Source organism: Copadichromis virginalis, linkage group LG6, assembly GCF_057382275.1.
Source record: "Copadichromis virginalis isolate Kocher_CV1m ecotype Utaka linkage group LG6, C_Virginalis_male_GT1.1, whole genome shotgun sequence".
NCBI classification, from domain to species: domain Eukaryota; kingdom Metazoa; phylum Chordata; class Actinopteri; order Cichliformes; family Cichlidae; genus Copadichromis; species Copadichromis virginalis.
The window spans coordinates 3,655,015-3,917,616 of record NC_140623.1 but is presented as its reverse complement, the minus strand read 5'-3'; the positions used below and the strand labels follow the sequence as shown (position 1 = coordinate 3,917,616).

General features: G+C 40.9%; 18 protein-coding genes and 1 long non-coding RNA gene across 30 annotated transcripts; 11 read left to right on the top strand and 8 right to left on the bottom strand.

Moving 5' to 3' along the window:
• Positions 1-1,088: 1,088 nt before the first annotated feature.
• socs7 (suppressor of cytokine signaling 7) lies at positions 1,089-28,153 on the bottom strand. The gene is made up of 10 exons (XM_085458304.1): positions 26,293-28,153; positions 25,643-25,722; positions 22,526-22,636; positions 14,842-14,976; positions 14,545-14,690; positions 14,112-14,280; positions 6,945-7,073; positions 5,246-5,381; positions 4,682-4,825; positions 1,089-4,531 (listed from the first exon to the last, which is right to left on the bottom strand). Exons 1-9 carry the CDS (start codon positions 27,828-27,830, stop codon positions 4,705-4,707), a joined length of 2,565 nt encoding a protein of 854 aa, XP_085314430.1. The 5' UTR covers positions 27,831-28,153; the 3' UTR covers positions 1,089-4,531; positions 4,682-4,704.
• A 9,407-nt stretch (positions 28,154-37,560) lies between these two features.
• On the top strand, positions 37,561-71,540 carry gpr179 (G protein-coupled receptor 179). The gene is made up of 11 exons (XM_085458302.1): positions 37,561-39,135; positions 40,309-40,417; positions 55,567-55,663; positions 56,409-56,629; positions 56,920-56,988; positions 61,474-61,583; positions 63,174-63,412; positions 64,242-64,380; positions 64,533-64,635; positions 65,689-65,835; positions 66,216-71,540. Exons 1-11 carry the CDS (start codon positions 38,219-38,221, stop codon positions 69,696-69,698), a joined length of 5,634 nt encoding a protein of 1,877 aa, XP_085314428.1. The 5' UTR covers positions 37,561-38,218; the 3' UTR covers positions 69,699-71,540.
• On the bottom strand, positions 63,790-65,806 carry LOC146706994 (uncharacterized). Of its 2 annotated transcripts, XR_014920728.1 has the most exons (4): positions 65,661-65,806; positions 65,402-65,477; positions 64,539-64,672; positions 63,790-64,372 (listed from the first exon to the last, which is right to left on the bottom strand). It is a non-coding gene; the product is annotated as an uncharacterized LOC146706994 (long non-coding RNA). The 2 variants fall into 2 exon arrangements; XR_014920729.1 differs by lacking the exon at positions 64,539-64,672.
• On the bottom strand, positions 71,541-80,034 carry mrpl45 (mitochondrial ribosomal protein L45). Its single transcript, XM_085458303.1, has 8 exons — positions 79,828-80,034; positions 78,860-79,055; positions 76,116-76,233; positions 75,865-75,963; positions 75,057-75,105; positions 74,821-74,970; positions 73,914-74,087; positions 71,541-71,878 (listed from the first exon to the last, which is right to left on the bottom strand). The coding sequence occupies exons 1-8, from the start codon at positions 79,888-79,890 to the stop codon at positions 71,780-71,782; spliced, it is 948 nt and encodes a 315-aa protein (XP_085314429.1). The 5' UTR covers positions 79,891-80,034; the 3' UTR covers positions 71,541-71,779.
• A 2,632-nt stretch (positions 80,035-82,666) lies between these two features.
• Positions 82,667-103,828, top strand: npepps (aminopeptidase puromycin sensitive). Of its 2 annotated transcripts, none has more exons than XM_085458294.1 (23): positions 82,667-83,075; positions 84,761-84,845; positions 85,033-85,110; positions 85,274-85,395; positions 86,793-86,900; positions 87,915-88,115; positions 88,342-88,438; positions 88,522-88,555; positions 89,175-89,289; positions 91,213-91,377; positions 93,054-93,158; positions 93,245-93,305; positions 93,391-93,500; positions 93,699-93,762; positions 94,095-94,231; positions 95,409-95,543; positions 97,734-97,953; positions 98,363-98,505; positions 100,103-100,159; positions 100,311-100,418; positions 100,902-101,057; positions 101,319-101,366; positions 102,215-103,828. In XM_085458294.1, the coding sequence occupies exons 1-23, from the start codon at positions 82,953-82,955 to the stop codon at positions 102,359-102,361; spliced, it is 2,619 nt and encodes an 872-aa protein (XP_085314420.1). In that variant the 5' UTR covers positions 82,667-82,952; the 3' UTR covers positions 102,362-103,828. The 2 variants fall into 2 exon arrangements, with proteins under 2 accessions (XP_085314420.1, XP_085314419.1); XM_085458293.1 differs by having other exon boundaries at positions 82,668-83,075; positions 94,092-94,231.
• A 1,557-nt stretch (positions 103,829-105,385) lies between these two features.
• On the top strand, positions 105,386-111,436 carry lg6h6orf120 (linkage group 6 C6orf120 homolog). 3 transcript variants are annotated; one of them, XM_085458298.1, is made up of 2 exons: positions 105,386-105,521; positions 108,853-111,436. In XM_085458298.1, the coding sequence occupies exon 2, from the start codon at positions 108,887-108,889 to the stop codon at positions 109,442-109,444; it is 558 nt and encodes a 185-aa protein (XP_085314424.1). In that variant the 5' UTR covers positions 105,386-105,521; positions 108,853-108,886; the 3' UTR covers positions 109,445-111,436. The 3 variants fall into 3 exon arrangements, with proteins under 3 accessions (XP_085314424.1, XP_085314426.1, XP_085314425.1); XM_085458300.1 differs by lacking the exon at positions 105,386-105,521 and adding an exon at positions 105,655-105,722; XM_085458299.1 differs by lacking the exon at positions 105,386-105,521 and adding an exon at positions 106,100-106,277.
• A 413-nt stretch (positions 111,437-111,849) lies between these two features.
• Positions 111,850-112,723, bottom strand: mrpl21 (mitochondrial ribosomal protein L21). Its single transcript, XM_085458297.1, has one exon. The coding sequence runs from the start codon at positions 112,677-112,679 to the stop codon at positions 112,092-112,094; it is 588 nt and encodes a 195-aa protein (XP_085314423.1). The 5' UTR covers positions 112,680-112,723; the 3' UTR covers positions 111,850-112,091.
• A 714-nt stretch (positions 112,724-113,437) lies between these two features.
• wipf2a (WAS/WASL interacting protein family, member 2a) lies at positions 113,438-133,169 on the top strand. 2 transcript variants are annotated; one of them, XM_085458296.1, is made up of 8 exons: positions 113,438-113,535; positions 120,274-120,410; positions 120,751-120,883; positions 121,506-121,601; positions 122,744-123,409; positions 124,988-125,215; positions 129,463-129,564; positions 131,130-133,169. In XM_085458296.1, exons 2-8 carry the CDS (start codon positions 120,351-120,353, stop codon positions 131,168-131,170), a joined length of 1,326 nt encoding a protein of 441 aa, XP_085314422.1. In that variant the 5' UTR covers positions 113,438-113,535; positions 120,274-120,350; the 3' UTR covers positions 131,171-133,169. The 2 variants fall into 2 exon arrangements, with proteins under 2 accessions (XP_085314422.1, XP_085314421.1); XM_085458295.1 differs by having other exon boundaries at positions 113,438-113,944.
• Positions 133,170-134,635: 1,466 nt separating this feature from the next.
• Positions 134,636-143,543, top strand: LOC146706987 (uncharacterized). Its single transcript, XM_085458292.1, has 5 exons — positions 134,636-134,831; positions 136,854-137,183; positions 137,317-137,388; positions 137,480-137,572; positions 141,758-143,543. Exons 1-5 carry the CDS (start codon positions 134,780-134,782, stop codon positions 141,880-141,882), a joined length of 672 nt encoding a protein of 223 aa, XP_085314418.1. The 5' UTR covers positions 134,636-134,779; the 3' UTR covers positions 141,883-143,543.
• Positions 143,544-146,794: 3,251 nt separating this feature from the next.
• Positions 146,795-150,976, top strand: LOC146706986 (uncharacterized). The gene is made up of 5 exons (XM_085458290.1): positions 146,795-146,959; positions 147,625-147,960; positions 148,689-148,775; positions 149,791-149,877; positions 150,215-150,976. Exons 1-5 carry the CDS (start codon positions 146,902-146,904, stop codon positions 150,328-150,330), a joined length of 684 nt encoding a protein of 227 aa, XP_085314416.1. The 5' UTR covers positions 146,795-146,901; the 3' UTR covers positions 150,331-150,976.
• Positions 150,977-152,273: 1,297 nt separating this feature from the next.
• LOC146706985 (uncharacterized) lies at positions 152,274-157,660 on the top strand. Its single transcript, XM_085458291.1, has 5 exons — positions 152,274-152,469; positions 152,740-153,060; positions 153,819-153,911; positions 155,952-156,038; positions 156,906-157,660. The coding sequence occupies exons 1-5, from the start codon at positions 152,376-152,378 to the stop codon at positions 156,968-156,970; spliced, it is 660 nt and encodes a 219-aa protein (XP_085314417.1). The 5' UTR covers positions 152,274-152,375; the 3' UTR covers positions 156,971-157,660.
• A 3,101-nt stretch (positions 157,661-160,761) lies between these two features.
• Positions 160,762-165,743, top strand: cdc6 (cell division cycle 6 homolog (S. cerevisiae)). Its single transcript, XM_085458285.1, has 12 exons — positions 160,762-160,895; positions 161,827-162,204; positions 162,403-162,666; positions 162,769-162,968; positions 163,213-163,361; positions 163,887-163,993; positions 164,123-164,262; positions 164,350-164,450; positions 164,634-164,701; positions 164,798-164,976; positions 165,142-165,282; positions 165,417-165,743. The coding sequence occupies exons 2-12, from the start codon at positions 161,838-161,840 to the stop codon at positions 165,507-165,509; spliced, it is 1,809 nt and encodes a 602-aa protein (XP_085314411.1). The 5' UTR covers positions 160,762-160,895; positions 161,827-161,837; the 3' UTR covers positions 165,510-165,743.
• A 554-nt stretch (positions 165,744-166,297) lies between these two features.
• ccsapa (centriole, cilia and spindle-associated protein a) lies at positions 166,298-175,921 on the bottom strand. 3 transcript variants are annotated; one of them, XM_085458287.1, is made up of 5 exons: positions 175,827-175,921; positions 173,453-173,540; positions 171,712-172,106; positions 170,340-170,692; positions 166,298-169,948 (listed from the first exon to the last, which is right to left on the bottom strand). In XM_085458287.1, exons 3-5 carry the CDS (start codon positions 172,076-172,078, stop codon positions 169,769-169,771), a joined length of 900 nt encoding a protein of 299 aa, XP_085314413.1. In that variant the 5' UTR covers positions 172,079-172,106; positions 173,453-173,540; positions 175,827-175,921; the 3' UTR covers positions 166,298-169,768. The 3 variants fall into 3 exon arrangements, with proteins under 3 accessions (XP_085314413.1, XP_085314412.1, XP_085314414.1); XM_085458286.1 differs by lacking the exon at positions 173,453-173,540; XM_085458288.1 differs by lacking the exon at positions 173,453-173,540 and having other exon boundaries at positions 170,340-170,689.
• Positions 175,922-176,900: 979 nt separating this feature from the next.
• On the bottom strand, positions 176,901-181,653 carry acta1a (actin alpha 1, skeletal muscle a). The gene is made up of 7 exons (XM_085458284.1): positions 181,498-181,653; positions 180,222-180,361; positions 179,695-180,019; positions 178,131-178,292; positions 177,788-177,979; positions 177,494-177,675; positions 176,901-177,381 (listed from the first exon to the last, which is right to left on the bottom strand). The coding sequence occupies exons 2-7, from the start codon at positions 180,348-180,350 to the stop codon at positions 177,238-177,240; spliced, it is 1,134 nt and encodes a 377-aa protein (XP_085314410.1). The 5' UTR covers positions 180,351-180,361; positions 181,498-181,653; the 3' UTR covers positions 176,901-177,237.
• A 3,755-nt stretch (positions 181,654-185,408) lies between these two features.
• nup133 (nucleoporin 133) lies at positions 185,409-201,196 on the bottom strand. Its single transcript, XM_085458281.1, has 25 exons — positions 200,863-201,196; positions 200,567-200,682; positions 200,274-200,377; positions 199,640-199,873; positions 199,132-199,302; positions 198,527-198,682; positions 198,335-198,405; positions 197,123-197,270; positions 196,662-196,812; positions 195,915-196,069; positions 195,614-195,705; positions 193,913-194,076; positions 193,608-193,702; positions 193,125-193,349; positions 192,921-193,043; positions 192,718-192,817; positions 191,667-191,921; positions 191,085-191,218; positions 189,438-189,596; positions 187,986-188,121; positions 187,522-187,640; positions 187,102-187,182; positions 186,943-187,007; positions 186,138-186,226; positions 185,409-185,655 (listed from the first exon to the last, which is right to left on the bottom strand). Exons 1-25 carry the CDS (start codon positions 200,988-200,990, stop codon positions 185,519-185,521), a joined length of 3,408 nt encoding a protein of 1,135 aa, XP_085314407.1. The 5' UTR covers positions 200,991-201,196; the 3' UTR covers positions 185,409-185,518.
• taf5l (TAF5-like RNA polymerase II, p300/CBP-associated factor (PCAF)-associated factor) lies at positions 201,159-208,745 on the top strand. 2 transcript variants are annotated; one of them, XM_085458283.1, is made up of 5 exons: positions 201,159-201,209; positions 202,389-202,530; positions 203,070-203,174; positions 203,717-204,477; positions 205,680-208,745. In XM_085458283.1, the coding sequence occupies exons 2-5, from the start codon at positions 202,392-202,394 to the stop codon at positions 206,475-206,477; spliced, it is 1,803 nt and encodes a 600-aa protein (XP_085314409.1). In that variant the 5' UTR covers positions 201,159-201,209; positions 202,389-202,391; the 3' UTR covers positions 206,478-208,745. The 2 variants fall into 2 exon arrangements, with proteins under 2 accessions (XP_085314409.1, XP_085314408.1); XM_085458282.1 differs by lacking the exon at positions 201,159-201,209 and adding an exon at positions 201,434-201,915.
• Positions 208,746-211,013: 2,268 nt separating this feature from the next.
• On the top strand, positions 211,014-221,863 carry capn9 (calpain 9). Its single transcript, XM_085458280.1, has 20 exons — positions 211,014-211,276; positions 212,123-212,192; positions 212,283-212,401; positions 213,047-213,180; positions 213,346-213,514; positions 213,620-213,703; positions 214,035-214,120; positions 214,710-214,787; positions 215,324-215,484; positions 215,681-215,835; positions 216,405-216,613; positions 216,803-216,839; positions 216,927-217,007; positions 217,662-217,719; positions 219,111-219,175; positions 219,449-219,517; positions 219,616-219,694; positions 220,326-220,442; positions 220,561-220,619; positions 220,859-221,863. Exons 1-20 carry the CDS (start codon positions 211,103-211,105, stop codon positions 220,883-220,885), a joined length of 2,031 nt encoding a protein of 676 aa, XP_085314406.1. The 5' UTR covers positions 211,014-211,102; the 3' UTR covers positions 220,886-221,863.
• A 2,522-nt stretch (positions 221,864-224,385) lies between these two features.
• ltv1 (LTV1 ribosome biogenesis factor) lies at positions 224,386-233,167 on the top strand (the record flags this gene model as incomplete). The annotated part of the gene is made up of 11 exons (XM_085460723.1): positions 224,386-224,445; positions 224,901-225,032; positions 225,366-225,557; positions 225,653-225,740; positions 226,651-226,777; positions 227,259-227,487; positions 227,620-227,747; positions 229,396-229,535; positions 230,834-230,886; positions 231,309-231,509; positions 232,192-233,167. Coding segments are annotated over 11 exons (1,461 nt in total), but the record flags the coding sequence as incomplete, so codon positions are not given.
• A 2,904-nt stretch (positions 233,168-236,071) lies between these two features.
• On the bottom strand, positions 236,072-244,684 carry ifngr1 (interferon gamma receptor 1). 4 transcript variants are annotated; one of them, XM_085458277.1, is made up of 8 exons: positions 239,887-242,558; positions 239,641-239,746; positions 239,224-239,408; positions 238,988-239,133; positions 237,942-238,113; positions 237,139-237,272; positions 236,631-237,023; positions 236,072-236,600 (listed from the first exon to the last, which is right to left on the bottom strand). In XM_085458277.1, exons 1-7 carry the CDS (start codon positions 239,963-239,965, stop codon positions 236,655-236,657), a joined length of 1,191 nt encoding a protein of 396 aa, XP_085314403.1. In that variant the 5' UTR covers positions 239,966-242,558; the 3' UTR covers positions 236,072-236,600; positions 236,631-236,654. The 4 variants fall into 4 exon arrangements, with proteins under 4 accessions (XP_085314403.1, XP_085314405.1, XP_085314404.1 ...); XM_085458279.1 differs by lacking the exon at positions 239,887-242,558 and adding an exon at positions 244,362-244,684 and having other exon boundaries at positions 236,072-237,023; XM_085458278.1 differs by having other exon boundaries at positions 236,072-237,023; positions 237,139-237,269; positions 239,887-242,559.
• Positions 244,685-262,602: the final 17,918 nt, after the last annotated feature.

Sequence of the window (262,602 nt, the reverse complement as noted above, 5' to 3'; positions counted from 1 at the left end):
CAAATAATATTATTATTACTAATAATAATAATAAAACAGTCTGCACAACAAATTCAAGCATAAAAATCTGAACCTCATCATAAGCGGGTATGCATAATAGCTATAAAGGGCTGGATCAGGTGACCCTATATCCTCCCTTAGTTATGCTGCAATAGGTGTAGGCTGCTGGGGGATTCCCATGATGCATTGAGTATTTCTTCTTCAGTCACCTTTCCCACTCTCTGTTTATAGAGCTCTCTCTGCTGAGAATCATACTTCCACAGCATGTCTTTATCCTGTCTTCCTTCTCTCACCCCAACCGGTCGCAGCAGATGGCCCCGCCCCTCCCTGAGCCTGGTTCTGCCGGAGGTTTCTTCCTGTTAAAAGGGAGTTTTTCCTTCCCACTGTCGCCACAGGGCTTGCTCATAGGGGGTCATATGATTGTCGGGTTGTTCTCTGTATGTATTGTTGTAGGGTCTACCTTACAATATAAAGCGCCTTGAGGTGACTGTTGTTGTGATTTGGTGCTGTATAAATAAAATTGAATTGAGTAATGGCACAATGTCTTGTTCTCTTAAGCTGATGTTAATTTCTTTATAGCAGGTTTTCCTATTTTATAAATAATGTCATCAAATTTTATAGTGGAGCAGATTTATTTAAAGTGAAAGTTTTTGGAGGGTTTTCTACAAAAAGAAAAAAAAACAGATTTTGCTGAGCAGTTCACATTTATCCATAAACCCTGTTAAGACAAAACTGTCGATCTGTCATTAATGTCATAGTTATGCCAAAGCAGTGATAGGTCTGTAGAATAATATTAGTATGTCAGTTAGGTCTCAGTATGCCAAGATTGAATTTTTCCTACTTTTAGTTTGTGTATCACAGCCTCACACAATGACCAACAATTGCTAACTTTAAATAAAATATATGGAAAATATATAAACAGCAGATTGGCTTGTTGTTTCCAAATCTTTCAGTGATATTAATTAGTTTTATTAAATTAGTTAATTAGTTTTCCATAAACCAAAATAAAATTCAAAATGAGCTAAAGTTAGATCCCATCAATATGTTTACTGAAATATTTTCAGTCTGCTTTCAGTGAAAATACTCAAATTGGGGGAAAAAATGCCACACACCAGGGTTTTTTGTTTCCTTTTTACTGGAAAAGCCAGTAGCCAGCTTCACGGTACTGAGAAACAGAATGAGGAAAATACACCTGGGCATTTCAACAAATAAAACAAACAGGTAGAGAGCAGTTATAGGAGGTATACACACTGAGAGGCAGGGCATTTAGGCAATAATCAAATGTTCCCAGATTCAATAATTTCAGTTCAGATGAATCTTTCATTTCAGTAACTGAAAATATCTACCCTAAAGCAGGAAAAACCCCCACATCAAATACCCGTTAGTATCGTAAACCAGTTTTCCGAGGACGTATTTTCTCTTTGGTGTAATTTCACTATTTCTGTATATATCTGTCTGAACATGAACAGCACCAATGTGAAGTCAACTGGGTCTTTTAAAAGCAACAAATACAGGAGTTTAAATAGACCCGAATACAATGCATTGGGAGAAGTAAGGGCGTGTGAAATCAGTGACAACCTTTACGTTCATTTACTTAATGAACTGTAGTAATGGCTGTCTCTTTACATCGTGGCTCAGTAATCAAAAATAAAGATAATAACTCTATATGTTTTAGGCATTCTTGGCAGAAGACAAGGCAAAAACATGAATCAACAGAACCCAGAGCATAGCAGAAACTGCTATAAGCCAGCACCTGTGGGGGTCATTTCTCTGTGATTTAAATTACAGCAACAAAAACAACCAATTTTATGGCATTAGACATTTTATTGTATTTTTGGGGGGGCGCTTAGGGAATAATGTGTTTACAATTATGTGATATTTTATACTCTGAAAAATCTGTCAAGTATTTAGTGGGCAATATAAACGCTTTTTGTTTTTACCTATTAGAGGAGAACAGCCTAAGACTGCATACCTCTAAAAGCAAAACATTTCCTCCGCACCAAGCATAAATTGACTCTGAATGTTTTCTGAAAAACTTTATACATATAGCAGTCACTTTTTAGCTAAACATTGCTAGCACCAGGTTGGACCCTTTTTGCCTCTAGAACTGTCTTAATTCTTCGTGGCACAGATTAAAGAAGGGGCTGGCAAACATTCCTCAGAGATTTTGGCCCATAACATCACACAGTTGCTGCATATTTGTCAGCTTCACATTTATGCTGCAAATCCAAAAGGATTGGAGGGCGTTTGAGCGCAGTCAACTAATTTTCACGTTCAGAAAATCCGTTTGAGATGCTCTGAGCTTTCTGATATGGTGTGCATGGTACACCATGGTCACAAAAGGATTGACATGGTCAGCAACAATAATCAGGTAGCCTATGTAATTTAATAGATGCTCATTGATACCAAGGGGCCCAAAGTGTGCTAAGGAAACATATCTCAGACTATTACATCACCTCCCCCAGGCTGAACCGTGACTACAAGACGGGATGGATCTATGCTTTTATACTGCTTACACCACATTTTGACCCTCGTCATTCAACTGTTGCAGCAAAAATTCAGACCAGGGAACATTTTTCCAATCTTTCCATTTTTGGTAGACGAATGCAAATTGTAGCCTCAGTTTGCTGTTTTTAGACAGGAGTGACACCCAGCTTCTCAAGGTTCAGCGTGTTGTGCATTCAGAGCAATTTCCCTCTGCATACCTATATTGTAAAACATGACTATTGGAGCAACTTTAAAGCAGAATGGCAATTTCCTCTAACCTCTGGCATCAAAAAGGCATTTATAGCAGCTCACTGGATATTTTCTCTTTCCTTTTTTTCTGTGAACCCTAGAGATAGTTCCCCAAAAGTTAATTCTGTTCATCTGGACGTTTTCAGTGGGAGAAATGTTTCGTCACTCGTCCAAGTGACTTCTTCAGTCTCAGCAGACTGCAGGTTTCCCCAATCTTATAAACAGTACATTTGCATAATGACTGAAACTAGCTCCACTGAAGGAACAATGGGCTGTGAGATAGACCTAGACCTAGAGATAGTTGTGTGAGAGATGGCCTGTCTGGCACCAACAAAGAAATCACATTTTTCCCCCATTCTGATGCTCAGTTTAAACTTCAGCAGGTGATAATGACCATGTCTATATGCCTCAATTCATTCGAGTTGCTGCTATGTGATTGGCTGATTAGATATGTCTTAATGGGCAGTTAAACAGGGGTACCTAACAAGGTGGCCAGTATGTGGACCCAGATTAGTTTAGGATGCTGTTTTAAGAAGATCAAAATAGTGTCTACCATGTTCTTATTTCAATTAAATAGATATTTTTAACAATATGACACAAAACGTCACAAAAAAATCCCTACAAACATCCAGTGATGACTATATATTGAAATGCCTATAGAATAAGCATACCAGCTGCCTTCTAAATGGTTGCTCATAAGCAACACTTACACTCAGCAGCTCTGACTACCAACAGGTAAATCTCTGGGGACCATAGGCTTGCCAACACAAACAAAATGAGGATAGCACTTTTGGTTTCCTGGTAGCTACCACAGATGAAATCGCAGACAGTATCATATTGTGCCTATATTGTTGAGAGGCCAAAGACAAAGAAGACTTAAAGCAAAACAGCTTGTATCTCAGAATAAACTCAATGGGTTTTAGCACTCAAAGCTCATAGTAGGTTCACATAAAGTAACAACAGTTGGCTAGCTATTTACCCAATAGAAGTGGGTGTTTGTTTGTTTTTTTAAAAACAAGGAGTCCAGTTTAGAAAGTTGGGTTATAGCGAAAAATGCCTATTGCCACTTTTAAAAAATAGCTGGCACACTGATTAATGTATAATAGTGAAAATAACCAGTGCTGGTTGCTGCAAGTGAAAGCCACAGTCAATACTCTTAATATATTCCATATACAACTTATACAACTTGAGGAGTTCCTCAAATTGTGTCATATAACATTAGATGAGTTTAAATAAAATGAAGAAATTTACTCACGGGATTTTAAAAAAGCAAAAAACGTTTTTTAGCTGATTCATAGGGTCCAACTTTTGGGGTTCAGTTTCAGATGATGAAGACACCAAATGATTTGACAGGCCTCTGTGGCCCTGCCTCTGTGTGTATACCAGCACTGAGGACATCTTTTAATCCAAAATCCCTTTTTTTGACAAAATGGAAGGAAAAACAAGGAAATGGCAGCAAACAACAGTTGTACAAATTGACCAGTGCATTGTGTTTTAAAAGTCCATTTCAACAGGTTCAGGAAATTGAGTTCATAATTCAGGCTCTGTTTTTGTGCCTGTCGACATGTTTTCAGGTGAGCGTATCTCTACAGTCCCTCCTCAGAAGTCACTGAGTCCACTGCATATGCACCACGATTCAACTGCAAGCACACATCATTCCTCTCATTAGTCTAAATCCACACATAGGAGGATCCATCCCAGTCACATTGGACACACAGATTTCCAGGGACTCTGAATGGCCGATGCTGGAAGACTGGTAGACCAGTACAGACAGTACAGTCCTCCACAGCAAAACCTGGAGATGAGGGTAAAACTATGTATATTAATGCTTTATATTAAGATTTCACCTGAGCATCTCAGTCACAGGATCAAAACATCGTTGGATTAGAACAGTACTATTTACCACTCTAGAAATCAACAGCATGCTGTTGATGAACTAACTCACTCGAGCTGAGAAGAGCTCTGCTGCTACGTCTGCGACTCGGCCTCCTGCCCTACTCCCACTACCCTCCGGATGCTCTTGATTGACAGGTACATCTCCTCCTCAGGGTCATAGTAATAAAACTTACTCAGGTAGGAGATCAGCGGTCTGGAAAGAGGTGAAAATACAGGCAAAAAATCAGTATCAAAATCAAAAGCTGGATTACTGAATGTAGAGATAAAGAAACAGAACAGAAGACACAAAAGTTTTAAACATCAGCACAAAGAATAAATGAAAACCAACCCAGGATTTTTCAAAATATCTCAGCTTTTGGTTGGATACCAATGAAACTATGCTAACACATACTGTTTTTATGAAAAACAAAATGTACCGCCTTTTTCTCTACCTGAATCATGTGGTTGGAGGTTGCTAGGTTAAAACCTCAGTAAGAGCTATAAGTGAAAACCCATCAATAAAGGGTCTGTTAAAACCGTTCCAACACCTTGGAAAACAGCAGCATTGTTCAGGATGCTGGCTTTCCACTCCTGTATATTTCAGCAAGTATATTTCCCAGTTGAAACTGAGTACCTGGGCAGTGGAAGCTCTTGGATGTGGTCGATGCGGACTATTTGTCGGATGCAAAAGCGACAGAGATGTTGAAGTGACTTCACGTTGCTGAAGCGAGACACAGGATACAGCAGCTGAACCGGAGTGGGAGGTAGTCCTGGGACAGAAAGAAACATTTTACTCAGTGAAACATTTTAATTTGCCCTTTCCCAATTTTGCTTTGGGCACTCTGGTGGCCCAGTGACTAACATGTAGGCGTCCTTCACAGACTTTGTGTCCTCTTGTCAACTGTTGTGCCTGTAGCTTAATGGCCAAAAATTCTTACAAAAACATAGTTTTATTTGTTTTGAGACTTGCAGGACTTTTCTTAAAAGAGATGCTGGTTTCCAGCTTCATAATTTTATTCTTGGAATCTACTAGAGCAGCATTTTCATTTTATTTACAGTTAATTCTTATTTATTGTGTACTTTCATGGCTTTGGGATGGTGCATCAGTTCATCCAACTCTCCTTCGGCTCTTCCCCTTTAAGTCAGCTTCTCTTAGTAAACAGGATATCTGATCTCACTGGCATCACGCAGACATAGAAGTAGATCAAACTGTGTGAAACTCAGTGCTTAGAGCAATCTGAAGTATAAACTTCTGGATTACAGGGATTGATTGTACATACACTTCTCTATCAGCATAGGCATCCACCGCTTCAACCTCAGACCACTTCGACACAACTCACAAATGAAGATCATTTCTGTGGAGCGATGCTTTCAACTAACCTGTTGCATGTGAGTCAAGTATTCGCGCTCTTTTAGCTCCATTTTTGGTCTCTACAGACGCCTGAGGGAAGTACCTGTCTCTTTAGCAGCTAAAAGCAATAGATTTTTGGAGCTTTTGCTCTGGCTGAAAATTATATTATCGTGGGAATAGGAATTAAATAAAACAGTAGAGTTGTAGCTGTACAGGGAAGCAATGAGCTGAAATTCAATATAAAGCTCCCTACAGCCCATGGTAGAAGCAGATGCAGCTGGTCCGTTACTACAAGACTCCTCACACATTTGATGCATGTGAATGTATAGACTATAGGCTCTCTAAGCAGCCTGATTCTGTCATGTTTAGCAAAGATTATTCAGACAGGTGTAAATAAAGTATTTGCTAGACTAGTAGAGGAGCAATCCACAGGAAATTGGTGCTCGGTGAGTATTTCTAGCTCAAGATTTAGTTTAATATAAATATAACAGTAAAAGATTCGTTTCAATCTGACTCAGTTATGTCTGATAACATTTTGCACAGATATATTTCCCAATCAGAAGATGCTACCTTACTTATTGTCATTTAGGTGTGATGCAGTAAACTACAGTGAATTGTGCGATATAGGTTGGCCTGAGGTCCACATGCATCACATCTGTGTCGGCATGATTCTCATCAGGGGTAAATCTGCTCACGGCTCGATGATATGTGTATAAATCGCACAGGTGGATGCAAAGGATACAATAGCATACAGTTACACTATAGTATACACAAACTAGTGTAAATTTACTGTAAGACATAAATGACCAGATACCTTCACATGAGCATGATGCAAAACCTGAATGTAGACATAAAAATGGTACATATATAGCTATTCTCTCCTCTCCTCCCGGTCTCTCAGGCACTTCTCACTAAGGGGTGATTCAAATGTTTTTTTGATCAGTTGGAGCTGGGTGTTGATATAAAGCCTGTGTTGTTTCACCTGGGACTCTGGAGCGGAGGAAGTAGAGGAATTTCCCATTTTTGGAGTGCATGATGGCTCGCTCGATGAACTCCACCACAGAGTGACAGCGGTCCTCAAACTTCGGGTGACACCACAAACTGAACGTCCCTGCAGGCAATAAAAGAGGAATAGTTTCCTGTATGTACTGTATCATGTGTACTTTTTCAATATCTATAAATCGTACCCACATGAGTAACATTTTTATAAATGCAACTGAGATGAAACTGTTCCTGGATAGTTCTAAAGAGACTAAAGAGAACAAAAAATAAAGCTACACAACAGGAAATTTCCATCAGCCTGTGCAGCTTTAAGATGTAAATCATGCTCTTTAGGCCCTGGAAATAATGCAACTTTAAAGGTAAAGTTCACCACTAAATCACTTTCACATACATTTCTACTGGCTTGAAGCGCTATTTATCCTTTTAGATGGCTTTGATGTGAGGTACCCAGTTTAGTAGAGCTTTGTGGAGCACGAGGGGCCAGAAAGCACAGTTAACACACTCAGCACCATTGCAGAAATCATGACAAAGTTGCTCAGAAAATCCAGAAGCCTTTTCGTAAACAGTTTCATGCAGGAGTTGTTTACTTTCTACTACCAAAAAAGGGCATGCAGCTAGCAAACATTACAGCTGTCACACTGTTGTGCATATGAGCCTCTGATCACAGGGATACGCAGGCCTCATGCTGCATAGTAATACAGCTGGCAAGTTTAAAAAAAAGAAAGTGTCATGGTTCTGGGTCATTTGACCTCTAGATAGTCTTGAGCTCCATGTTCAGTATGTTTAGTTTTGCTTCCCCTGTGGTGTCATGTTCATTTGTATCAGCTGTGTTCTCCAGGTGTTTCCACTTCCCTCATTGCCCTTCTGTGTATTGAAGTCCTGTCTTCCTTTGTTCCTTGTCAGGTCGTCTGTTCGTCTACCCGTGTCTGCTCTCCTTGCCGTGTTCATGGTCTGTGGTTTTCCCACGCTCTCTGTGTTTAGATCTTTGTTTAGTTTTTCCCCACTTTAGGTTTTTGGTTAGTTTATCTCTGTGTTATTTTGCCTTTGTTTCTCATATTTCCTGCCTCAAGCGTTTGCGTTTGAGTCCTCTTAAATAAATACAGGGTCTGCTGCCGCAGACACGTGACAAAAAGAAATATTAAGGTAGAAATTACTTTAGAGCAGTTCATAATTACATAATACTGAATAAAAATAATTTACAAACAGCCAATATGTGAACAGACAAATGCTATGAGTGATTCGACTTCCTGTTGACTTCACAGTGGTTCTTTCTCTTGAAGCCTTTCTGCCCTCAGTTCATGCTGGGTCATGATGCATTCATGCAAACAAGATTGTACTGATGCGAACATGTTGTGTCAGTGAAGGCTGCATATCTGTATAATGAATGTGTTTTCAGCCATGATGCTGTGGCCATGTAATAGTGACTCATTAATGTACAGCCCCAGTTATGAACATCTGCATGGGAGCGTGCGTACTGGAGTATGTGACCAGTCACACATTCATCTTTGTACAAGTCACCTTGTTAGTTTGTCACACATGTGAGGCGTGTGCATGTGGCGCCATGTGAGTTATTCATGCTTCATGAGTTTTGGTTTCAATTTGCTCGATCTGTACAGGCCTGTCTGCTTACACATAATGTTTTCAGATCTGTCTATATGTTTACTGTAGACAGATTGCTATATTACTGTATGTAAGTCTGTATGTACAGGGAGTGCAGAATTATTAGGCAAATGAGTATTTTGTCCACATCATCCTCTTCATGCATGTTGTCTTACTCCAAGCTGTATAGGCTTGAAAGCCTACTACCAATTAAGCATATTAGGTGATGTGCATCTCTGTAATGAGAAGGGGTGTGGTCTAATGACATCAACACCCTATATCAGGTGTGCATAATTATTAGGCAACTACCTTTCCTTTGGCAAAATGGGTCAAAAGAAGGACTTGACAGGCTCAGAAAAGTCAAAAATAGTGAGATATCTTGCAGAGGGATGCAGCAGTCTCAAAATTGCAAAGCTTCTGAAGCGTGATCATCGAACAATCAAGCGTTTCATTCAAAATAGTCAACAGGGTCGCAAGAAGCGTGTGGAAAAACCAAGGCGCAAAATAACTGCCCATGAACTGAGAAAAGTCAAGCGTGCAGCTGCCAAGATGCCACTTGCCACCAGTTTGGCCATATTTCAGAGCTGCAACATCACTGGAGTGCCCAAAAGCACAAGGTGTGCAATACTCAGAGACATGGCCAAGGTAAGAAAGGCTGAAAGACGACCACCACTGAACAAGACGCACAAGCTGAAACGTCAAGACTGGGCCAAGAAATATCTCAAGACTAATTTTTCTAAGGTTTTATGGACTGATGAAATGAGAGTGAGTCTTGATGGGCCAGATGGATGGGCCCGTGGCTGGATTGGTAAAGGGCAGAGAGCTCCAGTCCCACTCAGACGCCAGCAAGGTGGAGGTGGAGTACTGGTTTGGGCTGGTATCATCAAAGATGAGCTTGTGGGGCCTTTTCGGGTTGAGGATGGAGTCAAGCTCAACTCCCAGTCCTACTGCCAGTTTCTGGAAGACACCTTCTTCAAGCAGTGGTACAGGAAGAAGTCTGCATCCTTCAAGAAAAACATGATTTTCATGCAGGACAATGCTCCATCACACGCGTCCAAGTACTCCACAGCGTGGCTGGCAAGAAAGGGTATAAAAGAAGAAAAACTAATGACATGGCCTCCTTGTTCACCTGATCTGAACCCCATTGAGAACCTGTGGTCCATCATCAAATGTGAGATTTACAAGGAGGGAAAACAGTACACCTCTCTGAACAGTGTCTGGGAGGCTGTGGTTGCTGCTGCACGCAATGTTGATGGTGAACAGATCAAAACACTGACAGAATCCATGGATGGCAGGCTTTTGAGTGTCCTTGCAAAGAAAGGTGGCTATATTGGTCGCTGATTTGTTTTTGTTTTGTTTTTGAATGTCAGAAATGTATATTTGTGAATGTGGAGATGTTATATTGGTTTCACTGGTAAAAATAAATAATTGAAATGGGTATATATTTGTTTTTTGTTAAGTTGCCTAATAATTATGCACAGTAATAGTCACCTGCACACACAGATATCCCCCTAAAATAGCTCAAACTAAAAACAAACTAAAAACTACTTCCAAAAACATTCAGCTTTGATATTAATGAGTTTTTTGGGTTCATTGAGAACATGGTTGTTGTTCAATAATAAAATTATTCCTCAAAAATACAACTTGCCTAATAATTCTGCACTCCCTGTAGGTCTGTAGCTTATCTACTGAAATGGTGCTAATAGACTTTAAAACAGCTCAGTCAATTATATGAAGATTTGTCTCATTTATATTAAAAAAATGCCAAATATACAATGACACTTTTATCGAACTCAGATTTTTGCATACAGTGCTTCCCGAGTTTTGTATAAAGAGACATTAGCCTTTTTAATGTTGCTGATTTTGTCTGCTGGGTTGAGTCAGGTACAGTCTGTTTTTACTCTGTTAATTTATTGCAAACTACAGTTTGGAATCCAAAACAAATCCCCCCACGGGGACCAATAAAATTGCTGATATGATGAAACTGACTTCATCTCATCTGTAAGTCAAAGCCTTCTACTTGTCAGCTAGATGCCATTCCTAAAGTTTTGGTTAAGGCATGTCTGCCTTCTTTGCTTCCCCTCATATCTGCTATCATCTGCTCTTCACTTACCACTGGAACTGTTCCTGCTTCCCTCAAAATTGCTGCCATCACCCCAATATTTAAAAAAAAACTGGTCTAGATCCCAATAATTTTGAGAATTTTCGGCCTATTTCCAATCTACCATTCCTTTCAAAAATTCTTGAGAAAATAGTTGCCACACAACTCCACTCACATTTAACTAATAATAATCTGTATGAACAGTTCCAGTCCAGCATTGAAACAGCACTTATAAAATTAACCAATGATCTTCTTATGGCAGCTGACTCTGGTTTACTTTCCATTCTTATTCTCCTCGATCTGAGCGCTGCTTTCGACACTATTTCTCACTCCATTCTCCTCAGTAGGTTAGCCTCTATCGGTCTCTCCCATACTCCACTAGCCTGGTTTAAATCATACCTGTCTGATCACACTCAGTTTATTCAACTCAAATCCTTCACTTCTCAGCCCTTTCCTCTGACCACTGGCGTGCCCCAGGGATCTGTCCTGGTGCCCCTTCTTTTCATTATCTACCTTCTTCCACTTGGACACATTTTCCGTAAATACAATATCCAGTTTCACTGTTCTGCCAATGAAACCCAGCTTTATCTGTCCACTAAACCTGATTCTGCTCTTCCCCCATCCTCCCTCACCCTCTGCTTAGCCGAACTAAATTCATGGTTCTCTTCTAATTTTCTCAAACTCAATAGTAATAAATCCGAGCTCCTCTTGGTCGGCACTAAATCTACATTATCCAGAACCAACAGTTTCTCTGTTACTATCACTAACTCGCCGGTCTTCGTTTCTTCCTCTGTGAAAAGCTTGGGTGTCATCCTCGACAGTACTCTATCTTTCAATTCAAACATTAATAATGTCACTTGGTCTGCATATTTTCAATTGCGCAACATTAATCGTCTCCGTCCTTTTCTCACCCCACATGCCACTGCCATTCTTGTCCACAGCCTTGTTACTTCCAGGATTGATTACTGTAATTCACTTCTTTTTGGTCTTACTCAGAAATCCGTCCACAAGCTCCAACGCGTCCAGAACTCTGCTGCCCATATCATCACCAGGACCCCTTCTGTCCACCACATCACTCCTGTCCTGCAGCAGCTTCATTGGTCAAATATCGTATCAATTTCAAAATACTCTTGTACACATTTAAGGCTATTCATCATCTTTCTCCTCCATATCTCTCTGATCTGGTTCAGATCACCGCCCCATCTCGATGTCTTAGATCCTCTTCTTCCCTTTCTCTCTCCGTCCCCTCCCCTCTTCTTGCCACCATGGGGAGCAGGGCTTTCAGCTGCTCTGCTCCACGACTCTGGAATTCTCTACCTCCTGATTTAAAAATTTCTCTTCCTTCACTCTCTCTTTAAGTCCCAACTCAAAACTCACTTGTTCAAAATAGCTTATCCCACATAACCTCTCCACTCTGCTATTGTAAATTTGTTTTATGTCCTATACTTTTATGCTGCTTTTTTTATTCTACTGTGTACAGTGTCCTTGAGTGTTCTGAAAGGTGCTTTCAAATAAAATGTATTATTATTATTATCATTATTATTATTATTATCATATCTTATGTTGCTTTACATAAGATACTTTACACAACAAAGTTCTATAAGTGCAAACTTGAGTAAAATCGTGCCAAAGTATTTTCTCCAGAGGCAAACATTACGTTTTTTGTGCTTTTATTCCACAAATGTATCTGTGTGAACAGTCTGACCTTTTTTTGTTATTTGCTTTCGGTTCCACATGTCATTTTTAGACTCAAACTGTATAGCTTGTGCACTTTGTATGCTATACTTGGCTCTCTAATGCATAAGGTGTTGTTTGGAACCTGCTGTGTTTGTCTGGCAATCACGAGTGTGGCAATAAATCAAAGTCTAGATAAACATCTTCATCTTTAATGATGAAATTTTTGACACATTAACATTTATTAACATGTTGCATCAAGATCCTTCTCTATGCCTATGCTCACCTGCAGCGTATGAATAGCATGAAAACTGCTTTTGTTTGGCAGCTCTTTCTAAATACACTTCGCACTAAGTGAAGAGTGGCTAAAGTGGAATATAGAGTACAGTTTGATGTGCACATTTGTGTATCATACTTAGCTTGCGTGTGTGCATGAAGGTCTTACGTGACTCATTGTGGTAATATGTGCTCACAAATATCCGCGTTACACGCCTGAGATGTTGAATAACCATCATATGGGACTGTGTGAGTGGGTGTTTGTGTGTTTTTTGAAGCTCTATCTTTCATTTTAGATTTATAGTAAGAATAAGAAGAATAAGAATAACTTGACATAACTGTGAATCAACCTCTTAATACAGTTGTAACTTGCGAGACTTATACTTTATCTTCTACAAGGTTTTGTAGCCCTATATATATGGAATATTTGCCAACTGAGGAGCACCATGAGGATTAGATCCTTTATTGGATTTAATGATGTAAAGTGTTTGCACTTCAACATTACTTGATACTCTTCTTTTATCAATTTCATGCTGACAAATATGAGATTGGTCAGAATGCAAAGATAAATCTTTACCTCCAAAACCTTAAAAGTCTGAACCCCTCCTAGTCTGAACCTACTATGACTGTCCACAGAAAAAGAAACACACAGACAGAAAAGGAAGGAGGGCAAACTCTCTAACAGAATAAGCCTGTAAATTCAGTCCAGTACAACTTACCCAGACCTCTGAGCTCTATCCTAATGCTACCCATAATCTATAAACTCTATAAAAACTAAATAAGAACCAGAACTGAATAATAATAAGTCTTACTAGAAAGATAATGACATCAAAAAACTAAAACACAACACATGGCACATGACACCAGCTATCAGTCTGAATATCTTAATGTCACTTTCATATCAGATACACAGAAAATCTTTGTCCAGTGACATCGCCGAAATATTTTTGAATGCAATGATTCCCTCACAGGAAAAGCTAACACCATACTACATGGAAACAATGCACATTAATAATCTTAGAAAAGGACTGGTACAAGTATCGTCAAAGCAAAATCTATCTTAACCTTGCAAGCTGGGAAGATGTGATAAATACAGCAGAATGGTCAGTTTATAATAAACAATGTAGATTCTAATTAATTAAGATAAGACTGAAAAAACAGTTTGTTCTGTCGCCTGAAGCATCATTGAAACCGTGAATATATAGCTGACTACATACGCAGCACTGCAGCCTCGCTTTGTCCATTTAAATTGACTAATAAGCTGGTTTATAGTGTAGCATCACTGCTAGTGTAGAATGGTCATGTTAGGAGGATGTTTTTCTTTATCTAGTTCAGTGGATTACTCTAGAAAATTGCCTCTGTTAAGTTCATAAATAATCCCATCTGAGACGTGTGTGTGTGTGTGTGTGTGTGTGTGTGTGTGTGTGTGTGTGTGTGTGTGTGTGTGTGTGTGTGTGTGTGTGTGTGTGTGTGTGTGTGTGTGTGTGTGTTTCTCACCTCTGTAGTGCTCCATGCGAGTGTGGTGTGTGACTCCCTGTGATCTGAAGCTGAGGCTCAGGATGTACCGAGGGTCTGAACTGTCACGAACCAGGAAGGATCCGTCTGGTTTACCCTTCAGCTTCATCTCCGCATCCTCCCAATTCATGGGACCCCAGTACCAGCCGCACTGCAGGTTGAACCCCCAGCCCCCCAATAAAAAACAAAGAACCCCCCCCCCAAAAAAAACAAACAAAAAAAAAAAAAAACAGAGAAGCATTCTTAGTTATGCTTTTCTTTTCTCTGATCAATAACCTTTGGAAATAACCTCTACATAAACAGATTGTAAAGCCATCCCAAAAAACAGAAGACCTTGTACATTTTATGGATTTATAGGAAGTTACACTTTGTATAGTTGACCATACAATGAGAAGATACATCAATATCATCTTACCTTCTCCAGTTCTCTCAGACTGGCGGTGAAGTTGCTGGCTTCCGACCGCCGCAGGGCACACAGCATGGGGGGTGGGGCCTGTCTGATGGGGGGTGGACCATCAGCTGATGATGGGTTGGAATGAGGAAGGGCCCGTAGGAAAGCATCTATATGAGAGATGTTAAAGGTGCCAGATGAAGCATTTTTAACATAAACATGTCTATACTACTAACTGACGCACATTAGCTGATTATAATGAGAGCGGGAAGTCACTAATCTCTGACCACAATTCCCATCATCCCTCGGGACAGATCTTACCATTGAGGCTGAGACTGTGCTGGATGGTAGTGTGGGAAGGAGGAGGAGGAGGAGGGAGAGGCAGAGGAAGAGACTGCAGAGAGGCGCCCATGACGCTCACTAGGAAAGGCCCAGGCTGGGGCCCGGCTATGTCGTCTGGAAGAAGCGCAGGAAGGAAGGGAGGAAGGCAAAGGAGGTAAATGAAGACAGTAGGGAGGAAGGAGAGAGGAACGACCGAGAGAAGAAGAAAGAGTGAGGAAGAGGAAAAAAGAAAAGGTGTTAGGAAAGGTGAAGGAAGGAAGGAGGTTTTGTCAGCACCATCGACAGAAAGTCTCAAGCTCGGAAATGAAACTTTACCACCTTTATAATTGACAAGTATTACACATAAAGACCAAAAACAACCACGCATTTATCCAAATCCTATGAGTGTAATCAAACCTAACACATCCTGCTAGGTTGTCTAAAAACTATTAAATCAAAAAAATACATAAATTAATATGCAAACAAATGCAAAAAAGGGTATTAAAAATAAGTGCAGGCATTATTTAATAAAATGTCCATTTACTTCTGGTGTGTGTAATGTATATTCTTTTCCATTATTTATTTGTATTCTAATATATCAATCAATCAAGGCTTTATTCGCCACGTGCAGGTTGCCCTGCGGTGAAATAGGACCCCCCTCCTGACCTTACACACACAACACAGACATCACATGGGGATACAGGTTGGAGATCGGTAGCGTTACAGAAAAACACTGAAATATACACTACAATGGGAAAGTACAAGAGGAAAAAAAGAGACCTCTACTCTACTGGGCTCCTGGGAGGACAGCATGAGAACAGGAAACAAAAAAACTCCTCTGCACAAAAAAGCGCATAAATGCCCACAGCACAACATTATGGATCCCGTGACAAGCCACAGGGTCGGGTGGGGAGTGAGGAGTAATCCGACTCAAACACAGCAGCCATCCTGCCCAGCGCCGAAAGGGTGTCCGCATGAAGTGATGGTGCTTTTTACTTTAGTGCGAACAGCTCATGTGAATTTCAAAGCTGTTTTAACAGTCCAACACTGGTCTCTCAATCTCGCGTTGGAGAGCCATGAGCTTCTCCATGATGTTATCAAACTTGCCTCTGTGATGTTGTCATTCTTGTGCTCAAAGAGCCGATTCTGAGAACTCACGACCACAGTGAGCCTCCCCAAGATGTAATCCAATTTGCGCTCAGAGATGTTATTCCGAGCGAGCCCCTCCAGATGTAATCCAGTTGGCACTCAGAGGTCTTGTTCTATTCACAGCAGCCGTAGCCTCACCAAGATCTTATCCGTGCTGACTCAATGAGCCCATTTTGAGAAACTCACGCCTCTTCCCATCGTTTCAATCCCAGCGGGCAGCTTTGTGGGGGTTTGAACAGCCGGTTCTGCTTTCTTAATTCTTCGATAAGTCAGGGCCAAGCCAGCTCCGATCAGAACCCTGTTACCATGGTTCCGAATAGGTAGATATCTTCAGCACTCAGGCTCACCCGAGCCCAGACTTCTCGTTGAGAAAGGGGTGTCAATTGCATTTAGGGACCAGTTGATCCAATCCATAATTCCTCTTTTAGGTTTTAGAGAACAGACTGTGAGAGAGTGTTCCAGGGAAAAGTAACACAAAAAACACAAGACTAGACAAGGACATAAGAGGCTAAGCAGGGAAGATAAGGGAGAGGAGGAGGAGAGGAGAAAAGTGCGACCGCCTTCGTTATATATATATATATATATATATTTATATATATATATATATATATAAAACACCCAGCACGCCCCTGCGGGCGGTTTATCCTTCAAGCTCGGGTCCTCTACCAGAGGCCTGGGAGCTTGAGGGTCCTGCGCAGTATCTTAGCTGTTCCCAGGACTGCGCTCTTCTGGACAGAGATCTCCGATGTTATTCCCGGGATATGCTGGAGCCACTCGCCTAGCTTGGGAGTCACCGCACCTAGTGCTCCGATTACCACGGGGACCACCGTTACCTTCACCCTCCACATCCTCTCGAGCTCTTCTCTGAGCCCTTGGTATTTCTCCAGCTTCTCGTGTTCCTTCTTCCTGATATTGCTGTCATTCGGAACCGCTACATCGATCACTACGGCCGTCTTCTTCTGTTTGTCTACCACCACTATGTCCGGTTGGTTAGCCACCACCATTTTGTCCGTCTGTATCTGGAAGTCCCACAGGATCTTAGCTCGGTCATTCTCCACCACCCTTGGGGGCGTCTCCCATTTTGACCTCGGGACTTCCAGGTTATACTCGGCACAGATGTTCCTGTACACTATGCCGGCCACTTGGTTATGGCGTTACATGTATGCCTTGCCTGCTAGCATCTTGCACCCTGCTGTTATGTGCTGGATTGTCTCTGGGGCATCTTTACACAGCCTGCACCTGGGGTCTTGCCTGGTGTGATAGACCCCAGCCTCTATGGATCTTGTGCTCAGAGCTTGTTCTTGTGCTGCCATGATTAGTGCCTCTGTGCTGTCTTTCAGTCCAGCTTTGTCCAGCCACTGGTAGGATTTCTGGATATCAGCCACCTCCTCTATCTGCCGGTGGTACATACCGTGCAGGGGCCTGTCCTTCCATGATGGTTCCTCGTCTCCCTCCTCTTTCTTGGGTTTCTGCTGCCTGAGGTATTCACTGAGCACTTGGTCAGTTGGGGCCATCTTCCCAATGTATTCTTGGATGTTCATTGTCTCATCCTGGACTGTGGTGCTGACACTCACCAGTCCCCGGCCCCCTTCCTTCCGCTTAGCGTACAGCCTCAGGGTGCTGGACTTGGGGTGAAACCCTCCATGCATGGTAAGGAGCTTTCTTGTCTTTATGTCAGTGGCTTCTATCTCCTCCTTTGGCCAGCCTATTACCCCAGCAGGGTACCTGATCACAGGTAGGGCGTACGTGTTGATGGCCCGGATCTTGTTCTTACCATTCAGCTGACTCCTCAGGACTTGCCTGACCCTCTGCAGGTACTTGGTGGTTGCAGCTTTTCTAGCGGCCTCTTCATGGTTCCCATTCGCCTGCGGGATCCCCAAGTACTTGTAACTGTCCTCTATGTCTGCAATGTTGCCTTCTGGTAGTTCAATCCCCTCAGTTCTGACTACCTTCCCTCTCTTTGATCTCACTGAGGGGGATCAGGCCTATGCAGAACAGCAGTGGGGACAGAGCATCTCCTTGGTAGATCCCGCACTTGATGGTGACTTGTGCTATGGGCTTGGAGTTGGCCTCTAGTGTTGTACGCCACATCCCCATTGAGTTCCTGATGAAGGCTCTTAGGGTCCCATTGATCTTGTACAATTCTAGGCATTCCAGTATCCAGCTGTGGGGCATTGAGTCATAGGCCTTCTTGTAATCAATCCAGGCAGTGCACAGGTTGGTCAGTCTGGTCTTGCAGTCTCAGCTGATTGTTCTGTCTACCAGTAGCTGGTGTTTTGCGCCTCTGGTATTCTTGCCAATTCCTTTCTGTGTCCCGCTCATGTATTGACCCATGTGCCTGTTCATCTTAGCCGATATGATGCCTGACAGGAGCTTCCATGTAGTACTGAGGCAGGTATATCGCACTTGGGGCTATGTACCCAATCTCGGGTGGGGGTGATGATATCGCCCCCCTGACCTGGCGTCCTGACTGCTCCTTGCCGTAGCATTTGTGTTGTACCTCGTCAATCTCTAGCTGTGAGAGCAGTCCCTTCTTTCGAATGTTGGAACACTGAGCTACTAGTTGTTTCGCCGTCATTGTGGATGTTGGGTATAGAAGAATCCATAGGTCCCTCATCCTATTCATGTAGCCCCTTCCGCCGGGGTTACTTGCGTAGTAGCATTCCAACAACGCCCTGTTTTCGTCTCTTGCCCACCGATGCCTTCTTGTTCCAGTAGCCCACTTTTCGTCAGGGTGCCCTGGTTCCTCAACACCTGACGCGGACCTTGTTGATCCGGGCGACGTCCGAGCCGGCATGCCTTCATATTTATCTGTCTCGCTCATGTCTGCGGTAGGCTTGCTTAGCATAGGGGGTCTAGCCTTAGGACCCTTACTGGATACAGACGCCCCAGGCAGGAATCGAACTTGCGATCCTCTGTTCCAAAGGAGTGTAGTCTAACCACTACGCTATCCAGCTGCTATCTACGCTATCCAGCTGCTATTTGTATATATATATTAGGGGTGCAACGATATTCGTATCGATATTGAACCGTTCGATACAGTGCTTTCGGTTCGGTACGCATATGTATCGAACAATACAAAATTTTTAATTTATTTTATCAACTTTCCTTCTGACGATGCTGTCTGTGTTGAGCGCTCAGTGAATCTGCGTTCGACTACTCCGCCTAGGCTCGACAGTGCAGCCTAGGCGGAGTAGTCGAACGCAGATTCACTGAGCGCTCAACACAGACAGCATCATCAGAAGGAAGAGCGCAGGGCAAGCTAGCGAGACAGAAGTTAAGCTCTCCTTACAACATGGACCTCCCACACTCTCATTCAGATCTGGCGTTTGGAATTATTTTGGTTTTCATGTGACGTATGACCCTAAAGGTAAGCGAGTCATGCACTAAAGTAAAACAGTATGTTGGATGTGCCATGCAATGCTCAATTACATGGGTGGGAGCTAGTGTGTTAGCGCAGTTAGCTCGTTAACGTGTTGGCCGTCTAGCCCCATGCACAGGGCGATCGGCGGTAGCTCGTTAACGGAGATTTGCCGTGTTGTGGCGTTAAGGTCATTTCAACGAGATTAACCTGAAAGCACTAGTGGGAACACAACGAATATGACTGCACATTTACGCCGACATCATCCTAGTGCAAAGACAAGTGGAAGCAGAAAAAAAACAAGCAAGCATGCTACTAACTTTAGCCGAGTCATTTAGACAGCTGTTAGCACATGATTCTCCTTATGCTGCTGAGAATATAGCCCAGAAGAAGCGGATAGTATAGCTTTTATTTTGGAAAGAGACATTTCTCTGTAATAAACTCTCTTTTTCCAAAGATGAGTGATTCCTCAATCAGATACAGGGCTCGCAATATCGCTAGCCCGACGTCCCGGGGCTAGCGATCTTTTCAGTCGGGCTACCAAAATTCTATCTCTTCCCTGCCCGTCGGGCTATTGTAGGAAGGAAAAATATATGTCAATGCTTTTGCATTCTTTCAGAAATGTAGCTGGGTAATTATGTCATTGGCATCGGTGAGCCACTGTCAATATGTGACATATTGAAATCGCGTTTGAATTTGCGCTTGTTTTTTTGCTTTCACTTTGCAATGACAGCACTGATCTGTGAGTGATGATAATTTGTGCACCAATTCCTCTGACATAGTCTTATTAATCGTTAGCTTACTATGCAAACATGACAAGTGAAATCTCCCGCAGCAAGCTTAAACATGTGAGAGGTTGATCGCACAGAGAATCGCTGAGCTTATGTGAGTGCGTGTGTAAAAGTAGCAGGATTTATATTTCAGTTCTGCTGAGCCAAATAAGACAGGTCAGGGTGAAGAAGTGACAGCCAAAGAAAAGCTTACCACAAAACTGAGAAGTTATGACAAATCAGACTATAGGGCAAAAAGAAAGTGCAGCTTTATGGTTTCATGGACAAAATAATTTCTGTGGCTGCAATATGACGAGCTAAATAACCAGGGCTGCACATAAGTGGTCCGCAGGTGCGCATTCGCTGTCAAAATAAAAAACACGCACAAGGGTTAGGGTTAAATTTAAAAACTGTACTTTTGAGTTAAAATATATATTTATAATTTTAATAAATGACAAATTAAAAAGGCATGAACATTTTTTTTGTATCGAAAAAATATCGAACCGTGACACCAAAGTATCGAACCGAACCGAACCGTGAATTTTGTGTATCGTTGCACCCCTAATATATATATATATATATATATATATATATATATATATACACATATATATATATATACACACACACACACACACACACACACACACAGTGGGGCAAAAAAGTATTTAGTCAGCCACCGATTGTGCAAGTTCCCCCACCTAAAATGATGACAGAGGTCAGTAATTTGCACCAGAGGTACACTTCAACTGTGAGAGACAGAATGTGAAAAAAAAAATCCATGAATCCACATGGTAGGATTTGTAAAGAATTTATTCGTAAATCAGGGTGGAAAATAAGTATTTGGTCAATAACAAAAATACAACTCAATACTTTGTAACATAACCTTTGTTGGCAATGACAGAGGTCAAACGTTTACTATAGGTCTTTACCAGGTTTGCACACACAGTAGCTGGTATTTTGGCCCATTCCTCCATGCAGATCTTCTCGAGAGCAGTGATGTTTTGGGGCTGTCGCCGAGCAACACGGACTTTCAACTCCCGCCACAGATTTTCTATGGGGTTGAGGTCTGGAGACTGGCTAGGCCACTCCAGGACTTTCAAATGCTTCTTCGGAGCCACTCCTTTGTTGCCCGGGCGGTGTGTTTTGGATCATTGTCATGTTGGAAGACCCAGCCTCGTTTCATCTTCAAAGTTCTCACTGATGGAAGGAGGTTTTGGCTCAAAATCTCACGATACATGGCCCCTGGGGCGTCTGTATCCAGTAAGGGTCCTAAGGCTAGATCATTTTGACCCCACGGGATGAGATCTTGCGTGGAGCCCCAGATCGTGGGAGATTATCAGTGGTCTTGTATGTCTTCCATTTTCTGATGATTGCTCCCACAGTTGATTTTTTCACACCAAGCTGCTTGCCTATTGTAGATTCACTCTTCCCAGTCTGGTGCAGGTCTACAATACTTTTCCTGGTGTCCCTCGAAAGCTCTTTGGTCTTGGCCATGGCGGAGTTTGGAGTCTGACTGTTTGAGGCTGTGGACAGGTGTCTTTTATACAGATGATGAGTTCAAACAGGTGCCATTCATACAGGTAACGAGTGGGGGACAGAAAAGCTTCTTACAGAAGACGTTACAGGTCTGTGAGAGCCAGAGATTTTCCTTGTTTGAGGTGACCAAATACTTATTTTCCACCCTGATTTACGAATAAATTCTTTACAAATCCTACCATGTGGATTCATGGATTTTTTTTTCACATTCTGTCTCTCACAGTTGAAGTGTACCTCTGGTGCAAATTACTGACCTCTGTCATCATTTTAAGTGGGGGAACTTGCACAATCGGTGGCTGACTAAATACTTTTTTGCCCCACTGTATATACATATAATATATATATGTATCCTCTTATTTATGTGTTGTTGTTTTTTTTTGTTTAGTTCACCTCGCAGCAGTAGAAAACATCATCTACCAGTCATTACAAACTGTATTACCAAAAAACAAAGTCAGTGGAAGTAAAAATAGACAAACAGGAAGACTAAATGTTTTTCCCTCTTCTTTGCTATCGATTGAGTCACTGCATCCAGATTTCAAATTAAATCTGTAGATTGCTGTTGACCTTTCAAAAGCTTCCACAATCAGATTACAGCAGATTATAAAAATTCGTCTGTGTCTGAGTTTCCAGAAATGTCCGGCGGTAACCAAAACTACTAAGCAAGACAGAAATATTAAGAGAAACTGCCTGGGCTTCAATTCCATCTGAGCTATAGCCCAGCTGCAGTGAAGCTCTCTGAAACCAAAAGCTTACAAAGGTTTGTTTTTTTATGGGCTTTATACTTCATGGATACTGTAAGTGAACTACTACTATTGGAAGAAGACGAGAAGAGAAACAGAAACTGACAGGAAGTAGAGAAAAGTACCTAAGAGACTGAGACTTCGACGAGGAGGGGGTGGAGGTGTAGGTGGGTGTGGGTGTGGCGTATTCGCCCCTCGCCGTGAAATATCCACATCCACTAGAGAAACGGTCTCACCTGAACACAGGAGGAAGAAAAGATAAGAAGAAATTGAGAGAAAGAGGAAAGTGAGCAGACGGTAAGACAGTGAAAGGGGCTGTGCTTTGTGAACCTGTAACTGTGTGTTGTTTTGTCTGTGCTGCAGCATGCCATTAAAGCTGCACCAGGCAGGATGTTTATGGAAAATTACACCCAGCTAATCAGCCTAAATCACTACAATAAAGGAGAATATCCCATCTCAGCTAATTGAAATGCTGCACATTCAATGTTTACCGAAGTCAAACCCTGCAGTAGGGCATGGTTGCTGGCAGCGAAAGAAACAAAATCAAAGGGTTAAGAGCCAAACCCTCAAGAGCAGAAAAAGCTGGACTTGCCCACATCCAGTCTCAGCCACCAACATCGCTTTAGCTCGCTTTTTGGTTGTGAAACATCACATACAGGCTGGGCTGGTAAACATGAGCAAGCCATGGGCACGGCTTCAGGGTTTTGAAAGTCCCCAAGATTTCAAACGAATCATCCTCACAAACTCTGCAACATGAAGCAATGCTGGGTGCAGCTTTAATGTTTTGGTCTAATTGGAGGTTGTGAAGCTTGTGCTCACAAACTCCAAAAATTCTCAGTCTGTGAGTAATGTGGGAGACTGCATAGAGGGAACGTCAGAGGCCGCCATAGGTGCTGAATCAAGTTTTGCCTTATGAGCCACAAACCTTCTCTCCCTTTTTACCTTTGTGTTAAATCAGCTTTTATCTACTGCACCAGTTGCAGTTTTAGCATGTAGTGTTTTGGTAAATTGTGAGATGACCATGTTGGGGTCTCACTGACATCATAAAGCTCCAAAAGTAGAAAAAAAACTGAATGAAACTGACCATTAGATCTTTTTGAAGACTGAGATTTGTAGCCACAGATATTACTTTTATATACAATTACATCATTATCTGAAGCATGGAAAAAAGAACACAGCAGGTAACTTTAACAACATTTGGTCTCACTATACTCTCCAGCGTTATAGGATCTACTTCAATATTTATAGTTGTAAACACTCGCCATACTTAATATCTAATCTCAAGACGTAACATAAAAGTACTTTATATCAGGTTCATGTTGACTCAGTTTCACATTCTACTGCCCCAAATGTTTTCTACAGCACTCGCTTCTGTCAGTCTGCCCCAGGGCAGCTGTGGCTACAACTGTAGCCTCCACCAGTATGTGAATGTGAGAGTGAATGATTAGTGGAATTGTAAAGCACTTTAAGGGCACCGAAAAGCGCTATATAAATGCAATCCATTATTATTATTATTATTATTATTATTATATGTGGCTTAATCTGCACTACTACAAGTGCACTACTTACTCCTGTCTAAATAACTTGTGCGTAAAAACGCAGGGCCAGCTGTTTTTTGGACTTATTTACAAGTTGATAAAATAAAACTACATTTGTGAACATTTTACATCTGCAGTGGGAATTAATGAGTTTGGATCAGTAATTCAAAGAAGTTTGTCATTTGGAGTGAAATGTGCTTACTTGTTTCTCTTATCTTGCAATGTTTGTCCAAAAAAAGTTAAAAGGGTGAAAGAAAGATAAAAACTGTCTAATTTTATTCTTATGACTTGCTAACTGTGCATATAGGATGGAAATCATAGACTTTATAGGGCTTTTCGTGTTATACATTTGTGCTAATCTTGGCTTCTTGCATCAGCTTCTTGGATAGAAATGAGACTGGAAGTGTCTTCCAGTGTATCCTTGGACTGCCTGGCTTTGGCATCAAGCTAACATTTTTACTAACATGTGGAAGTGTTCCACCATTGTAACATAAGATTGTTCTTCTTATGTGTTTTGGGTGACAGACTGGATATGTTTGACAGGTATGTGTGATTTTATTAAGAAAAATATTCCCCGAAAAAGTTCTAAAACAAACTCCAGACTCAGCTTTAAATTAATCTTCAGACTGTCACGTTACATCATTTCATCTTTCAGAAACAGGACCCTGTTTTGGAGGAGGATTATATTTTTGTGATGGGATTCAATGTGAAAATTTCAGATATGTACAGAGAGAGAAGGGGTTATGTGAATTAGTTACTACAAATTAACGTCAAAGATAGTAAAGGCAGACATGAAGAATTTTTAAAATTTTAAAATTTTTTAATTTTGTTATTTCTGCTGAATGTTTTTTAACTTCAATCACTGAAAACAATATTGATCGTATTATATTGTTTTTTGTTTCCATTTAAATGATCAAAAGAGACCATTTTCACTCAAGCCCCACCCACTTGCTAATTAAAACTCCTTTCTAATGAGCAGTAGCCAATCAGAAGAAAAGTGGCTTAAAACAAGATTGTTCTTAAAGGTGTAGGTGCTAAAACAGCTTGTCTTATGAGTTGCACCAACACTCAGTGCAAGATGAAAAAGGATTGTTTAAAACCTCCCAAGTAACATCCAAGAATAAAAATATAGAGCTGGAAATGAGCATAATATGTTCCCTTTAAACATCCATTGTTTAGTTTTATCAGCCCCAAAGCCTAAAGTAGATTTTAAGGTTAATTACCAGCTTAAACAACATGTGCTTCGATTCAAAGTATGAATGGTTTGCCAAATGGAGCTGAAGTTGTGTAATTATTGCAGCAAAGAGTATATCTGCTCCTCTTTTCTGGTGAAAAAAATAAAACTTAATATCTTAAAGGCTCCTCATTTGTACAGTCACTGACTCTGTTAAATCACACCTCTGCTCAGGTTATTGTTGGATGTGCCAGGAGCTTGACACAACATTCCTCCGTTTTGTCGCTTTTATGTGACAATAAACTGAATATTTTGACGTGGTTGTGGCTTCTTTTTTTTTTTTTTCTTTTTTTTTTGGAAAAAGGAGTACATTCAGAATTCATACATTTCTTTCTCAAATTAACAGTTATACTATTATGTTGATTACTTACAAGCTTATCAGAAGGTTTGGGTGATGGATATCAGAGGGGTTTTCCTCTCTGAGCACAAAGCTGTGAGAGAATCAAAACCAAAGCCAAAGCAACCCTTACCAGTGAAAGTTGAGAGAGAGGCAGAGAGGGAGGCTGGGGAAAAGGCACTGTGGGCCCTGGTCAGTCTGGGCTGGCTGTGGCTGAAGAAGAAGAAGAAGAAGAAGAAGAAGAAGAAGAAGAAGAAGAAGAATTATGAGAAGAGAATTAGATTGCAGAAGAAGTATTAGTGCAGTCTCTGCTTAGCTTTAATAGTGTGTGGGTCCTGCAGCTCTATCTCTCTCTCTTTTTGCATTTTCTGTTTGATGCTCTTAGCTCCAGCACTAAAGACTTCTAAAGCTATGTTTTTTAATCATAGCCTGCCTTCAGTGTGCTGCTGTGAATAATGACTTAGCTGTGAAGACAATAGAGGGTGACAAGCCAGAAAGGTTAGAACAAAATCTCAGCATCTAATAACATGTAGCACCAAAAAGTTCTAAAAGAAAGATCTGGCAGATGAGAGAGTTCAAGCCTCTGGAAATCAATGTTCAGCTTACAGAAAAGGTTAGGATGTTTCACTGGCCGAAATTTAATAATGGACTTCCTATTTCGTATGTTAGGTTAGACTTTTTAAAAAGTCTCTGACCTACATGTATTAAGACAGCTTTTATGTTTTTAACTTGCTATGTTTACTTGTTCTGACCCTGACAGAAGATCTGTTTAGGATTTCTTACTTGTCTGCATCCTGCTCAGCACCCGCTGCACACGCCATGTCCACCAGACTCCCGGCAGAAGATACTGAATAAGTCACTGAGGGCCTTTTGTCCAAAAGGTGACTGGAGCCGCTGCAGCTTTTAGTCCGGAACAATTTGCTCAGTCTGATCTTTAACGAGCCCTTTTTTGACTTCCCTGGAACTTTGAGCATCTTTTCCCCGCCCGTGGCCCTGCCCGTGGGAGTCCGGGGCGCACTGGCGCACCGCTCCGGCCGCCTTCTGGGTGTCGATGCCTGGCTCAGGTTCGGGCTTGTGGCCCAGGGCGAGCTCTGGGCCGGGGTAGTCGACGATGACTTGGCTGAAGCATGCGTGACAACCTCTGTATTCCCACAGCTTACCTGCGAGAGCCGGCCGGATAAGTTCCCGTGGAGGCTGCACACCTGCGTGGCAATGTGCGCCGCAGCCGCTGCTTCTGTCGCCGTCTCCTCCACCTGCCTCCTCAGTTCCACTTGAAAACTGCTGATGGAGAAAGCCCCGGACATTTTCTGAACTATTTCCCTTTTCCTGTTGAGTAAAAACTCCCGGCGTCCGTTTTCATCATCTGCCTCATCCTCCGGACACTCGTCCATGTCCAAACCGTCAACGTCCCCGTTCCCCAGCCCTTCCAGCACCAACAATGCGTCGCTAGTCTCTGTTGGGTCATCGCCTGGCTCTACTCCCCCTCCTGCCGGCCTATGTGCACTCTGACACGAACAGTGTGGGAGCTCGCCTGCTTTGAACAGCATTTTGGGTACCGCGCCAACCCCAAGCTCCCCGAACCGCCGGGCCAGCTCAAACACGGCTCCTTCCCTGTCCCTGGTGGCGCATCCCCATTTAGAGTCAATCACGGTGAGAGGGTTAGATCTCTCCGTCAACACGGGCCACTCTGGCGTAGTGGCGATGAGTCGATGCCGGTGGCATAGCTCAGCCGCTCCCTGCATCTCCACAGAGGCTGGCGAATGCGCTCCCCATGTCCGGTCTAGCAGGTTCTGCTGCTGCTGCTGAACCTCTCTGACACTCAGAGTGTTGTTATTGACCGCTGGGCTGGAGCAGCCAGATCCCGGGCTCTGATCCAGAGCATCCCTCGGCTGATTCCGACGGTCTAATTCCAAAATCCCCTCTCCGTTCCGCATTATATTGGAGAAGACTAGCAACTGAGGCCGTAGGCCGGGGCTGGGAGCGAAGTCAAACCCCTGGGCCTCCATGGAGCTCTGCGGCGGCGGAGGCGCGGACAGTGTGGCTCGGCTCTCCGTCACCCCAGAGTCAGGTGCAGCCGTGCCCTCGGTGCTCGGCTGTGCTTTGTTCAGGTGGCTGCTGGGATGCTGGAGGCCCTCCGTTGGATCTCGGCTTATATCCAAACCCGCTTTGACGCCGCTGTGAGCCAGGACCTCCTTCCCCAGCCCTGCCACCACTCCTCCCGGCGGCAGATTCCCGTTTTCTGCGTCCAAGCGGTCATCCTCGGCCACGGAAACCAGGCGCATCAACACAAAATCGGGCGACATATCTTGAGCGTTGTTCATAATTGTTCGTCAGGATCACGAAACGAGAATTGCTAGGCGATCTGCTCTTCACATAGCTAACCGCATAGATCTCGCTCCTATAATAAAGAAAGGACCAAGCCGCTGCTGCCTCCCATAAATAGGCTATGAGCGAAAACGTTAAAAAAATATATCAGGCGATGTTTTCATCCTCCTCCTCCTCCCCTTCGCCAACGCAGCGTCCGTTAAATATGTTGAAGAAATGCGTGCAGTTTGCTCCGGGCAGCAGGCGGACCCCTGGGTCAGACATGCGGTCTGATTTCAGTAGAATAAAAGCCAGCAGAGTCTCCGGTCAGTGACCACAGTCTGCCTCTCTGTTCCGAGCCAGGCCCCACCCGCTCCTCCTCCGCTCAGCCCATAATATCACTTTATGATGAGAACCATAAATTCGACGACAGCATCTTAATATCACAGAGTTGGCCTATCCAGCCTCACATCTGAACAACTGATTTTTGGTTTTCCGTCTTCATAAGGGGACGAGGGAAATATACAAATAGCCTACAGGCTACACATGTTTTCCCCCTTCCCCCCCTAGACATTAGTACAGCTCTTAAATGGATTTCAAAGACAAATAGAAACGCCCTCAATATTTTCATAAAGAGGTTGTTGTAAGCCCGAATCTATTAAAGTTGCTTTTAGTAGATTTTCACAGGTTATCAGAATATTTAATAAAAATTAAAAAAAAAAGCAGTGTGGAAATGTATGCAGAAACACTAGGAAACAATTTCACGCTCCTTATGCTCTCATGAAGATGGATTACCCTTTTATTTATGAAGTAGCAAACTGTGCAAAAGTTTTTGCGCCAAAATAGACTTGAAGTACCAAAATTAAAAGTAGTCATTATGCAAAATATCCCTTATCAAAATCATATTACTGGATCATAATTATTGACTCATTAATACATATATGATTTTAATGTTGCACCTGCAGATGATTTCAATCATTAATGCTATGTAATAATACAGCATCATATGATTTATATCTTGAAATCTGCAAATTAATAACTAATACCAATAATATACTGAAAATAAACAGTATGTACAAAGAACAATATTTGCTGAGATGAACAGTACACCAGGTGGGTGACATTAGGGGACCAGTGCCACCCCATGGCACTCCTTCTGGAAGAACCCCTGACAGATATGTGCCAGGCATGGACAACAGGTTCTCTGAAACAAAGAACAATGATTCCCTATATTTATCTCAGCAGTTGGTTCAGACCAAAATAGAGGTAAAACTAAGCATGTGTTGGACCTATGCTGGAACACAAAGTAGTCTTTCATGTCAAACTTGGTCAAAGCGTCTTACTGCGTTTGTCTTCGCTCCTGGCAGTGATCACAAGAGGTCCTTGTCAGGAGAATGTAAACATAGGTTGTTGTTATTTCACCTCAAAGATGAAACGCAGAGTTTAGGGATATCCACATGTTCTCCAGTTCTTTCAGTTATTGACTGCAAAAGATTGTCATTCAGTCATTTTATTAAAAATTCTGTTAGTTTGTCCAATTACCTTTGGGTCTCTAAAATGAGAGATGTAGCTCTTAAACTACTTATTAAAGCACACAGTCTACACTTAAGAGTTACAAACAAAGTGTAATTATCCAGATACTGGGACTTCACAGTATCTGCTTCGAGGAAGGGTTTGTAAGCCTTACTCACATATAGCTAACAAAATACGAAAGAAGATTTCAAATTACTGTCTGCAAACTAGGAGAGTTTAAAAAGAGCATTCATTAAACAGAAACAGTAAAATAAGAACTGGGTTCATATTCTTACTGGAGTCTTGTCACCAGTACCTATCTTATAGCTCTTATCTAATGAGATGCTGGAAAGACAACGAATTCCATGTGGCACAGTCCCAGATATCTGATGATGAAGACCCACTTAAGAGCAAGTTTATTCAATCTTCTGACAGAGTGCCACTTTTTACATAAGGTTGTGTGTCTTATTGTTGGCTTCATCCCACAGATTCAGACAGTGCGGTCAACCTATTACATTTGATTAGCAAGTGAAATAGGGTGACTGTAAGCTGCTGTAGCACATGGCAGCTCCTCAGCTGACTGATAATGGCAGGTCTAATAGCCAGCAGTATGTACATGGAGACTATCCAAATATACCCTGGTGCTAATTTGGTTTAGTGAAGTTTAAGTGGGAATTACAGAGAGAACAGCAATGGATGATGTCCGAGGGGAAAAAAAGAGAAAACTACAAGGAAAGAGCTAAAAATAAAAGTTAAATACAAATAATAAAATGGAAAAAGAAGAAGCGGATGGAAAACAACGACAGATGATAATAACTGCCTTTTTAAGTGAACAGTAAACAACATCCCAACACCTCACTGTGAAACAGGGCTTTGTCTTTCCTGCATGTGCCACTGATACATGTGAGGCAGTAGAAAACCAAATTAGCCAGTAATAAAACACAGGAATCCAACCAGAACAGAAACACCTGCCCAGTGTAAAGCAGCTGTGAAAATATGTAAAGAACAGACACACATGCAGAGATTCCTAAATGTATTAGAGACATTTGTCCCCTTCAAATTAAGCTGCCATCCACAAGGAGTAGAATAGCAAACAGGCCAAACCCACACACCTTTCTTTCTAAGCTGAGTGTCCCATTCCAGCTCCAAACAACACTGTTAAAGTACCAAGGGCATGTTATTTAAGGAAGCAGTTAGATAACAGAACAAAAAGCCATAAGTCCATAACAGGTTAAAGGACAACTGATATTTTAATTGATACGCATCTTAAAAGCGAGGGGACATAATTATCGATGTTTACAGCATTACCCTCATGGTTGCTTTACCTTTCACATGGAAATATCTCAGTGCGGTTTGCTACAGAAACTGTTTTGGCTTCTGATCCTCGTTTAAACAAAACCATGAACCTTCCCAAACCTTAACCGGTGTGATTCTGGTGTCTGTACTGCCACTGACAGAGGTCTGGATGTCAACCTTGGGTATTTTGTATATCTGCCATCAAACCCAAGTTACCCAGCCAGTGATTATGCTACTGCTGAAGCATTTCCATGGAAACAATAATGATATTGTAAATTATTTATTTATTTATTAACCTTTATTTAACCAGGAAGATCCCATTGAGATTAAAAACCTCTTTTTCAAGGGAGACCTGGCCAAGATAGGCAGCAGCAGATGTCTCACAGTTACAGAAATTACTCAAACACAGGCAGCAACAACACACATGCAACAATAAGTGAAAGAATACAAATAAAATTCAATAAAATTCAAATAAAATAAAAAGTCAGTTAAAATGACAATCAATCTAATTGAAACAGTTGCATGTTATGGACTTGGCCTCAAGGATTCGTAGTTTAGATTTAAAATCACTTAATGAAATGAATTCAGTCATTTTCCATTCCTTCTGCAGTTTGTTCCAGGCCGAGGGTGCTAAATGGACAAAAGCTCTTTTACCAAGTTCAGTTCGGGCAAATGGAACAGAAAGCAACAAGTAACCATGCGGACGAAGAGAATACCGACCAGCACGTTTCATTACAAACAGGCAGCAACCCAAGTATCGCCTTATATATAAAACTGTATAAATGAGAGTTCCTCCGACTTACCAAAGCAGGCCATCCTACCTGAGAGTATAACTCACAGTGGTGAGTCTGAAATTTACAGTTAGTGATGAACCTCAGAGAAGCACGATACACAGAATCAACCATTCGAAGACATTGAGCAGAAGCATTCATATATAGAATATCACCATAATCCAGCACAGGCAAGAATGTTGCAGCAACAAGCCGCTTCTTTGTATTAAAAGAGAAACACAACTTATTTTGAAAATAAAATCTCAGTTTTAACTTCAGGTTTTTCACAAGATTCTCTACATGTGGTTTGAAGGTAAGCGAGTCATCAATTAAGATTCCCAGATATTTATAGGTGTGAACCAACTCTATTTTATTACCTTCAAGAGTGGTTACTGATGGGATTGTTTGGGCTCGTCTCCTTGATTTAGAAAACAACATGAGCTTTGTTTTGTCTGCGTTGAGAACAAGTTTAAGCTGATGTAATGAGTGCTGGACAGCAGAAAAGGCTTTCTGCAAGGAGTCGATGGCTTGGACAAGAGTTGAACCACAGCTGTAAATAACTGTATCATCAGCATAGAAGTGCAAGTTTGCATCTGGCACATGTAGACTAAGATTGTTTACGTAAATGATAAATAGAAGGGGACCTAATACAGAACCCTGTGGCACTCCGCTGTGCACTGTAACAAAGTCAGAACATAGACCGTCAGATTTAATGCACTGAGTCCTGTTACTGAGGTAGTTTGAGAACCATGCCACTGCTCTCTCAGAGAGTCCTGACTGGAAGAGTCTAAGTTTTAAAATACAATGATCAACAGTGTCAAATGCTTTTGACAAATCAATAAAAAGGGATGCACAGTGTTGTTTTTTATCAAGTGCAATAGTAATATCATTTACCACTCTAATTGCAGCTGTGATAGTACTGTGATTCTTCCTAAAGCCTGATTGATATTCAGATAAAATGGCATTGATGTGCAAAAACTCCTTTAACTGCTCACACACAAGAGCTTCAAGAACTTTAGCCAGCACAGATAGATTAGATATTGGTCTGTAATTAGTTAACACTGCTGGGTCGCCCCCTTTTAATAGAGGAACAACAAAAGCTGATTTCCATACTGAGGGAATTTTATTCATGTCCAGTGTGAGGTTGAAAAGTGTTGTGAGAGGCTCTGCTACAAAATCAGCTGCCAGTTTCAAGAAGTAAGGATCTAGTAAGTCTGGCCCTGGAGATTTTCTAGGATCTAACAGTTTAAGAGCTTTACAGACCTCCTGCACAGAGAAAGGAACAAAGTTAAATGGCTGACCAGTGTACACCGGAAGGTTTGTGCCAGATTTTACAGAGACTGGGTTCAGAGAGTCAAACAAAGAGCCAGAAGATATAAAGTGCTTGTTAAAACAATTCATAATCTCCTTCCTATCATAAACAGGAACAGAATCCTTAAAAACATAGGTGGGTAGAGCGTGGGAGCTTTTACTCACTGAAAGAGACTTAATGATTTTCCAGAACTTCTGTGGATTATTTAGGTTCTCAGTGGTGACAGACAGATAATATTCTGTTTTAGCTTTCTTAATAGAGGAAGTACATCTGTTTCTTAGTTGTCTGAAAAGAAGCCAATCACTGGGGTAGCCTGTTTTCCTCGCTTTGGCCCAAGCCAGATTACGCTCATGAATGATATCTGCCAGCTCTTGGGAGAACCAGGGGTTTTCACGACCTTTTATCCTATATCTTCTTAATGGAGCATGTTTATTCACAATTTGCATAAACCCATCCTTAAAGAATGCCCACGCTAATTCTACATCAGGGATCAATCCTATTTTCTTCCAGTCATAATTTGACAAATCATGATAAAATGCTTGCTCATTAATACATAATACATAAATATAATTTCTAGAAGACAGGTTTGCAAAGGTTTTAATCTAATATTAAAACACTGCACTATGGTTCATAATACTCACAAAAACAATCCAATAATTCAGAATAGTTATAATAATGATGAACAGCAGAACAGTTACAGTTACAGATACAGTTTTCTTCAAGGGAACAAATAGACCCAAATCAAAATGCCCAAACACAGCATGACAGAGCCGCTGGATCCACTCACTAATCTGGTGGTCAGTCTTCCTTTTTCATTTAAAAAACTGAGCTATGCTGCTGTTATGTTAATTTTCAGTATGTGAAAACTTTGCAGTAAATGCTGAAGACTGCAGTCATTTTATCATTTTTGATTTGAATACTTACAAGCTAACCTTCTCACAAAGGCCTTGCTAACATGCTGATGATATAAGGGCTCAGACTTTGGACCACAGACTGTATATCAAAGATGGCTATAGCCACAGTTTCCACTTCTGATGCCAATGTGGAAGTGACTTAAACCTGAATCTCACTAATGGGGAGCAGGGTGCAGTCGAAATAAGAACTGAATGGAATATAAATCCATGTAAAAACAACCTTTTGGCTCCCTTGCTCTATGATCTCAGTAAACAAGTTCCTGTTGGGTTTATAGTTTCAAGTCTTGATGATGATGTTTATTTTATACAGTCTGGTCATATGTAGGATTAATCATTTAGAAAGGCAACTTTCTCATCAAGTCTGGTTATAAAATACTGAGATCCCTGAAGTACTCAGACTGAGGATTTGCAACATGATTTCACTAACCAAAAGCATGATGTCATGGTGTTAGTGGCCATCTTTTATTTACGCTCTATGAGAGATCACCATTATTGTGACTATAAGCACAATATTTAGGGGTTTTTTACTCAGGTATGAATCATCTGCAGGATACCACAAATGTTTGTACAAAATGTCCCTATTTTAGTTATTCTGTTCTCTTCTGCAGGGGGTTGGGGCCTATTCCAGCTAGCAAAAAACAAGAGACAGGGGTACACCCTGAACAGGTCCCTAACACAGAGAGACAAAGAGACAAACAACATGTATGGACTGTGGTAAGAAGCCATAGTACTTGGAGAGAACCCACACAGACACAAACTGATGTTTTAAGAAAGGCTAGCCAGCAAACCAAACTAACATGCCGTTGTGTCTCCACCTCAACCATTACCTGACCCTAGAATTAAAGTTAGAGCCTGCACACACAACAACAAACACACTTGATGCAGTAACAGAAATACAAGTACAAACATGGAACTGATGATTATGTCAGTAACAACAGACATTTGATTGGTTTAATTTAAAATGTTTGGTGTGGAAATGTTCATTTTGTGAGTGCCCTAATAACCATCCTAGTAACTGGTACCAGCCCATATCTGTGTGTTATGAGCTGTCAATGAGCTATGCCAATGACATTTTCCAGTTCTAAATGTCATACACGATAAGATGCGGACTGTATTGAGAAGTGGTGCGACAAAAGTAAATATGTAGAAATATATATCTTTGTTTAAATGAAGTGTAGTATGAACACAGCAGTAGCTTTAAAACACTGAACAAAGCGCTCCAAAGACGCAAACCTCCACACTGACTAGCAGTGTTGTATTAATGCTGTGAGACAGGCAGATGGCGCTGCAGGTCATTCTGTAGTGATAGATGACGCTGCTGCTGAGTGCAGATAATGCTAGGAGAGTGGATGAAGGCCCATTAATCCTTACAGAGAGTGAGAGTGTGTGTGTGTGTGTGTGTGTGTGTGTGTGTGTGTGTGTGTGTGTGTGTGTGTGTGTACATGTAAGCCACAGAGATGAAAACAGTGTTTGCTCATATTTGATGTTTATGTGGCGTAATCAAACTAACAACCCGCCCTGCAGAGCTGAATATTGATGTGATGAAGCCCGGGGGTCATTACACATCGTTTTTCCTTATACATCCCTTCATCTTATATTTACTCTCATTCAGTACAGTCTTCTATATCATTATTTATGGTCTATTTTGCATTGCGTACCTTCTAGATGTTCCGGCTCTTTTAGTTCTTTTATTTGCTTTTAATAAACAAGCCTCTAAAATAATATTTACATGAAACTGTCTTTACTTATTTACTTAGTTATCTTAGTTACTATATTACCCACTCAACCCTTGAATACCCCAAACTCTTATCTGCAGCACCTCAGGTGGTGCCTGTCACGGTCTGCGGAGGCAGACCGTGCGGAAAGGTGTGTGGTGGACCCAGGTGCGAACACAAACGAGGATGCAGGAGTGGATTCCAACAAAACGAGCCTTTTATTATGGCTGATGAAAAGAACAAAAACAGAATGAGGGCAGCATACGTGTAGTACTCAACAGAAAACCTAAACTGGACAAAACTAAGGAAAGACTATGGCTGGAGGTACAGAACACAGGAGGTGGTAACACAGACGACGCGAGACAGACTGTATGAAACACAGAGACTAAATACACATGAGGGATGATCAGGGGAAGTGGCCACACATGGGAACACAGCTGACACACATGAACCTAACAACAGGACAGAAGGAGTGAAACTGAATACACTGACCGTGAATACAGACTTTCAAAGTAAAACAGGAAACATGGAGATTAGACAAGACACATGAACCGGGGAGACGTAGTACAGGGGAGATGACATAACCGACAGCATGGACTTGACAATATAAGACACGCAGACATAAACACACGAAGGGCAAGGGAGACTTAATACACGGGTAATATGTACAAATGGCTGGACTGCCTTAGTGACCCTAAACAAAGAATAAACATCAAAATAGGCTAAAACACAAAACACTGGGTCGCACGACCCAGGACCATGACAGTGCCAGATCAGTCAGCACTGATGTTTGTTTATATGGGATCAAACTGGAACAACTTGAAGACCTCAGGAGTGAACAGTTGCCATCGCTGTAGGACCAAGATTTCCACAAACTGTCACTTTATTTTGTGTGCAATATTAGAACACCCTCATATATGAAGAGGGGGATGGATAGACTTAAAAGCAAGTTCTAGGCTAAGTCACAGCAATTATTGTAGGAGCGTGTTCAGATATCAGTTATAATCACGCAATGTTCAGCCGAGAAGAAAAACAATCTGGGCTGGTAAGACTGAGTTCACCCCAGTGTTTTATCAATTTCTTCTTCAAAAGACAAAAAACAAAAAACTTGCGAAATCAAAATATGCAGTGCATGTGTGTCCCATCATCATCAGGGATTCCCTTGTTACTCTTCACAGTGCACAGTGTATTGTTTTAAATGGTCTTTAATGGCTTTCAGACAGATTACATTTGTTGGACTGAAGAAAAAGTTCAGATGTGACAACTTCTAGTGCCTTATTAGCTGCGCACTTGTACGTGCATGAAATGATTAATAACATTACCAAGTAGATAAGCTAGAAGAAAAACGGTAGGTATGAATGTGACTCATGGTGTGTTAAAGCTTCATTTCATCACTGCACTTGTCGTTTGCGTGTTTTTCTAGATGCACGAGAACAGTCTGACTTATTGTGTTCCTCAAGCTCGACTGCACCACCTTCGCTGTTCTGCAGTGAAGTCCCAAGGAGGGTGTGTGTGTGTGTGTGTGTGTGTGTGTGTGTGTGTGTGTGTGTGGCTCACAGTTGAGGAGGGGGCTGGGGCGGGAGATTCTCAGAAACTGGTTGCCATAGTCACCAAAACTAGTCTTCTTGCCCGCATTACTCCTCCCATCATACATCTGTGTCGCCTTTTCTTTCATCACGCTTCTCATACATCTTTCACTCAGCAGTGTGAAAGACACACGATTGTTGCACCAGTGTTATGGTATTTGCGAGCTCCCCCACCACACACAAAAACTAACAAATGAACTCATGCGCCTAAACAGAGAATAAACTCCCTCATGCTGCAAAAACTTAGAAACAAAAAACTGAAGTATAAATGTGGAGGTTGTTAACACTTTACATCCTGTGGCCTCCACTGTGTGTGTGTGAGAGAAAGAATGCTCGTCTTTCTCTCGTGTACGAGGGGTTAATCCAACCATCCAGTAGAGATATTTTTGATGGATGTCCAAATGCAGCAGAGCTTAACCCTCATCTCTGACTGAATGCATCATCCTCTGCTTTGTGAACACGCACGCACGCACGCACGCACGCACGCACACACACACACACACACACACACAACAGATGTACCACTCTCATCACCTTTAAGCACTGGTGAGGGTTTGTCAAAACGGAGGGGGGAGTTCGGGGCTGAATGAAAGGAAGGGGAGGACGGAAGGCGGGAGGCAAGGAGAGAGGGAACGACGGTAGAGAGGGGTGGGACGAGCATCATGAGCTTCCACCCGACGGGCTGGAAGCTCTGTGGAGCAACAGATAGCAGAGCGGGAGGCAAAAGAAGAAGGGAGAAGTCTGCTCTCTCTCTCTTAACCCCTCCATCTCAACAACATCTCTCCTTCTCTCCTCCTCCTCCCATCTGACGCAGGGAGCCCCAAGTTTGAGGTTTTTCCTCTCTCCTCCTTCTTGCTGCGCACACTGCGTTTTCTTTGCACTGGTGATTGTAAAGCACGAGAAACGAAGACTGAGCGCGACGGCACGCTAGAGACACCTTACGGGAAACAGAAATGCGGGGATTGCTCCCCTCGTCAGTTTTATCCTTGCACCACCACCGAGGACTCGCAGGTTCAACTACATCTTCGTGTTGACACGAGCTCAGGCGTGCATGGTTCCGTGCGGCGCACAGATGGAGCTGTGCGCTCCGAGTGTGAGTGAGAGCTCAGCAGCGCGTGTGGCAGCGTTGTTACCGGATACCTGCTGCTGCAGTGCCTCCCAAATGTGAAGATGAAAAGTTCAAAACAACATGTGACGGGTTATCACTTCAAAGGAAATCCAAAAGGGGCAAAGCGTGCTTTAGCTGAGTGACCCCTTCAGTTACTTCCCCCCTTTTTTTCTTCATCAGCGTGCGTCCAGGATGGATCCCGTCTGGCTTCTCCTCCTGCTGCCATCCGTCCTCAGAGCGCAGGTGGCTTCAGATTTCCCATCAGGCGTCACAGTGGAGACGACCAACAGCACTGAGTCATTGACAAACAATACAAGAACTTCAGAAAACTCCACCAGCCCCTCCACTTCCTCCACTGCTGCAGAGCCTTCGGGGTTTTCCACTTCAGAAGCTCCCACCGAAATAGAGGATGACTGGTCACCGGCAGAGACATTTCTGTACACCGGAGACCCCTCGACTCTGGTAGTGGGCCGTTGTTCACGGGCGTATAGCACCCGTGGGCAGATGGGACCCCTGCCCCTCAGCTTCACCGCCCCCCTCAGGCCAGCTATGGATGCACTAGCCAACACTGCCAACTTTCTTAACATGATCTTCCAAGCTAGTGACCTGCATGAGAGCACGGTGCAAGAGGATATGGAGTGGTACCATGCCCTGGTCCGTGCCCTTCTAGAAGCTGATGTGCTCATCCGGCGGGCCCTGTTTACGTTTGATGCTGACCCAACTGCCCACGTGCCGCAGCTAGTGCTCCATGCAACTCGCAGCCCAATGGCTAAGGTGCAGACAATCATCCTCCAGGACTTATCCAAGGCATGGGAGAGCCTGCACCCACCTGCCCCTGCCCCTGATGACAGCTGGTTCAGAAAACTGAAATTCCCAGAGTCCAGCCAGCCAATCACAACCCTGTCCAAACGAGTGCTCCTCAATGACCTCAATACCTTGGACACACCTAAGTGGGGGCAGGGTGACAGCTATGTGACCAATCGCAGTGGGGTACGCTGGGATAGTGCTCCTTTTCTGGACTGTATGGATGAACGCTTTGTGCCTGGCTGGATGCTCACACTCTCCACCTCCTTCTTTGGTCTCAAGCCTGACCTGACACCAGAATTCAGGTTAGGGCCTGCACACATACAAACAAACAAACACGCACAAACCAAGCAATAACAGTCACATAAATACAGGCACACACATAGAAGTGACACCTCTGATGATGTCAGTAATTATAGAAATTTGGTTGGTTCACTTTAAAATGTTTGGTTTGGGAATGTACATTCAGTTTCCTAGTAACCGTCTTAGTAATGATGTGAATCCATTGATCTGTGTGATGAGCTGTCAATCAGTGGTGCCAATGACATCTTCCAGTCATAAAATGCTATTATACGTTTTGTATTATGAACAGAGAAATTTGCATCCACATTGGGAGCACTTTTTTCAGTCCTTTGAATACTCTTAGTAATGTGAGGGTCTTAAAGAAAAACATTTAAGTCATAATTTTTTATGCAAAATCATGCCTAATGAGACCATTAACGATCTTGTTGCATTTAAACACCTGTTGTATCGATTGGTCACTGTGAGCAGAGTAGTTTAAACAAAACTCCAAGTCCATTTTACCCGCTGAAAATGACAGAAGCTAGCACTCTGAAATGAATTTACAATAACACTCGTGTTTGAATGTGTTTGAAGAGTTTAATTAAATATAACATTTGAAATAGAATGTCTTGCATGGTCAGGCAAAATGTGCAGTAGCAATTTAATTCAGTTTAACTGGACAAAACACAGACTAGAGAGAAGTCAAAAGTTATTGACCTGGAACAGTGGGATATAAACACATGGGGAGTAAAAAAGAGGGGAATGCAAGAGTGGTACATCATGGGAAGTCCCCCAGCAGCCGTAGGCTATTGCAGCATAATTAAGGCATGGCTCAGGGTTACCTGAACCAACCCTAACTGTAAACTTTACTAAAAAAAAAGTAACTTTAAAGGCTAATATTCAAAGTGTCTGTCTCCTGAGAGAAACTGGAAGCTGGTTCCACAGCTTTGCCATGTTATCTTCTCTGCCTTATATTCTACTTTTAGAAAGTCTAGGAACCACAAGTAAGCCTGCGGTCTGAGAGGGAAGTGCTCCATTGAAATAATATGGCACAGTGAGGTCTTTGGGATATGAAGATGTATGCGGAAAAAGAAGAGACTTATTCTAAGTCTGACCTCATGTGGAGCCACTGTTGTTTCTTTGTTTTGTCACACATCTGTGACCCACTCCCCCACTGTCTGTGTGTTCGGCTTTAGAGGTGTGATCCGTGTGGATGTCAACATTCAGGACATTGACTTGGACCAGTGTGCAACAGGGGAAGGCTGGTTTGCTGATACTCACCAGTGCAACCGCACCACCATGGAGGTAAACACAGTGTAGACCAGGGACTGAAACTACCTTTGAGATAGCGACAGAAAGTCAAGATTTTTTGTTTTTGTTGCTTTTAGTACACACAACCAAATTGCCATGAAAAATGGCACCAGTATTAAAGATTTTGTTGTGAAGATCCCTGAGATTTCATCTGGCACTATTAGCATCTATCTCAATATACATGACTGACAGATAACTGAGCAAAACTGGATGAAACTCCATGGCTTTGGTGATGTCATTCCTTTTTCATTTTTTTGGTCAAGGTTAAATTTCAAGGACATTAATATGGGAACATAAGGAACATTGGATAGATTGAATTGTTTTCGATAGAACTGTAATTGCTGTACATACTTTTTAAAACCATGGTACCTGCAAACCTACAGTACATTATGACTTAAAAGGAACTGCTAGCATGCTAGCCAATAAATATATATGGTGACAATGTTAAACTTTCTCGAACATCTCTAAGTCAGCACGTGAGTATTTTTATTAGGAACATTTTAGCACATTGCCTATTATACTACATACTGTAAGCAATATTATTCCAGTATGATCTTAACATCTGGACCACAAGGCAAGAACAAGTGTTGTTTATTGTTCATGAATCTAAAAGTGTCTGCCACTTCTACTGCCATAGTAGGGTAGTCAGTGTTTCATCATTAATCATAGTCTTACACAAAATATTAATTTTAAATGTCACATGGGATCAGACGGAGTTTTTTTCTGGAGTTTTGAGATTATACGTATATTCATTGGTTTAAACATCCTTTCGCGTGCTAATTGTCTCCTTTCTCTTTTGAGGATGAAGCCTGAAATATTTACTAGATCATTCAAAGTAAGGAGAAAGAAAGGACTGTGAGAAGGGGAACTAGGTGATGCTACATTGTACATACTGTACAGTACCTGCACTACACCAGAGTACCAACAATAGTAACAGGACATTAGAAGAAGCCTCTCAGCCTTTATACTGCCTCATGTGGTTGAATTTTGAAAAAAAGATATCAAGATCACGTGTGCATCCACTGCTTGATTTCTTTTTAGAGATTTCTTTTTAATGTGAGGCAAACAGCTTGGTGTTTGAAAGGGAAAATTTAGAAATTGAAAGAGGGGAAGATATGTCCTGACATAGCCTGGTGTTGATCTCCGAATCACCTCCCACATCTCACATTTGTTCAGTGATTTGGTTACAGCAGAGCTTTTATTTCGCTTCCCGACAGCTGTTTCTGCATGTTTGAGTAACAATTACTCAAACAGTTACTTAAAATGATAAAGACTGATGAGAACAATTTTTCTGAGGTTGTAGTGTAAAATAAAGAAATAAGTAAAATACATTTTATTTATTCTTATTTCCTGTGTTGTATGCTTTTAAACATGACTAAAGTTTAGAAGACTGAGGTTGGCATATGTAAAAGTTGTCATGGTCCTGAGTCTGCCGACTCAGTCTTTTGTGTTTCTTTATGCTTTTGTTTATTCTGAGTATGTATTCTGTTATGATTTGCCATTTGTTAGGTTTCTGTTCTGTGCCTGCCCTGGTCCCACTGTGTTCTGTCTGTCTATGGTGTCACACTGTCTGTTTGTGAATCTGTCTGTTTAGTTCAGTGTCTTGTCTGGTTCTCTGTGTCTGAGTTTCCTGTTTTATTCTGAAAGTCTCTGTCTCATGTGAGTGTGTTCAGTTTACGTTTCCCCTGTCCCGTCAGCTCTGATTTCTCCCAGCTGTGTTGCCCTCCTGTCTCTCATCCCCTGATTACTGCTGTGTGTATTTAAGCCCTGCGTGTTCTCCTGCCTGTTGCTGGTTCATCTGTATTTCACGGTGTCCTGTTCGCTCTCTGCGTCTCTGGTTTGTTATTTACTTTTCCCAGTTTAGTTTTCTTTAGTCTTGGCAGCCGGGGATCAGTCCACCACTGGGAGGAGGCCCCGGGGCAGACCCCCGGATAAGCTGGAGGAGGTGGCTGGGGAGAGGGAGGTCTGGGCTTCTCTGCTTAGGCTGCTGCCCCCGCGACCCGGCCTCGGATAAAGCGGATGTAGATGGATGGATGGATAGTTTTCTTTAGTTTTGTCATCCCTCATTGCCTGTTTTGCCACTACGCCACTTTGTAAATAAACATCACTAGCACTATCATCAACTGCCTGCATTTTGGGTCCTTTCTCCCTCCAACACCACACGGCTCGCCTCAGCAGCCGTGACAAAAGTAATCTCTGTGAGTCAAAAGCTCTGACTTCAGACAGCTGTTGGAGAGTTTTGTCTAATTTTGGGACTCGCCTTCTGAGCGAAAGCAAAACTAACAGACATAAAATAATTTCCTAAAGAGTTATTATTAGCTGAAAACCTGGCATGTCTTGGTGTGACTTGGTGTGCAGTGTGTCCTTTGAGGAAACTGAACAAGTGGAGGGAAAAAAAGTGGCAACTATCTACAGCAGGTAAACCGTGTCTGAAAGTCGTGTCCTAGGAAAAAATCCAACAAAGACCTGACACAGGATCTCAGGACGCAGGGCTGAGAAAAGGTCTAACAGCATGAGTCTACTGCCATCTGTAAAACACAGTGGAGGCTCTATCATGGTTTGGGTGTGTATTTCAGCCAATGGTGTTCTTGTCAAAACTGTTGTGTGTGTGTGTCATGACATGGCTGGTTACCTGCCTTCTGGCTCCCACACACCTGGCGTCAATCACACACCTGCTCCTGATGACCTTGTTTGGTTGCTTCATAAAGATGCAACAGAGACTCAGTCTTCACTGGGTCATGGCTAGAGAAACAGTGCAGCATGTCTCCTAGCCTTGCTGTTGCCTGCCTGCGAATTAGATTCTTACCTTCCTGTTTTTGTGCCCAGGATTACCTTTCAAGATGTGAAGTAGTGAGCTGGTTCTTGTGTGGCTTTGGGAGAAGATTGGATAGTGTTAGGACTTTGAGGAAACGTTTGAGGAGACTGGACTGTTACTACTGTTCACTACCTTTCGGTTGTTTAAGAGTCACTGTAAAGAAATGAGCTGACGTTCACTTGGAGCCCTGCGTTTGAATCCTTCTTCTACTTACGTCTCCTTGACAGAACGATCCAACCTAGAGGAAGCAGCCAGATTCAGCTTGGTCAGGCCCAGCTGTATCCACAGACGCGAAGAAAATGTTTTGTGGCTGGTGTCTGTCTGTATTGCGGTAACAAAAGCGCCTTTGCAGCAACTTCTCTGGTGCGGCCGAAAGGCTGTGTCTGGCACGGTGTAGATTCTGACATCTTTCTGATAACTCCTTCCTACTCCGGCTCATGGTTCTGGGTAAAATCACCATCGATTCCCAAATTTAGTCACTCAAAGCTTTTATTAATTACAGAGTGGGATAAAATTTAGACCTCCTACCCGGAGCACCTTTGCCCACCAGCCACTTACATAGTCTGTCTAAACCCCAACAAGAAGCCATGGAGAAATGTACCACAGTGTCTTGCTGCTGGTATTATCCTTCCATCGTCATCTCCCCTTAGTGCTGGGTTTTTCTTCATCAAGAAAAAGGATGAAACACTTCGCCTCTGCATAGGTTTCCACAGCATGAACAAGATTACAGAAAAAAAAACCTTACCACTCCTCACCTCAGCATTTGGACTCTTTCAAGGCGGCACTATCATCACAAAACTGTAGTCTTCCAACTCTTTTCATCTGGTGAGAATGAGAAAAAGACACAAGTGGAAAATAGTGTTTAGTATGCATCCTGGCCACTTTGAGTATCTGGTTTGACAAATGCTCCAGCTGTGTTTCTTGTCCTGGTTAATAATGTCCTAAGGGACTTCATTAATCATTTTGTGTTTGTGTACCTTGATGATATACTGATTTTCCCAAAGTCCCTGCAGGAGCATGAGAAACATGTCTGTCTGGTCATCCAAAGCGTCTGTGTAAAGGGAGGAAAATGTGTCTCATGCTGACTGTGTCTTTCTTGGGCTTCACTGTTAAGAAGAGGGCAAATGAAGGCTGACCTGGTGAATGTTAAGGCCGTGGTAGACTGATCAAGGCTAACTGCTCTCACCTCTCCGAGGCACATGTTTCAGTGGAGTTCTGCAGCCCGAGCCACATTCGACAAGCTGAAGCAGCTCTTCACCCACAGCAGTTGTTCTTGAACAACCCAATCTGAGTGAACAGTTCATTGTGGAAGTGGACATCTCAGATTCTGGAGTTGTTCTCTCGCAGCAGGATTTGGGTAAGATGCATCCATGTGCCTTTTTCTCTCATTGTGTCATCAGTGTTAGTGACCGGGAGCTGCTGGCCATAAAGTTGGCATTGGAGAAGTTTTCCTATCTGCAAACCGCAAAATAAATAGATTCCCGTCAAGCGAGGTGGAGTCATGAACTGAAATTCGCACGGAGGCGGGACCCAGAAACGGACACAGGGGTAATGCAGTAGCCGGAGGAAGTGGGAACAGCTTATGGGAGAGGCTGTTCTAAAACACCGCAATTGGACCCACGGTAGTACGCAGGGCCAGGGAAATGGGAAATGGCAACGAAGGAAGTGAGCCTTGAATCCAGAACAGGATGGTACGGAGACTAAACAACATGAGTAGCCGGTTGCGCTGGTTTAAACAGTCCCTTGTGGTTAACAGTGAAATATGGCTCAGGTGTGAGACAGGCAGCTCCGCCCAAGAGAGTAGCCAGTGCACCATCCTGATGACAACTCCCCACAGCTGCTCCCACGGACCATGATAGGTGGGCTTTGGCAGAGGATTGGATTCTGTGTGGATTTTGAGGAAACCCTCAAGAGCCTGTACTGTTCCTACTATTTTGACCTTTCTGAACTGGTATTTAAGAGTCATTGTAAATAAATGCACTGGCGTTCACTTGGGGTTGGCGTTTGAGTCGCTTCTACTTACATCTCCTTGACATCTAATGTACAAATATGGAATAAAGGCGGCCATACCACCTTCCTTCCATTAACATTTGTATGTTAATGTAACTCGTACCAATTTCCCATTTTCCTTGCAAAATATATAGAGATGAGGGATATCTCAAGACATATACACACTATTGTGTATCTTCTCCCATATACAGTAGGATCTAGTGTTGCAGTTCCACATAATAATGTTGTGATCTTAAGCTCTCAGCTCTTATTCCAGTATCGATGATTGTTCCAGTACATGTTCAATAACAAAGACATCTAAAGGTGAGTTGGGGTACATCTTACATAAACAAAACAATGAAACAAAGATGTTCTGATAAAGAATGCCCCACTTCTCATTACTGAATTTAAGCTCCAGGTGTTTTTGCCATGTAGTTTTAAGTGGGACCAAAGACAACATATAATGGGCTAACAGACAACTACAATGGAATAGAAACATTTGAAACTGGAGCGCAGACTATGATCTTAGATGCAGTGATCATTTTTATCTGCCGAGTAGCTTTTCATCAGCAGATAGGGCTTCTCTGCTGTCTTCTTAGATGTTGACGTTTTTCTGCTGAGGTTATTTTTCTAGTTACTGTTTCTATTGTAAAGAACACACTCTGAGCCGCGACCTAAAGCTAATATGGAAAACATGTCTGTTTATATTCTTTTTAGTTACATCTTGCATGCACACTCTAAAACGTTTGTGATCTCCAAAAGGTGTAAGCCCTGAGTGGTGGAGCTCGTTACTTCATTTTGGCCTCTTAAACTGTTCTACCTGCTGCACCCCGCCCGTCCAACGTTGGTTTCTCTTTTCTCTGCCAGGCTGTCTTTGCAGACCCATCCGCTACCTCTCATCTCAGCCATCTATTTAAAGATGGCTGTTCAGGGTGGCAGGCTGCAGGATGATCTGATGGATTATTGAAATAATCCAGCCCGCTGACATACTTCCCTTTTATGCACTACACTCACAGAGGTCTGAAACACAAGAGCAGAGCACTCTAAAAAAAATCCCCAAATCCACATGGCACCCTTTGTCTCGTCCTGCATTACCTGGCTCGTACTGGGTCATCCATTTCTTCTGTCCTGGTTGTCCAATATCTGCTCTGTTATTGGCTTGTAATCTATCACCATATCAAACCTCATAATAAATAATGGTCAGTTGGAGTGGGAAGCCCTCTCCTCCAAACACGGCTTACAGTGGACAGAGGTTGTCTGTGTTGACTGTCCTCAGCTGTCCTCATCTTTCTGTCTCTCCTTTTTCCTTCGTTACTATCTGTGGTGCTTTTAATGTGTGTGATCCAGTACAACGGTGTCATTTTGCTCTTTGAGAGATTCCCTGAAAATGTGCAGTCATTCCTTTTTAAAATTCTAGCCCGTTTCTTCTCTGTCATCTCTTTTTTGGGGGGGGTTCCCCTACACAGGCTATCATGAATTAGTTGTAGGTGAAAATTTGACTTTGAATAAAACATTTGCAATACCAGTATGATATTTTTAAATTGATTTGTGCATAGAGTTATCATTAAAACACAACTGATTGTTTACTGTGTATAATTTGACTTGGGCTGTGTATATGCACTTATGTAAGGTTTTACTGGAGAGAGGACCTAAGTAAAGGATTGAAAGGTTAAACAACAAAAGTTGATCGTTTGTCATTTATACTTGATTTGCTCTTATGCTAGAATAACCCTCCTTTTATCAGCCATTAAGTACCACACTAAAACACAGATGATGCTAACTATTCACACAAACATTGAATTTTGCTACAACAAATACAGTTATTGAAGCAAACTTGTGATGTAAACGTTAAGAACAGCAGAGGAGTTTTTAGGACAGTCCAGCAGTTAATCAGAGCCACTGTATGCAGTAATACTTTATATTATGTTAGGTCAAATGTCAGGCTATTACTATAAACACTGATGAAACCCTGGGGCTCTGGGGAAGCCAAGAGGCTGTAAAGCTTTAGAAGTAGCTGGTAAGTTTCAGCTTAAACGTTACAGAGTGAATCTACTGATTTATTACAAATATCTGCTTGAGATGTGCTGTGTATAATCCACATCACATTAATGTTCAACCTGTGCCATTAGCATCCGATAAGGGAGCTGTGAGTTTATATATACAGTACGTGTGTGTGCGTGTGTGTGTGTGTGACTATTTGCTGTTGAACAGGATTTCTCTAGAAAAGGATAATGCTCTCAGTTGAGGCATTATGTATCCATTTAGCTTTTAACTTAGATTAACACGCGGCATCCGTGTGTGTGTGTGTGTCTGTGTTTGTGTGAGTGTGTGCATTTGTTTCTCTGTCCCAGCTGAAGCTAAATTGAAGCTAGCATCAGAGGGAAATAGAGTGAGAGAGAGTAATGTGACCCTGTTTTTAATGTGCTGCTGTTTCATATCCTCACAGGTCAACATGATTTTAACCTGAGACACATAGTCTAGTCTAGCTTTGTTTTTTGGCTCCCAGCTCTTTTTGTTTTCCCATCTAAACATGATCTACTTTCATGTTTATGTCCCGAGATTATTAGATGCACGTTAATGCCTCCGCCTTGTCTATTTTCTCTTTATAAAACACACATTATGGCTCAGCAACACTATATAAAATCAGTGCCAAGAGGCTGTAAAGCTTTAGAAGTATATATATATATATATATATATATATATATATATATATATATATATATATATATATATATATATATATATATATATATATATATATAAAATGGAATGCCCTTTAGGAAAATATTATATATATATATATTCCAACCAAAGTCTGAATATATAGAATGAAACTTGAATATATAGAATGAAACTTGAATATATAGAATGTATGAACCTCTTTTTTAGAGATGATGTGTTTCTGAATTCTCTGCCTTTACAAAATGGCATCAGCTGAACTATTTCAGTACTTTTTAGAGCTTGACAACTGTTTTGCGACAGCTGTTCAAATTGCAAATTTCCATAGTCCACTAGTTGTATCCTGTGGTTGTACAGTGTTCCAACATTTACTGACAACATTTGAGATATGGCCATCCAACTAAACCCCAAGTCTCGCATGTCAGTCAGCTGAGTAGCTGGTATGTTGTACCTAAAAGAGTTAGAAACAAAAGAAGAAATATGTTAACTTCTTTCTTATTTCTTGCATTCATTATCTTGTTTGCCATCTCTTGACTCTTTCAAGTGCCATACACATTATGAATGAATTTGTTTCCATTTTTATCACTTACCTTGACCTTCCTCTTTGAGATGTAGAATGATATAATGAGCCCATAACATATGCTTCAGCTTCTGCTCGAAGTGTTAGCTCAGTTGACATCTCCATCAGTGATTGATAAATTCCCTCAAGAAGTGTGCATAATCTTCTCCCAGAAACATTTTGTTGAACATTATTCATGAGCACTAGAAATGTTGCAATAATGAAAACGTGTTCTTCAAGGTGACGTAGTATAAATTCAAATTATTTCTACCATTTGCAGTTTGAACAGCTGTCGCAAAACAGTTGTCAAGCTCTAAAAAGTACTGAAATAGTTCAGCTGATGCCATTTTGTAAAGGCAGAGAATTCAGAAACACATCATCTCTAAAAATGAGGTTCATACATTCTATATATTCAAGTTTCATTCTATATATTCAAGTTTCATTCTATATTTTCAAAAGATCATTCTATATATTCAAGTTTCATTCTATATATTCAAGAGATCATTCTATATATTCAAGTTTCATTCTATATATTCAAGTTTCATTCTATATATTCAAGTTTCATTCTATATATTCAAAAGATCATTCTATATATTCAAGTTTCATTCTATATATTCAAGCTTCATTCTATATATTCAAGCTTCATTCTATATATTCAAGTTTCATTCTATATATTCAAGTTTCATTCTATATTTTCAAAAGATCATTCTATATATTCAAAAGATCATTCTATATATTCAAGTTTCATTCTATATATTCAAGTTTCATTCTATATATTCAAGCTTCATTCTATATATTCAAGTTTCATTCTATATATTCAAGTTTCATTCTATATTTTCAAAAGATCATTCTATATATTCAAAAGATCATTCTATATATTCAAGTTTCATTCTATATATTCAAGCTTCATTCTATATATTCAAGCTTCATTCTATATATTCAAGTTTCATTCTATATTTTCAAAAGATCATTCTATATATTCAAGTTTCATTCTATATATTCAAAAGATCATTCTATATTTTCAAAAGATCATTCTATATATTCAAGTTTCATTCTATATATTCAAAAGATCATTCTATATATTCAAGTTTCATTCTATATATTCAAGCTTCATTCTATATATTCAAGCTTCATTCTATATATTCAAGTTTCATTCTATATATTCAAGTTTCATTCTATATTTTCAAAAGATCATTCTATATATTCAAGTTTCATTCTATATATTCAAAAGATCATTCTATATATTCAAGTTTCATTCTATATATTCAAAAGATCATTCTATATATTCAAGTTTCATTCTATATATTCAAGCTTCATTCTATATATTCAAAAGATCATTCTATATATTCAGACTTATAGGCTAGACCCCCTATGCTAAGCAAGCCTACCGCAGACATGAGCGAGACAGATAAATATGAAGGCATGCCGGCTCGGACGTCGCCCGGATCAACAAGGTCCGCGTCAGGTGTTGAGGAACCAGGGCACCCTGACGAAAAGTGGGCTACTGGAACAAGAAGGCATCGGTGGGCAAGAGACGAAAACAGGGCGTTGTTGGAATGCTACTATGCAAGTAACCCCGGCGGAAGGGGCTACATGAATAGGATGAGGGACCTATGGATTCTTCGATACCCAACATCCACAATGACGGCGAAACAACTAGTAGCTCAGTGTTCCAACATTCGAAAGAAGGGACTGCTCTCACAGCTAGAGATTGACGAGGTACAACACAAATGCTACGGCAAGGAGGAGTCAGGACACCAGGTCAGGGGGGAGATATCATCACCCCCACCCGAGATTGGGTACATAGCCCCAAGTGCGATAGGAGAAGGATCGTTGAGTGCGAGAGGAACTGACCTGAAAAATAGGATCATGGCCAAGCTTGAAACCTGGATCCCGCGTAGCCGGTTACCAAGATTACGTGAAGTTCCCTCAGAAGGTCTGCTAGATGATGTTAATGCAGCACTACGGGCAATACCTACAACCACGATTACCGACACTAACAAGCTGATCTACAATACGGCAACAGTGATCAGTGAGATGCTTGGCTACAAGTTGAACAGCGACAAGGGGCAGTACCCTCCATGGAGAAGGAGGCTAGAGGGCAAGATCAAAGTAGCACGGAGGGAGGTTAGCCAACTAACGGAGTTGCAGAAAGGTGCGACAAATAAGGTGCCTAAGAAATACAGCAAGCTGTCCATACCTGAGGCCTTGGAAACTGCCAAGCAAAGACTCACAGCCTTGGCCAGCCGCTTGAGGAGGTACACCAGAGAGATAGAAGGCAGGAGAATAAACCAGCTGTTCTCCACAGAACCAGCAAAGGTGTACTCTCAGTGGCAAGGGAACAATAAGAGAACAGCACCACCAAGGCTGGAGACGGAGCAATACTGGAAGAGCATATGGGAGAAGGATGCAACCCATAACGGCAATGCTCAGTGGCTAGAGGATCTGAGGGCTGACCACAGCGACCTCCCTGAACAGGGTCCAGTAACCATCACAGTGGCAGATATCCAAGAAAGGGTCTCCAGTATGAAGAGTTGGACAGCACCAGGGCCCGACATGGTTCACGCCTACTGGCTGAAGAAGCTGACTGCACTCCACGAGCGTCTGGCAGCACAAATGAACCAGCTGCTAGTTAACGAGAGACACCCGGAATGGCTAACTGAAGGCCGGACGGTCCTGATCCCCAAGGACCCCAAGAAGGGACCGGTCCCCTCCAACTACCGACCAATAACCTGCCTCAGTACTACATGGAAGCTCCTGTCAGGCATCATATCGGCTAAGATGAACAGGCACATGGGTCAATACATGAGCGGGACACAGAAAGGGATTGGCAAGAATACCAGAGGCGCAAAACACCAGCTACTGGTAGACAGAACAATCAGCCGAGACTGCAAGACCAGACTGACCAACCTGTGCACTGCCTGGATTGATTACAAGAAGGCCTATGACTCAATGCCCCACAGCTGGATACTGGAATGCCTAGAATTGTACAAGATCAATGGGACCCTAAGAGCCTTCATCAGGAACTCAATGGGGATGTGGCGTACAACACTAGAGGCCAACTCCAAGCCCATAGCACAAGTCACCATCAAGTGCGGGATCTACCAAGGAGATGCTCTGTCCCCACTGCTGTTCTGCATAGGCCTGAACCCCCTCAGTGAGATCATTAACAAGACTGGCTACGGATACCGACTACAGAACGGAGCAGTTGTCAGCCACCTCCTGTACATGGATGACATCAAGCTGTATGCCAAGAGTGAACGAGACATCGATTCACTGATCCACACTACCAGGCTATACAGCAATGACATTGGAATGTCGTTCGGACTGGAGAAGTGTAGTCGGATGGTAACAAAGAGAGGGAAGGTAGTCAGAACTGAGGGGATTGAACTACCAGAAGGCAACATTGCAGACATAGAGGACAGTTACAAGTACTTGGGGATCCCACAGGCGAATGGGAACCATGAAGAGGCCGCTAGAAAAGCTGCAACCACCAAGTACCTGCAGAGGGTCAGGCAAGTCCTGAGGAGTCAGCTGAATGGTAAGAACAAGATCCGGGCCATCAACACGTACGCCCTGCCCGTGATCAGGTACCCTGCTGGGGTAATAGGCTGGCCAAAGGAGGAGATAGAAGCCACTGACATAAAGACAAGAAAGCTCCTTACCATGCATGGAGGGTTTCACCCCAAATCCAGCACCCTGAGGCTGTACGCTAAGCGGAAGGAAGGGGGCCGGGGACTGGTGAGTGTCAGCACCACAGTCCAGGATGAGACAACGAACATCCAAGAATACATTAGGAAGATGGCCCCAACTGACCGAGTGCTCAGTGAATACCTCAGGCAGCAGAAACCCAAGAAAGAGGAGGGAGACGAGGAACCATCATGGAAGGACAGGCCCCTGCACGGTATGTACCACCGGCAGATAGAGGAGGTGGCTGATATCCAGAAATCCTACCAGTGGCTGGACAAAGCTGGACTGAAAGACAGCACAGAGGCACTAATCATGGCAGCACAAGAACAAGCTCTGAGCACAAGATCCATAGAGGCTGGGGTCTATCACACCAGGCAAGACCCCAGGTGCAGGCTGTGTAAAGATGCCCCAGAGACAATCCAGCACATAACAGCAGGGTGCAAGATGCTAGCAGGCAAGGCATACATGGAACGCCATAACCAAGTGGCCGGCATAGTGTACAGGAACATCTGTGCCGAGTATAACCTGGAAGTCCCGAGGTCAAAATGGGAGATGCCCCCAAGGGTGGTGGAGAATGACCGAGCTAAGATCCTGTGGGACTTCCAGATACAGACGGACAAAATGGTGGTGGCTAACCAACCGGACATAGTGGTGGTAGACAAACAGAAGAAGATGGCCGTAGTGATCGATGTAGCGGTTCCGAATGACAGCAATATCAGGAAGAAGGAACACGAGAAGCTGGAGAAATACCAAGGGCTCAGAGAAGAGCTCGAGAGGATGTGGAGGGTGAAGGTAACGGTGGTCCCCGTGGTAATCGGAGCACTAGGTGCGGTGACTCCCAAGCTAGGCGAGTGGCTCCAGCAGATCCCAGGAACAACATCGGAGATCTCTGTCCAGAAGAGCGCAGTCCTGGGAACAGCTAAGATACTGCGCAGGACCCTCAAGCTCCCAGGCCTCTGGTAGAGGACCCTAGCTTGAAGGATAAACCGCCCGCAGGGGCGTGCTGGGTGTTTTATATATGTCTATGTATATACATATACATAGACATATACACGGGCAGGGCGTACGTGTTGATGGCCCGGATCTTGTTCTTACCATTCAGCTGACTCCTCAGGACTTGCCTGACCCTCTGCAGGTACTTGGTGGTTGCAGCTTGTCTAGCAGCCTCTTCATGGTTCCCATTTGCCTGCGGGATCCCCAGGTACTTGTAACTGTCCTCTATGTCTGCAGTGTTGCCTTCTGGTAGTTCAATCCCCTCAGTTCTGACTACCTTCCCTCTCTTTGTTACCATCCGACTACACTTCTCCAGTCCGAACGACATTCCAATGTCATTGCTGTATAGCCTGGTAGTGTGGATCAGTGAATCGATGTCTCGTTCACTCTTGGCATACAGCTTGATGTCATCCATGTACAGGAGGTGGCTGACAACTGCTCCGTTCCGTAGTCGGTATCCGTAGCCAGTCTTGTTAATGATCTCACTGAGGGGGTTCAGGCCTATGCAGAACAGCAGTGGGGACAGAGCATCTCCTTGGTAGATCCCGCACTTGATGGTGACTTGTGCTATGGGCTTGGAGTTGGCCTCTAGTGTTGTACGCCACACCCCCATTGAGTTCCTGATGAAGGCTCTCAGGGTCCCATTGATCTTGTACAATTCTAAGCATTCCAGTATCCAGCTGTGGGGCATTGAGTCATAGGCCTTCTTGTAATCAATCCAGGCAGTGCACAGGTTGGTCAGTCTGGTCTTGCAGTCTCGGCTGATTGTTCTGTCTACCAGTAGCTGGTGTTTTGCGCCTCTGGTATTCTTGCCAATCCCTTTCTGTGTCCCGCTCATGTATTGACCCATGTGCCTGTTCATCTTAGCCGATATGATGCCTGACAGGAGCTTCCATGTAGTACTGAGGCAGGTTATTGGTCGGTAGTTGGATGGGACCGGTCCCTTCTTGGGGTCCTTGGGGATCAGGACCGTCCGGCCTTCAGTTAGCCATTCCGGGTGTCTCTCGTTAACTAGCAGCTGGTTCATTTGTGCTGCCAGACGCTCGTGGAGTGCAGTCAGCTTCTTTAGCCAGTAGGCGTGAACCATGTCGGGCCCTGGTGCTGTCCAACTCTTCATACTGGAGACCCTTTCTTGGATATCTGCCACTGTGATGGTTACTGGACCCTGTTCAGGGAGGTCGCTGTGGTCTGCCCTCAGATCCACTAGCCACTGAGCATTGCCGTTATGGGTTGCGTCCTTCTCCCATATGCTCTTCCAGTATTGCTCCGTCTCCAGCCTTGGTGGTGCTGTTCTCTTATTGTTCCCTTGCCACTGAGAGTACACCTTTGCTGGTTCTGTGGAGAACAGCTGGTTTATTCTCCTGCCTTCTATCTCTCTGGTGTACCTCCTCAAGCGGCTGGCCAAGGCTGTGAGTCTTTGCTTGGCAGTTTCCAAGGCCTCAGGTATGGACAGCTTGCTGTACTTCTTAGGCACCTTATTTGTCGCACCTTTCTGCAACTCCGTTAGTTGGCTAACCTCCCTCCGTGCTACTTTGATCTTGCCCTCTAGCCTCCTTCTCCATGGAGGGTACTGCCCCTTGTCGCTGTTCAACTTGTAGCCAAGCATCTCACTGATCACTGTTGCCGTATTGTAGATCAGCTTGTTAGTGTCGGTAATCGTGGTTGTAGGTATTGCCCGTAGTGCTGCATTAACATCATCTAGCAGACCTTCTGAGGGAACTTCACGTAATCTTGGTAACCGGCTACGCGGGATCCAGGTTTCAAGCTTGGCCATGATCCTATTTTTCAGGTCAGTTCCTCTCGCACTCAACGATCCTTCTCCTATCGCACTTGGGGCTATGTACCCAATCTCGGGTGGGGGTGATGATATCTCCCCCCTGACCTGGCGTCCTGACTCCTCCTTGCCGTAGCATTTGTGTTGTACCTCGTCAATCTCTAGCTGTGAGAGCAGTCCCTTCTTTCGAATGTTGGAACACTGAGCTACTAGTTGTTTCGCCGTCATTGTGGATGTTGGGTATCGAAGAATCCATAGGTCCCTCATCCTATTCATGTAGCCCCTTCCGCCGGGGTTACTTGCGTAGTAGCATTCCAACAACGCCCTGTTTTCGTCTCTTGCCCACCGATGCCTTCTTGTTCCAGTAGCCCACTTTTCGTCAGGGTGCCCTGGTTCCTCAACACCTGACGCGGACCTTGTTGATCCGGGCAACGTCCGAGCCAGCATGCCTTCATATTTATCTGTCTCGCTCAGATATTTATCTGTATCTGAGCGAGATATTTATCTGTATATGTATGTATGTATGTATGTATGTATGTATGTATGTATGTATGTATATATATATATATATATATATATATATATATATATATATATATATATAACAAAAGAAAGGAAAAACAAACACTCCGTGTTTCTTGCAGTGTATTCCCGTTCCAGGCCGGGGCTTTCGATTGGGTCAGTACTGCTGTCGCTGTAAAGAAGGATACTACAGCCCTGACGTATCGCCTCAGGACTCAGGTAAGTCAACAGATATTAAGTAATCTGTTGGTTTAACTGTGAAACTCCCTGGAGGTTGCTGCCTTAACTTTGACCTAGCAGCTCTGTCTATTGTTTTATGTCCAGATTGGGGGGGGGGGGGGGGGGGGATTTACAAAAATCAAATCTAAAAATATGTTTTTCTTTTTTCGGAGGGTCATAGTTGATTGACCACACTGTCAAAAATTGACCACTGTCACTTACTTGTATTATACAAAAAAAAAAAGTGTCAAATGTGTCATTTTTCTTTTTTTTCTGCTTTTGAGAAGCAAAGATATGGACATTACTTTTATTTGTTTTGCATCAAAGAACAAGAAAGTGATGGTAAAGTGCAAACTGTGCCCAGGTGACGATCAACTATCCACTGCTGCTAACAAATTAACTCTTTTCAAGCATCTGCAAAGGCAGCAGGCTACCAGGTCTCTTTAGGCTGGTTTTCTTAGTAGTCAGACCGTTTAAATCATAGATGCAGCCACCATGACAGCACCCATTGGTTTTGGACCATCTACAACAACAGGAATTGTGCTAATTATTAAACCAGATCTTTCAAAGTCAAAATTCAAAACTAAAAAAGATTATTTCAAAATTAAGATGAATCATTTAGACCCAATCTATGCAAACCTTTAACATACTGTTTTAAGCTCCTTGAGGAGTTTGCATGTATATGAGGTTTTGCCATGGTTTTGTGTAGGTTGAATAGATGTGTGTGTGTCTGTATGTGATGCAGATAGAGCCCCTGTGAATGAGAGTGACAGCAATGGTATGTGTTACCCGAACATGCCCATCTGTCTCCCCTGCTGGCCGGGCTGTAAGAGCTGCCAGGACGGTACCCCATGCTGGGTGCAGGAGGACTGGCTTCTTAGGTCTGGTGTGCTCGCCATCCAGGGGGTCTTCATGCTCCTCATTTTCATCAGCATGCTGGTGGCCTACCGGCATCGTCGCAACCGGGTGAGTCACATCTTTTGGCTTAGCAAGGCCACCATATAGATCATGTTTAGATGGAAGGTTGATGGTGACTGCTGAGCCAAATACATTATGTTAAAAAAATCAATCCAGTTTTTATTCATCATCTTATTGTATGAAACTTTTAGTCTGATAATTAATCCTAATCATAAAATCAACCGCAGATGCAGCAGTAGTAGTAGCATAATCCACATTACATTAATGTGTGTTATATTCTGTAGTGCTGTTTGCAACAATTTCTCATAATAGCTGTTCCTCTCCTCCTCCACCCGCAGCGGATCCGGGCTTCTGGCCTGCTGCTGCTGGAGATAATCTTGTTCGGCTCCCTGCTCCTCTACTTCCCGGTGAGTTTCTGACCGAGCCAGCCGACTGAGAGCCCCACAGATTAGAGCTCTTCACGGATCACTGCACAGCTCCATATCTTAGATTATGTGACAATGGACGATTTGTAGGGAGGGTGAATGGGTTGAGGGCGTGTATGAGAAATGCGAGGGCGTGTTCATCGTCGGCACATTTCATAACCTCCCTCAGCTCCGGTCATAGATTATCAATCAATCTTTAGATTCATTTTACCAATTAAAGAGGCGTTAACATAACCCGGATGTGATTTTTTTCTTTTAATCCATCTGAAAGTGTCAGTCAATTTGATCTACAGAGTGATTTAATGTGTGCAGAGCTGGTCCTGTGCTCCGCATTACAGATGATTTAGTTTAATGTCGAGTGTGTCAACATGTTAATGGATTTTGAGAGTATAATAGAGCAATTATTCACTTCATAAGGTGCTTTGTATTTGGTGGTTGCATTAGATTGTATATGTAAAAAGAAACATGATCATATAATACGTGTGGATACGAGCGGCGGAAATGAGCTTTCTCTGAAGGGTGGCTGGCCTCTCCAACAGAGATAGGGATAGTTCGGCCCTCTGGGAGGGGCTCAGAGTAGAGCCGCTGCTCCTCCACATTGAAAGGAGCCAGTTGAGGTGGATCGAGCATCTGACAAGGATGAGATGACTCATGACACGCTGGACAAATTATATCCCTTGGCTGGCCTGGGATTGCCTTGTTGTTCCCCCGGACAAGGTGAAGGAGAAGGCTGGGAAGAGGGAGGTCTGGGCTTCTCTGCTTAGGCTGCTGTCCCCGCAACGGATGGATGATCATGAGACATGAGACGATCCTAATACTGAAACAGGACTTTTCTTGGCCTTTGATTTGGAAGAGGCCAAGCTTTAGCTGAGGTGTGGTGAGATGGTGGGGTAGCATTGCTGCCCTGCATTCTTGAAGTGTGGGGTCCAGGGTGCTTGCAGTTGCGGGTGCTGGCTCTGGACTGGGTGACCGGCTTCTTTCGGCTGGCTGCTTCCTGGGGTCATGGCAATTCTGTAAAGTCGCAGGGCTAATACAAAGAGACAGACAACTATTCACACTTACATTCATACCTATGGGCAATTTAGATTCACCAGCTATCCTGACCCCACTAACTGCATGTCTTTGGACTGTGGGAGGAAGCGAGCCCACACAAACACAGGAAGAGCATGCAAACTCTTAAAAAAAATAAAAAGGATAAAATAAAAAGAAACTGGATATCAAGATGAGCCTATAGAGAGTTTATAGAGCTCCTCTTGGCAAAGTAAATGTGGGTGCAGACCATATGCAGCTTGTTAAAGCTGTAGGCAGGACAGCTTAAAAAACAAAACAAAATGCTGACTTTAACATTTGAAGAATATTTAAGTGATGATCTTCAAAGCTATCTTTTTTACAGTATAATATATAGGATGCATTCATTTTTAAGATTTATTGAATCTGCTATCCAAAAGTAAGATGTGTAGTGGATTGCAGTGTTTTGCACACACAGTTAAGTGGACCTATTATGTTATATATGCTGTTACAGTGGTAGGTGCTTCTATGAAACAGAGTCATCTTACAAGTAATCCATGCAAACAAAAAGCTCAGGATTCAGGACTCTTGGCTCTGTGTGATGTCAATAAGAAGGGCGAACTCTACAAATACAGAAGCCCCTCCCACATGTCATTCAAACCTATCGATGATGGGCAAACTAAAATATAGTCAAGTCATCTCACCTTTATTCAGATAGCAGCCTGCAGGTATATTTGGTATCCATTTAAGAGCTAAATAATAATAACAATGCCAGTAATAAATGCAAATATCATAAATGTCAATTTACGTGAATAAGTACTTGTAAATGTAAATGTAGATTTAATGTAATAGAGGCAGATGATCTGCAGTTGCAACCCTTAAAGGGAGCAGCTGAAAGAAGAAAAAGAAATGTAAATGCAGAGATACATGTGTCAGTTCATTTTGTGTAGAACTATACAAAATGATGATGCAGATGAAAGCATGGAAGGCAAGAATATACAAACATGAATACAGGATATATTTCAGTTATGAAATTAAAGATCTAAAACCTGCTGTGGTGACGTAAGAGGTGGAAGCAAGACTGGAAATGAGCAAATATTTGGGATCATGTTGTGTGAGGGTTTTTTTTTTAATTCAAAGGTGACCTGCAGCCCACATAGCTGACTGTAGTTCTGAAAGCCCCAGATGAAAGGTCAGAGTTCGGTCTGTCATCTCACTGGGGTGTCGCTGAAGTAAAGTTGCCATTTCATCTACAAATAAATCCCCTGCATGAAGGAAGGTTGTTGACCATCCCACCAACATACTCAAGCTGGTTTTGAAATCCACCATGACCCGTTAACGTAGCAGGATTTTCTAATGTCAACAAAAAAAGATCAATATGAGTGTCTCGGTGTAGTAGCACCTGTAGTAGTAGGTACCTTTTGGCTACTTAGTAACTACTTTTTAGAGAACAACAACTGTTGTCCCTCTGCACTCATTAGTTCAGCTTTATAAGAACAGCAGCTTTATTTTTATATTAATGAACTGAACTGGTTTTATTGAGGAGGATTTGAGCTTTATTATTGGATATCACTGGCATCTAGAAGTCATCAGGATATCCGTGTTCTCATTTTTAGCCTCAGCTTTAAAGTCGGTTTTTGAGTATATAGTTAATAAAGACAATGTCAGATCAGAAGAGAGCTTGGTTTAGAGCCCCATGATGCAAATCTGCACTGGCGAACACAGGTTCCCAATAAATAATCACTGGAGTTACTGGATTATTGCATTGATTCATTTATTCTGTCATTGATTGTTTTATTTTGCTCAGCTTACTCACTGCACTATATCTTTGGGTTGACCAATCACATTATTTCTTTCTGCTGTGCAGCTCCATCTATAACAGAGACCCCAATCTGTGTTTGTGTGCTGGCCATTTATACTGATTAAACGGGCCTTCCTGCCATGACTTTTGTTCTATAAGTTGTCACTCTAAACAGTTTATTCTGTATAAGCAGTTTGAACACAGTGATGTATGTTTGCATTTACATTATCACAAGATATAGATTATGCTCTTATCCTGAGTGGCTGACACTGTTTTGCTCATGCTACCATCACAGCAAAGTGATTACAGTCAGGCGTGATGTGCGCTTATACGGACAGCAGAGGCATCAGTAAAAACAGATGTGGTGTGTGTATGTATACACTACCAGTCAAACCTTTGGACACACATTGTCATTGAAGGGTTTTTCTTTATTTTCATGATTATTTACATCATAGAAGACTTCAAAACTATGAATGAACACATATGGAATTATGTAATAAACAGTGTGAAGTTTGAAACAACTCAAAACGTGTTTGAAATTTGATTAGATCAAAATAGCCACCCTTTGCTTTGATTACTGCTTTGCACACTCTTGGCCTTCCATCAATGAGCTTCATGAGGTCGGCACCTGAAATGGTTTCCCAACAGTCTTGAAGGAGTTCCCAGAGATGCTGAGCACTTGCTAGCCCTTTTGCTTTCACTCTGAAGTCCATCTCATCCCAAACTATCTCGAATGGGTTTAGGTCAGGTGACTGTGGAGGCCAGGCCATCTGGGGCAGCACTCCATCACTCTCCGTGTTGGTCAAATGGCCCTTACACAGTCTGGAAGCATGTTTGGGGAACTCAAAGTTTTAGCAATTTTGTGGACTGACTGACCTTCAGTTCTTAAAGTAATCGTGGACTGTTGTTTCGCTTTAATTAGCTGACTGGTTCTTTCCATAATATGAATTCTAACAGTTGTCAAATAGGGCTGTCAGCTGTGTACCAACCTGACTTTTGCACAACACAACTGATGGTCCCAACTCCTTTAAGAAGGCATGAAATTTCACAAATGAACCCTGACAAGGCACACCTGTGAAGTGAAAACCTGTTCAGGTGACGACATCATGAAGCTCACTGAGAGAAGGCCGAGGATTTGCAGCGCTGTCAGCAAAGCAAAGGGTGGCTACTTTCACGAATCTTAAATATAAGAGATATTTAGAGTTATTTATCAATTTTTTCTTTGCTACATAATTCCATATATCTTGCTTCATATGTCCAATGTCTTCAGTTTGTCAATGTGGAAAGTATTAAAAAAATAAAGAAAAAACATTAAATGAGAGTGTGTGTCCAAACTTTTGACTGGTAATGTACATACAGTGGTGTGTTTACCTCCTTCTATTTTTTGATAAGTTTGTCACACTTAAATCTGTTAGATTATCAAACAAAATTGCATATTAGACAAAAATAAGACAAGTAAACACAAAATGCAGTTTCTAAATGAAGGCGTTTATTTTTAAGGGGAAAGAAATCCAAAACCTACATGGTGAAGAAGTGATCGCCCCCTAAACCTAATAACTGGTTGCGCCAACTATCTATACACCAATAGAAACTGTTGGTTGGTTGTGTATAGCTGTAGTTTTTTTTTTTACTAAGCATTTCTTTCTTTGTCTCTGCAGGTCTTTATCATGTACTTCAGGCCAAGCACCTTCAGGTGCATCCTGCTCCGCTGGGTGCGAATGCTTGGTTTCTCCATTGTCTACGGCACAGTCACACTTAAGATGTACAGGTAGGTTAGCACCGAGAGTAGTCGATACTAACATTTAATGTAGTTAAAATTAAGTGCTTCTGTTTAATACCTTCTCCTTAAACATCAAAGCACAGTGGTTAATGGCTTTGAATAAATGCTCAATTTCTTGAAAAATACATGAACTTTACTGTAAAATATTTAGTTTATTTTACTGGAAGATATTTTGTATGATCTTTTTCTGAGTGAGCTGGAAGGAAATTAGGCCTATTTATAAATCCACAACTGCATTCAGTTATAATTAAATAACATTTGGGTTCAGTGAGTATCTACAAATATAAATCTCATATCAAATAATATGAAATTGATCATATTTGTCATATATTTAATATGTTTTGATACAGACACTATTTGTGGTCAAAGAGCAACTTGTATACGATGGTTTCCACATAACATAGTATTTTTATTTATTATTTAAAATTGATAAGTTAATTGAGTTTTTGGAGTACTGGGAGGACAATAGATGTCTGTTTTGTTTTGCTTTTTAGCAAACAAAACTATATTATAAAGAGACTATAAAATGATTCATTTCAAAACTAAGTTAAACCACTTGCCTTTAAGACTGTGTAATTTTATGGGGGGAAAAGAGCATGTTCCTCTTGAATTTATATGCGTATACTTATCAGCTAAAGTTTGCTAACTTGTACACCCAGAGTGTACCATAAATGGGAAGACTTTGTTTCTGATTTCTGTCCTTTCAAATAAACATTGAGTGATTTATTGGGGATTTTCTCAAATCCACAAAGGTCTACGTATAAGCTAAATGTATACATACACTCACACTAATATTTGGTTAAACGTCACTTGGCAGGTTTCAAGTTGCACCGTGATCCTGGATCTTTTGATAGCCATCAACAAGTTTCTGGAATAACTTTGGCTGGAGATTTGAACACCCTTCTTGGCAAAATTGATAGAGTTAATTTAAATTGGTTGGTGTTCTGTCACAAACCTCGGTTTTAAGCATAGTCCCTAAATTTTCAATAGGGTTGATGCTTAAAGAGCTTTGGGAAGTTCATGTGTTAGCTTACTTTCTTAATCCATTCCAAAACCAATTGGAACACCCAATTATGTCCAAGTTTTCACCATCTGCCTGTTTATTTAAGGTAACATTGAATAATTTGTGATAATCGGTGATTCCTGGGTTGTTCCTAAACTTCCTAACCAATCTCTTCTGTCACCCTTCGGGTCTTCTGCCAGACCTTTGCAAAGTGGTAACACATCTGGATGACTTGTACTTATCTACAGTTGTTTGAACTGATGATCTTGAAATCTGCAGTTGTTTAGAAATAGCTCCCAGAGATCTCCCCAGCTTGTATAAATCTGCAATTATCGTGGAGAGCAAAAATTATTCTGTGGATTTTTGTCTAACTTACATTACTTACTTTGAGCCTAATTCCACTGATATCAAAAGTCTCTCCAGGCAAAGACATCTCTCAAGAAACTTCATATTGAAGTGACATCAAATTCAACACTCAGTCACTGACTTTACTGTTTACTACAAGTTGCACCAGTTTGTCTTTAGTACCCAAATACTCCACATTAAGGGCCAATACTGCTCTTGTTTTGGACCAGAGTACTGAAGGTGTTCCTGTCACGCACAGCCCAGAGAATGCCCTACATGTCCAGCCTCCATTTACTGAGAATTCTGGGAGTGATGCTGATGACAGTCAGCTGGTTCCTGTGTGCATGGACGGTGGGTGTTATGCAGAATCGTGACAGAAACATTCCAGTCTTCATCACAACCAACACACCTGATGGACAGGGCTTCAACATGTGTTACCTTGACCGCTGGGACTACATGATGGCTGTAGGTAAGTAAACTACATGTAAAGAACCTGTTAAGAGTATCAACAGCATCATTAAACATACAGTAGCTGTTACAGTGATTCTATTAAATCTCAAAGTGTACCTATGTCTATATCTATTTACAGTTATGATAAAAAGAAAGTAAAACCTCTTTCACCTCTAAGTCTTTATGCATAAGGACATAATAAAGATAATCTGATTCATTTTAGGTCTAAGAATTCAGTAAATACTACTTTAGATGTGTCATCATCATAATCAGGCTAGAGCCTAACCCAGCTGTCATTGGGCGAGAGGCGGGGTACACCCTGGACAGGTCACCAGTCTATCACAGGGCCAACACATAGTGACAGACAAGCATTCGAACTCACATTCACACCTATGGGCAAGTTTACAACTTTATTATTATAGTTCATTACAAGTCCATTTTTACACTTATTCCTTAAAGCAATACATTAGACAACAAAGTAGAAGGCAGCGTTGGTACAATAAAATCCAGTGGGACACACAGGATCACTTTGTCAGCAATTCACTGGGATTATCTTGACAACTTAAGTTCTAGGTAAAAATAAAAAAGTATACATCAGTAAATAGCTGGCCATTAAATTATAAGAAACCAGAATATATCTTAAAAAATAATTTCACTGTTGAATAAGCTTAAATGAGACTTCTTTGAATTGCATTCAAGAAAGGTATTTAAGTTGTCACCAGTATTAAGAGCTTTAGCGCACAACATAAAGCACCACAAAACTACTGTTAGGGTGAAGTAAAACTAGTTTCAACATTTGTACTGTGTATTCTTGAACATCCAAGTGATTATAAAGTCTTCTGCTACAGCTGAGCTTCTGTTCCTGTGCTGGGGGAGTTCACTGTGGACTGCTGTAAGGCCAGTACCCTCAGCTTTCCATGAACCTCGTTACATGGGCATCGCCATCCACAATGAGCTGCTTCTCTCCTCTCTGTTCCACCTGTTCCGGTAAACAGTAACCAAGACCACTAAGGTCAATGTGTCTGAAAAGAAAGGCAGTAAAGCCCATCACATGCTTAACAATATGTCTGTGTACCATACGAAATAGAAAGCCAACACACGTTGACGTGGGATGATTCTATATTTTCTGCTTCCCACAGATTTACCTTTCCATCTCTTCATCCTGATTGGATGCTTCTGCTCTCCTTCACACACACCCATGTCACCATCACTGTGACACTCGCCCTGCTCTTTGTTCCCAAGGTATTCCACATTTTTATGTCCATAGTGCCAGAGTAGACTAATTATACAGTAAGAATTAGTGCAGTCAGCGTTAATCTCATTGAAATGACGTTACACCATAACCTCGTTAACGCAGACCGCCCTGTGCGTGGGGCTGCACTGTGTCAATGCGTTAGTGCGGTTAGCTGGTTAACACGTTAGCGCCATGCAGCCCCGTGCACGGGGTGATCCGCGTTAACTCGCTAACGGAGATTTGCCGCGTTAACGTCATTTTAACGAGATTTACGCTGACAGCACTAGTAAGAATAGAAAAAAAGTCATGGAAAATGGATTAGCGCTTTTCTACTGCCCTTGGCAAAAAAAAAAAAATTTACTACAAGCCTCATTCACACACATTAATATATTGTCTAACAGTCACATACACACTCACATGGATGCATCAGGGATAACCCTGTGTTCTGTATCTTGCCCATGGATATTTCAACATTCAGAGTAGCTGGGACTCAAACCACTTATTTTCTGATTGGATGACATGCTGTAAAAATCTAAATGATATCTCACAGTATTCTCAAACTTGTTAGCTTTATCTTTAACTACTTTAAGCATGTAACTCGACTTTATGTTAAATATAAGACCTCGTTATATAATGCTAACGATAACCGCTAACTCAGCATGGTCTAGTTCTGCTTGAAAGCCAGCCAGTATGCTAATGTATGCTGAATGCTAATATGTATTAAGCTAACATGCTACATTTACTTAGATATCATAAAATGTTGGTGGAACTCACCGCTGTTGCCAAGTGCTTACTCATAGGAGTTCGTCTGATTGTTGGGGTTTCCTCTTTATTATTGTAGCTTCTTTACCTTACAATATAAAACACATAGAGGTGACTGTTGTTATGATATGGTGCTATATAAATGAAGTAGAATTCAACTGAAGTGGAAAGCCTTCCAATCAGTCCTTCTAGTTAAACAATGTTCAAGACTTCTTTCTGTATGTGTAATTATTACTTATGGACTGTGTTGAGTCAAAACCAGTTATCTTACATGTGCTTCTCTCCTATGTGTTCCACAGTTCCTTTATGTATCCAAACCTGGGAGAGAGGAGATTGCAGCAGAGGTGTATGAAGATGAAGTTGACCTGCGGCGCTCTGGCTCCTACCTCAACAGCAGTTTTCACTCTGCATGGAGTGAGCACAGTGTGGACCCTGATGACTTTCGGGTAAACACTGTTGTCCCCACAGAACGATGTTATCACTTTGCAGTAGGGCATAATGCACATAATATGGAAGAAATTCCAAAGGCTACATTTAAAAAAGAAAAAATAATTATCCCTTAATTTTAATTATGTTTATATGTAGATTCAATAAACAAATGGTAAATATGTTATAAATGAAATCATAAAGTAACAGTAAATACAGTTAACTGTAGACTGAACAAATTTCTATGAACTTTCTCCACCCTTCAATCCTTTGCTTTAACCTGAACTGTGTTCTTCATACTTGAAAACTCTTTACCTATCCTGACTCTCCTTGTCTTTTCCTCTTCTCAATCATTTCAACCTCTATCTCATCAATTCCCTCCTTTCTTCATATGCATCAGGATGAACTGAAGAAATTATATGCCCAGTTAGAAGTCCACAAGACGAAGAAGATGGCTGCAAACAACCCTCATCTACCTAAAAAACGAAGCTCTCGATGTTCACTGGGGAGATCCCTTATAAAACGCATAGCTGAAATCCCAGAAACGATGAGCCGCCAGTGCAGCCGTGAGGAGAAAGATGGATCCTTCCGCAGTAGAAGTGGGAATCATTCTGACTCTTTTAGAAGGTCTACAGAGACGGTCAGTATCAGTTACAGAAGTTCAATGAAGTCAGCATCTCTATCACCATCACCATCCATGCGTAAGTCGCAAAGTGATCATCACTATGTCAGGGAACGAGAGTCTTTGCACACCTCCACATTAAAGGCCAATACTGTGAAGAGATCCTCACAGCGATCTGAGACAGACTCCTTGGATATACCACCAGGGGTCTGTAAGTCAGCCAGTGCCCAGAATCTGACGATTGATACCAATCTCTTGCATCCTGATCACAACAGACTTCATAAATCTTGGAGCCTAACCTCAACTACCAGCCATTCTATGGAGAATATACCCAAGGTTAACAGAGCCAACACAGTGAGGTCGAGGCCAAGCCTTTCTATAAGTGACCAGACCAGGAGTGCTCTCAAATCTGAGTCATTTGACAAGGCTGAAATCTGCCCTTGGGAGGTGGAGCCAGAACAGTCAAGTGACAAGAACCAGAAGCATGTCACATATGCAAACTCTGGGGATGATGAGGAAAAAAGTCCACCATCTCCAATTGCACTTATCTGTCCTTGGGACCATTTGCCACCTGTAGAAAAGAAGTCTTCTGTGGACAAAGGCCTACAAGGTGAAATCGAGTCCCCCAAGTCTACCATGTCTACAAGTGCACCTGGTTCTCCAAGACCAAAGATTGTGAAGGATCAGCGTGTTTTCTCTTTCCGCACCACTACAACCGCTACGTGGCTGACTGTGAAAACATTGATGGGATCAATTGATGCAGCTAGCAGGTCCAGCAAGGATGGAAGCTTAAATAGAGAAGATTCTATTTCGCAAAAAAGTCAGGAAAGTGCTTCAACAACACCAAGGTCAGGAACATCAAGACATCCTAGCATTGAAAAGAGGTCACTCCAGAAAAGAAGCATGACAACAGCAGATGGAAAACCATGTCTTGTTAAGCAGAATGCAGTCAGACTCTCTTCTGGGGATTCCTCTGACAGAAGCCCACGAAGGCTTGTAATTGTAAAATCTTCTATCCATCCATGTGATTCAGAAGATATGCAAAAAGATGGGACATATGAACACGTGCTTTTGTCGAGGCAGAGTAGTAAACGTAGTAGTATAAGTTCTATAAGCAGCTCCAGAACCCCTTCAACTCACAGAAGAGGTAGTTATCGAATTACTCCAACCCGTAATGTTCCTCATACAGATGTATGTTCATGGGATATCGCTAGTGGAGAGGGACCAAAGAAGCAGCAGAGCATCAAAGCAGATGTCTGCCCTTGGGAATCACAGGTATCTGAACGATCTAACGTATGTCCTTGGGAATCTCAAGAGCAAGCGAACATGAGAAGACAAGGAAGTGGTCATGGAGAAGTGGGTCCTTTGGAATCTCAGGATATTCCAGTTGTTTCTCACACTATCCTTTCTAAAGATTTACAGGCACAGCAGCCTTTAAAAGGCATATTAAACATATGTCCCTGGGAGACTTCAGAGTCTCCCCAGCCTTCAGTAATACAAACTAATGAATACGCTAATGTTTGTCCGTGGGATATGCAGGACAAGGTTGAAGGTGTATACGAAAATTTAAATCCTTTAGAAAACAGGGGAACACTGACAGTGCCCCTTCAGCGAGAGGTCATGAAAGCTGCAATCTATCCTGGTGCATCAAGTAATGAGCAACATTACCATGCAATATCACCTGCCTCAAACTGGGGTAAACACATAAACAAAGCAGCAGCAAGTTCTCCATGGGATTTCCCTGATCCCCCGACAATCAAGGAAAATATTTGCCCATGGGAAGGCAGTAACACGGAGCAGACAATTACAGAATCAACTCCACAAATGACAATAAAGGTACATATTTGTGCCTGGGAAAGTGAACAAGACAATCCAGAAGATTTAGAAATAGATACCTCACTTTTGAAAGCTACTTCAGAACATACTGATGGAAAAGACAGCACAAGAGTTAATGTATGCCCCTGGGAAACAGCACTACCTGAAAAAACTGCAGCGACCAAAACAATGTCTCAAGAACTTAAAAAGCCAGCAGAGGTTTGTCCATGGGAAATAGAGGAACCAGAATCAGGAAAGCCAGAGATCCCCAAAATATCAGAGAGCACCGCTCGAGCAAATGTTTGTCCATGGGAAACAGGTGAAGCAGGGACAGTTAAAACTGAAGTATCAAACGCATCTGAAAAACTACAAAGGAAGGGCATTTCCCAGGAAAATGTTTGTCCACTGAAAACAGAAACCCCCAAAGTTCTGAAAAAGCAAGACAGCACAAAAGCAGATGTTTGTCCATGGGAGACTGAAGAATCAAAAGTTCTGAAAATACAAGGTAGCGCTCTGGCAAATGTTTGTCCGTGGGAGACTGAAGACACTATGGCTGCCAAAAAGAACGATAGCATTAAAGAAAATGTTTGTCCGTGGGAGACTGAACAACCAAAAGTTCTTAAAAAACAAGATAGCACTCAGACAGATGTTTGTCCATGGGAGACAGGAGAACCAAACATTCTCCAAAAACAAGATAGCACTCGGGCAGATGTCTGTCCATGGGAGACAGGAGAACCAAACATTCTCCAAAAACAAGATAGCACTCGGGCAGATGTCTGTCCATGGGAGACAGGAGAACCAAACATTCTCCAAAAACAAGATAGCACTCGGGCAGATGTCTGTCCATGGGAGACAGGAGAACCAAACATTCTCCAAAAACAAGATAGCACTCGGGCAGATGTCTGTCCATGGGAGACAGGAGAACCAAACATTCTCCAAAAACAAGATAGCACTCGGACAGATGTTTGTCCATGGGAGACAGAAGAACCAAAGGCTGCCAAAAAGAACGATAGCACTAAAGAAAATGTTAGTTCATGGGAAACAGAAGAACCAAAAATTCTCCAAAAACAAGATAGTGCTCTGGCAAATGTTTGTCCGTGGGAAACTGATGAAACCGTCCAAAAGAAAAGTATCACTGGAGCAGGTGAAGACAAAAATGATATTCCCAACAGTGACAAGGATGTCATAGAAAGTCAGAGCTGCCTTAGTGTCGAAGGAACTCCAGCAGACACAAGCCCTGAGCAAACAGATGAGTCTAAGGCAAACTTAGCCCTGGGCAGGCGAGATGCTCTGTGCCCTTGGGAGATGTTAAGGAGCACATCTGGCTCATTCACTGACAATGCGTCAGATATCTTTACATGGGAGCCAGAGAATATTCCAGAGGAAGACGAAGAGGACGATGCCGAGTGTGCTGCTGAAGCTCTTGTATTCCCACCTGACCTATAGCTTTATACTTTTGTAGCTACTGTAGGCTCAGCTATAGAAGAGCTTCCCTGCAGCTGGCAACGGCAAAATTTCTTTCTGATGGATTATTAAACAATAATTAAAGAGTAGACTTGATTAATGAAATTTGACAAACAGCCGGGCCATGCCCACATGTCTAAAATCCTGGAAGGCTAGACTTGGCTGGACACTCCAAGTTGTGCAGACCTGACTGAAAATACATTTTGTAATGTACATACAGAAGATTTATGTACCCCATACATTTAACACAAAAAAGATTTTTACATGATAGAAGGGCATGTAAAGCAGTTAGCTGAAGTCCAATGTCTTTGTTTCTGTCCCCCATATTAAATGCAAATGATTTTGTGCGTCTTTGAGTGACGTCACTCAATTTTGCCATGAGATCAGTATATTGATGGCTGAGCTACAATTATTACAAAAGCTGAAGTTAAGTCAGCACTACTCTCAAACAAAAGTACAACACAGGGTGTCTACAGATACGACACTTTGGAATACTCCTGCCCCATATAAATATACACCAGACAACTCAAAATGTCTTAAAAAATCATTTGTTCAAACTAAAATAAAATACAAACTGTCAAGCAGGAATACAATGGACACAGTTACATTTCAAAAGTATTGATAAAACTATGCATACTTCTTTGTTTGGGTGACTCATTTCCTGACAAAAAACTAGTGTTTACTATTAAAGTGGACCGACTATGCTTTCATTTTCGGTCATGCTCACTGCCACAGTGGTAGCTGCTCATATTTGAACACAAAGTTTTTAATGGTGTGTGAAAATTATTCTGTGAGTCAATAGCTTGGTTTCAGACAGTTCTATCTACTGTGCTCATTATTTGATATCATTGGGAGGGGATATCCCTAATGTGGTCACCTCAGGCACCCACCAACTGTTTATACCTTCTGTTGTTGAGGAGCAACTAATCAAAAGGAAGATGGTCTAAAAAGATAGGAAAGAAAGATAAAACAGCTTGTTTCACACAGTGCATGAACTTAATCTGAACTCCGAGTCAAAGAAAAACATATGAAAAACATTGCAATCACCACAGAGCTGTTGTGTAATCACCTTTTGAAAACACTGCAGCTATTTGATAAGGCTGATTACGTTTTTAAGCACAAATGACTTAAGCCAAAAGTGGTTTGCACCACAGTAGTAAATGTTCCTTGGTTGTTTAACAGATCTTGACAATATTTTTTCTTTAAAGACAACATCTTATGATTATCAGATGGTCATCATTCGCTAATCACTTCTTCACATCAAACAATGCTTTTAATTTCAGTGTGTGATATTAGTGAATGCTACTTTAAGTTCTGAATCACTGCTCACAGATTTCAGAGTCAAAAAAAAAACAGTAATATGTGGTAAATTCTGGACTTTAAATATCAGCAGTTGTTAGTTAAGATGTAATTAAGCTGCATGTCCATGCCAGCAAATATTGTTTGAAATTCATTGATGGTTATCATCAGACTTTATGCTGCTACAGTGTCATACAGTGATTTTATTGCTTAACTCCAGTTGTTGGCTCCAAGTCTTTTTTTTTGTCAGTGGACTGACCTAGTTTTGTAAGCAATGTTTGTGTGTTGTTGTTTTTTTAATGAGTGTACTGTAAATTGTAGACACACACATATATATAGTTGTAACACATCTTGATTTGTGCTTACAGTAATTTGTGAAAAGAAAACCAGGTGAGACACTTTATCTCATATTTCCTGAGTATATCCATCGCAGAAATAAATTACTCAATTTCTGTACATCTGACCATTTTATTTCTTACATGTGCACAATCAATTTAATAAAACAATAAGTTTGAGACAAAACCATCATGAAAAGAAGGTTTTATTGGCTTTCTGTGCAGTAGTATCTAAAATTCACCTGCTGCTTCCAGTGCCTCAACAACCAAAGCCCCTTTTCAATCAGAAACGAGCCTCATAGGGAAGCCTGGTTTCCTGCCGAAGTGGACAAATTATAACCAGCCACAGCCAACTTTTAAACAACATTTGGCCCATGAATAACACAGTCCGCCTGTGGTTCGATGAAAGGCGCAGCGCCCCCTGGTGGCTCATTTATACCACTGTACTGCCTCTGGTTTAGGAACTTCATAGTTCAGGGCATCAAATTCTTCCCCTGGCTTCAGCTCTGGACCAGGAATCATGACCGTCTAGAAGAAGAAAACAAAGTGGAATCTTATTTAAATGTTGGTGAAGTCCAAAAGCCTTCTGCAGAACGTGTGCTGGCATATTTTGTTCCAACAGCAATCAACGTTTAAGATCAGAACAGCAGAAAGGTTTCATAAAAAGAAAAATAAACTTCTCTAGTTTACCTGTAATGTTTTCTCCTGAAAACAATCTTTAGATTCTCTATCACAGTGGGGGGGAAAGTTTTTTTTGGTTTGAGTTCATGGACAAAATGCAAGGAGGCGTTTCACTGACAGATTGTGACTGACAGAAGGCAGACACATACTAACCTGTATGATCAAAGCTAAAATAATTTATCTGTCACAAATGTCTCAATTAGTGACTAAATACTAGAATCAGAATTCATTAGAATATTAGTATTAGAATAAAAGGTATATACAGTAACTTATTCCAATGTTATCATGAACCTCTAGTAAAGACTGATCAGATTCTGATACATCACTTGAGGCATAGTTCCTTTTATTATACTGACATAGATTTCCTTTGCTTTCTTGCCCTGAAGCCCAAATAAGAGACAGACACTAATTGTTCACAGCTGATCACCACAATCTCTTATCGACAGATGAATTAGAATGAGAAGTTTAGTAAATCATCTTCACATCACATCATGGGTTTTTTGACAGTATGACTAACGCTTTTTTTTGCAGAGCTCTGATGCTGATGGTAAAAACACCTTCCAGGCAACATTACAGCTCCATCTGCTACATATATCTGAGCCACAGCAGGGACTGACTCACATATTTAAGGTGATTACATTCTCAGTTCTCAGCAGTGATGCATTTAATGCAAGCCATCTCCTGTGTCACTCTCGCTTTGCAAAGGCTTCTGTAGACTTAACACAACCTCCTGGTTTGCTTTTTCTTTACTGAATCTCCCTGACACGCTCGTGTGGGAGCAACTTGTAACAGATTCACCTTAATGCAGCAGATCACCAGGTTTAAATTCCAGGTGACAGGAGTGGTAATTATTAACTACCTTTGACTCAAAACACTGTTCTACAGTATATTTCAGTAGAGCTGCAATTGTATTTACTTGCATTATCTTTTCAGACAAATTACATTTTACATACAAAATACGACTGTCTGCCGTGTAAAAAGTGCAGATTTCAACCTGCTATGATGCAGCCTACGACTGCCTAATTTCATCTTGTTGTATGAATGTAGAATTGGGGTGACACAATGAAATCATCTCCCGAAGTATTTAGAACAGATCCAGCTCAAACAGCAGAATAGCATCTCCTCTGATCACATTTGACGAGGCGGCTATCTGACATTAGAGCTTTTTTTTTCCCTGAAGATGTCAAAAAATGTGGATATCCTTTAGATAAAGTTGTCTGCCCTTCTTGTTTTCTTTGTTGAGTAAGGCCAGAAGAAGCCACACATACCGTATAAGATGCATTTAAACAGCTTGTTTAACATGACTGCCGATTGTCATTTTTGTCCAGGGTTGTGGATTTTCAGTCACTGAAGAGGCAGCATTTGTAATATTAGCTACGTTTAGTCGGCTGTGAAAGCTAGAAAGATGCTAAAATTGAATGGAAGTGCTCCCTTGGTCTTCATTGGTGCTCTATATTACAGTGTGACACTAATTTTGGATAGATGAAATGTATAGTAGTGTGTGCTCTAGTCTGCCAGGTCCATGAAAACTGAGCTTAAACTGCAGAATACAGCACCCTGAAAAGTGAGACAGTTTCATGATAGAGGTCCAGAATAAAATTTAGTGTAAGGTGAAACTTTTTGTATTTTTATTTTTTATAGAAGAAAGGCTGAAGGCTATTCAAAAAGGACACAGAAATGTATTATATTTATGCAAAGAAAGAAAAAAATATCAAAGCTTGCAATAGCTAACAGATTTTGTCTGCCTTGTTCATGTGCCCATTAAAGTGAAGTATGAACAGGCCAGTTAATAACAGTATTTTAATTAGCATTTGACAGGGAGAGAGCCTTGGACCTCTGCCTTTTTCTTACTAAAAGATAAATGTTTAGAGTAGAGGGTCACCTTAATAATTGGATCCTTGGCAGGGGCCCAAGATGGCACTATTTTTCCATGTAACCGCCACCGGCCGTAGGGGTTGATGAGATGCCTTTCTATGACCAGGTACTCCAATACATCCTTCGGCTGCTCCTCGCTTCCCAGCATTAACCTCCCGAAGCGGTCATAGATGGCCAGAGTCTGCACACAGACACAGACAGAGGTAAATTCAATTAGTCGTCTTAACACTAATTGTAACATGAACGCAAACCTAACCCTGCGTTTGATTTAGATTTTTCATCACTTCCATAAACACAGATGTTGTGGGACACACAGATTCCAAAGCAACTCTAAAAACTGGCTGCAGGGCTACTGGTTTCACTTTAGCTCACATGAAAAGATTAAATTTGTCCCAGAAGGGGCATTTGAAAGCTGCCAGACAGTTAAAAATAAGAGCTGAATTACAGAAGGAGTAACTGACCAACAACATCGAAACCTGCAAAAAAGACATGCAGCCTTAAAATGTGTGTGTTCACAAGTCAAACGGCTTCTGGAATAAAATCAAACCTGCTTTTGCTCGTTTTATGTACTGACAGGGCAAAAAAGGTCGTTTGTATGTCATCTTTCAACAAGCCAATATAAAATGCTTTATGTTACTGTCATGAACCAAACAGCAGAAGGCAATGTGATAACATACGCAGAAGAGTTTTTCAAAGAGAGTCCAATAAAATACAAGATTAGAAATAGAAACATGTCAAACAAGGGAGTAGCATCTCAGAAGTGATTCGTGTCCGTCTGACAAAGGGACACGTTCAGTGAGTGAGGAATAAAACTTATAATAAAACACTAAAAAATGTACTTGCTCAAAACTGTTCTGGACAATCTCACACACATGAAAACACCAACACACACAAATACTCATACTATACTGTACCTGCTTGGAGTGCATGCGAACCGTCACCTGCCCATACAGGTTGCCTTTGGAGACCATGTCAGGGCAGCGGGCATGGACCACTCTGGGTGGCTCCAGGGACTCCACAAACCTCCAGCAGATCGTCTTGTATCGGTTACCCCTTGTCATCTCCTGAACACAATGCAGCCGAACAGAAGGTTGAGTACAATAAAACAAAGAACTGAATTATCTCAAGGATCATCAAAGGATAAACTTACAGGATAACACCTCTCAGTCACCAAGGAGTGAAGTTTCTCCTTGTTGAACCTGAAATTCAGACGAAAGATTTTAATCTTCATCTCTAAAACTGAAGCCAGAGAGTTTTCATGACACGTTGCTTTACTGTGCATCAGCCTCTCGTATCTTTGTACATATATCTCATATACAGCTAGTAAAATGTATCACCCCCCAAAAAACATCCTCACTGAGCAAATGTGTACTTCAAAAAAAAAAGAAAAGAAAAAATGTTGAAAAAATGATAGTTGTTGGTGACGGGTCGCTTGCTCTGAGTATTTCAGAAACTGCTGATATCCTGGGATTTTCCCCACAGTATCATCTCCAAGTTATGTTACTTTAACATAACTGAGTTCACTGCACTCACATAGCTCTCAATCTAATGGAGCTCCTTTGGGATGTAGTGGAACGGGAGATGCATATCATAGATGTGCAATCGACAAATCTGCAGCAACTGTGCGGCGATATGGTCAATGAATCTGTGCCAAAGACTTTAAGTCAGGTCTGAAGGCAAAAGGGGTCCAAGCCAGTACTAAAAAGGTGTACCTAATGAAGTGTCTGATGATGGTCTACAGATTAGGTTTGATTACTGTAAATGTGCATCATAACTATCATGATTCATTGTAATGTACTTTGGCTTACCACGATAACCTGTTTATCACTACAGGTTGTTTCATTATCAGAGCTGAAGGCTGCCTGAGTGCGTCTCGCACCTCTATAAAAATGTGCCACAGTAATAAACACTCCTTGTCAGTTGACTACGTGAGGTGACACAGGGGTTTATTTTCTTACTGTGTCAGGGCGTGGTGAGCTTCAATAAAGATTTCTTGAGCTTTCTCTGCAAAATCCTTTGTTGTGAACACGGAGTCGTGCTCTTTGATTTTACGAATCCTGAAAGAACAAGAATACAGTTAGTTCACCATAAGATATTCAATGAATTCAATTAAGCAGCTGGATTGAGAAGATAATCGTTCTCAAAAATATCCAGAAAAGAAAAGCATCAGCACAGCGACAACACAAAGACACAAAGAAGAGAATCTCACGCCAGCTGTGAGGCGGCACTTTGTCGTATCTGTTCAGTACGTTGTTTCAGGCCTTCTTTAGACAGAGTGGAAAGACGAGCATCACCCTCCGGGGGTATGTAGGGGTCGAAGATTCCCGCTGGTAAAGAGAGCAGACATGAGTGATCAGCCAGTGTGAAGCCTCCGAGCAGGGAAATGTTTCAAAATAAATCATTCCTGCTGACTGATTTAGCAAGAACAATATATAACCCTACTTAGAGCACTAAAACCCTCTGTTTAGCGTCTGTGTAGCACTGACATCTTATTCAGGACACTTAATATCACCTATTCCTGGATATAAAATACATTTAGTATTAAATAATAAAAATATAAACATACATTTTTCAAATTTTTGTTAAATAACCACAGACAGACATGAAGGGGATTTTCCAGGCCTGGCTTTTTATAGAAGATAACCGCCTTAAAATATTCTGCAGTAGATCAAAAACGTGAGAAAACCATGAATCATCATATGAACATTGCCTGATGCTGCTGAAGTGAAACAGAACACAGTTACAGAGGTTTTGTCAGAGACACAATTTTAAAAAGTTGAAATTTCTTTCGGTATTGAACAGCAGAAATGAGGCCGGATGTCATTTTGGATTTAAAAAACAAACAAAAAAATGTCAGACAGCACCTTATACAGCGGTAGACTGGTGCATAATAAGCAACCAAAAAATGCAGAAAACAGAGATTTTTGATGGGAAACTGGTCTTTAAGTACGCTGAGATAGACCTGTGCAGGGAGTGTGATTTTATTTTGGGGAAGCAAAACAGCAAAAGTACGAGAAAATTCATGGCAACGTTTTTCAACGTGAAGCATAGTTTTGATCTTCTTTTGCTGCTGGTTCAGTGAATTTTGGTCGGAGAGCGATAAAACCTGCAGCTTCAGAATCTATGAGCTGTTGGCTTTCAGCCCCGACGACACGTACACGTCTGTGTCGTCGGGCTGCGCTTTGTGTTTACATCTTTTTGTGAAATCAGTTTCCCTGCTCTTTAATCATTTGCTGTTTAAGCTGTTTGGCAGTTGAAACGCTGAGATTCTCACATTTCTAATAAAATACATTTATCTTTAAAAATCGTCTTGGGATTTAATTAACTTGTAATCTCTGTTTTTTCTTAGCTATGGGCAAATGAAACAATCAGGACCATCTTCACATTTTTACCCAGAACTTTTATCAACTGAAATATGGCAGAAAATTAACCTTTACCACGTCTAGTTATATGCTCTCTATACAAGCAATTGTTGTATGTAAAGACGATGATTATGCTGTAACACCTAATTAGTAAAAGAAATGTAAAGATAAAATATTGAATACTTATCTAAAAACAGTTCTATGACATGAACTCCTGTGTCTGAAGCAAGGAGGAAATGAAATATAGAATGGTCGTGTGAACTGTTAGCTCAGCACGCCAGATTCCTTTTCAACAACATCTGTTACTGATCCTAATTTCATGTTGTATCTACAGATTACATTCAACAGCCAGCTAATGAAAACTTGCTCCCAAAGCTAAAACTATTTAAACATAATGCCCTTGAATTAAGAAAAAGGTTTTTCCGCACTTTACTGTTATGCTGCACAATTTTTCAGTGCATGTTTACACAAAGTGTTATAATAAACTCTATAAAACGCAACAATAAATAGAGTTGATGTCCTCCAACTTATCTCTGTATCGTTTCCCTTTGCTTTAATCCCAGAGGTGTTTAACTTTCCATCAAATGGTTTTAATGCCTGTTTTTATGTTACAATAGTTTCTGCCACTTAGATGTCTTCATTCACTTTTATCAAAAATTATTTACTTTTTTCTTTTACAATTATTATTTTCAGGTAGCTGTCTCTCCCTGAGCCTAATTGGAGGTTTCTTCCTGTTAAAGGGGAGTTTTTCCTTACCACTGTCACCAAGGAGGTCATCTCATTGTTGACGTTTTCTCTGTATTATTGTATGGGTTTAATCTTACAATATAAAGTCACTGTTATTATGATTTGGTGCTATATATTTGGTGCTGTCAGTGCGCCCCAGGGTGGCTGTGGCTACAATGTAGCTGCCATCACCAGTGTGTGAATGTGTGTGTGAATGGGTGGATGACTGGATATGTAAAGCGCTTTGGGGTCCTTAGGGACTAGTAAAGCGCTATATAAATACAGGCCATTTACCATATAAATTGAAGTGAACTGAATTGAAATTGAATTGTTATTAATTCTAGGGTTGTTGTTTTTTTGTTTTTTTTTATTCATTCATATATTTTTGATTTGAGTAGTTTTAGCCCATAAGTGATAAGTAAGGAAGCACGTAAGCATATCTCTCAACTGAATCCTTTTAGTTTTACTTCATTATGGCTTTTCTAATATAATTATCTTTGCATTTGGTGCTTTTTGCAGCATGCTATAGCATTTATTATCCTAAATGCTACCATGGATGTTTTATTTGTTCTAAGTGGTTCAATTCTGGTTTACATTTGTGTAACTTCTATCTTCTTTGAAGATACTCAGTCTTTTCAATAGTTTTAAAAATTTCTGAGGTGATGTTCACAGTAGGTTATTTATATGCATGAAAACAACACTGTTGCTTACTTTTGACAATAGATGGTTCCTAGGAGAGGAGTGCTAATATCCAGCATTATTCACTACCGTACTGGTAGATATGAAAAACTTAATGACCACAACGTGCTCTAGCTTCAGAAATAACATCTTATATGCATATCACTGATTTTAAGGGCCATTTTACCAGTGCAGGCGATATTGATTGGCCTCTCAAAGTACTGCTGCCTGAAGACGATGCCTGCTGCCCGGGCTTTGGCCTCTGTGTTTTCCTGCCTCTTCCCCTTCAATCCCACTGCTGGAGGGATAAAGTACCGCTTTTTGGTTCGGACCGGCAGGTAAAGTGGAATGGGATGTTGCACATCCAGAGACGTCTCAGCATTCTAAGAGGATGGAGACAAATATGTGTTTAACCACCACAGTTATCCTCTAAACTCACTGGCCCTGAATTCTACTTTTACAAAACCTAAACACTTTCAGCTTTTGTCTGCACTGTCAAAAAGACACCTTTATCTTTAATACTGAGAGGGCTGTGCCCCTTACCCTGACAGGTATTTCTAATATTTTGCCTCCCTCACAGGTGTACATGCCTGGAATACCATGCGTTTTAGTTTATATTGAACTCAACTTTTGTGAAGTTGTGATCTGTATATCTTAATCTTGTCAAATACTTAACACAGTGAAAACCTCAAGCTACGTAGTATTGTTTCATCCAGCAAGATGAACACAAAGTCTCTCTTTAGTTAAAAAAAGAGCACCTCTGAGCAAGCAAGCAGTTATATATATATATATATATATATATATATATATATATATATATATATATATATATATATATATATAGAGAGAGAGAGAGAGAGAGAGAGAGAGAGAGAGAATATAGATGTGTGTGTGTGTGTGTGTGTGTGTGTGTGTGTGTGTGTGTGTGTGTGTGTGTGTATATATATATATATATATATATATATATATCACTTAAAGGTAAATAGTCCCTGTGTCTATGTGGATGCTCATACTCTGTCTGTTAGCTAACATTAGCAAGGCTAGCCAGTGCAGGATTATAGGCAGTACTCATATGAAGCAAATCAAACGAATTGCTTCTTCTACATTTCGACTGTATGCCTTTCTACAACACTGTGCTCGTAAATGTTACAGTACCTTTAAACTGCTACAAATCGCTCTATGAAGAGCCCCCAAAGTCCTCCTCGTGGGCATCGCCATCTTGCCAGGATTTTCGTCATAGACTTCCGGTTGTCTCTTTCAAAATAAAACAATAATACTCTGAAACGGCTGAGCAACGTTAGGCACTTAACGCATACATGCATACACAGTGTTATGGAGTACCGGAATACGTGTACCGGCGTTACGTATTTAAAATACAAAATATGAGTAACTGTATTCCGTTAAAGTTACCGTTTAAACGGGTGGTATTCAGAATACAGTTCCTTGTTGAAATAAATACACGGCGGTCTTTTCCTTTTTCATATATGCCTTCGCTATTGTTGGTCATGTCACCCCAGTGGAAACCCAAACAAATCACATTAAGAGGCTCTAGGGCCTGTGTCTCAATCTCGCGGCCCATGTCACCTCTACTCATAATGACGTGAAGAAATATTTTTAAAATGTATTATTCAAAAAATTATTTAATATGAAGGCAGAGTGTTACAGGCATATCCCTAAAGAATGTAGCCGAATGTAGCGGACCTGTTTTTATATACGCGCGGAATAGTTTTCTATACGAGATCGCTGCAAAAAGTGCAGCCTTACCCAATGTCCACCTACTGTTACTCATTTATATTAAGATTTAGTTGGTATGGCAAGTAACCTTCAATAAAATCACACAGCAATCGTACATTCATGTAGTTATAAAAAGCATGATAATATATTAAGTAATCCAAAGTATTCAGAATACGTTACTCTGTATTTTGTAACGTAACGGAATACGTTACAAAATACATTTTGGAGCATGTATTCTGTAATCTGTAGTGGAATACATTTGAAAAGTAACCTTCCCAATACTGTGGATACAAGTATCTTGGTTACATGTGAGAAATTAAAAATCTTATTTTGGATTCAAAAAGCTGGATAAGCTCTTATCTTAATCTTGATAAAGTTGTTTATGAGCACCTGGAGGATTATAATAAAAACTGGGATGTTGTGACATAAAACCGGGGATTTTGTTTGTGCCTGATATGATGAAAACCAAGATAAGATACAACATTTTTGTACTAACTGGTAAACAGGCCTGTAACAGAAGATGAAAGATCTACATAACTACACCTCTGATCATAACACTGTAACTGCTTCAGCAGTTATTCTGGTGCTGCATTCTTTGGAAATCTATAGGTCTTGAATGTTGTTGTTGAAGAAGTTTCTGTCTGTGGGGTTTCTATAGCATTCCATCTGTCCCAAGCTTCTGTTCACATGCACAGGGTTGACTGAACATGTGACCAAACATTTGTCTCTGTCTTTTCAAGTGTGAACTCAACTTTAAGCTGTGACAAAAACTATGCTGACCAACCGGCCCATCATGTTGTTTTTGTGCATTCTTATGAACAACACCCCAAAGTGTTATTCTCTTTGTTATTGTTCCAGTAATGTACTTTAAAGAAAACTTGTAATTATATATGGTAACAACCAGATTACATTTGTTTTTTTAAATGTTTATTGAAGTTATGCATAAAATAAAATGTACATCATTTAGCTTCCTTAGTTTTAAAACTCATATAAGTACAGGGGAGCATAGTAGTCTAGGTGTCTGCCATCACGTCAAGTACTTTTCCTTCACACAGGTTTGAGAAAAAAGAGAAAAAAATAACAAACAAAAAACAAACAAACATAAGTACAGATAGATGTAGTTTGTAACTATATACATCCAGAGAGAGGGCAGTCGAAAACCAACACACTCAGTAGCAGATGGTGACATAAATAGCATTAGTATATGTTACTTTAATTAAAAACAAACAAACAAACATTTAAACATCTATTCCTTCAATGGTGAATATCAGCAATATCTGGCCATACAGATATTGCCATTCTTCTTCTATAATCACCAGACACCCCCCCCCCCCCCCCATCTTTCTTTTATGTACTTCGCTGAGTGATTGCTGATATCATGAAGATTCTTGTATATTTGTGAGATTACACTTTTCTTAATTTCTGACTTATAAGCATTTATAAAGAGTTGGGTAAATGGCCTCACTGCAGTGGTTATTTGGTTTTTAATGTTTCAAGTATAGCCAGATACATTGAAACAAGTATTTCTTGAAAATAAAAAATGAAACTTTGTAATAATATCCATATAGTGGCCAGCTTGTTAGGGATTTCACAGCTGACAGCTGTGTAAAATGACACTGACAAGAGAACAACGTATCAAGGCAACATTTGAGAGAGTAAAGTTGTGTTTCCACAGAAAAATGACAATTGAAGGAGACTTCAAACTTGACATGCACCTTTGTTCATGTTTGTTAATTAAGAACCTTTGTCACATGTTAGTGCACATGTAATTCTGACATACAGAACACAGAGTTCATATATCTGCTATAAATCATATCTTTCTAACGCTGTTACTTGATAAGGAATCCCTTAAGTATCAAGAAAGTCAACAGTGTAATGACAGTACTGATAGTTTAAACAAATGGCCACAAGTCAGACTTTTTGATTACATGCTGATCACCTACAGACCCCCTGTTTAAAAGTTGTTCTAATCTTCGATGTCCATTTAACGATCCTAGCCATGTGCTGAGATCTGATTGGTACGTCCCAGATTGTACAACAACAAAATATCAATATCAACAACAAACATGTGTAACAAATTTCAGTTTGTTCATTATTTCGCTGGGGGGAAAGGGATTTAAATTAATATACTGAAACAGAAAACACACAAAAAGCATGAAACTGTATAAAAATCTTTCTGTCAAAGGTTTTTGATAATATTACTGTCGCGTGTATGTACAGTTTGTGCGTGACCACACACACACACGCTCAGTGAGTACGTTGGAACGTGATGACGTCGCATGTCTGTAGGTCGACGCAGGGTTAGTGGAGTTGTTTGGGCTGTGAGAGGAGAGATCCGTAGCTGGCAGTGCTGGGAGGGTTTCAATTGATGTTGTTGCTTCTGGGCCGCACGATTCCGTTGTCATTCGCCCAGAGTCACTACTTGCTGCCAATCCTCACTGTCGAGGCTCGTTGTAGCCAGATCCGTGTTAATAAAACTCAGAGCGATAGCCAGCATTACACACAGCACCGTCTTCGTGAGCTCAAGCAACCAAAATATAGGAACCATGCCCGAAAGGAGGCCCTTCGTACGGCTACCTACTGACGTTTACCCCGTCAACTATGGTTTGTCTTTGAAGCCTGACCTGATCGACTTCACGTTTGAAGGCAAGCTGGAGGCTTTGGTGGAGGTATGTTGACCACGACACCCCCGTAGATACACAAATGGATTTATCTGTGCATGGCGGGGATCTCGTTATGTAATCTGACCAGCTAACGTTACCAGTTGCTAGCTAATTACGACAAATTGTTAGCCACTAGCCCACTAGCTGTCATTATTGCACGCGTTAGCTAATGTAAGCTGCAACGTGTTAAATGTTCTGACGGGCTCAATTTGGCCGAATTAAACCAGTGGATGAAAAAGAAACAACCACGTTATGTTTCTGTGACTAACAGTAAGCTGATCCGGACTAGCTAGCACAACAGTCCCGTGCCGCAGAGTTGCACTCTCATGTTAGCCTAGCTACCTGTTAGCCATCTGCCAGTGGCAGGCAGTGCGCTAAGTTGAGGAGCTTGGTGAATACCAGCGACGGTAACCTCTCGTAGTAACATCCCATTGCTTTTGAAGATGATACTTAATAATTGGCGATTCGCGAATTTGGTAGAGCGCTATCTAGCACCCAGCCAATACTCACTAGTGTTTGCTAAATCATGGCAACATCGTGTAGCCCCCTCCCACCCCAGTCCCACTAATACGGTTGAACTAGGTGAAGTTGTACATTAACACACACCGTGAGGACAGTAAAATGACAAAGTTTTAAAAGTCCTTTCGGTACGTTTGCTACTGTATCTTGTGCTCACTTGTATCTATCGATAAAATGGCTGTACTTTGTAGACTGGATACTATGTAGGACGGAAAAAGCGACTCTGTTTGTTTAACTTGTGTATAAATGGTCCCATTGTCCAGACACCTGTTGGTTGAGTGTGCTAACACCTGCGCCTGGTTGTAAACAGTTACTTAACGCACATTTTCACAGCAATCAAGTCAGATCACAGACGCTGTCTAAACATGCACCATTTCCAAGATTAACCTTATATGCTTTATGATATGCTTACACCACTAATGGTAGTGTAAAGTGCTTCATTGTCAGGAAGAGTCATCTGTTAAAAAGATTAACAAGACACTGGCAAACCTTTGGTACAAAAGGGAACCTGGAAAAACAACACAACAAATGTTTACATGACGTAATAGCCAACCATTAATTGTGCGCAAATTCTATAAGGTGTTGTTGCAAAAGCGAAGCACAGGTACAGTTTTTTCCATGAAGAATCCTGGACAACTTGGGTTTTTATGCAAACTGATTAACTGTGACATGGTTTGCCCATTAAAATTAGACTCCAAATGCCTTTAAAGAGTTTGCTTTTTTTTAATTGGTAAAATGACCAGTTCAGATTTGGTAGACAAACAAACTTGTACACAAGTACTGTATACTCTCAGCTTCCATGTATCTTCAATAACATTGCCACAAACTGTGAATGTTTGTGGTTTTCCCTCTATGTTGGGGATTAACGTCTGCTTTTTGCACACAGCTCAGAGTCCCCTAGTTGTGTTTTTGTTTTCATTTCCCTTCACTAACTATTGTTTCCCTTCAACGCTGTATTTTTTATCTGTACATTAGATTTGCTGTGTTTGCAATCTAAACAGGTTCAATTTGAATTCACAATCACTGGTACGGTTTGGTCCATTGATGTAGTTCCAAAATTAAACTTGAACTCTTCCTGATACTTGGATGCAGCTGCTGTGATTTACTGAAAATGTAGAAATTAAGGCACAGCAAAGAGTCTAAGTTGACGTGTTTTATGTCAATATTTACAGGTTACACAAGCTACAAATCAGATTGTGATGAACTGTGCTGACATCGACATCATCACAGCTTCCTTTGTACCACAGGGAGGAGAAGGTGGGGGTCAGACTCAGGGAAACCTTGTTTTTGCTTTTATAAATGGCATTGTTGTGAATAGCATTGTCACTTCTAGCCATCTTATTTGATTTCAGGATTGAAAATTCTTAATAGCATCATTCCCCAAAGCCAACAGCGTGAGTTCTCAACATGTTCTGATCTTCTTTTTAAAATTTGTCCCTTTTAGAAATTAATGCGACGGGATTTAACTACCAAAATGAGGATGAGAAAGTCACCCTTTCATTCCCTAGTGCTCTACAGAAAGGTAAGAAGAGACTGTTGGCTGTCCCTGCTTCTGAAGCAACCGTCTGTATGACTGTTAAGAACAACAAGGACGATCATGCAGATGATCATTACTGTTATTATTCACCTCCCCTGTGGTGATGGCTGTACAAACAGTGTGTCTCTCTCTGTGCACGTCACCCCAGGCTTCGGCACATTGAAGATCGACTTTGTCGGGGAGCTGAACGACAAAATGAAAGGATTCTATAGAAGTAAATATACATCTCCTACTGGAGAGATTCGCTATGCTGCTGTCACACAGTTTGAGGTGAGTGAGTGGCCTCAATGAAAAATACTTGAAGTTGTGTGTATTGCTTAACACTTTAGTTGCCTGTGTTGCAAAACAGAGGCATGCAAGTCATGTGGCTGTTTTTGCTATTCAGAGTGGTCTCTCACAGTTTGTTCTATTTGATACGCTCTAGTTTTGCTTGTCAGAAGTTGGCCAATTAAGCACAGACACTGACCAGGACACCTTTATCAGAACCCACTGTGCAGGAAATCAGGCTGTAATTTACATGCAGGCTTTTCTTCTGCAGCGGGTGCAGCTTGAGGATAAAGAGGATCTTTCTTTATACGGATGCATTTTGGCAGATTGTTTCTTTTTCACCTCAAAGTAAATGCTGTAAAAATGTCCTATACACTCAAAGTATTTTGTGCGTGCCAAGTTTTTCTGTATTTGCTTGTGATAATTTCTGCTAAACACAGTCACTGATCGAGTGAGACAACTATCGAAAAGCTCACTCAAGTGTGCTTTTCCTTGTTCTCATGTTGGGCTTAAGATTTTTCAGGAAGCAGTTCTTGCACCACTTACAGTAACTTAACAAGTTGTCATCAACTCTATTTTCTTCACTTCACATAACTCTCACCTGTTCCTCTGCATGTGAGTTCGTGAGGAGCTACACTCACAATTAAAGAGAAAGAAAAAGCTGAAAAAGTGAAAATTTTCACACTCGGCTGAAGTGAAACAAGTGCAAAAAAATCTATGCAGATCTAATTTCCTACTATTCAGCGTACCTATCTTGCTTCTGTTTGGATTTATTTTCAAAGAAATACTTATAGTGTATACGATATGCTTTAAGAAGATGGGATAGCTTAAGTAAAGGCCAGGGTCTCATTTGTGATTAAAATGATGACTCCAGTCAGCTGTTCACAAAAAGGGAGCAGTGAAAGTTGAGCTTGAGAGCGAAGTTCGACCACACTCGCTCAAATGCATCCATGCTTGTATACTTACGTCAGTCACTCCAACTGGCCAAGCTTGTTGGTTTGGGAAACATAGAACTGTCATTTATCTAAAAGAAGCATATGCCATAGGTATGTTTCTGTACATCAGGAAACAGGTTACATGACCACGCCAAAAATGTTCAGTTGAATTGTTTCCTGCTAAAAATAAGTGTAGGACTGTCACTCTGCAAAAATGAAGGCGTGTATAGATAATTATGTATGTTGGTTCAAGTTTCTATTTGTGACAGTTACTGGTAAACTTAATGTAAACATTAAGTGAAGTGAAGTCTGTTGCAGCTGGTGTCACACAAAAAGACCAGAAGGTGGAATATGAGAGGCTGTGTGTGATCTGAAGGTAAACACAGCCTGGCCTCGTCTGGACCCAACACCTCGTCTCACAATCTGTCCTTTTCCCCTCTGCCCCTCACACCCCTGTTTCTCCAGGCCACGGATGCTCGCAGAGCTTTCCCCTGTTGGGATGAGCCAGCTATCAAAGCCACCTTTGACATCACTTTGATAGTTCCCAAGGACCGAGTAGCCTTGTCAAATATGGTACGTGTCATATGTCCACTCCTCCCTCCGAGGAAGTGACGACCCCACAGTGACCAAGTCACTCTCTGCTGCCAGGGTTCCTTTATGCATGTCTGTGTTTTCCCTCCTTTCTTTTCCCTCTCTTTTTTCTGTGTAGCTTACATAACAGAGGGCAGACAGTCACTGTGTACTCTTCCTCTGGCTAAATATGAACAGCTCTGTGTGAAGTCTAACTACTGTATACATACAGTTTTGTCACTATAAGGAAATTTTAGTAAGTATCATGTGTTTATTTTGTATACTGTTTTCTGCTATTTTAACTGATCGACTTTACAGCCTAAATGAATCAGACAGCATCATCTGGCTCTGATTATTTCAAACGCAGCGCCCCTCCAGGCTGACGCGGTCCATCTGGGCAGTGACCGTGAAGTTAAATTTGGCTCTTTCTGACAATTTAATACGAATGACATTAATGCACTCTTTCTTTAATAATGACATTTTTATGGCTTCTTTTAGTAGAAAGGATAAAAAATAGTTGTAAATAAATGGAAAGAAAAAGAAAGACGACTGTAATCATAGGACCCCGGATAATGGTATTAATTGAAAGACTAAAACTGTCATGCAATTATGAACTGCGCACAGACATAGGCTACTCCATCTCGGGACCTTTTTGTGTTACATGCCTGCTGCAGTTTATTTTCTGCTTTGACCTCTAAAGTTGTGAGAACAATGTTATTTCTGCAGTCGCTGTCAACTCTTTCAAAATGTGTCCTACTCAGTATTTATTTAAGACGATCGTTTATTTGTGAACTTGGCAATAGAGCAGAATAGAACAGATTAGAATAACCCTTTTTGTAGAGTGTTAGGGTTACTTTTGGGATAAACCAAAGGGTTTTGATTTATACAGTCAGTTACTCGTTGCTTCTATATTTTGTCAATCAGCTGGTTAAACGGAGTCATTTTCAGTACACACTTCAGCCATATTCACTTCTGAGAATATTTAGTTTTTTAATTTTGCATCGATCTTCTCTCCAGAATGTCATTGATCGAAAGCCACACCCAGATGATGAAAACCTTGTCGAAGTCAAGTTTGCCACCACGCCCATCATGTCCACATACCTTGTAGCTTTTGTCATTGGTGAATATGACTATGTGGAAAGCCAGTCATCAGATGGTGTAATGGTACGCGTCTATACACCGGTTGGAAAGGCTGAACAAGGGAAATTTGCCCTGGAGGTAAGGCTGTTGTTGAAACATACCACATTTACAGAGCTGAACCCAACCTGTCGCTTTATTCACTGCATAATTTCTTTACCTTGAAGTAAAAAGTTTGTCCGTAAGCAGAATGAGAAAACAGACAAATTAACCAGCGTTTATATGACGTGGATCTGCTGGATGGTCCTGACACAGAATCAAACACAAGTGCTTTTCCTTTTTATTTTCTTTCATCTTTTTATTGCAGGTTGCAACTAAGACCTTACCTTTCTACAATGACTACTTCAGCGTTCCTTATCCGCTGCCTAAAATTGATCTCATAGCTATTGCTGATTTCGCTGCTGGTGAGTAGCTCTAGGTTCTTACATGTGGAAGTTTGGAAATGGTTAAAGTCGAACTGAAACACTTTCTTCTTCCTCCCATTCAGGTGCCATGGAGAACTGGGGCCTTGTTACCTACAGGTAAGCTTTACAAAACACAATAAGATATTTTAACTTGGCTAAATTCAGAGTGAGTGTGTCCATAGTATTTATAATGAATAGGCATGTAATAATAGCATAACTACAAGCAGATAAAGTCTGTTTCCACCCAGGATATAATTTCTAGAGGCTGTGGCTCAGATGGGAGATTTTCCATCTCTCTGTTTTCTGTCATTGTAAATGTAATGTCTTTGGGTCTTGGGCTGTTAATTAGAATAAACAAGCACTTTGAAAATGTTTCTGTGAAGTCTATGAAATTGTGGTTTGCAGCCTGCTCTGACATTTATAAACTATGTGATTAAACATGAGTGTAATCAGGCTTTAACAGTTGTTAGACTCATTTTTCTTTATGGATGACGGCCCTAATGGCTTTTTAATTGCTTTGTGCTTAGCTGAATGTGCCACCACCTGTTAGGTATTCAGCTGCTATCTGATTTGCACAGAGCCGCATTCATCTAGCATCCTCAAATAGATTGAAGTGCCTTGATAAACTGCACAGAAGGCGATGGGACTGTAGACAGATGAGCGAGGGCAAAGGTTGCAGACGAATCGTCGACCTTCAGCCGTCTTTGTATTAACCTCGAGTTTCTGCTGTTTTCAGGGAGACGGCATTGCTCATTGACCCGAAGAACTCCTGCTCATCCTCCAGGCAGTGGGTGGCACTGGTGGTTGGACATGAACTTGCCCACCAGTGGTTTGGAAATTTGGTCACCATGGTAAAAAAAAAAGCTATAAACTGACACCAGTTACACACACGCAGAACAGAAAATTATGTATTCCTGTTAAAAGCGTAACAAATGTAGTAATAACAAAACAAAAACACGAACTGTTTTATAAACTAAGTTGAAGAAGACAAAATGTAAATCTCTGGAGAAATCAGTCAATCTTATTTATTTGGTCTTAATCTCTAAACTGTCCTCAGGTGTTTGGTTACACAGTCCTTCAATTCACGGCATTAAGAAAATGTCTCGACGCTGCACTCTCCATAAGAATGTGAAACTCATATCAAGTATTTGATTTGTATCTCAAGATATTAGAAAAAGTAGTGCCTGACTTATTTTTTTGTCATGCTCTTTATGCATACTGTATAAATAGATATGCATATGACTTAAAATATCTGTATATGTAATGTGTTTATAATACATTAAGTCATTTTTACACCATTATATAATATTATCATTTATTTTTCTCATATCTTTATTGTAATTTTCTTTTATACAACAGAAAGCAGATATTTAATGAACATAGCTGTCACAATGATACAAAAAAATCTTGCAAGTAATAGGGACAGGATTCCCCCTTTTTTCATGAATAACCTCCGCCTCCAGTCCGTATGTTCATCTATGGCTTCCAGATATTCAGAAAGTCCCGTTGTTTGCCCTTGGCAGTGTATATTAGGCTACGTTCACACTGAAGACGAAAGCGCATCAAATATGATTTTTCTGACCCTATGCGACCCATCTATCCGATCTTGGTGTGACAGTGTGAACGGCACAAATCCGATATTTTCAAATCCGATCTGGGTCACTTCCGTATGTGGTGCTGAATCCAATACATATCCTATGTTTTAGAAAGTGACTGCTGTGTGTCAGGTCGCATTAAATCTTTTACGTCACTGACACAAGACAGACACTAATTATCAGCTCCAGAGAAGCGCCGGAGAAGACATGGTGAACGCTTCCTGGCCATCCAGTGTAGATGTCAGTGAAACTGTTGGGAAGACAACGTTGGAGAAACGTGAACATTTTATTTGTACTGTATAATCTGCAGATTCTGACAGAAATCTGCAACTATCCTTTGAAGCAGCGCTCCTCTAAAACAGCAATAAGGATCATTATTAGGTTATTTACATTATTATGTAAATAACAAAATAACTTAAAGCAAAATTGGGAAACATGAAGTCTGAAGTCTTTATATTAAGGCCATCAGTCAAACAATACTGTTGCTCTGGGTCTAAACAGAGCGCGTTGTGTGTGATGTCTTCTTTTGCGCATGCGGCCGCTTTGAGCGTTCACACTAGAGCGCGTTTGCTGTCACATTTTATTTGTAGCGTGAACAAGCAGACAAAAAAATCGGATTTGATCCAAAAATCTGAATTGAGCATCAAGACCTGCAGTGTGAACGTAGCCTTACTCTTTCCAAGCCTGGAGAATCTGGAATTTCCTTCTTTCAGAGTCCCATGGAAGGTGCATCCATACTCCAACATAGTGCATTGGCTTTTCTGGCTTGAAGTAGTCCACAGTCTAGTAATTTGGTCTGCTTCTTTTATTGAGCTACGTACTACCCTGCTTGAGCTCTTCTTGTTACAGGTTGTGGTTATCTTCATTTTTACCTGCTCTAACGAAGGAATTTCCTATGATTGGTGGATAAATTGATAGATATCCAAACGTATGTTAGCCTTTAATGTAGGTAATGTAGCTTTGGGGTGCAGTTTGAAGATGATCGTTTTTAACTAGAGTTGCAACGATGTGAAGGAACTTTGTCCATAATGGGAAACAAACGAGTAAATGTTTCCTTTTTTACCTTTGGGAAACTCGTCGTGCTTCAGGAAGGACTGTAATTTGTTTGGTTGTGCTCCGTTAGTTTTGAAGGACTTGGAGGACGGTCTCATCTTAGTGCCTGTCTGTGTTTGTGTGCAGGAATGGTGGACCCATCTGTGGCTCAATGAGGGGTTTGCATCCTGGATTGAGTATCTGTGTGTGGACCACTGCTTCCCAGAATATGACATCTGGACTCAGTTTGTCTCGGCCGACTACACCCGCGCTCTGGATCTGGACGCGCTGGACAGCAGCCATCCCATAGAGGTGAGCTTTGAAATCCAAGATGTATGCAGGGAGTCACTTAAAAAAACTTTTTGTCTCTTTGGAGGAAAAAAGTGATTTTATTGATACCATATCGCTAGGGTGTAAGCCCACCTTAACATCTGGATTTCACATTCACAACTCACATAATCTTTTCCAGGGCTCTAGACTAACTTTTTGCCATGGGCGTACCGTACCGGCACAAAAGTTAGGCGTACACAAATTTTATAATAATTGATATAATATAATGTGTTTTTCTGGATACACTGTGCTTTTTCAGCATTCAAAGATTGATGCCACCGTGTCAGAGCACTGGCTATGAATTTCAGAAGGATCAGGCCTTAACAGAAAAGTTAGCAATAGTTCTTTTCCTATTACAGCTACATCCACGTCTGTGGTGCCTAGGCTGCTCACTAGGGCTGCGTATCATCACTGATTTCTATAATCCATTCGATTCTGGTTTTTAAAGTCCCGATTTGATTCAACTTGGCCTCAGACAGTCAGAAATATTATAATTCTGATCATTTATCAGTACTGACTTCATCAGAATTGTGAACATCACAGCAGATGCCTTTGTGTGAAAGTAACTGAGAATAAAACACAGAAAAACATGAAGGAGATTTTCCTGGTCTGGCTTTTTATAGCAGATAACCTTAAAAACATTCTACAATGTTCTGCATATAAAGTTTAAATTCAGTATTGAATAACAGAAAAAATAGGCTTTCTTGTCCGAGGTCATTTAAGTGAAAAAAGAAAAAGACAGCAGCCACAGCGCTGTAAACAACGGTAGACTGGTGGGTAATAAGCGAATGAATAATACAGAAAACAGAGATTGGAGACGGAAACTGTTCTTGAAGTACAGAGAGAGAGAGAGCTAGCTGTGCATGGATGTGATTTTAATAGTCGTGGAAGCAAAATTCATGACGACATTGATCAAATGTGAAGCGCAGTTTGCTGCTTCTTTTGCTGCTGGCTCGGTGAATTTTGGTTGGAGAGACAAAACCTGCAGCTCAGAATCAGCGCAAAAAGACGTAATCACAGCACGGACCGGACGCATCAGGATCGCTGAGCTCCGACAGCGTGTCCGTCTACGGGCCGGCGGGTGAGAAAGCCGAGAAAGACAAAGCTGATTCTGATGCGTCGGTCTGTGTTTACGTCTTTGTGTGGAGTCCGTGTACCTGCTCTCATCTGCTGTTTGGTTGTTGAAATAGTTTTGTGAGCGTTAATCTGAGAATCTGGCGTTTCTGGCAAAACACAGTTATTTAAAAGTCGATTCAGGATTTAATGAATCGATATCGCTTTATTCAAGCTACTCACCTCCCACTTCCACCTGCACTTTCAACTGGACCACGGCCAATCAGAGCGGTCCCGCCCCTTACTATCTCTGATTGGTTTAGTCCACGATAGGGGCAAAATGTGTGTCTGTTGTTGACCACAGGGAAGGTTGCAGATTTTTTTTTTTTGCTACCTGAACAGTTGGTCGCACAGGTGCAACCAACTTTTTTTTTTTAGTCGCACCACTGAAAAATTTGGTCGCACTCTAGAGCCCTGTTTTCTTAATTACTGAGTGTGTTGAAGGACAGATAAAATTAGATGTATTAAGGTCTGTGTGTGTTGCTGTGTATGGCCTTCTGTCAGCTTTGTAACACCCACTTATGGTTTTGTGTTTTGCTCTCAAGGTGAATGTGGGCCATCCATCAGAGGTCGATGAAATCTTTGATGCCATCTCCTACAGCAAAGGAGCATCTGTGATTCGCATGTTGCACAACTACATCGGAGATGAGGTTTGTTGTCTGATGTGGTATCTGTCGTCGTTTCCAGTCTGATGTTTAATATTTATGAATGTACTTGTCTTTCTCTTTCGTTGAAGGACTTTAGGAAAGGAATGAACGCCTATCTTTTGAAGTTCCAACATAAAAATGCATCAACAGGTGAGCGCACATGCAGGAAATACTTCCCCTTTACGTCAAGTTGTTGTGTGGAGTCACTCTTTTGACTTCTTCCTGTCTCCCACAGAGGACCTATGGGACTGTTTGGAACAGGCCAGTGGGAAACCCATTGCTGCAGTGATGGGCTCATGGACCAAGCAAATGGGCTTCCCCATAATAGCCGTCGACCAGGAACAGGTGAGCTGTCTAATCTGATTGTTTGACTCAGGTCATGCACTTATATTTGTTGAAGTTGATTTTGAAACTGGCCTAAACCAACACAGTGACATGAACACATTCATTCTACACCTACAGTTTTCTAGTTGAGCGTTTGGTTCTTTTCTGCTGTGACATTCATGCGTGCCTTGACTGTGATATTCATGATATTATTTTTAGCAAGGTGATGACTGCGTCCTCAAGATATCGCAGAAGAAGTTCTGTGCCAGTGGACCACATAATGGTGAGTGTTTGTCACGGACATGTCCAAAAAATGTGGATTTACCAAATCCATTAGATGCAGTGGTTAACAGATTCGGTTAGCAAGCGTAAGGTCACTGGTTCAATTCCAACCCCTTCAGGGTTGTGTCAGGAAGTGTATCTGGCTCAAAAATGTGCTGAATAAGAAAATGTGTAGCTGCCTGTTGTGGGAATCCCTTGTAACAAGGGAACAGCTGAAAGTAGCTAGCTAGCTAAATGTAGACCTAAGGTTGCTTTTTAATGAGCTAAAAAAAGAAAAACACTTTGAATCTAATCCTCCTGTGCTGGCTCCATCATTTGTCTGCTGAACAGAAGAAAACTGCCCCAGCTGGATGGTCCCCATTAGTATTTGTACCAGTGAGGACCCCAAATGCACCAAGCTCAAGGTTCTGCTGGACAGACAGGAGACCACCATCACTCTGAATAGTGTTGGCCCAGACCAGTGGATCAAGGTGAGGTCCCTAAGCAATAATATCCTGCACTGAAAATGATGCCACCACCAAAACGGTAAAATACTTCAGCCAAAAAGTTACAACCCCAGATTTTGCAGCAGATGATACATGTTTACAGCCATGTGCAAAAAATCAGATTGGACCTCTGCCGGTTTCAGTCTTCATGACAAGTGTACAGGGGTTACCCTGCATTTTAGCTTCAATAACGCTTCAAAATAGGGGTGTGGCTACTTTGGCTAGCACATGGATCCTGACACAGTCTGCTAGATTTCTTTGGTAATTTAAGTTTTGTGGTGTTGGTATCATTTTAAGCATTTTAATGACAAATTCTATGATATACTCTGGGGTTGTTGTACTAATGGCCCATCTAAAAGTCTAATATTTTATCTTTACATAACCTTCTGTATACATATATAAAGATATCTGAAGCAGTAGTATTAATTTTCCTGTAGGCCAGAGTGCATTCCAAGATATGCGTAGTAAGACCTGAGTGAAGATGTCATTTGCGTTGTTTGTAAATTGCTCGATTGTGTCATTTCGACCCTTGCAACAGCTGCAGACTGAGTTTAAGAATTAATGAGAGAAGATGCGTCAGTCTGTCGTCTTTTCATTAAAAGTAACTTTTAAAGTTGAAATAAAGTTAACAGACTGAGCTCCTTATTGTCAGCTGGAAGGACGAGCTGTAAGCATCACAGAGTCAAATAACCCAGTTCACTCTCAAAGGAACAGGTTAAGCAGCTATATTTATTCTTTTGTGTGGTCATTAAAATAATGACCACGGTGTAAATTGGCAAGGACAACGATGGACTTGTTCAGCTGCTTATAAATGTGACTTGCAAATTAACAGTTCCTCAGGAAGTAAGCATGGTAAATGCTTTTAAATGGGTCAGTGCTTCACAGCTGATGCAAACAATATGTTGAAATCCCATTACTGCTAGATCTGACTATAGGTATCCAGTGGAGAATAGTGATTGGAGGCCTGCTGTTCACTATTGTCTCATTTTTATTCACCTAAGAAATAATTCACTCATCACAGCAAGCTTATTGTTGATTATTCTCTTGATAGTGTGTTATTCTGATAGTGTGTAAGGCTCAGCACTCAGTGTAAAGGGTAAAAATGTTAAGAGCCCAAATTTCCCACAGTCTGACTCAGACTTGTCTTTCTGCTGTTTTCCAGATCAACCCCGGCACTGTGGGCTTCTATCGCATCCAGTACAGCTCGTCCATGCTGGAGAGTTTGCTCCCAGGCATCAGAGACCTCAGCCTGCAGCCTGTGGACCGACTGGGACTGCAGAATGACCTCTTCTCCCTTGTAAGCCACACACACAGCTGGGAAACAAAACAATTAAAGAATAGTATTTCCTTCATTTTGTTCACAGCAGAATGTAATTGGCTGCTTGTGAATGTAGAAAGGAAATCCACTCCCTTCCAGAGTAAACAGCCACCTGATTTACAGTACAAGGGAGCAGGAAGAGTGAAGAGAAAATGTGGGACATGAACGTGGAAAAAAACAGATAGTCAAACAAGTACAACTGTTTCTTATTGGTAGATTTATGTATTACACGATCTGAAATTATAATCAAAGAGTGGACCTGACTAATTGGGAATAATGAGCAGATCTAGCTAATGAAGCTCGTTTTTTCTGCTTTGTGTCTCTTTTTTAAAGCGGCGCATTTATTGTGTCTTTAATCAAGCTCAACAGTTTTCAGCTAGAAAGAGACAAAAGTGTTTTCTAATGACCGGTTTTGTAACACTGTCAACTTCTATTAGCAGCATGTCTCTGTATGCCTCCATCGATATTTAATTTAAAATTGTGAATGGCTTATGATGTATCTTTCTCTTAATTATTGTGAACACTTCTGAACACAATGTTTTTAGAGGTCAGTGACAGAAGCAGATTTTTCCAGAGCTACATGGCCCTCATGTTGAGCTTCTAGACACTAAAGCTGGTAAAAAGTAAATTTGTGATTGACTCTTGGTATCATCACCTTGAAGATAAATATAAATATCTCTGACCCTGGATTTAAATGAATACTGAGCTAATGTGTTGCATTACTGTAAATTTCACCACATTACTGGAAACTAATCAGTTTATGTTGCACTAAACCTAGTGCCTAGTACAGTATTTCCTACAACCTTTGAATAACATAATTAAACTTGAATTTGTTTGCGAGACATTTGACAAAAGCGTAACTTGAGCAGCACCGCATGTTTAAAAACTGCAAAATGCACAAAGGTCGACAGATCGTCACTTCCCGAGCAGTCCTTACTTTGAATAACATTACAGCCTCCTGGTTTTTAAACATCTTTCTCCACCTCTGAGTCCCACGTTACCATTTTTCTCTCTTTGGGAAATCCAGCAGCTATACATTTAGCTAGCAGATTCCTTTTTTGGCAACTTGCATAGAAACATTGTCTGTTTGGTATTTGTTGAGCAAAATGAAATGACCTGCTATCTAAGATATTATTCTGTTTGTGCTCACGAAAAGTGCTTTTTAGATGGATCAGCTCACAGAGATGTGTTGAAGCTATAAGCTGGCCTTGGGATGTCATTACTTTCCTATTACTGAGCCAGTATCACCATGTTGTTACCTGGAGCAACACCAGGCTGCAAAATGAACTCTTTGATAGTAATATACATTAATCTGGCTATGAGATCTGAATAGTCATTACTGAAGGTGCTGGAACCTGGTTCCAGATTCTTCTGGCCCACTTTAACTCCCAGCTATCACATTTTATGTGATTTGATTCCAAGCTGACTTGGTTTTGTTGTAACAAGTTAAACGCACTGGCAAACTCTTCATTCGTCCTCTGCTTCCTTCCCACTGGCTCAACACAAAGTGGTTTTGGATTCATATCAGACCTTTATGCTTCCTTCTTTACTCCTACACAATCTGCAGCTTTATCAAAGGATTGGAATTTTCCTGAACTTTATTGCAGGCAAATTAGATGTTGACACTGTGTGATAGGAGTAATGTTCACAAGATCAAACGGCGGCTAATCATAAACCTGTTCAGTTGTTCTGCTTTGAAAGCGAACAACTCAACAGGTTTTGTGCGTCTTCATTAAACTAAAACTTATTGTTTTGCACGTTAAAAACAAGCTCATGTGGACGTGATGGCCGTATGGTGACAAAAAGTGCTCGTTTGTTCATATCTCTTCTCTTTTTGGAAACATATTCTAACCCTGAGCTCAAACATGCCACACACAGCCACTTTACTGGAAAAGCATTTCTTCTGACCCTGAGGCAGTTCAGGAAATGGATCCACGTTTCTTAGAAAAAAATCCATTCTTCGTTTTCTATGAAATGCTTTATTGTTAGTGTTAGTACCATTGTTGCACAGCTTTTCCTTTGCACCTGCAGTTTGAGACTTCAAATGTGGTTATAAAGTAAATTTTCGTACAGAAACCTTTCACCTTGAAAAACTATAACATCCACCATGAAGCACAAGGCTTTCATCCTGCCGGGATGTTTTCGTTTCTAATTGATTTGTGGCCTCAGTCTCGTGCAGGGATGATCAGCACAGTGGAGGTGCTGAAGCTGATGGAAGCCTTTGTCAATGAGCCCAACTACACAGTGTGGAGTGACCTGAGCTGCAACCTGGGAGTGTTGTCTTCTCTGCTGTCCCACACCGACTTCCACGAGGAAATCCAGGAGTTCATCCGGGACCTCTTTACTCCCATTGGCCTCAAGCTCGGCTGGGACAGTAAACCGGGGGAAGGTGAGAAGGCGTTGTAGAGAGATTGCATTCAAGGTGTTCACATCTTCCTTAGAGCCGCTCCATTCCTTTCTTGTTATTAATATTAAAATTGAGAGTAGTCTTGTGCAGGAGGAATGTAGAGAGTAGGAAAGTAAAATATTTGACCTTTATTTTCAAACTTGAAAACGTTTTGGTACAAAATAGCAGTAGAAAAAAAAGCTTTTCTTTTTTTTAGGCCATGAGAGAAGCTACCCTGTTATCAGATGAGCTTTTCGGTTACTTGAACTGAACCATATATAACTCGGAACTGTTTGTTTCCACTGTTTCTGCTTTGGAGACAGGTCGGATAAGATGACTGACTGAAATTAGTGTGAAAAAGCTCTGTCCATGAGTAATGGAGTAACCTAAGGGCTATTTTTGTGTGCTACAGGTCACCTGGATGCTCTGTTGAGAAGCCTGGTTCTGGGGAAACTGGGTAAGGCAGGACACAAACCCACACTGGAAGAGGCCCGGCGGAGATTCAAGGATCACGTGGATGGCAAGCAGGTTTTACCTGCGGACCTGAGAAGTCCGGTAAGCTGAGCTTGTGCAGGCACTTTGGCAACGAACAGTGTCAGATGGTATTCACACTGATCAGTATGTTTTGCTTCAATTTGCTAAAAAATAAATCAGATTAATAAAACAAAAAAGTTCAGATTTTAAAATGTGGACATTAGGCTGCAGTCGGGTCTTGCTTGAGCTGAAGATCTTCTTCCACCATTATTTTTTCTTTTTTTAGTATGTTAGGCTTGTTTACTCAGTGAAATAGCCTGCGGACACACACTATGTAAGTCTGTAGTAGTTGGCAGTTCCAGTCAGTCATTTGCACACTGACTGTGGCAAGAACTAGTGAAAAACCAAAATCTATCTATAAATGAGCCTTCCTGTGTTTTTGTAGTTCATATGTTGTGCTTATATCTAACTCCATATTATGCTGACTCTACTAGAATAACTATTTGACAGTTCAACTTTGAGCCTTATTTATCTCATACTGAGCGTTGGTGCGGCCCCTCAGAGCTCTATATTATGAAGGAAACTCAACACAGATGCGCTGTCTTTGAGCGAGTGAGCTCGACAAAACCTAAAACCCATTTGGAGATGATGGTTATCAACAAGCTGTTAAGAAGAGCTTCATAATTCAGGCTCTCTGCGCCTCGTATTAAAAGGGGCTTTTGTTATTTTAAAGACTGTAACTCTGGAAATCTCTTTAGCTTGGTATGGCTTAACAACTTGGGCAAATAAAAGGTATCCCCCAGCAGAGAAGCTATATGCTACTTAAACATGCATATATTACATTTTTGAAACACATGTTTTTATACTTTATGTTAATCTGCTGCTGTCTCTTACACATTAGGCATTATAGCAGAACATACACAGAGAAAACTGTCAACCAATAAAATAAATGTACTTGAAACATGCTGTAAATCAAAGAATTAGTGAAACTGGGCTCTTCCAGCCAACTTTGAACTGAAACTCTGAACATAACTTGCTCCTAACAAGGTTACATGTTCAGCATAAGTTACCATGAGGATTTAACCAGGTAAAAACAGAGCCGCTCTCCTCACACAGACAACTGGCTTTAATCTGGTTTTATAGTGCACTCCCCAGCATGTCAGCATGAAACGAGCAGTCTTAATTTTAGTCCACAGTGCTCATGATGACCTTTTATTAGCAACGTCTATTCTCTGTGACATCATACAGAGCCAACGGTATTTTAAAAAAAACGCTGTTTGTCGTGAGCATGCACTGTACATATAAAGCATCTTACAGTACAGGAGGTGTGTTCTGTAAGGAGAGGAAAACGGTATGTTTGACCTCCAAGACGACGCCACTGTCACTGGCGAGGTTTGATTGTGAAGATTTGGGTAGAATTTCAATAAAGTGCTGGTCACATGACCTTAGGTCACCTGATCTTTGGTAAAAACGTCACTTTATAAGGGGTAAGATTGTAGGTGCTTATCTCAGACGGGATCAGAAGCTTTCATTTGATTGAAAGTGATTAGAAGATACATGCCGATGGGAAAAAACCTTGAAGGCCCAACAAAATACAGTATAGCAGCATCACCATACTACAGTGTAATTCAGTTAAACGTTATTAAAGGATAATGTCGAAGCATCTTTTTGCCCACAGGTGTATCTAACAGTATTGAAGCATGGAGATAGTGCTACACTGGACACGATGCTGAAGGTAAAACTACATCATGTCTCCATCTTACACTGTGAAGCTTTGAGTGACGTACTCTGTGTCATTTAGCACCAATAATTCCAAAGGAGTTGGATCTGAGTGACTGTAGTTGGGTACTCACGGTCACATTGTGTCTTTGTCACTACTCCCTCAGCTCCACAAGCAAGCAGACATGCAAGAGGAGAAGAATCGAATCGAGCGAGTTCTCGGAGCCATCTCTGCCCCTGATCTCATCCAGAAAGTGCTCAACTTTGCCCTCTCGGTACATAAGACCGTTTAATTGCCGGCTCTCAAGCGTAGTTTTATTTCTCAGGATACAGGAAAAGAAAGGAATGGCGTTTACTTGCAATCATGGTCAAATAAAAAGACCCAGGGGTGTTTTTATTCTGCAAGCTTTTTCGTATGTAACCCTGAGTCGTGTTTTTAGTGTGACTCAACTTATAGATTAGAGTGAGTAAAATTTGGAGTATTGGCTTTAGAAAAGTGTTGCATTTGGCTTTAAGTCCCTGTCAGTGCTGAAGTTACTGTCAGCTCAAAACTAAAGGACGTTACAGTTAAAGCTGCTTTACATGAAAACTGACGGTGGACCGATAAAATTGGATGTTGTGCTTTCTTGTTACAGCTTTAAAGGAGTTGTAGAAAAGTCTGATGATTCTCCAGCTGCAGTGTGATGGAGGCCAACATGGCTTCTGTCAAATACCACAGCAGCTAATTTAGTTCTCTCTGCATGTTCCCGTCCCAACAGGAAGACGTTCGTCCCCAGGACACGGTTTCAGTAATCGGGGGAGTGGCAGGAAGCAGTAAACAAGGACGGAAAGCTGCCTGGAAGTTTGTCAAGGATAACTGGGAGGAACTTTATAACCGCTACCAGGGAGGATTTCTCATATCAAGGCTTATCAAGGTAGAGAAAGGGCCTGAGGTTTACAGTTTCCTGAGGTTTTCTGGTTATTTCACTGTAAAATACACACACACACACACACGTGTCTATGCTTTTATGTTTTATTTCATAACTTGGAGTTTGTGTTCGGTCAGGCTACAAATATTTGAATCAGAATCAAAATGTCTTTATTGTCATTGTCACAGGTACAACAAAATTAAAAATGACATCCGTTTTATTTGTTTGTAGTCTGCTCACGTTTGTCTTATTCGTGTGTCTTTGCAGCTCACAGTCGATGGATTTGCTATTGATAAAATGGCTGTGGAAGTCAAGGTGAGCGCTCCCTCTTGTGGGATTTAATTAAATTATATTAATTTTCCAAGTTAGGAAATGAATGGTACAGGGAATGGTTCTTGTGCATTGCTTTTCTACTCAAAGTGTTTTAGCTGTACTTCTACTGTGTGGTGAAATAAACAAAGAGAAAAAAACCCAACAGGATGGATGATTGGATCCTTGCCGCTGATGACCAATCCAGCGTTTTAGGTTAGACTTTGACCCAAAAAGGCTGATAGGTGATTAAAATATTAAATTCCTGTCCTGAAGTCAGGGTCTGTGGCTCTGAGTATGAGGCAAAAATTCAGATTTTGAGAAAACAGTGTGGGTTACTCCATGTGATATTTCCCACCCCATCATATTTCCATCTAACTTTAACAAACAAAGCATCCTTTGGTGTCTTTGGTAGTTGCTTATTAGTTGCTTATTTGCTCTAAGTGGAATTGTAGTTGAAATCGATGCACGCCCACTTCACTCTGCCAGCTGCTACTTTACTCGTTGCCTGCTTGTCTCTGCCTGTTTGCCCTGAGCAACTTAAACCCTACTGCTACGAATACACAAGCATTTTCCCAGTCCAGATTTCTAAATGAGGAAACTGGAAGTCTTATGGAAAATGTTGGCACATGAGAGAAATGCAGATAGAATTCCAAAAGGAGGTTGTAAAAGTGGTTCATGAAGAAATCGAAACTCCACTTTATATACAATGTTATTCTTTGTAGGAGGTTCTGCTTTATTATCTAGATTCTGCAGTGTGATTGTAAATTCAGTTTATTAATCTGATGTGGTGTTATTGTTACTGATATGATGCAACAGGGGTTTAAGGGTTTCCTTCCTTTCTGTCCCTGCAGAGTTTCTTTGAGAGTCACCCGGCCCCAGCGGCCGAGCGTACCGTGCAGCAGTGCTGTGAGAACATCCTCCTCAATGCCGCCTGGCTTAAGCGTGACGCAGAAGACATCCACCAGTATCTACTCCAGCGCAAAGCACCCCCTGTCTGAACTACCAACCCTGTCGCCCCCACTCCCTACCCCCACCCCCAACTACAGACCAGAGCGGGAGACCAGAGGGTACTTTGCAGCAGGCTTCATTTCTCTAAAGAAACTGCAAGAAACAAGAAGACAAAGCCAAGAATTGAACAGTGTGTTGGAAACACAGACTCTTTTTACGTTAACAAGCAAAATTCTGTTTAGACAGACCAGGAATGTAGTTTTATCCCCATTCTGCCCATCAGCAGATGACCCATCTGTTAGTCAGCACGCAAGTTTTAAGTCTCGCAAGCACCTCGACCCTCGAAATGATCGCCAACCCTGCTAACGGTCACATGACCAGCCCGTAAACACCCCTTTATCCACTTTGGCTCGTAGCTGAGAAAACTGTGAACCCTGTCCTCCTCTTTCCTGCTGTCGGCCATTCTGAATGCATGAAGTGTCTGAGGTTTGTTTTTTCTTCTTTTTCCTCCCTGCATTTGCTGCTTTAATTATACCACTTAGTCCTCCTTGCTGTGATACTTTCCCACATCCTTGTTTCTCTCACACGTTCCTCCTGGTCTTCCTTCACTTTTGGGCGCTGTGATTGGGTAAACTAAAAAAAACAACCTGGGCAGAATGGGGTTAATAACCATAGTGTGTGTTGTAGTTTCCAACAGCACTGATTCTACATTGCTAATAAATGGTTAGGACGAGGTGAGCAACGCTAGCATGGTACTACATTATAAATTGTATAATGCAAGCATTATTTTATTTTTAAGTTGTTTTGTTTTTGTTGCCAGTATTCCTAGCAAAGAATTAAATGGAAAGGTTCATGGATACCTGTTTCCACTCCCCCCAGGAAGAAAAAACAAACAAACCTCAAGCTTGTTTGTGTTGAGCAGAGGTTGTGTAGTTAAAATCATCCAGATTCTTTATCCTTCTCCCACAATGAAATGACGGTCCAGGCGTGTTTTTATAAAAGCGATGCAGTTATATATTTAAATGTTGCGATAATCCTGTTATGTGAGGACAAGGAAAGAAAAAGATCACAACACTACTTACCGGGGCCTTTTCTTTCTGAAGTAAAATCCTGAAACGCCTCTCCGTAGGGTTGAGAATCCAGCGAGACCCAGTTCGGACTTTTGCGGGCACGACACATCGACGTTGACCCTGCCGTCGACCTCGGAAGCCTTAAACCGGTTTTGCAGTAAATATTCAGCACTGAAGCGGTGATCATAGGGGACTTCCTCATAAACATCAAATGGATCTAATGTGACAGATTACACAGACTTGTTGAACGAGTATATCTATTATAGAATTTACAATTTGATGTGTTTTTTTGGAAACATACCAACGAGTCGTCTAACCTGTTGTCGAGACCCCGCCCCCTCCCTTGGAACATTTGTTGTTTTTTGGGGTTTTTTTGTTTTGTTTTGGGGTTTTTGTTAAAAAATACAGTTGGTGTTCATTAAAGTGGAAAAGGATTATAAAAACTAATGATGTGAAATCAGTACATGTTGAGTTTTATGAGTGAGGGGGTGAGTGTACGTAAGAATATCATTTTTAGCTCGTGCAGCTCCTGTTCCTGTTAACCCTAGCCAGTTTTTTCTTTTCTTTCCTAGTTTGAATTTATAGTATTGTATCAAATCAAACGCACTGAATAATTAATTTCCTTTTTTGAAAAGGGGGCCGTTTAAAAAGGGGACTGCCTGAATGTGTGTGCCTGCTCACAATGTGGCTGAGCATCTTTCTTGAGCACAACTCAAACATGTGTCGCTGAAGTCATTTGTCACAGGAAATTAAAGAGAAAACATATATACAAAAATGAAACATGTCCAGCTTTGGATGATCCAGGGAGCTGTCAGTTCACTGGTAACTCAAGCTGAAATATGAGAATTGCTTTCCAAATTTTACTCAGGTGCTCAGCAATAGATCTGCAAAATCTGAAGCCGGTGGTTTGAACAGATACTTTTCAACTTACGAGTAAGCTTGTTTCTTAGAAGCAAATTACAACCAGACAACGAATGCACACCAACTGCTTAACTCCCTGAAACTAGATTTATTAAAGGTTAATTCTGATAGAAAGTTAAAATCACATTTTGGTTTTTAGTAAAAAATACCTGTGTTCTCTGAACATGCAGATGTTTAAATTACTCTGATTGTAGTTGAACATGAGGAGCAAATGTAAATATACAGTTTATTAAAGTAACTGGTGTCTGTCCATTAAGGACAATGTTCAGGGGCTTTTACAAAAAAAGGCTTTCTGGGAAGCTTATTGTAACATTCATCATTCATCAGCAGAGCTTGGTTATCATCCAGGCACTAGAAACCTAAATGACAAAAGGACGTATGATGGCAAAGCCGCGAGATACAGAGGTAGAGCAATATGGGATAGAGACTAGCAGAGTAGAGCCTATACATAGCTGTTCTACATTTTTATGGCATTTTAAACTATATTAATATTGTCTGCATATTTTAAGCCCTTTGGCATCAAGGTTGAAAGGTTGTACACTATTCAAAAGCACCAGACCTACTGAGTCTCAGTGCAAAGCATTTTAAGTGTCTTCCACTTACCTAGTCATAGGGTGAAAGGCAGGGTACACCCCAGACAAGCTGCAACTGCATCGCAGGGCTGACAGATATTTAACCGCTGGTGCTGATTACTGCACCACTGTACCAGCCTTTTTATTTGCAAATTTATTCTTTCAGTTTTTTTCAGTTTCTTAAATTTCTATACTCTCTGTTTTCCATACTTATGGCTGTGGGTCATTATCCCATATAGCATAAAAGAAATACACCCTATGTGTTTAATATGTTTAAGGAAAAAGAATATATTGCATATGTATGGCCTTAAAGTGACCTAAAGCACTACCTGAAATAAAAATGAGTAATTTAATCTGGCCTCATTATCTGTTTGTCATTCAGCTGAGTCCCAGTTTAAAGAGAAAAAAAAGGTTCGCTGTCTAGGACTAAATCCATGTGTGGAAACGGGCCCATTTTGAACCTGTTCATTTGCCACCTTTTCTAAAAAATACTTGGAGCTTTTTTGGCTACTGATGAGCGTCACCTTCACAACGGCCGGTAGGTGGCGTGAGTGCGCGCTTTGCTGTTTGTGTAGCTGAAGGAAAAGGAAATGATGAAGTGAACTTTGCTGCTCAGTTGAAGATGCTGCTCAGGAAATGACAGCTGTGTAAGTAAACTAAGTGCACTGTTAACTGATCCATGAATATCTTTATATTAATCTATTCGTAACTTGATCTTTAGGCACTGAGCTAACCCCCGGCCTCCAGCTTATGTAAACTCCTGAACGTGTTTGGCTAAAGCTAAACAGGCTACGTGCAACGGTAGCTGCGTGATAGCTAGCTGCTTTAAGAACTTGCTAACCTGTTCAGTAAGTCAAGTAGCAATGTGTTTTTGTGGACTGTTTCTGAATGATACAGTTGGAGGTAACTGGCATAGTCTTTAACAGTACGTCTGTTTTCATGAAAACATTTTTACTGCTGGGGTTGTACAGGTTGAAACTGCTATTCTTAGCTGTTAGCGACGTAGCATGCGGCAGGTTCAGCCGTTACAAAAAGCTCTTTGTTTAATTTATCAGACGTATTAATGTCAAAATCCCTGAAACCTTTTAAGGCTGCCCCCTCCCAGTCTTGGTGTTTATTTGTTAATAAAAATGTAGTTAATGGTTAAAGTTGGTTGATTGGTGTCAGAGGTGAAATGGGGAGCAGGTGGTTATTTTTAACCGTGCCGAGAGGCTCTCAATCGAAAACTATCCGGCTTCTTTAGTCATGTTTCACTGAGCTGTGAGGAGGCGGCAGACGGTTACCGCGTTACTTTCTCCGCATGTTTCTCCCGAGTATATTCAGTTTTTGGCACCAAAACTACAGGCGTCCTTTCTGTTCTGGAAACCAGTTTGTCATGTCTTTTAATGAATGGAAGAACTGAGGTGGGTTGACCGGCATGCTTTGCTGTCGTGTTTTTGTAGTTTTGACTTCTCATTCTATAGTCTTTATTTTTGTTTTATGCGTAGCAATTGTATTTTACGTGTACACTACCTCACATCGGGTGTTAGGTTGTACTTTAATGGATAATTGTTTGTCTTACACATTTTTCCTGAAATCAGCAAATCCCCTAAAAATGGCAAACATTCCTTAATTAATCTCGCTAACAGCTGTGGATTTATCTTGTCCGTGTATTCGATGAATCTCCTTTAATAGGACAGTGGTGGAATAACAAAGTGAACATTTGCTGTGATGGCTCTGTTACAGCAGGTAACTTATTAACTGTACATAATAAAATGAGATGAAGCAGACTGTGTATTGTTAGATACGCTTCGACGGGCTTTGTAGTGTAGGACTAATTGATTATTTGCTTTGCCTAAAAACAGGTTAGGGTGATGGGATGTCAGTAAGAACCTGCAAAACGTTCATGGCCAGAAACATGTTAATCAATCTACATGTTGTATTAAATGGAAAGTGACTACTGAGTAACATCCTGCTAACAAAATGAGACGTTTCCTGTCAAACAAACCATGTAATGATTAACTTTGACACCCTGCACCACAAGATGCTATTTTTAAAACGTCTGGAAGACAGCTATTTTTTTCCCCATAAGTGCTATTAAAAACCTAAGATTTTAGTCATACCTAACTTATTCTTATAACTCTAACAACTAAAAGAGATGTGAATAACGGTGTACAAGGGTTATCAGAATATGGCTGTTGACTTATTAACTATCAAAAATTTAGATCCTAGCCTTATATTATGTAAAAATACAATGCTTTTGACATATCTTTACTTATTCAAGTGGGACATTTTTGGGGGGCTAAATCAACCTTCCACTTTATTTTGTTTATCCAGTTTGGGGTTGCAGGGGCGGGGGGCTATCCCAATTGTTATGGAGCAAAGCAAAAGGTATACCGTGGACAGGTTGCCAGTCTGTCGAAGGGCCAGCACTTAAGACAATCTGTTAGCCTGACAAGCCTGTCTTTGGACTTTGGGAGGAAGATGGAGCATCCCAGAGAGAACCCATACAGACGCAGGAAGAACATGCAAAAGCCACACAGAACAACCAAGGCAGGATTTTAACTCGGGACATTGTTCCTGTGAGGAGACGGTTCTAACCACTGCATTGCAGCCTGCATTTCATTAATGTTTTCTCTGTTTAATAATTGCTCAGTCCATGCTTTCTTGTCAGCCAAGGTGGTTCCCAAATCCTGCTTCCTGTCTCATTTCAAAAATGGTGTGGCAAAAAGGCAAGATGGCAGCTGGTGGTGTTGAAGCACAGGCCCCGTGCTCTCAGTGTGATGGTTAGCCTAGCGCCTATCCTTGGCTTCACTGACAGTCCTCGGCTATTTTATATGCAAAGAGACGCTTTCCTTGTTGCCCAGGCTTCAAACATTATGGGATTGCGGGAAAACAACTTTCCAATATCTCTCCCTGAAACTGAAATATTGGTGTGTTTGCAATGTAGGCAGTTTTGGGGTGCTTCTTTATTATTTTGGTGCTTATTTGGACTTTTTTTTTTTAGTACTGTGGGCTTCCCATTGTAATACACATTAAATTGACAAGCACGGAGTGCGTGAGTTCCCTTCAGGAGTGTGCTTGACCTTTCCACTTAGAGTTTGAGATAACTGGGTTCAAGGGGTATTGAGTTAGTGAATTCCTGAATCCAGATGGGGGTTTGACCCAGTAACCATGCTTTATTTTGTTGCCAGAGAACACTCTGGCTTGCAAGCCAAGTAAAGAACAAAAAACCTGAATCCTGGGCAGTCCCCTACAACTTCACCACTGTACCACCTTTGGCTGATTTAGCTGTAAAGGCAGCTTTCATCATGGCGGAGAAATGACTGTAACTAAACATCCCATTGTGCCAGCAGTTGTCGTATTCAGGCTTTTGAAGCAGGCAGTTTTCTGTGTGGTAACCTTATTACAGAACTGCAATCATAATGTGTTTTACTTGACTAAATTGTGTGATGGATACAACTTTTCTGTTTTGGGCTTTATATGTATGTGTGTGTGAGAAGCCTTACTTGACACTGACTTGCAGACACTGTGATTCTACATATTTTAATGTATGTTTTTCTCTTTTTTGAATTTCGTGACTCAGGCAGCTGTTTAAATGGCACACATCTCCAGCTTATGCGTCCACTTTTTGCTTCCCTATCCTTTCAAAACTAACTAATGGGGGCTCTCTTTTATGATGCTTTGTGGTCTCACTTCCCCCTCCCCATTTTGCTAATGGGTAAATCAGTTAACCCATGCATAAAGCACTGTTGATCTCTTCCCGCTGAGCCTACATTAAAACTGCCTTTATTCAGTCAGTTTCTGCTGCCTGCCTATTGAAGACGGTTTGTATAGCTCCTCTCTGTTCAGCTCCCCTCTGCTGCTGATTTACAAACAGCTGGCTGTGACAGCAGTTGGAGTTGGTTGTACTGACTTCTGTAGTTCTGAGCAGCAGTTTAGCCTTTGCCTCTGTTTAAATGTAGCCTCCTGATCTGTGTGTTGTTCATTTTTTTTCAGGCTGTCTGATGACTGACTGACAGATGCCTTCACCATGAAGCTGAGTTGCAGCGCGCTGGTCGTCGCCCTCCTGCTGTCCCAGGCCAGAAGCTTCCTGAGCCCCTCAGAGGATGACAGCTTCCCTGAAGAATGGGTGCTGCTCCATGTGGTTCAGGGCCACATTGGGGCCGGAAACTACAGCTACCTACGCCTCAACCACGACGGCAGAATCATCCTCCACATGCAAAGCCTCAAGGGAGACGCAGACCTGTACGTATCAGATAAAACCCTGCACCCGAGCTTCGACACCTACAAGCTGCAATCAGCCACCTGCGGACAAGATGTGGTGGTGGTCCCCGGGGACTTCACAAGGCCTGTGGGCATCGGCATTTATGGCCACCCGTCTCACCAGGAGAGTGAGTTTGAAATGCGAGTGTTCTACGATCAGACTGTGTCCCAAGACCCATTTGATAAGGGCTCTTACAACTCAGAAGGTGTACATAAGGAAAAGAAATCTGCTCATGCTACAGAGGACGACTTCCAGGAGGAAGAGTCCATCTTTTGGACTATTCTGATCGGACTTCTGAAGATTATACTTGAGATTTTGTTTTGAAAATCACTGTTCATTGCTGTGACAGCAGGAGGATATTCTGCCATGGTACATTAGATTCCTTTCATTTTGTGAGGGTGAAAAAAATGTTGCACCAAACCCCAGGGAGAGTTCTGACATTTAAACAATCAAACCTACAGACTTGGTAAACAGCAAAGTCAGATTTACAGCACGGAATTCACCAGCGAAGCCTGACCAGTCAGAAAATGTTTCACAAAGTGTATTTGGTTTTAGCTACACTAAAAGAACACAAGGGGACTTGTTCTGGAGTCTTGAAAGGTATATATGGAATAAGAAGTTTCTTATAAGTCAGTCGCTAGAACCATTCTTCCTTTTCCATTGCCCAAAGTCATAAAATTATTAAAAATATCAAAGAGAGAAACTGCAGTGAAGACACAAATAGGTTCTAAATTTGAGCTGCTTTGAGGCTTCAGCACTTTGGGATACGCCCATGCTATGCTTCAAAGAGAAAGTGTTAACTCTTATACTGTCACACTTGGGAGAGACATTGAAATGCTTCCTTTATTTCATGCCTCCACACGTCTGGTCGGTCTGATCTTGTAAAATGTTCTTAGAATTTCTGTTTTTAGGAAGTTACAAAGCATTGTTTATCACAGCAATCAGAAGCAGGGTTCCCGACACAGTGTTATTCCCACCGTGTAGGAAAATGATGGTGTGTGTGCAGGATTCTTAGGGGGAGTTTGTGAACTAAATTAACTCGATGGTTAATAGCAGTTTGCAGGATCTTTACTTTAGCTGCTACTTTGAAGCTGTATGATCTCTTCTTTTAAACTTAATTTTACCCAAAGCAAAGTTTTCTGTTTGATTATAATTAGTTTTTTTCCCCCCCACATTCGCACATGCAGCAGACTTTGGAAAATGAGAGAACCTCTGTGTGTTTTTGGTTTTTTTCCTCGGTGCACAGAGGATCTTTGTCCAAAACTGCCAAACTGTGCCCAACACCATAATCAACAGTATCACAAAGTTTTGAGGCCTAATTTTCACTTAATGCCACTGTTAAGTTAAATGCGTATGTGCTGCTCTGGTGTGGTTACATTGTCCGACTTGACCAGCTGTCACTAATTCTTATACCATGATCTATATGTCTAGTTTTTGTGCACAGATTCAAACTGTAGGTCAAAAACTGGCTGGGCTTCACCTCGCTGACGAGTGATCTTTCAGCTAAGCAGCTTCTCCTAAAATCCACCACACTTGACTTCCAAGCTAATAATACTTATTTGATTAGTGTTAAACCAAACCCCTTAATTTGAAGTCTACTGAGGTCACACTGTGCACAGGGTTGTTGTTTCCTTATTGCTCAAAGGTGGAGGGATCACGTTAAACACATCCAAAGTCATCGGTTAGCCTCGTAGTAGCTTCAGCTTAACATTTCTCTCTACAAGACGACTACAATTTGTGCACATTCAAAGTGTAGTCAAAGCTGGTGTAGAGCTGCAGGAGTGACACAGTAAGTCAACATTTGTTGTTTCCTTTCTGTATCAAGATTGAAATGATCGACTAGCCCCCCCCTCAGCCTGTGAATGAATGAACACCACCTGTCTGTCTTAACACAGCTCAGCACCATGTGAGTTCTGTGGTCAAATATACTGAGCTATACAGTCAATTTGAGAACAGATTTTCCTTAAAGCAGATCATTCAACGTTTTTTTGCTGTTTAAGGATGTTTCATTGATTTGGACTCACACAGGGAACATGTGTTTGTGATGAGATTTCTACCGATCTGTTAACATGAGTAGCAGCATTGTATTTAGTTTGATCGCTCACTTTTGTTGTTTTTGCCTGTTGGACAAACTCCTCATTTAAACATCACCTCCAGCGCTGGAGTTCAGTTCTGAGTAGAACTTTGTTACCCTCTGAGCAGAAATGTTCAACAGTGCCTTCAGATCGATCCTCTGAACATCTGTGGAGCTTTCTTGTTCCCAGAGGCGATCTAGTCAGGTTTCACAATAAAATTAGAAATTGTTTTAAAAACTTGTCACATGACTGTGTTTCTTAAGTCATTGAAACATGTTTTATGTTTTATTTATTCTAACTTTTACATCAGAAATACCAGTAATTGTTTTATAGCATAAGCTACTTTAACATAGGTACACATATCACCTCAGGTTGGGAACCCTGCATTTAGGGGATTGGTTTTATTAAATTAAATGTTTATGTATCAGCTGAGTCTCAAAAGGATGACATGGGTTCACAGACATTCTGGTCAGTGTGGGCAGACCCACTTTATCTTCTCTCTATAAATCACGATCTAGGCTAACGGTGGACTTACTCTGGTTATTCTGTGGGTCCTTGAGGAAATAGAGGGGATTTTCCCCCATTGCAGCTACACTAACTTCAACCCTTTGTAAAGTTTTGTGTTGTAAACTCAGATTTAATCCAAACCCTCAGTACATGTTGGAAACAAAGCTTTAATACATCTCCTCACAGGTCTGCACTATATATTTACAGGAGTACAACCCAGTGAACAGCTGCTCAGCGTATTACTCAAATGTTCAGCTCCTCGTTTCAAACCAGTCAGAGTCATGAGCATATAAGCTGACCGCCACAAGTTTGTTTACATGTTTGAAACCAATAAGAAAAAATAAACCGCGGGTCAGAGAGTAGAGTCTTCCAGTCCTGTGTCATCAGCTTCATGTGAGTCTGGGGGCCAGCTCGATGCCGTTGATCCTTAGCACCGTCTGCGGCTGGATAATGATCCTTTTGCGCTGGAACCGGTGTCTCTTCCAGAAACGCATGTGGACTTTGGGCCAGGACTCGGTCTTTTCGATTACGGTGGCCTCGACTCTGACCAGCTCCTTCCCCAGAAGAGGCCTACCAATCAGGGTGAAGTCCTCAGCTCCAACCAAAAGCACCTTCTCCATGCGGATACGCTCCCCGCACTCCGCCTCGATGTGGTTCTCGATCAGGATCAAGTCTTCACCGGTGACCTTCCACTGGCGTCCGGCGAAGTGCACCACCGCGAAGAGCCGGCCGAAGTCCCGAAGGTTGATCCGCTGGTTTACGGTGCTCACCACAGCAGCGTGTCGGCTCTGCTCTTCTTCCGCCGAGTACGGGCTCGGCTGCTCCGGCCACGGAGGCCTGGAGAGCGAGGTCCAGGGCATCAAGTCTCCACTAGCAGAGCTCTGTGTTCGGATGGCAGCGGGGGACAGGACATGGTGTCTGGGTAGTAACATTCTGCATGTCCTCCACAATCCGGCGTACGCCATGCTCGCCGACATCTTGACAGGAAGTCGTCTGGTTCCAACTGCGCAAGCGTCACGTTACAGTCACCTGACACTTCTGCCTTCAAAAGCATCCTTTAAAAACTGGAAAAAGGAAACTTTTCTGGCCCAGAGACAAACATAGCTTAACGCTATATTTTTCATATTATTAATTTAATTTGATAATCACTTTAAACAATTTTCAGATGGACGCTAATTAATTCTATTATAGAAAGATTTGGTTTCCGCGTACCTCGTATTTTACCAAACAGACCCCTCAAGACAGTTAATTCATTGTCTTGCCCTTTTATGCATCATGTTTTAGAAAGATTACACGTTTATTTGTTTCTCTGTTCTCACCTTTCCCACATATTTCATAATAAGAAAATAAGAATAAGAAATAAGAAAAAAAAAGACTCCACATCACCGTTTATAATTTTTAACTGCTGTTAACTGCTTAGACTAGAGGGAAACTCTAAATATATGAAAAAGTAACCGTTTACCTCAACTTCTAGCACCAAAGGAACCATAACAATTATTTCATACAGTGAAAGAAAATTTTCATCAAACACGAAATATATCCAATGCTCTACATCTTACGAAATATGAAAATTAGATCAACTGAACTGAAAATGTAAATCGTGACATTGACGTAGTCTAAACATTACACGTCCCATTAAATCAAACACGTTTCAGGACTGAGTTTTGTTAGTACACATATGACCTTGTTAAAGCTGGAATTTACGGCAGCGCTTTAATGCACCGCTGTTGTGCTCCATTTTGTGTCGCTCTGCTTGTTTCCGGGTTTCCGAGAAGAGAGCGATAAAACGGTGTCAGCAGGGAGTATGGCTCTGCTGGCAGGTCAGGAGGGCAGGTAAAGTTTTCTATAGCTACCCAAAACTGATAAAAAGTGGTTCTCAGACGCGCCCAGCACTTTGTTTAATGCACTATTTATCTCAAAGACCTCTTGCGGACAGAGTTTGCAGGCAGCCGGACTGCGCTGACATTGACAGCTGGAAAGTAAACAGCTCGGTGCAAAGCAGCTAACTGCGGCTAGCTCCAGTGAACCCGCCGCTAGCCGATCTGTTGAAACCATCGACAGCTAGCTAGCTAACCTGCTAGTGTCGCTGGTAACTTACGCCAGCACAGCTCACCAGCACCCTCCCATCATTTTTTTGGAAGGGGGGTTAGACTCTCCCCTACGAAGGATTTCTACATCGACACTTCCCATTCATGTTGTTTAGGAGGACGAGACTAGCAAACATCCGCTTGTTCGAGCCAGGGTGAGTAAATTCGTAATGCTAACCAAGTTTAAGTTAGCCTCTGCCAGGTATGTATGCTCACTCTCCCTTTACCTGGGAGCGGCTACACAACCTGCCTAGGCCTTTGGATCATGTGTGTGACGAACGTTTATGTCACTGTTTTCATGTTTCTCTTAGCTGGAGGTCTGTCCAACAAAAACTATGTTCATGCAGTGGTGTGCAGAGGTATAAGGAATTATGTACATATGCGAAGGCATCAAATGTCACACTATAAAAAAATCATCACTATATCGGTATTTAAATAGACGACTTTTGTCATTTCATACCCAAGTAGGGTAAACATCTCTCAAACACTGTAAGTAATGGAACTATCCGGTGCACGGAAATATAAATGGTTATTTGCAAACCAAAATAGATGCCAGTTTTCGACTAATCGATTATTAGTTTCTGCCTCGTGTATTCATTAAGCTCAACGCAATAAAAATTTAAATTTCTACATAGTGTACAAATGTGTCTTCCATCCCTGGTTTCATGGTAGTTATCTGGTCTCTACATGTTGAAAAAAGCTGACAGTAGAAAATGTTGTTTTTTATTCTAAAGAATGTCTTGAGCACACAATTGAGGTTCTGTTTTAGTTATATGGGGCCATCTCCACCCCCCTAAAGCCTAGAAACACACACAGTGTTACAGGCCTGTAAGCTCAGCGTACTTCCTTAACCACAAAAGCATCCTACTTCCTCATACAGCCCTCCCTCTCTGGCTCTGTTTCTCTGTACATCGCCAGACTGTTGATGTGGGGAAACTTCTTGCCATCAAATGGCTGTTTACCAACTGTTTGGGTGAACAGTTTAATGGTGAGCAAATCTCAGCCTCATGACCTACTTAAGAGCTCATTTTTACTTGGATCTTGAATGGACAGGATTAGTTAGATTATGGGGTCAAAGGTCAGGGCATGACTGCCAACCATATGAGCATTTTTACTGCCTGGGTAATATTTGATTATCATATCTTATTTAAACCACAGCCTTTTTAGTATTTCTGAAGTCTTATACCAACAATCTGAGGTCTTCTTGGCTCTATACAGTGGGTTGTCACTTAAAGAACTGCAAAGAATTGTTAAAAGCATAAACAACAGTTACTAGTTCCAGTTTCTTAAATCAGAGATTTAAGATATAAAGATTAAATCAGAGATTTTGTGATATCTCATAATAAAGTAAATATGATGTGACGATGGATCCTTGAGTTGTGTAATAGCCATTTGCACACCTTTCTTGCTGGTTTAATTAAATCACTGTCACTGAAATAGGTCTATTTGAGACTACAGTTACTCTACACACCAGACAGGTCTTGAAATATTTGCTGACCCCCTACTCTCAGTTTTCGTAAATCTGCTGCTGTGCGGTTCGCTTTAACCCACGTCACTGCCTGACTAGCGAGCTTGCTAGGTAAGATTCCTTTGGTTTCCCTCGGTGAAAACCTGTCTCAGCTCTAAACCATGCTGCCCGAGGACTGGAGCATAAAAGAGGTGAGGGCGGGGCGAGGAGCCAACTGCCTGCATGAGGCAACAATGAGCCCAGACAGCTAACTGGTTTGGGGAGATCCAATGACCTCAGACACTCTTTGTGTGAAAAGCTTTGACATTTAGAGCAGTTTCAGTACAGGTGTATTATATGCAGGATGGACACAGTTTAATATAATATAATTAGCTATAATGTAAATTCAGTACAAATATTTTGGTAGTCTTTTCAAATCAAAACTTTCCAATACTGGAAAATGATGTCCATCATATAAATTCATGTGTGATTACAGGATTTAAAAAAAAAAATTTATATAAATGAACAGGGGTCAAACAGAGCTGTACTTATCTCGCTAAACTGACTGTATAACAAGTTTTATATTTAGTGCACCTTCTCGCAAAGATGGGCAAAGTGCTATTCTAATTTCATAGTGGATGAAAACGCACTGTCCTGTATTTCTTCAGGTCATTATTGATCAATAATGCCTTGAATAACCTCGAAACGGCTAAATTATTAAGTAATCAACCTTTTTACTCTAAAACGGCCCCAGATTACAAGACTTGTGTCAGGAGTCAGTCTAATTCAAACAAATGTCAAGTGACCAATGTGATTTAAGTTGGTGGCCAGAGCTTATTGTATAGATAAAAACTCCAGTGTATTCCATTGTGTTACAGACTTGCGTCACCCTGTATTTACACCAACTAGTTCCTAGTTGGATTTCAGTGCCACTGTATTGGGAGATGAGACTGAACAGATGTTGAAGTTGGAGCCACTAAACATTGAACAACTTTTATTTCAGCTGAAATTACTGCAATAGAAAATAGAGGGAAGACTTTGAAACCAACTGAGTCTGTGCACTAACGGGAAGTGGCAGTGGTTAAACTGGCTATTTCATTAGCATTTGAGACACCTAGATACACTTATTACTTGTTAGATTTTGTTTCACAGGGGTATTGTCTATGACCAAATCAATAACTTAGTCATTGTCTGCATTATAGCTACCTGAAGCCATGTTTCTGGAGACGGACAAGTCCAAGAAAAAAATATGTGAAATTTATCAGTCATCTGTCATGGCTGATCAGCTAAAAACCCAAACGGGCCTATTCCAGTCAGCCGTTGACATCTCTAGTTCCCTCTGCAGGAAATCTGTGCAGGGAACAGGACGTTTTGATTAACTTGATTCTCTTACCCTTTTTCCACCAAAGGGACATAGTTCCAAATTAAGTTCAGGGGAGATCATTAGATTTCACAAAAGTACCCAAGTCATGCTGAGGTTGCAACGCAGCCATTTGGTTCATGTTACAGAGCTCATGACTGAATAAACATGGTGCAATGAAAGTTATTTTAGAAGTACATATTTCCAAACATTTACCTTTACTTGCATTACTTGCACTTATTCTCATGTATATATCTCATGTATATCTCATGCACATATCTTTCCACGTAGCACTTTTAATTCTTATCCCTACTTTTATTTTTTTCCATGTCTATTTAAGTGCTATTTATGACAGCATGTTTGCACTGAAGCACCGCAGCAATTTCCTAATGTTGTAAACCTGCTCAACATTTGGCAATAAACCCCATTCTGATTCTGATTCTGATCTGATTTATTTAAAATTACTTGAGTAGGGTTGGGGGTTGCCACCTCAGCATGCAGTCAAGTTCTATAGAGTCTTGCTAATGACCTACTAATTTTATACAGGTGTGTTGCAGCAGGGACACATTTGAGTTTTAGGACACCAGCCCTCGAGGTCTGGAGTTTGACACCCCTACTTTAGACCCACAGCTGAAAACCTTTTTGGTCTGTGGGTGGAGTAAGCCCTGAGATGAGATTTTTTTTTGTTTTTGTTTTTTAGGGTAATATTCAGAGTAAAGTTGAGGCGTTGGATTCTTTTTGTAGAGACGCGTCTAAAGCGAGTCTACCTACCGAGTTCGAGGGACCCTCTTAGGAAACTGCCTACTGAGCATCATCCCTAAGAGCAACTAGCTTCAGGGGCTTTTATCTATTCGCAGTAACACAACACAATCACCAGCTGCTTGTTGGCATAACGTCAACTACAGTCATGACAACAAGACGGAAGATGCTTTGTTCAGTGATGCCGTTTGCTGTGTCTTGGCTTTCTTCATCCTAACTATAGAATTGGAAACGCAGAAATCGTCCAGTCTACACTAATAGAAAGTTGTGTATTACCAACATGAGAAGTTCTGTTTCGTTACAATTAGGTGTGTGTGTGTGTGTGTGTGTGTGTGTGTGTGTGTGTGTGTGTGTGTGTGTGTCATATAATCAGAAAAATCCTACAACTGGTTCAGTTCTGTCCTACAAATAGGTGGAGTCAGTTTCATCACCTTAAGCCTTATAAAACTGATGACGCTTTAAAATGAGTAATCATCATGTTGTGACACTTCATATTGGATTTACCCGAGGGCACCCTCCATTGTTGCACAGTTAAGGATTTACAAAAGATTGCAAGTGAAATTTGAAAGACAGAACAACTCTTGTCATTTCATCCTTTATCTCAAGCATCATGGTTCATAACAGTCTCGTCAACTGTACTGTGCAAACTGTCCCAATTCCCATGGGAGTAATCCAGGTCGCAGTTGCATTTAACAGTGACACAGGCACAAAGTGTAGAACATTGAAAGAAAACCATATGAAAACACTCAGCTCTTCACATTAAAATGAACATTCTCCTGTTGTTAGCTCTGCCTGGATGCTGGTTAAATGCATTGTTCTTATTTTGGATGTGAAACAAGTAGCTGATCAGTAGAAGGAAAAACAAAAACACAGGATTGATTAAATGTTTAATTATTCTTTGGATTAAAGATTGTTCTGAGGATCTGGTGCTTGCGCTTCTCTCCTTTTTGATATTTGATTAGCTTTCAGTTTTGAACTGAAAGAAACACATTCAGCACCACTTAGCCAAACCCGTTAAGAGTTGCTGCAGCTATTGAGAGGATTTTAGTGAAACTTTGGGGTTTACAAACTGTAAACTTGTTTTAAAGTCTGGTTCATTGTTCAGATAGAGGAACCAAAATGCCTGGAAGGGTTGTGGGTTGGCAGGCTGTCGTTGTTTAGCAGAGCTTTTCATACAGACATCTACATAATGTAGTTGTTTAGTGTCATCGGGAGCAGTGTCGAAATGTAACAGCCAGTAATGTGGGCTGCTCTTGTTTGTGTTTGTGCTGTTCTTGGTCCACTAGCATAGCTCCTGCTGTGCTAAGAACATAGGATGTTTAACATACAACGAACTAAAATGCAGAGGTGTTCAAAACAGGTAAAATTATCCACTGCAATCATGGTGAGTGTTCCTTGTGGCTTTTTTTATTTTATTTTATTAAGCACATATTCTTTGATTTAAAAGTTGGTTTGAGTTAAAGTCTGTGGGATCATTACACCCACTGTGCAGTGCCTCATGAACGGCATAACATTAACATTACACCTGCTGTTGCTAGCCGCCATTTCTGCCGGTTACGCACCTCTAGATTTTTGTAGCCTACAACATGTGCCGGATCTGCTACAGGTGGGTTGAAGATATTTGTATATGATTGCATTGGTTTTAGAGCCATTTAATGATATATCAGTAAAGTAATGAACAGATTATACAGAGGGAAATGTTGCAACAGTTTGTGGAAGAAACTTTTGGGGGGAAAAGTTATTTCTTTGCTTCGGCTGTTTCTCCTCCCCTAACAGCGCTGATATACCAACAAATTTACATTTTCATCATTTGTCTCCTCCTCATCTACATCTGCCTCCTATGCCATTAGACATGCAAGCCTCTTGTCTCCAGACAGCTCACAGTCACTTACTTCAAAAAACAAAATTCACTAGCACTGAACAAAACCGGCAGTTTTTACTCACAGGCAAGTTCGGGGTATCCTCAACAACTCGTCTCATAAGTGAGCTTTGCTGGCCCATATTGGACTTTATTTGAAAAGACAAGCAGACAAGGACACTTCATACACAATGAAGTTTTAACATTTTATAAAATATTAGACATATTTTTAATTCCTAATTTATTTTTAAGTGTTAATATTAATTAAATGCATAAAAATACAATGTATATACAACAATATCTTATATACACGGACAGCAGTAGAAGGTTTCCAGTAATCCATGGCTGTTATGGGGAAATACGGCATATCCAGCTGTTGCTGTTAAAGGGTACAGAAGGTTAAAAGGTTCTTGGTCCATGGGAAAGCTCCTGTGGGGTGGGTGTGTGTGTGTGTGTGTGTGTGTGCGCACTCTTAATTTCTTGAAACTAGGGTTACATCATATTCTAGACTGGACCTTTTTTTTTTTTTTTTTTTTTTTTTACTACTACTACACTGGTACAACAGTATGTGCAGTTTTACCCTTACTGCTAGTAAACCTTTGCTTCATCAGACAAAACTACACAGCTGTGGCTAGTATAATGTGAACACAGTGAAGCTGGAGGATGAACGCAAATTTTTCCACTCAATAAAAGTTAATGTAAGGGTTCCTGACAGTTAGGGTCAAAGGATGCTGTAAATGGACCAAATTTCAGTCAGGAGAACAACTGAGATAATCCATCCACCATACCAAGTTAGTCTGCACGGGCTGGGCTGCAGTTACACCGTGAGCTTTAAAACGTTGTGCTGATGAGTAGTGGTAATAAAAACCGAGAGAGACCGACAGTGATCACTGACTTTTTTTAGGGGCGTGTTCAGATTAAATAGAACAAGATACAAAACGTGTGTTTTAAAACAGAAAAGCCTTAATAAATGCAGAGTAGAAGCAGGGCTCATACGTCATCACTTAACAACCGAATTTGGCTTTCAGTTTTATCAGTTGAGATATTTTGTCATTTTCAGGAGCCAGCGTATTGTTCCAGAGACGGTGAAGTCACCGGCCTTTACCCCACACAGAACGGTGCCAACGCAGAGTCAGGATGCCTATTCCTCCCCCTCCTCCTCCTCCAGGACCCCCACCCCCTCCAACCTTCCATGAGGTCAGTGACCCGATCAAATATTCATCACAACACACTGCACTGAAAACTGACAAGTTATACACTTCCTTGTAGCAGATCTCTAATTTGACCTGAGATGTTTATATGTGCTGTGAGAAATTTGTTTATATTAAAACATGGTGCAAATGTGCACAAGACGTGCTTGTCCCTGAAACGTTTTTGAATTGTTAAGCCATGGGCAAAGTCAGATATAGAAGCTAAATTACCAAAAGCTGCTACTAAACTATATCTTTGTTTTAAGTCTGCATTGCGAGCTCAAACTTTTTTGTTCTAACTAAAGGAGCCGGAAGTTTGCTTGTAAAGTTTTTAACTGTCTCCACAGGCAAACACAGCTCCTCCCAAACTGAGCTCATCTGAGGCAAAAGGCAGAGGAGCACTGCTGTCAGACATCCACAAAGGCGCCAAGCTAAAGAAGGTCGGCCAGGTCAATGACCGGAGTGCTCCTGTTATAGAGAGTAAGTTTGTTTTATACACAAACTCAAATCCCAACTGATGTACTCCCTGTGAGTTGATTCAAAATCCTGACACCAGGGTGGATGTCCTAAAATTATCTTGTATTTATATACTGCCAAATCACAACAATAGTCACCTCGGGGTGCTTAATATTGTACCAAACACTCGCTGACAGTGGGCAGAAAAAACTCCGTGACAGGAAGAAAACTCTGCCATCTGCTACAATAAGGTGGGGTGGTGGAAGTGGGGGTGGGGGGCACAGGACAAAAGACACATTGTGGAAATGCAAAGTAGGGTATAAACAAATAGATGTTGGGGGGAAAAGGTGAATGACAGCGCATGTTTGTTTTCAATAAGTCGTCTTGCTGTATGTCAGTAATGATGTGTGGTTTAAGAGTTCCCTTTAATTTTTTCCATTGTTGAGCGGTATATGTTTCAGAAATTTATGTAAAATATGTTTAAGTGGAAAAAGGAAACTGAACTTGACCTTTAAAATGTTAAATTAAAGAACAGTTTTTTTCTTACTCTGCAGTGGAACAGCTTATTCCCATCAGTTTTCCATGATAAAGTCCCAGGTTCTCTAAATATTTGAATATTAAAATGTATTTCTGTTTGCCCCCCCAGAATCTGGAGGAGGTGGAGGAGGTGGTGGAGGTGGAGCCCCAAAGGGAATGGGCGGCCTTTTCCAAGGAGGTGTGCCAAAGTTACGACCAATTGGAGGTAAAACATTTCTGCTATTTAGCACATACGTGTTTGCCCCAGTTTACTGTATTTGGATCATTTTGTCAAAGAGCCGTTATCATTAGTGTGAGTAAATAACAAGGAGAAGAGAGGACACCTGAAGTCAGTCCTCTCGTACACATAACATCTGTCAGCAGATGATTCCAGAATAAGAAACGGCACATAAAGAGAGAGAATAAAGCTCCTTTGGCCTTTCTCCCGAGCTTGTACTTTTTATTTTTCTGTCCATCATTTTGTGGTTATAGAAATAAATAATTTACACTGCTACAAATTCACAATGCTTGGACCATTAATAATGAATGAAAGTCTAAAACGTACTATTTTAGTTGAATGTTAAATTATTGAACTGTTACACTTCATATGCAGCAAATAGCTTCAACCTTTAACTTCTCCTGCTGCTTGTTTGATATTTTTATAATGGAAGATCTTAGCAGTCAAAGGTGTAGCTCCGTGGAGAAACGAAAGTTTCCAACTAGTGTTAATGTAACCATAAGCTGGTCAAACTTGGTTACCCACCCCTTCACTAATTAAGCAATAATATACAGCAACAACACCACAAGACTGTACTGTACAGTTTAGCAAGAGGTTGGTATATAAAGAATATTATCGACGAATCAGTCAGCAACAGGTCTGACATGTGACTGATTTGTGCAAAAATCATCTGATTGTAGTATTTAACTCGTCCACATAGGGCTCGGCGATATATCAAATATATTCAATGTATCGTGAGATTTTCCCACGCATGTTGGTTAAAATGGCTTTATTGTAACCATCAAGTATAAGTTACCATGGAAATATTAAGCTGTCTGCGTGTAATTCACTCCGAGTTATTTTTTTCCCACATGCTGCGAATGCACCATTAATCCCCAACCAGGAAAAATTTCTAGCTGGCACACTGCATGGAGCGTGCGTGTTTATATATTACCTGATAGAGGAAAAATATGGTGACAGCGCGAGTTTCAGAGCGAGAGTATGAGACTCACTGGGAGTGTTAAGTCATTCCCAATTCCTTATTATTTTGCTTCCAAAACAATAATACTTGCTTCCAAGAAACCAGAGTTGGTTTTTGTTGTATTTTTTTCCCAGTGCACTTAAACACTGCCTCTCTGTCTTCCACACAGACGGTCCTGCTGGTGGTTCACTGGGCAGATCTGCGCTACGGCCCCCGGGGTCCCGGTCAGCGGCTCCTCGTCCTCCCACAGGCCGGTCCACCTCACCGTCACCCCCCAACAAGCCCTCTCCACCAGAACATTCACGCTCACACCGCCCCTCGCTGCCTGACATATCCCACTCCTCCAGCGGTAGCAGTGGGATGAAGCACAGCACCTCTGCACCACCGCCTCCACCACCCTTTAACAGAGGTGGCCGTGGAAATGCCCCACCTACCCCAAGCCAGAAAGCATCTCTTGCACCTTCCTCATCCTCTTACAGCAGAGAGAAACCCCTTCCACCAACACCTGGAAGAGGCCCAGCCCCGCCCAGCAACGTAAAACCTCTGTCCTCCAGCAGACCACCTACTGGAGGCTCTTCTGCTCCTCCTCCTCCCCCGCCATACAGACCACACACATCTGGTGGTGTCTCTAATGGGCCATCCCACGGCGATGGAGGTGGAGCTCCAGAGCTTCCCCAGAGGAATAACTCCCTTCATAAAAAACACACATCAGGAGGCAGCAACCAAGGACGCAGCCATGCCCCACCACCACCTCCATCATTATCATCGTCATCCTCTTCTCAGCAGTCTAACAGACCACCTCCACCTGTCAGAGATCCACCTGGACGCAGAACAGGTACGTCCCAGAAATCTGTCAAAAGTGCAATATTGCCACTCACCACAATTTTTTCTTTATTTTTATCCTGTGATTGAAATTCTCTCGTTCATTCTCAATCATCTCTAATTTGACCTTCATGAAACCTAACCTCCATTGTTAACCTAATCCCTTAATCAGCTCATCGTTTGAATGCCCAGATTTACTTCATATATACAATAAAGATATGGCTGAGTGCAAACTCCTGATTGTGAACGTTGAAGAAGACCTCATTATTCTTTATTTTGAGGAGAAATGTTTATAATGAAGGCAAAGCAAGCCTTGGCTCATTATCTCTGAACCTTTAAGGTACAATCCAGGATAACGCTGCAACGTTTTCTACACATGACGGGCTTCTATCCTCTGAATCTGAGAGTAGTGCAGAACGATACAAAAAATGTGCTTCGTCTTGTTCTGTGTGATGTATAAATCTTTCTTTTGGCTGCAGCATTTCATCAAGTTCCTGCATCGATTCTTGACAGTAGTATAATATTTCTTATAATTACAGCTGCTTTTGCATTTGGGAGAATGACCTTTTTTCCCCCCCTTATTTTGTCAACAAGTGACGACATGAGGATATTTTAATATGCGGAGCAGATATGCTGTTTTTTGGTATTTGTAAGTATGCTAAGTTGGGTGGATGCCATGTGGATGACACATCTTAGATGCTTCTGATGTTTACAAAACAAAACTTAAAAAAACTGGGGGATTTAGGACAGCCACACCTACAAAGTGCCCTAGTTACAGATGAAGTTCTCCACGTCTGACGTGTCAAATGATGATTTTGTTTCCGCTTCAGAAAAGATTTATGGCACACTGGGAACAGTCATAATTTGAATTCAAAGCAAATACACGAAACAGGAAGGCACTTGTTAGCTTGAGTTCTGTCTTGTGATTGAACGGTGAAACGATTTGCTACAAGGTCTCCTGGTTTCTCTGCATTCCTGTAGCCCTGTGGAATATTCCAGCATTCCTGCTCACCTTGTTTTCCCCCACACACACTCTTAATATTAAGTTGCACAGACTTGTTTCAATCTCACTGTTCGCTGGTACTGAAGTCTCTATATTTTAAAAGTCAGTATGAGAACAGATGTTTGGGGTTTTTTTTCCACTGATGCAGTGACAGGAACTCGAAATGTGTCATGTGGCATATTCTAAGTTGCTTTGTTACAAACAGTAGCATTTTTAAGAAACTATATCATATCTGGTTTCATGATTGGTTATGAAACCAGCTGGAAGAAAGATGCTTGTAACGTGATGTTTCGCTCTGTTCTGCACAACATGCATGCACGTTTTTACTGACTGCTGAGTAACACTTGACTATATAAGTCTGTACTAAATGTAAAACAGTCATGGTCAGTACTTTCATTTCATATTTCTGTTTTAGCCCGTGTGTACAAACTTTGTACCCTTACAAGTTTTATCATGGTGGGGGGACCCCGGCAACTGATACATTAGACACACACAGACTTGACCAGATTCATTAAGATCACTGCCGTTCATCTGACCCTCAGTATGAATTCGTGATCACTTGTTTGTGTGTGTATGTTGTCCATGCAGCTCCCCAGGCGCCCACCCCTGGGTCTCGTAATGGCAATCGGGATGCCCCTCCTCCCCCACCCCCTTACCGTGGCCATAGCTCAGACTCCAGAGGCAATAAACCACCACCTCCTCCTTCCTCTTCCTCCATCTCATCTTCCTCCTCACGAACCCCAGCTGGACCCCCTCCTCCACCCCCGCCAGTCCGGAATGGTTACTCCTCCAGCTCCTCCTCCAAGTCCATCATAGGTGAGTGCGAAAAGACTGCTTCGGCAACATCTCCTTCATATTCCACTGTTGACAACTGCTAAATAACATCAGTTTTTAAAATCCTACTGAATCTAGTTCAATTAGATCAAATGGTGCCACAGTTCACAGCAGGCAGAAACAAAGGGATACAGGATTTCACCATTTATCAAGTTAAAATATTTATAATGAACTTAGCAAAATGATAAGAAAAGGATAACATCCCTAAAATTGTGACTTCAAAACTGTTATGTATAAATGTCTCTCTCCAGACATTGTTTAAATCCTAAAAAGATGAGCTATAACCATCGTAGTGTTACGTGTGAGATCTTATTTACATGACTTTGCTCACAGGTTAGACCTAAAATGGCTTAAATGTAGCTCATTACCTTTTTGCCTGGTTTTGTATGTGTGGAGGTATTCAAATTGGACCCTGACACCTCCATCCACACCCATCCTCTCTCTTTGAATTTTCTGCTACAGTCTCTTTGCATAGCAGCACTGGTGCACACAGACAATGTGTGTGTTCTGTTAGGCAGGAGTGGAAAACCCAGTGCTCCATTTGTAAATCAGCTAAGAACACAGAGAGGGTGCTGTACATGCTTCAGAAAATCAACCATAACTGGAGCACAGTGGACAACAGCCCAGTGCTTGCTGTTTAAACCAAACTGTGATCACAAAGAAAGAGTTTACATGAATCCACACTTGCCACTACTGCAGACCCACACAAACACAGGAAATGGCCAATGAAGGCTAGTGCAACAAAATGCACTGTGAGATAAGCAGAAATGAAGATGGATGAACAGGAGGCTGAACCAGATTATCATACTGCTGATAATCTAGTACTAATCTTGGATAAACAAGCCCAACCTGTTATAAGTAAATTGGTTATCCATGGTGTTACGACAATGTTGGTAGGAATACATTGTGATTAAGAGAGCATAACTACAAAGCCAGTTTATGTTTATCTCACGGTCTTACGTGGCTGCCGCAACACAAAATGTGGCCTTGTAAGGGATTGTGAAGTTGGTTTTTCCAATAAAAACTTAAGGCTGGAAGTCTGAAACTCACCAGAGTCACTAGAAGAAAAGATTTTGTGAGGCCTAGTAAAATAAAAGTGTTCATATCCTTATGGGGTTGGAAGGACAGTTTTGCCACATGCACTCAAAAACTCATTTATAATCAACAGTATGGTTGAAATGTTGAACACCTGGTGACGGGGTTGGTAGGGTTAGTAACCTGCTAACTAGATCTTACTTCCAGGGGATTTGTGCCAAAGACTCTTTTTGCAGCCGCTAGTGTTTTATGCCTGTGTAAATGTGTCTGGCCTACTGCTATAGTGTTGAACTAGGACGGTGGTTTCTGTTAAAGTTAAGTATAAAGTGAATGATAACTTTTTGGTAATTAAATTTAAATGATACTTAATTACAGTAACTGTAACTCCCATTTCATCCCCATTCTGTTTTAATGGAACGGTTGATAGTGAGGCAGATGAGGACCAAAGTTCCTTATCTGAGGCACTGTATGGTTTTTGTCGAGGGAGGTGCTGATGATTTCTCTTGAGATGGTGTCCTTATGCAGGCAGTCGGAGATGGAGAGGAAGAGGAGAGAATGTTAAATTGTCTTATTGCTCCATAAATGGCTTTTAAGTGGACTTTGGATGTTTACCCTTTCCTTTGATCCCTGAAAAGCTCGGATAATGTTTGAAAAAACATCTCTCTTAATTTCAGTAACTTCGGGCACCACCAGTACATCTGTGCAGTGAGTAAACTGAACTGAGTGTCAACACTACATCCCCAAGTGTAGGTACCTATCTGAATGTGGGGTTCGATCTGACTGCTCTTTTAAACAGGAGATGAAATGCTGAGGCTTATATAAATAGCTACCACTTTTTCTGCTGCTTAACTACTCAAATTTGTTTATGATCTTGATGCGATGGAGGTGACGGTGACGAATCGCCGTTGATAGTCAAATCTCCACTGACACTATGCAAACTACCTTTTTGGTTTCCTGATTTGTCCACACATCAGGAAACCAAAAAGGTAGTTATGGGTGGTTCCTAGATTACTACTGAGGCTTTGTGTACTTACTGTGTCAAACTTAAGAATTAAAAATGATGATAAAACCAAATCACTATTTATGTGGTTTGTATAAAGGGAGACTTGAGGCTGCAGACCATGGGATTTATAGCCTAAGATAGTTTGTCATCCTGTCCCTCAGCAACTCTTTCAAACTGAGTAATAAATGTCATAAGAGAGCATAAACAGTCATTGCTTGCATGTCAGGTGATTAGGGAATAAATGTAAATTCTCGACATGCCAACCACTACAAGAAGTAAATCATCAACCTGTAGGAAAGACTTTTTTTTTTTTGTGCACAGGTTGACAGAACTGGGGGCTGAGACAAAGTAAGCAACCTGTACGACTTATTTTATTATTTGACAAACCAAAGAATACCATTTATTTTTGTTGTCTAGGCTTGATGGTTGGAGTTTGTGGCTGTAGGGAAGGCAAAGATGTTGTACGGGTGATCTGTAGTGGCTGGAATCTAAAAACTGAGCTCTGTTCATAATACAAAGGCAGGGACCAGTGACTACAGACTGAGAAGAAGGAATAGGGTAAAAACTTTCATGCTCATCAGCTAATTGTTTGAAAGAGGGGTTGAAAGATTTTTTTGGTTTTGTTTTTATTTATTTTTTGATATTAAAAAAACAAAAGCAAACTTCTGCCTGGTGGTTTAAAGTACTCCCTCTGTCAATGTATGTAGTGGTAATCTGTTCCTTAGCAGAGCTTAATATGATGTGAATATAACCTCAAAGGTTACATAATGTCATTATTTATGTAACAAAAACTAAGCCATATTGCAGAAGCAGTGTTTTTTTTTTTTTTTTTGTCTGTTTTTTTTAAACTAAGTGTACCCCTAATAATTCTGTAGGAATGAAAAGGGTAAGGCTTATCAAATGTACTTCATTAACTGATCACCAGCCAGTGTGAGCTCACCAGTAGAAGCAAATGTTTTGCAGCTTGCTTGCCTGCAGCATTCAGGTATGTGGTGACACAAGGCCAAGGAGGAAAGACGTAAATAATGATTGAGGAACAAATGTTGCTGCCTCGAAATGTCTGGCAATGGTTATAAATCATTTGAGGTCCATAATTCTACAGTGAACAAGGTTGGGATACATTCAACACCAGTACCAGTCTTCCCAGGAGTGGACATGAGTGGACAAAATTACAACAAATCCGAGAGCGACACGTCAGACGCTACAAGCCTCAGAGCTACAAAATGTTAAAGTTCATGAACATGCAGTTAGAAAAAGACAACAAGTGTGAGTGGTCTAGAAGGCATAATAAAGCCCCTTCTTTAAAATAACATGGCATGGGTTTTTCTAGGAGAAACATTACGAGAAACATAACAATAATGTCAATAGTTTAGACACAAATTATTGTATTATCCTGTTAAATGAACACTGTATATTAACAGTAAAAACAAGCAGGACTGATGATCTTTGCTGCCTAGTGCCAGCATTAATGATAGAGTTAGTGGCTTTGGCTAATTAACTTTTAAAAGAGAGAAAAGACGGTACATAGATTTAGAAACGCTCTTATATAGATGAAACTCACGTGAAAAACATGTTTGTCTTTTATTCTTTTGCACTGTGCTTATCTCTGTTTCAGTGCTATGTTTTGCTGTTTCACATGTTTAAAGGTTTAAAAAACATAGCTGCCGTCTGTGGGTAATTGCTAAGAATGAAATAATCTTAATTCATTAACAATAACGTTTATGATGATCAGGTTAAAATTTCATGATGATGGCTGTTTAATACCTCAGTATTTTTAATATAAGAGCTTTACTGACCTCGCAAAAGTTCTCATAAACACCGGGGTGTCAGCCTTTAACATGTTCACTAAGTCTGTTATGCTGTTATTCACATCTGTTATGTTGTGTGTCAGCTGAAGGAGAAGATGATGTTACTCTGGGTGTATCAGTACTGTTGCAAATGAGTATGCAAGCAGTAAAAAAATCCATTAAAGCATTTGTTACTACACTTTGGTTAGGACATGATCTCTTAGCCACAGAAGTTTGAGATTTAACTTTTTCATTTTGCGTTTGTAGTAGTCATAAGTTATTAAGCAATTTAAACTGTCCACTGCCTTTTCTTTGTAAAACAAATGCAATTAATATTTAAAACTTGTGACTTGATGTGTCTGCACATTTTAAAACGTTTATGTTTATTCTCCTTCCTCCTACAGATGATTTTGAATCCAAGTTCAACTTCCACCCTATTGAAGACCTTCCACCTCCAGAGGAGTACAGGCCTATCAACAAGGTCTACCCCAGCAAGACCAACACGGGTATGAGTAACACTATGAAGCACATTGCTCTCTCCCTCCACTTGACTTGTTTTGTCAGGAATAATAAGACACTGCATTCTCATGGAGAATATAGTGTTATTGTCAGACACGGTCACTTTATTTACCCAGATCTCATGTGCTAAACACTTAGAACAGCAGTAAAACAACAAGGAATAAACAAGAAGAAAAGGTTATGATCTGTGTGGTATGACTGAAGCATGACCCACAGTGTAAATGTAACACAATGCCAGCTCCCCTTAAGATTCAGTTAAGTCGTGGACAGTTGTTTTATTGCAATATAAACTGCTCTGTTTGTGTTATGTGTCAGGATGCAGCCATAGGGGAAGCTGGGTTTCATGAAAAATTACCCTGAGCTGCTGTGTGTGTGTTGTTTAGACACTATCCTAACAGTTTGGTTTACATGCGTCTTTTAGAGCTGTTGGCACGTGCTCCACATGCTATGGAGTTGCTCTGGAAAGTGTCTTCCCTATAAATTCAGTGTTATTATAGCAGCATTAACATAATTAATAATTACTAGAAACTAGTTCTTCTTCTCTGCCTATAAAATAAGTATATATTATGCACACACCTAAGTGTAAAAGCACTAATTAACAGGCAATGGTAATTTGCAGTGTAGGAAACAAATTGTCTTCTTAAAATATTGATGTGATATCTTTATGATGGTAGTATCCTGCCACAAATAGAAATGCTAACATTATATTATACACATATTCAGTGACTCACACAAGCTGCAAACATATTCTTCTGTTTTTTTACAACATGCCAAAAGAGAAAGGTATAACGCAACGTTGACCTTTGTTTCACAGTAAAGGTTTACCACCAACTTAATCACAGCTTACCTACTTCCTTATAATGACTACTTGAGTTTTGTGAAACTAAATATTAACCTGTTGAGTTGGTGAGGGGGGAGTTTAAGTCTTAGGAGCCATGATGTTTCCAGGTTGAATCAAACGCAGGATTATCATCTCAGCTAAGAGATTTATTGGAGACAGTCTTTGCATTTCTAAAGTTATCAACGCTGAATTCACAAATCAATTTCATGAAAATGGAAACGAGGGCAACAGTTTTAGCTTCTTCAGTGACCTACCAGTGTATAATAAACATTAGCAAACTGCTGTTGATAACGCCATGCAGTTCAGTTAGTAACACAAGGATGTCATTTGTAAAACCATGTCAAAAGTACAGCTGTAGATGATGCCTTCCACCTTTGGCTTCTGGGTAACAAGGAAAAGAAGTACCTTCACAGAGCTCCCTGGTTGACAGCGCTAACTTAAGATTTTGATCTCGAAAATTACAGCTTATTAACTCAAAATTTTGAAATTTCTAGTCTACTGTGGTTGAAAATGGTTCTCTGTGAGTTGTAAAATAATAGCGGACCTTCTGTCAGGGCTTAAGGTTTTAAAGATTTATTCATTGAACTGTTTTTTGGTTTTGAACTTCTGTCACTTTTCCAGCTTTCTTCTCAAAATGTACAATTTATGCCCTTTAGACCAGTGTGAGGACTGAGCTGTAGTTAACTTTGTCTCTCCACCTTCTTTCCTCAGCCGTAAGAGGAGCTCCTCCAGCGCCGCCAGTGGGCAGGTGAACAGACCTCAGTTCGGGACTTGAACTGTGTCGTTGAGGAGGAAGCGGTGAAGCACTCGAATCATAAACACACTACATCACAAACATACACTAACATTGAGCCACCAGCTGGAAGCATCAAGGTGAACACAAAGGAAACACTACTACACCACGCAGGTTTGACACTACTCAGCGGTCACTTTCAGTCTTTGCACGAGAGAACAAAAACCACTGCCTGGGACCACTTTGATGACGACTCTGCTGACTGAATGCAGAGGCTTCTGTTTGACATATCGGGACCAAACTCCGAACACTTCCAAATCTCTGCATTCCATCTTTTTTTATGCTTATTCAGAATAATAATAAGAATAGTTGTGATTTTTCAGAATAACATATTTTCTTTTTTCTGTTATGTTATTGCTTTTTGGTGTCAGCATTAATTTGTAGGGAATATGAGCAGATAAACTCAGGTTTTTCCCTAAAAATTTGTACTGCCACACATGTGGGGCTTATTGTCGGTTTGTTAATTAGTATTTGTCTTGAATAGCCATTCCATCAGTGCCAGGTAAAGGTGTGCTTGAGTCGGTGTGCCAAATGCAGGTGGAGTCTCACGAACGGTTCACCATGACAGCAGTCGCCACACACTTGTTCTGACATTTAGAATTCTTTGATTGTAGTCTTGCCTGTTTTTGTAACTCTATCCTGTATCTGGGGTTGTTCATATTTGCATCTTCAGATGATGTTGCACAGCAGCTAAACTGCTTAACCGAGACACTGTGCATGACCCTGACATACGCACCTTCAACATCAGGACTACATCATGTTGATGCAACATAAAACTGATTTGCCCCTGATGGTTCTGACAGGTTTCCTTCACATAGCCAGCATATTTCTTCAGGCTCACTGTGGGTTCTGTGTGGGCCACATTTTAGTCCAACACTAATTATTTGTTTACTGGACCAAGGTTTGCAGACCATTTTTGGAGGAGTTTACAAGGGATCATCTCTGTTTTCGCAGGAATCTTCTTCAAGGGAAGTTGGTCTGAAAACTCAGCTCTGCTCTGATTCATGATTTGCTGCTGGTGGCCCTTTCGAAGAAGGACCTCATAGCCAGAGAAAGATAATGTGTTGTTGAATTGCTATGCAAGCAGCAGTTTGTAGAGATTGTAGATGGTAGCAGCTAACCAAAAACAAAAATCTTAAAAAAAAAAAAAATGCAGGAACACTTAAGTGCCAGAGAATTGTTGGAATATATATGGAGGTCCTCTCTTTTCTCCCTTTGAAAGCATCAAGCTTCACTTAAAACACTAATGACATCATTTTCTACAGTGCACAGCACAAAAAGTGAACAAAAAGATCCTGGCTCAGGTCAGACTGTCCATTCTCAGTGATGCAGCGCCTCCTGCTGGTATTTGCCTTACACAAATCTGTTGTCACTCATCGGTACCAGTGATTAGTTTTTTGATGATGATGACGACGACATATATTGGGGGAAGATGATGACAACGGAGTAAATAAGAAACAAGTCTATTTGAAAATGCAATAAATATTGTATATTTACTTTAAGGAATATGGTAATCATAGTTATTGATCTATTTTTATGTTGTAAAAAGCTTGTACTATAGGAAAAGACATGATTAAGAGTTCTAACAATGTTCCAGTGGGTGAGCTTTGGTCTGACAGACTGGATTCTTGTTGCACTTCTCTGGACATTTGGCCATAAAGGTGAATGAGCTGAATTGATGTATGCGAGGTTTTACCAATGAGCCAACATTTTTGGGGTCTGGTTTTCAAAAAATCAGATCGGCAGGTAATTTAGTGAAGGTGATAAGTGATGCACCTCTGCTTCTTTTTCTGGATCATGTTCACCTTGATACACAGATGACCCCTCTACTTATCTCATGTTCTCACCTTGTCCACTCTGAAAAGCAAAAACCCTGTGGTCATTCACGTTATCAGCCATGTTTTTATCATTTGAAATAATTTCAAATAAATATATTCCTGTTGGGAAAGGGTACCTGATTCATTGTCTGTTTCTTTATGCTCAGTTTCTGTATTTGTAGCTTTTCTTCCACTTGCACAATGTTTTACTAAATTAGCTGTCAGTACCGAGTTCTGCCATTTCATGTAGTGGACGCTTGGCTGGTATCGTTTCTCTAAACATTAACACAGCTTAAATCTCATTTAGATAGATTTCAAGAGCAATATTTAGCTGTGCAGTTATTAAGCGTATGGTTTTGTGAAGAGTAACTTTGCCACCACGAACCTACTAAGGCTTATGAAGAACGTGTAACATTAAACTGTTTGAGACTTGAAAGTGGAATATTTGTTGTGAACATAGTTGTAGTTAGTCCTTGACGTTACACTGCCACCTTCTGAGGTCCTCCAATGTCTATGAGGCTTTGTCCTAAAGTCCTGTTGTTCTCCAGAGTATTTATGTGTTCTTAGAGCCTGTCAAAATCTGAGTATACTCCGCTTGCACTTGCTTCCACTCTAACTCGGACCTAATGTGACGCCCGCGTCCTCGCAATGGCGGGAAACCTGGTATAACGTGATCTGTTAGTCCCACCCACTTTAGCGAACGGCGCGAAGGTAAGACGTGCAGAGGCAGCTAAGAGGATGAATATGAGGACTGTTTTAAGCTGACATTTTCATTCCAGGTAAGTCTTTATTGTCAGTGATTTGTTTTCGTTAAAAACAAATTTGGGTTGAATCTTATGAGTAAACCTTGAGGTGTCTGGGATACTTTAATGTGCCTTTCTATTCATATCTAGATCTTAACTGTCAGTGCAGCTGGGCTCGACCTACCAAAGCCTGAATGTGCAGATATTTTGTAGCGTGTCATACAACAGCTCAAGTTTCTTGTAGTGCAGCTATCCCATCTGTTGGGTAAACTGTGGCTTCAAGAAACAAAATCAGTCAGGTGAAGGTTTGAAGATATTTTTTTCTTATTATCAAAATATCCCACATAATAGAGCTGTGTGAGGAAATATAAAATACCTTAAACTTTTACCTTAAATTCTTTAATGAGACTTCACTTGCAACTAACATGGACAGTATACTGTGTGGGAATCATGTCATACAAACGATTAAAGAGAGTAGCTGCTAATGGCGTTTGTAATGTGGACTGTATGGAACCGCCTTTCGCTACTCTAATAACATTGGACCAGTAATTCTTACGGATTGCGTTACAATTATACCAATATTCACGGCAACAGTGACACGTGATGGTTGTTTCCCGAGAGGACGAACCTCCACCCAAAAAAGTATAAACATGTGTCCTAGCACTTCAAAGCGACTGCAGAAAGGACTTCCTACTAGAAGGTGTTTGATATCATAAACCAGAATGTGCTCAAGACACAGTGGCACTCACTCTGTATATTCGCAACGAAGATATACACATGAAACGTCACTGCGTTCTTACGCATGCGTAGCAAACACACACTTCCCTGTCAACCATTGCCGCCCATTGGTCCTCTCAACTGATCCGCCTCCATTAGATGTAAATGTTTCGCGGGAACATTGAAGACGTGAAATAACCTAATCTGTTCTCGTGAGAAGGTTCTGGATATCAGTCTAACTGAGCCCGTATTGAAGTAAAGTTTTCGTATCCTGGTTGAACAAATTTAACTATGTTCGAAAAAACGCTCTTTTTGGCTTTAACTTTCGCGTTGCTTCACACTGGTAAGTGCATTTAAGAGTACGCCACTTTGGAAGCTACACGGACACGGTTATTTTTCTGCTTTGAGCCCAATGTGGCAACACTACTTTGGGTTTCACGAACCCTTTAAAAGAGGTTACTGCGTTTTAATTGATCTGTGTGCTATTCAAACTCTCCCACCTCACTCGACTCGTTGAAAGCTAAGGCTAACAGCGCAACAGGTACCTGTGCTCTGTTTAGCTAACTGCTTTTACAGTTTTGAACTTAGTTTTTCTTTTGAACTGAGACCTGATGTGTATATACAGTGTAGTAAACCCAGCATAACTCCACAAATGTCAATTTTAAGGCGCTAAGCAATTGTTTAGCAAACGCTAAACGATTGTTGTTATTGTGTTGTGGCTACCTAGGTTGCTTGTATTACCAGTTTAGGATTTAGAAACTCTTCTTTCTTCTTTCCAAATTTGGTGAAATCTTTGTCTAGCTTCTCTCTTTTAACTTGGAAGATTTTATACTAATTGTATATTTGATGTGGTACACAGTGCAATAAATACCCAAGTAAGCAAGTTCTTGATTGTTTTGCATTCCTCACATTTCATGAGTGAACTGCCGCAGGTTTGTCATTTGTATGGTTTACTCACAAGTGTGTGAAATAATCGTGATATAAAGAGTCTGGCACAAAACAAACAAAAGTCTCTGAAAAGATCCTCGTTTAGAAAAGAAAAAGATTATGAGGAACGTGCTGTGTACAATGATAGAAAACTGTTAGGAAGTTTGTAAACTCTGTCAACAAAAAAGCTATTTGAGGTCTTGGGCTGTGATTCAAAATATTGCTTTTGACAACTTGTATAATCAAATAACACACAGGTGTCAAACTCGGGCCCACGCGCCAATTTAGCCCGCAGCCTAATAGACCCTCTGCACGAGAAAATGCTGACTTCCTGGTTTGAGATGGGATGTGGTGTTGTACATTTTCGGTAGCTTTACTTTGCGGTCAATCACTACTGCGAAGATATATCCTCCAAAATCATGTCCAGAACTCGAAAACGGAAAGATGGCGTTAAGTTACAAAGAGCAGAAGGTGGGAACACTCACCACTGTTGTGTCATAAAAAATCTAATGATCAATTTTGATGTTTAAAGAGTTTAGATCGATCAGTTGTTTTCATCACTCAACACAAGCAGAACTGCATCACTGCAGAAGACGCATCGTCCACATTCAGAAGCACATCTCTGTGTAGTGACTGGTCTCATGATTTAAACAGGCAAATGTTCAGCATTCAAACTACAGGTGAAGAATAGTCAAACCAGATGTTTCCCCCGTTATGTCGTTATCAGCTAGTCAAGTACACACCTACACAGCATGTTAACAAACCCTGAAAAAAAGCCACAAAAAAAATAGTCTATTACATTTGGCCCGCGAAGCCATACCAAATTCCTATCAGAGCTGGCCTACTGGTATTATACAGCTAATATATATATTGTTTAGTATTAAGCTTTGCTTGTTCCATATTCAGTTTTTCAGCCAAACTTGTTTGAGTCCATAAGAAAAGATTCATTCTTATATCTGGAGGAAGATTTTTTTTTTTTTTTTTTTTTTAAATAATAATTATTAACATTAGCCCGCGACTTTGTTCCAGTTTTGAATTTTGGCCCACTGTGTATTTGAGTTTGACACCCCTGCAATAATGCAATAATCAAATGAACTAATGGTGAAAGCTGTCACAATGTGCAGCCCTGACTTCGGTTAGCTTACTGAAAATGCCAGAATCTCTTTTTCCCCCCTTTTTTTAAAAGGGAAAAGTTAAATTTTTTACAGTCCCTATTCTTATAGTTTGCATGACTTCCTGAACGAATCCAATAGTGTGTTTAAATGAAATGCTTGGTATGTACAACTTGCACTGTCTGGGTAAACAGATTAACAGATAGCTGTATATTTCTTGTTTAGCTTGGTGACCCCCACTTTAACCATATGTACCTGCATGAACTTGAAAGTGGAGACAATGTATGTGCAGTCTTTGTTCATGTTAAAACTGTTTGTTTCTCCAGGAAAACTTCAAACTTCGAGCTCTACTCAGAAAATCGAATTATCAAACGGTGATGATCTCACTTTTCAGTGTGAAATCAACTTGAAGGGCCGCTCTCAGGTTCTGAAACGAGTCGATGGAAATACAAGTTACGCCGAAAGTGTCATCTTCACCCTTCGAAATGGAAAGGTAGATCTTGATTCACAATACAGAAACCGGGTGGACTTCATCGATGAGGACATGAGGAGAGGATTCATGACTGTACGGATCCGATCAGTCCAGCAGTCTGATAGCGGAAAGTACAAATGGTTTATCCCAAATTCAGAAGCCGCCTGTTTTTTTCATGTTGTTGGTAAGTTGGTTCATGAGCTTGTTCATTATTTGATATTACTGGCATTACTTAATAAATGTTGGAATTGTATATGGTTAGGTAAGTAAGAAACAGAATTAAAACAACTTGATGGTTTTTACCTCATTTGAAACAGTGACAGAGAAGCAAAACCTTACTAAGGAGAATGACACCAGCACAACAGCAACAGAGGAAATGCCAGATACAGGTAAGACTGGCACAATGAGGTCATCGGTTTGTTTGAAAAAAAACAGAAAATCAAGACGTATAGCTTACAAACACTTTGCTTTTCCCTTTAGATCCTGCACCAGAGAACAGTCATCATTATTATGCCCTCATTCCCATCTTTGCTCTTCTCATAGCTACTGTTTTCCTGATGCTCTTCAAGAACAGTGAGTTAAACAGCATTACATTTTTAATTTAGCCATCACCGACTTTTGAATTCAGGCTTTTGAATTGGTACGCTCAGTCAAGTTGATTCATAGATCTGGTTTCTCTGCTGAAGTCCATTGATCAAACGAGGACCACAGGAGGATTCATTATTTGTTTTTCAGCACAGGCTGTACAGGCTGAGCTCCGTTATGGTGCAAAGCTATTTTAAACAACCAGCACTCGTTTGTTTCCGCTAATAAATGCACCCCTAACAAACAGCTACTGAACGACAAGTCACAAAAAGTGATGTAAAGGTGTGGAATGATATTTATGTCATAACAAATGCACAAGCGCATTTAAATTCCACACATGTAAATTCAACAAACCGTGCAGACAGTCTGCATTGCACACACTGCTATAGTTTCACACTCAGCCAGTAGCTCCCTGCACTCAGAGGCAAATCCTGCTCAAACGAATAAATGTACTTTTACCGTCTGGAGGCGGAGACCAATGTAGCACACAGTGCTAATGTGATTGGTCACTTTGATGCACACTTCAGGTTACTGTGTTAAACTGAGGTACGCTGTGGCAGCGACAGAAACGCTGTTTTAAACCGTACTTGTTAACATTTTGAAAACATAGCAGTGGCAAAACTGTCACTGTATTACTTTAATGCTGAAGAAAGCAGAGGATTCAAAAGTAAGTTCTCTTGTACAGTATTACATAGCTTAAAACTTATAACGAGGACCAGGAAAGAAAGTGTGCATCAGAATGTGGCAACTATAAGTTTGGCTAAAATAAAGATGTTTAAACCAATCAACATAAAGTTGCTCAGTCTGCAGGAAACACATGTAACGGCACGTTTCAAAACGTGCCCTTGAAGTCTTTAATAAGTCTTTAAGATGAGTTTCAGCATTAAAGTGAAGCCCGTCATAAATCAGTACAACAGAAGTAACTGCTGTAGCTAAACTAGCAAACTGCGCTTTCAAAACATCAACACATCCTCACAACTGATATGTAGCACAGATCAACTCTTTGCTTTATTCAAAAAATATAACTATAAAAATTCAAATACTTCTCTAATCATATGTCGCAGAATTAGATTCATATAAAATATACATCAACTAATTAATTGTGGTGTGATTTTTAGCTTCAGTGAATTAGTCCCATCAGTGGTGTACACTTTAATGACTGAACACTTATATGGAGTTTGAAGTATATTTTAATGCAGAATATTTGTACTTTTACTTCAGTAAAAATGTATTTTTACAGACTACACATGTACTGTAGTATTACTTTTTCATATAAGTATAGGATTTAGGATGGGTACTTCTTCCACAGCTGTAAACAGCAGATAACACCTGGCATGCAGCAGCTACAAGCATAGTGTGTTATAGTTATATGACCTTTTAGATTCATACAGCATGATGGCAACAACCTGAACTGTTCATCAGACACTAGTTCAGACCAATGAGCTACTTACCAAAGACAGTGTGTCACATCCTGCTCTGCTGTCCACCCCACAGACTGTCTGTGGTCACGGTGTGTGGAGCTCTGGAGCCAGATGTGTACAGCTGTTTCACTGAGTGAAGTACACTCACTGGCAGCAACATAAACACATTTTATAAAATTCGTTTACTCGACTTTTTCCTGTTGTTGTTGTTTTTTTTAATAGCAATGATGTGCTTCTCATTGTGATTTTTAAAAGCTGTGTAATACTGTACAACAGATTAATGGGGCAGCAGTGCAGAGGCTTCAGAACTAACCTTAGAATTAAATTAACATTAAATAATCCAGTGACAGTTGTCAGTGTTTCCACTGATGTACAACAAACAGTAACTGCTGATGATTAATTCAGCAGCCTTTATTTTTCAACTTCTAAACAAATGCAGTTTAAAACAGCTTTTCTGTCCCTGTCACAGTGTAACTCAGTTTAACACAGTAACCTCAAGTGTCGATCAAAGTGACCAATCACATTAGAACCCCGTCTACCTTTGTCTGCCTCCAGACAGCAAAAGTAAGTTTAAAAGCATAAGCAGGATTTCTCTCCGAGCGCAGGAAGCTCTCTGCGCTGTGAAACTGTAGCAGCACATTCAAACCAGACGCTCTTGCGTGTACGATGGCTTCTTTGTGAGTTCTGCGCATGATGAGATAAATATCATTCATATTAAGGTTGTACCCCCTCACTGATACCATTTCTAATTTCCATCTCTTATAAAATTATAGTATGCTAAATTGTGCTCATTTTCTGAGTGCTCATAGTTTACTTTCATTTTGTTTAAAATTAATTAGATTTTTTTAATCTCTTTGAAGTTCCAAATTTCGCACTGTACCTTTAATCAAACACTATTGCTATCCATAATAAGCATATACTGTTAAACATTAGACGACATGGATATAAAACAGATGGGAGCTAGTGTTTTCTAAATTGCACATTCAGTTCAACACATAAATGGCACTTTGGCCATCAGCCGGGCTTTCTGAAAATCCACCCATGTGAAGTGTTGTTGGTCTCCAGGTGGGTGCGTCTGGTTAACTTTCCAGATGGTTCGGCTGGTTATGTTGCAGCTTCCGTTTAAAGTGACTCTACAAAGTCTTGAATCACTCATATTTATTTGTACGTTAGTTCCAATGAGACAGACTTTCTTGCCTTCTTACTTATGTGTTTAGTTAATTTTATTATCTTTTTTTTTATTTATTTTTTTTGTGGTCTTGAGCACCAGTTCTTTACTTTTTTGTCTGATCATTGGCTGCTTTTTCACTCATTTTTCAGGCCTGTCCCTATACCTGACCATCTTCAGATAAACCGTTTGTTTTTTTTTTGGTTAAATATAATATACCACGTTCTGACTGAGAGATTTCTGAAAAATTCAAACGTGCACCTCTGCTGTCACTTCCCACACAAATAAAGATAAAAAGCTAAACAGCAGTGTGACGTTTGTAGGGTTACTGAAGTTGAGCTAGCTGGTATGTAATGATGTGCTTGGTGGTGCCAGCTACACAGCTATGGTTAGTATAATATAAACATTAGCACAGTAAAGGTGAAGGATGAACCCTAACTTCTCCAATCGATTAGATTAGATAAAACTTTATTAATCCCTCGGGTTGGTTCCTCCGGGAAATTCGGTTTCCAATAGCACAGCACCGACAGAAGTTACAGAATGTGAGCAGAAATATACCATATATATAAATACAGAGTATACACAAGGGATAAATAGAATAAATAGGAATAAGAATACAAGGGATTTGCACATTTCAAGTATTGTGAGTCTATTGCTCCGTTGGATATTAAGTATTGCACAGTGAAGAGGCACTACAGCTGTTCCCTCCTCCTTTGTCCTCCTGTTTCCCCTCCCTCTCCCCTCCAGAGAGGAGTTAAACAGTTTGATGGCGTGTGGAACAAGGAGTTTTTTAAGTCTGTTGGTCTTTGGGAGAAGCAACCTGTCACTGAACAGGCTCCTCTGGTTGTTTATGGCCGTGTGCAGAGGATGCCCAGCATTGTCCATAATGTCCAGCAGTTTCTTTAATGTCCTTTTCTCTGCCACTGTCACCAGAGTGTCCAGTTTCATGCCGACCACAGAGCTAGCCTTCCTGATCAGTTCTTCCAGCCTGGATGTGTCCTTCTTTGCTGTGCTGCTCCCCCAGCACACCACAGCTTAGAACAGTATTCCAGCAACCACCGAACATTAGCATTCACATTGTAGGATCCTGTAAACTAGGGGTGGGGAACTGCAGGCCTCAAGGGCCAGTGTCCTGCAGATTTAAGATATCACCCTGGGTCAACACCTGAATCAAATGATTAGTTGATTCCCAGGCCTCCAGAGAACTTGAAGACATGTTGAGGAGGCAATTTAGCCATTTGAATGAGCTGTGTTGGATCAAGGATGCATCTAAAACCTGCAGGACACCGGCTCTCGAGGCCTGGAGTTTCTCCCAGTGACCTTGACTTGACCTTGAAGTCAGAGGTCAAGTTTTCTGCACGTACAGTTTGGATGTTTTAGAATCACATGTTTTAGAACCACATGTTTTAGAACCACATGTTAATGCTTGTAGAACAATGAAATTATTTGCTGCCGACTGAAATGGTGAAGCTATTTTTTACCTGGATAAGACGAAACCTTGCTTTTTAATTCAGCCCTCGGTTTAGTGCCTTTTGGATAGTACAGCATTATTTCAGTTTCTAACTGGTTTTCTTGTTCTCACAGGGATTTGGAAGACTGAAGAGAACGACTCTGAGCTGGAAACCCAAGGTAACAGAGCAAAGAAAGGAGATGAAGAGGAACAGCTCAAGAAACCATCAGCAAGAGGAACTGACGGACTGAAAGGATAATCTCATCATCACGGCCAGAGAAAAGAAGCTTTTTTGAATATCCACCATTTGGGCCATTCATCTGATCCTTCTGTCAGTTGCTCAGGTGCAGCTAAATATTTCCTGGAAACGTAGAAAAAAGTAAGATTGTTTTATGAATTATTTGGAAAATCAAATTACTTAATAGTAGGGCTGCCACGATCAGTCGACTAGTCACGATTACGTCGACTATCAAAATCATCGACGGCTGATTTAATAGTCGACACGTCGTTTGAAGCTTTGTAAGATTCCAAAATACGCAGGAATAAGTAGCAGGATTTAAAAGTGTAATAACGGACTGAAACAGAAGATGGCAGCACTGCATGTACAAGGATGCCAGCTGCCGTTAAACCCCGAAGAAGAAGCTGTTTCCAAATTCAGGAACTGCATCCTCCTGTGCCCGCATTTGTAGGCCGATTACGTTACAGCCACACGACGAAGACTGTCCAAACTCGAACACTCCGACAAATGCGGCCCAGAAATGCGTCCTTCATTTCCCCAGATTTGAAGGATGGGTCGGGATGGGTCGTGGCCCAACCTATCCCAGAATTCATAGCGCGGCCCTGCTCAGTTTCCAACAATGGCGGCAGCTAGTTAGTTTTAATGTTACTCTTATTATTCTTTCTGGGTCACAAAATAAACGTTTAACATATTTTCAGGTGAGAATGTAGCTGTGCAAACCTCAAATATCTGCTCAGTTTATCAGGACACCGCATATTTTCAAAAGCGCTCCGACCAGCTCGATAGCTAGCCGGGGTTCAAGGCTCAGTAGAGCCGGGAGAACACCGGACTCCCGGCAAATCGTTTTCAAACCCACCGCAGTCTTTCGCTACTCAGGTTAAACATGATATATGAGTCACTTAGATAACTTAAAAATGTTATTGTTTGGCTTTTTTCAGTATTTTATTTGTTCCTGAGTAAATCGGTTTGGCTGAGATTAAAGTTATAGTTTTTGCACAGCTGAATAAACGTCAAACAGACAACTGATTATCAGAAGTGTGAGAATTTACTCCGGTGTCCTGTTATATCTTAGATAGCAAGGAGTTTATTAAACTTCACCAAAACAATCTGCAAACTTCATTAACATTTAATAAACTATCATCTTGTCTTTATTGTTAGTTAGCACAAAGCTTAAACACTTAAAGCTGTAAGCTAATGATAGTTATAGCATTAGCTGGTGCAATAAGCTGGATGCATGATCTGATTAGTCGACTAATCGCAAAGATAATCGGTGACTAGTCGACTATCAGAATAATCATTTGTGGCAGCCCTACTTAATAGCAATTTGTAGCAGGGATTTAAAAGCCTTCTAAGCCCATGAAAGTGTTCATGATCCCATTAACTATTTTAAAATCCTGGTGGAAGTGCAACCAAATAAGCTAGAGCAATAATTTTTTGCATATTAAAACAGAGGAGTTGTACTTCCATATCAGTATTTAACTTGTCCCAGGTTGCAGTTTCCTTCCACTAATGGCTTTGCAAAAAGTGCAAGAAACAACAAAAAATTTTATTATCCAGACAAATTTTGCTGATCTGATCAGCTGTTCACAGCACTTCCTGCGTTTGAATAAACTTTATCATGTTGTCAGCAGGAACTATCGCCTCATTTTGTGGGAAATGTAGTTTTTTGTTTTGTTTTGTTTTTTTTTCAGAAAGTTCATCTTTGACTTTCTGTATAGTCTCTGTGACACAGTTGGAAATAGTTTATTTTTGAGGCACATGCTGTTGCAGATTGTGCACAAGATCGATTTTTGTTTTTGCAGCAGTTTATAAAAATTAGTGTTTGTTAGAAATGAAATTCTGAGGATACAAAATAAATTTCCTGTGGTTCGGAACTATTTTGCAACAGTTTTCACCTCTGAAATCTCTTTTATTAGAAAAATGTGTTAAAAAAATATAATTTTTAATTTATTTGTAGTTTTTTGCACCTTTTTAGCAATTTAAGTCGTTACTATGGACTTAATGCATACATATTATTAAAATTTGCGATACAGTGATTGTAATTGTATGTATTGTATGTTTAGCAACTTGAAATCCTCCAAAAACTGACACTATAGCATCGAAAAATGTAAAGACTTGTTCTATGATGGGCTTACAAGGTTAAGCAAAACTTACCTTTCACTAATTTTGTCATTCTAGCTAGCAAACAATCCCCAAGTGGCTAATTTTGCAGTTGCATTTGAAACCCCTGTCACGTGTTTGCACATTAAACGATTTTATCTTACCATAATTTATTTATATAGCACTTTAAAAACAACACATGGCCGACCAAAGGCGAGTAAATAAAAATGAGTTTTTAATCTGGATTTAAAAACCAGCACTGATGTAGAGTTCCTGATGTGAAGAGGAAGATCGTTCCAAAGCTTTGGGGCCACAACATAGAACGCTCCGTCTCCTCCAACTTTCATCCATCATTTAGGGACTCTGAGCAACACCTGCTCAGCTGACCGGAGTGAATGAGGGGCAGCATATATATTCAGGTACCAGACCATTTAAGGATTTAAAAACCAGTAAAAGGAGTTTAAAATTGATCCTAAATTTAATTGGAAGCCAGTGTAAGGAGGCCAGAACCGGAGTAATATGCTTAAATGTTCTTTTACCAGTTAAAAACCGTGCCGCAACATTCTGCACCAGTTCCAGACGTGCTCTGGCCAAACCCTATTACTCCAAGCATGAGGTTATGATCGTCTCAAAGAGTATACTTATACACTTATACTGACACTCGTTAAGCTTTCACCAGCTCTGAATCACGAGGCTCCTGCCCACATCTCTGATCTTTTACAGCCGCACGCTCCCTCTCGCAGCCTGAGATCCTCTAATCAAAAGCTGTTGGTCGTTTTAAGACCAGAGGAGATGTTTTAGAGCGGTGGCCCCCAGGTTGTGGAGTGCTTTGCCTCCATCTTTACATTGCCTTGATTGCATTTATTCTTTTAAACAGCAGCTTAAGACTCTTTCATTTAGATTGGCTTTTAACTAGAATTGTGCAGTTTGTTCGATTGTGCTGTTTTATGTATGTTTTATATTATTGTGAAGCACTTTGTGGTTCTTATTCTGTTAAGAGTGCTATATAAATAAAGTATCTACAATTAATTGTGTTGAATGTTTGCTCCGTTGTGTTGAAATATTTTGCTACAATTGTGCTACGTGTGCTCTCTAAATTGTTTCTTTCTTTCTAAATGTATTACATTTTTAAGGAGAAAAACGTAATTTTCTGTGTGTGTGTGTGTGTGTGTGTGTGTGTGTGTGTGTGTGTGTGTGTGTTTGTTTTAAGTATTATGTGAGACCCTCCCAGTTTGACCTACCTTACCTTAATTTCAAGTCAGTCTGACTGGATTTCAAAGTAAAAGCCCTTGGAAATGTCTTTGGTGCTCCAAAATCTCATCAGGTTTGTTTAATTATTTTATTTATCTTTCTTAATTCTGAATGACGACATAGGGAAACATGGAGGCACTATCAACTTCAGCTTCATAGTATCTCACCCTACAGTTACTCGGCCACTCTAAATTAACTCTTGCATTGTGAAATATAAAATCAGCCTTTCGAAATGCACAGTGGGAGAAGTGATCTACTTCTGAATAAGAACAAGACCAGAGAAAGTGAGTTCAGTTTGAGGACGATGCCTATAAGACGGTCCATCCTGGGACAGCATGTTGATCTGGTGGAGCACAGGTACCTGAAGCAGAAGACCAACAAAGAGCCTCTACACACAAAAGGGGCTGAGCAGCCTCTATTTTGTGGAAAAAGTGGAGACCCTGTAATGTGCAGCAAAATTATAGAGATGTTCTTTCCCTCAGTTCAAATGAGTACGGTGCTGAGGTCTGCTGGTGACACCAGAAACAATGAATAATCCAACCAGGACGGCTCCTCTGTGGAGGATTCTGAGGCTGGATTGGTGAGAACACACTGATAATGCTTTTTTTTTTTTTTTTTTTTTTTTCTCAACTTTACTACTAGAAGAATATAATCTATCATATGAGTAATCATTCTAGCTGAGATTTGTACCTTTTTAGTTTAGCCAAAATCTTTTGAGTAGGATTTCCGGATGGTAAGTCTGCTTGAGCCGTCCAGCCTAGTGTACTACTAGTAGTATACTACTTTTCCAGAATCGCTCTGACACAGGATATTGCGAGTTTTGAGAGTACTGTGTTTCTAGAGATTTGTTGGATGCTGAAGAACTCCGATAGAAAAATGCCCACAACATTCCAGACAGTGATATTAGGGGCCAATGTAATGCTGTCCAGAGGACGTATCCGGTCAGACACCCTGTTTCTGACGTCTTATTCCAGGAACTTCATTTAGTTTCAATTTAGAAGCAGACTGTATGTTATAGTGACTCTTGCAGTTTAACTGAACTTTGTTGGACTGCTGCCTAATAGTAAGAAGGTTATTGGATACCCTCCCCTGACCCGCTATCACTATTTAGAAACATATCAGAGTTGATATTGACAGAGTGCCACTGTGAGGGTGTATACTGTACCTAGACCATGGAAATATGAAGTATCCTTTTATACCATTAGGAAAATTATTTGAATCGTGGTTCTTATGCTTGGCAATACTTGATATACACACACGACGTAAAACCATGTGGGAGTTTGCACAGTGAGTCAAAGTTGGAAGAAAACCGTGTGCGACCAGCGTCTAAATGCGGCAGTGCAACTGTACATTTTGGCTGCTTTATCCTGAGGTTTGTAGCTGATATAAAAAGGAGAATTTCAGAGCATTTAAAACAATTTCTTTTGAGCAGTGCAATCAGGGAATTTCTGATGATTCATTACATTCCCTGTAAACGGACATTTTTCCTATAAAGAACATGTAATCTGAAAAAACAAAAACGTGCCTAAACTTGTGCTAACAGCGGCATTTAGTGACATTTACAGTGTAGACGGGTAAAAGATGTCTGCGGACGGGAGGAGGTGGTTCGTCGTTAAAGCGCTAGCTCGTTTACAGCTAGCTTAAACGAACCTGCGCTTAACTGGCCGCGTAAATGTTTTGGCTCCCCTGATGGACACACCCGCTCCGATCATCGCGCTGTGCTTTCTTGGGGTTTTTTCTTCAGCAGGTAACTCGAACTTATTTAAATGGCAAGTTTGTACGTTTACATCACCAGGAGAACTACAGGCTGTTCGTGTATTTGTAAGCCTGTATGATTTTACCGGTGTTAAAAACCTAATGGCTTCTGTTGTGTGATGCAATTCTGTGGCTTCTCAACTCTTGAAGTTTACAGCGGAAACACTAAATCAATTTTTGGCGCAACACTGATAAGAAAGCAGGGAGAGGAAGATTTCCAAAGCCGTTAATGGCATGATGATACTTTTAATCAGTCAACGAACAGGTTATCGGCAGTAGAGCATTTGTAGTGCTCTGCCGCCAGAGTCAGCACCGGCTTTTTCTTTGGCTGCGAACAGTAATCGTGATCATCAGCTTATTTTGTCGGAGTGGTTTTTGTTTGCATCATTGTTGGCTTTATGGCGAACCGATGCGGTTAATAAGAGTGCAGTTATGGTTACACTTTAGATGGAAGGTGGTATTTCCATCTGAGCAGATGGTCTATAAACTTCCTGCTCTGGGTCCTTTGGAATTTCTTAGGGTAAAAAATATCTGACTGTGGGCTCAGAATGCTTGAAGTCCTGCTACTGAACAATAAACTAACACATTTCGTTGAGAATTCAAATGTAATTTGGAGACTGTCAAATTATATAAATGTTGCTTTTTTTCCCTCCCCAGAAACTCCTCAAAGCTATTGCCCATCCCCACTGATTCAGGCAGAAGAAGGTCGTAATGTCTCATTACCATGTTATGTGGATCCCTCAGTTGACCTGTCTGCTTATACCGTGGACTGGAAACACACTGACTTGAATGATGTAGTCTTCTCGTGGCGACACGGGCAGGAAAATCATGGTGCACAGGCGGCGAGCTATAGAAGCAGAGCAAGTATCGACTCTGGAGACCTTAGCAGAGGAAATCTAACCCTGCAGATCTTCTCAGCACGCCTGTCTGATAGCGGGCGTTACAGGTGTTTTGTGCCAAAACTGAAAGCCTTTTGCATCGTTCATCTTAATGGTAAACACTCTAAATAACCAAGTTTAGTTTGATACTAAGTTTTGTCAAACGTACCTTTATATTTGGTTTTGGAATTTGGTTAAAGAAAGAGCAGAAAAGTGACTTTCCCTTTAAATGTAAACAGTCCCAAATAATATGCAAAAGATGTGAGGGCTTTATTTCATGTTAACAGTTATAGCTTTGATAACACCGAGTGAACCGTTGTGTCCTTGTATATTTTGATTTTGTCACAAAGGAAGCTTGAACGGCATGAATGTGACTGAATCTGGCTGATGTTGTGCTGTGTTGTTTAGTACTTTTCTGTGTTGATGTTCAGTTTCACAGCAATCTAGTTTTCCACTTATCATTATAACTTTCCCACAGGTGTGAATGTGAGTGTGGTCTTTATTTGTTAGTCCTGTGTCAGACTGGGCACCTGCCCACGGTGCACCTGCCCACGGTGCACCTGCCCACAGTGCACCATGTCCAGGGTGCGCCCTGCCGGTTGCCCTATGGTAGCTGGGATAGGTTCCAGCTCCTCCTTGTAACCCTAACAAGGATAAGCGGAAGAGAAGTGGAACACAATAAAATTAAAATAGCACTTTATTCTGTTTTGTTTTATCCAAAGTAATTTAACATGGACTTGGAGGACACTATCAGACATGCTATCTTTAAAAAAAAATAACAATTTTCTTTTGTTTAGACAGTCTCATATATTTCAAATTCTGAGAATTTATTTATTTTTACAGTAACCAAAGAGATTAATGTCAGGTCCAGCACAACCACATCTCCAAATCTCCACAGCACAACCACAACGCTGAAGCCAAATGATCCAGGCAAGTGACTTTGAACTTTTCTTCTTTTCGCTTAATTAAGTTCAATTTAGTTTTATTTATAGTGTGAAATCACAACAGCATTCAGCTCAGGCTGCTTTGTATTACCAGTAGAGACCTTAATGCAGACCTCACCACAACACAGAGAAAAGATGTTGAATGACCTATTTTTTTTTCTTCACAGCAGACATTTTGAGCTGATGACGAATCGTTTCTTTTTAAGTGTCCCATTAAGTCATGAAAGTGATGCATCAAGCGTAATAGCAGAGTCCACTGCAGCCTTCCCCAGTGTTTTACTAGGAATCAGCTTTCTGCAATGATAAACATCTTTAAAAATAAAAGAACTCTTCATTCATACTGCAAACTTGTGGTTTGATTTTTATATTCTGAAAAATGACTCACTTTTGCATTGTTGGCTGCACGCAGTTCCTGTGAAAACTCGTGTATGAGCTAGAGAAGTGGGTTACATGTGAAGTCGTGTAGAGGGCTAGCTTCCTCTTTGTGAAGTCAAGGTTTGAAAGTACCTAAGTTTTAAAGGTTGCGTTAAAATTCACAAAAACTGCTGTTGTCAGCATGCCACCAGTCACCAGACTGCACAACTCATCTTCTGTCAGTCACATTGTTGCAATACTTTTTCCATTACTTATCAGAGTTCAACACAATGAAAGTGAAAGGAACTGGCTTCAACACTGATACATGATATTTGAAAAATTCCTCACCAGCAGATTTTTTGGTGTCCTGTTCCAACTGCTTTACTTATTTATTTTATTTATTTTTAATTTCTTTGCATATCTGTTAGTTCTGTTAGTGTGCAGGCAGTAATATTGGGAAGAGAAGTCTCAGATCCTGACACAGCCGTCTGTGCTTGACCCATTTCAGCTTCCCTCCAGCCAACAATGTGCTAAATTTGTAATTACAAGGTTTTATAAAATAAATTTGAATTAAAAATGATCTAAATGTAATAATAATTCATGAATGGCATCACATTAATTTGCCTTTTAATTTCTGATTCTTTCAGATAAACGTCTTGCCGTTCTCCTTCCTGTTGGTATCGTCTTTCTCCTGGCTGTCGTTGGATTTTGTCTGAAGAAACGCGTAAAGATCCGTAAGTTGATCAACTTTAGTGCAAGAATGTGTGCTTTAATAGTTAAACCTTTGATTAGAGATTACTGGCAAGTCTGGTGTTTGATTATGATGAAAATCTGTCATGGATACCAGAGGAAAACGCACTGAAACAGGAAGCAGAGAATAACAGCAAAATTATACATTACACTGATATTAAATGTAAATAAAACACATAAGCCAAACGCATAAACTTTTATTGTTCAACTTGAAATGTCTGAAGACAACTTAAGTTTCTTTTATGCTTTTTTTTCTCATTTTTACTCAATTTTGCATAAATTATTACAAGTGCGTCTTTCCATGTTTGCGTGTTTATCAAGGGCAATGCGTGGGGAAGCTGACAGGGCAGAAACGAGGAGTGGACCGTTCAAGCCACGTTGAACTTCAGTCTTTGGAGAATTCAACAATGAAATACGACACGAACAAGGATTCTTGAGAAATGAGTGAAGTACAATGTTGTGCTTGTCTTTGATTGGCTGAGTGATCAAAATGATTTTAGATTCTCAAGCTGCTCTCATTACGTTACAGCTGATTTAAGTACAACTTAATTCAAATTAATTACGTTGGATCGTTTTAAGCGTTTCTAAAAGCTCATCCTTGTTCCCATTTAGAGACTCGTATTTGATCTGTGTTATTGTATTTCATATTGGAATAGTGTGTGCTTTTGTTTAGTGTATGTAGCACTTTGCAGTGTGTGTGTGTCTGTCTGTCTGTTGCACATATATGCTTGTATAGCCATTTATGTATATAAGTATATGCATAAACTGTGCCCCCCCCTTCCTTCTACATGTTTGCACTGAGTAGATGCTCTGTATCTCATTGTACATCTGTATAGTGACAACAAAGGCATTCTATTCTATATAAGCGTATGCTTACTTTATATATGGATGTCTTGTAACATTTTAACTCATTTTATTCTTTCTTTTGTTTTAACTACATTGTCCCTCTGTTCAACAATTTGGCCTTGATGTCTTTTAAGTAAATTAATGGTCACAGATCTGGGAACAATCACTGAGTGACTTACTGGTTATGTTTTAAATTCCAAAAATGAATTGGGACTCTGAGAGGCAGAACAAACAATCTGCTAAAAATCATGATGTGCTGGTTGAATATACAGCGTCCTCCATAATGTTTTTAAGATTGTATTTTTTTCTCTGTACACGAGCACGGTGGATTTACGTAATGTTTTTTTTCCGTGAACGGGAAACTTCTTAAAGAAGCAGTTTGTCCAATCGTGTTTTAAATAAAGTTCTTTGAAAAAAAATTCCGCCAAAAAGTACGTCCACGACGTAAGTACGCGCCACAGTCAGCCAATAAGCGTTCGGAGTCTTTCTAAAAGGCGCGAAATTCAGCTAGGACGAGGAAGTCGGGGGAGGAGCGTTGTCATGTGTTCGTGTAACATGGAGGGAGAGTTGTTCTTCTGCGTGCACTGGGTAACGTGTTTTTAATTGTTTTCCACCTAAATGTGTGAGTTATCTTTGTAAATGTAAGTCTGCAATGTTCCTGCATGCTTGTGTTTAATTGGTTGCATGTATTGCTTGAATTTTTTTTGTTCAAAACATATTTTGATGGCGAGGAGACAAATATTTGCGAGGAAATCAGAGTTTCTTAATTTGTGAACTTTTGCGGTCAACATTTTAAACTGTTATCAAAGCCTCGTGTGGTAGCTTCCCAGTAATGATGACAGTGAAGACTCCAGGTTATTCAGTAAGTATTCTCTAAAGGTTTGGGATATCGAGTGGATCGGGTCAGAAGATAATATTGGTCTTTTGAATATACTTTACTCAGCTGAGAACAGATTGTTTGGTTTTTGCACTGTTGCATAGCATTGTGCAGAAAGTCACGAACCACTCCATAAGTTTTGGATTCTTTTGCCCCCAAGTATCTGGATGTTGTTGTAAATGTATTAAGTCATCTTGAGCAATAGTTTTATTTTAAGGTCTTTCAAAAAACATTTTGGACGCTGGATTCTTTACCAGGCGTGATTGTACCGACGAGGCCATTCTCAGAGACTTATTAGACCAAGACCAGTGCCATCATCTCATCATGCTGTGCAGTGTGTCCTTGCAACTGGACAAATGCAGAACAAAAGGAGTGGCAGAAAGGCGCTGACTGATTGGGACCCATCTGACTTCAGCATGGCAGTGATCCCAGACACACGAGCAGTGCAGGACAACCACACGATCGGCAGCTGACGTTCAAAACAGAAATGATCGGTGGCTCGAGACTTTTGTACAGTAGGGTGTGTACTTTCTGAAAGACTCCTACACACCGGACCAAAAGCGGGGTGTTGGAAGTAAGCGGCTGAGGCGGGGTCAGTTATTGGTCCGGTTATCTTTTTGGAGAGGGCTGATGGGTCAGTGTGAAAACGGCACGTCGTGGAAGACTGACGTAGGTTTCGCCTGCTGCTGGCGTAACTTCCCTTTCAGGCTGCGCAGTCTTGAATGAAGTCGCGCGCGCTCTACCGGTTTGTGAAACAAGATGAGATCGTCTGTTCGTCTTTGTGCCCCACGCGACCTCCTACTCATGTCATGCATAGCTGTGTGTTTTCCGTCATCTGATGGAGCTCTGAAGGGTAACTTGACTTGCACTTTGCTGGCTGTTTAGCTCGTGGGTACCAATACGGCATTAGCAGGGCGGGCTCTTCACTTGTTGTTTTTAGGAAAAGCCGTTTGGCGTGTGTGACCTGAGCAAACTCGCTGATTATTCTCGGGGGACAGCACATAACTTCTATGTTCAAGTATAAAACGGGTCCAGGAGCAGTGTTCAGCTGAAACAGCTGCTGTTTTAAGGTATGAGATCGTGACCTTAATTCAAAGGTACTCAAGCTGTTGTTCCTCTCCAGAAGAACCTCGAGCCATTTGCCCGGTTACGGAAATTGAAGCAAAGGAAGGTGATGATGTCATCCTCCCGTTTTATGTGGTTCCCCCTGTCAACCTGTCTGCGTTCACCGTGGACTGGTCAAGAACCAACCCGAGTGTGGTCGTCTACTCCTATCGACACCAACAGGAGTCGCATGATGCAGAGATGGATGCAACAGTCAGACGTGAAGACCTGAACAGAGGAAGTCTGACACTGTGGATCCCCTCAGTGCAGATGTCCCACAGTGGAGAATACACAGGCTTCGTTATGGAGCTCAGGATCAAGTGTAGTGTTCAACTTAATGGTAAAGACCTGAGTAATAGTTTGTCTGATGTACTTGATATGAATGTAATGAAGAAATCTACTTAATGATATAAAATGATCTTCCACTTGGGGAAACGCAAACATAGAATAACATGATTTAAAACTGAAAATGATTTGTATCCTGTGTGTGTGTGTGTGTGTGTGTGTGTGTGTGTGTGTGTGAACATGAAAGTAGTCTAATTGTGGATTTGTCTGTAATGCAAACCTGTTGAGGCTAGCCTGAGGCTAGAGTACATGTTAGTAATGGGATGCATCCAAATCTCACAAAAGGGGTGCATGTCTAAAATGGGACAGCAGGCAGTGAGTGACCATGCAGGTCATAGACAGGCCTGAACAAGTTGTTTCATGCCCGACCCCAACATATAAGACTTGAACCTGGACACAGCACAGCTCCAGATGTGTGACTGTGGTTATTTCTTAGTGGTGTGAATCCTAATGACCAGCGGTCAACAATCACAGACCAGTACTCGTCCGTGACTCGTTTGGTACCGGTCTGTGAGAGTTGAGGCTTGGTGTTGGTGGGTTTTTTGTTTTTTAACTTAACTGGGTCTTTTCCCGTGTGTTATGAATAAATCGTCCTTTTTTTGGTACTGGTTTTATTTTTGTTGTATTTATCTGCAACACCTTAAAGGCCGGACATAAACCGGTCCATGACGCACAAAAGGTTGGAGACCACTGCTAACGAGAACGTCTCTCTCTCTCTCTTTTTTTATTTATTTATTTATTTATTTTAAACAGTAACCAAAGACAAACTGAAAAAGCAAAAGGGGCAGGATGGTTTCAGCACAACTGGAGCTCCTCTCAACACGACGGTGGAGAAAGTCGGTCCACGTAAGTTACTCTGAGCTCTTCTCCAGAGGATTTTGGTTGAGACACAACCTTCAAAACCTTTGAATGACTGCTCACTTCTTTTAAGTATCCATTAAATCATGACAGTGAAACAGTATGCATAATAGCAGGCTCTGCATCCACACATCAGTGATGAAGCTGTTCTTTTTCCTCATGTGATTTCACAAAATGTGAGATTGCTTGAGTGCATTAAGGAAATCAATGACTGGTTGTGCCACAATTTTCTCCAGCTAAACAAAAACAAACTGAGGTAATAGTCTTTGGCGCCAAAGAAAAACGATTACAGGTCACCAGAGAACTTCAATCTATACATCTAAAAACCACAAACCAGGCGAGAAATTTGGGTGTAGTGATGGATGCAGACCTAAACTTAGAAAAACACATTAAGACAATAACAAAGTCAGCTTACTATCACCTCAAGAATATTTCTAGGATAAAAGATCTGATGTCTCAACAGGACCTGGAAAAACTAGTCCATGCATTCATCTTTAGTAGGCTTGATTACTGTAACAGCATCTTTACAGGTCTACCTAAAAAATCAGCCAGACAACTACAGCTCATTCAGAACTCTGCTACTCGAGTCCTCACTAAGACCAAAAAAGTGGACCACATCAGTCCAGCTCTGAGGTCTTTACACTGGCTGCCTGTCCGTCAGAGGATAGACTTTAAAGTTCTGATGCTGGTCTATAAAGCTCTGAATGGTTTAGGACCAAAATACATCAATGACCTCCTGACCCAGTATGAACCTTCCAGATCCCTCAGGTCATCTGGATCCGGTCTTTTATCAGTTCCCAGAGTCAGAACCAGACACGGAGAAGCTGCATTCAGCTTTTATGCTCCTTATACCTGGAACAAACTCCCAGAAAGCCTCAGATCAGCTGAAACACTCAGTTTATTTAAATCCAGGTTGAAGACTCACCTGTTCTCAGCTGCATTTGAATAAAGCACCAAATCCACACTTTAAGCTTAAATTTCAAAACTAACATTTTAACTACTGATTTTATCTGTTTTGATTTTATCTACTGTTCTGATTTTATCTGTTTTGATTTTATCTACTGTTCCTTTTTTTCATTTTAAATCGTGCTTTTTATTTGTTTTTGTTTTTTAACGTCTGTATAAAGCACTTTGGATCACCTTGAATTGTGCTATATAAATAAACTTGCCTTGCTTAGTGTGAATATTTGTGTTACTGATATTTTTGCCCAGCAAGGCCATGAAGTTCAGGTTCACTCACGCCTGATCTGTGGGGTATCCTTAAAATGACCTGTTCTGTTTAGATTTTAGGCTGCTGTGCATTATGTCAGTTTGTAACTTATCTGGACTGCCTGAGGTTTGAAAACAAGTATTCACTTAGATTTCTGTGGTCTAGGCAATCCAGTACTGGGTGAAAATGAACAACGCTCTTAGGTTTTCTCACTTTTTACTCTAAACCAGGTCCTGGCCTCATGCAGGTTTGAGATCACCCTGGGTCAACACACCTGAATCAAACGATTAGTTAATTCCCAGGCCTCTAGAGAACGTGAAGACATGTTGAGGAGGCATTTTGGCCATTAGAATCCACTGTGATGGATCAAGGACGCATCTAAAACCTGCAGGACAGGCCTGGAGTTCCCACCCTTGCTGTAAACACAAGCATTATAACTTGTGGCTGATTTTTAAACTTCAAACATCAGATGGTTAGAAAAATACCTGAACATGAAATTCGTGTGGTTGATTAAACCAGGTCCAAAATGCAGCATAATTGAGTTAAGTGCATAAAAAAAAAACTGCTGCGTTAGTTGCTGCATTTGATAGTCGGTTAAAAATGACCTCATTTAAATTGAGGTGTCCACATCCCGCGTGGTAATCTGAACTCTTACAGTCAAGGCAGAAGTGACAGAAATCTCAAATCCTGACCAATGAGAGCATCTGTGGTTTGACCTTCCCTTCACCGCAGGACTTGCGTGACTTGTGTGTCATGTGGATATATTAAAGAATGATGTTGGAATAAACTGACCCTTGTTTTCAATCTCTGACTTCTAGGTGGTGACATGATGCTTATCATTGGGATTGCTCTTTCTTGCGGCGTCGCTCTTCTCTTGATTGTTCTGGGATTGCTTGGAAAGCTCGGTAAGTTGGTGGTCAGTCTAACGGTTAACCTCTCAGTTAGGCATTGCTTTTGTCAGCAAGCTGGATGATGATGAAACTTGATGCATCTCTTAAATCAAAGGTCATATAAATGTTCCTGCTTGCTTGTTTTTGGATCCAGACTTTATCTCTGCCATCTTTTTCAGTGTAGGATCCTCACATCCTACATTCTCATCAATGTAAATGTGTTATAATCATTACTATATATTTACATTTTCACCATGAAAGTAATTGATGTAGTGTTTTTTTTTTTTTTCGTCTAGTAAAACTTTTGTTTAGGTTTCTTAATTTAAAACAAACAAACAAACTTTGTCTTGATGCATTCTCAATATTCCAGGAAAGTAAATCTCCAAAAGTTGATTGTGTTCATCTGGACGTAGCGTTTTCAGTGGGAGAAACGGTCTCAGCTGACTGCAGGTTTCCCCAATCTCATAAACAGTACGTGGAAAGACCATCTCTGAATCGAGGAGGGTTTATCTTTCACCATCTCACAATGCTGTGATTGCAGCCATTCCCCAACTCTCTGTGATGGTACTCATGGCCATTGATCAGTGGGTTCTGGTCAGTGGTTGTTGATCAGTGGTCATGAGAATTTGCATAATTGAGATTAAGGACCTGACCTCCCAGCCCATTGTTCCCTCAGTGGGCTGGTTTCAGTCATTATGCAAATGTGCTGTTGATAAGATTTGTGGAAACCTGCAGTCAGCTGAGACTGAAGACGTCACTCGCATGAGTGACGAAACGTTTCTCCCACAAAACACTACGTCCAGATGAACAGAATCAAGTTTTGGAGGAAAAAACCCTCAATCAGCTTCATATTCTACCATAAAAAGTATTTGTTTTTTGCAGAGGGCTTTGTGAGACGGTGCAGAGGATGGATCCAGCCACCAAATGATGATCGCACTGAAAATTAAACCATCTTATGAAATTTAGCAGAATGCAGTGATTAACAAATCTCATGTGCTGTCCATAAGATGTGGGTTTATTATAGAATGTGTGTCAAATGTTTAAACTTTAAAAAATTGTTTTGTGTGTAAGGAAAACACAAGCTCTTAGCTGTAAATGAGGTTTTACATGTGAACACAATGAGTCTAGAACACGACGACAAAGTGATGCCAGAGGTGCCTCTCAGATGAGTTTGAATCTCTGACCTTGTCCTTAACCTCCTAAGACCCAAACTCTCATTTGATGAATTTGTTATTTGGACTGAGACCTGGTGAATGTAAAAACAAACCTGATGTAGTTTCTGAGAATCTGATATCAGGCTTTGTACAGCAAAATTGAGGAACTGTAGCCTAGACGACCCAAAATAATCATGTTCACATATGTGGGAGGTTAAGGTCAGAGTTCAAATTTTCTCAAAACTTGAACTCGCATGTCACCTATGATTTTCATATTGCTATCACATCTATCTGTCCTACATTTTGCTGCTTCCATCAAAGTCAAAATGAGCTAATGTTGTTCTGAAAATGACACTTTCTCAGTTTAAACTTCTGTTTGTGTTCTGCTGTGAATGTAATGTGGGTTCATTGGATTTGCACATATATTTTGTACATTGAAACTTTGCGAGGCTGGCCGTGTGTGTGTGTGTGTGTGTGTGTGTGTGTGTGGGGGGGGGGGGGGAGCTGGGTGATAGAACGATAACGATATGTATCGCGATATAACTTTTACTCGATAGAGAAATTAAGCTATCGCGATAGACCTCGCCGCTCTTGTCCTCTTAAAAAAAAAAAAAAAAAGGTCAGCCAATCCAAATTAAGCAGCGCAGAGCCGAACCAATCACAGCCGCAGCGTCACGTCGCGTGACTTGTTACGTACAGCACCAGTGCCAAGCCGCACGTGTGTTTGTTTGGGAAGCAGCCAGCGCGTAATGGAGGAAATGAGTGTGCCGACTAGAAAAATCAACCGAGCGTGACCGAAGAGAAAACAGATGATGGTTCCAACGCCGGAGAGATTGTCGAACGGAAGAGCCATAGAAGTTCCGTAGTGTGAAGGTATTTCGGCTATTTCAAGTCTGACAAAAACAGAGTAGCGTGCACTGTAAATTGTGCCGAAAGCAAGTCTGGAAATACAATAAACTGGTGCATGCGTCACACTGTGCGCCACGTTATTGTTTCGGTGAAATGAATTTCTACAATACTGTTAATTCTACTCTCTGCAGTGTTTAAATGCTTACATATACACACAGTTACTGTCCGTCCACACATACGACTCGGTTCTGCTTCTATGCCGCAGCTTTGTTTACTTTTTCCCACCGAGGCTTCTAGACTTCTGATTGGCCAACATTTCTGCACGGTTAGGAATCTAGCGCCACCTGCTGCTTTGGCATGTTCATAGCAGCGTTTTCCTTCATTTCTGCCTTTATGTGTGGACGGGATTATTTTTTAAAACGAAAACGGAAAATCTCCGTTTTATACCCGTGTACGTGTGGACGTAGCCTCAGTCTCTGACTGGAAGCGCTAATTCGTCATTCGGCTTTTGTCAGACTAAAGTAACTGTTAAAACTGTTTGAAAAGCTCAGCTATACAACAAGGAGAGATTGAGAATTTCCTTTTAGTTCTCAGTTTATTTGATATTGACAAAAGTTAGTCAGTTTTGTCTGTTCTTCTGTAAAACAAACTAAGATTTATGTTTAGAATTAATATTTTGTTTCTAAGTGGAATTGACAGTTTAGTCTGTTTCGTTTGTTCTATTTTGAAACTTAAACGCTTTAGCGGCTGCCTTTTGTGTAGTTTGCAATATTTGCCTTTATTTATCTGAAAAAGTCTCATGTTCCTTAAGTACATCTACCCTGTTGAACTTATTATGGGAAATAAATATTTAAATAAAAACAAGCTGCTGATTATTTCACATTTTACTTGTGAGCAACGGCACATTTAAATCTTACAAATATAGTTATTTGGCTGATATCGTGATAGATATCGTTATCGCCTGAAATGAAAAAAACATATTGTGATATGAAAAAATCTCATATCGCCCAGCTCTATGTGAGTGTGTGAGAGAGAGAGATGACCTTTCCTAGAGCAATAATGTAAAGAAAATGTGAATGAATAAGTTTGTATTTATGAATGTTTTATAAATGTTACCTTTCATCGCTCTGTAAAGCATTAACACAGAAACAGATGTGTGTGTGTGTGTGTGTGTGTGTGTGTGTGTGTGTGTGTGTGAGAGAGAGAGAGAGGTGACTGTGATGATTAAATCAATAAACATGATACTGAATGTGACACAACTTGACTTGCTGATGAAATCTCCTGAACGTCACTTCACTCGCTCAAGATTGGGGAAAATCAATGAAGCTACTCACACATTTATGTCTGGTTATTTTCAGTATAAGCACTGCTCGCTGCATATACATGTATGACTTTTTATTGAATGAGGGGCCCCGAGTCTTTTGATGAGTAAGCATGCTAAATGTTTGGCATGGGTGCAGTTATCTTTTGTTGACAAGACTGAAAGCAAAACAGTTCTGTTGCCCAATTACTGGAGTTGTTCACCGATGGCTAAAAGCTGCGGTAAAACCAGGCAGTTTCCATCAGTCCTACAGTCTAGTGAAAGTCGAGCACTGGCCTCCTTCATCTGTTTCTCTAATCCATTTAAAGTCTTAGAGAAATTGTTGGTGTGTGTTTGTTTTATTTGTGCTTTATAAGCGAGACTTGTAACAATGTCAGCATTCTTCAAAAACAAATGAATTGTTGCTAATCTTCAGTCTAACAGAACCTCGTCCCACGGTACTGGTGTTTATTTAGATAAACACCTGAGCTCACTGAGCTCGTTATTTTATTAACCCTTTTCCTTTATTTTAAATGTGTACAATTTGTCTTTTTGCTCTTATGGAGCTGTTTGTGGCTTCATGTTGTATTCATTTTATCGGGCTTTTCTATTTGGTGGTTTTTTTGTTTTTAATTTCACAACAAAAGCTGCTTTGGGGTTTGTTTTACTGTGAGGTAAAGAGTCCAGTTGAGGGAAAATGACAATCGGAAGGTATTTGGCATCCAGCAAAACCAGACTCGGGGATGATTTTATCTGCCATAACCAGTTAAGAGTGAAGGCAAAGACATAAAAAAGGGGCGAGCAGGGATGATAAAGTAGCAATGGGAGAGAGAAGACAAAATCGAACAACATATTCCAGAGGTATATAAACACACGGGCAGTAAAAAGAGGTGAGTGTATTTAAAAAAACACAAAAAACCTGCAGACACAGGGACAACATGCCAACTCCACAAAGAAAGGCCCCTGCTTGGATTCAAACCCAACCTTGTAAGAAAATAGTGCTAACCACCATTCCCCACTTTAACTAAAGGATATAAGATAATCAACACTTATCTTCAGTTCTGAATAAGGCAACAATAAAATGCCCATGGCAAATCGGGAGCAAAATGTGTCTTTGTAGTAATGTCCCAAAAATATTTTATGTATTAAATATATATTTATATGCTTTATATATTATTAATGCTTTGTGTCATTGTTTTAGTGCAGTGACATGGTAGTTAAAATAGTTTACTCTGATTATTTCCATAACGGAAATTATTTTGGAGAAACAGGTAAATATGCCAGCATTTGGACACGTATAAGTTCCCGGGAATTTTGCGCCAAAAAAGTACTCTGTGTTCAAACTCCCGCCACCGACTGGGGCACGTAACATTGACGTAACATTCTCCGTAACGCTTTAGCCAATGAGCTTCACTCAGCTAAGCCAATCAGAGGGCAGCGGCGGGAAAGACAGCTGATCTAGAAAGAGTTGCGGGAGATTCGGCGCAACTTTGGTTTCGGGCGGCCAGAGAGAAAAGAAAACACGTTTTGCGTTGTACCGAGAGGACTTCTATCAACTTAATTTAAGAGGTACGTTTGTTACCAACACGCTCATTTAACTCGTAAAAGAAAAATACATTTGATACTGGACGGGCGGAAGAGAGCTGACTTACTGTAGTCTACTCTTCAGCGTAGGTTTGCCACTACTCTTAAAATATGTTAACTTTACACGCTTGCTTGTATTTGCAAACAGATGCATTCGGAGTCATTTTTAGTCTTTCAGATATATTTTAGATTAAAAACCTGTCCGGTCAAAGTGGAAACTCGGCTATTTAAAGGCCGAGGCCTTTGTTTGGCGCCATTAGTGGAGCACACTGTATTATTTCCTGTTTATAGGTAACTGTTAGCTCAGGAATCACGCGATATAACAAATGTAATTTGCGCTGTTAGTGTAGTACTAAGCGCAGTGCTACGATTTTATTTGCGATTTTGAATTTTAACATGAAGTTACGCGATTAATGGCTCGTGTTTGAGTAGCATGTTGGAGCAACTGAGCTAAACGACTTTGATAGGACAGCAGATCGTGGAGGGATGCGAAAAGATTTGTACAACCAATGAACGCAAGGTTTATTTGGGGGCACGATTGTTTCTGAAATGCCTTTGCCCGTTTTTCAAGACCCACAGCAGACATTTCCACTCAAAAACTACAGTCGTGAAATTTGGGCTTAGTAATAATTTGCCTGTGAATCAGTCGAAAGTCTTCTTGTTTTTTAGTGGTCCTTACACAAAAGTGCATGTTTATGTATTTCCAAATAGGAACACGCACTTCATCGTAAATCCCATCAGTGTTTAATCTTCACATATATTTCTGATCATATTATTCTGGCTACGGCTCTGTTCATACATATATAAATATATAAAAAAGCCAAACAAAACATTGGTTCTTATTATTTTTTAATAATTAAATGATGTCTGAATCATGTGTCATATTTAGGTGCTTAAACATGTTGTCTTCGTTTAGGTTAATCCAAAATGCCCAGCACACGCTCCCAGGGACGAGCTCAGCCCACACTTCAGTTCCCTCGACGTAAATCCTCCAGAGTTTCCTCCCGCTCCAAGAAGCCGGAGCCCCAGAAGTCCCCAGCTGTGTCACCAATCAAGCCTGAACCTCAGGCCCCGGGGCTGACGCGGATCGGACCCCTCTCCCCGAGACGTCCCATTAACTTGTCCACCCCACTGTCCCCCAGACGCTACACAGACCAGCCCACTCCTCTCTCCCCAACGCGGCCAGTCGCCCTCTCGTCCCCTCTTTCACCCAGACGCACATCAGCCCAGCCGCCAGCACCTTCCTCCCCTCGTCTCCAAAGCCGGATCCCCCTCAGCCCTCGAAAGCGCACAGGTATTGAACGGTGAATTCAAAAGCTTCAGTTGTTCCACTACTTCATGCAGCTCTGTGTACTGTTCAGTGCCTCTAGGCTAAAAAAAAAAAAAGTGAATTGAATTTAAATGGCGAATCTTCAGGATTAAAATTTCAGATCCTAAAAAGCCAGCCTCGAGTCATAACAAATAACAGCACTTCTCATTTTTCTCCATCAAGGTGATGACAATGTCTGCAACCTTGGAACCTCCCTGCAGTGCTCACCTACAAAACAGAGGAAGCTGAGCCTGGCCTCACCACGAAAACTCGGCTTTGATGAGAACTCACCGGTGCAGGCTCGTCGTCAGCTGATCCCATCCTCGGGGCAACAGACGCCCCCTTCCACCGCCAAATCATCTCCGAAACGAGAAGAAACGCCTACAGGGAGCCCCATCCATAAAAATCTGAACAAGAAGCCACCCGTTGCTCGACTGTTTGGAGAAAGTAAGAACTCTAGTTTTTTTTCTTCTTTTTTTGTTCCCCACTTACATTATATTACATTATATTATATTATATTACACTACATTATCACCATTTCTTCTCCAGAGATGAGGCTTCAGAGTGTGAAGCAGGCGCTCCACACTGCCATCCCTGAGCGCCTTATGTCCAGAGAGGCCGAGCGGGCGTCCATCCGGTCCTTCCTGGAGGACAAAGTGCTTCAGCATGTTCCCGGCAGCCTCTACATCTCTGGAGCTCCGGGAACAGGCAAGACAGCCTGCCTCAACTGTGTGCTGCAGGAGATGAAGGTGAGCGTGAAGGAGTCTGTAGTCTGTCATGTTTAGTGCTTTAGGACACCTGCTGGCGACTTTCAGTTACTGCAGTAAGATTCGAGTTTGAGCAGCACCCCACAGGCTTCATTTCCAGAGTTTGAGGGTCTTAAAGTGCAAGTTTAAAGTCTGAGTGCAGGCTAATAACCTGTTCCCTGATTGTCTATGTAACAGCCAGGGTTGAAGTTTTGTCAGTAACTGGTTGCGTTTTGTGTGCCTTCAGGCTGAGCTGTCGTCAGTACAGACGGTGATGGTGAACTGCATGAGTCTGAGGAGCTCCCATGCAGTCTTCCCACTGCTGGCTGACAAACTGAAGGCATCTGGTGGCCAGAACGGACTGCAGAGGTTCCTGACAGCCCCGGGGCCCACTGTGTGAGTCAACAAATCCTCAATCCTTTGGGGCGATCATGGCTCAGTTGGCAGCTTGTCTTGTAACTGGAAGGTTGCTGGTTCGAGCCCCGGCTCGGACAGTCTCGGTCGTTGTGTCCTTGGGCAAGACACTTCACCTGCCACCTACTGGTGACGGCCAGAGGGGCCGATATGGCAGCCTCGCCTCTGTCAGTCTGCCCCAGGGCAGCTGTGGCTACAACTGTAGCTGCCTCCACCAGTGTGTGACTGTACAGTGGAATTGTAAAGCGCTTTGAGGGCCCTGAAAAGCGCTATATAGATGAAATCAATTATCATTATCTTATCACACATTTACTTGAAAAAGGAAGTATATGATAGATGACTAAAGGGTGTGGCTTTTTAGAACTTTCGAGCAAACTATCCACTAAAGGTATTCTTTTAAAAAAGTTGCTGGTTGAAAGTCCTTATTGGGATGTTTTGAAAGTATAGCTGTGATTACTGCCTGCTGAGATACTGATTGGGTCTGTTTGTTTGTTTTTCCCCTTTAAGGCTTCTTGTTCTGGATGAGATGGATCAGCTGGACAGCAAAGCCCAGGATGTCCTCTACACAATCTTTGAATGGCCGTACCTGCCAAAGTCTCGCCTCTGTCTCATCGGTAAGTACTCGACTCAACAAATATCCCAAATTCACCAGATCTCACATCTGTGTGTCCTGTAGACAGAAAGCAGAGTGTTCTGACAAAAATCCTACCTGTTCTACATGCTGACCACTGATGTCTTTGCAGGTATTGCAAACGCTCTGGATCTGACTGACCGGATCCTGCCCAGACTGCAGGCTCGTCCCCAGTGTCGCCCTCTGCTGCTGCACTTCCCTCCCTACAGCCGGGAGGAGCTCACGGCCATTGTACAGGACAGGCTTGTACAGGTAAATGTGGTCTGTGTGACTCAGAGCTTGAGCTGGAACCTTACAGATCACTTTTATTTAATCAGCGCCGCGTCTTCTTCTCCTCAGGCCTCGGCTGAAGGGCTCCTCGACGCTTCTGCAGTTCAGTTCTGTGCCAGGAAAGTTTCAGCTGTGTCGGGAGACGCCAGGAAAGCTTTGGACATCTGCAGGTGAATGCTTGGACTTGTTTTTTCTTTAACCTTTTAGGGAATCATGTCTCTGTGTTTGCATTTAGATTCTGCACTCGTTTAGGCATTTTAGTTGTTTCTGCTCTCGGGAGACCTCGTGCAGATTCTTTGAGTTGATGTTTCTGTGAAATGTCATTCAAACGATTTTCTGGTTGCTGATTTCAGGAGAGCAGTTGAGATTGTAGAGTCTGATGAGAGGAAAAAAGCAAGTGATCCAAAGGGTGAAAGTAAAGGTGAGTTGTGAAATGTTTTCTTGAGTTAAAACTGATGATGGTGGAAGTCACACGGCAGCTGATTGGTGGAAACTTCCTGTACTGTGTGTTCTGCAGCGTCCCGGGTCAGCCTGCCGCAGGTTGCGAGAGTGCTGTCGGAGGTCTACGGCGACCGCATGGCGTCTCAGAGCAGCGGTTCAGAGGGAGAGAGTTTCCCCCTGCAGCAGAAGCTGCTGGTGTGCTGCCTGCTGCTGCTCATCCGCAATGGGAAGAGCAAAGAGATCGGCTTGGGAAAGGTGAGGTGCTGATATTAGTTTGCTAAAGGATTTTAGCGGCGTGTTGTCGTGGCAAATCAGGAAACTTGTTGCATGAATGCGTAATTATTCCGTCTCTGCCAGAGAAAATACAAATCTGTTTCTAGACTGGTGGTGTTTCCTGACCCGTGGGCGTTTGTGTTTCAGCTCCATGAGGTTTACAGCCGCCTGTGCGCTCAGAGGCAGGTGTCTGGAGTGGGTCAGGGCGAGTGTTTGTCGCTCTGCAGTCTGCTGGAGAGTCGAGGGATCGTTGCCCTGAAGAAGGCCAAAGAGGCTCGTCTCACTAAGGTACCCGACGCTTCACGAGGAAATGCTCTGCAGTGCAGTGTTCGACCTCTGTTGCTTAAAAATGAAACTCGAGGGGTTATCAGGGAACAAGACACCGAGTGGAACGTGGCTGATTAAAGCGTCTGTTTCTGCAGGTGTTCCTGAAGATCGAGGAGAAAGATGTCGAAAACGCTCTGAAGGATCGAACGCTGCTGGGCAGCATCCTCGCTGCAGGACTCCCCTCGTGATCTTGTGATCGTTCCTCTTTTAAAGACTCATTTTTAAGGTTGCACAATGAGCCAATGTTCTGTGGGGTTTTTTTGTTTTGTTTTTTCTTCAAAGACATTTTTTGGTTCTCATTTTTGCTGGGAATTTGTAGTTTTAATGACGCTCAGTTGAGTTCAGAATGTTGAGCTTGCATCAAATGAATCGTTTCAGTTTTGAAACCTCTTTAAGCTTTGAATAAAAGTGAAGCTGTTTTAGCTGCTGTTGCTTGTGTCACCGGTGCATTGAAATGCTCGCGCTATATTCGAGCTGATAACTGAGGACAAATGTTCATTCACTGAAATCAGCTGAGTCTGTAGATGTTGTTCCAAAGGCACTTTGAAAGGTTTTAGGTAAAGTTACTCAGCTCGGGTGTAAGAAGTTAAATAATGTGATGTGTAGAATCTGCAGAACAAGATTTTATTGATTTCATACTTCCATTTATATCGTGGAATATTGCATATACTTCCAGCGTAAACATGAAGAACGGGATTCTGATTCTGTCTGCACAGATTTCCTTAACGATGCTGTTAGTTTTCACTGAGACTTTACATCTTTGTCCACCAATCAGCAGAATAAAGCTCAAAGCTGTGGAGCCCCTGAAACACCGATGCTTAAAAGATATGTGTAATTTTACTCAGCGAATATTAAGTTGTAAAACAAGTGAAATCAAAGATAAGCAGCGTTTTCAGCCGTGCGACCTGGAGAAATGCAGGTGAAATTACAAGACATGGTTAACAAAGCACGAAGGCTCAAAGATCAACTCTTCAAATCAGGTTTTGTTCAAATAATTTATTCACAGCAATGCATTAAAGTGAATGAAAATATAGCCTGTGCATGTTTTTAAGTACAAATACAGTGGGCGAAATATGTCGACAGCATTAAATACTCAGACATGTGATGCACATTCCTTCTCATCTGTTGCTGGTAAACCAGACAAAGCAACATTTTCTCCACCCACGTCCACTCTGTTCCACAGCTTATCTTAAGTGTTACATATTTCGTTTTTTCCACTTTCAAATCATTTCTAGTGATTGTCTCGACATTCACACGTTTAAAATGCGTTATGAAGATAAATAACCAAAGCAGGACCTTTGCATCCACAGCAGCTCTACAGGTACGTTTACCCACTCTCACTCCGAGGTCTTTATCAGCTGTGTTTGCACTCACTCGGTTTCTGAGGGCCCTCAGTTATAACAACATCACGTTATGCCTCGGGTTATACTTGATAGCTGCTGTTGTCAGTGATGTTGACTGTTCACGCTGACCGACAGTGAGAACACATTCAGGTTGAAGCAACGCAGAAACACACTCGTGCACTTTAGATACAACATGTTTTGAGCACATGGATGAAGCTTTACAACTTTCTGAACCCTGAGCACTCACACACTCACAGCTCTAACAGAGTTCGTCAATAGGCAAACATATTAATTGCGAAACCATACTTGCTACTCTTACACAACAAAACATTTGGTCACGACTGAGTCTTTTTTTTAACCATTAGTGCTTTTACTTCAGTAAAGCGTGTGGACATCTCCGTCGCCACCTACAGCACAAACACTGGTTTTTAAAGTTCCTGTGGTGTCAGGACAAACACGAAGGGCTGTGAACATTCAGAGTGAAGAGGTTCGGTTGGTGTGAAAACGACAAACATTCTTTGAGTGCAAAGCTGTAAACTTGGTACATAATGACGATTAGCCCTCAGTTTGAGTCACGAGACGCAGCCATGACCTCACAGTGTGTTTACAATCTTCAGTTAAAATCAACAAATAACAGACGCCACAAACTCAGAACGCTTTAACACGTGTGCTTTTCTTCACGCTGATGGAAACATGTAGGTCTGTTTCAGGCCTGGTGGACCAGGACGCCGCAGAAACTTTAAACTGGAATTCTGATACGTTCTGGCTGTCTTTAAAAAAATAAGAGAGACAGCAGTACGGCGATGACGGCTGCTCCTCATTTCACGTAAAAGTTTTAGAAGCATCTAGTTTTGCGTAATTACCCTAAAAGCTTTTTTCCTGTGGAGTATTCACTACACTCACTACACTCAGGTTATTTCTGATTAAAAATCAATTTAAAAAAAAGAAGCTGCCCCAGGTGAAAACACACCAACTACACTCTGCAATAAATATACTGTATGCTTAACAGTTACCTGATCTAAATAATTACAATGATTACAATTTAATAAACTAACCTTTTCTGTAAAAATACCTTCGATTTGAGCTTTATTTGACATATCATGTGTTTCTAACTTCTTTTAATCTAAGCTCGAGTCCTCATATCCAAAATACACAGATATCAAAAGTTCCAGTTTGGGCCTTTCTCCGATCAAACTCTGAGGTGTACACACACAGCTGGCTTCATGAGAGAGAGCTGAAAACAGAATGTGTGTTTAACATGAGCTCTAAATGAAAGAAGAGCAGAAACTAAATAGAGACGTGGGTGTGTTTTTTTGTAGATACATGTGTAGAAAATCTAAGAACGAGTCATTTTATTGTTCATTCTCATACAAAAAACAACACCAGAGAAACACAGTTCAGCCAATTTCATCTGAAAGTGTTCAGAAAGAGAAATCTGAACTGTTCCTGCAGAGCCGATCGTTACTGTCGTAGGGAAAACAACAACAAAAGGTGATGGTTAACAACTTTTGCATGAATGGTCTTTAGTCTGAAATCTAAGGACAGTATTTTTCTTTCTCTCTCGACAGCAGCGATTCGCTCTGACAGGATGCTGCAGCAAAACAACACTGTTCCTGTTGTCTCGTTAGTTCGTCATAAATAATCCCGTGTAATGTGGCATCAAGTGAAGACGTGGGAAAGGCTATAGCATACCATCACAAGTCATAATAAATGTTCTGTACACCTATTGCATAGATGAAATTAACTACAAAGAGCATCGGTGGACCTGCCCTGGCAAACTTTTGGGAGGTTTTCTGCACTTTGAACAAGGCTGCCGGCCTGAAACTAGCTCTCAACCCCTACTTGCTCTCTGTGGTAAAGCGGGAGAGGATGATAAGTATATTCCCAGAGCAAAGCGCAGGGTGCTGTCCTTTGGTTCCCTCTTGGCTAGGCGTGCTACTTTGATGTGTGCTGATCTCATGTCGTGTCTCAGTCTGGAAAAGATCCACTGCTCCACCCAGAACCAAAAGGGCACATTTGATAAAATTTGGGGTCTCTTTCTGGAAAACTTCTCTAAACTTCAACTTAAGGATGTTCCAGCTGACTAACGGATTTGCTTCTCCAGAGTGGTCGGATGTCTTAACGGGAACGTGAAGCTCATAATCCCTCCCGGGTTGTGGCTTTTGTTATTTTTTATTTTTTATTTTTCTGTTTTTTTTTTTGCTTGTTTGGTAAATAATAAGAGAGGAAAACAATGTTCCAACATGTCTGTTTTGTATTCATTGTAAACAGTTTGTGTTTTCCGCCTTCTTTGTTTTCTTTGTAAACTATATCCACAAATACTCAATAAAAATATCTTGAATTAAAAAAAGAGCGTTGGAGCATTTTAGCGCTTAAAGCTGCAGCTTCTGACCACTTGGGGGCGCCATAAACAGCTGCGAGCTGTGTCCGTCCTCTGCTACAGCTGCTTTTAAGAGCTTTTTGTCTCCATCAGGAAGCCAAAGCAGCAAGGTCGTGAATGCAGATAAACGCTGATGTAAGGGCACATCTTACGTCAAACATCTTCCAAAGGACGCTGCAGTCTAGCTGATAACTCAGTGATCAGACACACTCGTGTAACACTGTCCCTTTCTCATATGAGCAGTGACACCCTCCTGGCTCAAGCGCTAATTCACCCAGTAACTGAGAGAAGTTATCTAAGATCCCAGAGAGAAGCGAATTAAATGAATTTTAAGTTAATTCGATTTGTTTCGTGTCATTTCGTTACTGAAATCCCAAAGATATACGTAAAATAGTCCCAAATCTGTTAAAAGAATCTAATCTCTGATCTTTATTATAAAAAAGGTACTTTTTGTAACGACCCATGTACAGAAAGGTAAAATTGTAAACTTGATGTTCATAAACTATTTAGAACTTTATCAACTGGATCGAAAACAGTAGCTCGTCCCACTTCTTCACTTTATTTCTTATTTCTTTGTCAACTAAGGAGACAACGCAGCGAGCGGTGTTGTCTTGTGGCAACACGGTTCTCTCTCTGGATTGTTAATTAAAATGAGAAATGATTTCCTCCTGATATTTGCACGTAAGGAAACTTGGTATTTAGGGATTCTAGGTGGATCCCATCTCTACCTAAGCCGGGCGGAGAAACAGCGCATGTACTCTGTCATCCAGCGGTCGTCCACCACCATCAGCTGCGAGCGTCTTATCTTCTCCAGGTCAGCCGATCGAGCCCGCCGGCGGTCCAGCCTGGAGCTCCGCTTGTCAGACTCCCTGCGGGTCTGAACGCAGGCATCAGAAGTGTGACTCTGTGAGGAGAAACCAGAGAGAGGAGTCATTTCCCAAAGCTACACCGGTGTTTTATTATTCATGTTTGCTGCGTGTTCGGTGACACGTTTCACTTCTCTGCTGTCCTGTGAATGAGGTCGAGCTGCAGGACCCCTGCACTACCAAGGACGGGCCGAGAAAGAAAAAGGCTGGTAATGTGCTACGTGTTTTTTTCTAGTTAGCAAGTCTGTCTCTTGAGATATAATGGTGTTTAAAATCTGAACGTATAACTTAAAAACAGTCAAATTATTGATTGTAATTCTGAAAAGTTGCTAGTGGTCATAAGAGTAAAGTATATTTGTTGTTGCCATGAGCCCTGAGCTTTAAAGGCTCTAAAAGTGCTGCAGTATCCCAACTGAGATCAGCGCTCACATCATTGGTTGTCCTCTTGACCTCCATCTGTCTCTCGCTCCAGTCCAGCCGGCTGGACGGTCTGTGGTTCTCCTTCTCCTTGGTGCTGATCACCGGCGTGCTCTTTGCTCTCGGCGGTTTACGGATCACGGCTGGTTTGTCATCCTGGGAACTGTCTCGGTGCGGCTGCTCAGAGCGTGGCGTGTGGCGGCGGCGTTGCCGTCGGGATACTGGCTTTACTGGCTCCGCATCAGAAGACGCCGAGTCGGCTGGCCCGTTGTCTGTCGGTGTGTCGTCTGAGGGTGCGCTGTTTGTTGGAGCCACCGCCACAGAACTGCCACCGGCCTCATTCACACCATTTTCTACAACTGCTGCTTCACAAGAACACAGGAAACAGTGAAATCGTTTAAATATCCACTGAGCTCTGCTGACTGAACAAACAGATTAACTAACTAAACCAATACACCAATCAACCACTCGATGGAGCTGGATGGCTCCACAGTGACCCTGCAGAGCGCTGCTGTGTCTCAATCTATATGAAATTATTTGTGACTGTGAAATTCAGAGATAAGCAGGCTTCCTGGCACTCTCCTGTCTGAAATGCAGACATCACAAATGTCAAAGGCACACAATGGATGCTTTATCTTTAAGCTCAGTGTCTCAGCAACAACAGTCCCATCTGACTGCTGAACTTTCAGTCCAAACGTTTATAGCACTGCTGTCTCCTGAGGTAAACCAGCCTCTGTGCCTCGTACTGTCAGAGTGACGCTTACAAAGGGTTCACAAAAAACACCATCTGTTAGATCTTTACAAACTGTTTCTGAAGACTAAAAAAGAAAAGGTGAAATTGAAGCACAAATGCAAACATGGTCACTTTCTTCTCCTACAGTTAGTTTTGTGCATTTCAGGACAAAATACACTGTATTTGAGTTAATGTAGTATCATCATCATCATCAACTGTCAGAAGAGTAAAACAAGGTTAGCTCTGTGAGGCTGCACTGAGCAGGGCTTTGACCCACATGTCAACATCCTTGCAACAACGAAGCTAAGCAGCTCATGTTTAGCAGGTCTAATGTGCACCATAAGCATCATGCTGCTTGCTGACAAGCTAACACAAAGAACAGCCGAGGATCAAAAAATGTCGAGCCCTCGTGGTACAGCAGTACCTGAGAGGGACGTGGGTGATGCCACCTGATGGGTTTGGGTTTCTTATTTTGAGAAGAGACCATGTTTGTATGAGAGACTGGGAATGCTGTTATGTGTTAATGCTAGAAGGCTTGACTAGGAAACTGAGCCTAACTTGTACAGTTATGATGCAGAGACAAGACATGTAACTGAAACTTCCATGGCAAGGTCAAATGGCCACGCCATGCTTGGTGACCCGTTCTCTTACCTGTGGTTTGTGCCGCATCTACAACCGCAGCGTCCCGGTCCCCCACGTCAGTCTCTCCATCCTTGCACGCTGGCTTTTGCACAGGACTGGTCTTTGACTCCAACAACCTCTGCTTGACCTCCAAGGATGTGGGCGGCAGCGGGAGAGACAGAGGAACCACTTTGTTCCTGGTCAGCCTTGGTGTTGACCAGCCGCTGGAGTCAGAGCCGCTGTCCCAGCCCTCCCAGAACCAGGGCTTGTGGGAGTGTTCTATCACCCGGCGAGTCAGACGGTACTTCACAGAGTCCTCATAGCATTTAGAAAACGTCTCCCATTTGGGGTCCCTGAACTTCTTCATATATTCTGTCCTCACTTTCTTGGTCACCATGGTTCTTGTTATTGCCTGGTGCCAATCACTGCAAGGAGACAAAATACAGTTTGAAATAAATTTGCAATCTTTTCTTTGGTCGTCTTCTTCTTGTTGCTCCCATTAGAAGTCACCACTGAGAGTCTCTTCCTATCAGTAGCCTCCTCTGCTTTCACACTAATCCTCTGTATGTTCTTCGCTACATCTATGAATCTTTTCTTTGGTTTTCCTCTTTTCCTGCCTGGCAGCTTCATATTCAACATTTGTTGTTGTTGTTAATAAGCCTAAAAATCCACTAAACATTATGAAGAGGCAGTTAACTATGGCAACCACGAGTAAACAAACAGGGTATATTCTCTATCAGAGGAAGTAAAACACTTTCCCTTTACTTGTTTACTGATGCTGTGACGTGTAATCCTGACATTCATGCGATTTATATCATCATCTTATCAACAACCTCTCACATTATACTGGACGAGAGCTGAAGCCCTACAAAATTTTGGTATTTACCTGATTTTTATTATATTTTGATATTGACTCGGCCTGAATATTATCCCTTACACTGTCAGCGAGTCGACGTCAGTGATACTGAGGTGAGCTGCGATTTTCTGTCAATAAGCACTGCTGTTAGCTCCTGTTCACCACTATTCACGGGCTGTTAGTGAAACTTTGTTTCAAGTGGACCTAACGTGGGCAGACTCACACTGAGCAAATAAACTCCTGCGACGTGAGAATGAAATCAAACTGCTGAAGGAGGAAGAGGAAGGGATGGAGAGAGATGACCAGGAGAGATTAGTGGTGGAGGAGGCAGATGAAGAAGATGAGAAAGAAAAATCAAAAAAGAGAACATGAATCCTGGTCACTCCTGAATAAATATGTCATAAAATTATTTAAAGCATAATAAATTATGATTTTTCACACTACAAAAAAAATACAAATAAAAAGCAACTCTGCTGCAAAGCATTCTTTAACTTTTGCAGTGTTCATACTAATGTTAAAAGTCTGCTGTTTGTTGTTCTTCTACGTGGCTGCACTTTCAAAGAAACAGTTACTGACAAGAATTTAACCAATGAGCATCAAGAGCCATGCCCCAGTTTTCAGAAGCAGCTACACTGAGTTTTTTCTCTCCCCTCAAACAGACATCCTGTCGGGAAAGTTCCTTTCCTGGGGAACATACAGAAATATCTGGGCTGCTCTACAAAGTCCTGCTAGTTTCTAGGTGGTGTAATAGTAAATGGACCTTTATATAACATACCTCATTCACTTCATAGAAGCACTTCTATGCTGAAAGTGCTTTCTAACATTCACACAAATTCATACTCCGATGGATGTATCGGAGATTAACTTGGGGTTAGTATCTTCCCAAAGGATATTTGGAATGCCGACCGGACCAACCTGGCGATTAGTAGATGATCTGCTCCACCTCCTGAGCTACAGCCACCGCAGATGGTTAGTGGTGACTGAATGGTAAACAGAACAAAACCTGGGTGAAGATGAAGTGGAATGAGAAGTGCTGTTGAGAGTGGGAGGCTTTATCTTGATTGAGAGATCAAGTCCATGAAACTTTTAAGGCTCGATACAAAAAACATGATTGCAAAATAACTAGTTTTAAACCATCGACTGTATTTACCCCTCTTTAGACTCACCCGTGTTTGCTGCAGGTATGCTTCCATGTAAAATGTGATGGCAGGCTTTGTAATGGCAGGCTTTGTAATACCAGTCTCATACCAGACTGGTTAAATTATAAGTAAACAGTTCATCTGCGTATTGTAGTACGATCCACATTAAAACACTCACGTTTACATTGTTTAACACATTTTAACACATCTGTGCACTACAGAGCCAGGCACTGAACGAAGCATCAAAGCAAAACATTTATGCAAACTATTCGAATTACTCGATGAATCATTGCAGCCCTGCAGCCAACAACAGACTGTAAAGATGCAAAAACACTAACTTTATATCCCAAATGTGCATTATTTGCTTTCTAAACAATATCAAATGTGTAGCAGAAGAGGCTGATTAGAGTAAAGGGAACCTCTGTTTACCAGGCAAGTAACCCTGAACACATTTTTATTTACAAGCATGTGGACAGTAGGAACACCAACAAGCATCCAAAAACATTGAGTTGAATTTTGCAGAAGGCAATTACAAAAAGTACCTTTAAGGATTATTCCACTGTTAATGGAATAATAATGTTTTAATCCACTTCACTAAAAGGTAAATTAAAAGCTGCATCCCAATTATCTATTTGCCATTTTTTTCTTTTACTTTCCACGTCAGCTCAGAGCTCTGGTGGATATTAACCCTGTGCTGCATCCAGCACAACACACAGTGTCGCATTTCACTGTGGTTCAGATTTCCATTGAGAGGGTTTGATCAGTCTGTTCTTCTGCTGCTACATTAACAAAGCTGTCACTGTGTTTTCTGAATACTGCCCATTAGCAGAAGGACAGAGGGACGACTATAAACATTTGCTTTAATGACAAAGAGACTTAAATTTACAACAGCCATTATACATGGATATACAATGTGTGATACCATGTACGTAATACATTCAGAATTGAATTCAAGTAGCGATGCCAAACAGTCAGCACCAGATACTTGATGCTCAGTTCAACCCAGGTGGAATGAACCTCGGAGAGCCTCCTGTGGGACTGGTAATGACTCAGGACAGGCAGCAGTTTGGCTTGAATGCATTAACACATAAAATAATTGAGTCCAACAAAATGAACGTACAATAATAATATTGTCTTTCATGCATCAAAGCATTTTTTTCCTGTCAAAAACTGCAAAACAGCCATGATACCATCATCCACCCATCCACGTCTGCAGCTGCTGTTAGCCACAGATCAGGGAAAACCATTGGAGGTTATTAGCACTAAATCTGACTGGACCTTTAATAATCATGAATGCAAACACTGACATTCTTCCTGGGACTTCTTTTTAATGCATCATATGCAAACAAAACATTTATAACAAGCTTTACCGCTTGATTTCATCTAAAGCTCTGGCCATATTCAGTAAAAATATATCGATAACGTAACATAACATAAAACCTATTAAATGTTTACATTTTCTGTTTGGTTTTTTTTCGAGATTCACCTGCAAAACCTGGTGACGTACCTCTGCCAGGTGTAGTCTACCTGTAAGCCCCGCCCACCTCCCGCCACATCAGATTACCCTGAGAGCAGGGAGGATTGAGGCTTACTACAGCCATTACTCACTCACACCACACGACCAGTAACATCCAGTCTATTTCAGTCTACACGCCTACACGCACTTTCCTTTTCTTTCTATACATTAACACTTGTTGTTACTCAAAGTAAAAATAAGCCAGTATTAGATTTTTTAAGCCTGTATCCGATCTGAGGACAAAACCTGTTCAGTGTATATTATCCTGTCACTGTCTGATTACTGCATTTCTCCCGATGTGTTTTTCTGTAACTGAAAAACACTGTCTTGTTACAAAGCCTTTCACTCTGTCAGTCACACCCCAGCTCGCAGCATTTTTAAAGATTTTAGTCTGTAAACACACAGCAGAGCAAAACGTTGCAGCTCCGACGTATTTTGAAGTTAATAAATGAAGTGTGTAAACCTGAGGTTTGAAATGCCAAACCGAGTGAAAGCAGGCTACAGCCATGTTCACAGCCGTTCGCCTCACCTGCCCGCTGCGGTCAGCTTCGTTTGTAAACACGGGGTCATTTCAATGCTCAGGCTGACGACTAAAGTCTGATTGGGCATTAAAGTCAGGAATATATGTACTCACCAAGTCTGTGTACCAGGGGGACTCCGTTTGATTTAAACCCCGTCTCTCAGCAGGCGAGCATCGCTCTGCTTACTGGCACCAAACGCCCAGCTCAGTTAGAAAGCTAGCAGCAATAGCACATACAACTTCCGGCTTTGGTTTTCAAACAAGTGCTTTAAAACATCCCAGGGACGTGATTAATCAAGAGGATATTCAAGATAAAATCTTCTACTTTGCTCATGTTATAGCTTTCAGGCTGATTTCAGGCAAAAACCATTCAGTTTAGATGGTCGGAAGCTTTATTTTGAAATATATATCCTGGACATCCGGAGCTCGTCTATTATTTATCCCTGTCTGGATTAAAGTATAACAGAAGTGTACCAGACTGATATGAAATGAAATGTGGTTTTACATTAAGACGCTTCCACCAGACCGCGCATGCGTGTTCTGTCTCCATCAGAGCAGTCAAGATATGAGGAGAAAACAATAACAACAACAAACCCCTAAATAAATTAAATAAAAGGTTATTTACAAATGGTCTCTTGTAGGGCCAGGACCACAGCCTAACCAGTGATGTTTGGGTTTTCGCTTTTACAAATAGGAACTTGGGAATGTAATTCTATTTTACCACCTTGTAGAAACTACAATATGTCACTCAGTATCCAAGACAATATTTATTCTCTTTGTTTTGGGGTGAGAAGAAAGTCAGCGTATTGTTTAGCCTGGTTAACTACTGGATTTATTTCAGCTCTTGAACTTGAACTCTGTATTTGTCTCAAGGCTTTAAACACCTCATAAAGACTACTATCAGTGATGTTTCACTGCTGTGTTTGGAGCTGGATGACTTAAATTTATTTAATTTTTTTTGGTATGCTGCCGCATACATGTATGTAAATTGTAGACTAGGTTAGGGTTGATACATGTGGTAATAAATTATTGTTTACAGATTTTATTCAAACAAAGTTTATGTGCAGTCTCTTGTGTGAGAGTCATAATGTTCAGAATATAATGGAAAAATCCAAAAGACCAGTAAAATAAAATGAACAAACATCCACAAATGTTCTGAATCAGAATGAGCAGACAACACAGTCACACTTGGAAAAAATCTTTGGCTTTTATTTGCTTTGATGGGTTGTTTCTTTTTTGGTCTTTTTGTTCTTGTTTCTTTGATTTTTTTAAATGTAGTTGGTCCGAGCTGGTGTGTGTCATACCTCGAAGCCAACTCTCATATATGCACACCAATCTTCATTTACATTTGAAACAGGACATACATAAAAGAAAAAATAAATAACTTATGTACAGGTTAGATGTGACATGATCCTCGCTGGTGGAAGTCAAAGGTCTCTCTATGAGAGGATGAAGTTTCACAGTTCTAGGACAGCAGCATCTTACTGCTCTGGATCCTGAACCTGATGCTTTGGACGCATCATGTTTAGAAGCACTTGCGGTGGACGATGCTGGGGCCGGCCTCATCGTATTCCTGCTTGCTGATCCACATCTGCTGGAAGGTGGATAGAGAGGCCAGGATGGAGCCGCCGATCCAGACTGAGTATTTACGCTCAGGAGGAGCAATGATCTGCACAAGTAGAAGAAAATGAGACAAATTTTATTGCCTGCTAGCACCTCAGATATCATTGTCATATTATGTAAGGTGAGTGATCTTGTGCCAGTCAGTGTTGCTTTTGTACCTTAATCTTCATGGTGCTGGGAGCCAGAGCTGTGATCTCCTTCTGCATGCGGTCAGCGATACCAGGGTACATGGTGGTCCCGCCAGACAGCACGTTGTTGGCATAGAGGTCCTTACGAATGTCAATGTCGCACTTCATAATACTGTTGTAAGCTGTCTCATGGATACCAGCAGACTCCATACCTGTGTAGATGTACAGCAGAGAGGTTCAGGTTAAACACAATGAAATCACAATGTGATCTTTCAAAGGAAAGTTGTTACACTGTCTCAGATGAATAGTGTTGATGCTACGCACCGATAAAGGAGGGCTGGAAGAGGGTCTCGGGGCAGCGGAAACGCTCATTGCCAATGGTGATGACCTGACCGTCAGGCAGTTCATAGCTTTTCTCCAAAGAGGAGGAGGAGGCTGCGGTTGCCATCTCATTCTCAAAGTCCAGAGCAACGTAACAAAGTTTCTCCTTGATGTCACGCACAATCTCACGTTCAGCTACAAACAGAGGGCAAAGGTCATAATTCAAGCTGCTGCAGAGTAGAATAATAAATAAATGAAAGATGAATAAAATAATTTTATCCAAGTGAGCGAAAGGACGTAATGTCCTGAGTTTTAACCATTTTGGTTTTATTTTGTGCTATTTTACCAGTTGTGACAAAGGAGTAGCCGCGCTCAGTCAGGATCTTCATAAGGTAGTCTGTGAGATCCCGACCAGCCAGATCCAGACGCATGATGGCATGAGGCAGAGCGTAACCCTCATAGATGGGTACATTGTGGGTCACACCGTCACCAGAGTCCAGCACGATACCTGAGAGCAGAAACAGAAGAGTTATGGAGAAGCTGACGCATGTGATGAGTCACATGAAAAGGCGCAGAGTGCTAACAATCACTGCTTCTTTCTAATGTCCACATTTGTTTTTTTCACTGGAAGGCTTAAAAGACAGTTTTTTTATGTATCTTTTTTGTCCCAAAAATCAACCCGAAACTAAACAAAATGAAAAAAAGCAGCGTAGTAATCATTTATTTGTTTCAACAATACAGTGCATTCCACAATGTTTGGGACAAACATTCTGCAATTCATTTGGGACTGAAGTGCAGACATTCAGCTTTAGTTCAAGGGGTTTTACAAAGATTTTCTGTGAACTGTTGAAGTATTACTGCCATTTTATACACAGTCTCCAATTTTCAGAGATGCAGATTTAATAGGAAATTTGACTGACAAGCAGCTTCATGGCAAGTTGAGGCCTGCTCCCTTGGCACAAATGAAGAATTCACAACATCGGAAGCTATTTCAAAGTGTTGAATTTGTATTTTATAGCTTTTCAGTGTAATTTTAATGTAATTTTAAATATCATCCTCATATAAGTGAGTAAAGCCATTATACCACTGAAATATACCTGTCATAGAGAAAGCATGATAGGAGGGAAACTAATGATGATCCCAAGCATGGTGGAGGCAGCGTTGTGGCATGGATATGTATGGCTGCCAGTGGAACCGGGCCACTAGTGTTTATTGATGATATGACTGCTGATAGAAGAAGCAGAATAAATGATGGCGTTTACAAGGCTATAATCGCTGCTCATATTCAGCTAAATGCTGGTCAGACAGACACAGAGCAAATGGATAATGACTCAAAGCACGCTGCAAAAGCAAGCCAACAGTTACTTAAGCTAAAGAAATTAGATATTCTTCAATGGCCAACTCAGTCACCTGATTTCAACAGAGCAGGCTTTTCTGTTATAAAATACAAAACTGAATGCAGAGAAACCCAAACAGGGAGCAACTGAAAGCATCTGCAGTAAAGGTCTAGCAGAGGAACTCAAGGGAGGAAGCACAACATTTGGTGATGTCCGTAGGTTCTGGACTTCAGGTAGATAGTTGTTGCAATATTAAGTAATAAAAAGTGTCTTTATACTTAAATTAATGTTAGTTTGTGTCATTAATGTTGAACCTCTGAAAATGGGGCACTGTGCATAAACAGTGTTCATGTCAAACTTTGGAAGACTTCTTGAATTAAAGCTAAAAGTGTGCACTGCAATGACATATTGATTGTTTTATTTACAATGCACTGTGGCGATGTAGCGATGCAAAACTACAAAAAACTGTGGCTTTGTTCCAAAACATTATAGACCTTAAGTTTTTTTTTAAATGAGAAAGAAATACTGTCTTGAAGACAAGAAAACTTGTATTTCTGTGAAGCTCAGACTCACCAGTGGTACGGCCGGAAGCATAAAGGGACAGCACAGCCTGGATGGCCACATACATGGCAGGGACATTGAAGGTCTCAAACATGATCTGGGTCATCTTCTCCCTGTTGGCTTTGGGGTTCAGGGGGGCCTCAGTCAGCAGGGTGGGGTGTTCCTCAGGAGCTACGCGCAGCTCGTTGTAGAAGGTGTGGTGCCAGATCTTCTCCATGTCGTCCCAGTTGGTGATGATGCCGTGCTCAATGGGATATTTCAGAGTCAGGATGCCCCTCTTGCTCTGGGCCTCATCACCCACATAGGAGTCCTTCTGACCCATACCGACCATCACACCCTGAGGAGGGGAGGAAAGCAAGTTAGGTCTGAAATGTATATTTATTGATGTCTGTATTTAATTTGTTGTAATATGAGTCCAAGAGTTTCAAACAGCAATTACTCTGTAAAGAACTAGGTCTAAGATACACTGCAAGGCACGTAAGAAAAAGAAAAGCAAGAATGAGTTTCCTTTTTTTGTGAAATTTATTGCCCTTGCATACCTGGTGACGGGGGCGACCAACAATAGAGGGGAACACAGCCCTGGGAGCATCATCTCCAGCAAAGCCAGCCTTCACCAGGCCGGAGCCATTGTCGCACACAAGGGCGGTGGTCTCATCGTCGTCACACATGTCTGCGGATTCTGGAGGAGGAAAGTCAAATGTGATGAATTTCTGTACAGCAGGATTACTCAGCAGCACTTAACACACTGAACAAAGCACCAGTTGCATGTTAGATATTCATTTAATTTTCTCTTAATAGACAAATTATTTTAACGCTAATACTAGTGTCACTTTGTTGAGTATGTTTTGTTGCCTTTTTTAATTTTGACTAAAAACTCAACAGCCTGCTGTTTTTAATCTGAAAGTTTTAGGTTGATGTTATTTCCAAGCAGTTTTTTAATTGTAATAACGTTTTGGTTTCTTTCTTTCGTTATATAATAAACATAAATTATTACACTACAATAAACTAAATGACCAAAAAAGTGTATGACACTGTGCTTTACTACCACTGACTCCCCTGTTCTGTTTCATAAATAATCACATGCTAATAACTATAACTTCTCCTCGTCTCCTCTCTCAGGCCTCCAGTGTTTAGATTGTGTCATAACAATTTACACAACCTGCCAGGACACAAAGTCACTAAGCTGCAAACAGAAACGCTATTAAATCCCCATTAGTTTAATGATGCCTTCAAATGTTCCCCATAAACTTCAAAATGTGGTGTTGTCTTTTCTTGATATGCATTATAGTGCCCTTGTAAAGGAATCATCCTTCAAAAGCTGCTTTAAAAAGTATATGTATTGTTGCTGGATTCAGTGTTTTCTATTCACTAGTAAACACTGAAACTAAAGCAAAAAGCACTGATGTGCTGATAAGTGTCAACTAACGTACTTGTAACTAATTATGATAAATATTAGTAAACGAATAGACATGTCAGTTTCATTACAGCATTTGTTATTATCACTTTTCATCATAAAATGTTAAAATACACATTGTATTCCAAGCTAAAGTTACAAGGGTTACAAATCTCTAACAGCATTTGAACACAACCCAGTCTTTCCATTAACTACCTGTCGCAACAAAAGCTGAGCTTAAGCAGACTGTGGTTCACTGCCAGCTCCCTTCACTTAACCATTAAATCCAGATTATTCTCCATCTGTCTCATTCACTTAACCTAGCAAGAAGGCAGTCTCCATTAACAGTAACTCCACCTAACTACTGCTACAATTATTAACCCTCTCTCCACCAGGGAACCTCTCTCCTCCAAGCCGCTTACCTCTGCGTGTCTCAGGCTGTCACTGAGGGAACCTTGTTGGCTGCTTGCTCCAGCTGGTGTTGGGGTGACAGGCTACGACCACCACGGTCCTTATATACGCCTTCTGCTCCATACCACCCGGAGAGCTTTTTTCCTCCTCAGCAGACAGTAGTTTGGAATGTCCGAGTATTCGATAGGAATTCAACTGGCCCTTCGTCCATATTTGGTCGCGCGCGAGGGTCGTCGCATGCATGCATGTAGAGCCTCGCGGGCCAGCTGGGCCATATATGGAGAGGAAGTCCCCGCGAGGCTGCCGCGGAGCGCACGAGCCCGTGTATGGAGCTAGACCAGAGCGACGCACCGACCGTCACCTGTAGAATAACTGCTGCTACTTACACGCACAGTACACGCACACAAACCATTCAGTACTTCAAAGCCTTTTCATTTTTTAGTGTTTCATGTCTCATTAGTATTTTAACCGAGGAATGACTTTTTTGTGTTTTAAGTGAAGGCATAACGAAAGTGACAGTTAAAAAAACAGAAAACAAACAGCACATTAAATGAGAAGTGTAATACTTTCTACTTTTACTGAGCACTCACAGCACTTTTACACTTACATAATGCTCTGATACCCATTCACACGCCACTCTAAGCACTTAAAGCACTTTTTAGCTATCATGCACACACTGATGAGCGCATCAGGGGCAATATGGGGTTCAGTATGTCATCTGAGGACACTTCACAGATTGCAGAAGCTGGGGATTAGCCGGTGACCCATTCTACCTCTGGAGATGCTCCCAAATGAAAGTTTAACAGGACAACTCAGGACAATTCATATTAGAAAAAAAACTTTATCATTGTCATTACGATTAGAGATTTATTTTCAGCTTTTGCCTGAGATTTGTCCGAGTTTGTTCCGAGGTGTGTTTTTCAGTTTGAACTTCTATGTACAAGCAGCAGACATTCATGCTCTGCTTTTTAAAACAAGAAAGGCCGGGACCTCCAACTCTCTGGACAGCTGCAAACTGAGACAAAAATCCTCAGAGGGACAAAAACTGAGCCAATAGTCCCGGCTGTGTTTATCCAACTGTTAAGTGAGCTCCGCTGAGGTGTCAAGATTCATGGGAGTGAGGCCAGTTTTTAAATCGACGATGACTTGACACAAGACTGTAATCATGAGTCCAAATGTGAAGACGACGTCACTCAAACATTTGGTGTTAAAATGCCTTCACTCTTACAGACAATATTCAGACAGACATGCCTCTCTTTAATACGGTTAATATTGTTCTATTCTTTGAGAAAGTTATTTTCTGACTTGCCTCAGCAGCAGGCAAAAGGTCAAAACCAGCCTCTTGACACTTTATGAGAAACCTTCACTCCTCTATAGGAGATGCTATCAAAATATGGAGCAATGGTTTTGCCTTTAATAAATATAATATGGTTAATACAGCCACAGAGCTGATAGCAACTGCCTGCTTTCTACTTCTTAAAAAGAGCCCGATGATAAACTGAACAAGTTAATAAGACCGGAAAGTAGAACACCTAAAGACCAAAAAATTCATTTCACTAGCTGGGCCCACGTCCTCATTTTAGGATTGACAGCATTTTAGTAGGTAAAGGTGATGCTTGGACATGAATTGAGCTGCGGTTCGGGGAAGGCCTCGAAGGGGACTGGCGACGGCTCCCGGGCCGGGCAGATCCCCATGTACTAAATAGAAGTGAAGAAGTTAAAGAATTGAGAACAAGGAGGGAGGGAGGGTGGGGCACGTAAACGAGAATGAACAGTTGCAGAACTGGGGGGAACCTGTATAGATGATAACTGGAAGGAGCGTGTTTGGAGGCGTGGTCCCGCTCCTGAAATTCAGATACATAATCTCCAAAAAACTGCTTGGATTTGTGGAAAAGTCCTTTAAAATCATTCGAAGTGTTACTTTAGTCGTTTACTGAAATTAAGGGAATCACATTAGCGCTTAAATGAGAATATGAGTGCTGACCCCATACTGTAGGGGATAAATAAGAATATATAGTAATCATAAAAAATAAAGTAATTTTGATGAAGCATATTGTAAATGTCTTTATTTTCAAATACTACTGCTATTACAGTAATGGCTGACATTAAAAATGAGGACACAAAGATGCACCAAATGGCTTGAAAGCAGCTGAAGCGAACAGTTGCAACTGAAATGTTTAAGTTGGTACATCAAATCAGAAACAGCAGGTAAATAACATGCATAGAAGGAAGTCATCTGAAAAAATGAAAGGAGCTGAAGTACAAACACTTAATGCTGGGAGCTGAAAACTCAGGAGAAATTATTCCATAGACGTACATTCCCAGAAAACAGCAGTCAGATTGAATGTTATATGACATAACACTGATTATTTAAAAATATTAAGGCTGATAGTGTCCAGTGATGGGACAAACATTGACCCTTAAAAGCAAAGTCCAAAACATATTTAGGGCACATCCTTCAGTTTTTACATGTATGTAGGGGAACAATGTAGAAAAGGCATCATTAAGGTGAACAGATTATTGTTAATGACGCATCAGCATGTGTGCAAGACAGCAGCTGGTGGCGAGGGAATAGTTCACCCTGTTTCATACTACATACAGTTTGAACCTTTTATATTCAAATATGCAAATGTCCAATGGAACCAGTATCTACAGCAGTTGAAAGTAGAATACAATGTAACTACATTGTTCTTTCAGTTTTCTTATACTATTTTTTCCCATTTCTCTTTCTGGAGGTTTCTTCCTTCCCACTGTCGCCAAAATACTTGCTCATCGGGAGTCATATGATTGTATGTAGGATGTACCTTACAGTATGAAGCACCTGGAGGTGACTGTTGTGATTTGGCGCTGTATAAATAAAACTGAATTGAATTTACCATCTTCCTTTTTTAAGCCTTAAACATATAGTGCCTGTTTTCTTCTCTTACAATAATAAATACATTTTTCTTTTATCAACCATTTGAAATCCATAATAAAATGAAGTCATTTGTAAATTATTCTGGGATTATCATTCTCCATTTGAAAATATAAAAAGTAAATTACCTATAACATTGGAAAGATTAGAGTCATACAAACTAAATTGACAGTTATGTACAGCTCTAGCGCCAATCTAATCTACTGTGACTATATTTAGCAGCGCTGGATCCTGAAAGCTGCCTGTAGCCTGTGTAGCCGTGAAAGTGGATCACTGCGGAGGATCTCTGTCAGCGTGGCAGTCAACCAGCTAGAGGAGCTCAGATCTATTTATAACAAACATCTGCTCTTTGTCGCCCAACAGGAGGAAGCCCTGATGAGTACAGGGCAGCTTGTCGAGCCAGTATCTCAGAGGCTCAGGTCTGTGTCACTTTTTAAGTAAAAAAACAAACAAAAACAAAAAGAGGCAGGAAGTGAAAGCTTTACTTTTGTGGAACTGTTGTCATATTGTTTTCTTACTTGGAAGGTTATTTAAGTTGTTTGTGGTAGGTTGTCCTACCCTGATCTTACTTGGTATGTCACACTAAACATGGCTGCATTCAGGAGGATGTCTCTGTACTCTGCACGAGTGTCCTTATAAATGACGGCTTCCTTAGAAAAAGGAGGTGCAAACTTACAGCATGCAAACGTGTCTTTTGTATGTATCCACTAAGAATCAAAACACACACATTAGAGCAAATTTGATTCATTGTCATAAGACAAATGTGTTCTAAACGTGGTGAATGTTAATAAAGCCGTCATACATTCTCTCTAAAAGCAAAACAACTTTGATGCAAAGAACTGAAATCATGTCTTGCTTCACGATATGGATTTCTTGTCTCTCCTGTTAACAAACAACTATTTTCTTTACAGCAGCACTTCTTTTTCCAAATATGTACAGAAGCCAGTGAAATGTGTCACAGCTGTGCGTCTTTGAGGAATAGTAGGAGAGTGAAACCATACAGAAAAGTACACAAAATCAACACATTTATTTAGAAAAGAGCACAATTTAAAGAAAAGTGAGTAGAATGCAAAGAAAAGCTGAATCGCACAATGTTTCACTGGTGGGTTTGGTGGTTGTTACATCTGGGCTTGAAGGTAATGTTCATAATTAGCTCGAAGGACAAATTCAAAATATGGCTTTGATTTCAAACTGCTGAGCTCATCCAGCTCCAGGAGGTCTTTGATGTCGGGCAGATAGGTCTGCAGAGAGACGCCTGGAAAATACAGAAGAAAGAGTTCATCTGTTTAGTAATTACAAGTGTATTTTTCATATAAGGATACATATGATTTGATGACCATACAGATAAAGAAAACTGAATTCTTTCGGCTCATGACTGTTCATAATATACTCAAAAAAAAGGGAGGGCTTGAGTGGTCCACTGTTTAGAAGAGCCGTCAACAGAACGTGTAGAAGAGTAAAAACTAAGCCGGCTGGGATTACTGGCTGAGCCCGACTCCCTCCAGCCAGAACCAAATGTTTGCTAACTTTGACAATCACATGTACAGAAGTGTTCAGTTGTATTGTGCACAGTTTTTGATAAACTAGTTCTATGTGGTATTAGCCTACGCAGCTATTTAAGTTGAACAAGGGGCTCTCATGACATAATAGGGATTTAAACCCATTTTTCCCATCAATACGCTTGAACCCCCTCCCCATATTTCTTTAATCCACCAAGTCTTCATCAATGTTTCTCACCTTCCTGAATGAGTTTGAGGAGGATCTTGACAAAGATGCTGTCTTTTGTTGCTTCCAGAGGGTCGTCGTTCCCATCTGCAGAAGACCAGCTGGAGGTGGAAAAACAAACAAACAAACAAACAAAAAAAACAATAAAGATACCCACAGCATTTAAATCAACCATTACAAATCCAACACACACAGAAGTACTGACTTCTGTTTTTTTCCAGATTCCTTTACTGATCCAAACTAACTGTAATCACTGACACTCCATCTTTCCTGGCATATCAATAAAACACTTATATCCTTTACAGCTGGTATATAATTCCAAAGATTGTATTTTTTGATTATTCTACTAACTACTAATGGTATTTCACATGAACATCGTGTTTTTAACAGCAGGCGGTGGAGGAATCAAGCTGTAAACAATATTATCAGTTGTGAAATAACAGAATAGCTTTTTATCATTTAGAGTCGTGTTTCTGATCATCTGGGAGAGTCCAATATTAATTAATTTTTTGCTCTGTTTTTGGCCCCTACCAGCTTCAGGGGGAAATGTCTGGCTCTTTATGTGCACACGGTCTTATTGCTGAAAACTAGAAAACTGAGAATGAATCCAAACACTCGATTTGTGGCTTTAAAGCTAAACAGTGACCTGAAACTGGCTGAAAGGCTCTAAAAAACAAAACAACGTATATTCAGCTAATCATAGGTTACTCACTACTAGAAAACTATTTGCATGTTATTAGAGAAATACCAGGCGAAAAAGTTTTAATTTAAGCAAAGTCCCAGTTGAATGTATACAAAAAACCATGACGGATCTTACTCGTCTCTCCTAAGCACTTTGCCGAAAATCTCACATTTGAGTGCGTCGATGTCCACAGCATCGTCCTACAACAGAAAAGCAAGAAAACCGCTAAAGTTGCTAAAGTTGAGAGACCGACTAACTTACGCACCAGTGCTGTAAACAAACGCTAGCGGCTACCTCATCGATGTACTCCAGCAGATCCAGAGCCTTTTTGAAATCGTACTCGTTGGCTCGCCTGTTGTCATCACAGATGTACAGCTGGAGAGGACGAGAGTTGAAAAGGAAATGCACCGAAGCTGTTCAGTCTCAGTGTTTGAATCATTTTCTTCTGACCCTCTCTAAATGTGATCTGATCTTTTCTGCATACCTATGATTATCACTTTGTCTTAAGGTGAGGTCCTTCTATACTACTTTTATCTACTTTCATTAATCCATCCAATAACAGGTTCTTTATTTGGAACCGCAGACACCAATACAGTTATCATAAAAAACATTTAAGCAACTGAAATGATCTTGTTTAAATATTGTACCTAAGTTAACAAGCAGTTTTCGTTCACTCGGGAAAATTATCCACAAACAAGCAGCACGTGTTTTCACCTGTATGAGGTTGTGAGCACTGAGCAGAGGCATGGTGTCGGGGTTCTGCTGCTTCTCCTCCAGCAGCTGTCGAGGCAGAGTCTCCTGATGCAGCAGGAAGCGCTCCTGCTCCACAATGTCTGATTGGCAGATGAATGACAGTGTCAAGTCTACTTACAAGACATATTACAAAGCACCTGCCATTCCACAAATACATGTACCTTTATATGGCGATTTTATCATGCCCTTTCATTAGTAAGAAAAAGATGAATGAGTTTACACTCTGAACTTTTCTCTGAATTACTATGAGATCAAGGCAACCACTGTTGTAGCAGCTAAGTAACTTTTATTCACTGACAATCTAAGAATCTGTGTCAATAAAATGATCTAAAATGCTGGTTCGATTCAGTAAAATTCCACGGATAACGAAGTTTATGAGGTGCAGGGAGGTCTGCATGCATACAGCAATGTGTGCGCTTTTTTACCATCAATTTGTTTGGAGAGCTGGTCCTCCGGCAGGTCAGACGCTAGTGCAGTCAGCTTACTGAGAGCCAGCAGTGTCTTCTTTTTCACAAAGTAACGTGTTTCCATGTTGGCTTGGCTGTAGAGAGTTCTGTGGGCCTGCAGACGTGAAATACCACGTTAGCCACGACATCGTCACACCAAAAATATATCGATCTGTGTAACTAAGACTTTGATACAGCTTGATTCAAATAAACAGAGTAATGTCACTTTTCATTATTATACATAATTTATGGACATCTATGCATTGATTTCTTTGCGTGGGTTGTTACTGACATGTGGTGAGAATTTCACGTCACCAGCACCTTTAGAATTATATTTACTTAAACAATCGGGTGACGTGATCAATACTTTGTTGACTAAAAAAAGGGAGGAGCTAAAACTGCTCATCTCAGTCAGAGGATGAACGGAGAAGCTGCATGAAGGCCCAGCATGAGATACATAAGAATTGTTCAGAACTGTGAACCATGAAAAGCTGTTCTAAAAGAATTCAATAATAAAACTGAGTTGAAATGAGAATAACAGATCCCTGTCTGCTAAATACCTTACCAGGCACATTCATTATCACAGTTCAAATGGAAAAGAGGAACCAAAACAGTATCAACCAGGATAACACAGTGAAGTTTACAGCCTCGAACGCGTCTTTGTCAAAGTGGATTTCTACTGACAAGTGAGGCCAAAAGAGGAAGTCTTCTTCAGTTTAGATATATGTGTGCCCGTGGTTTCACTTTGTGTTTGTTAACTGCAAACAGGAAGGAAACTTTAGAAAGTGTGAGTGTGTAACAGATATGTTACAGGATGCTTTCTTCTGTGAGCAACGGTTTCAAATGAAAACGGAAGGAAACTGAATTTGTGTTTCCATCGTAGATCACACTGTAACAGCCACACACTGTGTGTTTAACAGGAAAGACAGCAGGACGGTTAGGAAAGGAAGGAAGGAAGGAAGGAAACAATGACCCTATATTTTTGTTCGTTGCAAAACTGCAGTATTTTTGAAAAATGCTATTTCCAGAGGTAGTGAAAAGACTGAAGTGCACAAGCGATGAATGAACAGCAGAAGAAAAAATATGAAAAGGTTAAAAGTACAAAAAAAAAAAAACAGGAAGGAAAGAGGAAAGGAGGTAAGGACACTAGGAAGCCGTGTGGTTACATGAGCTTGAATAGAGCAAGGCGGATGTGTTTATTAATGTGTGACAGAGTTAGACTGAGAAAATCATGTTGCTACAATGTTGGCCAGATTTTGACTGGTCCTGATAGGTTTGAAATGGTTACCCCCCCCTCCCCCCCCTCCAAAAAACGTTTGGGTTCAGATTAGGATTTAGTTGGGATATTAAAAATTCATAGAAAATTGTATTGTGCTGGTTTTGTGAAGCAGAATTGTAAATGTGTGTGTGCGTTTTTATTTTTAAACATACACTTTGGTAGTCGTGGATGTGGATGTGATGCAGCCAGCTGAGATGCTGATGAGCCTGCAGGAAGCTGGCGAGTTGCTGGTGCTGAGCGGCCGGCTGGGACAGCAGCTTCCCTCTCTTGCCTTTCTCCATGTACCAACGAAACAGGAAGTCGGAAAAGTTCTGCAAAAGTAAAGGTACAAAGAGAACGTTAAAGTGTTTACTGATATACTCTGGTCTGAGTTCTCGATAGAATCCGGTATTTGTGCAGACACCTGCTCCTTCCAGGTATGTGCGTCACCTTTCTTTAAGTGCTGATGAAAGGTGATGTATCTGTAAATGTACCCAAAGTTATCCAGGTTAAAAGAAAGCCCGAGAGATTGTTATTATTCTTTTGGGATGATGTTAATAACATTTCTTAAATTTGCAGTTCATGATAACCAGACAGAATTTGATAACATGCCAATTTAGTCAATCATCATATGTGTGGCAGGGGCGTGGTCTCTGGCCCGCTGCAGTGGAGGGGCGGTACAGTGAGCTCTCAGGGCGCCGAGGTGGCAGAGGAGACACCTCGAGAGACATGACTCTCTCCCCTTTTATATGTAGTGACAGCGGAGACAGACGGGAGAGGAGTGTGTGTGAAGCTGGAGAAGGAGCTGCTGGAGTCACCTGCGCTGAACTGAAAAGAATAAGCAAAATAAAAGCATTTCCTAAGCCTGACAAGCCTGTGTGTATCTGGTCCTTTGCTACACTAGGACTGTAGCCCTTGTCAGTACGTCACAACACACTAAAGGAGCCATTAGTTCTCCAATATAGAAAAAATAAACATAAAATTAAACATAGTACTGGTTATACATCCTTTGTTAGGGATTTTTCTCTTTTTTGGAGCATTCTCTGGAGAGGATTGTGTGACAGGTCTGGTGCCAACAACTAAGCTACATTCATAGTCAATGAAATCAACTTAAAAACAAACAAACTAGCAGATGGCTGCATATTTTTAAGCCTAAATAAAAGATACAGTCAACTACTGCTGCTGCCCGTCACCCCTTCCAGGGTAGGGGCCGGGCTAAATACCGTCCTGAGCCATTCTTTCTAGTTGGCTCCAGGTGTAGCCCGTCTTTGTCACCTCTGCCTCGAGGTGTCGTCGCCGGGTGCTTGTTGGGCGGCGCCTCCTTCGCTTGCCTTGAGGGTTCCACCTGAACCTGCCTGGTGATGTAGGTTGGTGGTTTGCGTAGAGTGTACCCTACCCAGCACCATCTTTTCTTCGTCTACTGGGAGTTGACAGGTTCTTTCCCATAGGTTGATGTTACTGATGGTGTCTGGCCAGCGAATGTGGAGAATCCTTCTCAGACAGCTGTTTAGGAATGTCTGGGTTTTTCTGTTTGAGGTTTTGTGTGTGCTCCAGGTTTCAGCCCTGTACAGCAGTACTGACTTCATGTTGGAGTCGGACAGTTGGACCTTGGGAGTCAGGGTTAGCTTTTTGGATGCCCAGATGTCAGAGGAGCCTAGTTTTTATTGGGTTAAAATGTAAAATGGCCTCAAAGTGCCTTTACAATCCTGTACAACGTAAAACACTGTGTCCTTACATCCTAAATAAAAAAATAAAAAAGGTAAATAACATGTAGGGAAACTCGTGCAGAGCAGCTGAGGAATCTTTGAGTTTTTGTGTACCTGATCTGCAAACTTGGCCATGTAGTGCTGCAGGCGGCTCTGGTTGTCTGTCTGCTCACACATCTGAACCAGGATGTCAAAGTCACAGTACTTCTCAGCCAACGCTGCCACCCACTGGTACTGACCGAGCTCCACTGCAACGCAAAAAAATAGAAATAAATAAACAGAAAGGAAAAACCTACAGAAGAAACATAAACATTGAGACATGGACGTTACACTTCAGTTTGCAGTGTCCACGTGTCTGATTACAACATGCCTGTGTGTGAGCTTTGCGTGATGGATAGTTTGTTTACTGCAACAACCTGTAATTGGACAGCTAATAATATACCAGCTTTCTACTCAGTTTGAGCACTCAAAGCTTTTTTTCTGTAATAAAGAAAATTTATTTCTTCATACAAAAGAGGAATTACCAAAGGAATACTTTATTACAGCATTTTTACTCATCTAACAAAACTCTTAACAAAAAAATCTAAATTTCTAAATGTCACAACAATCCCCTTTAATGTTAAAGATTTAAATCTTACTCTGTGAATCTATAAGACTCGATCATTCACAGCCATCACATTTTAATCCTCCACTTACAGAGCGGTGCGAGCAGCTCGGAGCGCCGCTGGCTGTACTCCATCTCCAAGCTGTTGTAGCGCTCCTGTTGGGTCCTCTGCTGCTGCAGGGAGTTTAGCTGGGCCACAAAACTGCCCAAGTAGATATCCAACAGCGCCACCAGCTGCTCACAAAGGGCATTGCGCAGCTCTGAGTCAGCATGTGGGTACACTGTGCGCAGTATGATCTCGTGCTGGCGCGAGAGGACTGTTCGAACGCCGCCAACGCCACCTGATGCTGCATAAGCAAGGTCAGGTGGAAAGAAAACAGGGTTAATAATCAGTTCTGCTCCAACACACAGTGCAGACACGGAGCCATTCAAACATTCAGTTTCTTACAAACTTCTTCAGTTTAAGAGGGGATTTTAAGTCACGATGTTTACATAAGCATAAATGCATATTTGGATGAAGTGCTAAAGTGATTTAGTTACAAACACTGAACAACAACATACACTAATAGGGTCCTATGTAGAATAATTACATTTCACTGTGAATACATAAGGACATTTATCATATTCGGCTCTTGTTTTTTTCTTAGTTTGTAGCTGGTAAATTTAAACAGCAAAGTTTTATTTCCCAACAGAAAACTTTCAGAACTGAGCTTTCCTGTCCATACCCACTCTGTAAACTTTGTGGTATTAGTGCCCAAATTTACTGCCATGAGTTTGTATGGCAGGTTTTGCAGTATTTCGATGACATTAGACTAAAGCATGGTGTCATATTACATCCACTTTGATCTTAAGTGGGTCGGACCACTGAAACTCCCTCTGTGCTTTTCTGTCATTTAACTGTTTAGTAAGAAAAGCTGTAAAACTTACAAAAATACAAAAACAAATAAATAATAAAATACAAAATTTATGCTGGTGGTTGTTTGAGCAGCAGATCAAACAAGTTTAAAATTATAAATGACCTTAAGCGCACATTCAGGCCTGTGAGAGCCACGGTTCTGTGCTCAGTCTGCTTTTGCACGTGACTGGAGTGTCCATCAAAATACATTTGACACCAAGTGAATCTAAGAAGCTTCATGTTGTCACCTGTCCATGGGATGTACTCAGGCTCTGCAGCAGCATTTTCAGACGCTCTGTACATGGAGGCCTTCATGTCTCTGTACTGACCAGCAGCTTGAAGCATGTCCTACACACACACACACACACACACACACACACACACACTTAAAAATGAAGCCTAAGTTTTAACGTGACCGCAGTAAATAAAAAAGAAAACAGCACACATTTACCTTGATGATGTTGTTGACTGTGAGGACCACTTCGGCCCACTGCACCGAGTCCACTGGACTCTCCTTCAGACTCCGCTCCTCCTCCTCCAGCAGACAGTCGAACACCAAGGAGATCTGAGAGACCTGTGAGAGCACAACAACAGTCCAATGACCATCTATTACACAAACAAACTGTGATACCTTCTCGCTGCCAGAGACTCAAACCTCTCTGAAGAAGACGTCAGCAGCGGTGAGGCTTTGCGGCACGGCGGTGTTGTTCCTCTGCAGCGCCGTGCTGATGGCCCGGTTCACTAGTTCAGAGTGTTTGGTGTGGTGATTTTTCAGCACCATGGCTGCTTGCAACTTCTCCGCATGTTCACACAGCAGCAGGCGTGTTGCCATGGGAGATGAACGTACAGTCACCTGAGTGAGTCGGTCCAGCAGTCCAACCTGGCAACAGAGGATGATGGCGGCTTTTGAGAGGCAACTGGACTGATGCATTTCTAAATTCAGCCTTTGAGTTTTGATTTGTATCACATTTTTATTTTCAGCCCTGTTTGTATGTTAGTAAAAGTACCTTTGCAATCTAATGTACAAGTTGATCTTAATCTAGTTTAATTTAATAATTTTCCACCAACAAGCTTAAAGTGTGCCTTATAAAGTGAACTCTGAGTGTGTGCACACATGCAAAAGTGCAGGTTTCTTTACCTGCAGCAAAAACTCCATGAAGCAGCCATGGGCCTTCATCTTATCCTCCAGTTGGTGAAGGATGATGAGGGAAGTGAGAGGAAAACCAGCGCTCTCTTCAAATCCCAGAGAGAGAAGAAAAAAAACAAAACAGTTCAAGTCTTTTTCCAACACACACATTAAATGCAAAGTCCGATCAGCTACGTGAGAACTGTACAGTGACTGCAGAGAGGACGAAACCTTACAAGCACTAGTTTCATACAATACAGCTTTTCATTGGTTGGTTAATAACTTTTTGTGTTTTGTTTCCTCTCGTCTCAGCTCACCATCGGGGACAGACTCGGCCCAGCGAGGGTCAGAGGCCGGGTAATCGTCCACCAAATCAAGGTTGATTTGAGTCACCATGGTGTCCAGCTCAGCTCCCTCCTCCCCATCGCCGTCAGCTGGGAACAGCTCATCTATGACGGTCTGAGCCCCGACCAGGTCATTACTGACAGAGGAGAGAAGAAGAGTTTGGGACGTTACAGGAATATAGACTTGTCCTCTCAGTGCTTTTTAAGGGCTCAGAGAGAAATGAGGAAGCACAGACAATCCCATCACAGAGTCTGGAAACACAGCTCCTGCCCCCAAACAGCCAGCAAATAGCAACAGACAGACCAGGTTATACACACACAGAAACAAACTATAAAGAAAAGCAAATGTGTTGTTTTTCTCTTACTCACTTACAGATGACCGGTCATTATGGCTAGAAAGTGTGAATGATAACTCCTTTTGCCCATATTAAAGACCCTGAGCTTCAATATAAGACTTCAACATTCATCAGAAGCTTACAACAGCCAAGTCACTCAACACAACATGATGCAGAGAAACGTAGCTTTGATGTTTTTACTTGATAAACAACAAACATGTTGGCCAGAGATTCACAAAAACAATATTCTCCAAAAGTAGAGTGATTTAGTCACTTCTGTATTTACCTGATACAGAATATATAAGTGAACTTGGTGCTGGCTCTTCCTGTTCCAGCACACAGTGGTGATTATGTGGAGTTTATCTGTGTCATTATCTGTAAGTACAGACTTACAGATAATGCTGTATGCCACGGTGGAATCGTCACGTTTTATCTAAAGCACACTCTCTGTTGATTCACACGCTGATTATTTTTTCAGTATTCACTCACTGCTTTAGGCATTCGCAAGCTTAAATGAACTCGCGGCCGACCTGCTAGCAGCATGGCCTCTTCGCCTCTCCCTCCTGCACTTTCCTGCTCACTCTGATGTTTGAGTGTATGTTAGTTAAAGCGCTGACAAAGCTGCTTGTGTGTATGGGTGAATGTGGCGTGTTGTATAGAGCGCTTTGAGGACTCCAGGAGCGTAGAAAAGCTATGCAGATGATGCCCAACTTCATTTATCCATGAAGTCAGATAACACACACCAATTAGTTGCCTCAATACCTAATTTTCTGCTTCTAAATTCAGAAAAGAGCTTATTGTACTCAGCACTCAGCAAGAGTACTGACAGGGTATATTTATTTAGAATCCTGCTCCTCATGTGCAGGTTTTGAATGATCAGGCCTCATCTTATCTTAGTTATCTTAGTACCGTATCACACCAATAAAAATCTTTGCTCTTGGTCTGCGTGCTTCCTTGTTGTTCCTAGAGTATTTAAAAGTAGAATAGGAGACAGAGCCTTCAGCCTTTAGACTCCTGCTCTGTGGAACCAGCTGTCAGTTTGGATTTGGCAGACAGACACTGTTTCTACCTTTAAGATTTGGCCTAAAAACGTCCTTTTTGATAAAGCATATAGTTTGGGTTGAATCAGGTGACCTCTAATCTTTCCTTAGTTGTGCTGCAATAGGTCCAGGCTGCTGGGGGATTCTGTTTATACACCTCTCTGCATTTAATTATTTGTTATTATTAATCCCTGGCTCTCTTCCACAGCTTGTTTTTTTCTAATATTATGAAGGCACTTTATTATTTTTATTCTTTAAAATATTTTTCAAAGGAGATGTGAGCTGTATTTAAGACGTACCGACAGAATTGCAGGAAGGCCGCCTTCAGGAGTTTGGTTTTGTCCTCCTGAGCTACAGGCTCGGCTCGGGTTGGCGTCTCCATGGCCGACACCTTTGATGCAAATTCAACATTAGAAATGCATGACTGCAACACCCACAATCACGATAATCACGTTAGTTTAGTTATAATTTTCCTTCTCAGGATTTCTTGTGTCAATAATTATGAGACGCAGAAGTCATGAGAAAGATCGAAGTCTCACAAACTGGCATAAAAAGAAAGTTCTTAGTCTCATCGCTCAGACGGCTCTCTTTGAAACTTACTTCCGGGGCCGCAGCCAGCGAGGAGCACAGCGAGTCCTCCATGGTCTCTGGCAGGATGGAGGCACTCTCTCTGGCCACCACCGCCACCAGACCGCTGTTTTGCGAGAAAAAGACCGGCAGGTTGGCACAGCAGCCTGCTCCACGTACACCATCACCTGCACAGACAGAGGCCACCAACATAAACAGATCACTCACCTGGATTTGATCTAAACTGAAAGCATTTATTGGCCTATTGAACAAGTCGAGTGAATTATTTATTCCTTTACAAATACTTTATTATATGTTTTTCTTAATTCATCCCTGACCAAAACATTCTCGAACAATTTTATCTTTTAGGAATATCTGAGTCTTCGAAGCAACGTACAGTTTAATCCTCTTACACCAACACAGTGGACAAAAACCTGTTAAATATGATAAAGTTAACTTATTCAAGCAACATGAATTTGATCAGTTATAGATTTTTGGGAGGCAATGAGATGCAGGTGAAATTTGTTTGTATTATGAAAAAGAACTTTGTTCAGTGATGTTACAGATTTTAATTAATTTTTTGAAACACATTCAATACTTCTGTGTAACTGAATTTCAGACCAACGCCAAAAGACGTTTATCCCACAGAATCAGGAATTTCATTTAACTTAATTGAAAAACAAACTATTCACTGACCACAGTATTAATTTTGTTGACTATTACATGTAGCAATAGTGACAAAATGAAGGCGTTCTTGCTCTAACGCTCCAACTTTCCCACCTGGTGAGTTAAAGCTGATTTTCTCATCAGGAACTGCGACCCTGTTGGTTCCTGTTGAGCAGGCGAACACTACGTCCTCAGTGTACAGAAAGGCTGTGGAGCCAGGGGAACGAGGCAACACCAGCCGAGTGGCCTGCAGCGTCTCCTTGTTCTGAGGAAATAACAGAATAACTGAAGACTTTCAAAATAAAAGCATAAATATCTTCACTCTTATAATAGGAACTGTAAATGCTGGACTTTACTTTACAATGTCCTGTAGTTTCACTGTCACTTGTTTGGACAGTTCCACTCTTCTGCGTTGCTCAAAGTGGTTAATGTTTTAATAATTATAATCGAGGATTGTAATTATCAGGCTCTTCTTGATGAGCAGGCTTTTACACAAGAAGAGAATGACCAGACTGATCCTCTAATAGATCAAATCACAAAAACACCACTGCTGCAGTAGCAGCTTCAGGTCTGACCTGGAAGGGAGAGCTGTACTTTGTGACCTCCACGGTGAACTGGTCAGAGATGGTGGCTCCGTTGTCCTGCAGGGTGACCAGGCAGAAGTAGGCCAGGCAGGGAGTGTCGGACGGGTGCCAGGCTGCAGCCAAAACCACCAACCCGGCTCTGAAAGCACACAGAGTGTAGCTCAGTGCAGCCAGGGGTGCAGTAAGTTCAAGAGGAATAGCGAATAATAGAGGAACATGGAGGCAACAAATAAACACAAGATAACCTGTCGACTAAGACAGTGGTCCCCAAACGTTTTTACACCACAGACCGGTTTAACGTCAGACAATATTGTCACGGACCGGCCTCTAAGGTGTCGCGGATAAATACAACAAAATAAAATCATACGACCAAGACAAAAATGGTGGCATTTTGTAAATAACATAATAAACGCGAATTCACTGTGTAATTGTGTAACTTTATTAGCAGCGTCCTCCTCTCCGCCCCTTAACCTCCGAGGACCTGCGTCCACATATGTTGACATCAAATTTTGGGTTATTTAGACCAAAATACTAAATCTCTACAAGGGCCTGATGTCCACTTACGAGGACATTATACTGCTACTCTTCTATCGAAATTTTAAACGAATATTCTCATATGTGGCTCTCATTTTCCTTGGGAACAAAAATCCATTAAATTTTTTATTTTTTAAATCTGGTAATTCTTTGTTTTTGCATTCATCAGGTCAAGTGTAAAACAAGTCTTTTTATTGACTGAATGGATAAAATCCATCTTTCATTTAATATTTATATATTGAATATAATTTTTTAAATTCTGAGATTAATCTTTGAAGTGCAGAGCGACACAGGATGGCTAGCTCAGTTTGGCCGTAGTATGCTAACGCTAGAGTGACCATATTTTGATTTCCAAAAAAAGAGGACACTCGGTCCAGTCATGAAGAACTTTAATAATACTGTTTGCTTCAAGAAAACGTTAACACATTCAAACGATGGCTTCTCTGTGTGGTTAATGAATCGTGAAATAAAAAATGTCATATAGACTTTTACAAGTCAACAAGTGCAAAACAAGAGGCCGGTTGGTCACTCTAACACTTTACCATGCTTTAGCACATGCAATCCTACATGCGGCATGTTTTAGTGAAGAAGAAGAAGAAGAAGAAGGAAACAAAAATGATTCAGGTTTTTGTGAATCCAAAGACAAGCTGCTTTTAATCACACACTCACTGGCTGAGCTTCATGTCCAGGTATGCCACATTTGCTCCCTCCTTCATCTCCTCATAGTTGCTCTCTGACCCCTGGAGGAAAGGAAATCTTTTTCATTTGGATCTTATTTATTTAGTTTTCTTTGCTACAGTGCAGAACAGGAAAAAGCCCTTCATCTGTAATAAATAAGGTCACATGTTTGCTTATACTGACCCATATAGCGTCTGTGATGCTCTCGTTCAGAACTCTGCGCGCGTCCCAGTTGAGGATCTGGTGCTCCGAGCTGTCGTCGACCTCCCATTTACTCAGACTGGAATCAGTGAGTGTGTACAGGGAGCTGCTTTCCCCCACCCACAGCACACTGCAGAGCTGCAGCAGTAATAGAGTCAGAACTCTGAACACTGAAGATAACTAAACTGACACTGGAGAAGAACTGCCCTCACTATTCAGCCTGATAGACTTAAAACATAAAGGGTGTTTAAGAAATTTGTGAATCGGAATCAAAAGCAATCACTCATTTCTCTCTGTGGCTAAAATTGATTAAAAAAACTTGATTAATATAAAACACAAACAAATAACACATGGAGGAAGTAATTAGCAGGTTATAATCAGATTATCTATGAGTGACAGTAAAAAATGGGGAAAGAGTCAAGCTCAGAGCAACACTATTTGATGTATTTAAAGGTCATCACCAATAGATGAAAAATAATAACACTGTACACAGACTAGTCTTAATTATTAAAAATGCATAAGATAGAAAAGAGTTGTACAGATAGAATAAATGAAACTCTGCAGTGGACTCTCCTAACAGGACTCACCGTGTCATTGGCTGGTGTCGAGAGGATGCCAAACAGGCTGGAGACACGACGTCCGATGCCAGAGAGCATGCCCTGACCCTGCTGCAGAGCTCGGCACTGCAGCTTCCCAGAAGAATCTGCACTTGCTCTCAAGAGCTGATTCTTTACTGAGGACAAGACAAAGCTTCCACCCTGAGAAAGGAGAAGGAAGTGAGAAACAAAGAGGTCAAATTATATGTTGTTGATTTAATCCTGTTCCTTACAAATCTACACAAAATAAAGTGCTATGCCAGCTTTATTACGTGTGTTTAAATGTTTCAAGATATCTCAAGGTATGCAGTGAATAAACCGTGGACAGCAGCATTACTCCTCAGTGATTTCTGGAGCGATACTGTTTGATGTGATTGTACTTTGGGACCCTTTTCAAAAATATTTGAGTATTTTGGATTTGGCAGAGTCAGTGGTGAGATTTTTTTGGAACAAATTCGTTAGCAAAACCGTCTATTTTCAACTGAAGAACCCTACTTACTCTGACAGCAACAACAAAGTTGCACAGATCTCCCAGGTCCACATCGGTCTCTGTGTAGTTGCCCTCCTGGGAGAGGCTGGGCCAGTAGCGAACCGCTCCTTCTGCAGCCACCGCCAAGACAGAGATGGACTGAACAGCAGCCATCTCCAGGGGAGCAGTGGAAGTCACAGCCACAAGGTCAGCAGTGTAGTTGTACTCACTGCTGGGCAGTTGCAACTCCTTACAAACTGAGACCTGCAGGAAAACACAGTTTAGTTTGTGAATTTAAAGCTGCCAGCTTAGCACGTTGTGAACTTTCAGTCTGTTTTGATTCATCGTTTACTCCATCTAATATCGGAATAAGAAAGCAGGTTTTGTGAGAGAAGAAAAAGTCCATCTTTCTATCGCTGAAACATTTACCACATGTTACTGTACCCAGTCTCTTTAAACAAAACTAAGACACATGAAATAAATGATCAGTGAATAATTATTTGCTTTGTCGATCCTACAGATGGACAAAAGGCCTCACGCCGCTTGCATTATTTTGGAGAACATGTTAAAATAACTCTTTAATGATTTTTAGATTGTAATTTTAGTCTAAATGTAGTTTTAAAGTGAATTTTAAACTCAGGCAGAATGTCTGCCCTGATCATACCTTAGCTACAGCAGTTTGGCAGATCTTCCAGATGATCAGACTCTCTCCACAAACCATCCAGGCCCAGCCGCTCTCACACACCTTCACTGAGATCTGATCATCAGCTAGAGTAACCAATAAGAACATGAAAAACAAATGTTTAGTGGAAACTACTAACTCTCCCACAACCAGAAACATAAAGAGAAGAGAGAGCAACTATATAAGAAAATAGAAAATGAATATGTTCGTTTGAAGCTCATAAAATTACACACGCACACCTTTCATTCTCAGAAAGAAGACAAGGTTTCTCTTACCGTCAGCCATCGTCAGTGCCTCCATAACTTTGACGGGGAGGGATGAGCCAAAGGTCTGCACATCATAGTTAACAGTTTCTGCCCCTGCATGGCTCTGCACTCGGGTAGGTGTTGATCTGGGGATGACACAAACTCAGAACAATCAGCTGTAGCTACAGTCTGATGGGCCCAGTTAACCCAAGACTGCACTGACGACTCAGCACGAAAGAACATCATCTATAAATCTGTAAAATTGTCTTTATTTGCCATATATATGGAGCCTTCCGATTGAGTAAATCTGATCCGACAACACTCACCTCGCCGACAACGGCGTCCTGCGCGGGGAGAACAGGAGGCCAGGGACCGCACCGGAGACACTCTTCCTCCCGGGGGTCCTGGCCGGCTGCCTACGGCCGGAGCCCGGGGCGGTTCGAGGGCTAAACATGCCTGCGGTGGTACCCCGAACTGTTCAACAGTGATAACTACAACCCTGCCTGAAAAGCGCGCTCACACGAAAGATCCACCAAATACAACTCTCCAAACAGCGCGCGGTGCAGTCGCTGGATTAAAACGTCATCCGCCTATTTTGTAAAACTTTATTTACAACTCGAAAACGAGATTTTACAACTGCAACACTTTCACAGAGGAAAGTCTTATTGTGTGGGTAAGTCAGTCAGACTATATGAAAAAACCCCCACACACACTTTTTCATGTAGGCCACATTCATCCAATTAAAATTAAAATTTTAAATTACTCCGCTCTGCTGATTCTACGTTTTTAAGGGGCTTAAAAGGTGAGTTAAGTACGCTAAATACTTAACTCACAGTTAATTTAGTGACTTAATAGTGCACTTTCACACAGATTTCTGTACAGCAGGGATTGGCAGAGACAATTCTGCCTCTGGGTCAGTAAATTTAAGCTTACATATAAATTTATAAAATAAAACAAACACAAATTTATGTCATCAAGATGACATCAGATCTTTAGGAGACTCCAAACTATTCAGTGCATCTCGTCATAGTAGCTGACTTTTATCAACTACAAAAATTATATCAACCTAATAACTGTGTTCTAAGATTTTTTTTCTTCTCAGGAAATCTGTTATCTATAGATTTAGCCTTGAGCTTGAAACGGGAGCCAGGCGAAAGCAGTAGATTAACGACACCTAGAATTGCTGATTAAAGATGAGAGCGGCCAGCTAGCTTAGCTGCTTTAGCTAGCATGATTTGATGGAGTCTGACAGGGTTGGATAACCACGATGGAGCGGCAGCGAACGACGTTGATATAGTAGTTATAGCCAGATACAGTGATGCGTTAAAAGCGGTCGTTTTGGACACAGTAACTGAAGGCGGACAGCAACACGTTATGCAGTAAGTAGCAATGTCCAAATAATGATGGTAAGGCATTAATCCCGCTAAAAGTTTAGCGGCCAGGCCCACTTCTAGCATTAGGAAGTTAGCCAGTTAGCTTGGTGTAAGCATCCTCCTCTACTATCGAAACTTGACAGCTTTACACTGCATGCCTAGTTCTTTGCTGACTTTCACGTTAGTTGGCACGTATCTTTATTGTGCTAGCTGGGCCCTTTGTAATGCTTGTAACGTAAACACGCCAGCGTTGCTTTGCTATGTAATTAGCTACTAGGTGATGCTGTGCTCAAGAAGTTTAATTTGACCACGGAGATGATGAATGAGAATTTTTAGTAGTCACAGACATGTATCGTATTTTGTAGTCCGTTGTGAGCACGAAAACAGTTACTATATGCTTCCGACTTGTTGGGTGGATGAGCGAGAGAAGGTGCTGTGAAAAGTGCCAGGTGTCTGACACTGTAGCTTGTGCTCGTAAGGTCATGAAGCGGATTCGCACTGAGCAGATCCAGTATGCCGTGGCTCAGTACCTGAAGAGGAGGCAGTATGTGGACACTGACGGCTCCCTGAAAGGAGCCAAGCTCTACCAGTCCCCCGAAGAAATGGCTGCAAGTCTCACGGGTAAGATGATGATGATGATGATGATTCCAGCCTAATTAATAGATCGCACAGCCACATAGTTATGAGAAAAGACTGATCACACGAAAACACCACACATACACCACAGGATTGGCTTCACTGCAAAAATTAGCACTGCCGCCTCAGTGCAACATGGATTTGGTTTTGGGCTTGAACCTTGTAGAGCCTAGAGCTGTCTATATGGAGTTTCCATGCTCTCCATGGGCCTGCTTGGGTTTAATTCCACAGTGCAGAGACATGTGTTAGGTAACTGGTGATTCTAAGTGATTGTGAGACTGTGTTTTTTGTCTTGGTTTGTTTGTTTTGTTTTAACCTTTGTTAAACTCGTGACCTTTCTAAGGTGTACCATAAGACAGCTGGGATAGGTTCCAGCTCACCTGTGTCCCTAGGATAATTGGTTAAGATAAATAATCTATTTTCATAATGCAGTGTAATGTATTTGACCCTTTGACTGGCAATATTCTCTGTAATTAACAGTTTTCCTGGTTTCTTCTTTATCTTCTTTCTCTATGTCTGAGCAGTGCAGACGGAGTCAGGATGTTCCAATGTCGTTTCTGCTGCACCATGCCAGTATGACCCACAGCAGTATGAGATTCAGTATTCCAAGCTCCGCGCCTTCCTGTCAGGTATGAGCTCTACATCACTGAGTCTAGACTTGCACATCTATAATTGTATTTGTTCCCAAAGTTTATGCCTCGGCTCCACGTTTTTTAGGTAGTGGTAAAGCTGCATCCTAAACAGCAGAAAGAGACAAAGGTTGTGGACGACTGGGGCTTCTTTCTGAAAGATGACATATTGCTGCAGTTTTAAATATTTTTATTTTCTCTGACAATTGTGCTTTTGTATTATTGACCATCCAGGGCTGATATTTTTTCATTTTGTCAACATTTCTTAAGCTGTTTTTGTGCGAGTCCACATTGTTTTGTCCTGACTGTTAAGAGAGAAACATGGATTACAAACTGGGTTTAACATTTGTCTTTCATACATTTATGTTCGTATTTATTTTTTTGAAAGGGCATGAATAACAAAATGGATTATTATTGGCTTATACAAACAGCTCCACATGGATATCGAGAATGAGATGATGGAACTGTTACGATATTGTTAACCTTTGTTGTTATTGATTACAAAAGCCTAAAAAATATACATTTTTTTTTCTACTAAATAGAAGCAGACATATCCTGGGCTAAAGAGGTGAGCAGTGTCCTCTATCCACTCTTCGTCTACCTCCACCTGGACATGGTGCGCTTTGGACTGAAAGGGGCTGTGGATGGTTTTTACAGTCGTTTTCATGGCGCCTTTCTTCAGGACAGTGAGCAGCGTACCATCATAGAGCAGCTCCGCCATGTCCTCAGTGCACAAGACATTGTGACCAACCCCAAGCTGAATGCTTTCTTAGAGCACAAATATGTGGTTCACCTGACGGAGCCAGCCTACGGCTACCTGCTGCGTTACCTGCAGAGTGAGGACAACAGCGCCCTCTGTAGGATCCTCAGTACACACCTGCAGCTGGAGGTCAGTGCCTTGAGGCGGACAGATTACCAGCTCTATGGAGCTGCTGGCGGGTCGACAGCTGCTCCAAACTCCACCTCCTCCTGGGCCGGAGTGGATGGAACAGAGAGTGGTGACGGGGTGGAGGTCCCAGCAGGGATCCCACAGAATGAGGCAGCCCTTGAGGCTCTGCAGGACTGCGTCAAGAAAGTCCGCGAGGGACCACCGTCACTCACCACTGTCTGTTTTTACGCCTTCCACCACACGGAGCAGATGCTGAACACTGCTGAGGTCTCGGCTGACAGTCGGTTGCTGGCCGGTGGATTTGACACCTCCACGGTAAAGCTGTGGAGCCTCCGTGCCAGAAAACTCAAGGCCAGACCCCATCAGGCTGATGTGTCACACATCCACCTGGCATGTGACGTACTGGAGGAGGAAGTAAGTAGACATTGTTATGAGAAGTCTTCACCTTAATTGTTTCCATATCTTCTTTTTCTTTTTTTAAAATTTGCATGCGTTTCTTTTGGTGTACAAAATCTGAGAAAATAATCCTGAGGACAAGACAGGTTGTCATGAGAACAGAGACACGGTGGTGAAGTCTTGTTTATAGTGGTGATGGACAGGCTATGATGTTTGCAGATGACATTATGATCTGTAGTGAGAGTAGGGTGCAGATGGAAGAGTTGCAAATAAAATTACATGTATGTGAATGAGAGGAAGATGTTGGAAAGCACAAGGAGTGGACGTTGACATGAGTACATGAGTTTAAATATCTGAGGGCAACCTTCCAAAGCAACAGACACGAGAGGTGAAGAAAAGAGGCAGGGTGGAGCAGGTATGTCAAAGGTGTGTAAGGGAAGATGTAGTGAGCAGAGCTGAACCAATTGCAATTTGCTAAGTTAAAATGTGTAACCTGCTGTTATTGATTTTCTTTCTATGAACCATAAATCACAGCAGATACAAACAATTTAGTTTGTCTTCAATGCAAATGCTTGACAAATATTATATCAGAAGAAATTATTGTCCCAAATATTATTCTCCAAAGCTGGAGTTAGTTAGATCTTCTTTCACTGAAACATCTGAAACCAAGTGCTTTGCTACTGGAAGGAGGTAGAAATGCTAAAATGAGTTTTACCTTGCCAAACAAAAGGAGGAGCAACAGCTTTATATAGTTTATTTTTCAGTATATTTATAAATTCATTAGACAACAGGGACCTTTTGTTTTTCTCATAACTGCTTTGAATTTGTTTGTTTTTTTCCTTTGCTGGCACATACAAAGGTTGCTAGCCTATGGCGGCCTCTACGCACTGGATAGCTTTAACTTTAGCCACTTCAGCTCCTTTTAAAATGTCCACGTTTATCTGGGCGACGGTGATGTCACTGTCTGATTAGGTTTGTTTTTAGAAACATTGTTGTGGTGGGGTGCACTGAAAATGATCCAATTCCGATCTCTAGCAATGAGATGGGTCTCATTTGTAGATGGTGGCTCTGATTTAAAAAGACCTGCAGAGTTAAAGATTAAATTGTTTAGCAAATTTAGATTTTTAATGTAAAAATAAATGCTGTATGTTCTTTTTAGATTAAGCTGCAGAGGAACAAAATCAGGTATAATCATGTAATCTTTCATCATTTCTTCCAAGGTAGATGAAGAGGACAGCTCAGGCAGTGAGATAAAGACGCTGCGAGGTCACAGTGGCCCAGTATTTCGTACCGCCTTCCTCACAGACAGCTCCGGCTTGCTCTCGTGCTCTGAAGACACAACCATCCGCTACTGGGACCTGGGCAGCTTCACCAACACGGTGCTCTACCAGGGGCACGTCTACCCAGTATGGGATGTGGACGTCAGCCCCTGCAGCCTTTACTTTGCCAGTTGCTCTCACGATCGCACCGCCCGTCTCTGGACGTTCTCCCGGACATACCCACTGAGGCTCTATGCAGGGCATCTTTCTGATGTTGACTGTGTGAAATTCCACCCGAACTCCAACTATTTAGCCACCGGTTCCACAGACAAGACTGTGCGACTCTGGAGCACCCAGCAGGGGGCGTCTGTTCGTCTTTTCACGGGCCACCGTGGCCCTGTGCTGTCACTCGCTTTCTCACCGAATGGCAAGTACTTGGCGTCGGCTGGTGAAGACCAGCGGGTGAAGCTGTGGGATTTGGCATCTGGGACTTTGTTCAAAGACCTAAGGGGACACACAGATAGTGTCACCAGCCTGTCCTTCAGTCCGGACAGCAGCCTAGTGGCATCTTCATCTATGGACAACTCAGTGCGGGTGTGGGACATCCGCAACTCACACGGTGGGACGTCAGCTGACAGCTCGTCCAGCGAATTGGTGGGAATGTACACTGGAAACACCAGCAACGTGCTCAATGTCCAGTTTATGGCCTGCAACTTGCTGCTGGTGACGGGAACCGCACAAGAGAAAGCAGAGCAGTAGATGTAGCCGTCACATCTGGAGCTCTTTTGGGCGAGAGCTGAATGTTTCCCTGTGTCTGAAACTCAGGAGCCAAATCCTGAGATACATGTTTTTGTTCTCTTTCCTTCAAATTTCATTCTTCATGAACTGGCTTTTTTTTTTTTTTTTTTTTTTTTTGGAAATAAAGAAATAAATTACCAAAGTGAATTCACGGTATGTCAGTATTGAAGAATCTCCCAGTTTCTTGTTTAACTGATGATCTAAAAATTGTTAAGTTCTGTTTTTCTGTTGTGATGTAAATTCAGGAAATATTGTTACTGTTGGAATAACTGACACTATCAGGCAGCTTTATCCCAAAAGGAAACTTTAATATTTCAAACCTGAGACGTGTACAATAAAGTGCGTTCAACATTGCCCGGCTTTCTTTGGGTTAGGCAGCGAGACGAAGCCTAAACCCAAACCCCATCTGTCACAATTCTTTATCAGCTTTCGCTGCTAATTCAAGCTCTGCTTCTGGTGTTTGACGTGTATTTTGACTCTTCACACAATGAACCAAATGCTACCTTCTTTAGTCAAAAGGAATAGGGCAGATATTATTTATTTGTAAAGAATATACAAAGCAAAATGCTGTTACTGCAAATAAGAAGAAAACCACTCTGTGTGGTCTCAGTGCAGCTGTGCATTTGTTACATTTTAAACCAAATTAATTACATTTTTTAAGAAGAGCATTCAGGTCTGAAGATCTTTGACAAAATTAAATGCAGTGACTGAATACTCTGACAACCAGAAATGAAAATGAATGATGTGTAAAATTTAGTGAAGATGAGGACCAAACAAAAGTGTATATATATCCACATTTTCTTTATCACTAATTGAATCCATGTTACTTCACATGGCCATTTGGCACAGATTCTTTACACTCATCATAGCGTACCTTTGTTCAGTAAAATGGATTTCAGTTCAGTCGAATCCACGTTGTAATTCAAGTAAATGGTCATCAGAAGAGCATTGAATAGAACCACCTCCTGCCAAGTTTGTCTTCAGTGCAGTAACTGTATCAGTGTCTTTGAAGGTATTAAAGCTTTTTTTACACAGGCATGCACTTAGTATATAGAGTCTGGTATACTGAGGTGCATACATGGGACCAAAATAAGTTGGGGTAGCTGGCTATAAAGCGCCTTGCACCATAGGTGACTGAAATTTATTTGCACATGCTCACAGAGTGTAGTTCTTTTCAGATGGTAGTTTTGTTCTGCATTTTTGTCTTAATTCAGAAAGTTTAATGTCCACAGTAATTGTAGTATTTGTTTTTTTTTTAAAGGAAACTAACCTGTGTTCATGTCCTCTCACAACTGTCTCATTACCTGATTTAGGAAGATGAGAAGTCTGCTGATTTATTTGTGCTGATGTGCTCAATATTGACTAAATGAACGTTACAAAGATAATGTTGCTCGGTGTGTTTTAACATGTAGGTAGATGCTTCCAGTAAATAACTATCAGGCCTCCTGCTAATAACTTTCCTAACTAATCTAGGTCTATCTACACTGAGGGCAACTATTGCTTCTAAGATGTATTAGGTTAAAGAGATTTGATGTCACCATCCTGAAGCCACTCAACATAATCACCTAATATTGCTCCTTGTTGGCAGCAGAGACTGGACTGATTGTGGACTGTTAAAGGTCGTCTCCAGCACATCGTTCAGTGTTCTGTTTGGCTCACACGTCCATCACTGGTTGGTAACTATGTTGCTGGAATAACTGTTATATTTGTTTTTGTTTCCACTGTTCAGTTGTGAAATGAGATATGGAACTGATATGGTGTTTGGCTTTTGGACTGCTGGTAGACATTTATAAATCCTATCAAGTTTAAAAATTGTTACGTTTTAAAGGTTCTTCAGGGAGAAGCAAGTTATTGTGAATTAACAGCAGAAAAACTTCTTTCTTGTTCTACAGCAGCAGGTCGTGTCTGAGTGCCCGCTGTAGCTGTGGGTGTAAAAACTCTCATTTCTAAGCATTGAAGGCTGTTTTTTTGGTTTGTTTATTTTTTGAAAAAAAAAAAAAATTCTAACTGTGCAATTCATAAAAACTATAAATAGACATTATTTTTGTAAGTTTTGGGGGGCCTTCCTGGTAATACACACATGCCTGTGTTATTTCATATAAAGTCTGGTTAGGGTTTGCTGTGTTATTCATAAATCCAGCCTGGAACTTTTCTTTTGGTGGTCACCAAGCTTTCTGTTTCCCTTTGTAGTCCAAAACAAGAAATAACAATTTCTTTTTAACAATGTCAGATTTCATTCCTTTTTTGTTGTATCATGTTGATGAACAATGAAGGACACTGAAAAGTAATACGTCATATAAGAATCCAACCATAATCCTTAGCTTTCTGAGTACTTAAGCACATATTATACTTTATTATAAAAACCTCAGAATTCCAGTTCAATTAGCATCATCCCAGTCATCCTTGATCACCTGACAACTGAAATTTATAAAGTGCTGATCCTTTCTATTTTACTGGCTGCGTTAATAGCTGTATTTAAACATTTCACATGTTTCTGTATTGGTGCGAAGGCTGCACACTACGATAGAAATGCTAATTTGATTTGTATAGCACATTTTAAAATGCACCGTGCTTCATTTAGGAGAAATCCACATAACAAAAACAAGCGAAGGCACATATCTCACACATATCCACATGCACATACAAACGTGCATCTACACCAACTCCAGGCCTCGAGAGCTGCTGTCCTGCAGGTTTTAGATAACACCCTGGTTCACCACACCTGAATCAAATGATTAGTTCGTTACCAGGTCTCTGGAGAACTTCAAGAAATGTTGAGGAGGTCATTTAGCCATTTAAATCAGCTGTGATGGATCAAGGACACATCTAAAACCTGCAGGGACACCGGCCCTCGAGGCCTGGAGTTGGCCACCCCTGATCTACACATATGTATGTGTAGATGCACATGAAACCTACACTGGCTCGCTTATATTTGTCATAGCTACTGTGATAAAAGGTGAATTAACTTGTGCACCAAAACTGGGTAAACGCCAGGTGGACTGGTTCTTATAGAGCACTTTTCTACAGTCTAGCAGTCAAAGCATGCTAATGTGTCTCATCCACACAACCACAATTTTTTATGCTTCATTGCTTTACACACATTCGCACTCCAATACACTGGAGAGCAACTTGGGGTCAGTATCTTGCCCAAGGCCCATGCAGACTGGAGCAGCCAGTGATCAAACTGCCAACCTTCTGACTAGCAGCTGACCTGCTCTGCCGCCTGAGCTACAGGTGAATGTAAGGATGACAGCAGAGGGCAGAGCAAGTCCTGAAATATTCTGACATTAAATTTACATTATTCAGAGAAGAGGAGTCAGACCCCACTAAAAGATATTAACAATGACCAATATTCTACTTTTTCTTACTACGGTTTACTACATATGTTTGATGCTTCTGTTCTTGTAAATCTTGGCCTAAATAGCAACTGTACCTCTTACTGCTACTTTTTTGAAGTAATACAACCAAGTACAGCTGATGGAGTTAGACAAAGAGAAGGTAGAGGATGCTGCAAAACTACATCACCCATAATTTTATTTGTGTAATTAAGGTCACAAGTACATTGATTAAATAGTAACCCAAAAGAGTACAGCTCAGTGCAAGTTCTTCTTCAGCTATGAGAGGAATCCTGTGACTGTGGGACAGGAATGTGGATGTCATACCTGACAGTGTGAAGTGTCACTGCTGTGGGTCAGGGTGGTGCAGATACTATGCTGGCACACCCTAAATCTGTCTGCACTGCTCAGAGAAAAAGGGAGGGACAGATAGATCCTTGATCTCTAAACCTGTTACAGTGGCCAGAGACACGAAATGACAAGACACTGAGGCTGATACCGACTGTCGATCACTCAGTGGTTGCTCCGCATTATTTAATTATTTCTTTTGCTTTACTTGGAATCTGTGGTGTGACATTCGAGCATTATCAACAATTTAGTTGAATTGTAGTTATTTTTTTCAGTTGAGAACCCATAAAAAGCTTGTTAGGCGTAAATAAATGATAGGGGTGACCATTTGTCCTTCAATGATTTGTCACAGAAAAAAAAAACAGCACAGGCATCAGTTGTGCTCTCAGCCCTGCCCACTTAAAAAAATATTTCTCTCTCTGTTTCCACGTGAAAGCCATGTTGCACTAGTACATCCAGGCCAAGTAATTTCCTTATAAAAGTCCCAGCAGACACAAATTTGATTTAAGTTGATTGATTTTTCAACACTGTGAAAGTTTAATGGCAAAATAAGCAGTTTCCCTCTGTTTGGTTCTACAAGTCTAACAGATCCCAGTTAGATGCTAGGCAAAGATTATTGCTATCAGTTCCAGCAAAATAGTCAAGAATAACTTCTCCCAGTGTTTGGCAGGCCAATTCTTAAAAAAGAGAAATAGATAAAGAGAACAGACGGCACAGTGTGAGCCACGAGGGGTGAGGTTCACTGCCGCAGGAGGACAAACCAGTTTCCGTCTGGAGGGTGTGGACCTTCCAGCCCTACCCACCTGTCAGACTTGTCTCTGCATCAAACACTCAGCAGCACTCCATCACGCGTCACCTCACCTGCTTCTCCTCCACTCGCCGAGATTCTTCCCAAAAGAGAAGATGTCCACAAGCCAGGCGGAGAACACGCAGTCAGATGGGAAATCCTTTGAGCAGCTGAGACATGAATGTCTCATGAAGGGAGTCCTGTTTGAGGATCCAGATTTCCCTGCCAAGGACTCCTCTCTCTTCTTCAGCGAGAAAGTTCCTGTCCACATTGAATGGAAGAGGCCCACGGTATGTGAGCACTGAGCATTCTTATACTCAAAAGAGCTCTTGAAATCTGTTAGATGCACATGTGCTGTTCATGAATTTCAAAATACTGAGTGACTTCAGTATGTTTCATCTAACGATTATCTGGTGATTTTTTCATACCCTTAAAAAGTGCATGTTTACTATTCAAATACATCTACATTAACTACACGAACTGCATGTCCACAGCCGTCCATGTGACTGCAAAGGCACTGAAGACATTAGACGACAAATTACTGAAATGATTCCATTCAAAAAGTGAAAGTTGATCAAAACTCTGTTTTTATTACTCTGAACCTAAACCAAGTCATGAAATACTTGTAGTTATAGCAGCAAAACCAGTTCTGCAGGTGAGCTGTGTAAATATAGCTGAGTGCAGCAGGCGTTTGTACCACTCTGAGCCAACTTTTCTGAAGTAAAAGTGGAGTGGGCTGCTTTGCAGCTGCTCCAACGGCGTGTGAGAGGTTTGCTTTTGCTGATAAACTTAATGTTGAGACATTTATGAGTTTTTGGCTTCAAACTATGTCATGTTCTCGTTCATTTTTTGGGGTACTGTTTCTTCAGCTCCAAAATCTTTACCTGTTAACACGCCTACAGAGCTGACCCGATTTAAGCAACCTGTCGAACTCACAGCTCATGCTCGTTACAGTTACTACACATTTCTGTCCTGGGTGTGTGCTTTGTGTGCTGTGTATTTTGTGCGCACTGACTGGGATACCAGCCGATTAATATGTTTGGAATGTGAACACGCCTATCAAACACACCGGTCTCCCCTGTCATTTAAAAAATAAACCGACCAGTTTGTTTTCCTGTTTTGTGACCCTTCAACAGGAGATATGCAAAAACCCAAAGTTCATCTTAGATGGCGCAGACAGAACAGACATTTGCCAAGGACAGCTCGGTTGGTATTCAAGTTACTTAACTACTTTTAAATCTTGAATATTCACATATGTCACGGTTTTATTAATGTGGCACTTGTTTATTTCCACAGGGGACTGCTGGCTCCTGGCAGCCGTTGCTTCGTTGACTATGAAAAAAGAAGCCCTGGCCCGAGTTGTCCCACCTGACCAGGAATTTAATCAGAGATATGCTGGTATCTTTCACTTCCAGGTAGGATTCTCTGATCATAATAACAGACTGTACAAAGATGTTTACACACTGCAGTATTTCCTGGAATAAGCAAACACATAAGGGATAAAAAGAACCAGGATGACAGCACGTTTAAAGAAGCGTCATGCATTTGAATGTTCTTTTAAAAATTGTTGTTTCAGCGACTCCAGAACTTGCAACAAAAGGCCGATGACATTAAAAGAACGCCAGAAAACATAAAGTTAAACACTTTTTGACTGGTTGATCATTTGGCAAAATGTTCAGTCAATAATGTGTTAAAACACAGCCTGTAGTGTGTTTGCAGTACATTTTAAGCAGGCGGGTGTATTGGAAAAAAGATGCAGTGCCCAACCATGTTCCACCATGTTCCTCCAGATGTCTTTTTTCAGTACCGTTACTCTTCAAGCCTTTTGTTGCCTCAGTCCCAACCCCAACAGTCAGATGCAAAACGAGCTCATATTATTCATGAAAGAGTAAAATGTTTATGTCAAAAAACACATTTCAGTCAAACAGAAACAGATTTACAAGTGAGATTATTTTAAGTAATCACACATTGTCTTCACTTTGTGTGAAGTCGGTGTAGGCAGTAAACTCACCGGTTCCTCTGTTAGTTACACTGTAACATGTTCTCTGATGGTCCCTCAGTTCTGGAACCACAACAAATGGCTCGATGTGGTTGTGGACGACAGACTGCCAACAGTGAGAAATCAACTCATCATGCTCCACTCGGCCTCCAGCAACGAGTTCTGGAGTGCGCTGCTGGAGAAAGCCTACGCCAAGTAACATCACTTGCTTCCTCTTAATATTTTATCTTTCCATTCGTCTTGTCACATGCATGTTAAACATGTGACAAGAGGTTATTTAAAGAAACATTGTATAAATACAATTATATATAATTATATGCACTGAAACACTAGGACATTTTTTTCTCTCGTTTATTTTAGATTGAACGGCAGCTATGAATCCCTGAAGGGTGGCAGCACAATGGAGGCCATGGAGGATTTTACTGGTGGCGTGGGTGAAATGTATGAGACCAAGGCTGCTCCAGGAGACCTGTTCAATATCATGAAGAAAGCCCTGGACCGAGGCTCAATGATGGGATGCTCTATTGATGTAAAATAAACAATCTAATTTAAAATTTTTGCCCACGAGGTTTACTCAACATATCAGCTCAGTTGCTGTGTTTTAACTCTCTCTGCATGCTTTGGTTTTCTTCAGATCACTAGCTCTGCAGAGTCAGAGGCCAAGACTTCCACAGGCCTGGTGAAAGGACATGCATACTCCATCACAGGTGTAGAAGAGGTAAAAGTCTCAGTAACAGTCTCAGCAGCAGATGTAAGAATAATGAGGGGAAGCCACTTGTTGCTGAATAATCGTAATTAGAAGTTTACAGACTCAGGTAATTGTAATACTTGTTAAAAGATGCAACTGTACATCTGTAAATATGAAACTTCGATCTTTAAAAAGTGACCTTAAACACAATGGCTTTAAAAAATAAAAACAACAACTAAAATCCTACAAAGACACATTAATTACATTTAAGTTTAAATCTAAATAAAAAGCCAGACTTAAAAACGGTAGAACATATACTTTTCAACAATGTAGTCACAGAATATTGTTTTTGGATTTTTAGGTGAATGCCAGAGGTCAGAAGGTGAAGTTGGTCCGGATTAGAAACCCCTGGGGACAGGTTGAGTGGAACGGTGCCTGGAGTGATAAGTAAGAATAAAGAAAACTTTATTTTGACCTTGAAACTACACATATTGTCTAAAGTTCATTCTTCCACGTGAAAAGCAGGTCTCCTTGAAGAGTCTGTGCGTGAGAGTCGTCCTCGTAGTTTATCTCTAGTCTATAGTCAAACCATATATTTGTTACTTTGAATACGGTTCACAGTCCGACCGCTGCAGCCTATTATTGAACAGTAAAAAAAAGTTGTGTCTATATGCAGATGTTTTACATGTTTGGTTTCTGTTTTCATATTCATTCAGTCCTTCTGTGTTCCAAGTTATGCAATCATCATTGACTTGGCCACCAAAAAGCGGTAATTACCCCTGAGACGCTCAGGTGCCAAAGGGCCATTGGAAGCTCTTAAGACTAGTTGTAGCAGGAAGAGAACAGACATAATAATATTATTCAAATATCTGAAACTTTCCCAGATTTCACATTTAGACAATTTCAGTAACTCCACGTTTGATCTTCAACAGATTTAAGGGAAAATAATTGTCCAAAGAAAATTGAATAGTTTTCATTTTGATTGTGGGACTTTTTCTCTGATTAACGTTGTAACAGAGCCTCTGTTTTTTTTCAGTTCCAGAGAGTGGAATTATATCGACAGTGCAGAAAAAAATCGCATAATGCAGAATTCAGCAGATGATGGTGAATTCTGGTGAGTCCACATAATAAATTTCAAACTACAGATTAAGATGTGTAGTATGCTTAGCAGTCTCCAAATTGTTCTTCACATTGTCGTGTAATATTTTTGCATATGTAGTGTATGAATGTAGCAGTGGAATGAAACAAAATGGCAAAAATGAACTGCCATAGATTTTCATGTTTCTCTGACTTGGACAAAATAGTAAATTAACGTAAATGAGTTTCAGGCATTGTTGACAAACTTTTTAAACTATAAAATTTCACACTCTTGTGCAATAGTTAGCACTATTACTTCACAGCAAGAATGTTTTTGGCTCAAATCCCGGTTGCCGCCTCGCTGTATCAAGTTTACCTGTTCTTAGGCTGAGCCAGCTAATCTCTGCCGATTCCAGCTATCAGCTACAGACTTTGTTGTCGCCCAGTTAAAGAGTCCGTGGTCCTAACTTTAAGCCTTGCTAATGATTAGATGGATGAATTTTTCCAAAATTCACACACAGTACAGCTGTGCTAGTTTAGGAGTGACAATGTTGTTGCTGTTTGCAACTCCAGGATGGAATTTGAGGACTTCAAGAGGAACTATGACAAAGTGGAGATTTGCAACATGAGTCCTGACTCCCTGACTGAGGACACAAAACATCAGTGGGCAGTCAATGTGTTTGAGGGAAACTGGATTCGGGGTTCCACTGCTGGAGGCTGCAGGAACTACATTGGTGAGATCAATACATCTACAAATCAAAAATTTTCAGACAAACAAATTCAGCAAAGCGTCAGGCATACTTAGAGATTTCATTGGATTTTCCTTTTTTGGTATTTATATTTTGACATGAACTGGTTTAAATGCAGGATTCAGTTGGCATTTCTATCTCAAACTGCTCTCTCAAAAAGTTCTACATTTCTAATCTGCAGACACATTTTGGACCAACCCTCAGTTCAAGCTTTTGCTGAACGATGCTGATGGTGATAATACTTGCAGTGTGGTCATCGCGCTGATGCAAAAGAACAGACGAAAACTGCGAAAAGAAGGCCTGGACCTGGAGACCATTGGCTTTGCTGTGTATGAGGTCTGGAAAAACACTGTAGACTGTGCACTTTAACCATTTTTTATGTTATCATAAATAGCATGGGGCGTAGTGCTGGTCCTTGCAGAACACATTTACTAGCCCCTTTCTGAAAGACTGAGTCTTGGCATTAGTTTAAAGGAGCCATAAACTGAGTCAAAGAAACAGATATTTGTAGATGAGCAATAATATTAGCAAAAACTTCAGACTTTTTTCTGCACATGTTAAATATTACAGTAATGTATTTCTTCTGTCCAATATAAATGTGTTTAAGCATTTCATATCTCTTCACAAGAAGATAGAGTTACGAGACAATGAAGAGAAGGCACAAACTCACTGGATGAGCACCATCTGCTAAAGAAGTTCTTAGTGATAAAAAGTTTGGGGACATTGGTAAAACGGATGTGTCTTTTTTATTAGTGATATAGTTTCTTTGCATTTCAAAATATGTTATATTTTTAAAAGGTCAGCCTTGCACTTCTGTCTCGCTCCTTCGTATTTACTTACTTTCTTCTTTTGTTACAAATTTACTTACAAATTTAATTTAATGTCTTTTCTCCCGATTTGTTCAGGCTCCAGAGGGCGAGGACCATGTGGGGAAAGACTTCTTCCGTTACAATGGATCCAAGGCACGCAGCAGAACCTACATCAACATGCGGGAGGTGGCAGAACGCTTCACGCTGCCTCCTGGAAACTACCTGCTGGTTCCCACCACTTTCCAGCCCCACCACGAGGCTGACTTTCTTATTCGTGTCTTCTCTGAGACAAAGGCTGAAGCTTTGTGAGTGTGCAGCTCTGGTTCTGGAGCGAAACTAAAAGAGCAAACAAAAAGTTAAAGCAATATCAAACCTAAAGAAAACTTTTGGGTATCAAGGAATAGTTATTTAATAACCTGATTAAACAAAATTTGGGGGGTTTCATTTCATTTCAACCCTTACACTAACTGTTACACTATGCCTTTTCTTCACAGAGAGATGGGAAGCAAAGTTGATGCCGACCTGCCAGACGTAAGTAGATAACCAGAAGCCCAATTACCTGTTCAGTCAATCAAGCAGCTGAATGTGTTTATACTGAGCCTGTGTTGTTTCCATCAGCCACCCATGCCCAGCCCTCCAGAGGAGGAGACAAAGGAGGAGAAAGGCCTCAGAAGGCTGTTTGAACAGCTGGCTGGCTCGGTAAGAAAAGCATCTTCGGCTTTGGGGTAACAGTGTTTACAGCATCCTTCATTTGTACAGATGAGTAGTGTTTTTGTAAGAGCAAGTTTGTCTAGTTTGTACATTTTCAAATCAAGTTTCACCTTTTTACAATGAAAACTAATTAAATAAAGTGCTTCAAGTTGTTATGATTCCACAAATATTTTTACCATTTCTGGAATTTTGAAATGAAATTTTGAGCCTTCGTTGTTTTAGTTTTACAGTACACTAAGTGCACAGCTGTTGTGAAAAAATACCCACAATAAACAATATGCGTAGCTCCAAACCACAATTAAAGGCCAGCTGCTTAAAAAGAAAGAAGAATAATGATGATTTTTCTGCAGTATGAATGTTGCAGAAAAACAACAAAAAACCTAAATTATAACAATTTTATGAGCTTTACTTGATTTATTTATCAACATCTATTTTTAATGAAAAAATTACATATTAAGATAACAATATAAACATACTGGAAAAGAGCTGGTTATATTTGTGGCAAGAAGCTCAGATCTGCAAATGATGATTATTTCTGTTTCTGCATCCATCATGGTATTTATTCATTCATTTATTTATTTATTTTTTGCAATTTTCTTTAGTCAGAATTCACTGATCTCTTCCACTTTGTAATTTTTACAGGATCAGGCCATTTCTGTCAGAGAGCTTCAGGAGATGCTGAATGGTGTTCTCAGCAGAAGTAAGTGAATGAAAGTTTCTGCTTTTTGTTTACTTTTCAGTCCATTTTCTGCATTCCATGCTGTCATCATATCTCCTGCAATTAAGTTCTACATGTGTGATGTTTGCAGCTTAACTTCTTCGCCTGATATTTGTTAAAAGTCAGACGTACAGGTAATTTCTCCTAGAATGTGTGTCACAGTCCGCGGATGCAGACTGTATGGAGATGAGGTGTGGACCCAAAAGCAGACGCGTGGAACAGAACTTCATTTTAACAGATAGTCATTTAATAGGGCCGGTAGAAAAACACAAAACAAAGGGCAAAGAAAGTTAACATTAAACATGAAAACACACTGAACTTGAAACCTAGACTTGAGATGCATCGATTTCTGGAACACAAGACATAAAAAACCAACACATGGGGAACACAGCTGATACAAATGAACATGATGCCACAGGGGAAGCAAAACTAAACACACTGAACATGGAACATGAGACTATCAAAATAAAACAGGAAACATAGAGACTAAGCGTGTGGACTTGACATGGGGACAGAGAAGTAGAAGCAGGAGGCGAGACACAGACATAAGTGAGGAGCAAATCCAGAGCATATGACAGCTATGGACAACACACATGAACGCACCTGGCAGACAGGGAGACATGTAACGAAACACAAGGAGGGAAACATGTAAACAGGAAGGGGAGACAAAGACATAACCAAGGAAACATCCGTAGAGAACATGACAGGAGACACAGGGATGAGACAGTGACGGGAAAAGAGAAATATTACATAAATATTAAACAGAGCAGACCAGGACTTATTCAATACTAAATAGGAAACTAAAGCATTATAATACAAAGAAATCACAAAACACCATAAACTCAAAAGGCTGTGTCAAATGACCCAGAACCATGACCATGTGAAGCTAATACTAAGAGTTTTTTATTTAAGAAAAGCAAGCAGAAAAAGCCAATTTCCTTCCTACAGATTGTTTTAGGGCGATATCTAAAGGAGAGGTTGATCAGCCTACATTTGATTTTTCCAACACAAGAATCAAAGTGTCACAAGTAAGATTACATACTGTGACAAAAATAAATAACTTTTATGTTGTTGTTAGGTTTTAGTGGCTTAATAGCAACTAAAAAACTTTCAAAAACAACACAATAACAAGCCACACTGTTGTAAATATGTTAAACATCATTTGAAGACTGAACTAAATACATTTAAAACACCTGAGGTCAGTATCACATAGCAAAATACTTTATCTTTTGTGTAGTGTATACATTTTCTCCTCACATCTTGATGCCTTATATTAATGGTCAGAGATGATTCATAAACTTCGGATTTTGTGTTGCATTATTACATGTAGCCATGCTTTTTGCATCACTACCACTTTAATCCTTTATCTTCAGGAAAAGAGATCAAATTTGATGGCCTGAGTCTCAGCACCTGTCACAGTATCATCAATCTTATGGATGTATCCTTTCAAGTTACTGACTCATTCTATGCTTGTCATTGTGTTACATAAGTTGTCGCATTAAGCCATGCGTACTTTGTTTGCCCTAATGGGTGCTTTACTAAAATAGTGATACTTATGCCAGCATGTCCATATTCCATCACAAGACAAAGTTATCGAATATTTTTTGTTGATATTTTGTGTGTGTTTGTTTATATGTGATAGAAAGAAGGTTTTGTTGGTAAGCTATTTTCCACAATGCTTCTTAGGTTTTTTCTTGACACAGTAAACCAGGTGGACAACACGGGAAAGATAGAGTTCCAAGAGTTTAAGGTCTTCTGGGAAAAATTGAAGAAGTGGATTGTAGGTGTTGATTTATCTTGAAAAACTGTAAATGAAATGTTGGAGGAGCACTTTTCTTTGTTGCTCAGACTATTAACCACAAACGTCCGTTGCTACAGATGCTCTTTCTATCCTTTGACACGGACCGGTCAGGAAAGATGTCATCTTATGAGCTTCGTGGCGCTCTCAAAGCCGCAGGTGAGAGTTCCCAAGCCCGTCTTTCTCTCTCTCTCTCACCTGATGGACCTGTAGTGTTTACCAGAGGGAAGGGAAAAAACGAGTGTCGAGGGTGTGAGTGGTCCTTATTGATGATACTGGCTTTCTGCTGAAATCTGCCAGTGTAAATATCTCTGAGGGGGATTAGTGACGTGCCAGTTAAATGTGTTCAGCTTTTCAAGACGATTCAAGACACATTAATCGTGTGTATACATGTATGTATAAAACTCTGTTTGACGAATTCAGTTTTCACCTGTTAGTTTCTGTGACTGAACAAACCTTTGTCCTATTTTAATACTCATTGAATTTGCACTTCAAATAAAGTTGTTTCATAAGATGTACATGTAATATCACCAGCTACATTTCCTGTAACTATTATTTATAATAATATTATTAAAAATGTTAGTAGATATAGTATAGCAGTATATTTTTAGTGTGTTCTTAATCAAAGCAGTAATTATAACACTGCAAACATTACAATAATGATTTTAATGAATATTAACACTACATCTAATAAGAATGCCTGTCCTGAGTCTCTGGTAAGTTGAGTCTAAATCTTTTTTATCTGAACATCAAAGTTTCATAGATAACTGCTGCTTTTCCGCCAATGCAGGCATGCAACTGAACAACCCGCTCCTGCAGCTGGTGGGGCTGAGGTTTGCTGACGAGAACTACGAAATTGACTTTGATGACTACCTCACCTGCATTGTCCGTCTGGAGAACATGTTCAGTATGTACAAAACACTATGTTAAAAGATCGCTTTACATTTTGGGAAACAAGGATCACAATAAGTACAAAAATACATAAAGATCAGAGAGAAGACTTCTTGCTGTGTTTTTTTATCCAGGAGTTTTCCAGGCTCTGGACAAATTCAACAGGGGACGAGTGCAAATGAACATCATGCAGGTAAACACAAACACGCCAAACGTGAACCCTGAGTTCTTTTCTACTGTATCTTCTACTGTACTGTACCTCACATACCTGATGCGTCTGTTTATCCAGGTCCGTGACAGTCAGGCTGTCAGACATTTTATGCTTCCTTTATCTCCCAATAACTAACCAGATTTAGGATGCAGCATTCACAGCCTTCATGCTTTTGCCGGTCGTGTGAACATTGACTACAATTTTTCCTCTTTGCCTCACAGTTCCTGATGTTGTCGATGAACGTATGAGGAGGAACTGAAACGGATACCAGCGGAGGAACAAAACGCAGCAGATCATCTTTAAGAGCAATGTTGTGAATATTAAACTTCGCCATGATTCAGATTCTGTGCTATTATTATTATTTGAAATGTAATGTGAAAACACTGTCTGAGCTCAAATGTTTTTGAATGGGAGTGGTTTATAATTTTGGTCATGGGTCCATCTGTAGGTATTCACTGCCTCTGACATGGTACGAGTCTGTGAGCTCAAATGTAGGACTTTAACAGCTGGGTCTGTAAAGCAGCCAAGTGCACGAGAGTGTTTGCCTGGCAAGTCTGCATCAATCTCACACTCGTCTAGTCGAATTCTGCTTGTGCAAATCAGTCTGACTTTTAGTAGTTTTGAGAAAACTAAAAAATTAAAGGAGCAACTGATCCTCTTACGCTCACTTTCAAGGCAATCACGTGAAGTTGTCTTGACTAACAACTTCACTTCACTGTGGCAGCAACATGAGTGCCTTTATACATGCGTCCTGTTTTTGTTTACATAAAAAACCTCAAATTTACTGTCAATTCCCTTTTGCTGTGACACCGAAGAAATCTTAAAAATTTGAGGATTTTTTAAGGCCCTTTTTCTGTTAGCTGATTGCATCTTATCTTAATTATGATAAAAAGTGAAAAAGGCTAACTGCAGCTATTAATGAATGAACCTGTCTGTGCCTAAACTTGAAAATTAGCTGTTACAGGAAGGCCATCACTGGGTTCCACCCCTGAAAAAATGTAATGAATCAGATCGGTTCACATCAGCAGAATGTAATTTGCACATGAATGACTTCACGGATAGCAAAAGCAGAAACTTGCATTTGCAGCATGCTTTGTCATAGTGCTTGAACTAAATTTTGTTGACTTAAGCTTTTGGACAAAGTATTGGTTTCTTTTCTGTTGGTTTATTGCTCCCTGCTTGAGTGGGAATCATTTTAAAATAAAACTTGGTTTTTGTGTTTTCTCTTTCATGAATTTCTTTGAAGGACTACTCAAGCCAGATTTTGGGCCTACTTGTTTTTGTGGACTTTAGCATTGTTGCATTAGTAATTTGATAAAATAGATTTATACAAATAGCTGTTGATATTTAGTGCAGGATTACGTGGCAAGCTTGTTCTATGACGTCACATGGAAAACTACAATTAAACATACACACTGATCATTTAGTTTTCAAATTAAAACATTCCAACATTTTATTCAGGACACAAAATGTGCTTGTTTTTTACTTTAACACTGAAGAGAGAACCACCAAACTGATCAATATAATAAAGACTTAATACAAGAAAATCACTGTAAAAAATGCCTGGAGTGTAAATTGGGTAGAGATAAGTTTTGAAAGACAAAAATTGCTGATTGACAACCAGTAATGTTTAACATAAGACATGGAAAAATATCAGAGTGATCTAAAACAAAAATGTTTGCACTGCGATTCTTGTATCAAAACAATTTCCGGGGAAGTGGAATATCACCTCCTGGTGCACAGAGACTGGATCTAGCCAAGGTTTCTTTTCTTAAAGACACCAAACAAAAAAGAAAACTGCAAAACACTCCGTGCTCTGTGATGTTAAGTGCTTACATGAGACATTTTCTTTTTTTTCTACTAAAAAGTAGACATTACTTCTTTTGTGTGAGATATTGTGACAGTGGAGTGACAGCTTTCAGTTCTTGTGTTGTTTGGATTCTTTCGCAACGACTCAAACTGTACGTGTAGAACTGAATGAAGGTGTGGTCACACCAACCAAACAGTCACTGAAATATGACTCAGCTGAAACACACACACACACACACATACAATAAAAAATATTACTTTATAGTATTAACTACAGTGGAGCTGTGGAGAATGCATACAATGTGTCTCATTCATGTTTCCTCAATAATTTTATACACAAGAAAGAAATAAAGAAATTTAAAGACATACTGAGGGCATATCTGTGCCTTCATTTGAAAATCAGCTGCTTTAGGAAGTCAGCAGTGGCATGAGGATGTATGGAAGTATGTGAGGATGGTGCAAGACATGTATGATGACAGCGAGACAGTAGAAGTGACCGCTAGGTTGGTAAGGGGATCTGTGCTGTGAGCTACTTCTTGTTTGCAGTGGTGATGAACAGGCTGACAGACGAGGTCAGGCAGCTTGACAACGATGTTTGACAGCTTTGTGATCTGTAGTGGAAAAGATGGAAGCATACCTGCGTATGTGAAAGTATGCGAGACAGAGTCGCAACCACACAAAGCAACAGACACTGAAGAAGAGAGTACAGGTAGAAAATAATGCCAAGGCTGACTGGTTACAGAAGGACAGCAGCAAGAGTGAAAAAGCAGGTTTACTTAACGGTAGTGAAACCTAATGTATGGTTTGGAGCCGAGGCAAGGTGGAGATTATTCAAATACTGAACAAAGGATGGAGCACAGCTCAGCCTCAAAACAGCTGAAAACCTGTTCATCAATAGATATAGCCATCTTTTTTTAAAAAAAGTTCTTTATAAATTGGTTTGTCCTGCGTTGCACTGAATTATTTAGTACATGAAAAAGCCTTTTGTATTTTAACATGAGAATTTAATAGTATTTGCTGAAACGAATTGTTCAACGATAACAGCATTTTTCTTTTCTTTTCTTTTCTGTCTTTCTTTCTTTTTTTGCTTGTACGGTGGTTTCTCCAGAACAAGTGTTAATCATAATTGTTGATGTAAGTGCACTTAGAACGCCTGTCTGCACATTGTGTCCAGCAGATGTCACTGTGGAGACACGTGAAACTGTTTTGAAACCTTGAACGTTTCAGTGTATCATAAAAACTTCCTTTGCCCATCACTAACACATAATACGGTGTGGCGACCCCTAAAGGACCGAAAAATATTTTTGTTTTTCGGCACTATATAAATAAAGTTGCATGGGGAAAAAATTGTTGGAATATACTAACTCCATAATGTCGTGGAATTAAATTACACATACATGACACGCAGGAATCACGAATAATATTATAAATATAAACATAGTTTTAAATATTTTACAACATTATTTATTTTTTGTGGGAAAGAAAACCTCATCGTAGCATATCAATGCTTTCATATCGATGCCTATAACCCCCTTAGTCTTGCTAATGGTTCTTTCCAGTAATGGTAGCATCAGCGTGGTGAAGGTGAAGGCAGCGTGTATAAACAGCGGAGAAGGAGTGAGCACTTAAACGGTTACATGTTGTAACAGCTACCCGTGAATCGAGATTTGAAGACCTTTTCGCTTGACCCGTCGGAAAACAGGAGAGACTCTATAACACAATGGTAAGATATTGCCAGGCTACGGCAGCTAATGTTGTTAGCTAACAGTGGCTAACGTGCCAATTCCCCAAGAAACTGGTAAAAAAAATTGGTGAGCGAGAGGTTGTGATAGCTTTATAATTAGAAGTAGACATTGAAAACTTAAAAGTAAGTTAAATGAAAAGTGTCTTGTTAATCCTATTCATGTGAGCTAGAGAGTTTACCCATGAACTCAAATGATCTCAAAGAGTCTCTAAAATCATTGTCAGCGTTTGTTGTGCCCTGCTCAAACAGTTGGACGTAAGTAGTAAAGTGGCATCTCACACAGCATTAGCAACTACATTACAAAACGAAGTTGTTATAGGTGTTTACTACAGCAGGATTAAAAACTTAACGTAGGTAGGTAGGTGGGGGGAAACATATTAGTTGACTGAAGTAAAAACTATTCTTTAAAACAAACAAACAAAGGAAATAAGTTTTGATTTTTGACAATTTAACCAAGTTTGCCATGGCGTCAGCCATAAGGAATCCGTGTTACGTTTGCTTATTGAGAACACTATTGCGTGACGATCCCCACGGTGTTGTATTTGTATTGTAATACAGTACTGAGCATTGAATCAGCTCTAGTTTATTTATATTTTGTTTCCAATCAGCCAGACTTTGTTGTATTGTTGAAAGTGGTCTTGAGTAATGCGCATTTAGGCTTTCAGAAGTCTTTCAAAGTTTCTCTCTGGCTTATTTTCTGTTTCTTTCAGCCCCATCGAAAGAAGAAGGCATTTATTGACAAGAAGAAGGCTGTGACCTTTCACCTCGTCCACAGGAGTCAAAAGGACCCTCTGGCTGCAGATGAGAAAGCGCCACAGCATGTCCTCTTGCCTGCCACAAAGGTACAACCTTGCTGTTCTGATCATAAGTCTTTTTACTCATGTTCACAGGATGTGTGTTTAATGATTTTATAGCTGATTTTAGCTTTTGTTGGTTTTTAAGAACCCTAAAGGGGGTTAAACTGTTCAGGACTTCACAATGAAAAAGGAATCAGCAAAGTCATTTGTCATAATTAGAGTTGTTATTTCTTCTTCTGTATTTGTCCAATCACGTTCTTCTGCTCTGATTTCCTTTGGTCAAACTAAAGGGGCTACAACCCGGTGGCTAATATTTCACTTCATTTCAGAAATGCCGCGTTAATGTGATGCTGTGATCATGTGTTTGTTGTTGCTTAGGTGGAAACGGAGAAGAGGCGTGAGGAGCAGCGGAAATTTGGCGTATTCTTTGATGATGATTATAACTACCTTCAGCACCTGAAGGAGGCGTCGGGCCCATCTGAGCTGGTGTACTCTGACAGACAGCCTCTTTCCCTCCAAGGTGAAGAGGAGGAGAATGAGGGGGAAAAAACCGTGCACAAGGACAATCCTGTGAGTTGCTGTGAAACATTTTTAACAGACTTGTGCACCATCTAGTTACTCTGAGGAATTGATCTAAAATGATCCCTGTGTTGTTCAACGAGCAGGCCGCCTCCATCAACCTGCCTTCTTCAGTGTTCGCCTCAGAGTTTGAAGAGAAGGTGGGACTTTTGAACAAAGCTGCTCCCATTTCAGGTAAACAGCCCATCACTTAAATGTGTTTTAGGACCTTTATCAAGCTTCTAAAATAATAGTTATCTTAATAACTTGGATATAAATCATCATTAAATACTGTCTGAATGTTGCCACACTAATTACTGTGTGACCCGATTTAGAAGATTTTTCTAAAACCAAACAAAACTGAAATTTTGCGTCTCATCAGCAGATTTGGGTCGTGCAGCAGAACAGCAGGTTTTAGAGCCGTGCTTGTCAAACATGCAAATTACAACACAATATGCAAAAATGAGTCATGTGGTGGGAGTCAGTTTGTGGTGTCATATCTAGAGACGGGAATTGATAAGAATTTAGCGATTCCGATTCCATTATCGATATCTCTTATCGATTCTCGTTGGCTCCACTTTGAGAGTCGCCGCCATCTCTAAGCAACATATGAAAGACATTACATTCATGCAAATTAATTACATGTTGTCTGCTGTTTCCCCTCTTTGTTCTGGTCATTGATAAAAATAAAGTTCTAACACATGATACATGGAATACTTTAAGGTAATGCAGTATGTTACTTAATTACTCCCTGGAGAAAGACGGTCGTTATACTACTCGTTCCTTTACTTTTATTTTACTCTGTAAACTGATCTGAAACACACAGTCTCATAACTTCAGTTAACAGTAGAAACCTACAGGCTGCAGCTCCCACACACCAACACAAACCCCTCTCCGTGACCCGTTTCTGCTTCTGCAGTAAAGTGAGCACAGCGTAGAGCTCAATACATCGATATTTTGTTTCACTATAATAATAGAAACATTTACATAAATATACTTTGTTTCATATTAAAGATAATGTGTTAATTCTAACATGTGATGCAACCTAAAGCCAACCTTCGGCTCCTGACGTCACAGTGAAACTGTCTTATACACTTTCCTCCAGGACCCCGGCTCGACATGGATCCGGACATTGTAGCTGCGCTCGACGATGACTTTGATTTTGAGAACCCCAACAACATCCTGGATGATGATTTCATCATCAGAGCAAACAGTGGGACTGGAGCTGTGGAGTAAGAATTTCAATAGTCAAAATTTTCTTTTTATTCCTCAAAGGTTATTTTTGTATCTTTTAAAAAACGAGATTATTCCAGATTTGTGATTCTAGACATTTAGAGACGTTTGTAAAGCCCGAATGAAACTGTAACTGCAAGGCTGATTTCTATGCCTAAAAATTCATTTTCGCTACAGCAACATTGTTTAAATGTGACTTTTGGTGCCTTAACTTTTATAACACAATCAGAAAAGTATTTTCTGATCACCTCTAAAACTTGAGCTGTATCTCAATTCATTTTGAATAAAACAGGAAGACAGAGACTCACTGTTCCTTACTGCTAAAACGCATTTTGTTCCAGGGCTCGCAAAATCGCTAGCCCAACGTCCCGGTGCTAGCGATATCTCCGGTCGGGCGACCAAAATCTATCTCAGCCCCGGGGCTGCAAAAATTCTGTCATATCCTGTTGTAATTGTTTGTATTTGTGTAACCTGTGATAGAGGAGACGGTCACGATGATGATGACGAGTGGGAGGACACAGATGAGGAAGGCGACTTTGACTCTGAAGGCGGTTTTTCCAGCAACGAGGACGCGGAAGGGGACGGCCGAGGTCGAGAGTTTCTGTTCATGGACGAGGAGACGAAGAGTCGCTTCACTGAGTACTCGCTGACTTCGTCTGTGATGAGGAGGAACGAGCAGCTCACCCTGCTGGACGACCGCTTTGAAAAGGTGAACATTTTTGCATTCGTATGGAGTCTTTTCTCTGTCAGGAACTCTCCCCATCTTCATGTAAAAGTACAGTGACAAATGAAGCACCTGAGATAAAACAGAGCTCACACTTCCTGTATGGTGCCGTTTCAGTTTTATGAACAATTTGATGATGTTGAGATCGGTCCGCTGGACAACGCTGAGCTGGAAGGGTTCATCGAACCAGACAGTGTTCGTCTGGATGAAGTCCTCAAAGACTACTTCAAACAGAAAGAGAAGGAGTGAGTGATATTTCATTCTTTTAGTGGTGTGGCTTTAAATGATCTATTTGATTACAGGGAGTGCAGAATTATTAGGCAAGTTGTATTTTTGAGGAATAATTTTATTATTGAACAACAACCATGTTCTCAATGAACCCAAAAAACTCATTAATATCAAAGCTGAATGTTTTTGGAAGTCGTTTTTAGTTTGTTTTTAGTTTTAGCTATTTTAGGGGGATATCTGTGTGTGCAGGTGACTATTACTGTGCAGAATTATTAGGCAAAAAACAAATATATACCCATTTCAATGATTTATTTTTACCAGTGACACCAATATAACATCTCCACATTCACAAATATACATTTCTGACATTCAAAAACAAAACAAAAACAAATCAGCACCCAATATAGCCACCTTTCTTTGCAAGGACACTCAAAAGCCTGCCATCCATGGATTCTGTCAGTGTTTTGATCTGTTCACCATCAACATTGCGTGCAGCAGCAACCACAGCCTCCCAGACACTGTTCAGAGAGGTGTACTGTTTTCCCTCCTTGTAAATCTCACAGTTGATGATGGACCACAGGTTCTCAATGGGGTTCAGATCAGGTGAACAAGGAGGCCATGTCATTAGTTTTTCTTCTTTTATACCCTTTCTTGCAGCCACGCTGTGGAGTACTTGGACGCGTGTGATGGAGCATTGTCCTGCATGACAATCATGTTTTTCTTGAAGGATGCAGACTTCTTCCTGTACCACTGCTTGAAGAAGGTATCTTCCAGAAACTGGCAGTAGGACTGGGAGTTGAGCTTGACTCCATCCTCAACCCGAAAAGGCCCCACAAGCTCATCTTTGATGATACCAGCCCAAACCAGTACTCCACCTCCACCTTGCTGGCGTCTGAGTGGGACTGGAGCTCTCTGCCCTTTACCAATCCAGCCACGGGCCCATCCATCTGGCCCATCAAGACTCACTCTCATTTCATCAGTCCATAAAACCTTAGAAAAACCAGTCTTGAGATATTTCTTGGCCCAGTCTTGACGTTTCAGCTTGTGTGTCTTGTTCAGTGGTGGTCGTCTTTCAGCCTTTCTTACCTTGGCCATGTCTCTGAGTATTGCACACCTTGTGCTTTTGGGCACTCCAGTGATGTTGCAGCTCTGAAATATGGCCAAACTGGTGGCAAGTGGCATCTTGGCAGCTGCACGCTTGACTTTTCTCAGTTCATGGGCAGTTATTTTGCGCCTTGGTTTTTCCACACGCTTCTTGCGACCCTGTTGACTATTTTGAATGAAACGCTTGATTGTTCGATGATCACGCTTCAGAAGCTTTGCAATTTTGAGACTGCTGCATCCCTCTGCAAGATATCTCACTATTTTTGACTTTTCTGAGCCTGTCAAGTCCTTCTTTTGACCCATTTTGCCAAAGGAAAGGACGTTGCCTAATAATTATGCACACCTGATATAGGGTGTTGATGTCATTAGACCACACCCCTTCTCATTACAGAGATGCACATCACCTAATATGCTTAATTGGTAGTAGGCTTTCGAGCCTATACAGCTTGGAGTAAGACAACATGCATGAAGAGGATGATGTGGACAAAATACTCATTTGCCTAATAATTCTGCACTCCCTGTATTGTGTGTGGGGTTTTTCCCCTCTGTTTTGTGGATCAGGTTTCTGAGGCCGGAAGATTTAGGTCCCAAAGAGCTTCCTGTTGTGAGGGAGGAGGAGGAAGATGAGGATGAAGAAGAAGAGATGGAAACCGTTGTTGTTGAAGCTCCAGAAGAGAAGTGGGACTGTGAAACAATCATCAGTGAGTTTTTATATCATGTTATGTAAAGTTCTATTTTTATCTCATCACTGAGTTTTATTCTGAGCTCTTTTATTCATCCAAGTTTTTAACATTGTAAACAGATTTCTTGATCTGTGACATCGTTCGGGAGAACAAACAAACACATTCATCTTTCCAGAGATATTTAAATGCAGAATGTTACTGCATAAAAGTCTTGAGCCCTCATTTCTTTGTATTTCACGTCCACTTTTTTAATGTAATTTTTCAAGTTCTCCTGATTCTCTGATGGTTTTTTCAAAGTGTTTCTTTAGTTTTTCATACATGAGCATTTTCATAGGAATGTCTTTTTTGTGTTTAGCCTCTGAACCCTGCAATCCACCTGGAAGTTTGGCTGTAAAGTGACAAAATCAATCTGTCTTCAGACAGCACTACCTTGTGAATGCTTTGTGCTACCATGACAAACCAAATATCCCTGTAAAGCTCAGCTTCTGTTCTTACTGACACGTTTCAATGTTGCCTGTAACAGAGTTACACTCATTTAAAAGGAGCTGTGAAATGGCCCTGCTGACGTGCCGGTGGTTTAAAAAAAAGAAAATTTAACACTGACCTGTGAAGCATTGAAGGCTATAAAATCCCTCTAACTGAAGGAATGAAATGACAAAACTGCTTCAGATGATCTCTTTAGGCATGTTGCCTCTTGCCTAAAGATATAATCACTACAAGCCTTTTCAAAGAAACAACTTCCCATTTCTTTAGCTGCATTTACAAAAATGCCATAGATAAGTTTGACAGGCATAAAATAATATTTATTGTACCGGCAGCGTGATTTTCAAAGCATTATCAGCCAAAACTTGGTATGACACAGTGTGGTGAGCAGTGCCTTTAATATGTTAAGGGAAAAGGACATGTGGACAACAAAGGCCTGAATGATGCATCTGGCTCCTATGTTGAAGCATCTAGTTTTTAGCCTCATTAGAACTGGATTCAGTGGAAGGATGGCTGTCAAAAAATGTGAAGAAAAGCCAAAGTACACAAGAACTGGACTGAAAATCAGTGGCAGGTCTTAATATGAGACCTTTGGCTCAGATCACTGGCAGGAGGTCTGAGATGGTACAACAGTGAGAATCTACAGACTTGTGCAAAATAGTATAAAACAATTATTTTGGAAGTCTTGCTGTATCCTTTATGGATGAGTGCAGCTCCAACAAACTGAGACTGTTGAGATTACTTTATGGTGTTGGTTTAATTTATTGTTCAGTAGTGGTGGGAAGTGTAAAATATCTTTATTCTACAGATGATCCATTTCTTTTCTCCTCCAGGTACATACTCCAACATGTATAACAGACCCAAAGTCATCGAAGAACCTCAAAAGGTAAAAAACAAAGACTGGATTTTGTTTTTACAAATGTTAAAGAATATAGCCATGCATGCTCGATCTTCCTGATTATTAAGTGGATTCGGTTCATCTGGACGTAGCGAGAAACGTTTAGTGGTCTCTCCACTGAAAACGCTTCGTCCAGAATCAGAGTCAGACCTTCAAAATTCTGAAAAACTCTTGAATCTATTTCATTTTCATCCTGTTGTTGTTGTCAGTAATGTGACTTATGAATCCATCCATTTGCTTCTGCTTATCCTTTTCAGGGTCGTAGGGGGTGCTGGAGCCTATCCCAGCTGTCTCGCTCTAAGACAGCTGGGATAGGCTCTTATAAAACGCTTAGAAAATGTGTCATTTTTTAAGGTTTATTATTCATGTTTATTCACGTGTGGTCTGAATTGAATTGTCTCTCTCTTTAGCCAAAGCCGATCCGTGTTTCCAGTAAGACGGGCATCCCTCTAGATGTGCTCCCAGCCAGAGGCCTCACAGCCAAGCAGGCAGAGCGCATGACGAGAATTAACGACACAGACCTGCCTCGTGTCTCCGCTCAGCCTCGAAGCAAAGAGGAGAGCAAAGGAGAGAGGAAGGCCAGGAAACAGGCTATCAAGGAAGAACGTAAGGTGAGGAAGTCTGTCCCGGCCTCTGTTTAGAACCAAATGATGAAGTCACAGCACCTGTGACCTGACACGAGCAGGTCAGCGAGCTGTATCTGAAGTCACTGCTGTGACAGTGGATCAGAGACGACTCCTCTCAGCACCATCTAAAATCAGCTGTCTGTCTCCATCATCAGCACGAGTTAATTTTGACCTAGTCTCTCTGTACTGCTGAGCCCCAAATGTGGATTAGTACACTGCTGAAAATATTCTCCTTTTAACAGAATAAAACGACACTGACCAGCTGTTTTTTAGACCAAGTGTTTATGAAGTGTTTGTAAAAATTGAGAGCGAGGAGCCTGTTTGGGGAGACAGATTATTGAGGACCAAGTCAATGTTGGTTTTGTTCTTTTCTTGGAATTTGTTGACAGTCAGAATGACAAAGGTCTAATTCTTTAACCCAGCCTAAGATTAACGAGCTGAAGAAGTCATTGAAAGGAGTCTAATCCAAGTGCAAACTGGGGTAAATACTTTGGTATCCTGTGCTGACTAGGCTCAGTTATTTATTTTAATGATGAAATATGTGATGTTACAAAGCCTTCCCACAGAAAGGAAGCTGTGATTATGCCATGAAGAGATTTGTAGAATATCAGTTTTACATTTTGATTCCTGATATTTTTGATTTTATTGTATTTTTTTTTTTCTTTAGGAAAGAAGAGTTGAAAAGAAAGCCAATAAAATGGCATTCAAGGAGGAAAAAGCCCGACAGGAGAAGCAGATGTTGAACCTGAGGACAAATGTTCAAGGCCTGAAGCTTTAGCAGCTGCCTGCCAGGCCTGTGCCGACACTGACTTTTCAACTGGTCACATGTTGCTCTTCACCTCAGTGGAGCTGCCAGAACAGGAAATCATGGCAAATGAGAGGTCTGAGGGGATGTTGGGAAGTATTGGTTCCCCAAATCATCCAATTCATTCAGGAAAGAGCAAAAATTGAATTTCATCTCCAGTAATCCGGCTCAGGATATCGTGCTGTCGAAGGAATACTGAAGGACAGGCTGTCACGCTTCAGTCATGCCTGTCAAATATGAATTTTGCGCCTTTATTAAAAATACTTTAATCCAGGTTTCTGAGATTCTTTCTGTAAGTCTTGTCATGCTGTACTTTTACCACAGGTGATAAGGTGGATGACTCAGTGGCTGATTCTGTGTTAATCATATCTAAGCAGCAATATTAATTTTATTATGGTTATTATCATCAATTAAAAAAAAACTCACTGTATATAATGTTTAACAGGTCTGCATTTTAGTTGTACACTTACTTTCTTATGGGCCTGTTTGTCTCATAGTGAATGAGATGCGTCCGGTCTGAAGAGCCGAGTTTGTACGAGTAGTTTCTGAGCATTTTTATGATTATAATTGTAGTAATTTGGTCACTATATGATGTTATGAAATAAGCTTACATTGATAAAGCTTATGTGTCTGTGCACAAACTTAAGATACACATTTAATAACATCTCTAAACTATTACTGTAAATACAAGAGGTTTATCTTTTGTGCATTTCATAAACTTTACATTTTGTACTAATTCATTGGTGTTCACTGAAGGGCTGAGATATCAACACATTTAGCATAATTAAAAGAAAAAACAACATCAATACAATTGAATTAAACTGATTGCTACACAAGACTTAAGTCCTTCTGTGCTGTTGTAGATCCAACTAATCACCAGCAGGGGCTGATGAAGCTCTGTAGTTGAAACAGGAGAAAGTGCTGTCCTCCTCTTCAAACAGAGATGAGCTCTGACGCAGGCAGCTGGAGGCGGCCTGCCCATCAAGCAAAACAGGGATCAGCTCCAGCACAAATTTTACTAACATTGCTATGGCAACTTGTTTGCTAGCCACGTGTCTAAACTTGAGCTGTGAGCAACAAATAAGGATAACGAGGTGGAGTACAAACAAGAACAATTTAGAGGGTCACTTTAAACACCTAACCTGCAACAATAAAGGAAACGCGCTTCTCTCCACGCTACGTTGATTTCACATCTTTACTGGTGGAATGTGAGATTGAGCCTGAAGTAAAGTTTTGTGAAGCACAAGCAGAGAAAAACAGGAAATTTAAAAAAGGCTCTTTGTAGATGTGTGTCTCTGCCTTCATACTTAAACAGAAAAATGACTAAAGTCAGGAGTTAAAGTGGGTATGGGGAAGAAAACAATCACTTAATTTAAGTTGCAGTAATTTCTATTGATTCTATTTCTACAGGGCCAGTGCAGGCTGTGATCAGCTGAGCTGTGCTGCTCTGACATCCAGATTTAATTGACTTCAACAGGATTAGAGCAGATCATGTATCATGCTGTCTTTATACATAAAGGCGACTGAATAATCAGTTAAAATTTACATGTTCCCTGTTACACTGATAGTGAACACCACGCAGCACTGTTACTGTAAACGTCACCACTGAACTGCAAACCAGTTTAACCTGCTCTGAACTACCACATCACTTTTACATGAGTTCATCTGCTGATCTGCAGATAAGCTTTTCAGGCCTGCTACTGAGAAAAACTTGTTCAGTTTTCTCAAAAGGAGTGGGTATTTTTTTTTTTTCCAAGAACACATCATGCTGAAATATGGCAAAAAAAAAAAAAAAAAAAAAAAAAAAAAAAGACACATAACAAAACCATGTATGCACACGTACAAAGGAAAAATAGTGAATAAATGACAGGAAAAAAAAAAAAAAAAAAAAAAAAAGAAATATGGCAAGTTATTGGCTCTTAGGAAATCACCTGAGTGGTGCAAAAAAAGTATCTTACTAGTGCCTAGACAACGTTTCAAATGGTTTCTTTGCCAAGTTGTTTGAATAGTGTTGCCTTTTTAAGGCTTTAATGAACCATGATCTAAAATACATGAGTCTGAAGAATTTTAAACATATAAAGAAATGATTGCTTGCTGTTCAAGACATTTTTGCTTCAGTTTGGAGTAGTAGTTCAATTTTTTTATTAGTCTATTAATTAGCAGGATTATGTGTTTTCTACCATCTTTGATTGTACCCTGCAATTTATGCCTGTAACTTAGTGAGCAAGTAAGAACCTTGTTGTTTTTATCCAAATATATGACTTGAGGTAAAATAAAACATGACAGCAACCAAAAGCCTAATATTGATGTATCTACACGTTGCCTTTAACACCAGTATTTCTTACTTTTGTTGGTTGGATCATAATCGAAGAAGTTATCTTGGCAAGTTTCAATGTGATATTATATAAACTTAAATAATGCTTCACAAAAACTAAAAAATACAAAAACACATTTTCTGGCCAGTTCAAATGTCCACTTCAGCAGCACTTCACTCAATTTATTAAAAAGCATGGCAACTGTTGACGACAGCATTTACACTAAAATATGAGCAAAATGAAAAGAGCACTGTATTTGGTCAGGATCGTGTCGTGGAAGAAATATGTATGATAATGCAAAATCATTACATTTCAGAAAATAGATATTACAAATATTCTTACTTTAAGTAATCCACAATGGAAGATTAATAGTTATATTAGAAAATTCTTTCCTTCTTTTCACCTGTAATGCATCCCCTTACATTTGATTTGTATTGGAACACTTCAAGTCACACCCAGCCATAAACAGTCGTCACTGCTGGCGATAAAATCATAAAAGTTCTGAATAAATGATCAAAACAAGACAGAAGCAATTTTCCGGGTTCCTGCCGATTTTAACGTGCCGTCTAATCCCCACAGGACAAAATGTGTTTACATTCCTTCTTGTTATGCAATAAAGGACCGCGTGCTGAGAGCAGGCCTAAATGTTTCAGTCAGAGGAAAAACTCATGTTTGATACGTTTTCATGTTATTAGTGATGCTGGAAGCAAACATTCTTGGTCAATGCACATAAAAAACTTAAAAAATCATTCCAGTGTCCGACCTTTAAAGAGAATGTGATCATATAAGCTGTACAAAAATACAACAATATTTTACATTCCCACATCATAGAAAAAAACAAAACATCAACCCTGAAGTAAACAACAAACCTGCGTGCTTCTGAGGCAAGCAGAACAAAGGCACTAACCCATGGCCTACAGAGCAGGTTTTGCCGGCTGCATAGGTGTGGCACCGTCAGCAACATTGAAAGGTAGTTGTGACACCTGCAGATCTGCTGTCAGGTGTGGAAAATTGCTGGTTTATCTCTGACTATTCATGCAAAACCCTTACAATGGCTCTAAGGCATTTTAAGAGTGTTTAAGGGTCAATACAACAAAAAGACAGAAAAACAATCATGTTTATTTACCCTGTTATAGATAGTTGGGTTTTATTTGAGCCACTGGCCTGGTGATAGACTTTCCCCCAGGGTGAGTCTCAGACAGGCTCCATTGTCTTAGATATAAAGTTAAGAGAACAGATGGACGGACGCCCCTGTCCCAAATGTCTCACACACACCGTCGGCTGGTATAGGCTCCAGCCACGCTATGACGCTGCTTTGATAAGCCCCAACACAAATTTAGAAAATGAATGGAAGCAATTGTTGTAGAGCACAATACAAAAAGATGCAAATACATTATATTTGTTTAGATTAGTTAATATGGTTGCAACTGCTTTCAATAGATCAAAGTAGTAGTTAATATTCCAACAACCTCCTTTGGATTAATCTACATCAGTCAGTCACCTCACTACACTGAAAAACGTCCAAACTGATCACTTCTCTGCAGCATGTAGCGAAAAAAGCACAATGCAGAGAAGCTCCACTCCACAGTGAAAGGAAACACTGTCACATAGCACTGCTGAGCCCGAAACAATAATAGGCAGGTGATTTTAATATTGTGGTGGATCACTTTATATATAGACATATATGTTAAGCAGAGATTAAAAGACGGTATATAAAAGTTGCCTATTATCCTTGTATCTGATGCAGGGGCAGAAACCAGCAGAGATCCAGCTAGCTGCCTCTGTAACCCGACAGAAAACAGCTGGAAGACAAAGATGTCCAGCTTGCTTCCCTGAGACAGCCAAGTCTGTCAGTGCAGTGTTAACCACTGGCCGAATATGTTCAAAAGGCAAAAATATAGTGAAGATTTCATATTGTTATAAACTCACATTCCAAAGGTGGGCTTAGACTGTAACCTTTGATGACCTGAGTTTAAACAAAAAAACAGCTTCAGTCCTCTGAGTCATGACTTACTTCCCAGTGTAACCTGTAACCATGTCTCCACCACCCATGTCCATCATCACATGTGGGCAGTCATAAGCAGACCTTTCTTCAATTGAAACACACTCCGTCTTTACCGAGTCATCTCCAGAGTCATCATCCGTCCCGCTTCTGTCAGAATCGCTGCTGTCCAAATGCGGTCTCTCTGCGTAGCAGGAGTTGCTAGGGTTGTAGTCAGAGCCAGCACTGCTGTTGTCTGCAGACTGACCGGTGTCCTTGAGAAGAACAGTTTCCTCGGGGTCGTCCTGACTGCTGCCTAAGCTTTCGACAGAGATTCGACTAATGTGTGGTCTGGTTGGGTTGGTTGGATGCTTGCTCTGATTCCCTGCACTGTCCTTCTGCAAGGTACAGGAACAGAAAAAGCATTTGGCACAAGGTTAAAAAAAACAAAAAACAGCTAAAGCAACATCATGATCTGCTTATTTTAGTTTAGTTTTTTATTTGACACCTTACCAGAGATGATGGTAGAGTATCTGAGGGGTTAAATGTCCATGCCTTTAGCTTACAGATGCAAGCTGTTACCACAATGAGAACAAATAAAAGCAAGGCTGACAGCACAGCTGCGAGTATCACCTCATTGGAACCTGCTAAAAAAACAAAACATACAAAAGGTTAATTCAGGCACAAAGTAAAGCTAAAACCAAACTAAACAAAAACGACATCAGTTGGTTCTAATTTACAAATCCAACCCATAAACTCATACAGGGCTGCATTTTTAAACATCTTCAGCCTGCAGTTACTATAGATCTACCACCCCAATGAGATGCTTGCTGTGCGATCACATGCAACAGATGCTCAGGACATGTGCTCACAAATTAGAGACGTGTTCTGCCAGGACATTCTGCACCCCTAACTCTAGTACTCAGCGGATATTTTCAAGCTTCTATGTTGATTTTTGTGGTGTTTCTCTTCTGAATGCCCTCCCATCAAGTTAATCATGTAGAAACCATGGCCTTATGATGACTGAACGCAGAGCATGAGAACCTTCACAGACGCAGAGCATTCAAATATCTCGGACACTACTTGAAAGAATGTTTTATCTACAAATTTACTGTCCTTTGGAAATCTATTTAACATGTAGTCACGCTAGCAAATTCTGACCATTTTTCACACCAGTATAGCACCAAAAACAAAATACTGAACTACTTCCTGTTGACAGATGTGCCTGTGCCTTTAGTTTCTCAACTTTGTTGATCCTAAAACCACTCGTCTCTGTCCCACACCGCCAATAAAAAACAAAAAATAAAAACACTTACGTTGGGGAGGTGAGATCGTGCATGTCTCTGTCTCCTTGAACTCCACCTGCTGAGCACCGACCCCGACAAACAACGTTCCACTCACATTGACGCACTTCTTCACACCCTCTTTGAATGACACATTATCACATTGGCAGATTTTTTCATCTGTGCATGACGTTGTAAATTCTCCCTGAAAGTCACAGAGGAATTTATTAATGTCTTGATTATTCAAGTTAATTAACAGAAATAATGCAGATCATGGTGGTTGTGACACGTAGCGCATTGGTGCGTTATTACCAACAGGTGGACTGCTCATGCTCATATCTGGCTCCAGGTATTAAATAAGTACTATATAATATACAACATCTTTATTCTTGATTTCCAGGAGGCAGTTAATATTGTCACTTCTAAATTTTTCAGATGTAGTTTACAACCAGCAAACTTTTGTCTGCAATAAAAAACACGAAAATATTTTTTGCGTCCCAAAAAGCTTCCTGAAAATGATCTTACAGACTCATAACTGCTTCCCAGAGCACAAGGATGTGAATTTGATCAAAATCTTCACTATCAAGACTCATTTTGGTCAGGAATAAGAAAAAGAAACATCTGTACAGACCCAGAGAAACATTTGAGCCTTATCATGGTCTTGATGCATCTCAATCATCCAGGAAAGTAAATCTCCAAAAAGTTGATTCTGTTCATCTGGACGTAGCGTTTTGTGAGGGAAACGTTTCGTCACTCATCCAAGTGACTTCTTCACTTCACTTCACTCCCTGTACAGCTGCTATACTGACATACACTTCACTTGGAGAGCAGATAGCCTGCATTTATCGCACATTTATCAAATGATTGAACTAAAATTCTGTATTCTGTTATAGCCAATAAACACGTGCAGCATGCAGCTTTCATGTTTATTAATGTGTTGATTCATTTTCTTCCTCATAAAGAATATGCAAGGTTTAAAATGAAATCACTACATCTTATAAGTATCATCACGGTTTCATTTGTCAAAACACATAAAAACACACAACAATTTTCAGCAGTATATGCCAGCCACCCCTTACCTGTTCATTTTTAACTGTAAAGTCGATTTGGTATTCACGCGTGTCCTTCTGTGCCATCTCTTTGTAGAACTTGAGGGGATTCTGGAAACTTACTGTGGACATCTTCTCCTTCAGTTCTATTTCTACAGGAGGGAACTCTAAAGAACCTAAGAAGAAGAGAAGAGATATCCAAGCTTAATCTCCATCTCTCTCACTTAAACCAGGCTCTGCAAATGTTTACTAGCAGCATTGCTTACATTTTGTGTCGACTGTGACGAAACTGTTAAAGGAGAAAGTATTTGACTTCTCAGCTTCAGACTTGATGCCTCCCTGTACAGCTGCTACACTGACATACATGAACTTGAGATATCTCTCATCCCCAGATTTCCAGATACAGTTGCTCAGGTCATACTCGTGATCTGTGGTTTCAAATGTACAATTCCTAAATAAAAAACAAAAGAACAAAGACAGATTAATCCCATGAATAATACTTTAAATATAGTGGAGGAAAGTTTAAGTTTCTCAAAAATAAAAGTCTTTCCAGAGTCTAATGCTGACAAACGGGAGCGCACAAAGCAACAGAACAAGCACGGCAGTGCATTTAGGCACCTGTATCACACAAAGTAAAATCCAAATAAGTTTGAACATAATGTATTATAAAAGCTCATTCTTACCATGGATGAAGGGTTCCTCTAAAGATTTGTGGTTGGGTTCTGTAATCCCAGCGGACAGAGACCTTTACATTTTGGCAGCTCACTCTTACATTTGTTGGAGGTAAAACTGCAAATAAGAAAAAGAGGAAAGAGACATTTATTTCATATATCCTGTTCAGAGCATTTTCCACCAGAAGTCAGACTTTATTTTTCTTTGGGAACTTTTCAGAAATTCGAAGAAATGAAGGAGAGAAATATTCAGCTTACCATCATTACTATAAATGGGGTGGACACAATAATAGAAACACCTGACTGCATCAGTGGCCCTCCCACATGGTTGAATCATGTAATCGAGCCTTATTATAGGGTTGCCTGGTTACACCCTCAGAGCTGAGGGGACATAAGAAAAAAAAAAAATCTGCCACCTACAATGTTGTTTTGTTTTGTTTGGGAAATTCTTCTGGGAAATTTGCACACAGGAACTGAAGTTTCATCATATCCACACCTCTGCTTGCTGCGTGTTGTTAGCGGGGTGGATGTTGTTAGCGGGGTGGATGTAGTTAGCGGGGTGGATGTAGTTGGGTTTTTTTGTTAGTTTTACACCAAAGAAAACATTTGTTAAAATTTCAACTTTCATACGTGCTGTCAGAGCTGGATAAACACATTTATCATTGGAGCCAATCAGATCTGCACAGACACGAACAGTCTATGCAGTTACCGTGCCGCTGCTCCTGTGTCGGATTTCACAAGAGAGGGAGTGTTAACGCATACTCTGTCTCAAGGTAAACTTACAGTGGCAGATGTAGCTGTTGTTTTTCTGGTTTCTCTCCAGCCTGTTTTGAGTCTTAAAGGGCGTGAACATCAACATTTAAGCAAAACAAGGATCCAAAGGTAATTGTCAAAAACGTTTGGTGTGGGCGGAAAAGCTACATTAAAGCCTTTACTGATCCATGCAAAATGAAAACCAAACTCGGAAAGCAAAGATAACTTTAAAGCAGAAATAGTGAAAGTTAATTACACCAGGAACATGATGCTGTCCATAACTACCAACCAAAACAATGACACTGTGTGGACCACAGAAAGTAGGCACTACAGAAACTTTTACATTTTTTTTTTTTGGGCTTTCTAATTATATTCAAGAAAAGATCATCTCTATGCGTTTTTATACAAATTTCACACAACAGTAATTTAGTTAGATAAACGGCACTACAGTCCAGAGGAAACACACACTGCAGAAAGTGTTTAGCGACTGGAGAACTACAGCCAGTATCAAACACTTCCACATCAGGTTCCAACCAAAATGTATAAACTGCTAAATCTTTAGAGCTTATTGTGTTCACTGCTGGTATTAACAACTTATCAGTCTTTGAACGTTTTGCAAAATCATATAATCTTTGCTGAAAGATATCGCGAGTGTGTGCTTCTCAGGACAACAGCTCAGGTTCAAGCTCCTTGACTCCATCTGCAGTAGATGAGCCATCCATCTTCAAATGCTCATTTTCAAAACAGCCACAGACAACAATCAAAGGTGTCAGGCGCCGTAAAAAAGAATAAATACACACACGGCTGCAGCGTTTGCTTCAAAGTTAAGTGTGCAGTTGACCTTCAGTTAACTTGACCTGTTGTGTAGATTTTCTAAATTTAACGGCATCTTTTGTCATGAATATGTTTACCTGAACGTACAACTCATCACACCATTCACAAAGTCATCACGGACTCTGCAGCAGCTGATCGCTTTGTCCTAGAGTCAGCTAACAACAGGGTCATCTGCATACTTTTAACATGATCCTGTTGCCATACCTGCTGTGGCACATAGCTATGTACAGGATAAATAATAGCAATAGCACACATCCCTGTGGGGAACCAGTTGATTGAAACGAGTTCTATTAATCTGGACTCAGATTCCTGTTAGTTAGAAAGTCAAGAATCCAGGCCTTGAGATTGTTATTCTAAATCTTTAAATGTTGTGAGAGACGTCTGAGGTGAAACTGTGTAGAAGGCTAAAGAACAATCCAAAAGTAATAGAGCTTTACTATTTCTCTCCAAGGATTGAACTGTTAGTTAGATCATAGTTAGAGTTCTTGTTGGGGGCTGTCTTATTTCCTATTAAAAGTAGTAGAACTCTGTCATGCTATTATGGGAAATTACTGTACATCTAGGAATATGAGTTGTTACAGCTAAAGTTAAATGAATGAATCATTCCAAAAGGGCAAGAATTAACCTGCCACTTCCGATCCCATTAGATGTTATTTAATAATCCTGCACAGAGTTCATGTGTCTGACGGATGGTGGAAACATGAGACGGTCCCGTGTTTAAGAAAGTTGGACGACTATAGAAATGATCAGTTTTAAAGATTGTCTGCTGTCTGTTGCTTGATTCATACTACTGCCCTAAAGTGCAGCTGTAAACCTTACATCTAAACCTTTTAAAAGCTAAAAAACACAACACAAACAAACATATTCTGATACCATAGGGTCAGAGGGTTAGGGGGTATTTTTGCGGTCATCATTGATGATGACTTGGCCCAACACAAGGTTAAATCAAAGAATTTGCCACATTGCTGTTTGTCATTTCAGGTGATATTTGAGACCTCTTTGAAAAAGAAAAACAATAAAGTGATGTTGATGTGAACACACTGAAAGTTAATGACTGCAGTTCACAGCCAAACAACCTCATCTCAAATGTGTAGGATGTGGTGGAGGTCAGATTGTTTGTGCAGGTCAACTTTCAGAGAAAACATTTTTCTTGATGGACCTGGGTTGGTCATATAATAGTTATAATGTTTGAAATTCCAATGAACGCCACCAAACCAACCACAAACAAACATACACGTATTTGATTTGATGAATTAAAGTGTGAGGACAAGGACATCAGAGTGTCATCAACTGACTTGTTCAGTTCTGTGGAATACGCACTGTAGCTGGTACCGTCCTTTATCAGACAGAACAGGTTTATCAAGACCTCACCCTCTTTCACAGTACAGTTTGCAAACACTCACAGTGCCCATAGTTGACCTTTGTTTTATAAGGGAAGTTTAGTGTTGCAGTTGATCAAAATTAGCTGATATGTGGTTCAGCATTGAAGAATGTCAGCGCGCCACAACAGGACCGGTTAGCTGTGTTCCTATAAATAGAACGACAAAGCATCTGAGAGGGAAATGACAACTTAAGCAAAAGGTTTTCCACTAAATGAAACTGTTCTTAAAAGTTTCTGTGAAAAGATTCGAAGCAAGCAGGGACAGAGCTACCTGATTACTAATTAAACTGATTGTAAAATGGCCACAATTATATGAACATCACCTCAGCAGCAGCCTGGACCTTGATCACATTTATAACTTTATATTTTCATAGTATCACAAAGTCTAAAAACACATAACATTCCCAAACACACCCACACCCACCTTTTCCTTAAATCATTAACAAATCGCTATCAACTTAGCTTCTGCTATCAAAATTAGCAGGTCTGGAGATGAGTTCCCAGAAACAGTGATTTGAAATAATAATAACGACATCTCACGGACACTGTACTGCCTATAGATAATGGCTGGAGCAGTCTTCCAGAGAAAGGGTGCGTGGCAACAACAACAACGACAAAAAAAGACGTCCAGTCTGAACAGCATTGCTTGCTCAAGCAAACTCATCAGAACAGCAGATGCTTGAAGGAAATGGAAATCTTTAAGAGCTTCAAATGTCAGCAAGACATCTACAGGTAGCTCTGTAACTGTTAGAGTAATAGTACACACAGAAAAAAGGGGCATGAATCCAACCTTCACTAGAAAAATTTGCTATTCAAAAAGAACTCTGAGGAAAACTACAGCGTTCCAGCAACCATACAGGAAAAGACCAGGTGTGGTGACAGAATGTGCTATGGACAGACGAGTCAAAGGTAGGGCTGTAAATGCTCTGTTTTAGGAACAGGACAGCTTGCAGTCATTCCCTTAACCATGAATACATCATGTCAGAAAGTGTTTGAGGATAATGAGAGATCACCTGTCAAATAGATGAGGTGCTCTCAAGAACAGCACAAAATTCCCATTTTAATTTCCCAACAACAACAAAAAAATACATTCAGGGTTATGGAATGGCCTGGTCAACACAAGTCCCACTGTTGGGGAAATTTGGAAAGGAGAACACACGTAAGAAAACCCTCAAACATCTTAGAAATCAAGGGGGAGAGGTCCAAAACTCCAACAGGTGACATTAAAGACCAGTGTAACATTTTGTTCAATTAAATTGAATTCATTTAATAAAAGATTTTCCTTTAGATTTTTGGTCAAATGTCTCACCTCAAAGAGGATAAAGTGTTTGATTATCCAAATGTATTAGAAAAGTGACAGCACACTGCATAAACACGTTACCTATGCTTTTAGCATGCCAATTTCATTAACCTTCACGTCGTTTGGGTGTTGTGATAACTTTTAAGTCATAGTCTTTACATATTTGTAGCAGTTTGATTGTTACTTTTATCACCATGTTTTTGTCACGTGCAACAATGTCCACATTTTACCAGTTTTTTCTCCTTTTGTGCTCAGCTCGTTAGACACATGCCAGGAACTTTAAATTACATGGTGACATAAATAAAACTTTATTAAGTGAACGTATGATTAATGATTGCCCTTAAAACAGCGCAAAACAGATCAACTTTGTATGTACTCTTCGGTGTATAAACTTGTCAATTTTATTGAACCCAAGGTTTGAAGAAACAGTGATTCTAAGATAAGTACTTAAAAGGGTCTACATACCAATCACAGCAGAAACCCCGCTGATCAGAAGGAACAGAACAGTCAACTCATCGCTCAGAGACATCGCTCCGACCTCGAGGCTGTGATAGCGACTATTCAAATTAAACTTCCTCTTCAGAGCCCAGGAGGCAAATAAAACGAATAAAACGTCAACTTGCCCTCATCGAGAAACAGACTTGTCACAACAACACGTGTAATTTCTCATCTGCGAGCTTATAAAAAATATTTTATATTTCACCACAAATCTGCTGATATCAGCGGACTCACATCATTAACGCTCCTACTCCGGCATGTGTCTAAGCGCGTACAACCGACCAAATTTACCTGGAAAACACCTAGGCGACGTCAACGGAAGACGCACTTGTATTTTCAAAACAAAAGCTTTAGACAGCGCACACATTTTCTCGATCACTTGACGCGCTTTTCTCAAAACAGTTTTCATAACTCAGGTATTTTTCACAACATAGACTCACCCTTTTCACATCAGCTCTCCGATCAATGAATGAAAACATTTTAACACCAACAACGTTTTAAGACTTGGGCACCATTTTTTTTTAAAATGCCTATTGTGGATGTTGGAGCTATTTGTTCTTTATTTTTGTTTTTGTTCTTATTTTTGAAATTAGTTAAAGTTTGTTGTTAGTTTACTTATATTTTGGGGTTTATTTGTCGGTTAATATTTTGTTTTAAATGATTTGTTTTGTTTGTTGTTATTTTGTTAAATTAGTCAGTAAGAGCTGTAGGGCCATTTTGTTTCTATAAATAAAGAGACTGGTATAGGACCAGCATGCATTGGGGTGGGCCTATGGTTTTTTTTACCAGAGCAGGAGAAGCAGTAGGAAGGATCTTGTTATTGCTTGCCAAATGGATAAATAAACCAAAACCAAAACTCTCAACTAAAAGGTTTGGACAATGGACTTCTTTTGCCTGCGTACGAAATATTACCTCAGTGCAGCAGTGGCTTGTGGACTTTAAGTTGTGGGACGTTTGATCTTACAAAAGTAAAGGAATTGCCACTACATAAAGTAAAAAACCTTCCCGTGGACAAAGGAATAATCCTTCATTAATGGATATAAGGATTTCAAGGATCACCGTCGAACTCGAATAAAAGTTATTGGATCGTCTGGTGAGTAATCCAGACGGATTTGATGTTGAGGCCTGGATCAACATGTCACTCGTTCATCAAAGCTGGTGAGTGATAATATTGTTTAAGCCGTAAAGGAAAACGGTGAAGCTATTGGAGTTTAAAGACATAATTTCACTACAAAGACTGATGAACTGAGTTTTGACGTACTAAATTGGTGCATAATTGGATCGCTAATTGAAACATGCCAACGCCCTCTGTGGAAATGTTTGTCCGCTGCAAAAGGCAGGTAAATGGATGTCATGTTTGTACTTTAGGCTATGGACTCTCAGTGTGCTGTGCATCTTTATAAAGTTTGAAATAATCCAAGAGGACAATAAAAATGTCGGATATTAAGAGTAAACGAGAGGATGACACTGAGATGCAAGCAGAGAAAAGAAGCGTTAAATTTACGCCAAAAGGTTTGGATTTGTATATAAAGACATGCCAAGAAAAGCGCAGTTCAATGTGTAAGCAAGCATCTAAGTACATGGGGAAAATTTCCGCTTTAATGACCTCACATGAAAACGTTAAGGAAGTGTCTTCTGAATTTGGGAAGTTTATTAAATGCTATCAAGATGCAAACGCTTTGCAAGAATCCTTTTTAAGTTTGCCACTGCCAGAAGATGAAGTGAAAAGGCAAGTTGCACATTTTCAGTCGAAGATGACAGCATTCTCTGTTTTTATGGACAAAATAAAGGTTTGGTTGCAGGAGGCGGGCGAGCCGTATACTGAACAAAACAATACTGTTCGCAATGATAAAGCTGTTGAAAGTTTGGATGAAATAAAACCTGAAGACAGTGTCTCTAATATCTCAAGTGTAAAACCACCTTCAAAAACACTGTCACAGCAAAGTCGAATTTCATCAACATCTTCCGCACGCATTAAAGCTGCGGCTGACAAGGCAGCGCTCATGGAGCGACTGGCTGCATTAAAGAAAAAACATTCTATCGAAGCGCAAGAGGAAAAACTGAGAAAAGAAAAGGAGAAACTGAGAAAAGAAAAGGAGACATTATCCTTGGAAACAGAGCTGGCAGCCACTAATGCAAAGCTTCGTGTCTTAAAAATAAATTTAGTTTGTAGCTCTGAGCATTCTGATGGAATGAACTCTTATTTTGAAAGAGGGCACGTACAAGAAGCGCCTAGTTTAAATCCTTGTGCCGATACATTTGTTCCAACATCAAGAGATTACTCTGGTATAAATTCTGCATCTGAATCACAAGTAATCGTACCTAGACAAAGTCAAACCCAACATCAGGTTGATGATTCAGCTCAAGTGACGCAGCAAACACAGCCTCAGTCTCCTACTTTGACTGGGAACTGCACGAAGGAGATTGTAAATATTATGCAAAAACAAAATGACATCACTACTTTGCTTGTAAAACAAAACTTATCTTCTGTCCTCCCCGCCAGAAACATCCCTGTGTTTGATGGAGACCCTTTACAGTACAGATCATTTATGAACGCCTTTGAAAATGGAGTGGAAGCTAAAACTGATAACTGGAGCGACTGTTTGCATTTTTTAGAGCAGTTCACTAGGGGGCAGCCTAGGGATTTGGTGCATAGTTGTCAGCACTTACCACCTGAGCAGGGCTATTCCACAGCCAAAGATCTTCTTGAAGAACATTTTGGGAACGAAAATAAAATTGCCTCTGCATATATGGAGAGGATTGTGAGTTGGGTACCTATTAAAAGTGAGGATGTGAAAGGTCTACAGTCATTCTCTCTTTTTCTTCAAGGATGTTCGAATCTAACACAGCAAGTTGTTTATATGAAGGAGTTGGATTTGCCCTCAAATATGAGAATGGTTGTTATGAAACTTCCATACAAATTGAGGGAAAGATGGAGAGTTGTTGCCTATGAACTGCAGGAACAAAATGGTTACAGAGCAGTATTCACTGATCTGGTTACCTTTATAATAAAACAGGTAAAAGTAGCATCAGATCCAGTGTTTGGCAACATCCAAGACTCACAATCTGGAAGCAGCTTTAAAGCTTCAAGTTCTACCAAGCAAAGGAGAAAAGGAAGTAGTTTTGCCACTAATGTCAGTACAGTGCCAGGAATCAAAGCTCAATCAACTAGAAGCAGAACAACTTCCGCCGTTCTGCATAGTTGTTTGTTTTGTTCACACAGCAATCATTTACTAGAGAATTGTAAGCAGTTTAAAGCTAAAACGCATCAGGATAAGTTGACTTTTATCAAGGAAAGGGGAATTTGTTTTGGTTGTTTAAAAGTTGGTCACACAAGCAAAGACTGTAGGAGTCGTTTGGATTGCGACGTGTGTCACCAAAGGCACCCAGGGGTTCTTCATATAGAGCGAAAGGATCCAGGTGCGTCTTCGGAACAAACTCAACAGAGGACAAACTCTAATGTCAACTTTTCAACTGCAACCACTCAGACATGTGGGTATATTGGGGCTGGTCATGAAGTTGATGCAATTTTTTCTATAGTTCCAGTTCAAGTTAAGAGCCAAAAGAGCAATAAAATTGTGCAAACCTATGCGTTTTTGGATCCTGGAAGTTCAGGTACATTCTGTACAGAAACTTTGGCAAAAAGGCTGAATGTAAAAGGTAAAAAGACCAATATCTTTTTGAGAACAATGAGTCAAGATAGGATTGTTAGTACACAAGTTCTGTCTGGTTTGGAAGTGTCTGGTTTCATGCCATTGCCAGATGTTTTGACTCAAAAGACTATGCCAGTTTCTACAGTTAATATTCCCCAGCAAAGCGACATCGATCAGTGGCCTCATCTTAAACCTGTTAAACTGTACAACGTTAATGCAGATGTGGAGCTACTGATAGGCACTGATGCTTCCAATGTTTTGGAGCCATGGAAGGTGATAAACAGTGTGGGGGGTGGACCTTATGCTGTAAAAACAAAAGTTGGCTGGGTCATAAATGGTCCCCTGCGCACTGGAAGTAACAGTGGAAATAAAACCAACTGCACTGCTGTAACAGCCAATAGGATTTCTGTTGAGCGTCTTGAAGACATGTTGATTAAACAGTACAATCATGATTTTAATGAAAGATCATCAGAGGAGCAGACTGAAATGTCTAGAGAAGATCTGTGTTTCATGGATATTGTTAGTAGTTCAATAAAGCTTATTGGAAATCATTATCACATTGATTTGCCTTTCAGGAGAGAAGGTTCCAGTTTGCCAAATAACCTCTGTGTCGCGGAGCAGCGTCTCCAGAGTCTCAGACGGAGATTTGAAAAGGATACTCATTATAAGGATGAATACACTAAATGTGTAAACAACATGCTTGAACGAGGATATGCCGAGTTTGTGCCTGTAGATGAGTTGCACAAAGATGATGGAAAGGTGTGGTACATCCCTCATCATGGAGTGTATCATCCCACAAAGGGCAAATTAAGAGTTGTATTTGACTGTGGAACAACTTATAAAGGAGCATCATTGAACAGTCAGCTTCTACAGGGACCTGATCTCACAAACTCGCTGGTTGGGGTTCTGATCAGATTTAGACAAGAGCCTGTTGCATTAATGGCGGACATTGATTCCATGTTTCACCAAGTGCACGTCTCAGAAAAACATGTCAACTTTCTCCGTTTCCTGTGGTGGCAACATGGCAACACTTCAAGGTCTGCACAGGAATGCAGGATGAAAGTGCATTTGTTTGGAGCTGTATCTTCGCCAAGTTGTGCAAATTATGCTCTACAGAGAACTGCAGATGATAATGCACAACAGTTTCCAGCTGAAGTGGTTGATACAGTCAAAAGAAACTTTTATGTGGATGATTGTTTGAAATCTGTTGCTTCAGAAGAGGAGGCAGTGCACATGGTGAAGAGGCTGACAGATATCTGCGCTAAAGGAGGATTTAAGCTTTCAAAATGGATCAGCAACAGTCGCACAGTGCTCATGTCAATCCCAGAGGAAAGAAGAGCAAAGGAAATTAAGGATCTGGATTTGGACACAGATCAACTTCCAGTTGAGAGAGCACTGGGTTTACAGTGGTGCATAGCAACAGACAAGTTCCAGTTCAGAACCTCCCTGCAGGACCGTCCAACAACCAGAAGGGGCATTTTGTCTGTGGTCAGCTCACTGTATGATCCTTTGGGAATCTTGTCTCCCTTCAGTATGCCAGCTAAACTGTTGCTACAAGAGCTTTGCCGACAAAATTTGAAGTGGGATGAAGTTATTCCCCACTCTCTTTCCCAGCGGTGGCGTGATTGGCTGGAGGATCTCCAGCTGATTTCAAAGTTTAAAGTGGAACGTTGCATTAAACCAAATTGCTTTGGAAGACCAGATAGGGCACAACTTCATCATTTTTCTGATGCAAGTCAAGATGGGTATGGAACGGTGTCATATTTAAAGTTGGAAAAGAATAACGTCACGCATGTTGCTTTTATCCTGGGAAAGGCTAGAGTTGCTCCTCTCAAGCAAACTACAATTCCCAGGTTGGAATTGACGGCTGCAGTTCTTGCAGTTCGGGTGGACAGGCTTCTGCAAAAGGAGCTGCAAGTCAGGTTGGAAAAATCAGTTTTTTGGACTGATAGCACAACAGTACTGAAATACATCTCCAATGAAACCAGAAGATTCAATACTTTTGTTGCAAACAGAATTGCTGTTATTCGGGAAGCAACAGATGTGAATCAGTGGAGATACGTTTCTTCTAAGGAGAATCCTGCAGATGACGCATCCAGAGGTATGAGAGCTGGGGATCTCCTCAAATGTAGGAGATGGATAAAAGGGCCAGAATTTCTCTATGAGTCAGAAAAGGAATGGCCTAAACTGGATGTGGAGTACAGTGTAATTTCTGCAGATGACCCAGAGGTCAAAAGGGACCTGACAATGAATGCCATTGTGAGAGAATTACAAAATCCTACCAGCTATTTTATCCTCTACTTCTCGTCTTGGGCAAAACTTAAAATCTCTGTAGCCTGGCTTTTAAAGATGAAAGAGGTCTTGGTGTTGTTGGCACAGAAGAGGAAAGAGTTGCTTGCTGCAGGTTTGAATAAGAATGATCCGGAAGGTCAGAAAGAAGTGGAGATAAGAATGGAAAGATTTAAGACCACTTTGAAGAAAGGAAATCTCACTCCAGAAGACTTGGCAAAGGCAGAACAAGCTATTCTTCAATATGCACAACAACAGAAATTTACGACTGAAATGGCTTTAATCCGCAATGGCCTCAAAGGAGTCTCTAAGGGAAATTGTCTCTATAAACTTGATCCAGTGTTGGATGCAGGAATCCTCAGAGTGGGTGGCCGATTGAATAAAGCAGCCATGCCTATGGAATTAAAGCATCCTGTAATTTTGACAAAAGATATGCATGTGTCAACACTGATTTTACACCATATCCATAAAAGGTTGGGACATGCAGGAAGAGCACACATGTTGTCAAAACTAAGACAAAATTACTGGATACTAAATGCAAATTCTGCTGCCAGGAAAATCATCTCTCGTTGTATCACGTGTAGACGCAACAGAGGAAAGTTTGTTGAACAAAAGATGGCGGATCTGCCTGAAGAGAGAGTCCTGCCAGACATAGCTCCATTCACAAATGTTGGAGTGGACTATTTTGGACCTATAAGTGTTAAAAGAGGACGAAGTCTCCTTAAAAGGTATGGAGTTCTTTTTACTTGTTTCACCAGTCGTGCAGTACATCTGGAGATTGCATGTACACTTGATACAGACTCTTGTATAAATGCTGTGAGGAGGTTCATCTGTAGGCGAGGCCCAGTTTCGACCATCAGATCTGATAATGCTACAAATTTTGTTGGGGCGAATCGAGAGTTGAAAGAAAGTTTGACTGAGCTGGACCATGCCAAAATTCAAAAGGCTTTTGTTCAGGATGGCATGAAATGGAACTTCAACATTCCAGCAGCCTCTCACCAAGGTGGTGTGTGGGAGCGTCTCATTCGTTCAATAAAGAATATTTTAGCCTCAGTTCTTAAGGAGCAAGTTCTGGATGATGAAGAACTCCACACAGTCTTCTGTGAGGTTGAAGCTATAATGAACGACAGACCCATTACTAAAGTTTCAGATGACTCAAATGATCTTGAAGCACTGACACCCAATCACTTGTTGTTGCTGAAAAATAAACCAGTTTTTCCACCAGGACTGTTTCATCCAAGTGATTTGCATGTCAGGAAAAGGTGGAAACAGGTACAGTACATGGCAGAGTTGTTCTGGAAGAGATGGCTTTCTGAGTACCTACCTTTGATGCAAGAAAGACAAAAATGGATGAGGACTAAAAGATGTCTTATACCTGGAGATGTTGTTTTAATTGCAGACGCTACAGCTCCAAGAGGATCATGGATGATGGCGAAAGTCTTAAATGTAAACCAGGATGCAAAAGGCTTGGTGCGTTCTGTGAGACTACAAACAAGGACCAGTGTTTTGGAAAGGCCAGTGACAAAACTTATTCTGCTACTGGAAGCCTCATCGTGAAGAAAATCCTCAATGAAAATTAAGGATTTGTTTAAGGGAATAGCTCCTCCTTTTGGGACTTTAAAGTAATTGTGATTGTATGCACAATTAGGGGCCGGAGTGTTGGAGCTATTTGTTCTTTATTTTTGTTTTTGTTCTTATTTTTGAAATTAGTTAAAGTTTGTTGTTAGTTTACTTATATTTTGGGGTTTATTTGTCGGTTAATATTTTGTTTTAAATGATTTGTTTTGTTTGTTGTTATTTTGTTAAATTAGTCAGTAAGAGCTGTAGGGCCATTTTGTTTCTATAAATAAAGAGACTGGTATAGGACCAGCATGCATTGGGGTGGGCCTATGGTTTTTTTACCAGAGCAGGAGAAGCAGTAGGAAGGATCTTGTTATTGCTTGCCAAATGGATAAATAAACCAAAACCAAAACTCTCAACTAAAAGGTTTGGACAATGGACTTCTTTTGCCTGCGTACGAAATATTACCTCAGTGCAGCAGTGGCTTGTGGACTTTAAGTTGTGGGACGTTTGATCTTACAAAAGTAAAGGAATTGCCACTACAGTGGAGAAAAAAAAAAGTTAAGAAAAAAGTTCAGACATAGAAGTGAAATGTAGCGGATTTATTTGAAACTTTAGAGAATTCCTGAAATCAAAACAGCAAATGTGCATGTGCAAAAACAGGCAAAAAGTCCACAGAAGTATATGCAGCTCGTTGATGCAAAATATGAATCAGACAATTACATGTCAGCAACACAAAGCGGACTGAGAAAGACACACACACACACATATATATATATACAATAAAAGCAACTTGACATGCACTCATCGACCACTTTAGTAGGTAAATTAAATCCCTTTTTGCCCTCAGAGCTGCTCACAGTTTGTTTTTTTTGTTTTTTTTGCCTGTCCCGTTTGGCTCTTTTGCATCAGAATTATTGTCTAAAGGCAAAGAAAGATGCCCAACGGATTTACTTTACCAAATGGACCATCCCAGCCTTGCCATAATGGTCCATTTGATTCACCTTTTATTGTTTATTTTATTTTCACTTACTGAATACGGGACAGACTTGACTGGAGGAAAGAAGGGGAGAAAGAAAGAGGGAAAGAGAAACAGCTGAGAAGAGGGACGGGGGAGAAGGGCAAAAAACATAAACCAACAGAACGGGCAGAGAAAAAAAATGCATCTATCGATCACCTGGATCACCTGCTGAGAAAGAAAAAAGAAAACAAGCAGAAGAGAACAAGAGTAATAGAATAAACAACATCCCAATGATATATGGGAATATGACAGTAAATACTAAATGTTAAACATTATTGTGCAGCACATAAGATCAACAGAACACAGTGTGCTTTGAGGTAGGAGCCAAAAAGGGTGTAGTTTGTGGGTGTGATCACCCGTGTGTACACCTGTGAGCATGGACGCGCTTGTTTTTTTAAAAGGTTCCTTCATGTAATGATCTGCTAGAGGGTGTGGGGGGGCCACAGCCCCGTCCTCCAGGGCATGAAGCAGGTATGGAGGAGATCAAAACTCCAGACATCCAGAGGCCCCCAGAACACAAGAGACCAAGGAAGACCAACAGAGGGGCAGCTGCGCCACTGTCCCAGAAAGAGCTGAGGAGAGTCCCAGATGAGGGCTCACTCAGCAGCCGCGGAGCAGAAGCCAGGGGGAGTTGCAGTGACGCGTCCGTGAGCTCCGCCGGCAGCCAGCCGTGCCTGAGTGACCGAGCCCCAGGCCGAGAGGCCGGGGGCACCCCACCTCTGAAGTGGCCCGAGTGAGCCCCAGGCTCCAGGCCCCGATAAGCGGCCGCCAAGGAGTGAGCATCAGCAGCAACTCAAAGCCTTTTAAGCATGTAGACATGGTCAAGACAGCTTGCTGCATTTCATACTGAGCATCAGAATAAGGAAGAAAGAGGATTGAATCATTAATCTCACACAGCCTGATTTTCCTGCACAGCCATTTACATGGAATGGTCTGAAATGAGAAAAATCCAGTTATCCAGTTCCAAGATATCTTTACCCAGCAGTCCTCTCGGTAAATGTACAGTCCTGATCAAATGCTTAAGAGCACTTGAAAAATGGCAAAAAAAATATCTTATATTGCATGGTTGAGTCTTAGCAGGGTTTGAAGTATAGCTTCAACATGCAACAAGAAGAAATAAGAGTGAGACAACACATTTTTTATGAGCATGCAATTTATTGAAAAAAAACGCTTAAACTGAAACAGGCTATTTTACAGCTGATCAAAAGTTTAGGACCACATGCCTTTAAAAGGTCAAATCTGTGCAAAAGTGTGGATTTATTGCCATTTTCTGTAAGGTAGTCACACTGTCATGATGTTCTGATGGCAAAGTCAAAAACCCTTCTCCTTCTTGAACATGGGCGGGTTGTTGAACTGCATAAGCAGCGTCTCTCAGAGTGCACCATTGCTGCTGAGGTGGGACGCAGTAAGACAGTCATTAGGATTTTCTTAAATGATCCTGATGGTTATGTGGATGGGGATACAAGTCGGAGATCGGTAGCGTTACAGAAAAACACTGAAATGTACACAACAATGGGAAAGTACAAGAGGAAAAAAAGATACCTCTACTCGTGCTGTGCTTCCATGGTAGGACAGCACGAGAACAGGAAACAAAAAAACTCCTCTGCACAAAAAGCACATAAATGTCCACAGCACAACTTTGTGAAAGACATGACAAGCCACAGGATTGGGTGGGGGGTGAGGAGTAATACGAAGCGAACAGAGCAGCCGCCCTGCACAGCGCTACCATTCCAGCACGGCACACAGACCCGCCGTGTTCCCCCGCAGGAAACAAGCATCGAAGGTGTTTGGAAGGGAGGGGGATGAGTGTAAGTGTATGTGTGTGCGTGTCCATAGTTCAGCTGAGACAGTGTCCTTCGCCCTGCCAGGCTAAGTAAACAGTCTACCAGCCAACCCAGGTGGCCTTGCATGGAATGGGAAGGAACAGACTAAACACAGTCGTTATCAGGGTGTTGTTTTTCGGCTCCAGCCCCTGTTCTTCAGGAACTTCACTGGCTCCCTGTGAAATTCCGGATAATATTCAAACTTCTTCTGCTCACCTTCAAGGCCATTCATAACCTCGCTCCTCCTTACCTTTCTGACCTGTCAAGCACTACCTGTTCTGCCCTTTCACTTTGATCTTCTTCTTCTATCCAGCTTGCTGTACCTTCCTTCCGCCTCACCACCATGGGAAGCAGAGCTTTCAGCTGCTCTGCTCCCAGGCTGTGGGACTTTCTACCCCCAGAAATAGGAAACATTGGTTCTCTCCCCCAGTTTAAATCTCAACTCAAAACCCATCTGTTCAAATCTGCATATTCACTGTGAATCCACTGTTTGTTCATTTTATTTTATGCTTTTGTTTTATTTTTCTTATTTTGTCATCGTTTTATTATGTGTTTTATCCTATTGTAAAGTGTCCTTGGGTGACTTGAAAGGCACTCATGAATAAAATATATTATTATTATTATTATTATTATTATTATTATTATTATTAAATATGACTCTGTTCTTGTTATTGGTGATTTTAACATGCACATCTGTTGTAAGGATGACCTGCTTGCTAAAGACTTTCTTGCTTTAACTGACTCTTTTAACCTCCTACAATGGGTAAATGGACCAACCCATATTAAAGGCTATATGTTGGACTTGTTCTTTACGTATGGATATATGTATTAAGGATATAAATGACGCTGGAATGATCATTTCCCAGTTATTTTTGATACTGGTTTATCTGCCGTGGGACCGCAGTCTGTAGCTCCCTCTTGTCTGCTACATATACTCAGCTCTGAAGCTGTGTCAAAGTTTGCTGTGTCTTTTTTGGATTCGGTATTTATGATTCCTGACTGCTGCTCAATTCGCTCATCTGATGGTTATGCTAATATTTTGTTATCATTATTTTCTTCTACCCCTGATTTGGCTGTACCTGACTGCTGTTCTCTCTGCTCGGTTGATGGTTATGGTAATATCTTGTTAGCTCTTTGTTCTTCTATTCTTGATTCTCCTGCTCCCATCAAAATGAAGCGCTCTAGAACCTACTCTCATTGCTGGCTAAATAATACTACGCATGCCTTACGACGTGTTTGTCGCTGTGATGATAGAAGGTGGAAAAAAGGTAAACTTCAGGTCTCTTATGATATGTTACGGACTAGCCGCTCAAATTTTCAAACTGCTGCTAGAATGGCTAAAGCATCTTTTTCTCCCAAAGTCATTCTGGGTAATGGTCATTAACCATTAGTACTGAGCAGAATGGCTAATGACCTAATGCTGAGCCAGAATTTGTTACTTAGTTTTTAAGTAACAAATTTTAAGTAAAAAATTTTGTTACTTAACATTTATAATTCTGTTGTTAATCCCTGTTCTGATATTCCTTTACTATATTCACAAGCTCTTTGTGAGCGTTTTCAAATTCTCTTTTTAGATAAGGTTTCATCTTGAAAGTCTTCCTCTTCATCTGCTTCTTCTCCTGTTTTTTCCTCTGGGTGTAATTCAACTTTTCATCGAGTTGAGCCCGTGGTACTTTTGACTCTCAAGCAGCTGGTTGATCAACTGAAAAACACCAATACTATGTTTGATATTCTCCCATCACGCATTGTTAAGGGCTGCTTTGATGTAACTGGACCAAGCATTCTATTCTTAATAATTTAAGAATAGTCTCTGGATCCGTCCCACTGGCCTTTAAGCATGCTTTAGTCCAGCCTATTCTAAAAAAAAAAAGAATCTTGATTGTTATGATCTCTTGAACTACAGACCGATCTCTAAGCTTCCATTTCTGTCCAAGATCCGGGAGCAACTAGTTCTTTCTCAGCTTCGGGCGTATTTAGACGCAAACAACATTGCAGAGAAATTTCAGTCTGCCTTTAAGCCACGGCTCAGCACTGAAACTGCCTTGCTTAGAGTTCTCAATGACCTTCTTATAAGCACTGATTCTGGACGCTCTGTGGTCCTGGTTTTATTGGACCTTTCCTCTGCTTTTGATATGGTGGATCATAACATTCTTCTACTAAGACTTGAGCATACTGTGGGTATTAGAGGCACTGCCCTTAACTGGTTTAAATCTTATCTGGCTGACAGGTCCTTCCCGGTTAATTTGGGCAACTTCTCGTCTTCCTTGGTACCTGTACGCTGTGGTGTGCCTCAAGGATCTGTATTAGGCCCTATTCTCTTCTCATTATATCTGCTCCCTCTTGGAGCAATTTTTGATAAGTATAATATTACCTTTCATTGCTATGCCGATGACATACAGATTTACTTTGAGATTACTGACGATCTTGCTGTGTCTTTTCATTATTTTCGTGAATGCATGCGTGGGGTTAAAGATTGGTTTAAGAGTAATTCTCTTGTCTTGAACAAAGAGAAAACAGAGATTGTGGTGTTCGACAGTAAAATCCTCCGCGACCAATTGTGTGCTGCTTTGATGCCCTTTGCTAGCTCCTCTTCTGATTATGCCGGTAATTTGGGTATATTATTGGATAGCTCGTTTAAATTCGACACGCAAGTGTCTGCTGTAGTGAGGTGTAGTTTTCATCAGCTGCACTTTATTTCTAAGGCTATGCACTATGTTCCTCATAAAGACCTGGAGAAACTTATTCACGCAATTGTGACCTCCAGGTTGGATTACTACAACTCTCTTTACATTGGCCTTTCCTCCTCCCTTCTCCTTAGGTTGCAGACTGTCCAGAATGCAGCAGGAAATTTTCCTCCATCACTCCTGGTCTTGCCGGCTTGCACTGGCTGCCAGTTAAGTACCGTATTCAATTTAAAATACTACTCTGCACGTACAAAATTATTAATAATTTAGCGCCGAGCTACCTCAATGAACTTCTTAGGTTACACACTCCTGTCAGAGCACTTAGATCTGCTACCCAACTACCCAGGTGGAGCAATCTCGTTCTCGGCTGAAGTCTCGGGGCGACCTTGCATTTGCTGTAGCTGCCCCAGTCTTATGGAACAATTTTCCTGTTGCTATCTGGGTGTCTGACTTTAACCGTGATTTAAACAATGACATAAAGACATTTATTTAATCTTGCGTTGCCATCTAGCTATTTAATAATAATAATAATAATACATTTTATTCATAGGCGCCTTTCAGACCCTCAAGGTCACCTTACAGTAACACGTAAACAATACCATAAAAAACATAAGAAAAATGTATAAATAGCAAACATGGTAAGATAAAATTTAGACATAAACAGTCATAAAAGTATAAAAGCAAATATAAAAACTGAGCAAGGTAAAAATGGCCTAAGACAGATCAGGTGTATGCAATTCTAAATAGATGAGTTTTGAGACGTGATTTAAAAGTGGTGAGACAGTGTGTGGTCCGTAGAGCAAGTGGAAGTGAATTCCAAAGTCTCGGGGCAGAACAACTAAAGGCTCTAAGTCCAATGGTAGTCAGACGAGCAGGTGGAACATAATATGATCACCTGGATTTTGAACTAACTGCAATTTATGGAGGGATTTATGAGGTAGACCATAGAGAAGAGAATTACAGTCATCCAGACGAGATGTGACAAGAGCATTGACAAGTATGGCGGTACTGTCTGGTGTGAGTGAGGGACGAAGACGGTTAATATTACGAAGATGAAAGTAGGAAGACCGAGTGATAATATTTATATGTGCTGTGAAGGACAGAGTGCTATCGAGGATGACACCAAGACTCTTAACCCGAGGGGAGGGTGTGACACCAGAGTTATCAATGGATAACGAAAGACTGGTTGGAACTGTAGTCAGTTTTGATCTGGTGCCTATTTAAATGAATTCTGTTTTATTGCCATTAAGTTTAAGAAAGTTGTGAGGAAACCAGACCTTGATTTCACTTAAACAGTCAGAAATGGATGTGGGTGGGAGAGTAGCTGTGGGTTTGGAGGATAGGTAGAGCTGGGTGTCATCTGCGTAGCAGTGAAACTGGATGTTATACTTCCTAAAAATATTACCTAGGGGTAGGAGATAGATGATAAAAAGTAAAGGACCCAGGACAGAGCCTTGGGGTACACCGGAATTAACTGGAGTAGATACTGATCTGTGAGGGAGTAATTGAACAAACTGTGAGCAGCCAGAGAGATAAGAAATAAACCAGGCGAGTACTGTACCATGCCAATAGATGCTAATCTGTGAAGGAGGATGCAGTGGGAGATAGTATCAAAAGCTGCTGTAAGGTCAAGGAGAATGAGGATGGATATAAGTCCAGAATCAGCTGCAAGCGGAAGATCATTGGTGATTTTTACTAGGGCTGTTTCTGTACCGTGACATGAACGGAAGCAAGACTGAAACTGTTTGTACACGTTATTTCCAGTAAGATGACGATGAACCTGTGCAGTGTGGGGATGAACAAAAAGTATTTTACCAGCATAATATAATCTGCAGTATGATCATTGCTTTAACAAGGTAATAGATAGCTTTAAGATGGCCTTAAGATGTTTATGATGATGCTAACTTTGTATTTCAGGTGCAGTTATAACCATTTTATACATATTGCATATCTGTGCTTATTTGAGTTGATGTTCAGGTTCTTTAAAGGTCGTAAGCCTCACTGACGTGACTGTTCAGGTGATACATGCTGAGGGAAAACTAGAACATAGAAGGAATTGCAATACATGCTTACAAAACACTTATATCAGTTTATTTTATTATCTTTTATATGTTCATATTCTTGTATTAAGGTTTTAGTAGAGGTTCTTGGTTAAAACATTTATTTAGTAGAAGACATACACATAGTCTCAGTGAGCTTCTGGTCTGGTAAAAGGTCAGAAGTGCAACAGGTGAATTGAGAAAGAGCATTTGAGGACGAGACACAGACAGTAGGTGAAGAGGTGACACAAAGAGCATGTGAGGTCAACACACACACACACACACACACACACTTTAAATTAGATTTATTTAGAGGAGAGGTTAGTTATGTTTGGCTGTAACTGCAAAATTGTCTTGGTAAAAGAGGAACCGTTTCTTGGTGTCTCGGCAAGAAAGAGGAACAAGACAAGAACTGAAAGGTAGACAGGAAGGGCTAGCCATGAAAATAGAAGATGATTTTCTAGGTGAAAAGTCATGATGATGTTGATCTGATCTATGTATAAAATGTATCTGTGACGCATGAAGGGGCGTCAGTAAACAAACCCTGATGTTATAAAATAATTGTTTGTGCTTTAGTAAGTTGAAGATCAATTGCTGTGTTCAGTGATCTTCCCACATGTGAATTAAAATCTTCGTTTGACTTCACCCGGCCAGACCAGTGTGGTTATTTTTCGATCACCTCTTGTACCCTTTCTCAATTCTTGAATCTTAACATTTGGGGGCTTCGTCCGGTGGTTGAGTAAGGGAAAAAAGTGGAGGTGTGAGCGGTGGTCCGAGGTGGTCAGACGGGCAGACATGAATTCCAGTGGTTGAAGTGAGTGGGCATAAGCCGGCTTATCCAAAAGGTAAGGCACTACCTGTTGAATTATTTCCAAAGTGTGCCAAATTGGACATGATAAAATTTAAGTCTACTCACTGAAGTTACTGGTGCATGTCTGTTTTGATTTTGATAAGAATCTGAGGATTTAAAGCAGTTGGACTGCTGGTAATGATTGAATGCGGTTGGACCGTTTAGTAGGTTAGGGAATTTGGTTATTTTTTGGTTATAAGGTTGGACCTGCTTCAGTCTTACACTTGGTTGGGTGTTTTACTGTTGTTCCAAAGTATTATAAATTACTCAAGAACGCCAGTTGGACTGGTAGGAAGCGCAGTGCTCAGAGGTAACGCTTGCCAATGCAAAGGACGCTTATGCATTGTCCTCGAAGAGGGATAGTCAGTTGGTCACTGTGGAGCTTGGGGCACTCCAGAATAACTAGGAGTTAGAATCTCCTTACCGTTTGGAACGGTATCTGCGCTTTTTTGGGCAGCAAAGGTTGGACCTTGGGTGTTGGACACTTTTAAATTGAGTTAGGGAGTTTAGAGATGAGGCCAGAAACTGTTGGACAGATACTGGTTAATTGATCGCAAAAAACTCAGGGAGTTTATCGGTTAAACTGTTATGTTAAATTTGTCGAAATTCGATAGGTGTTAAAAGGTTTAAAATCTGTGCAGTTGTAAATATAAGACGTCTCTGTAATAAAAAAGATCTCTGTGGGTCGAGTCAGCAATGCACTGACTGCCTGCTGCTATTCTTAGATGAAGAGTGTGTGTGCATGCAAATGAGGCAGCAGATGCAGAGCGCATGAGAGGACTATGCTTTCGGTTTTGTGTGTCATTCAGCTCTATAACTATTGTTTGCAAATGTGGATAAATGTCTGCAATTAAAATGCTGGCTTGGTATATAATAACATTGTAAATATATGAATGGTGACAGCGTTTCAAAATAGAATATAAGAATTGTTTGTGTTTAAAACCAACGTTTAGGTAAAGAAGATTTAAGGTGGATTTGAAGGCATAAACAAAAAATAAAAGGGTTACAGTCTGCAAGGGTTGTTAATTCATGAGCTGACTGGATGCAGAGTAAGTGGAGTGGTCATCCTGAGAGGATTGAATGATGCTCTAACTCTGTGGTCAAGTCAGACATAGGCTTTAAGCAACCATGAGCCACTAATAAGCGTGACAGATTAATGAGTATGTGTAAATTGAACTTGTTAAATAGCTTTGATAGGAGTAACTCAATGAGCACGCAATAAAGTGGACTTTTTAGGGGCAGTTTATCACTGACACCATAAAAAGCAACTTAATTAGTAGTTCAATAACAAATTGTAAAGATAACCTTTGTTATTTGATAAGAGAGAGAAAATTCAGGTTACATATAGTGAATAAATAAGGAAATGTTAATCTCTGCGTCATTCCACACTGAAATTTCAATTGTAGGGGATCATTTGGAGGTGAATTGTGTAGGACACGGGGAGACAGAAGAATCTCCCCATGAGTTTTCAGTGTGCATAGAAATTGAGGAGGCTGAACTGGAAGCCTGCCTGGGTCGTTGTTTTTGTTTATTTGAGGGTCTGCTGGAAGTTTGTGAAAACGACCACCTTGATATGTGGGAGCCTTCTCGGGCAGCGATTTTTTTTGTTAAACCTGTGGCAGGCTGTGCAACATGGAGAAAGCTTTGACATAATGTCATAAAGGTGATTTCTTGGTTTTAGACTTATTAGTACGGGACAAGTTGAGGGACCCTTGAGGGTGTGTTGTTGTAAAGTATATAAGGGACGAGCAGCGCCGTTAATGGGTTTAAAATAAATGAAAAAACACTAATCCGAGGAACTATTGGAGAGGTAAGTATACGGAGGTGAGCGCGTTGCGCATAAGGGTTGCTGGTGTCATATATTAACACTTTGAGGGCGAATAATTTTGATTGAGTGTCAACGCTTGAGAACGCGAGGGCAGCGTCTAAAGTGCTGGGTTAAACTTTGTGTATCACCGAGCAGGGGAAGAGGAGCCAGTGGTTGCGAGAACAGCGAGACGAAGACTGAAACCGAAAGTTAAGCGTGTCTGGGTGACCTAGACCAAGAAGGTAGAGTCGACCAACGCCATTGGAAGAGGTAAGTCTGTGTTTCAGAGAATGGCTGACAGCTTGGGTGCGACACCTAGTGGGAAAAGGGGATGCAAACCTCTGAAGGATCAGCTTGAACAGCTTAAGAAAGCTATTCGTTTGGCTTCACCTGGAGCATTAAAAGCAGCAGAGAAAGAGTGCCAAGCGATGGAGGTTGAGGTAAGTAAACTTATTACATCCCAACAGAAAGGGCTGGGTGAT

Bases quoted from the DNA above. Each gene is read 5' to 3' on its own strand.
- socs7 (XM_085458304.1), bottom strand. From the start codon at position 27,830: ATGAACAACGCTCAAGATATGTCGCCCGATTTTGTGTTGATGCGCCTG. The intron at 25,723-26,292 runs GTAAGAAATCCT...CTTCTTCTTCAG, and splicing joins GCTGAGCAGGATGCAGACAA to CCACAGCCAGCCCAGACTGA. The intron at 14,281-14,544 runs GTAAGATGATAT...TTCAACCTGCAG, and splicing joins GTCTGAGAGAACTGGAGAAG to TGCGGCTGGTACTGGGGTCC.
- gpr179 (XM_085458302.1), top strand. From the start codon at position 38,219: ATGGATCCCGTCTGGCTTCTCCTCCTGCTGCCATCCGTCCTCAGAGCG. The intron at 61,584-63,173 runs GTAGGTTAGCAC...GTTTTGGACCAG, and splicing joins GTCACACTTAAGATGTACAG to AGTACTGAAGGTGTTCCTGT. The intron at 64,381-64,532 runs GTAAACAGTAAC...TGCTTCCCACAG, and splicing joins TCTCTGTTCCACCTGTTCCG to ATTTACCTTTCCATCTCTTC.
- mrpl45 (XM_085458303.1), bottom strand. From the start codon at position 79,890: ATGGCGATGCCCACGAGGAGGACTTTGGGGGCTCTTCATAGAGCGATT. The intron at 76,234-78,859 runs GTAAAATGGCCC...TCTCTTTACCAG, and splicing joins AATCAATATCGCCTGCACTG to CGGGAATCTTCGACCCCTAC. The intron at 74,088-74,820 runs GTACAGTATAGT...GTCTGTGTGCAG, and splicing joins TTCGCATGCACTCCAAGCAG to ACTCTGGCCATCTATGACCG.
- npepps (XM_085458293.1), top strand. From the start codon at position 82,953: ATGCCCGAAAGGAGGCCCTTCGTACGGCTACCTACTGACGTTTACCCC. The intron at 83,076-84,760 runs GTATGTTGACCA...CAATATTTACAG, and splicing joins AGCTGGAGGCTTTGGTGGAG to GTTACACAAGCTACAAATCA. The intron at 97,954-98,362 runs GTGAGAAGGCGT...TGTGTGCTACAG, and splicing joins GGACAGTAAACCGGGGGAAG to GTCACCTGGATGCTCTGTTG.
- lg6h6orf120 (XM_085458298.1), top strand. From the start codon at position 108,887: ATGAAGCTGAGTTGCAGCGCGCTGGTCGTCGCCCTCCTGCTGTCCCAG.
- mrpl21 (XM_085458297.1), bottom strand. From the start codon at position 112,679: ATGTCGGCGAGCATGGCGTACGCCGGATTGTGGAGGACATGCAGAATG.
- wipf2a (XM_085458296.1), top strand. From the start codon at position 120,351: ATGCCTATTCCTCCCCCTCCTCCTCCTCCAGGACCCCCACCCCCTCCA. The intron at 123,410-124,987 runs GTACGTCCCAGA...TTGTCCATGCAG, and splicing joins TCCACCTGGACGCAGAACAG to CTCCCCAGGCGCCCACCCCT. The intron at 125,216-129,462 runs GTGAGTGCGAAA...TTCCTCCTACAG, and splicing joins CTCCTCCAAGTCCATCATAG to ATGATTTTGAATCCAAGTTC.
- LOC146706987 (XM_085458292.1), top strand. From the start codon at position 134,780: ATGTTCGAAAAAACGCTCTTTTTGGCTTTAACTTTCGCGTTGCTTCAC. The intron at 134,832-136,853 runs GTAAGTGCATTT...TTGTTTCTCCAG, and splicing joins TTTCGCGTTGCTTCACACTG to GAAAACTTCAAACTTCGAGC. The intron at 137,573-141,757 runs GTGAGTTAAACA...TTGTTCTCACAG, and splicing joins CCTGATGCTCTTCAAGAACA to GGATTTGGAAGACTGAAGAG.
- LOC146706986 (XM_085458290.1), top strand. From the start codon at position 146,902: ATGGACACACCCGCTCCGATCATCGCGCTGTGCTTTCTTGGGGTTTTT. The intron at 147,961-148,688 runs GTAAACACTCTA...TTATTTTTACAG, and splicing joins TTGCATCGTTCATCTTAATG to TAACCAAAGAGATTAATGTC. The intron at 148,776-149,790 runs GCAAGTGACTTT...TGATTCTTTCAG, and splicing joins GCTGAAGCCAAATGATCCAG to ATAAACGTCTTGCCGTTCTC.
- LOC146706985 (XM_085458291.1), top strand. From the start codon at position 152,376: ATGAGATCGTCTGTTCGTCTTTGTGCCCCACGCGACCTCCTACTCATG. The intron at 152,470-152,739 runs GTAACTTGACTT...GTTCCTCTCCAG, and splicing joins ATCTGATGGAGCTCTGAAGG to AAGAACCTCGAGCCATTTGC. The intron at 153,912-155,951 runs GTAAGTTACTCT...TCTGACTTCTAG, and splicing joins GGTGGAGAAAGTCGGTCCAC to GTGGTGACATGATGCTTATC.
- cdc6 (XM_085458285.1), top strand. From the start codon at position 161,838: ATGCCCAGCACACGCTCCCAGGGACGAGCTCAGCCCACACTTCAGTTC. The intron at 162,969-163,212 runs GTGAGCGTGAAG...GTGTGCCTTCAG, and splicing joins GTGTGCTGCAGGAGATGAAG to GCTGAGCTGTCGTCAGTACA. The intron at 165,283-165,416 runs GTACCCGACGCT...CTGTTTCTGCAG, and splicing joins AAGAGGCTCGTCTCACTAAG to GTGTTCCTGAAGATCGAGGA.
- ccsapa (XM_085458287.1), bottom strand. From the start codon at position 172,078: ATGGTGACCAAGAAAGTGAGGACAGAATATATGAAGAAGTTCAGGGAC. The intron at 170,693-171,711 runs GTAAGAGAACGG...GTTCTTGTGAAG, and splicing joins AGATGCGGCACAAACCACAG to CAGCAGTTGTAGAAAATGGT. The intron at 169,949-170,339 runs GTGAGCGCTGAT...TTCTCCTCACAG, and splicing joins TCAAGAGGACAACCAATGAT to AGTCACACTTCTGATGCCTG.
- acta1a (XM_085458284.1), bottom strand. From the start codon at position 180,350: ATGTGTGACGACGATGAGACCACCGCCCTTGTGTGCGACAATGGCTCC. The intron at 180,020-180,221 runs GTATGCAAGGGC...TCCCCTCCTCAG, and splicing joins TTGGTCGCCCCCGTCACCAG to GGTGTGATGGTCGGTATGGG. The intron at 177,676-177,787 runs GTGCGTAGCATC...ACATCTACACAG, and splicing joins CTTCCAGCCCTCCTTTATCG to GTATGGAGTCTGCTGGTATC.
- nup133 (XM_085458281.1), bottom strand. From the start codon at position 200,990: ATGTTTAGCCCTCGAACCGCCCCGGGCTCCGGCCGTAGGCAGCCGGCC. The intron at 199,874-200,273 runs GTATGATCAGGG...GTTTTCCTGCAG, and splicing joins GCCAAACTGCTGTAGCTAAG to GTCTCAGTTTGTAAGGAGTT. The intron at 188,122-189,437 runs GTATGTTTAAAA...TCACGTCTGCAG, and splicing joins ACATCCACGACTACCAAAGT to GCCCACAGAACTCTCTACAG.
- taf5l (XM_085458283.1), top strand. From the start codon at position 202,392: ATGAAGCGGATTCGCACTGAGCAGATCCAGTATGCCGTGGCTCAGTAC. The intron at 202,531-203,069 runs GTAAGATGATGA...ATGTCTGAGCAG, and splicing joins AATGGCTGCAAGTCTCACGG to TGCAGACGGAGTCAGGATGT. The intron at 204,478-205,679 runs GTAAGTAGACAT...ATTTCTTCCAAG, and splicing joins GTGACGTACTGGAGGAGGAA to GTAGATGAAGAGGACAGCTC.
- capn9 (XM_085458280.1), top strand. From the start codon at position 211,103: ATGTCCACAAGCCAGGCGGAGAACACGCAGTCAGATGGGAAATCCTTT. The intron at 220,443-220,560 runs GTATGTACAAAA...TTTTTTATCCAG, and splicing joins CCGTCTGGAGAACATGTTCA to GAGTTTTCCAGGCTCTGGAC. The intron at 220,620-220,858 runs GTAAACACAAAC...TTTGCCTCACAG, and splicing joins TGCAAATGAACATCATGCAG to TTCCTGATGTTGTCGATGAA.
- ifngr1 (XM_085458277.1), bottom strand. From the start codon at position 239,965: ATGATTCAACCATGTGGGAGGGCCACTGATGCAGTCAGGTGTTTCTAT. The intron at 239,747-239,886 runs GTAAGCTGAATA...TCTTATTTGCAG, and splicing joins CCCCATTTATAGTAATGATG to TTTTACCTCCAACAAATGTA. The intron at 238,114-238,987 runs GTAAGGGGTGGC...TGTGACTTTCAG, and splicing joins TTACAGTTAAAAATGAACAG to GGAGAATTTACAACGTCATG.